The 286,288-nt window shown below is 43.1% G+C and overlaps 21 protein-coding genes across 29 annotated transcripts in view; 8 read left to right on the top strand and 13 right to left on the bottom strand.

Annotated features, from left to right (window-relative positions):
• slit2 (slit homolog 2) overlaps nt 1-16,068 on the top strand; it is an 84,056-nt gene extending 67,988 nt beyond the window's left edge. For both annotated transcript variants that reach the window (XM_079159198.1, XM_079159197.1), the window contains 12 exons: nt 1,335-1,498; nt 2,734-2,858; nt 2,958-3,055; nt 4,666-4,805; nt 7,835-7,928; nt 8,472-8,609; nt 9,352-9,592; nt 11,255-11,385; nt 11,480-11,634; nt 12,068-12,422; nt 12,850-13,064; nt 14,538-16,068. In XM_079159198.1, the coding sequence (XP_079015324.1) occupies nt 1,335-1,498; nt 2,734-2,858; nt 2,958-3,055; nt 4,666-4,805; nt 7,835-7,928; nt 8,472-8,609; nt 9,352-9,592; nt 11,255-11,385; nt 11,480-11,634; nt 12,068-12,422; nt 12,850-13,064; nt 14,538-14,794 (2,113 nt within the window). In that variant the 3' untranslated portion in view covers nt 14,795-16,068. The remainder of the gene's footprint in view (nt 1-1,334; nt 1,499-2,733; nt 2,859-2,957; nt 3,056-4,665; nt 4,806-7,834; nt 7,929-8,471; nt 8,610-9,351; nt 9,593-11,254; nt 11,386-11,479; nt 11,635-12,067; nt 12,423-12,849; nt 13,065-14,537) is intronic.
• Nucleotides 16,069-19,632: 3,564 nt separating this feature from the next.
• Nucleotides 19,633-26,272, bottom strand: LOC306695500 (intelectin-like; the record flags this gene model as incomplete). The annotated part of the gene is given in 6 exon segments (XM_079158755.1): nt 19,633-19,979; nt 20,074-20,177; nt 20,370-20,407; nt 20,409-20,485; nt 21,971-22,129; nt 26,225-26,272. Coding segments are annotated over 6 exon segments (567 nt in total). The 3' UTR covers nt 19,633-19,838.
• Nucleotides 26,273-32,131: 5,859 nt separating this feature from the next.
• LOC306696225 (D(1) dopamine receptor-like) lies at nt 32,132-33,478 on the bottom strand (the record flags this gene model as incomplete). Its single annotated transcript, XM_079159787.1, has 1 exon — nt 32,132-33,478. One exon carries the CDS (start codon nt 33,476-33,478, stop codon nt 32,132-32,134), a length of 1,347 nt encoding a protein of 448 aa, XP_079015913.1.
• Nucleotides 33,479-38,692: 5,214 nt separating this feature from the next.
• On the bottom strand, nt 38,693-39,829 carry LOC306695499 (GTPase IMAP family member 9-like; the record flags this gene model as incomplete). The annotated part of the gene is made up of 3 exons (XM_079158754.1): nt 38,693-38,734; nt 38,950-39,659; nt 39,787-39,829. The coding sequence occupies 3 exons, from the start codon at nt 39,827-39,829 to the stop codon at nt 38,693-38,695; spliced, it is 795 nt and encodes a 264-aa protein (XP_079014880.1).
• Nucleotides 39,830-44,354: 4,525 nt separating this feature from the next.
• chrna9a (cholinergic receptor, nicotinic, alpha 9a) lies at nt 44,355-51,523 on the bottom strand (the record flags this gene model as incomplete). The annotated part of the gene is made up of 7 exons (XM_079158865.1): nt 44,355-44,525; nt 44,625-45,235; nt 45,362-45,713; nt 48,672-48,849; nt 48,939-49,093; nt 51,234-51,379; nt 51,478-51,523. 7 exons carry the CDS (start codon nt 51,521-51,523, stop codon nt 44,355-44,357), a joined length of 1,659 nt encoding a protein of 552 aa, XP_079014991.1.
• Nucleotides 51,524-56,663: 5,140 nt separating this feature from the next.
• On the bottom strand, nt 56,664-58,676 carry rhoh (ras homolog family member H). The gene has a single exon (XM_079159571.1). It carries the CDS (start codon nt 58,390-58,392, stop codon nt 57,805-57,807), a length of 588 nt encoding a protein of 195 aa, XP_079015697.1. The 5' UTR covers nt 58,393-58,676; the 3' UTR covers nt 56,664-57,804.
• Nucleotides 58,677-61,994: 3,318 nt separating this feature from the next.
• Nucleotides 61,995-74,946, bottom strand: n4bp2 (NEDD4 binding protein 2). Of its 2 annotated transcripts, none has more exons than XM_079158863.1 (16): nt 74,576-74,946; nt 72,908-73,922; nt 72,520-72,644; nt 72,229-72,317; nt 71,903-71,979; nt 71,642-71,782; nt 68,218-70,787; nt 67,989-68,074; nt 67,811-67,856; nt 66,911-67,125; nt 66,707-66,831; nt 66,403-66,529; nt 65,229-65,405; nt 64,836-65,004; nt 63,248-63,371; nt 61,995-63,144 (listed from the first exon to the last, which is right to left on the bottom strand). In XM_079158863.1, the coding sequence occupies exons 1-16, from the start codon at nt 74,862-74,864 to the stop codon at nt 63,099-63,101; spliced, it is 5,421 nt and encodes a 1,806-aa protein (XP_079014989.1). In that variant the 5' UTR covers nt 74,865-74,946; the 3' UTR covers nt 61,995-63,098. The 2 variants fall into 2 exon arrangements, with proteins under 2 accessions (XP_079014989.1, XP_079014990.1); XM_079158864.1 differs by having other exon boundaries at nt 66,926-67,125.
• An 845-nt stretch (nt 74,947-75,791) lies between these two features.
• On the top strand, nt 75,792-98,730 carry pds5a (PDS5 cohesin associated factor A). 2 transcript variants are annotated; one of them, XM_079159928.1, is made up of 33 exons: nt 75,792-75,889; nt 76,813-76,969; nt 84,130-84,333; nt 85,207-85,293; nt 85,385-85,482; nt 85,764-85,890; nt 86,400-86,480; nt 86,612-86,752; nt 87,306-87,421; nt 87,639-87,733; nt 87,848-87,993; nt 88,350-88,501; nt 88,735-88,848; nt 89,044-89,125; nt 89,233-89,281; nt 89,417-89,556; nt 90,152-90,267; nt 91,029-91,134; nt 91,288-91,448; nt 91,647-91,770; nt 91,914-92,072; nt 92,231-92,299; nt 92,420-92,556; nt 92,709-92,832; nt 93,102-93,306; nt 93,673-93,787; nt 93,874-94,006; nt 94,391-94,510; nt 95,433-95,495; nt 95,792-95,943; nt 96,029-96,116; nt 96,213-96,475; nt 97,623-98,730. In XM_079159928.1, exons 2-33 carry the CDS (start codon nt 76,856-76,858, stop codon nt 97,624-97,626), a joined length of 3,885 nt encoding a protein of 1,294 aa, XP_079016054.1. In that variant the 5' UTR covers nt 75,792-75,889; nt 76,813-76,855; the 3' UTR covers nt 97,627-98,730. The 2 variants fall into 2 exon arrangements, with proteins under 2 accessions (XP_079016054.1, XP_079016055.1); XM_079159929.1 differs by lacking the exon at nt 75,792-75,889 and adding an exon at nt 76,078-76,104.
• A 76-nt stretch (nt 98,731-98,806) lies between these two features.
• On the bottom strand, nt 98,807-103,609 carry ube2kb (ubiquitin-conjugating enzyme E2Kb). Its single transcript, XM_079160351.1, has 7 exons — nt 103,322-103,609; nt 102,333-102,426; nt 102,166-102,224; nt 101,606-101,688; nt 101,405-101,504; nt 101,178-101,306; nt 98,807-100,922 (listed from the first exon to the last, which is right to left on the bottom strand). The coding sequence occupies exons 1-7, from the start codon at nt 103,382-103,384 to the stop codon at nt 100,848-100,850; spliced, it is 603 nt and encodes a 200-aa protein (XP_079016477.1). The 5' UTR covers nt 103,385-103,609; the 3' UTR covers nt 98,807-100,847.
• Nucleotides 103,610-104,679: 1,070 nt separating this feature from the next.
• Nucleotides 104,680-111,360, top strand: smim14 (small integral membrane protein 14). The gene is made up of 5 exons (XM_079159402.1): nt 104,680-104,814; nt 106,346-106,442; nt 107,224-107,272; nt 107,378-107,529; nt 109,160-111,360. The coding sequence occupies exons 2-5, from the start codon at nt 106,368-106,370 to the stop codon at nt 109,196-109,198; spliced, it is 315 nt and encodes a 104-aa protein (XP_079015528.1). The 5' UTR covers nt 104,680-104,814; nt 106,346-106,367; the 3' UTR covers nt 109,199-111,360.
• A 1,569-nt stretch (nt 111,361-112,929) lies between these two features.
• Nucleotides 112,930-118,632, top strand: map9 (microtubule-associated protein 9; the record flags this gene model as incomplete). Its single annotated transcript, XM_079158753.1, is given in 14 exon segments — nt 112,930-113,001; nt 113,271-113,361; nt 115,198-115,704; nt 115,773-115,947; nt 115,949-115,958; nt 116,047-116,158; nt 116,232-116,311; nt 116,434-116,495; nt 116,583-116,745; nt 117,050-117,136; nt 117,258-117,419; nt 117,502-117,647; nt 117,977-118,112; nt 118,211-118,632. Coding segments are annotated over 14 exon segments (1,923 nt in total). The 3' UTR covers nt 118,331-118,632.
• A 1,895-nt stretch (nt 118,633-120,527) lies between these two features.
• ugdh (UDP-glucose 6-dehydrogenase) lies at nt 120,528-126,035 on the top strand. Its single transcript, XM_079160193.1, has 12 exons — nt 120,528-120,724; nt 121,566-121,727; nt 122,161-122,262; nt 122,443-122,643; nt 122,727-122,924; nt 123,568-123,715; nt 123,817-123,911; nt 124,006-124,136; nt 124,396-124,535; nt 125,014-125,105; nt 125,199-125,309; nt 125,399-126,035. The coding sequence occupies exons 2-12, from the start codon at nt 121,566-121,568 to the stop codon at nt 125,507-125,509; spliced, it is 1,491 nt and encodes a 496-aa protein (XP_079016319.1). The 5' UTR covers nt 120,528-120,724; the 3' UTR covers nt 125,510-126,035.
• A 12-nt stretch (nt 126,036-126,047) lies between these two features.
• Nucleotides 126,048-132,669, bottom strand: lias (lipoic acid synthetase). The gene is made up of 11 exons (XM_079160192.1): nt 132,533-132,669; nt 132,086-132,261; nt 130,661-130,754; nt 129,933-130,013; nt 129,370-129,526; nt 128,814-128,871; nt 128,608-128,736; nt 127,718-127,863; nt 127,572-127,642; nt 127,353-127,464; nt 126,048-126,945 (listed from the first exon to the last, which is right to left on the bottom strand). Exons 1-11 carry the CDS (start codon nt 132,614-132,616, stop codon nt 126,884-126,886), a joined length of 1,170 nt encoding a protein of 389 aa, XP_079016318.1. The 5' UTR covers nt 132,617-132,669; the 3' UTR covers nt 126,048-126,883.
• A 479-nt stretch (nt 132,670-133,148) lies between these two features.
• On the top strand, nt 133,149-137,341 carry rpl9 (ribosomal protein L9). The gene is made up of 8 exons (XM_079158808.1): nt 133,149-133,170; nt 133,819-133,865; nt 133,956-134,071; nt 134,420-134,515; nt 134,733-134,865; nt 134,999-135,079; nt 136,212-136,338; nt 137,195-137,341. Exons 2-7 carry the CDS (start codon nt 133,820-133,822, stop codon nt 136,313-136,315), a joined length of 576 nt encoding a protein of 191 aa, XP_079014934.1. The 5' UTR covers nt 133,149-133,170; nt 133,819; the 3' UTR covers nt 136,316-136,338; nt 137,195-137,341.
• Nucleotides 137,342-139,984: 2,643 nt separating this feature from the next.
• On the top strand, nt 139,985-150,100 carry rfc1 (replication factor C (activator 1) 1; the record flags this gene model as incomplete). 2 transcript variants are annotated; one of them, XM_079160273.1, is made up of 23 exons in its annotated part: nt 139,985-140,074; nt 140,519-140,659; nt 140,752-140,827; nt 141,379-141,495; nt 141,871-142,172; nt 142,331-142,408; nt 142,588-142,665; nt 142,766-143,134; nt 143,678-143,785; nt 143,883-144,062; nt 144,412-144,516; nt 144,760-145,174; nt 145,315-145,430; nt 145,568-145,682; nt 145,803-145,891; nt 146,179-146,316; nt 146,668-146,763; nt 146,850-147,103; nt 147,262-147,379; nt 148,179-148,324; nt 148,418-148,631; nt 149,191-149,385; nt 149,494-150,100. In XM_079160273.1, the coding sequence occupies 23 exons, from the start codon at nt 140,072-140,074 to the stop codon at nt 149,605-149,607; spliced, it is 3,567 nt and encodes a 1,188-aa protein (XP_079016399.1). In that variant the 3' UTR covers nt 149,608-150,100. The 2 variants fall into 2 exon arrangements, with proteins under 2 accessions (XP_079016399.1, XP_079016398.1); XM_079160272.1 differs by lacking the exon at nt 139,985-140,074 and having other exon boundaries at nt 140,498-140,659.
• A 732-nt stretch (nt 150,101-150,832) lies between these two features.
• On the bottom strand, nt 150,833-164,766 carry wdr19 (WD repeat domain 19). The gene is made up of 36 exons (XM_079160195.1): nt 164,658-164,766; nt 163,322-163,413; nt 163,164-163,229; nt 162,935-163,060; nt 162,658-162,773; nt 162,462-162,577; nt 162,053-162,133; nt 161,795-161,907; nt 161,520-161,693; nt 161,353-161,423; nt 161,098-161,270; nt 159,939-160,059; nt 159,739-159,845; nt 159,503-159,619; nt 159,157-159,312; nt 158,695-158,842; nt 158,250-158,463; nt 157,747-157,906; nt 157,515-157,625; nt 156,678-156,787; nt 156,489-156,546; nt 155,838-155,984; nt 155,541-155,623; nt 155,374-155,457; nt 155,139-155,285; nt 154,649-154,773; nt 154,350-154,459; nt 154,143-154,211; nt 153,972-154,049; nt 153,457-153,553; nt 153,236-153,360; nt 152,983-153,064; nt 152,745-152,895; nt 151,755-151,878; nt 151,576-151,652; nt 150,833-151,057 (listed from the first exon to the last, which is right to left on the bottom strand). The coding sequence occupies exons 1-36, from the start codon at nt 164,661-164,663 to the stop codon at nt 150,943-150,945; spliced, it is 4,050 nt and encodes a 1,349-aa protein (XP_079016321.1). The 5' UTR covers nt 164,664-164,766; the 3' UTR covers nt 150,833-150,942.
• A 6,358-nt stretch (nt 164,767-171,124) lies between these two features.
• On the bottom strand, nt 171,125-197,229 carry klhl5 (kelch-like family member 5; the record flags this gene model as incomplete). The annotated part of the gene is made up of 13 exons (XM_079159698.1): nt 171,125-171,205; nt 172,795-172,966; nt 173,960-174,097; nt 174,450-174,524; nt 175,888-175,974; nt 176,749-176,824; nt 177,424-177,648; nt 178,760-178,946; nt 182,062-182,274; nt 183,771-183,967; nt 184,201-184,337; nt 192,712-192,900; nt 196,631-197,229. 13 exons carry the CDS (start codon nt 197,227-197,229, stop codon nt 171,149-171,151), a joined length of 2,352 nt encoding a protein of 783 aa, XP_079015824.1. The 3' UTR covers nt 171,125-171,148.
• Nucleotides 197,230-224,583: 27,354 nt separating this feature from the next.
• Nucleotides 224,584-231,572, top strand: LOC306696136 (uncharacterized protein). The gene is made up of 10 exons (XM_079159674.1): nt 224,584-224,785; nt 225,894-226,190; nt 227,117-227,419; nt 228,926-229,036; nt 229,216-229,269; nt 229,458-229,493; nt 229,581-229,619; nt 229,707-229,739; nt 229,828-229,875; nt 230,638-231,572. Exons 1-10 carry the CDS (start codon nt 224,698-224,700, stop codon nt 230,697-230,699), a joined length of 1,071 nt encoding a protein of 356 aa, XP_079015800.1. The 5' UTR covers nt 224,584-224,697; the 3' UTR covers nt 230,700-231,572.
• fam114a1 (family with sequence similarity 114 member A1) lies at nt 231,229-244,763 on the bottom strand. Of its 3 annotated transcripts, none has more exons than XM_079159671.1 (13): nt 244,639-244,763; nt 242,861-243,172; nt 241,827-241,911; nt 241,473-241,738; nt 239,703-239,837; nt 239,348-239,500; nt 239,099-239,273; nt 237,823-237,908; nt 236,955-237,236; nt 236,603-236,742; nt 236,452-236,524; nt 235,727-235,780; nt 231,229-232,283 (listed from the first exon to the last, which is right to left on the bottom strand). In XM_079159671.1, exons 2-13 carry the CDS (start codon nt 243,164-243,166, stop codon nt 232,158-232,160), a joined length of 1,881 nt encoding a protein of 626 aa, XP_079015797.1. In that variant the 5' UTR covers nt 243,167-243,172; nt 244,639-244,763; the 3' UTR covers nt 231,229-232,157. The 3 variants fall into 3 exon arrangements, with proteins under 3 accessions (XP_079015797.1, XP_079015799.1, XP_079015798.1); XM_079159673.1 differs by having other exon boundaries at nt 239,138-239,273; XM_079159672.1 differs by lacking the exon at nt 244,639-244,763 and having other exon boundaries at nt 242,861-243,352.
• A 1,627-nt stretch (nt 244,764-246,390) lies between these two features.
• klf3 (Kruppel like factor 3 (basic)) lies at nt 246,391-260,137 on the bottom strand. The gene is made up of 6 exons (XM_079158719.1): nt 259,849-260,137; nt 252,959-253,019; nt 251,947-252,469; nt 251,172-251,289; nt 249,068-249,234; nt 246,391-248,343 (listed from the first exon to the last, which is right to left on the bottom strand). Exons 2-6 carry the CDS (start codon nt 252,998-253,000, stop codon nt 248,162-248,164), a joined length of 1,032 nt encoding a protein of 343 aa, XP_079014845.1. The 5' UTR covers nt 253,001-253,019; nt 259,849-260,137; the 3' UTR covers nt 246,391-248,161.
• Nucleotides 260,138-284,002: 23,865 nt separating this feature from the next.
• The window catches only part of tbc1d1 (TBC1 (tre-2/USP6, BUB2, cdc16) domain family, member 1), a 47,639-nt gene continuing 45,353 nt past the window's right edge, over nt 284,003-286,288 (bottom strand). For all 3 annotated transcript variants that reach the window (XM_079159228.1, XM_079159229.1, XM_079159230.1), the window contains 2 exons: nt 285,596-285,772; nt 284,003-285,509 (listed from right to left, as the gene is read on the bottom strand). In XM_079159228.1, coding sequence (XP_079015354.1) covers nt 285,219-285,509; nt 285,596-285,772 — 468 coding nt within the window. In that variant the 3' untranslated portion in view covers nt 284,003-285,218. The remainder of the gene's footprint in view (nt 285,510-285,595; nt 285,773-286,288) is intronic.

The raw sequence follows: 286,288 nt of genomic DNA, 5'->3' as shown, positions 1-286,288 counted from the left end.
TTCGTCTATAGTATTCTATGATATTTGCTATTGAAAGTAAAGGCTCGTGTTTGTGTGCTGGGATTCCTTTCCTCCTCCGAGCAACAAGGGAAAAACTGGATTTATTGAATATGGATATTTCTTTGCTAAATAATAGATTTTTTGGGGCAATCTGCTGAATTGATTTACTGCAAAACAGCCGGGAACAGTTCAATGCACTAACTAAGAAAACAGAAAAGTGGACTTCAGACACTGGAGAACTATTACTTTGCTCTCTCCTCACTTTACCGATGTTTATGAAGCACTCTGTAGAGATGACAGCTTTTTCAGTTGCCTGATGGGCGCTCACGAGGATCAGCACCACGGATAGCGCTTGTGACAGGCTGCTGCTTTGTGTTCCATCTCTACCACAACAGAAATGCAAGCCTGGGAATGGGAAATTCTTTCCTCTTTGACCACTTTAACAGTTTGGTCAGATCATGGAGCAGTAGCCCCTCCCCCAATAAACGCACGTGGTGCGAGGCGGGCGCGCTCCCCAAAATGACGTAAATCACGGCCGGCGTGTGATTATGCAAGTGGTCATGGCGCTTGGTCGTGCACCTCTGCATTTTAGTAACTTTTGTAAGCGCAATCACGTGACTGTCACAAATAGTTCACTGATAAAAACACTATTTACATGTCGAGGGATTATGCATGTGAATAGATCCGAGTACATATTTTGCAGCCAAATCAAATAGCTTACAGGATATTCAACATTTGTTTCTTAATAATGCATTTCATTCTTGACTTGTTTCTTTACAGGGCTTCTATAAAGGCTACAAAGTAGTTTATGAATATGAGATATGAGTTTACAGATCATTACAGTCCCTCCTCGGCAGAGCGGAGGTCGGTTTATTGTTTTCTGCCGGTTACAACTACAGTCTCTTTTGGAGAGTAATGCAGCGCATCGAGTGTAAACGCCTCCTTTCATGCTCGGAAGTTGTGCACCGTCTGCAGAGGCTAGTGGTGCTACGGTGCCAAGCGCGAGTATACACAAAGCTTTAGTTACTTAAAAAAAACAAAAAAAAGGAGCAGGAGCAGGAAATAAAACTTCAAGGGAAATACCCCCGCCAGCACTGCTACCAGCATGAGCTACACGCTCCCAACGATCTCCACTTCAGTCTGTTATTTATAGTAGAGATATATAGATGATATATTTAATTTAACAGGGACGTACAACTGAGTCCGTAGGTATTCAGACTTCTTTTGTTTTGACTCTCTATTCCAGCCCGTTAGACCTATAAAGAAAAAGGTTTTCCTCCTGCTATCACAATTGAACTTTGTTCCCCCCCCCCCCCCCCCCCCCCGGCTGGCAGGGCGCTGGGGGCCAACCCCCTGCACTGTGACTGCCACATGCAGTGGCTGTCAGACTGGGTGAAGAGCGGCTACAAGGAGCCCGGCATCGCCCGCTGTGCCGGGCCCGGCGACATGACCGACAAACTGCTGCTCACCACGCCCTCCAAAAAGTTCACCTGCACAGGTAAAACACACGCTGCCGAACACGCCAGCAGATTAATTCACACTTTTATGTTGAGTGTACAAATGCACTTTAGTCGGAGTCCAAAAGGAAAGCATGCACACACACACATATATACTTTGCAGACATAATAATAATATGCATCAAATACACATGATGAGGACTCCCAGAGGAGACCACAAGTTGCCTTTTACAAATCGTAGAACCCCCATATTTGCATTTTTTTTTCACATTCATGACGGTGTATTTATAGTTTTTACAGCGTTTTATGAGCCGATGTCAGTGAGGGTTTTCACTGGTCGACATCCAAACGTTTGTATTTAAATTTATATAAAAAACTCCCAAGATCCCCAAATTTGCTTGTGAGCATAACTGTGGTCGTAGCTCATCATACTGCAAAGTGCCCGCTGACTGTTGAACCTTTGAACCTCATGACATCACATTAACTCTGAACATATGACTGAAGCCTAATCTTTGACCTAATCTAACTGACTGCGCTGTAGAAGTCCCGGGGCCTTGTGGTTTCCTGGTGCCAGGTAAAGTAGCCGATCGCGTCCCAGTACCTCCTCCTCAGTCTCTCCTCCTCAGTCTCCCCCCCCCCCAGTGCCTCCCGAGACAGTTCTCCACGTCCTCTTGAGCCCCGGCCGAACCGAACCGCTCTGCTTCCCGTTCAGCCCTCGTGTCCTGACCGTTGATGTGCGTCCCCGTTGTTACAGCTTGATGTCCTGTCATGGAATGTGGAAATACGCGTGTGTCCCCTTGTGCATGTCATGGCCCTGCAAAGAAAATCTAATTGTCATTTACTCTTGTTTATTACGTTATAAATGACTATTATTATCATTAGGTGCCTACCTTATACTAACAGTGCAGGTACTACTTTTTTCCTTACAAATCAGTATATTTTTCTCATAAACAGGCATATTTCATAATCGCTATTTTAAAATGCCCCCAAAAAATTCCCCTTTTTTTTTTGCCGTACAAACAGTTGACTTGCGTTGATGCATGGTTTCATGCAGGTCCCTGATGATGTACAGCTGTCAGTGTGTATGTCTCCCTCTGTATTCTGACTTGTCTTACTCCCCCAAATGCAGAACATTATATAAAGCTACTCCTCTCTCTGGTGTGTGTGTGTGTGTGTGTGTGTGTGTGTGTGTGTGTGTGTGTGTGTGTGTGTGTGTGTGTGTGTGTGTGTGTGTGTGTGTGTGTGTGTGTGTGTGTGTGTGTGTTGCGTTGCACAGGTCCGGTAGACGTGAGTATCCAGGCGAAGTGCGAGCCCTGCCTGTCCAACCCCTGCAAGAACGACGGCACCTGCTCCAACGACCCGGTGCACTACTACCGCTGCACCTGCCCCTACGGGTTCAAGGTACACGCACCTGCGGAAAGACAGAAGGGTCGCGGTTCACTTGCAGATATACTTTCTTTTGGAAAGCGCTCAATGGGGGTGCGTGTTTGTGTTTTGCAGGGACAGAACTGCGAGGAGCCCATTCATGCCTGTATCGCTAACCCGTGCCAGAATGGCGGTACTTGCCACCTGAAGGAAGGAGAAGGAAGCAACTTTTGGTGAGATTACATTTTTTTTTAAAACTGGTTATTATGGTCTATTATCCCTATATTACAGAGGCTTTCCATATCAGACCACTTGTCTCGAGGTGTGCTACTCAACTTTAATAAAACAATGTCATGTCTTCTGGGGGTTCATGAAGTCTGAAAAAGTAACCTTGACGATAAAGGAAGAATTGTCGGATTCACCCGTTTTGACTTGACGCTCTGTTGCACCAGTGTTTGATCTTTCTTTTTTTAAACCTGTCACTTGTGAGTCCCGCAACTTAATGGAAGTGTGATGCAAAGTTTCCGTCGTGTTGTCACATTCTACACGTAAAATAATACAATTGAAACGTGAAAGCTCCCCATCTGTCTGTTTTGTCCATTGCATTGTGAAACTTTATGTTCACATGTACTTTGTGGTACGGTAGAGCCAGGAAATAGCTCACCTTCATTCCCACATCCTTCTCATCAACTGATTAGCCGATAAGGAACAGGAAATGATCGTTCATGTGTTCGCTGCATCCTCAGATCTTTCCGATGAAGTTGGTGAGTAAACTGTTATCATCAGTGACCAAAAGGACGGACACAGCTTTTGATCTGCATCACTTTCCAACTGGACAAAAGTGAAATGTCCTGGAATATTATCTCAACATTCTCCAATAATTTCAACAAGCTACGTTCAGGATCAGGATAAAGTTTAGCTGCTTTTATTTTTATTGTTCTATGAACAATTTGTCATCATTTCTGAGCACGTAAAAGATGATGTCATAGATAAGCTATAGCCAGAGACTGCACGTCTTTTAAATCATGTCAAGTCTATAACACCAGCTAGATCATCGCTGAGAACGTCCTGGAAAGTGATCTGGAGAAAAGAGTGGCAACCCGGATATTGGTGTTCATCCAAGCTCTTGCTGCTGTACCTGGAGGTTTCTGACGTAAAGCCAGCATCAGTTTGAGAAGACGTCTATTCAGACATGTTCACTTTAACGAGGAGGTTAAGCTGTGCAGGTGATACAGTGACGGGGGAGCTGACGCCGCTCTGCACCAGCCACACACACACACACACGATCAGACCGACCCACCGTCACGCCGCCCTCTGTCTCTTTCCTTGTCTTCCTCTCCATGTGTGCGCTTCCATCTCTGCACGCTTTCCGGCGTTGCAGATGGTGGAATATTTATCACGAAGAGCTGTCGTTGACTACATAATGAGATATTAATCCACCCGAGTGTGTGCCGCATAAGAGCTCTTTATTAGACACATAATATACCACTTTGTGTGTGTGTGTGTGTGTGTGTGTGTGTGTGTGTGTACGCAGTAATAAACCTGAGTAATAGTTACAGAGTTGAAGCACACTTAGGTTAACAGAATAATGACTCTCTACTGGGGATATGTAGATGGAGCTGACACTGCTGTTATGAGTGTGTGTCTGTGTGTGTGTGTGTGTGTGTGTGAGTGTGTGTGTGTGTGTGTGTGTGTGTGTGTGTGTGCGTGTGTGTGTGTGTGTGTGTGTGAGTGTCATCCAAAGGTTCCGAAGATTTCCGTTGACGGCGTTCTTTGTGCACGACATGTGTTCCTCCTTTGATACCTCGCTCACGTGTGCGTGTGTGTGTGTGTGTGATCTCAGGTGTGTGTGTCCGGAGGGCTTCGAGGGCGACTCATGCGAGATCAACTTCAATGACTGTGAGGACAACGACTGCGAGAACAACTCCACCTGCGTCGACGGAATCAACAACTACACGTGCATGTGCTCCCCAGAATACACAGGTACCGCTCCCCGTTCTCTGCTCACGGCTCACCGTTCGTATTGGTCAAGATTAGCAAACACGGAACTCTCCGGGATGAAGTAACTGTCCTGTGGGTTTATGTGCGTCTGAGGCCTGCACGATAATTACGCCATAAACTTATCGTACCACGTGATTATGGACATGACCTTGTTTTTTACTTCCATGTTACCCGTGTGTTCGTTTGCCAGAATGCACAGCGATGTTGTCCCGACCATTACAAGACTTGGACACTGCGTGGACATTGCACTTGTTTGTTAACAGCGCTAGAGAGCGCATTTTATTTATTGTTTCGGTTGTGTTTTTTCTTCCATATTCCAATTGCAATGTCTGAATATTGTTAAGAATTAAAAGGATGTAGTTGCATTATTATGTTGTTGTATTATCATATATCATATCGGTGGCATAACATGGTCTTAAAGTGAAAATAATATAGTTTATCGCAATTATTTCTGGGACAAAATATCGTCCAACAAAAGTAGTTATCGTGACAGGCCTAGCTGTGGTCACCAGTTTGAACGATCTCACCTTTGTTTCTGAGATATCATGTTTGCCCGTCGTTCTGGTCAGGCACATGGCTCAAAAACCACAATACCCATGATCCTTGTCCGCTGTTGCCATGGAGAAGAAACCAGAATCAGAAATCAAAACTGAATTGGTCTGAGCTGCAGGTTGTGTTGCCTCAAACGTAAAAAAGAAGTTTCAGCTCAGTGATTTGGACGTCTTTAGCCAAAAAGTTTTCGTGTGCACACGAGCTTGTAACTTTTCTCAAAGCAGATATTTGAGTTCGATGCCGATTCAAGCTGTAGAAGTGCTCCAACTGTGAGTCACAGTACAGTCAAATAAATGGCACATTTACTTCTGAAACGTTTCACCGTAACAGACTGCAGACAAGTCTCTGTTGCTACTTGTTTGTCTGCTTTTGCACTGTGCTAATCATCTCTGACGGCTAACCTTTGTGGCGGTGTTCTCTCTCTCTGTCTTTCTGTCTCGCTGTCCTGGGTCTGTTTCCCCGTCTCACTCTGCTTTCTATCATCTGTCGTCTGTGTGTGTGTTTTTTTCTGTGTGTGTGGTTTCAGCTGCTACCAATGAGGTGGAGAGAGGTTAGTCTGTTCTTCTCTCCGTCCTTCCTGTCCCTCTCTCCTTCCATCCTTTCCTTCCTTTCCTTCCTTCCCTAATTTCCTGCGCTTTATCCACGCTCCCCAGAAACGTTGCTCACAGATTGAACTCACTGTTATGCGGTCATGCTCCATGTTAGCAGTGCATGTCCTTGATGTTCAGTTTGTAATTCATCCTCTCAGACATCTGGGGTTGTTCTGTTTGCTGCTTGGTGCATACATGTTATTACTAAAGCCAAAGTAAATATTGTGTCATAACATTCCAGGTTATCATGTTGACATTAAAGGAGAAGACTGGTGTTATTCTATGAATTAGCTATTGTCAAAAATTCCCTTAAAAAGACGTGTTGATGTGTTGATCTGGCAACCATTAATTCCACTAGAACACATAAATAAGCGGATAAAAAATATTCACTTGGGGATATCCGATGTAAGCCGTTTTTCTTTTTTTTTATCAAACTTTACTCACACGGCAGTAACTTGCGCATTTGACCATAGGCTGTATATAAGAAGTGGACGTAGTTGTCGTGACGTCGGCCATTGGTTTGTGGACCTCAGTTTTGAAGCCTCGAGTTCAACGATTTGGCCGTCGCCATCTTGGATTTTTACAACCACTAAATGGAAGTGACCATATTTGGACTGAGGAGGAGTGACGTAGAGACGTCGTATACGGCTCTTGTAGTGGTAGCGACCCGTCAGTCACAGTAGCCCCGCCCTAAAGCATACTCTGCTTTATGGTCTGTTTGACTCTAAATGGACCATCATTTACTAAATGAACATCATGTTGTATTGAAGAAGACTTGAAACTAGAGATTGAGACCATAAACTCATGTTTACAATGTTTACTGAGGTAATAAATCAAGAGAGAAGTAGAGTCATTTTCTCATAGACTTCTATACAACCAGAATTTTGCAAGCAGAGGAGTCGCCCCCTGATGGCCAGTAGAGAGAATGCAAGTTTTAAGCGATTCCGCATTGGCTTTACTTGTTAAAACCGGTGGGTGCTGTCTGTCAGTGACCAGCAAGTCTATCTGGCAGCAGGACGGTGTCCTCTTGATGTCTCACAACGAGCTGACGTCTAATCTGCTGCTAGCAACTTAAATATCTAACGCAAAGTTTCAAAAATGTTCTTAAAGCTAACACGGCTTCTTATAATATGCTAGTCTCACACTGAAATACAGCCACACATTTTTTACAGAAACGTTGTCCAATAACAAACAAGCAGTCGCAGTGTTTTAATTCTAACTGCCAGGTTCCCTTAATGGTCCTCTTCATTAAAACCATTTGCAGGTACAATCCAAAGCTAATAGACTGGGACAAGAAGAAACCCACTGTTTCATTTGAATGAGGACTCCCATTTAAAAATAAGCCAATACGAATGCGAGGCAGCACTGATACTAAACATGCATCTCCCACCGTTTCTCTCGCGTTCCCATCGATCCCCCGGCGATGGTGTAATTATTCCCAGAGTGGACTTTGTGCTGTCAGGAGTATCGGTTTATTCCCCGATGCCTCATCAGCGATTCGCTCCGAGTCTCAGGAACGTCGGGACGCACGCGGGGGATATTATCAGGAATATGACACTCCCAGAGATGAGATCATTTATCAGACCGCTGTGTTGGTCAGAGAGTCATCCATCATTAGAGTACACGCCCATGCAACACACACACACACACACACACACACACACACACAGTCCCGGGCCTGCAGTGCATGTACACACAGAGATGCTTAATCATACCAAGATGCACAGACAAATATCAAGGTGTTTTATATATTAATTTGACTTTGTTTATTATTTGTTGTTATTGTTAATAGTATGCAAAGTATTGAAAAGGTGTGTGTGTGTGTGTGTGTGTGTGTGTGTGTGTGTGTGTGTGTGTGTGTGTTCCCAGGGGAGCTTTGTGAAGAGAAACTGGATTTCTGCGCTCCAGAGCTGAACCCATGTCAACACGACTCAAAGTGCATTTTGACCCCTCAGGGATACAAGTGAGTGAACTACACACACACGCACACACACACGTATGCGGATTTGGTGTTTAGCAGTGTTTTGTTGTTTTTCTCACACATGATTTAAGTACTGACATTTCACACGCTGAAGTAAATGAGTTGCTGTTTTTTCCCCTGCAGAGATAAGTGTGTGTGTGTGTGTGTGTGTGTGTTGAGGGGAGGTGTTGGGTGTGTGATTTGGTCTCCCTCATAAAGGTTTCCTGTACCGATTTTATCTGAAGCTCGCTTTAGTTTTACTCCCTCGCGATGTGTTCTGGCGTCAGTGTAGTGTCTGTGCCTCTGTGTGTGTGTGCGTGTGTGTGTGTTTGTGAGTGTATTCTTTTGCTAAGCGGTATGAAGTTACCAACACTTAGACATATGATGTCTGGAAGCCAGCGCTCTTCATCAGGCTAACCAAGAAGACTGCTGCTCAATTTTAGGATTAAAGTCCAGCATTGACATGCATTTCTGTGTGTGTGTGTGTGTGTGTGTGTGTGTGTGTGTGTGTGTGTGTGTGTGTGTGTGTGTGTGTGTACATTGTAGGTGTGAGTGCACGCCAGGCTACGTGGGTGAGCACTGCGATCTGGACTACGACGACTGCGAGGAGAACAAGTGTCAGAACGGAGGCCAGTGCATTGACGCGGTCAACGGGTACACCTGCGTCTGTCCAGAGGGATACAGGTGAGGTGCACAAGCAGCAGGAGCTCAAAGTACCGGCGACATCAAAGCGTCTGTAATAGTCTTTGTGCAGTGCATGTCAAGTTTTTCGCATTGCTGACTTTATCTCCCGCTCTTTTAGGAACATTTCTAACAGATTCTTACATTGTTTGTAAAAAAGAAACACTTGTCTTTCTCCCAGATTCCATGCTACATGTTTCTTTATTTGCAGTGTGTGGTGTAGAAAGGGCTCCCCCTTGTGTTCACTATCGGTTATTTCTTTATATCTATCGATGTATCTCTCCATCTATCCATCTAATATCGTTCTTTTTTAACTCCCAAATCTCAGACGTTGAATTGTCCTTGAAAGCACCATCCTGTAGCACCCCAATACGACAATAATATGATTTTGAAAAAGAAGAATAAAGACAGCGTAAAAAGAGATAAACCTTTATTGTTGCAGCACGGACAGCAGAAACCAAGATAGAAAGAGAAAGTCAATAATAATTAATTAGAGGAATATATATTAGAAATAAACTTCAATTAAATTAAACAAATTGAAAGCCATACAAGGGCAGATGTGATGATATGATTATGATAGAACATGTTCGCTTCATAGAAATCAAAGAAACCACTTTACGAACATTCCTTGTACATTAGTAGTACTTTGGAACTCATACTTAATATATCACTGTAATACTTAAAAACTTAAATAACACAATTTCAGGCACAGTATTCATTGTGTGTGTGTGTGTGTGTGTTGCAGCGGGTTATTCTGCGAGTTCTCTCCCCCAATGGTCCTTCCTCGCACCAGCCAGTGTGACGACCACGAGTGCCTGAACGGGGCGCAGTGCGTTGTCATGGGAGCAGACCCGCGCTGCCAGTGCCTCCACGGCTACGAGGGCGAGCGCTGCGAGACGCTCGTCAGCGTCAACTTCGTCAACCGAGAGTCCTACCTGCAGCTCCCCTCCAGTCTCCTCTCGCCGGAGGCCAACATCAGCCTGCAGGTGAGCGCTTCATACCGAGTCTCATCGTTCAGGTGTTTTGTTGTTTGGAGATCTCGACGCTCTAAAAACCCCACTGTGCACTACTGGTTGGTGAACACCGTGGATGTTTGGCAGCTAAACAGCTCCAGGAGTTGGTAGAGAACTAGTCACAGTTTGTGCCTCTTATGTTTTAGCAAACATCTGGTTTACAGAGGGAACTCAAACCATCAGTTTCCCAAATGTTGTTGGAGTTTGATTTGTCACAGTAAGTCAGCTCTATCAAATACAATCAATGCTTTAAGCACACGTCTGTGAAATCAGTGTATCAGAATGTGTGAATGTAGTATGATTTAAGTGCATTTAACATATATAATATAATTTGATTCAATATAGAACTTGGAAAGAATTAAAAAATGTATTTTAGAGACCCCTGGAAATACTGGTGTCAGGAGAACATGCCTGAGCAGGAAAGTTTGGGACTTTCCGAGATCCCATTAGAAACATGAAACTTGGGTGGAACCGTAAAGATATTACACCATTATTTGCAGGGCAACAATGGAGGAGTTTAAAATAGAGGTGCAGCATTGGCCCGAGTCGGAGGAACTATACAAGGCTGTGTTCAAAGCAGGGTACTGTTGGACTCCGCTGTCTGCTCGGGTTTACTTCCTACTCAAAGAATAAACTCTCCTGCATCGAACTCTTGACTGCTTCTAGTGATTTCTTTTAACATTTTCGAGACTCCCAATAGCAGCAAAGAAACAGAGTAGACTAAGTGTTGGAGCAGTAGTTTAGACTTCATAGACTGGCCCAGCCTGAGCTTCTGTTTTCCAACAATGTGTGCTAATAGGCACAAGATGGGCTGGTAGAGACCAAAAACAGAGAATCAATATTGGACTTCTTTACGCATTCAGTCATTCATCCTCCACCCTTAACATATATTATATATTTTTTTGTTTGTTGTTTTCTTATGTTGCAAAATGGGTCCACAAACTGCGTTTTGTTGCACAACCCTGTTGTACAATGACAATAGATGAACCTTGCAACATATGATATGTCAATGTTGTGAAACAGCTTGTTTCTGCTGCCCCCAAGTGGCCAAAGAAAGTGGTCTGAGCCAAACTCCACCCACTGCATAATAGTGTCAAATGCAACAAAAACAAAAGTGTGCGAGGGGCTGCGTGCTGTGAGGTGAGATGTGTGAGGCAGGAGGTGCTCAGTGACTGATTTAAAACAGCAGATGAGCCATTTTCAACCCATGAAAATGAATGAATGAAATGTCAACACTATCATAACAAATAGACAGAGGCTGAATGTTGCTGGTGAGTGCTTTGGATGCTGAATGGACTTGTACTTACAGTATATTGAGCTTTTCTAGTCTCTCGACCGTTATCACCGTGCGCCGTGTCGTCCTCCTCGCTCTAACGTTACAGCTGTCAGATGGAGCGGTGACGTGCTCGTCTATACAAACCCTCCGTTTGGTTCTCACGCCGATAAACAATGTCAAATAGATAGTAGCCCAAAAAGCAATGCAAAGGAGCGAATGGAGTGCTGGTCTATAATACAATGTGCCATGTGGGCGCTGGCCCTGAATTCGGAATTTGAAAGCAGGATAGTTTAACATTGTTGTGCTGGTACCTTTATTTTCTTTTGGTCATTAACTCAAACATCCCGGCGTGTTTTCAGATCGCCACAGACGAGGACAGCGGCGTGCTGCTGTACAAAGGGGACAACGATCACATCGCCATGGAGCTGTACAGGGGACGCCTCAGGGTCAGCTACGAAACCGGATCCTACCCTCCCTCTGCTATATACAGGTACATGCACATACAAGCAGAAACGTCCGGCTACACATCCACATGATGGATGATGCAAACGTTCTCTCTCTCTCTCTCTCTCTCTCTTTCTCAGCGTGGAGACAGTGAATGATGGCAGCTTCCACGCTGTGGAGTTGGTCGCATCGGACCAGACTTTGTCTCTGTCCATCGACGGCGGGCCGCCCAAATCCATCAACTCCATCAGCAAAGAGTCCACACTCAACATAGACTCTCCGCTGTACCTGGGAGGTAAGGACTCGTCTCTGTGTGTCTGCGTGGATGCCTGACAACTGCAGGGAAATCTGGTTTATTTGTGAAGACAGTTATAAAGAAACAGGACTATTATTTAACATATTCTGTCTATTGGAGAGGCTCAGGTGGACTAACTTACAATCCCTGGAAGTAAAACATGAAACCACGAGTAGCCTTGATGTGCATGTTGGTCCTGATTGGAAATGTGAAGAATGTGAAAAAACATAATATCACGATAAGCACCTTGATTGGTTTTAGAATGAGCCCTTTTAAGCACTGGCTGTCTAGATTACTGCTCTCATTAGTGGAGCACCCATCCATCCAGAGGTATTCAAACTAGATCATGTTAGCGTATTTTAATAAAAGCCGTTATATGAAGAAGTATTTGTGCACTCCTGATGTACCCCTCTGTAATCCTTTCCTCCTCCAGGTATGCCAGAACGCGCCTCGGCCTCCGGGGGCCTCTCGTCCCTGCAGCATAGCTCGGGCGGACGCAACGGCACCAGTTTCCACGGCTGCCTCCGTAACCTGTACATCAACGGGAAGCTGCAGGACCTGGGGGCCGGACTGGGGGCGGGTGCTCCGGGCCCCGGGGCCGCACTGGGCGACTCCAGACAGTGGCTGGGCCACGGGGTGGAGGCGGGCTGCCAGCCCTGCCAAAGGGGCGCCTGCGTCCAGGGCGACTGCCACCCGACCGGGCATCGCGGCTTCACCTGCACCTGCAACCCGGGCTGGACGGGAACGGTGTGCGACCAGCAGGTCAACAACCCCTGCGACGGCAACAAGTGAGTAGTTTTGTTGTGCCTCTTGTGTCTGTGTGCCCGTGGTTGGGGCGATCACAGTCCTGGTATGGGTTTAAACCCTCTGAACCCCGAGCAGTTTCGGGGCGTTTTTTGCTCCGGTCCCATTTTACTCTCTGTGGCTTTGATGTTAACAGCAGTATAAAAGTCCTGCACCTCTATGGAAACAGCACAGCCATGGCTAGAAATAGAGAGAACTTTAAAATGCTTTTTTTGACGGAAGCATTCGTTACACATGATGTGTCCTAAGACCGTCGGTCCAAAGCTTCTAGGATAAATAGTGTAGTTTTGTCAATGTTTTTAAAGAGAACATGCTTTTCAATCCCGCTGGCGGGTTTTGGGGGTTTAGAGGGTTGAAGATTTGTACCCCATCTTCACCTTTCCCGTCTCCCCCTCCCTCCCCCGTCCTCAGGTGTATCCACGGCACCTGCCTCCCGATCAACTCCTACTCCTACTCCTGCCGCTGCCAGCCCGGCTTCGCTGGCGTCCTGTGTGACGAGCAGGACCAGGACGCAGCCAACCCCTGCAGTCCGTCTCGATGCAAACACGGCAAATGCAGAGTGTCGGGCCTGGGCAAGGCGTACTGCGAGTGTAACGGCGGGTACACGGGAGAGGCCTGCGACAAAGGTGAGGAAAAAAAAACATATTCATCGTTGTTACTAACATCCTTCTAAAAATAATAACTTATTGCCGTAGAAGCTTTTGAATCTAAAGCATGTTTATCTTGTCTTCTAAGCTTCTGCTTGGCTGTCTGTTAGCTGTGTGTGTGTGTGTGTGTGTGTGTGTGTGTGTGTGTGTCTAACAGTGTTCAATGTCTCTGCATTAATGCTTCTAACCCGTTGCTTTTTCAACTCAGCATCTCCTGAGCTTCCTCCTAATCCCTCGCGGGGGGTTACTCAGGTGAGACTGCCTGATCACATCTTACTGTTTTGTTTTTTTACCTCTCCAACCCAAAAGACGTCCAACCACTGCGTCACCGTGGTTTCACCTCATGCAACAAGCAGCTAAAGTAGTTTGCTTTTTATTTGTCATCTTTCAATTTACAAAAAAAAAAATTCAACATAGTCGTATTATCTTATTTAAGAATTATTATTTTGCTCTCATTAAACTCGTTCTAAGATGTAGAATCTAAGTTGTTTCAGGCTGTTCTCATCCAGCATCCGGAGCTACGCCTACGAAGATATAATGCGCCGGAACTCGTAGATATCCCGGGAAATGATTTTGTAAGTTATCCACGTAATCATAAACAAAGAAGTTTAAATACCACAAAAGCACACACAAGGCGGGTCAGAAGGGAGGTGGACGGGTCCAACAGCCAGCAATCTTCCCGCCAGGAGACCGCTGTTCGGTCCCCGAGTGATACGAGAAGTCGTCGTCGATGTTTTTGTCACGTACCTTTCTTTCTTCAGTAAGAAAGTTACTACTCCCGTAGTTATTTTAACCCCAACGTTGAACTTTCCCTAAACCCTAAACAGTTATGTTGCCTAAACCTAACTAAAATGTTTTCTATGAAGATGGGAAGTTTATTTTGAAAGGACCATTTACATGTAACAAGCGTAAATTGACACGTGTTGCTGACTTTCGTAGGAAAACGCACGGAAAACGAGGATAAACTTTTGCGTAGGACATTGTATGAGGATACGTGGTTTGTTCAGCACAAACTAACTTATATATCAATATCACTAGTGCATGTGAATAAATTACCTCCTTAATTACGTTTTACAGGGATAGAAGACAAATTATTTATTGTTTTTAAAATAAAAACATTTCTGTATTCATTAGCTTTGTTTGTCATTTGGACAATGTTTCAGTGTTTTGGAGTGGTCTGATAGTTTGACACGTGTTGTACTCCATTGACAGATTTTTTTCTCAACATTTCGCAATATTTTGCTTCTTTGAAGCATTTTTTTATTTGTTTTGTTTTGCATGGTCTCGTCATACATCCCCCTGTCTCACATTTGTGTCCTCGTCTTGTCCTCTCCACTGACACTTTGAGTTCCGGTGACGTTGTTTTCACCAGTCGCATCACTTTTGCCGTCTTCAGAGCGGTTTATGTGCGGATAACTCGTTAACTCTGCGTTTCCCTCCTCGCGCCCGCAGAGGTGGCCTGCCGAGGGGAACGGATCCGAGATGTCTACCAGAGGCAGCAAGGCTACGCGGCGTGCCAAACCCAGGAGAAGGTCTCCCGCCTAGAGTGCCGGGGCAGCTGCGCGGGGGGAGCAGACGGACAGGGCACCTGCTGCACCCCCCTCCGCAGCAAACGCAGGAAATACACCTTCCAGTGCACCGACGGCTCATCTTTTGTCCAGGAAGTGGAGAAAGTGGTCAAGTGTGGCTGTACAAAGTGTTCCTCGTAAAAAAAAAGAGAGATTCTCCCCCCCTCCAGATTTATATTCTTACCCGCCTTACTTGATGTCCAAGGTCCCGATTCCTTCCTGAGAAAAACCCTTCACCTTCCACGGCCCCCTCCCCCCAACCATCCCTGTTTTTGTTTGTTTTTTTAAACCCTTAAAAAAAAAAAAAAAGGCAAAAAAGAAAAGAAAGAGAAACAACTAAAAAAGAGTTTCGTTTCTTTGTCAGTGCTGGACTGATGATTGATGCTTCCTCGGTGGGGATGTTGAATTGTATTGTAAAGTACAAAACAGACTTATTTTTTATTATGAAGTGGAGAAAAAGACAAAAAAAAGACAAAAAAACACACACAAGAGTTGACTTTTTCCTTACTTATTTTTCGTTGGTCGTGACGACTCCGACGGCGTGCCACGCTCGTCTCTTCCGCCGGGAAGGCCGACCGCCTCCCCGTAGACTTCCTGCTTCCCGTCTGTGAGTTGTGTTTTTAGGAGTACCCTTAACTGGTAGTACCACGGACTCACCGCTAGGAGGAGCTGCATTGAGAGCACGGGAGACGGCGGGCAGCGATAAACCCCCCTACAACACGAGGAACCACCACTGTAGACCCCCTGAACCCTCGGAGACTGTGTGCACGATCCCACACACAGCTGTGCTCAAACTCCTGGTATTTCTTACAGCTACTGAACAACACACACACACAAGTGCTCTCACATGTAGAAGAGTTACACATAATACCTGCCAGGTTGGATACAGTACACTCTGTTTATCTCCCCCCCCCCCTCCCCAGTCATGAATGACAAGTATTTATTGTATCATAAATACCTGTACTTATTCAGTAGATCCCATATGTATCAATCTGATTCTTTTAATATATATTAATTTATATTTGTCCTTATTTTTGTATTAAAAAAAGACATAATCTGTCAAGATAGCTGAACTAACAAAATGGTGTTCTTTATTTTGGTTTAAGAGAATTTTCTTTTTTTTTGATCACTGAAACTATTGTGCTTGCCAGAGACCTTCGTTACATTTTAATCTGCAAATGTGACGTGAAGACATTGTATATTTTTTTGTCGCGTTTCCTGAGAGTTTGTACTGTGCCATTGCCAGAAGGTCTTTATATTAGAGTATAAATGTATAGATCATTTTTTCCCCTCCCTATGTATTTCACACACACAATCTCGTGAGTAGCATTGACCCTAGAGGATGCTTAGGAACTGTTTTTACCTTTTTAACAACTTTATGCTTAAAGAATACTGTGACTTTTTCTAAATGAAACTACTTTGTTAGCCCCCCCCCCCCCCCCCCCCCGGTCTCCGATGTTAACATGTTGCTGCTAAGTTTTTGTACCGTAGACTTGGATCCTGATCTGTATGTTATATAGAACTTCCTGCTCCTACTGTACGGGGCACCTTGTGTAACAGATAAATACGTCCCCCCCTCCTCTACACATGTGCATTGTGCTTTATATTCCCCTCTTCTCCATCCCCAGACTAATGTCAGTTCCCTGACTGATGTTTGTTTATTAAACACAATATTTACCTCACACCTTCGCCTTTTCTTTTTTTCTTTGATGATCGAAGAGGTCCAAGTTGGAAACGTTCCCCTTCGATACGTCTTCATCAACACACGCACCTCTTCTCTCTCAACAAATTAACCTTCCCCCATCTCATACGCTCCTCCACTTTCCGTTAGAGGAATGTTGGAGCATGCACATAACTGTGAAACCAGTTTAGTCCCACTATACTAAACGATAAGCCGAGTAGGTTTCTCATTGCCAACAAAACCAATGAAAAGAATAAAAATAACAATGCCCCCCCCACCCCCCACCCATTACCTGCTGTCTGTGTAGCTGAAGCGTGATATAGTTTATTCCTCTGTGTACCGGAACCTTCATTGTTGTCCCAATACTATTAGAAACACATCAATAAGGATGAGCGCAGCACTGGGTGACATGTTCCTTCATTGTGCTGAACACGGGCGCGAGTTTATTTGAGGTAATCCCACACAGACCGACCTGCTGCTGTAAATACTAGCATAGTTAGCGTACCAAACGTGAATTCATCCGCAGCTGTAAATAGTCCCCAAGAAATGCACTATTTGGTCCTGTTTTAGTCACATACCCTGAAAACTAATTTTGTTATTTGATTTAATGTAATTTTATTGTGATTTGTTTGTAAATATTTTTCCCCTATTCATAAATATACTGCATGTTTGTGCATGAATAAATCAGCTTGATAGACAAGGTAGGAAAGTCAGAAGTATTGAGGGATGGACCAACGCATTTTCCGTCTATTCATGAGATTTGTTAACAAAATAAAATGCCGGCCCCATCATACAATGTCTTTGTATTAGAGGTAACAGGTGATTATTGTGTGCTTACGCTCAGTGTCGTAAAAAAAAACTATACTTGCGTTGTTTTAGCCGAAATTCTAAGAATGTACACATTTTTAACACACAGAGGAGACAAAGACACACTAAACTGAAAACACTGCTCTCACTGTTGACAGATTTGACCCAGTGCATCATGGGATACATCTTTCCCTCAGTAGCAGCAGGCTTCAGCTAACGGCTAACGATGACAACAACTTCCTTCAACACGGATAAATGGATGACTAACCAGAGAAGACATAAATTGTTGGATATATTGGTTTTTTAAAGTCTCTAAAAACACAAGGGATTACTGAGCGTCTGAAAAGGACCGCACCGCCAGAGCCCTCGTCGGAACGCTACAGCAGTGACGGAGCGGAGGCCATTTTGAGTTTCTTAACTGCAGCTTTCCAAATTGATCACTCCTGTAAAATTAGCCTAAAACTCCTCTCCAAGGCAATACCCAAAGCAAATTGAAAGCTGTTCTTGAACCATTTGAAGCACATGCATGGTTTTGGTGTCTTTTGAAAGGTAACACTGTGAAGTTTTCTCTTTTTTTCCCCCCAACAGTCAGAATCAATCGAAAGGTCAGAGTGCAGCCGCCATTTTGAGACCCAGAGACCGGCAATGTTTACATGCGAACTGGAGTTACGACAGAAAATAACACATAAATAATTAGGCATATCTGCCGGCTAATTTGAAATGATGCAACAGTAGTCCGTGGGTATTTATTGACGTAATAATGTGTTTTGGACAAAATGTTTGACTGGATTGGATCGTCTGGACCTTTGCCAATGTAACAAGACCGCTTTTGTTGGAATATTATCGATGGGTGGATTACTAGGAGGCTTCATAGGTGAGTTGCCTCAATTTTGTAATTGTTTGTTTGTGGGTTGGTGGTCTGACAGAGGCGTTGATTGTACCTGCTGTTGTGATTGTATCTTGAAATGGTTTGCATAAATCGAATCACAAGAATCTTAGCTTTCCAAAGAGATGTCGCATCAGTGCCTACCTATACATAGCAGTTGTCTCACTAACACAGATGTACACTTAGTGTTAGCAGGTTAAAAACAAATAGTAATTGAAGTACTTTGATGTCACATACGACAGACGTGTTTTGGTTTGTCACCCACCTGTACCACGACCTCTCACTGCCGTCAAGACAGCCTCCGTTTAAAAAAGAAAACACGGTGAAGCCGGCTTGTTTGGTTTGGAGCTGACTTCAAAATAAATGCCACATCCTGGTGAAGGCCATAGGCAATTTCCCATTCATTCAATAAGTCGGTCAGTCCATCGATAAAAAAAGAAATGCATAAATAAATAAATAAATGAATAGTAAATAGAAATACATAAATGAATAAAACTAAATGTGTTTTCCTTTCCTTGTAATGACCTGAGAGCCAGATGTGTCTCTGTGGAGAGGCTGGGACGGTGTCTATTCCATCATTAAACCATGTTTTACATTATTTTCAATCAATAAATGAGTAATTTATTGCGCAACTATAATCATTAAATTAAATGAATAAATGAAATATACAAAGACATCAAAATGTTATTGATGTGGTTCCATTGCGTCTAGCAGCCGTTTGATGAAAGGTCAGAGTACGAGCAGCCCCACAGATCAGTCTGCAGACTGATCTGCAGATCAGTCTGCAGATCAGTCTGCAGATCAGTCTGCAGATCAGTCTACAGATCAGTCTACAGATCAGTCTGCAGATCAGTCTGCAGATCAGTCTGCAGATCAGTCTGCAGATCAGTCTACAGATCAGTCTGCAGATCAGTCTGCAGATCAGTCTACAGATCAGTCTACAGATCAGTCTGCAGATCAGTCTACAGATCAGTCTGCAGATCAGTCTGCAGATCAGTCTGCAGATCAGTCTGCAGATCAGTCTACAGATCAGTCTGCAGATCAGTCTGCAGATCAGTCTACAGATCAGTCTGCAGATCAGTCTGCAGATCAGTCTGCAGATCAGTCTACAGATCAGTCTGCAGATCAGTCTACAGATCAGTCTACAGATCAGTCTACAGATCAGTCTGCCATCGTGGACAAAGCTGACACTGTGCTGACCGTACGCACTCTTCTCATGTGCAGGTCTCTGTTTTTTTGTTTTTTTCACTTAGGTGACCTCTCAACCAGCTAGTCGTCAGGAGTAATGAGGGTGCGAGTGGATGGATTCAAAGGCCAGGCAAGGCCACCACAGGGGGATGGAGGTCAGATATAATGTCACAATCTTCAGTAGGAGGGCTCAGGGAGAGAGATTTGTGAGCTAAAATAATCGCTTGTGTGTGATACGGGTCAATGGGCAGAGAATACATACTACAGAGGGTGGCTTTAAGACACTCTACTCAAAAAGCTTCCAAAAAATGCAAAATATTTGTATTTTATTATGCAGATCAACAGCTCCATCTGCTGGTGTGCAGCGTCATTACAAGTTCAATTTCAATTTAATTCCATTTTTTTTGTATAGCCCAAAATCACAAATCACAAGTTTGCCTCAGAGGGCTTTACAATCGGTACACATGCGACATCCTCTGTCCCAGGACCCTCATATTACAAGTGACTGTAATATTAGGATTTATAATTCATGGACACAAACAGACACAAACACGAGGTTCGTTCTCTGAAGCACGAGACATGCTGGCTACAAGTATGATTGTTGACATGTGCAAATAACCCTCTCAGCGGTAGAACAGTAAAACAGCGGCCTCAGTCATCTCTTTGGAAGCGCTCCAACCTTTCAAATCTAGTCTGTCATGGTGAAATGATGGGAAGTCCCCACACTGATCAGCTTGAAAATATCCGCCTCCTCCTACACAGTACTGGAGACACACACACACACACACAACAACAGTATTACTACACTGGGCATCATTTTCTGTGTTGACTGACCGACAGCGGAGGTGTGGGACTCACATGTTCGGCGTTGCAGCCAGCAGGCTTGACCCCGGAGCAGATAGCCGTGGCTGCGCGTTGGTTGTTTATTGCTCTGAATGTGATGAAACCTGGTTCAAACTCCGCTTTCACAGAAACAGAAAAAAAAGTCTTTCTTGTTTACGTGGAAGAATTTGGTTAAGTTAGTTAATCTCTCAGCAATTTTATAATTCGAGGGCAACCTTTAACCTTGATAAGTAATACAATGTTTATTAATTCAAGCAATGCATTATAGTGAAGAAGCTCTGTTATCTCTACTTCCCTCTCATTACATTTACCTCTTGAATTGGCTCCATATAACATTCTGGTGGACTCTGTCTCCATGGTCATACACAATAGGAATAGACGGTCCTCTGTTGCTGCACGAGCCAGCGTTGTATCTCACTGGATATTGCTGGAGGAATGTGACAATATATCTTTATATATATATATATTTATAATTTAATAATTTTTCATAAATAAAACAACTACATTATTTTTACAATTAGCATATTTTCTCATTGCACAGCTACTGTCTTCCAGCACAGCTTGTTTTAAGTAGAGCTTTTATCCAATCAGATTTCGCCCCTATGCTATCTCTAAATAAGAAGAGAAGGAATCCCTTTGCAGTTTAAGTAAATGGTGACGATATTATTGATTGTCACCAATCAGATTTTTTATTTGACATGTCGGGCGTATTCTTTGATGTGCCAGAGCTTTCTGGGTGACTTACAAGTACGTCAGCATTAACGTGCGGTGTGATTGGTCAGTGGGCTAGCGTCACTGTTGTGAAACTGAAAGCTAGCTAGCAGAACTTAGTAGTAAGAGTTCAAGTTGAAAGATACTGTATGTAAGAATTTATGACATTGACATGACATTTTTAGCATTTTGCTTGGTGTGGATTCTTTCTTTTTTTTACCTAGCTTTGTTTTTTAACACTCAATGGCTGAAGGAGGAGGAGAAACGGATTTCTCGAGAAGAACATTTCCAGAAAAGCTGGACATCAGCCCTGACCCAGCCAGGAAAAGGATTTGTGCGCCACTTTCAGTCGAACAACTACGAACGGTATTCCTGGCTGACAGCGTCGGAGAAGCGTTGCACATTTTATGGCTGGGAATGCGTTTCATTTGCGACTGAGCGTCTTGGTGTTTGGAGCTACGCTGGATTTGCTAACCTGAGTTGCCTGACTTTTTCAACACAAGTGGATCTACAACTCAATGAACAAGTTCGCAGGAGGACCTCTTACTGGAACTGAACCGCACCGATGTTCTGTACAACCGCGTCATTGCACTCTGTGTTAACAAAGAAAGGAGGATGGACTTTGTCGGTAAGTGAGCTGCTTTTGTTTTACATCTGCAGTAGCGTTACTACTGTGTTCATTTGTCTACGGCGTCGTTTTTATGACATGGTTAATAGTGTTCCCTCTGATGTGAATAATATTTGAATGGCCCGTGCTCTTGAGTGTGTGGCGGAATGCGTGTTTTAGTGCCGCAGTGTTGCTGGATTGTTTGTCATGCTTTGTTGTCATATCAATATATGTGACTGGTTCTAAACCAGGCTAAAAACTGTTATGTCGTTTTTTTATGTTTTTGTGTGTTTCTATGTGAGAAAGTAACTGTTTAGGATCCTAATATGTCAGTCTATCCAAATCCGAATTTTGCCGTGACATTACGGAAGATGTGACGGAGCCACTGGCTCTGCCCCGCCGGCGCTGAAACACACTTCAGTGTGAACAGTCTGCTGGTAAGATCGTAGTTAATCATTCATTTAGTAGGCTGTATGCAGTACATTTTGATTGAGTGTGCAGTACACAGTACATTAATATGCAATTTCAAAACACAGTGTTTCTGGCCACCGAGCAAAAGTTACTTTACAATAAATAACCACACAACTAAGTCACCTTGAAGAGCTGAAAGAGGTTCCCTCCATACAGGCGGAGGAAGCGGTTGTCAGTGTGGTAGCGGAGGATAGCTGCCAGGTTCCAGTGCTCCAGTGGGAAGTTGTTGGGAACGTGCCACACAGACATGTCTTCTGCCACAATATCATAGTATCCTGGATTCTGGGGAACCGCACACACTATTGTCACAACTCTTTTTTTGTGATTTAGATGACATTTAACTTTTCTTTTTTTTTACATCAGTCAAACATTCAGTGGATTTCTTTTCATTGTGCTAATTTTTTAACTTCTCTGGGTTAGGGTTAGGGTTAGGTTGGGATGGGATGGGGACGGTTAGGCTTAGGGTTTTGAGGCGTTGTCGAGAGGACCAGATTCCTGATGGCTTCTGAACGGATATAACACCTGGCTTTTAAAATGAGATTTGAAACAAAAACATATTATCACACTGCTGTGATTGTTTTTAATTCAGTTAAATTCAGTTGGTGATATCACAAAAATCCTTGTATAGCTCCTCCCAAATTTAACTTGACTAGCTAGAGTAATCAAAAACACCTGTGTGAGTGTGCAGGGCTTTTCTGTTTCCCAAAAAGTAAACGGACCGCCAAGAGAGAGATAGGATACATTTGTGTGTAACATTCCTGCAGTGATGGAACAACATGATGTAAAGATACTCCGCTACAAGTAAACTCACTGCATTCAAAATCCTACATGAGTAACGTTATAGGAGTATTACCAGCAGAAAAATGGCCCCTTGACTGATGTATATAACATTCTTTTTTAACAGATCTTTTTTTGAGTTTTTGCTAACCTTGTCCTTACAAATGTTGATGGAAAGTCAGGTCTCTTTTATAGGCCTGTGTCACAACATCGATGTTTTATGGTTTGACTGACTTCATCTACAGTAACATGAAGTACACTTTGTTGTTAATGTCCTGCAATAAACACTATCTGTAGCTTCATACTTTATGAGAGAATGGAATTCACTTGATAGATTGAATATTAACTTGATATAATCTAAAATGAGATTTAGAAAAAAAGATCTGTGTTCTCTGGATTGAAATGAACTATTAATACCAGTAATTTGGTATGGTAATATTATATATATAAATTAATATTTAAAATGTGAAAAGGTCTGTCTGCCTTACTGGTCCTCTGTCATGTCTCACTCTGTCCCCTTGCAACTTAAGTTCAACTTTAATTATTATGGTTTAATAGAAGCTAGGTGACCTAGTTCCCATGTTAAAACTGTGCATTTCCAGTGTCTGAGAGTAAAAGCTCCCAATGCCCATGAACATAAAGGATTATCTTATCTTAACATAAAGGAGTTCATTTGTCTTCTTATAGGTTTCCCTGTAACCTGTTTATAAACCTATATTTCCCCCCACTGTAAAAATCTCCATATTTCTAACTGAAATCGTGATGTTATGTCATCTTCCCTCTTTTATTCATAGTCTATAGTTCACACACACACACACACACACACACACACACACACACACACACACACACACACAACACAAACACACACACACTCTCTCCCTCCTGCCTCTCCTTTTTCTTTCCTCAGTGTTGTCCGGTTTGCTAATCTTATCTGACCTGATTCACTTTTCTGCCGGAAACGTTCCGATTCATTGACGTGAACACACACACAGTCATGAATAAATCACACACACACACACACACATAAATACACAGTGTTCACTTCTCAGACTTGCTCTAAGCTTTCTTAAACCTAAAGGATAATTCATAGAAGGGTTGTGTGCTTATAGAGATGATTAAACCAGGACTAAATTGTGTTGTTCATATATTATTAATAATGCAGAGACCAGGGACCTCTCCATCCACTACCAGGATTATTGCAGAAAAACAATGCAGCGACCTGATCCCATGTCCCCAAAGAGACCGAATTGTCAGGGATTATAAGGACTTTTGGAAGGAGAGACTTTACAAACTGAATCAGAGGACAAAGAAAATGGGAGGTCATCCATTGGTCAATATCTTTAACATATGAAAGCGCATTACTCATTCTATGATTTACAATGATGTGGAAAACATATTTTATATTTGTCGGGTCAAGTTTTGAATTCTAAAAATAAGTCTGTGCTTTCAAAGTTGTCTCTTCAGTAATAGGTTGAAAAATGATGCGTTTTGTGAACTTATAAATAACAACATGTTGACTCTGTATTAAATGAGATGAATCTACGTGAATGGAAAGACATGGAAAGACAAATATATTTGCAATAATAGAGAAATCTCAGGGGTCACAAGGAGATTCGTTGTACAGACAGGAAGGAAAAACAGTCTGATACACACATTTTCTATTCTTACGACCTTTGTTTGCATTTATTTTTTTTATATATGAATGATTTTTTGAGAAGTTTAGAGGGTAACAATTTGTCTCAAACCTTATAGATAACAAGAAGATATTGTTTTTAGAGGTCACAAGTCAAAAATATAAAAGGGGTAAGATAAATGTGAGGGGTCGCCATCATAGGAGAGACAGGAATGAAAATATGAAACCTGCTTCACAAAATGTGGTCATTTTAGGGGGATTTTTCTCCTTTTTTCTTGTTCAATGTTTTATAGTTTTACGGCAAAAAGATTATTCAATTATGGTTGAACTATTAGCAGCTTCTTGACCTTTAACCTGTAAAGACGTGTCACAACACGTCACCAATACTTAACTGTAACATAGTTTACTCCTACTTAGAGCGACGGTTATAAATGGGTGGGTGGACGGATGGGTGGACAAAGCATTGGACCTTGAAATGGGAGACTACTTTTCCTTTTCCATTCTCCACAATCAGCATTGGTTCTTTTTTAAAAGCGATCATTTTTTTCATTGACCACAAAATTATAGTTATCTAAGCTTAAAAACATGACCTTTCTTTAACACTTCTAACTCAGCCGAGCTGTAAACCAACTTCTAAAGCGACTCCTCTGGTTGCAAAAAGAAGTATTGAAGTCTATGAGAAAATAAATCTACTTCAAAAATAAGACGGGCAAAGTTGTCACTCATCTGGTGTTCTATACTGTGATTGTATGAAGCATTAAGTTGTTAAATTTGACTCTTTTACTCTGTTAACGTTACAACTCCACTGTTGGTCTCACCTCAGTGAGTCCGCAACTTACCATAAGTCGGCTGAGTTACAGTTTTTGTCCGTTGCTTCAACACTATAGACACATGCTTAAACCAAAGTAACATAACTTGAAGTTGTTGTTACTATATCTTAAACAAAGTGTAACCATACCTTAAACAAAAGCGCTGCTTTGCACTTTAGTTGCAATTCTGTAACACACTTGCTCCTTTCTGCAACACACTTGCTCCTAGACACTACACACTATTTCATACATAAGACACTCAGTTCAAAAATTAAATCTCAGGGTACCATTGGGAAAACACATCTATTCAAAATACAACACACATTGGTTAATTGAAAAGACATAGACACACACCTGAAAACACTTAGTTACAAAACTGAACACCAATCAGCCAGCTACAAAAAGGCCTCAGTTAAGCCATTTTGACAACTTTGCAAGCATGGAGGCAGGGAGAGCTAGAGGCAGAGGAAGAGGAGGACAGAGAGAGGAGGAGGACGTGGTCAAAGAGGCCACGCAAGGACCATTATTTCGGATGACATAAGAGCAACTTTGGTGGACCATGTCATAAACCATGGCCTGACTATGAGGGAAGCTGGGCAGAGAGTCCATCCTAATCTAAGCCGCTTCACAGTTTCATCCATAATAAGGACATTCCGACTGGAAAACAGGTATGTCTTCAACTCTCTACTCTACTCAGACTGTATCTAGAGTATTTACAGTACTGTACCATATCACGTTACTGTATCACATGTATTGTATTCCAGGGTGGCTAATGCTCCTTTTTCAACAAAAGTGGTAGTTTTGTGAAACATACCGTGATAACGTGTTGAGATGTTTCAGTACTGTGTATGGTAAATACAGTAAAGTTCAGTATACACAGTACTGTAAAAAAGAAACAAACGAGAACAATTTGTGGTTGCATTTTTCTACAGAATGGCTAGAAGACCTACTGGGGGTGGACGCCAACGCCTGTGCACCCAACAGCAGGAACTTGCCATAGTGAACCTAGTCAGAGCAAACAATGCAATCCGTCTCCACCAGCTACAACAACGAATACTTGCAGATGAGCAAGTCTTCAACAACATAAATCGATTAAGCATTACAACTATCAGACGGATCTTGGTAAAGCACAACATGACCATGAAGCAACTGTACAGGGTCCCATTTGAGAGGAACGGTGTCGGGGTCAAAGAACGTCGACATGAATATGTACAGGTAAGTGTTTCAGTCCTTTACATATACAATAAAGAATGGGTGCAGTCCAGTAACTGATGAATATGTACCACTGGATTAGTACCACATAGATACATTCAGGTACCTGTGTGGTGGGGTGGGTCGGTTCTGTATATGTAGTAGTGTAAGTGTGTGCTTTGAGTAAAGCCATCCACAATATGTATTTGTTGTTACAGAGAATCTTGGACATGGATGGAGCTGCCCAGCCGCATGAATGTATTTACATTGACGAGGCTGGATTCAACCTTAGCAAAAACAGACGACGGGGACGTAATATAATTGGCCAAAGGGCAATTTTGCACGTCCCGGGGCAGCGCGGGGGAAACATCACATTGTGTGCTGCCATAAGTCTTCGAGGGCTACTGCACCATCATGCCAAACTGGGTCCCTATAATGCGCAACACATGATCACATTTCTAGATGCACTTCATGATGCAGTTGTACAGGATGGACCAGAGCAGCCCAGGTTTGTTGTTGTCTGGGATAATGTTAGTTTCCATCGGGCTGCTCTGGTCCAGAACTGGTTCACCAACCATGATCAATTTGAAGTTCTGTACTTGCCCCCTTACTCGCCATTTCTAAATCCTATAGAGGAATTATTTTCCGCTTGGAGATGGCGCGTATATGACCGCCAACCACATGCCCGTATGCCTCTTCTGCAGGCAATGGAACAGGCCTGTGGAGACATCGAGGTGAGGTCATTCCAGGGATGGATTCGCCACACAAGGGGATATTTTCCCCGATGCTTAGCGAGAGAAGACATTGCTTGTGATGTTGATGAGATCCTGTGGCCAGGCCCCAACAGACGGCAGGATCCATAAGCCCACTTGCGCACAATTGTGTTTTTCTGTGTTTACAGTAGTGTATTGTTTGTTTTATTTTTGATTTAACTGAATTTACTGTACTGTAAAATATACTAATGTAATGATTTTGAATTCAGTATTTCATTTTTTTGGTTGTTGTGAAAACATGCCCTCTATGGAACTGAATAAAAACATTGAAAATGAAAGACTGCAGTTTTTTATATAAAGTAGACTAGTGTGTTTCTGCTGATCTGAAAGTGTATTCATATGATGCAAGTGGGTATCATTTTGTCATCAGAGTGACATTTTGACAAAGGATTGTTAGGTTTTCATAGCGGAGTTTCAATTTGACATAGATGTGAATGGTTTATTTCCCAGTGTTGTGTCTTATTTGCTTGTGTGTAGAGTTTTGACACAATGAGCCAAATTTAGCAAAACGTGTGTAAGCAATAGGCAAAAACTGTAATACGGAAGTTAGCCTGCTACACTGGTCGCATTGAGAACGGTACAAATAAAAGATGGCTGCCGCTCTGACCATCCTGCTACATTGATTTGAATGAGAATATCTGTCCAGCGGTAATTACAGTGGACTGCCTTCACTGGATGACACCTGCAGTAGGCCTACACAGATCAATCTGTAAATCTTTGTAACCCTTTCTCTCTCTCCCCCCTCTCTCTCTCTCTCTCTCTCTCCCTCTCCCACTCTCTCTCTCTCCCCCTCTCTCTTTCTCTCCCCCTTCTCTCTCTCTCCCTGCAATGAAACAAGAGCAGCCATTATTCAGTCAACATTAATAGATGTAATCACTTTATCATTCCTCAGAGAGAGGACCCCAGCACACTTCTCTCTGAACAGCCTGTGATGACTTGTTCTCACTCAGTAACCTGCAACTGTAAATGGGAGACACATATTTAAAAATGTATTCGACCTATGTTTTATTAATCCTCTTTGGTATGGTGGCTATTCTTACATACAGTTGGAGACGCCTACAGCTGATGGATGTCCTATGTAGGTTACAAGCCCATTACACCGCGAACACCGAGAGGCTGCACACGCTTCCGCTCTAGAAACACTTATACGGTACCCTGTGCAGTCTTGCTGTTTTCTCACTCCTGCATGATCAGAATAAACACAAACCTGTTGTCACTGGTATAATACAGATAATACATGTGATAACTGTATACAGTTTCAGTGAAATGGGAAATTAAGACAGTCTATTAGTTGTTGCACTGATCCAGTATGTGGTGTACTTTAAAGGAAGAGTTTGACATTTATGGGAAATACAATTGTTATTTTTCTGGGTGAGAGTATAGTGCTGGGCGATATGGCCAAAACCTCTAGCCCGATATCTGGATAACGAGGTATATCATGATATAGCATGTTTTCTGGTAATTCAATAAATAGTGAAATGACCGCATGGATTTGTGTGAATTAAGAACTTGACAAATGAAAAGTACAGAGTATTTTCTCATTTACTTGAGAACTTAAATGCAAAACAATCAGATTTTTGGAGAAATTAGATTTCAGTTAAGACAACGTAACTGTGTATTTCGAATATATGATTTTATCACGATAAGATTCCATTAAAAGACAATACATTATTAAATTGAATTATCGACCAGCCCGAGCTGAGAGTTAGATGAGAAGATCCATACTGCTTTCCTGTCTTCTTTACAGTTAACATATAACTGGAGTCAGCAGCTGGTTAGCTTAGCTTAGCTGGAAACAGGAGGACACAGCTAGCGTAGCTCTGTCGAAAGGTAACAAAACACCAGACGGCAACTGCAGTTCTGCATAGTGAAGCCTTAGAACCTGCATTCTCTGACCAGCAGGGGGCGACTCCTCCGGTTTAATAAAAGAAGTCAGATCGTATAGAAGTCTATGAGAAAATGACTCTACTTCTCTCTTGATTTATTACCTTAGTAAACATTGTGAACATGAGTTTATGGTCTCAATCTCTAGTTTCAAGTGTTCTTCAACACAGCATGATGTTCATTTAGTAAATGATGGTCCATTTAGAGTTAAATAGACCATAAAGCAGGGTACGCTTTAGGGCGGGTTATTGACAGGTCGCTTCCGCTACCAGAGCCGCACATGGCATCTCTTTGCACTCCTCAGCCAAATATGGGAACTTCTGTTCATTGGTTACGAAAAAAACAAACTGCCACGGCCGTAATCCAAGATGGTGACAGTAAAATCACCGAACTCGAGGCTTCAAAACGACAGTCCACAAACCAATGGGTGACGTCATAATGACTACGTCCTTTTCTTATATACAGTCTATGCTAAATATGCTGAGCAGTACCTCTAAAGCTTACTAATTACAACCACTCAGTGTCTTACTATATTTCCACTGCACAGTACAGTACGGCTCTACTCAACTAGACTTGCTCGTTTTTGGTTTTCCATTATAAAAAGTGGAGCGTAGAACGTGGTACTTATCACCTCGGTGGAGGTTCCAAGCAAGCTGAGACCATCCTAGAAGGTGTTAAAATGGCAGAACACTGGTTGGTCAGAGAGAATTGTCATTCGTGTGACACTGGAAATCCTTCACAAACACGCCGTTTTTAAATAGCCATGCTGCCGTCAATAGCGAGCGCAAGTTTTTATTCACTCGACCCACTTTTTTTTTTTAAATGGAAGAATGAAAAACATTGTATGAATAATATAGTGCAGACTTTCCTCTGTTTGGTAGCGGATGAAAGGATTCAGCAAGTGCAGCATTGAAGATGATTTCAGTTTCACATGGCGTAGCTATACGCCGATCAGCTGAAAATCCCAGCAACACAGAGGGGGCAATAGGCTATCTGCAGTGGAAAACAAAAAAGAGAAATGGTCTTGGTACCAAAAGTGAGTTAAGTCGGGTCAAGTGGAGGCCAAACTGCAGTGGAAATGAGGCATACATCTCAGCTGGGAGTAACACCAACTTCCTGGAGTCTGCACTGGTTACCTGGTATACAAGAAATAATCCAGCACACAAAGTGAATTACGAAAGCCCTGTGAGGTAAGCGAGAGACAAACATTCATTTTCTAAATCTGGTCAAAATAGTTTTCTCTCCTGTGTTTATGATTTAAGAACGGGTGAAAAAAAGGGTTTGCCGGTATAATCTGTTAAAACAAGTGGCAGGAGACAACATTTTTGTGGGTTTGTTGTTGTAATTTTCAATTCGGCCACAAGAGGAAGTGCACCGCTACCCCATGTTACTATGGTGTGTTAGCAATATAGCAATATAATTTACAGTGCATGGAGAACTTAACCTCACCTGCAAGAAACATGAATGCTTTTAGAACATGGGGTAGTAGTTCACTTTAACCCTCTTGTGGTCGAAAAGAGTATTACAACAACAATCATTTACATTTTTTAAAGTAACTTTTAAAAAAATGACCCTGGCAAAACTCTTTTTTTCACCTGTTTTACAAATGAAATAAGAAATTAAGGAACTTAGAAAAAGATTGTCCTGGCAAAATCTTTTTTTCACCTGTTCTTAAGTCATAAACAGAATGGAAAATAATTTCAATCAGATTTTAGAAATGCTAGTCGGTGGATTTTGTTACCTTTATACGAGGTATGCCCATGTTCTTTATGCTAGGCTAAGCTAACTGCTGGTTGCAAAATGTTCACCTGAAGTTGGAATTATGATTCTCTATACACGTAAACGTCTTTGCGAACTTACTCAGAGAAAGGTGTTATGGGTAATCGTGGGTCTAGCTGAGCTGTCCCCCTCTGTTTTTGTGCTAAGCTAACTTGCTGCCGGCTGTGGCTTCATATTTGGTGGACAGATATGAAAAAGGTATCAATCTTCTCACCTAACTCTCGGCAGGAAAGTGAAAAAGTGCATTTCCCGAAAGAACTGTTCCTTCATATCCTGTAACGGCAATTTAATCACAACCACCAAAGTATTTGCAGCTCAGGATGGAATCATGAAAATCTGGTTGCCCCCGTTAAGACTGGTGGTCCCTCGAGGCTGTAGGCTACCACACGCTTTCATATTGAAGACTAACAAGGAGGTCTCATTAAACAGAAATGAACAGATGTTACTCTGTGGAGAGTTCATCACGGAGCAGGGTTGTCACCGTAAAAGCTTCTGTGTTCTCGCTGGTCGGGGCATCTTTCACAGGAACAACCTTTACAAATTATTCATGTGTGTTTCTTTCAGTGGATAAAGGGGGAGGGGGGGGGGCAGAGAGCACAGTGCATCCACACAAGATGGCAGAGCTGACGGGTGCTAATGTGAGTTACATAATCCCATTTCTAGAGATTCAGAGAAATCCTGACCTCATGATAGCTGTCTCTCCACGGAATTCTGTTTATTCAGCAAATGTGAATGTAAGGTCAACGTACAATGAACATCAATTCTAATCTAAACACTATATGCAAAAACTATGGATGAGGGAAAGGTAATTGCACCTGCCCCGGCTTGATTCAAGACTTTGACCGTCCTACATGTCTGCCATATGCTGATCTGTTTTTGCTTGGCATTTCTTAGAAAATGACCCAAATAAGTGCCACATAGTGGGGAAAAAAATGAAAGGCTTTCTTTCCTTTTGAGTTTCTCTTTAACTTGATTTAATACCAATAAAAAAAAGAATTGTAAAACTCAGTCATCTCTCCATTTATTCATCTTGCTTTAGTCATACCATGATCTGGCCCTGTTTGTCCTGCTCAGGAAAAAGGAAAAAGGTCCTCTTGTTGAATTTTTACAAGCTCAAAACAAAATGTTATGCATTTTATAAAGACTGCCAAATGTTTGTTGGGTACAATTTGAACACAAATAAGCTATAAAGTCCACAGACAGATACAAATAACAGCTCAAACACCTCTAATTATGCCAGAAGATTAAAACAGATGTTTCATGTGAATGGTACAAATAGGGATGATGGGAGGTATTTTGTATCGTGTAGTGGAGCTTTTTCTTCACGTTGATGACCTCTGGAGTAAATTTAGCTTCAATGCTTCTTATTTCCTACTCTGTCCTATAACACCTTCTCTGCATGTTATGTCCCGCGGGATTTCACAAGTGGTGTCACTTATATCGGTATCCGCGTCAGTCCGTCCTTGTCGTGGCGCTCCTCGGTGTCCATCACCTGCTCCGTTGTCGTCCCTCTGTGGTACAACACCGTCACCGGTGTGTTCCCGCTGTCCACGCTCCCCCTGAGAGTCGTGGCGCAGGAGACGTCCGGCTTCACGTTTAGCGGACTCTCGCGCCTCGGGCGTCCGGCGTCGTTGCTCGCTATCACCGTTCCCGCCGCTGCACTCACCGCGGTCCAGCAGCCGCGTCTGCGGCAGCGCAACAGGCGCAGGAAGGCGTCTCTGAAGTCCGCGTTGAACGCGTAGATGACCGGGTTGAGGGACGAGTTGCTCCAGCCGATCCACACGAAGACGTCGAAGGTTTTCTCGCCGACGCAGTGAGGGCCCCGTCGGGACCCCGGGGCATTTGGCCCGGGACAGAAGGGCAGAGCGCAGTTCAGGACGAAGAATGGCAACCAGCAGCACACAAACACACCCATGATGATGCTGAGAGTTTTGAGGACCTTCGTCTCCTTTCTGATGGAGACTTTGAGCTCCCGGTGGGACTCATCGGGGCGCTGAGACTCGGAATTGGCGCCTATTTCCGTGCACAGGTGAGGATATAGCTCAGGTACGTCCGAGCGGCAACTCTGCGCGTGCTCCGCCGCCCGCTCCTGGGAGGATATCATCTGGATCTGCATCTGGGCTATCCGGTAGATGCGGGTGTACGTGACGATCATGACAGCCACGGGGATGTAGAAGCTGATGATGGAGGAGGAGATGGCGTACGTGCGGCTCAAGCTGGAGTCACAGCTCCCGTCAACGCTCTCACCGCGAGGCGCGTGATCCTCCACGGCCGGATCAGCCGCGTCCGCGCGGTGCCAGTTCAGTTGCACGGGCACGAAGGAGATGACCACGGATACCGTCCAGGTCACGCCGATCATCACAAAGGCCACCTTCTTGTTCATTCTCCTCTCGTAGAGGAACGGACTGGAGATGGCCCAGTATCGGTCCACGCTGATGACGCACAGGTTGAGGATGGAGGCCGTGGAGCACATGATGTCGCAGGCCAGCCAGGTTTTGCAGTACCCGCCGAACGGCCAGAAGCCGGCCACCTCAGCCGCGGCTTTCCACGGCATCACCAGCACAGCGACCAGGAGGTCCGACAGAGCCAGGGACACGATGAAGATGTTGGTCACTTTGGCGCGCAGGTGCCGGAAGCGACAGACGGCGGCGCACACCGTGAAGTTGCCAAAAAGCGTCCAGACGATGAGCAGCGCCAGGACGCAGCCCGTTAGAGCTCGGTGCGCAGGTAACTCCGCACGGCCGCCGGCTCCTACCAGAGCAAAGCCGGTGGTGTTATTCATTGCCCGGTCCTGCGCAAGGCCATTAGTCAAACTAGAAGGACGAGAAGAAATCCATCCGTTCGACCCATTAACAGAAAAAAACAAAGTCCCTCAGAGTGTTGAGCGCGCGTCCTGCTCCATGCGGACTGATCTGTGTTGCTGCTCCGAGCGCAGAGCAGAGTTTGCTGGGGGAACACATGCACCACCAGCTGGTGCACCCATAACACACAGCGCGCAGAGACGCGCGGCGCCGAGAGAAGTTTGACAGAAAAGACGAAGACATTTTAAATGAGCTGTGTATTAATGTAAGTCCCACTGTGCCATTAGTAGGACTGAGCTGCTTAAAGGGCGACATCAGACTAATGACTATTAGTTTTTTATTTATACAGCACCTTATGGAAGTGCTTTATATTTTAGCATGGCTAATACAATCAGGCACATGAAGTACCGAACACTCTACACTCTGATAAATGAAAACAAAAATGGAAAACTAGAAAATAATGTATATATATCACGATATTGCATGTTTTCTGATCAATAAATAGTTTATATTAAATAAATGCATGTTTTGTTATGGTATAGTGTGTAAATTAAATACTTTACAAATGAAAAGTATTTTCTCATTTTATTAAGAGCTTTAGTGCAAAATGATCCGATTTCTGAGAAATGGAAGTCCTGCTTGTTATTAACAATTTAAAAAACGTAATTGTATCACAATCTCACAATATTATTCCATGGAAAGATGACAAATTATTGTATTGACTGATCGCCCAACTCAAGGTAATGCTGAACAGTATAATAAGTTAAAACAAGAGAGAGAGCCAATACATCTGTTCATATATTTACTTAAAATGAACTGGACACACATGTCACAGGATGTGGTTGAGAAACAGGAGCTGAAATCATTCAGTCATAAATGATATTTCATCAAAAATGATGTCATCCTTCACGCCTCACTTCCCTTCTGGTGACTCTCTGCTTTCCACCTGGTGTATGTCACTGATATTGTGTGAACAACAGATATTCAACATCTTTTTTAGGAGTTATCTCATTTGACCCATCCCCTAAACTTACTTTTGTGGACTTATTGCTGAGTTTGTCTTTTTTGGCCACTAGTGGATATCCACAACCAGCTAAAAATCCCACACATTTAACAACCATGACCTTCTAAAGTTTATATGGCTTACATGTTAGTAAATCTTTTAATGCATCCAGCAGACACTTGGAAACATCGGCATTTGGTGTCGGGTTTCTGGCGAATGTAAGTCCAATTTTCACTCTCATTTTCTTTGGTCTCCACCAATTACTTGGTGGAAAATATGGCCTATTAGCCATTAAGTGCTCCACTATGTTCACCAGCTAGTTGCCAACTTCGTCTGCTTTTTAGTGCCTTGTAGGTAGCATACAGTGGGTTTATTGCTGCTCTTCTGTGGGCTGTAAAACTAAAACAATGAGTTTAAAGATGCTATAACCCTCATTAGGGCTGAAAGGAACTGCAGAGTGGGATGATAATTCTCTGTGGGTTCGTCATTACAATCAACACACAGTCATTTGACTGGTTAGTGTTGCTTGATTAGGCTCACTTCCCTCAGGTTTAACCACATCCAAACACACATTTAAAAGCTACAATTTTACTATTCTGTCAGGGAATTTGGTGATCAGATAGTTCAAAACCAGTCAGACGGGTCCTCTATGTTCACACCTGGGAGGCTAATGCTTCTGCATTGGTGCCACAGATCTTTACACCATGCAGCATCCAGGCTTTGTAGTGAGAGACACAAATGTCTCTTCCATACGCTTTGTTAATGCCCACACCACAATACACTGAGGATAAAACCAACACGACACAAGATTTGGTGGGAATTACAAATTCATTAATTAAAAGGCACTATGCTAATTTCAGCTGTTGCTTTCAAATTTAAACAACACATTTGAACACTATTGAAATAAATTGCATATGAGACAGCAACACATCAGGCACAATATTCAAAGATTGGGAAGACATCAACAATGTTACCTAAAGCCCTTTAAAAATAACTACAGTTAGCACATAGTGACAGTGTCCATTAATCCATTATACCTCTGATTCCTGATGGTTTTTTGTTCAGAGTCCTGGTTTTGCATATTGGATTTTCATCAACTTCATCAATCCAAATGTACGTCACCTTACACTCTGCACCTTTGGGAAGAGACATGAAGTGCTTCTTGACTCTCTTGTGGAGACTGAGGCTTTCCTACAGGACAGACATGATGGTTTCTCTTCTCTTTTTTTGTCTTCTTTTCCCTTCTCTTCGAATGTAGCACTACCTCTGAGATCCAATTGTGTCCAGTATGCTGGTTCAGATGAGTTTAAATCCCTGTGCGGTGGAGACAGACGTTCACAGCAAAGCTGCAAAGCTCAAGAAGGAAAAGCAACAGTGTTTTGGAAACAGTGTATTGGTTTATTTTGTACATCTTTTATTACTAGTGGAGATTATGAATAGCTGCACTGAGGAGGAAGTGATGTAATAGTGAATATTCAAAATAACAAGTACAATCCTTTTAATCCTTTGCCTTAAAGTCCACAAAGTCGTGTTTATCCGTAATTCATCTACTACAGTTACATCGACATCTTTAATTTTTAGTGAGGACAGCACGCTATATGCCAGTGTTTCCCTAACTTTTTTTCTGGGGATCAACTTTATAAAAATGTTAACCATCGCAACACAATTCACAATGAGCCTTATTTTTAAATCGTGAGAAGAGCAAATGTCTGAATGAATGAACATTACTGACCGTTTTTACTGCCATTTCCACATCACCTTATGTTATCTTGAAAAGGTGAGCCAGCCATTTAGAAGTGGTATCCGTCTGATAAATCACAACTTTGTTTTATCTATGTGTCACATTAACACATGTTAAAGACAGTACAAATGATATCACAAATAAATGCATAGAGAGTTAACAGGGTGTCTAATCCTTTTCCTTTTCTCTCAGTTAAACAATATACATTTTTCATCTGGCTCAATGGTGCCCTGAATATATAAATGTTAAATAAAAGACTATGGAAGAAATTCTGCAAAAATATTTGGCGACCCCACTAAAATCTCCTGCGACCCAACTGTTTCGTATGCCTGAAAAATATTGAAATGCTGTATGCCAAAAATACCAGGATGTCCTACTGCATCCGGTCGCATTTTGCAGTATGCAAGCCAGTGTGCTTTTCTGGCTATTTTGATCCACAATCTGTCTGAGTGGATTCACGTGGAGTTGCTTTTGTAATGACAAAAGAGCAAAGTTTTGTAATTTTGTAATTTATTCCAGCCAATTTGATCAATTACAAATGTTATATTTACCTCAGGACAACACGGTCTCTCTCCCACCTCGTCAAATACCGACACTTGATCAATGCCCCTCGGTGTCTGATACCGACGCACAGCACTTTAAGAACTCCAATGTAAACCCGCCCGCGTCATTATTAGACTCTCAAAACAAGTGATGTAGTATAAAGAGCGAGATAGTCCACGCAGGGTCCACTTAAAAACATTTACACACACTAATACACACTATAATAAGTATATTAACACCGCTTTATCTTGCTGTCAGACATCCCTCTTCGACGGGTAACAGAACTGAAAAATATAGCAACTGAAATATATTTCTTTAGGTGGGCCTCTCTTTTAGGTGACTAAAATAAGTTTTACCCCCCCCCCCCCCCCTCCCCCGTCCACAGTAGCAAATTGCTCCCTCGCTGGTATCTTGTCGGCCTTTTGTTCTTCTTATCATGATCTTGTGATTGCCAGGCAACCAGCTGAAACTTCACGAGCACACTCTTTTGCTTGTGTTGATTTTGTTACCTCTTGACAGATCCAGGCTAGCTGTGTCCCCCCGTTTCCATTCTTTATGCTAATCTAAGCTAACCAGCTGCTTGCCGTAGCCTCATTTTACTGTAGACAGTTCTCTATCTCACACACACACACACACACACACACACACACACAAACACGCACACACACACACACACACACACAAACACACACACACACACACACACGCACGCACGCACACGCACGCACGCACACACACACACGCACGCACACAAACACGCACACACACACACACACATACACACACACACAGGACACGCTGCTGTGGATAAAAACAGACGTTTTGCCCCGGAGGCAGAACCAGATGGCGCAGCTGAAGTTGGAGCACCAGTGAGGAACACTTAAAATAGCACTCAAGCCATATTTGATCTTTAATGGCAACAGGGTTTGTTTGAATACAGATCTAGATGATGCAGACAGAGACAGGCAGTCCAAACCAGAGGGCGAGAGTTGATAATCAGATCATCTCCAGCATTTTTGAGAGTTTGTACTATTTTTTGTTCATTTTCTGATTTAGGACTCTCTGGAATTAAATCCATTTTGTTGAAATCACATTGTGTTCATTTAAATGTCCTTTCCAAGTGGGAATTAATGGTTAAATCTAATAACAATAACAATTTAAAAGTCACAATATTGTACCTTTACACATATGCTTGAAAAAAAAAGACAGAAACAATGAGCTTATTTATGCTTTAAAATGATAAATCCACAGTAAAAAGGTTCACGTTACTGTATACAGCAGGGAGCTCTGACACTCTCTAAAGCTGCGTTCAGCCCTACCAGTCCCATTTCTTGCGCATATCCAGCCACAGTAGTCATTGAGCTGTATTTCTCCGCAGACTTCTTCTGGGTCGTCTCGTTGCACGACTTCTTGTGAAACTGCTTTTTCAAAGTATACATTTCGATATCGCACCTATCCCTCTCCCTCCGCAGGTTCTCCTCCAGCTGCCTCTTGAGGTTCTCCTCGCTCACTTTTTGTTGCTCAACCTTCGCCCTGATGAGTTTTAGCTCGTGCTTGAAGGCCATGGTTCTCCTGTTCTCGGCTCTCTGATTCTCCATCTGTATGTCCCTTTCTCTCTGGTGCTCCTCCCTCTCACGTCGGAGCAAGTCCTCCATTTGCTTTTTCCTGTCCCCCTCCCTCCTGCTCTGCTCCTCCAAGCACTGGGTGACTTCATCCAGCTCGTTCTCCAGAGCGTCTCTTCTCATCTCCTCCCTCTGCCTGATGGCCTGCTCTTTCTGTATTTGCTGAAGTTCCCTCTCTCTCTGCTTCTTTTCATGCTCCACTCTGTACGTTTGGATCTTCTCCTCCATCGCTCTTGTCATTTCCTCCTCCTGTTCCTCCTGCTCCTCAAGCGTTTTAGTGACTTTGTCAAGCGTTTCTTGAAGAGCGACCCTCTTCTCCTCCTCCTCTCTACGTATCTCCATCACTCTCACCATCTCCTGTATCCTCCTCTCCTTCTCCTTCTTGTCATACTCCTCCACCACTCGTCTAAAGGCCTCCTGCAGATCTCTTGTCAGTTTCTCCCCCTTCTGCTTCTCCTGCTCCTGTTTTTTCTCCAGCTCCTCCGTCTCCCTCTTGCTTTTTTGCTGAACCATCTCTAGTTTTTTTTCATACAACTCTCTTACAGCTGCCTCCTGCTTCTTTTTGAACAGCTCCTCCTTCTCGTTCAGCAGCCGCCTCTTCTCCTGTAGCTCCCGAGTCAGATCCTCCTCTGCTTTCTGGAGCATCTTGCTGCCGTAGCACGTTCCTCCATTACCCTGCATCATGCTGTCCACCAAGGCAAGCAGCTCTGAAACCTGCTCCTTGTTCTTGGAGCTCTGGTTGTTGAAGACACAGTACCTGCCCCCACATCCGCCCACCAGCTCGGCAAGATCCTTGGACTTGTCTATCAGACAATGCTTTATGGATGTCCTCTCTTCCAGGAGGTCTCCATGGGTAAAAACCACCACGGAGAAATTCAAAGCATTGAAACCTATTGCCTGTTTAATCTGCCGCACCACATCCTTCTCCCCCTGAGTAAACCTCCCAATCTGGATAACAAGAAGGAACACATGGGGCCCAGGGTACAGGAGGCTAACGCTCCTCCTCAACTCCTTTTGCACCTCCTGTGGAGTCTGCTTGGTGTCCAGAAGCCCCGGAGTGTCCAGGATCTTCAGGTGTCGCCCTCGAAACTCTCCGGAGACCGTGCAACCACGTTGTGTGACGGAGGAGCTGCTAACCTTTGAGTCGAAGACCTTACGGCCCAAGATGGAGTTGGCGGTGGAGCTTTTCCCGCTGCCAGTCTTCCCAAGCAAAACCAATCTGATCTCAGCGGAGGAGGAAGACGGCCTCTTGCCTTAAGAGACGAAAAAAGATATAGATTAAATCTGTTAATAAGTCTGATTGTGACAGCTCTAGTTCAAATGAAAGAAAGACAGAAAGAAAGGATCCGTTCAAAGAAATAAACATAAATCCCAACCTACCTGCACAGCTGATAGAAGACAGCTGCTTGCTAATGGAGGACATGCTGATTCCGGTCACGTGGCTTTATAAATCTAGAGCAAAAGAGAACAGAACATAGCTATATAGATCCCAACCTTGTGGGTGTGTCTGGCCCTATGATGTGTTAAACCCCCTCTGAACTCTAACCATCACCATCATCGTGTTTCAAATATCAGTCCGGATTTAGTGTGGAGCAATAGTCTGTCTCTGAAACACTCAGAACAGCAGATCTTATCTCTGAGTAGACAAGAGGTCATGGTCCAGCTGAGGCAAAGATCTGGGAAGCAGGCAGGGGTCGCCTACTGTACAAGAGGGGTTTGTGGGGTGTGATAGTCCAACAGACTATTCATTTGATTGTTGTGTCTCTTTATCTTAAAAGTGATTGTCATTTAGGAACCACCAGGGATCAATAGACCCTTTACAGCCAACATCATGGTTACGTCTGTTGGTCGGAGAGAAAACAAAGGAAAGACTGTAGGCAAACACAACTCACCTCGGAGTGGTGGCTAAAGTTACACATGGAAAATGTCATCTTTTTGTATTGGTGGGTGCCAGAATGGACATTGCATACATTTGAGATGTTAAACTGTGAATCAGCGCTCTAGCAAGCTTCATTATCGGTAATATGGCTTCTTAGCAAGTTTGCTAATTCCACCATGCTCTCATGCAACACTGGTTACAAAAATGATAAGAACATGCTTACAGGCTCGCAATACTGATGTTTAACAGGTGTATAATGTTTACTACCTCAGTCTGGCTATGTGCTAATCAGCTCTAAACACAAAGAACAGCGGACACTGCTGTCATTAGTTGTCTGGGTATTAGACCATAAACCAAAATATATGAAAAGTTGAAATTTTGACCTGATGGTGGCACTAGAGACAAAAAAAAAAACTATGGCCAAGGATCTCTAAGTTACTACAACTCTTCCTGAGGGGGTCAGGAAAGTGTATTTGATAGTTGTTGAGATATTTCAGTTTGGACCAAAGTGGCGGACCGACCAACAGACCAACATTTCCACTGTAACGGCTGGAAATGTATTTAAAAAACATTCATACATGCTGTTAGTGCTGCATCTCCAGATGTTCTACACTTAAATTGATACGTGAAATGTACACAGTGTGTATTGGTTTACGAGCTCCACTAGACGGAAGCGGAGGTCAGTCTGTGTAATGTCATCTACCAGACAAGTTATTGGCTGTTTCTATCATGATGTGTTGCTGAAACCTCAGACAGTCTGGTGTCAATTCTTTTGTGCCACATTGATTGTGTTACTCTTTTTGTGACTTATTACTGAATTGAATCTATTTAAATCCTGCCTTAACAAAGACTTAAGACGGGCTGTTTTTAAGTTTTTTATTAGTAAATTAGAAATGATATTAAACCACACAAAACTAGGAACTAAGATGTTAATTTTACTTACTTTGTTTATTCAAGGCACTACACATCTTGTTTTATTTACTTTATCATCATTAATGCTGTTATTTTAGTTCTCTTCTGTCACAGCCAAATCTTGAATAAGAGGGCTCACTAGTGGGGGAATCCCATTGATTTATTGTTTCGATAGAAGGATCTATTTTTTTCCAAGTAATGTCTTGATGTAAAGATTAATTGTTCAGCACTGGGCTGAACAATATGCTAAATTAATGTAGCTTTTTTTTACCTCTTCTTTCAACAATTGTACTGTTAAATCTCATAGCCCAAGAAGAGGATCTAATAAACTTCACAGATGTCTTTTGATACCTTAAAGCTGTCTATACGGGACTTTCTAAATATATGTGCTTACATGTTCTCGTGTTACATGTTCTTGCTATGCATGTACTATTTGTTCAGTCAGTAACTGAACATTCTGATTATAGCATATCTGCCCTCTAGAGGCTCTCTCACGCGATTGAATGAACTAAACAACAAACAAAGTTCATTAAATCGCCTGCCTGCTGAACTATGTGTAGAGCAGTGGTTCTCAAATGGGGGTAGAGTTTTTTTAAATAGATTTAAAATTAGCATCCATTCAAAAATCCTTGAAAAATAGAATAATATATAAAAAATAGTTATTTAATAAATATTCAATAAAATATATGTGTAAGTTCATAAACTGAATTTTAGACTTAAACGCCTGAAAACGAATATCACGTGACTATTCACGTACACTGGGCATGCAGTGGGTGCTGGTCCTACTGGTTTTCAAACCTACTGGTTTCCCTTCCGTGCGTGTGTTCGTGTAACAGCAGCAGCTGTTTTCTGCCTCTGTTGCCAGATTCGTCACACGTTCACAAACATATTGCTGGAGATCTAAAAGCCACATCTCATATATATTGCGGGGATTACGATTGTATAAGTGAGCACTACATCACAGCCACGTATGAAGAAATACATTGAAGAAAATATATTTATGGAAAGATCGCATCAACCTGGATTCGAACCCTGTCGAGCAAAATAGTAATATATCCAAAATTAGGCGCGCTACGCGATCCGCCACTTGTATCTTACGCATTTATACAGCGGCTTTCCCTTCAAGTCTCTAATCATGATCTGCAGAGCCCCGCCCTCGGTAAGCTATCAATGGATAAGTCCGAAGAGTTTAATTCTGCGTGGACGGATTCATTTGCTTTCACTGCCAACGATGCTGGCTTACCTGTATGCTTGATATGTGGCGAGAAATTTGCAAACAACATAAAATGTAATGTTGAAAGAAGCTTCCAGAACAAACACACAGCATTTGCTGGAAAGTATCACGCTGGAGATGAGCGAAAAAGAGCGATTCCTCTGCTGCAGCAAACTCTCCTCTTCAGAAGAGTTTGATATTCTTATAACACGTAAAATAGCAATAAAATGTCAACAAGTGTCTTTATTCTTGTTCTATAATTTCATAAACACAACAAACTATAGTTTTTGTATATATAATATATATAAAACTTTATAAAATCAGACACTGATGATCTTTTTTTCAACCAAAAATGCTTTGCGCTGGTTAGAGGGTACTTGGCTGAAAAAATATTTCACAGGGGGTACATCACTGAAAAAAGGTTGAGAATCACTGGTGTAGAGCATCATGTCTGTCACACCGTGTGTGTGTGTGTGTGTGTGTGTGTGTGTGTGTGTGTGTGTGTCTGTGTCTGTGTCTGTGTCTGTGTGTGTGTGTGTGTGTGTGTGTGTGTGTGTGTGTGTGTGTGTCCTTTAATGATGGATTATTGCAACTATTAAATACATTTCAATACCTTCCTGTTGCTGGTTATTAGTTCATCTTTCCAAACAGAACAAGGGGAATGACTTCACAGAATATGTTAAAAAAAAATTATGTGGCAATGAAAAGAGATTTTATATACTTAAAAAAAAGACATAAAGAAATTGACAGTTTCATCATGTAAAACTAATTAGATTTGTATCGTAACGCAAAACTGCTGAGACAGTGAGTAAAACCATATTTAATATCAAAGTGTTTTACAGAAACCAATGAGCGGAGCGTTAAAATGAGTCAAAAGGTACAGTACATTCACAGTTTACGCTCTGGAGGCTTTAAGGTCTGAATATCTGAGTAAAGAAAAGTAAACATTCACTCTTTCTCTCAAAGTCTCACTCAAGTATTCACAATTCATGTAAACCAGTTTCTTAACATCTAGACTATAAAAACACTGAAGACTAATGATCACTATGAGGAAGGCCGTGGGATCCGCCCTCTTTCTGATCATGTGAGGTTGTTTCATAAGTCGAGACACCTTAAAACATGGTCTTCCAGCAATTGGTACATTTTGAGATTTGGGACTATTTTGTGTCTTTCAGACTAGTGGAAATAAAAAAAACAATAACTAAAAAAACACACTGAGGTATTTATTTTACTACTTTGTCTATTTGCGTCCGTGACTTTTGAGAAATGTATCAAAAGTCAGCATTTAAAATATTTTGATATTTAAATGTAACATTTTCAGAAAACTTGTAATTCAAACAAATACTTGTCTCGATATAAGTAATCAGCTGTGGAAGTTTCATGCTGATATCTGTTTAATATTTGTTACCTCATTCGCCTGAGGTGTCTCCTATCAAGGTTAATCTGCTGGTGCTCTCATTGTAACTGACTCTGGAAAACGGCATCATCCATTCACCCTAAAACATAATGTAAGTAATGAGACGCCTATAGCTGGATGTTAGCTCATCCATAATGGAGAGTTCATGCATGTTCAACGCGAGGCCTAGATTGTCTAACCGCTCCACTGCTCCGTCACACATGCAAGCACACCTGACGTTAATGAAGCGAGAGGCTTTGATGAACTCCCAGCGCTCGCGCGGTTAATCGGATGACTTGTGCGCAGTGACCTTTTCCTCTTTATGTCAAGCAGAAAAGCAACAATGAACCCGCACAACCGCACACACGTACACGTACACGTAGACGTACACACACACACACACACACACACACAATGCTGACACACATATAAACAGTAATTTGGTGTTGCATCAAAGTAAAAATGAGGATGAGTCTTGAGTAGTGCTGAGCTCCAGCGATGACGGGAGGATGAAAGTTATTGCAATGGTAATAAGATGATGGAGGCTGTCAGGATGCCTTGGCGATGATGAGGATGCTCATGAGGAAGACCATGAGGAAGAATATCCACATGAAAAACCTGTCCATCACCTTGGCAACCTTCTTCCACTCTGCGACCTTGACACAAGTGGCCCTCTGCTCGCGGAAGCAGTTGGCGATGAACTGGACGTTCTTCACCACCTGAGGATGAGACACAGACGAATCAGAGCGAGCGCTTAAAGAAACTTTCGGAGAACTAATCAGATAAGTGGGTAAACGGAGATGCCGCAGTGGACGCACCTGTTTATGCTGGAGGCAGGGGCAGCAGCAGGGGCAGGCTGAGACTTGAAGTTTCTCCGTGGGGGAGAGGAGCTGCTCCTTCGGCCCTCCGTTGAGGGGCTGGAGGTTTCGCGGATGAGGAGAGGCCTGGTAGTCCAACTCGTCCCTCCCAACGTGGTGGTAGCGCTGTGTGGGCTCTCGCTTCCCTTCGCCCCTCTCCAGCCTGGCTGCGTGGTTGCTGTTGTGGTTGTACTGGTGGCGGCTGTTGTTGGCGTTGCCATTCGCCTGGCTTTTGTGATGCTTGCCGTGATGGCGCACGCCGTGGCCGTTGCTGTACTCGTACGGGTCGCCGTTGTGGTGGTAGTCGTGGAAATGGTTGTCGCGGTAGCCGCCTCCGTCACCATCGTTGGCGGGTTCCTCTGGGTACAGTGGGGTCTTCTCACTCTCGGGCGTGGTGCAGTTCTCCCCCACCTCGTAGACGAAGAAGATTTTGGACATGTAGTCTATGATGAGCACCTTAGCCCAGTGAGGGACCGGCTTGGCATCGGCGCCACAGAAATGAATGTTCATGATGAAGATGGTGAGAGACGTGGAGGCTGTGATCATAGTCATGGTGGCTATGTAGTACTTCCCTAGAGGAGATAACAACGGACAGGACAGATTCATGAAGGAGTAAGACAACACGTACATAGCAGCCCTAATTTGTTTCTATAGTTCAATAATGAGGCAAAAGTGAATGCAGCGAGAATAATTCAAACCTATGTAGGGCATGCTCTCTGCAGGAGGCATGCTCTCAGCCACCAGCAACTGGAACACGGTGAGCGCCAGCAGCACCGTCACCCCGAGGGAAACCTTCTCCCCCGAGTCGGCCGGCAGGTAGAAGCCCAGCGGGGCCAGGAACGAGATGAGGAAGCAGGGCAGGAGCAGGTTGAAGATGTAGAAAGAGGAGCGGCGCTTCAGGAGCAGGGTGTAGGTGATGTCGGTGTAAGGGTCGGAGCAGCAGCCGTACATCATGACGTTTCTGACTGCCGGCATGCCGAGACACTGCCACTCCACGTTCTCCACAAAGTCCGACAGGTCGCCGCTGTCCATCCCCAAACTGATGTCCACCTGTGCAGAGGACGCACGTTGTGGGAATCAACACACAGGCAAATGTGATAATGTCATGTGGACTAACAATCATACTGCATAGTTAAAAACCAAGTAGTTATTTAGTTTACTCTTTATTTATCCAACCATGCCCAAGTCAGAGGAACTGGAGCCAATAACTGTCTATAGTGAGCAGGAGGCTGGTACATGACCTGTACGGATTACACCATAGTGTATTAGCAATTTCAGTTCCACCAAAAGAACAACATGAAAACCAACACATAACATCAAAAGAAGATGCAAATCACACAAAGAGCACTAATATAGCAGCAAGCCACTATTTGCTGTGTATGGTGGATTAAAGTCTACCTGAGCAGAGAATGAAGTCGCTGTGTGTTGTAATCCGACTTTGTCCTTGCTTTGTCATGTAGCCGGACTGTCACGATCTTGGTTTGTGTTTAGTTTGTTTCCTGTTTTATTTTGAAGTTCCTTGCCTCTTGAGTCCTGTGGTTGTTTGACTTCCTGTCTTTATGGTTTTTCCCTCCTTTTGTCTGTGAATCACCTGTGTTGTATTAGTCTCATCAGCTTCGCTCTGTTCCCATTTGTTTCTTCCACCAATCAGCTTTCAGCTGCCCTCATGTTTGCCCACCTGTGTCTTGTTTTCTGATTAGATTCTGGTGTATTTATAGTCTTGTCTTTTGTGTCATGTTTCCTGGCTGTATCCCTTGTGCCTTTGCACTACTTATCCCTGTTTACCTTATTCCATTTTTATTTGTCATTTAGCACATTTCTGGAAGTTTGTGTTGTTAAAATCAACTTTAATCGTCCTCCTGCTTTCCCTGTGTGTCTGTGTTTGGGCCCTAGTCTGTTTCCTGCCTGCTTGCTGCCTTATGCTGACGACTCACAGGTCAGACGCACATGCACTTGGTGCATGGCATACCACCCTCTCCCCCATTTCTACACTGTCCTAAGGCAGAATTAAGGCAAAAATACCAAATCCTAATCTTTGAAAGTAACATAAACCTGCAGTAACCGATTCCTTGGTCACTATGTGGTAGCAGAAACGAGTTGTGAACACAACTTGTAAGCAGACATTGGCTTATTTAGCCATTACAGATTACACAAAGCAATGTCCAATATTTCCTATCTATTAGCTCTGTTTTTGGTTTCTACCACTTTACCCACACTGCTCTTTAGCTGCTAAATGCTCCACTATGTTGACCACCTAGTTGCTAACTGTGTCTGTTGTTGGCCGGCCAGCTAAACAATGACCATAAAGCTCTGAAAACAGTGGAGTTGTAGATTTAGCTGATAATTCTCTGCATTCATCTCTAGGAGCGGCCCACTTTCATGTGTATCAAGTTTACAGACGGACAGCGGTGAAATAGATTATGCTGCAGAAAAGGATTGCCTTGTTTATATGGATGATTTGGTATTTTTATTAGGTGCGAAAACTTGCCACCATTAGAATACAATTGAAACTGACACTATTAAAGGAAAAATACAAATGTTTTAGAAGCCACATTTGAAGGGGATGAGTGTGGGCTGAATAACTCTTTTCAGGCTGGTCTCATCCACCATTCGTATAGCTATACCTACGAAAAATAATGTGCCATAATTCGTAGATGTCCCACAAAATAATGTTGTATGTTATCCAAGTAATCTTGAACGAGGACGTATAAAGACTGCAAAAGCACACACAGGGCGGATGGGAGTTGCTGTGGTTGGGTCCAACAACCAGCAATCTTTTAGTCAGGAGACCTTTGTTCGTACCCAAACCACAATCTTTTCCTAAACCTAACTAAGTAGTTTTGTTGCCTAGACCTAACTAAGTTGATTCCTTTGAAGACAGAAATTGCAATAGACACATGCTGCTTGTTTTCCATAGAAAACCCCCCCGAAAAAACGAGATGTAACTTTTTGTAAGATATCATACAAACCGTTGTATGAAGATACATTGCACTTTTGAGGGTGTTCAGGTTCAGTCATGATTAAGTTATTAGACTTAAAGATGCTCAATACAAAATGCAGAGCATAACTGTTGCCTCCGCACAGCTCTCAACATGTCGGCAGCTGGCATCTGCAACAATGCTGACAGAGCTAAAACTGTTTACCTGAGGGGGAACCGGAGGTTGGGCACTACACTTCTGCGACGTTGTTGGTCGAGAGCGCCGTATGAGAGCAGTGCAATGCGGCTGTGTGCTAACCAGTGGGGCATGCTCACACGCGGTAACATGCAGTAAAAGGAACGCGCGGCCGGCCCGGCTATGTCTCTGCCCTACTATATCTTTACAATGCAAATAGTCGTTTAATGCTAGCAGGCGGCAACCTTCATTTCTGCCGAGTGAAGCCAATACGAAACTGTCTTAAAACTTGCATTCTCTCTGCTGACCATCAGGAGGCGACTCCTCTGGTTTAAAAAAGAAGTCCGATTGTATAGAAGTCTATGAGAAGATGACCCTACTTCTCACTTGATTTATTATGTCAGTAAACATTGTAAACACAAGTTTATGGTCTCTTTAGATTGAAGTCTTCAATACAGCATGATGTTCATTTAGTAAATGATGGTCCATTACGGTCGAATAGACCATAAAGTGGATTATGCTTTAGAGCGGGCTTACTGTGATTGACAGGTCGCTGCCGCTACCAAATATACAACATCTCTACGTCGCTCCTCCGCATTCCAAATATGGTAACTTTCGTTCATTGGTTGCAAAAAAAACAAGATGGCAACGGCCGTAAGCCAAGATGGCGACGGCGAAGTTGCCAAACTGACGGCTTCATAACAGCGGTCCACAAACCAATGGGTTACGTCATGATGACTACGTTCACTTTTTATATACAGTCTATGGCTGCTAGAGATCCTTTAATCATTTACAGCCTCCTAAATAGTCTTTAACCCAGAATATCAACTGATTCAAACCAGACAGAAGGTGTGATCCCTGTCTCCTTCACCCGTCAGCCCCTGCTTTAACACACCTGGTTGCCATTGTAGGTCCAGGAGCCGAAGGTGAGCTTGCACTGCTGCCAGTCGAAGGGGAAGTAGGAGACGTCCACCACACATGTGCTCTTTGTGATCGCTGGAGAGTCCCAGACGATCTCTCCATTATAACGCAGCTTCACGTTAGTGCTGGATGCACCTGCATCCTCGTCTGCCCTACGCAGACATACAGAGGAGAGGACACACGTCAGTCAGATACACAAACGCTGCTGCGTCATAGGTGCACTGTGAACTGCGTTACCGACTTGTTGTAGAGGACGATGTCAGGCTTCCAAACCAGGTCGCTGGGGATGTTGATCATCTCAAGGTCGTCATAGTCCTCCTTGTCCCACTTCAGGTAGGCATCATACCAGACCTGCCTGATCCACAGGTACGTGGTCAGCACCTGGTTCTTTTCATCCTACACAGAAAAAAACATTTAAAGAGAGAGACAGGTAACATTAAAATAGGTTGTTCCTAAAAAACGAATTCAAACAGACTGGATGCAGCCCCTTCTTTGAACTCCAGTACGGTGCTATTCAGTGCTGGCCTCTGGTGGTCTCGACAGGAACAGAAGAAGAAGCCACACTCTTCTGTAGCTCTTAACCATGAGCAAATTTGCACACCACCGATTTAGTCACTGTGAAAACCGTTTTGTCTGACTCAAGTGACATCACGTGGGTGTCTCAGCTGTGTGTTACTGAAAGCTTGAGATACAAACTAGGGCCGTTGTCTGGCAGGTTTTAACAAAACAGGCTATAGAGTTGCATAAAGTGACTCAAATGTGGGACCCGATGTATTGGGAGCTGGACTGAAATTCATGGCCTCTGCTGCATCATTTTTGACTTTTCTTTTTGATTTATCTTTCCTTCGCAATTCTCTTACTTTATCAAAGTAGTGAAACACCGGAGTATTCTTTCAAGACTTTGTTGCATTGGACATGCAGTAGCACTAACTAACTTCAACTTATATCTTCATTTATATTCCTTATCAACAGGGTTCTGTCAGTCACTGCATAGCTTTGATACGTGGTACTAGACTGACTCAATAATTCTTATTTCCTATGTTGCCTTTTTTCCGAATGATTTTTCCTTATTGCAGCCTTTTTTGGAAGGCCAGAGTAAGCCACCCTCCTATGGCCCTGATCGTATTGTTGATAAAAAATGTGTGTTGTATGTTTTGCTGTTGGGATTGTTGTTAGTTAGCTAGCTAGCTAGCTAGCTATTTTGTTAGAAACTGTCTCCAGTGAGCAAGAGTGTGAACGAGCCAATTCGAAATCTAGTCCTATAGTGTTTTTCTCTGTACATTGCAATCCTAGTTTGACTTGATTACAGTGAATGCATTGGGTGCCTTCCATTTCAGCCCATCATACAATATTTATCATTCGATAATTTTATTTTTGTTATTCATGTTTGTTTTTTCCATTGAATGGTATATTTGACGCTGAACTAGTAATATCAAGTAAAAACTACACGGACAACAAAATAGATGTAAATGTTGATCAAAATCTTATTCCCTTCTGCTCATAATAAAACAAGTAAACAACTCAAAAGTTGACACTGTCAGGTCCATTCTCCATCCATTGTGTGAGGTCTCTTTAAGAATTAGGATTTGGGAGTGACGCGGATATGAAAGCTAGTTTATCTGTCTTTCCTTTACAAGCAGGAAAATTATTTCTCTCTCTTTATTTGAGAAAAGTTCATATTTGTGTTGTCAAATTTCACTATGACCCTGAAATTCTGTCTCTTGTGTTATCATATACTGAATGCAAGCAAAACTACAGAGCAAAATCACACTCTTTCTGATTGAACCAATCTATGAACTGTCTGAAACATTGGATATCCGCGGTCCCAAATGGGCCCCAAAAAAAATTGCACTCCCCTTGGGGCTAAGCCCCCCCTTTCTTTAAATCCTAGAAATGCCCCTGGGTGACATCACGGCAACTACATCCACTTCTTATATATAGTCTACATACCCTAAAGCAGAGGTCTTCAACAAGAGGTACTGCAGGGGGTCCGCAAAATGTTTCATGTTTTTTTTACAAAACATGAATGTGTCCATTATTTGAGTAGTTCAGTATTGTATGCACGATAACAGGTATGTTTATGCATGGCAGTGGCACTAATAGGCCATCACTCATTTTCGTTTCCACATTTATGTTTAAAATGAAAACATCAATTTGAATAGCTCGTATGCATGATTATCATGCAATTGACAAACAATGTTGATATTGGCATTGGTATCAGCTGAAGGTATGTTTATAAATGGCAGTGGCACAGCCGCCCTTCTCACTGTACCTTCACGTTTAAAATAAAAACATGAATATATCAACCTGTGTATTATTTGAATAGCTTAGTATTAAATGCACAATAAAGATGTATGTTTATACATGGCACTAGGCCCAGTTTAATATAAAACACAATTTTATACAATATATATAGTCGGGGGTCCCTGCTCCATCTCTCTATCTGTTTGGGGGTCCTTGGCCTGAAAAAACGTTTAAGACCCCTGCCCTAAAGCAATACTGGGTAATGATACATATGAGATTCCTCTCTACTCACCATATCTTTGATCTGTGACAGGGTGATCTGCAGGGAGACATTGAGGGCTTTGTCCGTGTCGTCCACTGGCCTTAGAGCGTTGGAGTAGTTCTCCATCAGGTCAGCCAGGAGTTTGCGGGCATAATGTCCCTGAGCAGCGTGGGACACTAAGGAGAGCAGACGGTGGGTACGACAGCAAATGCAGACAAAAGTCAAGAGTTGGCTTTACGATACCGGTCAGATATGAACATCACGCAGAACTGACCTTGTACCAAAAGGCTGATCCAAACCACCAGCGCTGCCTTCCTCATTTTCAACCAGTCCCGAGCCGAGGGATGAATTATTCAGCGAAAGCGGTCGCGGAGACGGTCCGGGTCCAGATCCGGAACATCACTCTATTCTGACCTCCGTGCACCCCTGCAGACGCTGAGCGAGACCACGGAGAACTCTCAGAATCTTACAGACATCCTGTCAGAAGCTCTGAATGCTTCGCTAGCTGTCGCAGTTCGCCTCAGTGACACTGTCTGTCGGTGTGTGATCGCTGCTCTGGAACAGGACCTGGGGCTATCGCTCACACACACACACAAACAGACACACACAGGTACACTGCAGTATCACATAGCAAACACGTACTGGGGGAAATGTGATGCCTGCAGCACTATCTACTTGTGTACATGGCCACAACTTGATGTACTACACACACACATATGCTCACACCGAACCTTACTGCGTTACACAGCTAATGACGTGTCAGTCACACACATAGAGGGACACTTTCTTACCTGTGCTCAGGTCATTCAATATGAACACACGCAAATGTCATGACACGTGTCATACACGCTGTCATGGCGATACACTTCACACAGATGCAGGATCAGGTGTCCCCCTGTAAATAGGAGTCTTCGACAAAAGGACAATACAGATTCACACTTTTATTTTCGACAACAATTACCATTCTGCACATTTTTAGTGTTTTTATCCTCTATTTTGCTTCAATTTCATGCATAAAACCTTGTTTGTGTAACATGCCATTTATAATTTATTTTATTTTATTTTAAATGTTTTTCCTTCACATGTCCAGGCCCCATGCTGGATGTTTTTTTGTTTGTTTTCTACACTTTAATGTGTGTGTGTGTGTGTGTGTGTGTGTGTGTGTGAGTGTGTGTGTGTAAACCAAATTATTTGTGGTTACATTATCTTGCCTCAACTTGAGAGTTTGTAAACTGTATAATTAATCAAAAAATGAATGACAAAAATGTATAAATAAAGACTTTATGCAGCATGTAAAAATGGCTGCGCACTATTTCAGTTTTTAGAATATGCAATATATATATATATAAAATGTAGATACTAATTTTATACAATACATGTAAATGTGGAAAAATATTCAGAATATTTATTTAAGAAGAGACCCAAATGTTGTATTTAATGCTTAGGAGGCAGTTGTAGTAAAAACCTGATGAACAAAAGGTCATGCTCTTATTCAGAAGTTTTTTTTGTCTTTTACTCATAGTTACAATTGAATCAGTGCAAACATCAGTAAGACATGTAACTGACATCGTTCTACTGTTATTCTGCAGAGTATGGTGATGTGTTAATGTGTCACTGAGTTTCTGTGGTACTGAGCTCACATTTGACAGGTGTTTCCTGTGTGTGTGTGTTCTCGCGCGCGTGTGTGCGTGCGTGCGTGCGTGTGCATGCGTGTGTGTGTGTGTGTGTCTGAAAAACAAGAAAAGGTGCCAGAGTAAGAGTCAAAAAGGAGCTTTTGTAAATCATTTGTAATCCTTATCTCTGTGTGTTAAGTGTGTGTGTGTGTGTGCGTGTGTGTGTGTGTGTGAAAGAGAGAGAGATAAGAAGACAGTGAAAATGTGTGTTTGTACTTAACATTGAAAAGTGCAAAAAGAAGATCTGCGAATAAACGTGGTGGCGTACGTCAGAGGCGTTGCACGTCGGTGTTGCAGTAAACGGGGGAGAGAGTGGGGCTGAAGGGGAAAGAGAGAGGGGGAGCTTCAGAGGGTGAGACAGTGAAAGAGAGACAGAGACGTAGAGACACAGAAAGTGGAACGAGCAGTTGTGTAACAGCTAAGGAAGTGTGTGTGTGTGTAGACTAATCAGCAACTATAGTGAACAATGCTCGCCTGCAGTAGTAGAAGAAACACAGTAATCTGGTGTGATCGACTTGAGTCTGTGGACTTTCTATCAATTCCGTCAACAATGAACTGATCATTCTGACAAGAAACATATTTGACTTTAGGACGCAAACAGACCGCATATTGAGCAGGCGGCGGAGACGTCCTCGCATCTCTTGAGTGGTGTGGAAATACCAATAAAAGAAACTCAAGTCAAAGTAGGCTACAAAAAATCTAAACACCAAAGTAAAAGGTCCTCATGCACAATGGCTCCTTTCTGAAAAATTCAAACATGCATTCCATTATTGGAGTATTATTGATGTATTAATGAAATGTAACGGTGGGTTTAATTCTAATCACATTATGTACTGTGGGGTAGCTTGTGCATTTACTCCCAGGTATCAAAAAGGTTGTATCTTATCCTAATAATACAATTCGTTGATTGTATTCTATATCATTAATTAGTAAATATGGAGTAACAAAATACAACATTTTCCTCTGAAATGTAGTCACAAAATGAAAATACTCAAAGTAGCCATTACCCGCGTCGTTAGTTACACCTGTGCTGCTCCTAGGCCGTGACACGTCAAAATGTCTTAGAACAGCCTGCACTGAGTTCACCCTGTATAGTGTGTGTGCGTGTGTGTGCGTGTGTGTGTGTGTGCTTGAGTGCGAGTGTGAGATAGGGATAAGGCATTGTGGTAGTTGTGGGCGAGAGAGAGATGAGAGACGTGGCCGCAGCAGTCAGTCAAACATGTTAAACTCAGAGCGTTTCTCTTTGTCACTCACTTGATGCTAAAACATTACCAACACACAGTATTTTGAAATAAATGTATCACTGGATTATATGTGATAAACTCAACAAGAGAGCTGTTTTGTGAATGAATCCGTTCACACTCGGGGTGTCAGGTGACACGCTATTTAGCGTCCTTAATAGTTTGTGAAAGACAATTTAGAGGTTTATTGTAGTAAAAATAAGTTATATTATAATACGTAAGTGTATTACTATAGGTTATCACCTCCAATGCTTAAATAGTGAATCGGTATGTAAGGTTATGTATTTAAACTCGTGTAAGTGTGTGCATAGGAGCATAAGAGACTGAATGAGTGAACGGGCGTGAGGCGCTTTACTTTATAATGTGTGTGAGTGTGCTGGCGTGTGGTTAAGTGTTTTCTCAGCGTATCCTTGAAAAGCCTGTTCAGCACCTCTCATCCTCAGCGGCTATGAACACCACATCACATGAGACGGAGACATGTAGAGAAAGTGCGGGAGAAAATTGTGAGGGGGAGCGAGGGTGAGGGTGACGGGGGCTTTTTCCTGGTTGTTTGCTGTTCCTGGTCGTCTTTTTGAGCTTTCACTACCATTCGGCTGCAATGAATCTTTTGACGCAGCCCTAACACTATGTGTGTGTGTGCGTGTGCCCGTGTGTACGTGTGTTAGCTACGTGTTGTTCTCAGTTAGCTGAACTTTTGCACTGAGGTTATTGCATTTATTCTGTAAGAAACTCTTCCTTTATTTCCCTGTTTTGCCACTCAGTGAAGCGTTCATGAAGACTGCATGACAGACGCTCAGCACACACTATGTGTGACAGCACTGTTTGAAATAGTTTGACCTTCTCATCCTTCAAGAAAATTCCCTTTGATAATCTGATACACATCCAAAAAAAAAATCACAATTAGAATCAATCATTGTAAAAAAATGTACCAATTAAATGATTTGTCAATGAACATCCAATACAATGTGTAGATGTTTGGCGAATGCCAGCTTAATATTCAATGCTGTATATGTTTTGATGTTACACTTATTGAAAACATGGCTGATCAGAACGCTCGGCCTGTGGTGTTTCTGCTTGTGGCTTTCTAGAGAACGGCTCATACGACGAACAACTTCGCACTCAACACTGCTCTTCCTTTGGATCCTCAGCAGTAGCTACACCTGCCATCACACAGTAGTGTCACACACCCAAGTTACGGCTACTCGCGGTAAGAAACACCAGTGAAACACACTCTCTGGTTCACGGGGGGAAAAACACCAGGGGCAGACTTTACCATGTGTTAAGGCAGGCCACTTCGGAGCCCCAACCTAAAGGGCCCAAGCTGCTATAGATTTATTATGATGTTTAGATATGAAAATCATTTAATTATATTACTATTTGAAATCATTGTACCCTGAAATAGCTGTCAGTTATTTATAATTGACAGCAAAAAACCCCCATAGCACTTAGAAAATACGCAACTGAGCCGTATGGCTTCTACTTAACGTGTACACAGCAGAGGAAAACGGTGTAGTACTACATTTACCGGACAGAGAAATGTCATTGGTTATGTTGCAGATTTAGGTTTGACTGTCAAAATATTACAATTAAAATAACTATTCATTATTCATGAAACTATCCAGCATCATGTAAGAATTGAAAGCTCCCACGTCCAACTGACGTAAAGTCAATTCAAAGTACATTCTGTTGATAATGCCTCTGTTGACTTTTGAATGCAGGACTTTTACTCTGCGGTTGTAATAGTTTCACTACTTCTAGTTAATAGTTTTACTTTAAGAATTGTTAGACATCTTCTACCAATGCAAATACCAACGTTCCCATTTAGAGAAAAGTAGAACAAAGCAGCATTTGCCTGAGGCCCGCATATCACTGAATCCACCTCTGACAAACAAACCTATAGGTCGGGATTACTCCCGGTCAGAAACATCGGTGTAATACACGAAGCAAAAGTGATTTCCAAACAGGCGTGTATTAGTCGCACACTTTGACAAATCCAACGCTAAAGTTCTAAGTCATTATGGCAATATAGCGCGAGTCAAAATTGTACCAAATTCGACAAAGCACTCAATGAGGTCCCCGGCTAAACACCCACCAAGCGTGAAGGAGATCAGATGAGCTGTGCTCGAGATACGCGAAGAACACAGACAGATATTAGTTGCTTTTTAGTCCGATTAGGTCTATGTGATATACATCTAATAGAAGTACGTACATCAGACACATAGTACGATACTCTATGAAATATGTTTATTTAAAGTGGCCATGATAATATGAGACTACACATACAAAGCAGACGGGACGTTCACATACCAAGTCTTTAAATTGCACCGTGACTCTTCTCGAGTTTATTTGGGTCAGACAAAATGGAAGTCAAGAAGAAGGTGCTTTCATAATGAATGCACACTTTTCAATACAGGCTCACTTCTAATTCAAATCTAATGTAAACTCCCTCAAAAGATAAGAGAAGGAAACCAAAGAGGAGATGAAACAGCCATTATAGAGGAAAATCACTGTGAATATTTCAAACACTTGTAGATGATTTCCCAGTCTTTTATTTGCTTCTTTATAAATTAAACAATACTGTTTCAATGTGTTGCATCCTTAGGTTTAATTCATGGACGTTTGCAAGAAACATAGGTAGCAGGTCATGTCTTTTTTTTCATATTTTCTAAAAGGAGGTATACAGTTAAATAAAAAAATTACAATCCACAAAAAATCCACAGTTGGCGCTAACATGTGGCATATGGTTTAAATAATTTTAGATAATTTTGATGTTTCATGTCTCTTTACTTTATTATAGAATTAAAAAGAAATTTGGATCCTCCACTAAAATAAAAATAATACAAAATAAAGGTATCAATTATCTTGTGTATATCAATACGATTGTGCATTAGTCAAATTTAATGTCTGAGTAAACATTTCAAAGAATCCAAATATGTATCTTCTAAATAGATTTGGCACATATATAAAATGCATTTATAATCTAGAGAAACGTATAAAGCGCTTTACCTACAGACCTACCTACGGTTTATTTCCTGGTCTGGTCTTATGAAATATTATCCTTTCTGGAGCAATAATAGAGAATATGTTATATGCACCACATATGGATTACTGACAACATGCACTCAACATTATTTACTGATTTCATACTCATAGATAAGAATAAACTGTTTGATTTTGACAAATCTGTAAAAAGCTTATTCAACTTCAAAACTCAGTTGTGTCATTTTATCTGTGGTAGTAAAAGTACACTTATTCATTTTACGCTGCGATTCTAAAGTTAATTTGCTGATCCAACCGCAAAATGAGATATTAGGATTTTAAGAAATGACGTGCAGCTTCAATATTAAAGCTTTAAGTGCTTTATTCTTCAAAGCAAAAGTTCTTAATGGAGTATTTCTGATGCCCCGTTTGAAATCCAACCACGAGACGTGCTGGGGGGTTAACTTCACAGACGGATCAGAAGAATCAAAGTTCTTTTCTTCGTCTCTTTCTGGATCACACCAAAGTAGAACTAGAAGTTCTCCTTTTTAAATATGGTGCGAGTTTCGGGGAGTCTCTTAGTTGGAGAAGAAGAACCACACGTATGTAAGAGGAATACAGCTTTGGGCCCCCGCTGAGTGTGAACAGTACACTAAGACGCATTATGTCAAAAGTAATCTCAGGTGCCCGCCAAGTCAAGGTCAAAGGTCAAAAGACCTTGCACTGGTTGATGCCGAACAGCCGTCGCCTGGCCCGTTTCCTGGCCTGGTTCAAGGCCGTCCGCACTGCATACTCAAACACCTGTTGCACGCCACGGTTGCCCAAAGACGAGCACTCCAGGTAGCCTTTGGCGCGGACGTCATGAGCCAGGCGTCTCCCCTCCGCCGCCGAGATGCAGCTGCCCCGGTGCGCCCCCGCCTCCCGCAGGTCCGTCTGCGTGGCCACGACCAGCACCGGCACCTTGGGCAGGTTCTCCCGGACCTCTGCGATCCACTTGTGCTGGACGCTCGCCAGCGAGTTAGGGTTGGCCACGGAGTAGCAGACGAGGACGACGTCGGCCTGCTGGTAGGACCTCGGGCGGATTTGTCGGAAGTTGTCGTTGCCCGCCGTGTCCCACAGCCCCAGGCTGATCTGAACTCCGTCCATGTACACCTCCACCCCCATGTTCTCGAACACCGTGGGCTTGTAGGTTTCCGGGAAGGTCTCTGAGGTGAAGCGGACCAGCAGCGCCGTCTTGCCCACGGCACTGTCCCCAACCAGGACACACTTCACCGCCATCTCCTCCACGTCGTTCATGGCCGCCTCCGACAGTCTCTGGCCTCTAGGTGGCTGTGGTCCCGTTGAAGAGGTCTCAGGGTTCACCGTGTAGTCAACAACGACCGATCACTCTGTGTGTGCTTCCGTGTTCAGGTAGTCGTTTTCACGGCAGGTAGTAACTCCATTCCTGGAGATTCCAGTGGTGACCTGACCTACAAGGTCTCTCTTTGCAAAGTCCCTAACTGTCTCTGATATGGACTAGGTATGTACAGTTAGCGGACGTCCAACGGTGAGCTTCACGCACGCCTCACGTAACTCCTTCGGTCTCCAGGCCCCCTCGTCTCGTCTAGCTGGTTCCGGGTCTCTGCAGCGCGGTCTGCTGTCTGTCCTCCGGCCGTCATTCTGTCCAAACGCATCGGACCTCTCAGAGATGAGGAGGGAAATCTACTGAGGAAGAGAGCACATGTCACCAACATGAAGTCTCTCCAGTCTCTCCTCATACAACATGCAGCTTAACGTCGATAGCCGCGCAGCGTGGCTCTTAATACGATCTGTATAACAAATAAGAAATATCTGTTGAACAGTCAACCGCCAGAGTACTGCAACTGGCAGATGACATCATTTTTTTATTTGTGTGACAGACATGTTTTATATTTACTGCAAAAAGGAAAACATTAGATGTTTGAAAAAGTACTGATCAAATACGGAAGTAACGGTTTTGTGCGTTTGGGTGTGCCCCAGAACGCACAGCTTGATCCCTAAGACTTGGACACAGGGGTCCATTAACAATATATCCATTACTGCTGTATTATCAAGCTCATACATATACAACCGGTCTGTCCCCTAATTATTACAAATGTGTGTCCCTCATAACCAGTCCACCATAAACGAACATCTGAGAAAGGAAGAGGATGTCTCTGTGTGTTACTGTATGATATAGCGATAATAGTTGCACATTTTCTGTTTTATTTTGATGAACAAAATCTGCTGTTGTTTTTTTATGACTTCTCTGTCACATTAAATGAACAGTTGGACAACTGTATTAAAAAGCAGCAGAAGTCACAACCTCAAAACCACCTGCCATGACACACAGATGGAAAGACCTCAGTGATGTTTTTTCCACAATTGAAGTTTCTAAATGTTCTCTCAAGAAAGTCACTCTGAGCTTTCTGTTAAATAATAAGGAATAAATAAAATAGTCATAAAACCCTCAGTGCAACCGATTCCACCGATTGACTTTTAACTCTTCTTACGTCATATAACATGCATTTCTTTAAGTTTTAATACAATAAAATATTACTTTACTCATTCACAATTATATTTTTGTTCTAATGAAGATCTCACTTGTTCATTTTAAAAGGTTTATTTTTTAAAATAAGTTCAGAGTTTTGCCATCATTATAGAGTTTTAATAAAATGTCCAAATAGAATAGAATAGAATAGAATAGAATGGACTAGTAACATCAGCAACACTGTGTTGCATCAAGACAAAGAACAAGATAATTACCTTTCTTGTCAGTCTTCTCGATCTTCAACGGGCGGATGCCGGCTGCCGCCTTCAAGGCCCAACAGAAAATGCAAAAAAACAAAAAGCCTTTAACCAGAAACGGTTCTTTATTAATAATTATCTCCCGAAGTAGATACCCTCAAACGCCATTTCCGAAGTCTGTATTACTTAAAACACAGAGATGAAATATTTTGGCACATGCCTGACGCTGAGTTTGGTAGTTAGCAGAGGAGAGAAGTGAGAAAGTACGACAGAGAAGAAAAGTAAAACACATCCGCTAGCTGAGAGTGAAGAGGTGGGACTCGTTTTCTCCTCGCCTCCCCCACAGCAGCTGTGGGTTTTTTCTGTTGTGCATTTGTAACATTTTATCAGGCATTTCACACAGCAGCAGAGCTCCCAGGTGGTTAAGATAAAATATATTTTTTAAAGATCACTTCCATGATCACAGTGGTAATGTTGGTACACAAAGAGCTCTGTATTCAAAAGTGGACCGCCTCCCACACGAGACACGATGCTCTGTATCTCTAACTCACTTGTTAAAAATGGGGGTTTGCCGATTTTACACAGGCGGCAACCTTCGGTTCTGCCGAGTGAAGCCAATGCCGAAGTGTCTTAAAACCTGCATTCTCTCTGCTGACCATCAGGGGGCGACTCCTTCGGTTTCAAAAAGAAGCCCGATTGTATAGAAGACTATGGGAAAATGACTACTGCTCACTTGATTTATTCTCTCAGTAAACATGAGTTTATGGTCTCAATCTCTCGTTTCAAGTCTTCTTCAATACAGCCTGATGTTCATTTAGTAAATGATGGCCCATAAAGTTGAGTATGCTTTGGGGCGGGCTTACTGTGATTGACAGAGCCGTATGCGGCGTCTCTACGTCACTCCTCCGCATTCCAAATATGTTAACTTCTGTTCATCGGCTGCAGAAAACACATGGCGACGGCCGTAATCCAAGATGGCGACGGCTGAATCTCCGAACTCGAGGCTTCAAAACATCAGTCCACAAACCAATGGGTGACGTCGCCATGACTACGTCGACTTCTTATATACACAGTCTATGGTTTAATGCAACGCAGCTGTTAAGGAGAACTAGCCTGCAGCAACTTCTGTTTTGTTGAGGGAGCTGCCCCCTCAAAATCTGACTCAAGTGATGTCACTTAAAAAAAGTGATGTCACTTGGGTCAGCGTCGGCTACAAGGTTGAAAATCAAACACAATCTGTTGGTGTGGAGTTGGAAAGAACTGAGTTCACCAGACCTCTGTGACCAGCTCCTCATGTCAGATTGAGGCTGGCAGGCTACATTAGCCGCTACTAGATTAACACCTCCCATCTCCTTCCAAATTATCAGCGGTCGAGTTGCACTGTGGGTAATGTAGGCACCAGGTTTTGACAAGGAAGAAGAATGTGTAAAAAAAAAAAAAAGATCTGTTTTGTTTTAAAGTTTTAAATGCAATGTTAAATCTGCGGGATACCGTTTCACATGTATTGCTCTCGTTTTTCTGCCATTAGCAACACTCCAAATATATTGTTAGTCAATGGTGAGGCTAATAAAACCCTTTGCATTTTATTTTACAAGTGAATAGCTGATGATATGCTACCATATAAATGAGTAAATGTCAGGCTGCGTAATAAACACATTCCTTTTGTTTTAAAATGTGTACTAATTCATGCTTTTAGCCTCCACTGCATCCCAGCCACATGGATCTAATCATCTCTATATCTACAGTTTTTCCCAGGGGCCCCCAAACCGCATTAGTCCAGTAAAAAAAAATCTGTTTAAGGGATTAAATATTTATGTCCCAGTGAGAGATCTTTGTTTTTAAATCTGGCTTTGTACTATTGTATAAATGTTGGGGAAGCTATGAAACAATAGTTGTCCTTTGTAGAACACGATCTCTTTGTATTGACTTGTAGAAAACCTCATTGTAAATCAGCATTTGAAAAAAGGCACCATGTGCGCGACATCACTCACAAACTGGCAGGTCTTTTGAAACACAGACTAATATAAAATTACTAAAACGGGTTTTCCATGTTTCGTAATGGTTGGTTTTGTTAAAACAGCTGTAACACAGGGTTATCTATTGACGTAAACATACACAGTTTTAAACTGTAAACAAATAGTAGTTTATTCCACAATACAATATTCTCTGTAAAACCTTTGAACAAATGAATAAAAAAAATACAATTTGTGTTCAAGAACATTATGTACACCAAGTAGAAATGTGTTAACATTGTCGTTGTGCCTTTGTGAAAAATATCACACAGAAGCTGTTTTAAACCTACAAAAATAGAGTAGAAACCTGAGGAATACAGGATTTGGCACAGTGGGTTAAAAAAAAGCCAGCCGGAAACAACCGACTGGCCTCGAAAGAGAAAACCTAGCAATGTGGAATCTTTTACCTGAGTTTGAATATCATTATATTTGTATTAAGTAAATGAACAGTTGCAGTATGTTGCTGAGGCGGCTGCTAAGAAAAGAAACCGATCGCTGCAGAACTCACAAGGGCCTTGTGTTCAACCTATAGATTGGCCTTTTGATCATCTGAAGAGTTTCAGGCTCACCTCCTGCTGAGAGAGACGCACTGTAACCCTACAAGAGAAGACAAACACCTCTCCTCCTACTCAGCATTTGGTTTAGAAATAAGTTGCATTAAATTAAGTATTAGCATCAAGTAAAATGCATAAAATAGGTTTCAAAAACAGATGCTGCATCACTTAAATCCAGAGATTAAAAAACCTCCAAGCAGACAGCATGCAATCATTCAAAGTTTCCTAAAATCCTCACATTATGTCTCAAACATGACTCCGCGTCGGTGAATGTAAGAAGATTAAACAACGTCTTGTTTCAACGCAAAGCCTTCAAAACACGGGTGTTTATCAAACTCTTTAAAACGAATGTAGATAAAGAAAATATGATGCGCTATAAAACCTTTTTTAAAATACATTCTAGCTTCACAGCTACATAAAAATACCTTATTTGTGTTCCGTGCCTACAGAGTTATCTTTCATAAACACAATAGAAAAATGATTCTCGTTAGGATCTAAATTAAAAATATGATTTTAACTCAAATGCACCTCAATTTAAAAGATTAGATTATATGACTGATGGGGAAAGAAAAGAGACAGGATGAGTGTGTACCATACTGTATATACTGTAGTAGAGAGAGCGAGAGAGACAGGGTGTGTGTGTGTGGTCCTCCATAGTAGCTTTAGCTTGAATCCAGTAACCAGGTTCTTCTCACTTCAAAGAGACCAACACGAGACCTGGCTTTGGCTCAGTGAACCTGAGAGATGAAGAGATAGGAGAAAAGGTGGGTGACAATGGCATGTTGTGCATGAGCGTGTGTGTGTGTGTGTGTGTGTTTGTGTGTGTGTGTGTGTGTATACCTGTAGTGTTTGTTGGTGAGGTAGTCTCTAACGGCGGGGCGGATGCGGGCCACGCCCCCCTGGCTGTGGTTCCCTCTTCCTGTGATGACAGAGAGCTGAGGTCGACATCGACCCTGCTCACACTCTACACAGGAATGGGCCAGAGACGAACAAAACACCAGCACAGAATACAGTTCAGTTCACGTGTTCCAGAGATGGGCAGAAATACATCAAAATGTATTTTGATACAAAATACAAAATACCCCCAAATAAATGAATTACAACAAAATACAAAATACTGGTGCCAGAAAATGTAACAAAATACATGTATTTTGTATTTAAAATATAGGAAATACTTTTTTCTGGATTTTCCGTTTTCTCACAATTTGGTATATATATGGTTTATATAATGTACACAAAGCTCTGGTGAACCCCACACAAAGGAAGAACAGTCGCAGAATGTCAGTGTAACTAAGCAAAGCTATTGAAAGACAACAACTTGATTGATTATGTATATATATATATATATTTGTATTAATGGGACTTAACAGCCCATAAACTTTGGCTTTGTATCAACAAGAAAATATTCATCACATATGACATACAAGCTCCCAATCTCCCTCTTCCTATAGCTAGCTACTCGACTGATAAGCTAACTTGCTAAACACTGGCTATGCACTAGCCTAGACAGCATGCTAGCGTCATTAGCATGTTAGCATCGATCGCTAGCATGTTAGCATCGATCGCTAGCTTGATATTATAACCATCACTATGTATATACGTAGCCAGACCCAGACATAACGTATACATCAAGCTAGTTGACATCTGTCACACTCAGATACAATATTTAACTTGACAGACAATCCGTTGAACTTGAAGATCTGAAGACTGAACTCGTGAACTGTTTTTTGATTCATGGAGAAAGTATTTTGAGTATTTTAAATACAAAATTACTCCAATCTAAAGTATTTTGTTACAAATTACATTTGATTTTTAATCGGCCCTATCAAATATAAATTACAAAATACTCAAAAGTAATTGAAATACGTATTTCAAATACAAGTAATAGAAATACTGCCCATCTCTGACGTGTTCGATGTTCTGATCCATGTAACAGAACCGGCCCATTACCTGCAATCATTTCTAAATCAATTCTTGACCCAAACTGTTTAAACAAGATTCACAGTAGGACCCTTACCCATAATCCAACAGGATTTTTTCAATGCTCTGTATGGGTGACTGTAATTTCTTTACACAGCTCTGCCCAAATTATAATGAAGCGTATACACCAGAAGTGAAGTCAATGCTGAAGTGTCTAAAACCTGCATCCTCTCTACTGACCATCAGGAGGCGACTCCTCCGGTTGCAAAAAGAAGTGTGGTTGTATAGAAGTCTATGAGAAAATGACTTTAGGGCGACAGACGAAAACCAAGATGACCTTTATGGCAATTTCTGTTTTATTCACACTTCAATCATCCGGCCCATCAAAACAATGAGGAAATGTGGCGTCAAAACACAAGGGTGGGCTGTCTTTGAATCCTGATTTGGTGTTTAGTAACACAGCTGATAGTAACGGAGTGTATATACAGTACGGCGTACTATTCCTTACCTGTGGTTTTATCCTGTAAGACCTGGGCCAGATGCTCCAGGGCCTCATCCACATGCAGCCCATGGAGGTCCAGGATGTTGCTGGGCAGCAGCGATGAGTTGACCTGCTCAAAGATCTGGACCGCTGCACGGTGATTGGCCTCACGCATCCGCTGGCCATGAAGGTGTCCCTACAAAAGAGGTGATGCAAATTCCTTTACTGTGAGCGTAGACTCATTTATTATTAAAAGTAGAGCTGAACCTTCAAAATAAAACAAATACGAGGAAAGCTCGTTGATAAAGTTTAGAGCTGAAACAGTATATTTCCCCCCTGTCCACAAAGTCATTAGATAAAAATCAGAAAAACAGGGGTTCACAGGTGAAATGAATACATAAAAGACATTCAGCTTCTCACCTGCTCTGCGTAAAATGAGGCCACTTCTTTGCGTCCTTGCTTGTAGGCCTCGGCAGCCTTTGAGAAACACTCGAGCTGTCGGCCCCTCTGTTGTGTGGCCTCGGCCCTGAAGTCCTCATACTCTGGGTCCTCTGTGTCCTGATAGTTGGGTACGGCTAACTCCGGGGGCTTCTGCCTCTGACAAATTCAAAAAAAGGGGAGAGAGTGAACCGGACAGGGAAATAAGGGTTGAAAAAGTCACCAGTAACTTAAATATTGTGATACGGTCTATTGTAGATGCACAGTTTGAGACGCGAATGAAGCCACAGGAGTTCTTGTTACTGTGTGAAAATGAAAAAATCTGTCCCTGTTGGTCACAGTTTCATCCTAGTTATCTAGAACTGAGTGAGACTGCAGTGTTTCCACTCTGATGTTTGTTTCAGCAGCAGGGGGAAAGGGTTTTGTTCACAGCTGGGGGTTTGCGCTGGCTGAATTCCAATTGCTACAACCGCTAAATCAAAGCCCGTCTCCGCCGGAGCTGCCGCCTGCTCTCCTTTATTGCTTTAGACGTCGCTCACACTGAGACACATTGCTAAAAACGTGTTGCACGTTAAACTATTGTCTTCCTATGGTACGGCTAACTTTTCAGCACCAGGCGCGGAGTCGACACCACTCATAGATGTCACATTTGGCCCAGGAAGCCAATCAAATCAAGCAAGAGGCAGGCTTTACTACTTTACCACTCCCTTCCTGTTTCGATGCTGGTAGATGTGGTAGGGCTAGCTAGCTAGCTAGCTAGCTGTTGGGTTGTGAGAGAGCTACGGAGTGTGCGAGAGGAAAGGGGGAATTCAATTCTCATTTTGCGACAATTTCATTTAGGCTGCGGTTGAGCGAGCGCATTATCCAATTTCTGTTATTCACACATGATCGGTTGTACACGCTGCCCCGCTCCACAGCCCTGGACCTGCTTTGCCGAGGCCTTTTTGAAGCTGCAGCGATGCGTCTCAGTGTGATCGACCCCACAAAATTGCCTGTATGGTAATAATGAATCAATGACTCCATACTCAACAACTAAAGATGACAAATAAATGCTTAAAAAGATATGGTGAGGAAAACAAATACAAATACAGAGGGTCATGCACCAGACACCATAGTATACGTTCTAAAGATGTGAAACTGATTTGTTAGTACATACCTTCTCCCTCTCCTTGCTGGCTGCTCTGAGGTGGTCGGAGCGCGGAGCCTCTGGGGCGACCACTGTCTTGACGGGCTCCTCCTCCAGCAGAGAGCGGAGAAACAGCTCTGTGTGGGTGAGGCTGTAGCTACGCAGAGGTAAACACGTATACAAGTCTGTCAGGAGTATGGAGCGGTGCTTCAACACATCAGATACATAGGTTTTTGCTTGCTATAGGAAATTAAAAGAAAGCATGTTTGTTATTGTCAATTTTAAGATGGTGTCTCTGTCAAACCAAATCAAATGAAGTTTTCAGTTTTCTCACTTGTGGTCTCTGAAGATGTCCTGGAGGAAATGCCTGTCGATGGTGGGGAAGAGGGAGAACAGCTGGTTCTCATTCAACAGGGCGGCTCCATCGCGCTGGTCCAGGTCTGCACGACTGTGTCTGGTCTGAGAGACAGGAGGGTTTGTAAAGGGGGTCAGGATGTGTGGTGCGCAGAGAGGAACAAACTAGGATATGTATGGATACCTGTGTACGTGTTACTTTTTCCACGTTCTCCTGCAAAGCCTGCTCCTCTTTGATGATATTTCTGAGAGACACGTGGGGGTGTGACGCGTTCCAGTGGTCCATGAACGGCATCTGACCGCGGGCCTCTGGTTGGTTGACCAGTGACGCGTGACCGGGCTGTGTCCGGTCTCGCGATCCAGGTCGGGCCACCTGTGACTCACCCCAGTGTGCTGAACCTACACATTCAAAAAGGGTTGTGGGACTAAATGTTATGTCTGAAAAAAATATTGTTCTTTAAATTGACTGGGACAATACGAGGGAACACTGTACACACAGATGTAATGTGGATATGATCTTTCTGCAACTTAATTACAGCCTCCATTACTGGCTAGGCTTTTTACTTCAGAGTGAAACAACCCAACAAGCACATGGATGAAGCACATTCAGGGTTAAACAACGGAACCGAGAAAACAAACATTTTACATGGAAGTGTCGGAGTGTGTATATGCAACGCCGTATTGATCATATGCTGAGCAAAAGGTATGCTGCCATTACCATTAAATGATACTCCATGGATTTTAAAAGGAACAGTGTGTAGCATTTAGGGGGATCTATCAGCAGAAATGAAATATCATATGAAGAAGTATGTTTTCCTTCGAGTGTAATCACCTGACAATAGGAATCGCTGCGTCTTTGTTAGCTTAGAAAGAGTCATCTATATCTCTTCATGGAGCTGGTGCCATGTTTCTACAGTAGCCCAGAGCGGACAAACCAAACGTTGACCACTGTGGTTCTCCTACACGCTCGGCAGAGGGAGAAGTTTCAGTTGGATGCTATTTGGAACCTTGCCGCTAGATGCCGCCAAATCTTACACACTGCACCTTTAAGTTTGTGTCTAACTGTGTGTGTGTGAGGACTTACTTTCTTGAAGGAAGTGAAAGGAAAGAGTTGCTTGTCTCTGCTTTTCCTGTAAAACAGCATTCCCAGGCAAATGAACAACCGGAGACCCACTCACAGTAAATCCTGGTAGTATCGGGGTAGATTTATAATTGCATGGAAGTATCACAGACATTGATTCTAGTCGCTTTGAAGAGCTCACCTGAATGGTTTCCTTCCACTTCTGGTGGAGCAGTTTGGCCAGGTTCAGGTCCATCTGCACTGCATATTCATCAGTGGAGCATGCACCTGAATATTGTGGACGGGAGAGGTTATTTTCAGTGTTCACAAAACTACTTCCATTATTTTTGGTACTGAAGGTTTGAGGCCTGCGTCGTCGTCCGAGTATTAAATGCGTATTAAATATTCTTCAGTTCCTGTGTGTTGGTTACCTGGGTCTGCTCCGACGGGACCGAACAGTTCAATTAGCTGCAGCGCCACTTCAGTGGGTAGTTTCAGCTCCACGCTCTGGATGTCCAGGTGTCTGCTCCCTCTCTCCTCCGCATGCCTCCTTCCGGTCCTCTCCTCCTCCTCTCTCTCCATCTCGTACAGCAGCAGCCGGTGGACCTCGTCCATGCTGGCGATCTCCTCCTCCATCTCAACTCTGTACTCTTCAACTATCACTCCATCATCTAAGCTTCCACCCCAAGCAATGCATTCTGGGTGAGCTTCTGATGTCGCTTTGTGCTCACCGCCTTTCTCTCCTTTGCTTGCTGCATGAGGCACACTTGGATCCCCTTGAGATGTTTTTGTATCAGGACGATCTGTGTTTCTAACTGGAACAGCTGCACCTCCAAAACGTTGCGCATCGGTATTATCGGCGCTCTCGTATGACTCACTAACTGCAGACTCCTCCTCAAACCCAGCTGGCTCTCCCTGTGCCCAACCTTCAGGGAAATGCTCAACTAGCACATTAGGACGTAACCTGGTCCCTTCAGGTTTTCCTGAAGCGCCACACAGACCGGATGTGTTCCGCTCATCTCCACCCTGAGCACCATCCTCCTCCTCCCCATCGTCCTCTCTGAAGAACCTCTCGCCGGAGTCCAGCAGCAGGTTGGTCGTCCACTCGAGATCCTGGTGGCATTTGTCATGCAGATCTTCCAGCGTATCAAAACTAACCAGTTTGAAGTGGCGGCTGAGGATGCGCAGGCTCTCCAGGCGGTCTTGAGTCGCCCCGAGCTCCTTCTCCTCCACCTGCGTGCCCTTCTCGTGCGCCACGTGGTAGGGCACCTCTCTGTGGGTGGACGGGTGCACTGCGACCGCAGCGGAGACGGCAGACGACAGCTCCGGCACAAAGCGAGAGGAGTCGCCGGACAGCACTGTGACGCCGCTGGGGTGGCCGCACGCTGCGGCGGCTGCGTTGTCTCGCCGATTGAGACGCCAGAGAAGGGCAAAGTCTTGAGGATCCGTCTGGGTGGAGCTGCCTGGGATTGCCGGGGGAAGCGGTGACTGAGGCTGCGGGCGTGCGTCAGATCTGGACAGGTCAAGGTTGGGTTTAAGGCAACAGTCAGGTTCCACATCGGTGTTGGTGCTATTCTGAATGCTGTTCCCGCTTTGGGCTGAGCTATTGGGTGTTTCGAGAGTACTCTGTGAGGGAGCGGGGCAATTTTGAGTGAAGGTGAGTGCCAGTTTGCACTGTTTCCCCGATCTACGACCCTGACGCTGCTTTCTCTCCTGACTGCCTCCACTGAAAGCACTGCTTTCGGCCTCCACGGAGCCCTCCCACGCAGGACTCTCACTCGCCTCGCTGATATGACTCCCATCAGCTTTAGTCGCTCTGCCATCCTCGGTCCTGTCTGTATCAGTATGACCAGCGGCCGGCCCTGCGCCAACATCACCTTCGACATTGTGGCTTACCACTCCATCATGGCACACATCTGCCGCCACAGTTTCGGAGATGACTAGTGAATCAGCATCGAGAGGCGGGTTTGGATTCGTTGGGTCGGTTGATTTCAAATCCACGGATTTGCTGACGATCTCCAACACGTTATCCTTTCCTCCTGTGGTGCGTCGGGCTTCCTTTTCCCTTGCAATTCCCTCCCAACCATCAAGTCTCGATTCTCTGACCTTACAAGAGTCAGCCGCCTTCCAGTCCAACACACAGTCGGGTAACTCACCTCTGGTGCTGTTAACCGCCGCCTCCTCTTCTTCTTTCTCCAGTTCCTCCCCAGAGCTCTGGGAAAGCAAGGACAAATGGGAAGAGCCCGTCCGAATGTCGGCTGCTCCCGTCTGAATGAGATCAAGAAGCTTCTGAAACTCCGTCACATCGGGTCCCGGCTGCACCTTCGCTATATTTTTGTCAGCATCAGGACGCACGGCTTCATCTTCCTTCCCGTTTCCGTCTTTATGCCCTTCTCTTTTCCTCACCCGTTGCTGCTCGAGGGACCCTCCACAAGGCCAATCTCCTGCAAAATCCAACATCTGAAGCCTTCCCTTCTCTCCCCCATCCCTTGCCGTCTCACTCCCTTCTGCCTCCTTCGCCTCGCCGTCTGATTGGTTAGTGTCTTTCACCAGATCTGCGGGCTCCGACCTGTCGAAACCAGACCTCCTGCTCGGTCTTTCTCTCCGCACTCTTTGCGCAATGGATTCAGAGAAAGCAACGGGCATATCACCCCCGCGAGGATCTTCGCTCATCACCGATTCCACAATACAGTCTGGAATTCTCTGATCTCCTATTGGACGGTTCAGCTCTAACTGGGCATCTAACTCAGAATCTAATTCGCCCAAATCCATGTCGTCGACCCCGTCGGACATTGCAGGGTTTTCCATAAGAGTTCCGGTGGGTTGGAAATTGAGGGACTCCGTGGATTTGTGGGTGCCTTCTTCCAGCTTTCCCATTTCACGACCAATAGACGACACGTCAGGGAGAGAGGAACACAGATGAGGGTGGGATTTCTTAAATCCCTCAGCCAATCCGGGCGGCCCAACAAGGTCAGGGCAAGGTGTTTTAGAAGTCACCAGCCTGAAGAAAACAAGAGAGAGAGTATGGTAAAATAACTGATGGGAGCACAACGGACCAATGGTGATCGATGATTCATGTGTATTAGATGAGCATGATATTTATTTATTATTTTCATTTATTTTAACCCACAATGTCTTTTTTTTTTATATATATATATATATATATATATATATATTAATTATTTAAAAAAAATGTCATTTAGCCAACAGAGTGATAGAGAGCCATCTGCAGTAGAAAGAAATGTAACACAGAGTATATTCCAAATTAACTACGACTTTGAAAAACGTACAGGTATATTCTTGCAGTAAAAAGCAAATAATGATATTATTGGCATTAATAACTTCATAAGTTCTCAATAATGATCTGAATCTTGTGCATGCCGAGTTGACGGTCGGTCAAAAGTGTATTTTACATTAGTTCCTAACCTTTCGTGTTGTGGTGTTTTTACACTATTCCACATTGACAAAGTCTTGAAATATCATACAGAAAGTAATCCCAGGAAAATTCTAAAATCTACTGTTTGAATTACTTGACTTTGAGAATCTTTACATCTTACTAGTTATTAATTTATTACATGCTTCTCCAGGTAATGCGATTCACGACTGGGTCTTCTTTATGCACACACAATGTGATGCCCTAAACATGGACTGCACATAAGTAGAGGGCGTAGTCATCGTGACAACACCCATTGGTTTGTGAACTGACGTTTTTGAAACCTTGAGTTCGCCATTTCGTCCGTCGCCATCTTGGTTTTGGGCTGTCGCCATCTTGTTTTCTTGCAACCAGAAGTGACTCGAGAGCGTGGAGCTAAATACAATCAAACGCTGAAAAAGACATTCATCGGTGAAACTCACTGCGAGCGGTTGTTCTCCAGAAGGAGGCGCTGTTTCATCTCAGGCATCCGTGAACCCATGATGGACTGGACCGTGACGAAGCGCTCGTAGTTATCGAGCATGCGTCGGATTCTTTCCACCGGCACACTGTGTGTGGTACGTCTGAGTATGCATATGGAGACAAACACTATTAAATAGTCTCCAACAGCTCTTTGTCTGCAAAAAAAAAACAACTGAGACATTCTACGTTAAAAACAGATGCTACTATGATTTCACTCTCACCTCTCCAGTTCTCTGGGCTTGTTCTTCCACCAAGTGTCCGGCTCTCGGAACAGCACCTTGTATCCATGTTTCAGTGCCTAGAACAGTTTATAACATCGTCATGTGTACAATGTCCACAAATATATTTAGAAACAAAATGCTTCTGCCACTGTTAATACATAAAGAGGTACAAGGCATGAGTGTAATTCAACTGGCATCTGCAGCTGAAGTGGGTCTGGACGCGGCCTAACCCGTTTAAGGGGTCATGTATTCCATGTCATCCTCTCCAGAGAAAGCGGTGACATCCAAGTTTCCATGCTTCATGTATACGGAGCAAGCGGACTGACCTGAGCCACGTATGGTTTCATCTCCCAGCCCTGCATGTTGGTATTGTCAATGATGATGGGGTTAGCAGCCCTGGCAAACGCCTCCTTGGCTATGGAATAAAGTTGGCACGAGAGAAACAAAACGCTTGAAAGGGAAACAATGGCAATCAATTACACTGAGGAAAAATCTTTAAAAGTGTCGCAAACGACTTTTGACTTGCTGCTGCTGCATCATTTCTTATCAGAACTGTGTGTGTGTGTGTGTGTGTGTGTGTGTGTGGGTGTGTGTGTGTGTGTGTGTGTATTGCTTACCTTGCTTGTGGTTCCACTCATGGGCCTCCCCTAGAGCAGCAGGGTCATACTGATAAACTCCGTGGTGAGTGAAGTAATCGTCCGTGCTCAGTCTAACTCCACCTGGGTTTTGCTCTAAGAAGGCTCTGCAGACAAACAGACACCCATCACACAGACACAGACACACACACAGACACACACACAGACACACACACAGACTTCAAAATCACTCCAAAAAGCTAACTCCTCAAGCCAACCAAACAAGAGGGAACCTTTTATATATATATATATATATATATATATATATCTATATATATATATATAGATATATATAGAGAGAGAGAGAGAAAAGGGTGTGTCTGTGATTTATTTTCTTGTTAAAAACAAAAAAGTATCTCAACATTCTTACCTTGCCAAGGTTGACTTGCCAGATCCTGGAGCACCACGTAGCAGCACGAGGACCTTCCCTTCCAAACGAAGCCTGCTGTGCTGGGCAGGAGGATGTGGGGCGGCGGACAGGGCCCAGGACTTTGGAATGGTAGCAGCAGGTCTGAGAGGTGCTCGGTTGACAGGGCCCAGACTCGGCCAGGGAGAGGCATGCCTGGGTTGGCAGGCCCAGATGGACGGCGACTGAGCCACGGGGGTAATGAAGACCGGCCCCTGGTTTCCGTGGACGCGGGGAGGAAACATGTTGCATGCCTGCATGTTCCAGGGCAAAGACATGTAGCCAAGCGGTTCCTGATTCAACGAGTCTGCTTTGGATCTCGCTCCGCCGACCATCGCTTCAGAGGGCACGACCCCGGTCTCGTCTGAGAGAGCATGTGACGGGTCTTGCAGCTTTTTATACACCTGGAAGGCCGAGGGACGCCCCGAGGTCCCCAGGTCCAGAGCAGGCTTCGGCTTGCCTTCAGACGTCTCGGTCATCAGATGTGTGAAATCCACCACCGACTGCTGCTGCTCAACGATTTCGTCTTCCCAAACGCTCCGTTCAAGCGGAGAGGAAGTTCCGGAGAAATGCCCAACCAGGCCTCCAGAGGGCCCTCTAGGTCCAGTTTGCAGGCTGGCCTGAAGCAGCTCAGGGAGGACCTGCTGCTGGAACGGTGGCAGAGGGAGAGAGGAGAGGGACGCACCAACGGATAAATACTGGCTGCTGCGGCGCTCTTCCTCGACGCCTCGCCGTGCAGTTAGTGCCTGTAGCTCCTGGTCAAGGAGCAGGTCCAGCTCTTCGGTCAGGAGGCTGGTGGGTAGAGGAGAAGAGGGGGGCAGCTGGGATGGTCTGGAGGAGTCTAGTCCAGGCCCAAAAGAGTGGCACGGGCTGAGCAGGGCCGCGGCAGTGCGCTCGAAGCCGGAGACATGGGAAGGTGCGGGGGCTGCGACCTCAGCCGCCACAGACAGCTCCAAGAGGGAGTCCATCGCATTGTCAACTAGAAAGAAACCACGAGAACCACCAAGAATAAAAGGAAAAGAGTGGGTCAATTTCCAATGTTTCAATACATTAAAGTGGAAGGAGAGAAAAAATAAAGCTTTTTATTAGTAATAATAGTAAGCTGCACCAGCTTTACCACAGCAATGCTATCAGCACCACAAACCAACAATGAATGAAAATGGACCACAATGTCATACACACCATTACAGTGACAAGAATAACAACAACACAGTTGGTGGTAAGGACACTTGCATTCTGGGTAATCCCTGTCACTGTGACACATACTGGTGCTAAGTAGGTAGACACAACACATAACACCATCTATCTTTCTATATATATATAGAAAGATAGATACACACACACACACACACACACACACACACACACACACACACACACACACACACACACACACACACAGGTGGACGGGTGTGCGGGTTAGTGAACCAATACCGCTGATACTGTCAATAATACACAAGGGACCTCCATGATACAGTGATATCCTGTAGTAAAATGTTGCCAGAAATACCCAGCTAGCAAGCTACACTAAATAGCATTCCCACGAGTCTCACTCACACACACACACACACACACACACACACACACACAACAGGTTGGACAAGTGTCCTCTGTGTTTAGTGCTAACGTCACCTTTAAAATCACACTCGGACAGCACGATGTATATAACTTCGGGGTCCAGGTGAGAGAACATCTCCTGCATGCTTTTGACGATTTTCTCCTTGACGGAGCTGGGGAGCGAGGTGCTGGATGGAAAGTTGTTCGCCATGGCACCGTCAAATCCCGCCGGTGGAGGGTAACCCCTGTTGTGGCCCAGGCTTCCCCGCTCTGGCGACCCACCGGGAGCTCTGCCCGGACTCTGGCCGTTCTTCTTTCTACGGGGCATTCCGTGATCGGTCTGTAAGCTGCCGGTTGCTCTCATTAGCGGCTACACGGAGCTAACTAAGTAGCTGAGCGCTACATACTGGGTGGCCCGGAGCTGAAAACATGCTCTTGTAGTGTCGGTTAGAGTAACCAAAGTACAACAACTCAAGGCTGCGATATGTGACAGCACTCCAAGCGGTGGAAATCGTAGACTGTCAGTGTGTAAACGCATCAGAAAGTGCGAATCGTACTACCAAGTTCGCCAGAGAGGTCAACACCGGAAATAAAGACGGTGACATCAAAATAAAAGTTTGCCCTTTTACATGGTCCCTGTTGAGATTTGAAATTGGCCTTTCTGATTCTGATACTATATAATGCATATATAATGAGAAAAATAAAATATTGTCAAAAGTACTCATGCAGCCCTGTCATTGTAAACTGTTTGTTGCACATGACCAACGGGACATTATACAATACCAGATGTAACATGATATGAAAACATCTCCTAATTTAAAACAAAAGCGGATTGGTCTGCAGCATTCTCGCAATGGGTAAATTTTAACCACTTGTTCAACTGTTATCTACCAGTTGACCACTAGCTGTCACTCTCACAATTCATTATTTTATAAAGAAAGTTAACGTGCTGATTGTATTACTATCACACGTATTTAATAATATATTACTACTAACAGTAGTGTTAGTACTACTAGCAGTAGTATCAGTGAAAATAACAATGATAAGAAGAAATAACACACGCACACACAACAGGAACATGGTATCATGCATATGTGAATTAATATAAAAACACAGTAACAAATGTAGTTAAAACAAAACTGTTGACACGGGAGATATTTTAAAGATAAAACCCCACATTGGGATGAAATGATTCGAGTGTGAGAGCTGTTCGTTTGTGACTCCCGCCATGTATTTGGTGCTGCAGTACTCATGTGAGACCGAGGGAGGCGCTGTGCACCCAGCCTTCACACAGACAGCACTGACTGAGCTGAACGGACAGAGAGCTTTGTGCCGAAAACTAAACCCAACCTGTGTCAGACTAATGAATTAAAACGGCCCACTTGAGAGGTAAATACAAACGAGGAGACGCTTGGCAAATATTCTACTGTTTCAGTCGTAGTTGTATATTTGAAAATGTATTCATTTTGCATTTGTTAGGGTGTTAAAAATCATCTGTGGGGGCAAGTTGGTGGTGAGAGAGGAGGGCGACGGTAGCAGCCCTTCGCCTGTAAACTAGCGGCAGTACGGAGCGATGCGTCGAAGTTGAAAAAAGATAGTAACAAGTAAATTAGCTTGATTTTTAAACTTCACAAAGTAGTTGCATTTGTTGTAAACCACTGGAACTGACCACGAGCATGGCTATTTTAGGCAGAGGTGATGGGATACTTCACTTCCTCTGTGGTTGTCTATAGCTGGAGATGTGATGGGTACCTCAGTAGTTTGCGGCCTATAAGCTAGCAAAGTAGGCTAACCAGTTAGCTAGCACAGCTAACGTGTATTAGCCGCTCGCTGCTAGCATTACTTCCTTCCCGCAAAATGCTAGCCGCTTGCCAATGATGTTTGCACTGCAACTAGCTAGCTAGCTAATTTGATAACCTGTATGACAGTAGGCATACGCCGGGTGCTTTCGTGCTGTTTTGAAGTGTTTTCCCAACAACTTAGCTGTTTAAATAGCTGTAAGGTTACCGGAAAAACAGTTGAGCTTGTTTCTCTAGCGATACCATGTATGATGAGATATTTACGGAAAATATGGAGCTTGTGTTTAGCAAGGGTAATTTAGCATGCAAGCTAACAATATGTACACTGCTGATTAAATGTTGGCTTTCTGTCTGAAAAGTTGTCTGGACTAGAATATCGTTAAATAAACAGGTACGGTGTTGTCAATTTTAGCGGATTCAATTGATCGTTGGCAAATGACAATGGTGCTTAAAACGAGGTTTTGGTAAGTGCGGTAGCATGGTTGTGTTGAACTTTTGTTTTCTGACCCATAGAGGCCAGTAGAAGACCGTGTGGACCCTAACCACATCAACAAGCATGGAGTTCCCGCAACAGCAGAAACCGGCGGGGGACGGAAAGATCACCTATCCTCCCGGAGTGAAGGAGATTACGGACAAAATCAGCAACGATGAAATGGTCAAACGGTTGAAGGTATGTTGATGGGGTTTCTCGCTGTCGGAAGCACTAACTTAATATGTCAGCGTTCAGCCCTCACAACTTTGTATACGACTGTATGTTGGACGAGGTCACAAGAGGCCCTCCTTCTCTTGTGGTTGGCTTAACAAACGCTCATAGACATGAAATACCAGAGTATTGTGATGTTTTTAACTCTAGTGTGACATGATACAGGTGATCTTATTCATAAGTATTGAGGTATCCAAGTTTAGCAGTTCATTTTATCCTCTTAAGACTCAAAAGATGGGATGATCCCAAAATGTCAACACAATAAAAGCAAATATTACACACAAGCTATCTTTTACTTCCAAGGGACACAAAACAGTGACTCATGTTTGCATTTCTTTTTAAAAAAAAGACGAATTCATTGAATAGTTTTATTTACATTTATCATACTAACTGTTGGCATATCTGATACCAGTTGACTTGTTAACAGTCCCTTATTTCCATCAGTTACAGAACAACCATATCATTCATTCAGAGTTGAGTTTCTGGCCTGTTGAATTTAAATCCAACATAAAAAAAATGTTCACTCTGTTTTTGGTCTCTACCAACTCGTGAGGGAAATATCTGGCTCTGGCTTTAGCTGCTAAATGCTCCACTATGTTCACCAGCGGGTTGCTAGCTGTGTCTGTGAGCGGTTGCTGTGCAGGTGACGTACTGTGGGTTTTCAGAGCTTCCTCACTAAACAACGCTGCCCACTGCAGCCAATAAACAATGCTGTGAGAGCAGTGAGAGTAAACGGCAGTAGTAAGGCTGCGACAGCTAAACGATGAGCCTGAACTAGCTTCTAAGCTCTGTACAGTAAGAGGAGCCGCAGATTTAGATCATTATTTGTAGGTAAACACAACGAGCAACCCCTTTCACATCGTCACATTTTTTTTCATGTTGTCATTTGATACATTTGTTATGAAAATATTGATTGTAGAAACTTAAAATATGGGTGTTAAACCATCTCAAACTGCATCCTGATATACAGCCGTCCGCTTCCCCCAAACTTAAAACCTTCAGCAGATTCAAAGTTGGCACCTATGTTTACTGGGATCTTGTGACTCTTCTTAATCACATTAGATTGTTTACTCCAGTAATTCTGAAATGGTTTCCTGACATCCTAGAACTGTTAGACTAGCATTAAGACTATAAAGCACAACAACCCCTGGCATTGGCAAGCAGGACAACTGTGCTGAATGGCAAGTTGTTGACTGTGCAAGGGACTCAATGTTGTTTTTTTGTCTCGTCTATCCCGTTGGACATAGCTCTATTCATTTAGCGACTGCAGAACTTAGTAGAAGTAGCCAGCAAGCTGACTCTGTTAGTGAGGCCTTAAGGACTAAATAAATGAGGAATAGGTATTTCCTCTTGTGAAAAGTCAACTCACTGAATGTAAATAGGTGTTTTTAGAAAATTGTTTTTTTTGTACTGTTTCTTATGAATGGCAATGTAAATATGTTGCTTCAGGGACCCACCCATGCTTTGCAGCATACACACACACACTCAAAAACACTACAGATATCTTTTAGTTCATAAAGTCTTTTGGCACATTTTGGATTTACTCACTTAATAAAGAACTTCGGAAGGTGAAGTATTTTACTCGTAGTTTGTGCCCAGTCACCCAGAGACTAATGTTGGCAAAGCAGAGCACCGAAATCAGGCACGAGCAAACTTCAGCCAACTGTGGTGGGGTGAAGAAAACCCTGTCCACCGTTTCATTTGAAAAGCCCCGGACATTACATTTCACTGGAGTAAGATTCTGATAATAGCTCCCTTCTTTCTATTTAGTCGATGGAGAATCAGTCTTGAATAAAGAATCGAATCATGACACCAAAAGACTCCCAAAGATTCTCACCACTGTAGGGAAACTATGGTGATTTTGCACCTGAACATTAGCTGTGTGGGCTGAAAAGTGTTCAACTTTATGCACCTTTAACAATAATTTATCTAAGTTCCTCTAACATGTTTCATAAATAAAAGCACTTATTAATGTAGTCTAAGGATGATCAGATATACCATATATGACCAAATATACAGAATTTGGTTGTGTTGAATTGCTTTTGGGTCATGATAGAAGTATAGTGAGTAAATCTGTCATTCACTCCCTAAATGTAAATCATTTAATGCTAAAGTTTTTTCCGGTATTAACAATTGTCGTCAGAGCTCACATTGCTGATGAATTAGGCCAAATAAAGGTGTTTACAGTTTTGAAAGGTCAGAGTTAACTTAGCCTACCCAGGGGCTACGTATTTCCACCAGCACCGACTGGTTTGATGTATCAAGAAGAAGAAGAAAAGCACTGTGTACAGAAACACTGTACCACCTCGTCGGTAGAGACGAATGTTTCAAAGCACATTTATTTCTCTGAGGTGAAAAGCATTCCTTCAGGAATAGTTCAGCATTTAAGAAATCCCTTTGCTCTTGCTGAGAGTTAAACGAGAGGATCGATGCCGCCCTCATGTCTGTATGTAAATATGAAGCTACAGACGGCAGCCGTTTGGAGTCTTGCCATCACCGTGAGGTTGCCAGGCAACCAGTGGAGACTCCTGGAAGTGACCGGCCAAGAAATAATGCCCCGTGTAACTCCTGTAAAACCACGACTTCATGTATTCCTCTTTGGTTTTTATATGATTAAAGACACAAGATGAATCTTACAATATACGTCTACCACGAGTCGTGGTAGACGTATATTGTAACCTTTAGACAGAGCCGGGCTGGCTGTTTACGCCTGTTTACAGTCTTAGTCAAAGCCAACTGGTTACTGACTGTAGCTTCATGTTTACCATACAGACATGAGAGTGGCATCGATCTCATCGTCTCAAGAAAGAAAATAAGTATTTCCCAAAACTGGAAAGCTCGGAATGTGTTTGTCTGTGGGTATGTACGTGCTTCGCACATTTAAGGAACCGTTCATCCGGTTTTACTTCACACTAAGCGGGTATATTGCCGGAGAACAAGGGAGGTGCAGTGTAGAATGTGGTGCAATTTGGCCAGATTGTGGCTCTATAACGAAGGACTCGATGTTTGTGCCTGTAGGTTTTGAACCCCGAGACTCATTCTTTTTTTTCTTTTTCTTTTTTCTGGATTTTGTAGTTCAAGACCAATCTATCCTTGTGTCTAGAGAGATGGGCGTTTTTTTGGTCCAAATCTTCAATATCTGAGCAATCTTCCCCTGATACTGATATCTGGGTTTTGGGTGTTTGCTGATACCGAGTACCGATCCGTATGCCTCACTGTGGAAGTGACTTTGTAAAACAAAATTAAACAAAGATATACACAGATATAAATATTCTGATCTGTTATTTATTAAAATAATGTTTTCCAATACCAGATTGGCCCATTCTTACCAATACCCGATCCAGCTATTTTAGTCCGCATCGGACCGATACCAGAATCTGTATCGGTGCATCCTTCACCGTCACCAAATTTGCTACAGAACATCTCTGGACCAAGTCTTTTGTGTTCCATTCAGTTTTGCTCTAGCTGCCCCTTAAACTTATCTCCGTAACACTTTTTGCAACTGCGACCACATCTGGTGGACGTGTAGATATGGGGTCTGAGTGACCGTGAAAGGAAGGATTCTCTGTCTGTCTGAATGTACGACCGCCCTTCGCATATATCTGGAACCAGGTGCATGCAGCAATACCGCGGGTCTCGATAGCAGTCTAGGGGCCAAGTTATCGGCTTGTGCTGGACTCTCAAGTGCTCCGAACGGCCACTATACTAGTTCCTATTCTTTTAATACTAAGGCTTGTCTGGAAAGATGAATTGTTCCAGTTCATATTATGTTAGACTTTCATTGTACATTATAGTGATTGTATGTTGCTTTTAACCAAACCAGGTGTTCAGACTGAGGCTACATCCACACTACTAGGTTTCTGTTTTAAAAAGAAAACAATCAATAATAGCTGCTTCCTCTGCATGTAGGCAGTAGTTTTATAAAATGCAGAATTTACCTGCACAACACCTGCTAGTATAGACAACAAGGTTGGCAATGCCTGTAATCTGGTATCCATGTTGAATTAACCTGGTAGTCGATCGGTAATCACGGCTGTTTTGTTTTTCTTACGGCGGTGTGACGAATCAGGGAGGGACACGTCCTATCTGCTTCGACCCAATCAAGTAGCAACGCGGGCGTCTACCTCATCGTTTATTAAAGGCGCCTGGTCGGTTTCCTCGTCCACACTCCGAGTCAATCCCGGAGTTTTCAAACTAACACGGAATCGTTAGCGTTTTCAAAGCCCTTCGTTTTTTGGGGGTTTTAAAACTCTGGAGCAATGTGGACGCTCGGCGCAAACGTAGCAAAAGAGAAGTGTTGGTACATGGCAGTGTGGCTGTAGCCCAAAAAAAAGGAAGAGTCTGTTGTGTTTGGAGTGTGTTGCTTTATGTAACAGTAAGTCAATGAAATACAATAAAAGCCAGTTTGAGGAACGGACCAGGGAGTTTTAAGGTCTACCATGAACTAAAACTCTGCACAGCCGTACACACAGTGAGGAAGAACTGCAGGGACGTTATCCCAACAACAATTTGACCTGCTGTGGTGTTGATCACCGGGTAAACGGGAGAATTGGCCTTTTTAATTTCCAAAGTAATGTACCAGGAATGCACGTATTAGATCATATTTGAGCAAAAGTTGAGCCAGACTCTACTTTGTTGACCAGACTACACTATGTGGTTCCACAGTGCTGGGCACGTTGACATTACTGGGAGACCTAGTCCTGGATATTTGTTACAATATTTTGATGAAGTGCTAATGTTTGTGTGAACACAGCCGAAAGGGTTCAACACCTTGGCAAACCTGTTTTTAACGACATGAAAGGCCTCACAAGGGACGATTTTGACTCCCTGTGGGAAGGAAATGGTTGTCTGATTTCAGTTTGTTGGATGTTATCAGAGCTGCTTGCATGAATTAAAGGGGTCAAATTGTGGCTCCGTTTCAGTTAAACATTTAGCAGAAACAGCACAGCAGCCATTTCAAAACGTGTCCCATACATTTTGACACACAAAGATTCTGTCCAAATAAACAACAATAAATCGAAAGTGTTGAGGAGCGCGCATACTCCACAGCTCAACCGGCCCACACACTCGTCTCTGTAGAGAGCCTTCACTTGTGTGTGTGCGGCCCATCCCCCACCCTGCCTGACTGTATCGTGAGCTGCTCTGCTTCGCCTCTCTCATGTAACACGCTCACTCTATCACTCTTGTCTTGTGGAGGAAGTGATAGTTTATAGCATGGTGTCCTAGTGCCTCTCCATAAGAACTCATAAGATTGGTGCATTCAACCTTTGAGACAGTAGTGTTCACGGTTAACCCAGAAACTCTTAATTAAGATATTAATGGATATTATTTACTGTACCGCAACAAGCACATTTTAAACAAGAATAAACGTATTTAGGATCTGAGATATGCTGTTAAAGGCCTTTTTATTTTGATGATTTAGTTCTCTAAAGTTAGTTTCCACCTCTAACGAGGGGAATTTTTTTGTTTTTGTTTCATTGTCCCTATAGCTACTTAGGTGTTTGATTACCTCAAACTCGTCATTGAATTCAGTAACTCTTAAAATGATAAAGGGTCAAGTGCGCTCTGAAGCTTTGCTTTAGGCTCATTTAGCTCTTTGTTTTTCGGTTGTCTGGCCGCACAAATACTGCTCACTGCTCTCATCTCAACCCTCACATGAAACTAAATGCAGCTGTTTCCAGCAAACAAGCTCTGACAGGCCAAGTGACTTGTAACTGAGACGGATTATAAGCTGCACTGGATAATAGCTTGAGCCTCTCTACATGTCAGTGCTTACAATTTGTGCCCAACTTCCTTGAGGTTCCTTCCTTGGTTGCTCTTGGTACATCACTGTCAAAAACAACCTGCCGTGTGCTGTTTAAACCATGGGTATATGGGTATATATCCTTTTTGCAACTGTTAATGATTGTGTATGGGGAAAAGTCTTTATGGGCCAGTAGGAATCATGTGATGTGCTGTGGCCACCATGTTAAAATCACACCTCAAACTAGCATTGCATTGTGTGCTAAAATGCTATATAAATAAAGTTACTTAATTACTTACATTTAATGACAGCCAGGATTATTTGTAGCAATGCAACAATTGCAATTTCCTTGGCCGAGTCCTGATTTCTTTTAAAGAGTCTGACCATAGACTGTGTATAAGAAGTGGACGTAGTCAGCGTTATGTCACTCATTGGTTTGTGGACTACCGTTTTGAAGCCTTGAGCCATCTTGGATTTTTTTCATTCAGTTAGCGGAAGTGACCGTGTTTGGACTGCGGAGGATTGATGTAAAGATGCCGCATACGAATCTGGTAGCGGTACAGACCTGTCAATCACAAAGTAGCCCCGCCCTAGAGCATACTCCACTTTATGGTCTGTTTGACTCTAAATGGACCGTAATTTACTAAATGAACATCATGCTGTATTGAAGAAAACTTGAAACTAGAGATTGAGACCATAAACTCATGTTTACAATGTTTACTGAGGTAATAAATCAAGAGAGAAGTAGAGTCATTTTCTCATAGACTTCTATACAATCTGACTTCTTTTAACAACCAGAGGAGTTGCCCCTTGTTGGCCAATAGAAGGAATGCGGTTTAAAGGCACTTCCACATTGGCTTCACTTTTCATGACCGGCGGTTGCTGATTTAGTCTGACCTGCTGATAATGTTTTTCTTCCTTTCTAAGAACTATAATTGGCGGCTTACACAAACCTCTTTGCACCTTTTTTTTTACATTTTTTTCTTTAATGGAAAATTGGAATTCGTATTCATATGTTTATAGTAGACTGTAAAATAACATTTTCTTCAAAATTGCGCTAACTTATAGGATTTTCTTGTCAAAACCTTGTTTTTAAGGTTCCGTTAATAACGACTCTCAGGTGTTACTAATTGTGAGCTATCTGTCCTCTTCACTGACGCTGAAGAACTTCATGATGTGTGGCTGTACTCTGTGCTGTAGCTGCCACTGTGTGTGCATGTTGTGTCGTGTAGATACTTCACTCCGTGGATGGTATTGCGCTAGATAACACTACACAAAGCACTACAGGGAACCATGAACCTGAGCTGTGATGCAGGCTATATTTTGTTAATGCAGAACTGTTGTTTCCCCTCTCATCCTCCTCTGCTGTTGCTCTGTCTCACAGATGGTGGTGAAGACCTACATGGACATGGACCAAGACTCTGAGGAGGAGAAGCAGCAGTATCTCGCCCTGGCGCTCCACCTCGCCTCAGAGTTCTTCCTCAGGAACCCCAACAAAGACGTCAGGCTGCTGGTGGCCTGCTGCCTGGCTGACATCTTCAGGATCTATGCCCCCGAGGCCCCCTACACCTCCCACGACAAACTCAAGGTTCGGGACTAACCCTGGATAACCGTATGAAATCCTCTCGCAAGTGACTAAGCACCGTCCTCAGGGGGGTAGTTTTTCAGTTTTGCGTTTTACAACCAGTTGAAATGACAGCTGTCTGCAGATTTTATGCAGTTATTAACTAACACAACAATTAGGGAAATAAAATAAAAGGCCATTCTATAACATTATAAATCTTAACTTAATATGTCTGGGAAAGTCCTAACTGCCTCCCTTAAGTCATTAGTGTTCAACTCATTCAAGCTCATGTTTTGGCAATCCCATGAAACAGGTGTTGTTAACTGGTCTTATTGTAGAAAGTCGGTCTGAAACAAGCGTCAATCTCTGAAAACCTCAAAATTCGCGCAAGTTGAAATTTGCATGACGCGAAACCCTATCGGTGTTGAGATGCTCCTCTTGTTATCACTGACGCTCTACGAATCCTCATATTAGTAGAGGCCAGATGAAACTATGTATAAATGTATGTGTATAAACCATATGGTACAAACTAGTACGTATTTACATTGCTGCTACAATGTTGGCATAGAATAGCACCGATCGATCCGAGCTCCATTGAGAAAACAAGTATTTAAAAAGTAATTTGCTTGTCGTCTTGCGGAGAGAACTAACAAAACATGAATTCAGACTTTTTACAAATCGGCATCATTACGTAGTTAGTTCGGCATCCCTTTTTGTCGGTTTATTGCAGTGAAATCACAGCCAAATCTGTTTATTTTGTGTTGATACAGCTGTAGTAAACCAGCCGACGTGTGGCTTGCTAGACACAGTGAATACAGCTCGATAGAATTCACGGAGCTCCTCCAAATACCAATGAACTCAAACGCATTGTTACGTGTTTTCCTGTCTCGTCTCCAGGACATTTTCCTGTTCATCACCAGACAGCTCAAGGGACTGGAAGACACTAAGAGCCCTCAGTTCAACAGATACTTCTACCTGCTGGAGGTAAGGAGCTGATGTAGAAACAACTAAACTTCACAGCACAGTTGAGCAAACTGCTGATGAAGGACTAACGTGTCTATGTGTGTTTCTCTAGAACCTGGCGTGGGTGAAGTCGTACAACATATGCTTTGAACTGGAGGACTGCAACGAGATCTTCATCCAGCTTTTCAAAACGCTCTTCTCTGTCATCAAGTAAGGCCCTTCACATATATTTGTTTCGCTATATAATTCTTAATATCACTGTTTATCAAACCTTTTTCTTATTCACTGTCTCACCGGTAGCCCTTGAATCTGTCACACATCGAGATAAACTCCATCATTACTCCCTTTCTAACATGAGTTGTTGCCATTGAAACCTGCACACTGATGGATATATTCCCAGTTATCACTTGGAACCATTTTATTACCAGGTGTAGAGCGGATTACAATGAGTAATCACCCATTCACTCATTTGTTCATCTCTTCGTCCACAGTAACAGCCATAATCAGAAGGTGCAGATGCACATGATAGACCTGATGAGCTCCATCATCATGGAGGGCGACGGAGTCACACAGGAGCTGCTGGACACCATCCTCATTAACCTCATCCCCGCACACAAGGTGGGACACACACAAACGCATGCAAATGGGTTAGCTAGTTATGGCATTTATTTGTATTGATTGTGTATGATTCAGAGAGATCTCTAGATATAATTATGTGACTGTTGACATTTGTATTTTTCTATTACATTTTTTTTTTTAAATAGAATCTGGATATTTATTTTGATTTTTAAATAAGTGAAAAACAGACAAAAATCAGGATTACAATCTGATTATTAAAGTTCCCTTTGCAGCACAAACACACTGGTTAAACTGTTTATTGTTTCTTAGCTCTGCGCTTTCTTTGCATTTTTCTATTTGCTTTCTAATAATAAAACTATTCTGAGCTGTGCTCACCACAAGAGGACTCTAAACTATGATTATTAAAGACATCTTTTTGTGAGCCTCGCATATTATCTCAACCCCTGTCAGCTGACATATTGGACAAGCCTGACGCTCTGTGTATCAGTGAGTGTTTGAGTGAGATGTTTACCGTTTAACTAATCAGTGTTCAACTTTCCTTGGAACAGAATCTGAACAAGCAAGCGTACGATCTTGCCAAGACTCTGCTGAAGAGGACCGTCCAGACCATCGAGACGTGCATCGCAAACGTGAGCAGCAGACTCACTTAACGGATGAACACATTTCTCCCTCTCCTCCTCAGACTGTCTACGTAAACTGCTGTCTGTATCTTCAGCACATCTTTTTTTTAATTCAATATTTATTATTTTTCCTTCCTCAGTTCTTCAATCAGGTCTTAGTGATGGGCAAGTCATCGGTCAGCGACCTGTCGGAGCACGTCTTTGACCTCATCCAGGAACTGTTTGCCATCGACCCTATGCTGCTTACCTCTGTCATGCCACAGCTGGAATTCAAACTCAAGGTTAACACAACAAACGCACACATCTCACCTCGGGTCACGGATGTATTAGTTCCTTGTAGAGTGTAACATAACGGCCATCGTCATGTGTGTTATTTTGGTAAAACAGTTTTTACCCAGACGACGCAGAACGCATAGCAGCCCTCCATCCTTTAGCTGAGTCTCTAGACAATCCCAATCGCCAGGCCTGCACATAGAGGCTCCATCCACACTACTACGTTTTTGTTTTAAATAAGCATAACGTTTGCTCCGTCGATGCCTAGCGTCCACACTACGCTGGCGTTTTGGAGCCCCTAAAACTGAGACGTTCAAAAACGCTGCTGAAGCAGTTTTTGTTTGTATACCTTTTAAAAAACGATGACTCGGTCACCCACGTTCGCTTCTTGATTGGTTCTTATCTGTCATGACCTGTCCTTCCCTGATTGGTTGACAGTTTGTCTCACTGTATTGTTTGCATTAGGAAAGTGAGCCGGACAAGAGTAAAATAACTATTAGTTTGAAAAAGAGCCCAAAAAAGGCAACTTGCATTTGTTTACACATGTTCTTCTGTTTGCAGAGCAATGATGGCGAGGAGCGTCTGGCTGTTGTTCGGTTGCTAGCTAAGTTGTTTGGGGCCAAAGACTCAGAGCTGGCGTCGCAGAACAGACCGCTGTGGCAGTGCTTCTTAGGACGGTGAGTTACGTCAACACTATGCACACACACACACACACACACACACACATACACACACACACACACAGTGATGCTTTAAACTGAACCCCTTGTTATATTTTTCAAGCTTTGGTTCTCCCACTGGAGTCTATTTCCACAGTCAGTCACCTGCTCTTTCAAAGTATGATGCATAATTCCGGTGGTTTCATTACTCATAACTGGTGTTTTTTTTCTCCAGGTTCAATGACATCCATGTTCCCGTCAGGCTAGAGTGTGTAAAGTTTGCCAGCCACTGCCTCATGAACCACCCAGACCTGGCCAGAGACCTGACAGGTGTGTTTGTGTTTCCCGACTCAACAATCTTCTCTCTCTTCTCTCAATTTAGTCCTTTTCATCACGTTATGCTCTGACACAAACGCATGTTAACCTGTCTTTCTCCTTATTTAGAGTATTTGAAGGTGCGTTCGCACGACCCAGAGGAAGCCATCCGCCACGATGTCATCGTCACCATCATCAACGCCGGGAAGAAGGACCTCAACTTGGTCAATGACCAGCTGTTGGGCTTCGTACGAGAGAGGACCTTAGACAAGAGGGTGAGACTACTGTGCGCGCTCGAGTGGTGCAGATGTTATCATAGACGTGTCGGAATCAAATGGCACTTTGGGTAGTCGTAGAAGCAGGTGGATAGATCGATTTGCCTTTCAAATGTAAAGCTCTTTCTGTCATTCAAATTATCAGAGAAGCAGTATTGTGTTCATTCAGTCTGTCTTCAGCAGTCATGGACTTGGAAGACATCTCACCCACATTAATGTTCACATTGTCAAAGTTTTTAATTTGTTAACCATTTGCTTATCACTGAGTTTTTTGTTTATACTTTAAACTGTAAAATTGACTTTCCTCATCTGCATTTAAACCTTTTGTCCCTGATCTGTTTTCCCTCCCTCTATAGTGGCGTGTGCGTAAAGAGGCCATGATGGGCCTCGCTCAGCTGTTTAAGAAGTACTGTCTGCACCACGAGGCCGGGAAGGAGTGCGCCCAGAAGATCAGCTGGATCAAAGACAAACTGCTGCACATCTACTATCAGAACAGCATTGACGACAAGTGAGCTCTCACACACACTGACATGTAGTTTAATGTAAGAACAGCACGGCTGTTGTGGACGTTTCAAGCCGTGGCGACATTACCTAAGTGGAGGTTGCCTTGAGAAGCTGCCTACACATTAAGAATGATACAAGTTCACATCTGGAGTACTGCGTTCAAGTTTATTAGTGCAGTGAATTTATTTTCCTTTCCATTCTTCTTGTTTTTAATTCATGGAACAACTCTCTCTTCAGGTTATTAGTGGAGAAGATCTTCGCTCAGTATATGGTCCCTCACAGTCTTGACACGGAGGAGAAGATGAAGTGTCTGTACTACCTGTATGCCTGCCTGGACACAAACGCTGTCAAGTCAGTGAAACCTGCAATATCTCCTCCCAACACATGAATACTGACCTGTATCTTATTTTTAATGCATACATGCTATAAACGCACTTCTTCAGAAGCCAGCATGTACTTATCACAAGGACTGCACATTGATCGCCCCCCTGTGCTTCTGTCACATCTCACCCGTTTCTCCTCTCTTGGTGCATTCTTTGCTTCCAGGGCCCTGAATGAGATGTGGAAGTGTCAGAACATGCTAAGAAGCCTTGTCAAAGAGCTGCTTGACCTCCACAAGCTGCCAGTGGTGTGTTAAAACACATTTGTATACAGAACTGACCATCTCCCCTGTTTCTCTTGTTGCAAAACATATCTAAGACATTTCTCTCTCTCTCTCTCTTTCCCCCCCGATAGTCCGAGCCCAATAATACGGCCATGTTTGGGAAGCTGATGAGTATCGCCAGTAAGTTGGAAACCACACAAACGTGCACAGTACGCTTTCAATCCGCACGATCTTGTCATATCTTCCAGATGGTCGAGATCAATTCCGCTTACCTTGACCGACGATCGCAATTTTAACTCGTCTTTTTGTTCGCAGAGAATCTGCCAGACGCTGGAAAGGCCCAGGACTTCATGAAGAAGTTCAACCAGGTTCTGGGCGAAGACGAGAAGCTCCGAGTCCAGCTGGATATGCTCATCAGCCCAACATGCTCCTGCAAACAGGCGGAGATCTGTGTGGTGAGAGGAATACTCCATTTGGCACATAGACTCACTCGCCCACAGACAGGCAGTAGTCTCGTTTTCTCTTTATTTAAAAAGAAAAGGCTCAGTGCTGCGAGTTTGTTTCTTGAGTCCATAGTTCTGCTGGAGCAGTCACAAATCACTTGAGGTAGCTTCATCTCCCTGAAGACTGTTTTTGTTCATTGTGACACGGTGGTAGTTACTTAAAATGGTTAATTTCTTCTCTATTTTCAAGGTGCAACGACTTAAAAATGAATGGAAAAGGAAATGTCATGCTATAAAAAGGGAAAGCTTCTCCAAGCACAGCATTAATCAATACTTGATCCCTGGTTTATCATAACAGAGCAAACCATGCCACCTCTATAGTGTTTTTACCTCATAATGTGCATCGGTTATCATCACATTATTATTAAAGACCTCCAGATCAACAGTAGATGAAATATTAAAGGAATATGAGCACACATTCAGGGATAAAACGGTACATTTAGAAAGGTTGTCTAAGATTTAGTAATGCAGACCTGGGCGTAAATGTGCATGCAGATATATTGTCAGGAATCAATGACTGTTGGTATTAACGGTGTTCTGTGTGCAGAGGGAGATCACCCGGAAGTTGACGTTCCCCAAACAGCCCACCAACCCATTCCTAGAGATGGTGAAGTTCCTGCTGGAGCGCATCGCCCCCGTCCACATCGACTCTGAGGCCATCAGGTCAGAAAAATGTCCCGATGTTCACCAGATCAAGTGCTGCGCTTGGGTCATGTTTTTAAATTCCACAACAGACCAACAATATAGGAACTTTTTCAATATTAGACATTTAGATTCAAATTGAAAGAGGTTTTTTTTAAATCCTGTTAATCAGATTTAAGTGTCCTTTTTTTGTACAGTGCACAAAAAGAGTCTTCCTATCTCAGTGATCAGCTGCATGTACTCTCTAGGTCTCTGTCATTGTGTAACCATGAACAGGCTTTTCTCATTCACTGAGACACCTAGTGGTGGTGAGATGTACTCTCAGGCCTCAGGCAGGGAACGGGTTTAACCCCTTCTGCTTCATGGAAAAACACCATCAGGGAGAGAAACACATACTGAACTGACTTCTAGTGCTTACCCACAGACCTTGTTGTGAGCATTTTCACACGTTACATTTATCTTAAATAACCGGGTCGGGATTTCTGGAAATGGACGATCCTGTTTTCAAATTTATTTATTTTTATAGTCCCATTAAATTGGAGAGAAGGCAGACACCTCTATGGCTGATGTCTCCACAACTAGGCAACTCGCACCAAAACAATCTAGATTGATATATAGCACTAGAGGTAAGACGAACAATGTGTATTTTTGATTTTGTTAGGCAGTGAAACAATTTCTGCTGGTTTAATTCTTGCTGTTATGTTGTCTTCAGATATCCAAAGGTCAGTGGGTCATGTTAATCACATTTTGATTATTTGAATGGATTATTTGTTTTCTCTTAGTGCTCTGGTGAAGCTGCTGAACAAGTCCATTGAGGGCACAGCTGACGACGATGAGGAGGGCGTTACCCCTGATACAGCCATCCGCTCTGGCCTGGAGCTCCTCAAGGTACATAGCATGGACGTACTGTCAATTACAAAACTTTTATAAATTGGTCATTAGTAGTAAAACAGGGGCTTTAATGTGAAAAGACTGTTACGGTTTGTTAATTTTTGCAACAAATAAATGTAGTAAAGTAAATAATTTCTACTCTCCTTCTAGGTCTTATCGTTCACACACCCCACAGCGTTCCACTCAGCAGAAACCTACGAGTCTCTGCTGCAGTGTTTGAAGATGGAGGACGAGAAAGTGGCGGAGGCAGCCATCCAGATATTCAGAAACACGGGGCAGAAGATCGAGACAGAGCTACAACAGATAAGATCGTAAGAGAGGAATGCCTTCATATTTAAAACGGTCAACATTGTTATTGTTAGTCGTCTGTTGCTTTAGGAATCTACAGGCGAAGGGACCACACTGTTATTATCCTCACACCCCGTTAGCCACACTGCTCTACATCTGGCGAGAATGACAGAAATAATCTGCGTTAAGTAAGTCTTCCTAATGTCTGTCCGGTCCATCAGGACTCTGATTCCCGTCCTGCATCAGAAAGCCAAGCGGGGAACGCCTCACCAGGCTAAGCAGGCCGTCCACTGCATCCACGCCATCTTTAACAACAAGGAGGTGCAGCTGGCACAGATCTTTGAGGTAGGGGACCATTTTTCTAATTTACTGATTTGCAGGCATGCACGTTGTATTTCAAATAGACAATGGTTTAGTTTAGTTTGGTTTAACTTTAATTGTTCATCATTTTCTTGTCTTCTATCTTTTTTTTGTCCCTTCACCTCCAGCCTCTGTCACGTAGTCTGAACGCAGACGTACCTGAGCAGCTCATCACTCCCCTCGTGTCCCTGGGCCACATCTCCATGCTGGCCCCTGATCAGTTTGCTTCGCCAATGAAGTCCATAGTGGCCAACTTCATTGTCAAGGACTTGCTCATGAACGACCGGGTGCGTGGATATGAAGCTGTGTACTCAAACAGTTGCTCACTTTTTACACATAGTTTTACAACAATGTCACAAAACCTTGTTTTATAAATACAACTTTCAGCAAAAACAAACCCAACTGTAGAAAAGAGTGTGACTGTGATGTGCCTTTATGTCTCCAGTCGGTGGGAAACAAGAATGGGAAGCTGTGGACCACGGATGAGGAAGTTTCACCCGAGGTCCTAGCGAAGGTAAGAGGCAAACGCCTCTGTGGCATTTCATTTCTTGTCAAATTTGATTTAGTATTTTTACTAAAGGTATGTTTGAAAGATTCCGGGACCTCCTTGACCGCGCTCCTCCTGTTCCCACAGGTGCAGGCCATCAAGCTGCTCGTGCGCTGGTTACTAGGAATGAAGAACAACCAATCGAAGTCGGCAAACTCCACTCTGCGCCTGCTGTCAGCCATGCTGGTCAGCGAGGGCGACCTCACGGAGCAGAAGAAGATCAGGTGACTGGGGGCTCGAATGTCACAGTAGAGCTGTTTGAGGGATTCACATGTAGCGGGGGGGGGGGGATCATTTATTACAGATTCAGAGGTAAATTAAATAGATTTGTCTTTGCTAACATTCTTCCACTTTTGTTATTTCTTCCTCCTCACAGCAAGTCAGACATGTCCCGTCTGAGGCTGGCCGCAGGTGGAGCCATCATGAAGTTGGCCCAGGAGCCCTGTTACCATGACATCATCACACCCGAACAGTTTCAGCTCTGCGGCCTCGTTATCAACGTCAGTCTCAGCATTTACACCACTTTTTTTATAGGCCTCTTTAACAGAAGACATTTTGGCATGTGACCGTTGGAGAAGCACGGGTATAAATGATCAGATTATTGATGGCTGACTTCCATTGATTTGCTTCGTCCTGGTTTTAGAATAGACGCATTCTTATCATAAGTGCTTTCCCCACAATGACATGTCAGACTGTCTGTGTGAAAAGGGGCAATCTACACGATCATTCTACTCTTGTGTGAATCGAGTCTGTTCCCTCCGACGTACAGGACGAGTGCTACCAGGTTCGTCAGATCTTCGCTCAGAAGTTGCACCTGGCTCTCGTCAAACTGATGCTGCCCCTGGAGTACCTCGCCGTCTTCGCCCTGTGCGCCAAGGACCCGGTGAAGGAGCGCCGTGCACACGCCCGACAGTGCCTCCTCAAAAACATCTCCGTCCGGAGGGAGTTCATCAAACAAAACCCACTCGCTCAGGGTCGGTGTTCATGTTCATGTGCTCTGTGATTACACACTGCTGCTGTTGTCTTTTTGGACATAGCTTTGTCATCTTTTACTGTGTGCTTTATCGAACAGCAGTTCAAAGGTCACATAAGCCACGTTGCCATCCAAATTTAGCACAAAGTTTAAGTTTAGTTTTGTGGTGCGGATAGGTTTTATTTTCTGTCATTTATTAAGTCTGTTCATTATTACACTTGTTTTTATCGAAACACCAACTTTTATTGCAATATTTATAATCTTTCCGACATTTCCACTTTTTCTTTTTGCGTGTTAAAGTGTTGTAAAACAGAGAGGGAAACCCTGTCACAGACCTGAACATTTGTTATTCTTTCTCTTCCCACAGAAAAACTCGTCTGCCTCCTTCCTGAGTATGTCGTTCCCTATATGATCCACTTGCTGGCCCACGACCCAGACTTCACAAAACCACATGAATATGAACAGCTCAAAGACATTAAAGAGTGAGTGCTGACGAAACCTATCTCTGAATACAGCTGAGAATAGGTCCATTTTTCAGTGGTGATATTTGTTGTGCTTCTGTGCGTAGGTGTCTGTGGTTCATGCTGGAAGTGCTGATGACCAAGAATGAGAACAACAGTCATGCTTTTCTCAGGAAGATGGTAGAGAACATCAAACAGACCAAGGATGCACAGTGTCCTGATGATGCAAAAGCCAACGAGGTATGCACACACATACGGTTACACGCTTACCCAACGACAACAAAAGCAGCAGAACCAATCACACTCAACTCTAAAATGTTCCAAATTTAAAGAAAAAAAAGAAATCATTACAATTCATCCAACAAGCGTGTTATCTCGCTAGCATCTCTTGAAACAAAACTTTTTCATTTGTTTATAAACATGAAGGTTTGGGAGTAATGGTCTTTAGAAAAACAAGCCATGGTCCATGTTTTTAAATCTATAAGATCAAGACATTTATGTTCATGGGAAGGCAGACTTTGTAGGAAGGCAAGAAGCAAAACCGAATATTTTAGAACTCTGTGTGACGAGTCGCCCAATAATCAATCACTCCTAACTGTGCGTCTCATGTTGTCTTGGTTACAGAAGCTGTATATTGTCTGTGATGTCGCGCTCTTCGTTATCGCCAACAAGAGCACTGCGTGTCACCTGGACTTTCCCAAAGACCCCGTCCTACCCTCTAAGTTCTTCATCATGCAGGACAAGGCAATAAACACACACACACACACACGATGATGTATTTATGCTTCTTGGATTGGAAAATTGTTTGAAAACAAACCCCTATCAGACACCCTTTTCTCCTCTTTCACATTTTCAGCGAGGATACATTTTTTTTCTCACACTCTTCTTAAAGGTGCTCAATACAACATTCAGAGCGTCTCTATTGCCTCTACATGGCTCTCAACATGGCGATCGTGCTAACAGTGTTTATCCAAAGGCTAACCGTGAAGACGCTGTCCCGACAAATGTTCTCAGTTGTTGCCGCCATGTGATTACAGTGCAGAGTGGCGGCCGTGTGTAGTCTGACACAATGAGTGATTTGTATCTAAATATCTGACGGCAGTAATGCAACATTCATGGATGCCGCAGAGAAAACCAAATGTATAACTGTGCTTCTAGCTGGTTACGTACATGCAACAGCTCACATGCACGTGCATTAAAGTTTAGAGGACAACAGCTGCCAAATCTGAAATTTGTGTGAAATTAATATTATCGTAAATTTTTAAGCGCACAGACAAGTGGGCTGCAGGCCGATGACCACTTACTTAGTGGTGTTTTGTTTCTGTTGTGAATGATGCATCACGCTTCACGCTGTCTGTAACTCTTTTCACCACTACATGGTTAGTTGTGCTCTGTGCACAAGAGGACATGTTTCAACTTTTTAAGTGAACTCGGGGTGATTCAGTATCATATCAGCTATGATGTTGATGAACCCTACTTATTCATCAATGGCCAGGATTATGGACTATATGGCTATATTAATGCTCTGAATATCGTATAGAGGAACGTTAAGAATGACTTCTATCCACACAGGCACACTCTTTTCAGATCAAAGACAAAGTCATGACCTTTGTTCCGTCGAAGTTTAATACTAATCAAAGTTTTCTGGCGTGATTTATTTTTACAGGACTTCAAGAATGATAAAGAGTATCTGTCGACAGAGATGAGACAAATGCTGCTCTCTGGAAAGGTAAACGCTGTCATCAACACTCAGTATTCCACATACAAGTTAGTAATGCTCAACACAGTGCAGAGGTGCACGATGCATAAATATGTAAACACTTTTGCGTTTATTATTTCGGAAGGGAAAAAGTTATTGCAAGTTCAGAAACATGTGTATTTTAATATTTGTTTTCTCAGTAGTAAAATGCTTTCGTCATCCGCCCTTGTAGAATGAATTTAAAGAGCGAAGGGCAAAGATACAGGTATTAGCAAAGGTAATGCTCATCAGTCTAATACCATTAACTCCACCCGTTCTTTACTCAGCCTAAACCAGCCCCGGTGTTGGGAGCTGTGAACAAGCCTCTGACGGTACCAGGGAGGAGGATCTTCAACAAGACCACCACAAGCTCGGACACAGCCAGTAACACCAGCACCAACTCCTCCCTACTGAGCTCCTCGGCTATCAACAAGAACAGGTACAGACGCAACACACACACACACACACACACACACACGCATCAAGAAAAATGCTTTACTCAACTTTTTAAACGTGTCTTGTAGTAACAGCAACGCCGCCACTGAGTCATCAGAGAGCCGAGCGCAGGAAAACAACGAGAACCCGGTCATCAAGAACGAAGAGGGGAGTAAGGTAAGCGCACAGGGGACAACCGTATGTCCGCTGGAAGCACACTACAGCGTTAGGCGCCGTTATCTTGACCCGAGCTGTCCCCGCCGTCTCTCTCAGGAGGAGCCAAGTCAGAACGTGACCCCCGACGACGAGACAGAGGCCTCGCCCGTCAAGCGGCGCGGCCGCCCGCCCAAATCCACCGCAGCCGCTCCTGCCGAAAAAGAGGTAACGCCGGCGCCAACCGGAGGCGGAGCGGGGAGGGGCAGGAAGAGGGTGGCCGACCCCAGCTCCAACCCGTCAGCAGAGTCCATCAACATCAAGATGTCGAAACAACAGCAGCAGAACGACGAAGGGACGAAGAGACAGATTGACTTGCAGAGGTGAGGGTGGACAAGGAAGGAGGAAACGTGCGACAGAAAGTGGCTTAAAATGGAATTAACCTTAGTGGCTTAGCTTATCGTAGCTTTGGCAGATAAATGGCGAGAATGGAAATTTACTTTTTTTCCTCTTCAGGTGGCCGTATGTGAGCAGTGAGAATGAGAAAGTGAGAAAGTGGGAGCCTGGAGAGGAGACAGGGAGAGCTGTAGGGACAGGGGCCCTTCTCCTGGGCAGCGAGGGAGACACCGAGATAGAGCTGGAGTCCAGCCCAGAGGGCCCTCTCTGTGGCAGGAAGGACACAGAGAGAGGCCCCCTCACACAGGGGCAGAGCAGCCGGGCAGCCTGGTCAGACACAGATATCCAGGGAGATACCAAACCTGTTCCTTCTGTAAGGCAGGGAGAGCCCGACCGTGTGCTGGCAGTGAGTTGGTTTAGTCCAGGCATGTCTGGGCTATACAGGACTGTCTAGATCAGGGGTAGGCTACCTTCACCTAACCATGCATGTTATTTGTTAGTTTATAAAAAGACAGTCTATAGCTACAAAGCTGTGGAAGTCTCTCCTTTATCGTAGGGTGCTTTCACACCTGTAGTTAAGTTAATTTGGCCCGGACAGATCACACTGACTTTAAACAATATGAAATGTAAAAACATGAAGTTATACAGACGGACAGATAAGTCGTTGATTGGACAGTTTTGCAGTTCACTCCACGAGGGGAAAGACAATTCTGGTGGCAGGAATTCATATTTTTGATGTGTATATTGTGTTATTTTGTGTCACAAAAAGCTACAAAAATAAACGTATTCTAAGCATTATTAGACAACAGATTGACCCCATGTTATGAATAAACGGGTAGAGCGCTCGCAGGTGATCGGTGCTCGATGATTCAGGGCTTATTCCTCACTTCACTTCTTAATGGACTTAATGAACTGACAATGTACACAATGTACGCCTCATACCGATCAATAAAATCGCTTCCTGAACAGATGTGATGTTCATCAGATGGATTTATTAGTAGTGTAGCTTTTTTAAATCATGCTAAAATCCCCCTTCTGCTGGTCTTCAAGCACCCAGCCACAGATAATGAGGTCACTGTGACAGCCAGGTGATCAGAGGTGACTGCTCTGACTCTGAACGTCGTTCTCTTTCAGGTAAAGAGGAAACCAGCGAAGATGAAATCCAGACTGTAGAGAATCGGGCCAGACTCTTCCTCGTACCTCCCCAGCACACGCTCCTCTGACTCTAAAGCTTTCCTGGACACGTTGTGGACCTTTCTTAAAACACACACACACAGACACACACACAAACCACTGACATCCTAGAAGGTTCTAAATACCTTATAGTCATGAATTGAAGCTCATTGTATGTAGGTCTTACTAAAAACTAAAAAAAAACATGTTATTTTTTTTTTTTTTTTGCCTTTGCCTTTGTGTTTGTTGCTCTTTGCTTCTTTTGTGGAGCCATTTTTAAGAAAACAAAAACAGGATGGACATTTTACAAACGTTTTAATCTGGTTATGATCGTTGCTTATTAAATTCCCTGGGGAAAAAAAAAACCTCCTCCTGTATGTCTCCTGACCTCTTCCTCGTGTCTGTTGAACAATATTTTCATTTTCAGCTCGCCGTTTCTTTCTTAAACAGCTGTATTTTGTAAATACCCACCTTTGCAGTTTTGAATATCCAAGACAAATGGCAACTATGGGAACATCATAGCATAAGATTTGTGCATTTAAGAGATGTACCAACACCAAACTTTTATAAACTTTGGTATGTTAAGGTTTCTAACTTTATGTTGAGGTGCTTTAGCTTGGTTATAGCGGCACACGGCCCGGTAGAAGCCCTGTGGCCTCTTCTCTGCCCCCGTAACGCTTTTTAACAGGCCGTTTGATTTATTCCCAGCGTGTTCACGGACTAATTGAAGCGGTCAAACATTTCTGGGCACAGTGCTGGGTTTGAAAGCCAGTCTTGGTTGTTTTTTTTACTGCGGAAGTATGAAGCCGTACTTCACCTTGGAATGCATAGATGATATATTACTATACAAGTACGTGTTCAGGTTTTTGTTCATCTTTTACAATGAAATATTTTTTTGTACTATTGTCAAGTTCTTTGCTGGGTAACGCCTACTGTTGAGCATTGTGAGAGGAAACCTCACGGGTTATGTTGATGACAACTTATTTTTTTGATGTAGTTAAAAGTATGCCTATTCTCATGATCATATTTAACTTTTTTTTTCCAGAAAATAAAATCTTTTTAGATGTTACCAGTGCTTTTGTCTTGATCGCCGTGTCTCTGGAGCGCAGGTATCAGAAGCCAAGAGACATGACAAGAATCCAACGTGAGTTTCCAGTTTTTTTTTTTAATCAAAGAAACATGACACTGTCACAATAAATAACCATGCTTTTATACTGCTGATGCTCGCTTCCAAGGAAACAAAAGAGGACAAATAAGTCTCGACCCAAAAGGAGAAACTGAGATGCAACAGCCCAATTTTTCTATGCTTCATCATCGTGCAATATTGTACATAGTGAGAGAACCAGGAAGCCGGGGGCCCTCTTCCTTTTTTCTTCCAAAATATAGATCCAGCCATCAATGGTGCACTCTAGTGATAACGAGACGGCTCTTTATCAAAGACCTGGACTATTTACAAGTCAAGGAGATGGAGTATGCCTTTTTTTGTTTGGCTCTGGCTGCTAACTGTCTTCAGTCAGTGGAGAGAGAGCACGAAAACTCCATGTAGTACTGTGATATGGTGGTGGGGAAGATGGGTTCTTTTGTTATAGGCTGAGGTTTTATAGACTACCCACTTCCCTAACATTTCTTTACAGTCCATGTACCACAAATGAAAACACTGCAGGCCTGCAGAGGAGTCCTAGCTTCTTAAACGACACGTCGAACGTCATTCAAGGACTTCAGTGAGTATTGTATTTGGCTGTGTAGCAAAGCGTGTTTGGGGGGGTGGTCGCCTTTACGCACGTGGCCAACGTTTTGATTTGAGTGGCGTTGGATTGGAAGCTCCCCCTCTCAATGATCCACATCAGGACCGGAGAGGGCGAGAAGATCCTTAATCCGCGGCTTAAAGTAACGTGGTCGCTCTGAAATTAGTAAAAAAAAAAGCACAGCATTGCAAACTCAGTCACTCATTTCTTGTTGAGGTGCGTTTCCCGTCGGGACAATCTGCCCGCAGCAGAAGAAGAAGAGAGCTTTCCAGCAACACACTCGACAGAAGAGGCTCCGGTTCCAAACGGGGCTTCAGTGGCCTGCAGGGCGGAGCTCCCAGGTGTCTGTCTCCACAGGGTGGGAAAAAGTCTCGCCAGTTCCACGAGTCTGAAGGGATGTCGGATCGATCAGACCCCCCTCACCTCCACATTGTTTGGCCAAATAAAAATAAAAGGCAGACCATATCATGCGAGAACAATAAAAGACAAGAAAAAAGTTGGGTTGTGGCGCAGCAGAAAAGGGTGGCATGTGATGTCCTTCAGGGGCCTGACCTGGCCGTCACTTCCTGTCCCATTAGGGCCAGGACTTTGGCTGAGCAACAATCTTAAGAAAATAAAAATAAACAACCGGCCATTTCAGAGGCATTCCTCGTGGATCACAAAAGCATAAAAAGATATCTCCCCATATAATTGTAAACTAGGCATTGTTTGTATTTAAAATAATTTGTGTTACAATGCCATGTAAGAAAGAAAAAAAGTATATCCCCGATGTATTTTCAAATTTACACGCATCTATTTACAGTGAACCTTTTCCTAATGTGCAGATGTTTGTGTGAAACTGCAGGGTGGTGCAGCATCTATGTGATATGATGAAGAACCATTACACCACTCGATGCAGAACACTATCCAGTCGAGTTAATATATAATCCAGCTAGACCTTTTACGGTATTAAATGTCTGTAAGAGAATTATCTGACACAAAGTCCAACTGGTTGCTGGAGGTGGTAATTGGTGGTGTACTGGGAGGAGCAGTATGCTGGGTTTCCTTCACAACTCACCCTGGAAAACCCAGCAGCAAAGGCAGGTATTTGATTCTTTGCGATATTAAGGAACACACATTTCAGAGCTAATATGAATGAAGGATGTGGGCGACAAAATGCATGAGTGAAAGTGTTTGGTGGCTTATAACAAGGATACACATTTTATGTTAGTGGGAGAAAAGACAGCGTGATGGACAGATAGGGGTCGGAAAGGCAGCGGGGCGGTGTGCATGTTGCTACCGGTGTTGAGTTTATAGCAAACAAACTTGTTATAAGAGAAGGCTCAGACTGCCGTGGTCAATGGAGGGGGTATGTGTTTAACAAAAGGCCGGGGGGGGGGGGGGGGGGCTGACTGATGCCATGATGGGGGGAGTTTGGATCCTCACATCTGGCTGCGTTGCCTCAGTTGCTGAGGAGCAGCTCTGTCGCCGTTTCCACGTCCCAGGATTTTGAAGACAAGGCCGCTATTACTGCGTTCTGTGAGCGAGGGGGACATGGGATTTTAAAAGTGATTGTAAGCCGTGCGTCATTTACAAGATCAAATTCATAAGAACTGAAAGGATGATTTTACAGTATGCTATTATGAACATCAAATATGTCGACCCTTTGAACTGATTCGTTTTTAATTAATTTGTGCCTATTAAATCTATCTATTAAATCAACTAACTGTTTCAGTTCCACACCATGCTAACAATGTAAATGAATGTTATGGTAGAACAAAGTGGTTCTGACCTTATCGAAGCCCATCGCACAGAGTTTGTCTATTTTGCGGTTGTAGTCGGCGCTGGAGACCGGAGCGCCTCCGTAGACATGAGACCACAGCCTCGCGGTCTGTTTGAACATCTCTGGGTTCTGCTTGTACTGAGGGTGCAGACAGACAGCCCAGTGAGGGTTAAATGTCAAAAACAGTAAAAGTACAGAGAGACAGGCCGTCTGCTTCCGAAAAACATCCTTCTCACCTGGTTGGCTACTACTGCGTCCTGTGGATCATCTGGTTCTGCTGCGGCGAGGAGAGCCTGTAGAGACAACAGCACCGTCCGCAGGGTCATGGCAGCTGCCCTGGGTGGGACGGAGACATGGAGGGCGTTTGAGACGAGGGACATACACACACGGGAACATGCAGTAAAGTGCGTCGCAAGGTTCCAATGCGTCTCACTCACCACTGGTCTTTTAAAATGTCCAGACATATTGCTCCCGTCACAGAACTGATATTAGGGTGCCAGATCTTAGTGATGAAACGCACCTTAAAAGAAAGACGGTTATAGGAATTGCATCAATGTGACAAAGTACATCATTTGTCAGGTATGTCATTCACTGGATAGAATATCTATCTATCTATATATATATATATATATATGCTATGTGAAATTACTGTGATAAAGGATTGTATGTCCATCACCCCTGCATTTGAGATAAAGCAGATTGTCACTCTTATCATACACTTTAATTTTTCATTTATTGACAATTATGTAGACCTGTGCACACGGCAGACAGTGATCAGAAACCTGTATACGGTGTTTACAAGCCACACTAGAGTATCTCAGCTAGCACCTTCGGGTTCCTTAAAAACAGGATTAAGAGCGTATATACGTTCTTTGAAACCAGAATGTGTTTGCTCCAAACCAGGATGACAGTGTGCATGTAAATGCACTGGAACGTGAGAGAAAGGGGTAAAAGGACATGCAGCAAGTATTGAGATGGGAACAACTGAAGCTCGTACCTTTGGAGGGTTAAAAGGATAGGTTTCTGGGATTTTTATTTCAAGCTGAAATCTGCCACCTTGAAAAGAAATGAAGAAAGAAAAACATCAAAATGTTTCAGCATGACAAATAAAGTGTAGTGGTAGATATGTTGTCAGGCCATTGTAATGCAGGTGTGTGACAATACCTTCATATGGTGTATCGGGAGGACCTGCTATCTCCCCCCTCAGCTCTGTGAAGTTCTCATCCACCAAATCTACTTTGATCTGGTTTTTACTAGTCTATAGTTTGGGACAAATGAGAAGGTAACGTTACCCTGGTGCTCCACGGAATCACAGCGCTGTGTCTCGACACGTCTGTCAAGTGTCAAACCACATTCTTTTACAAACATGTGAAAGCTGCACACATGTCAGCTGTTAAAAAGGCGCAACAACTGTACTTCAAAGTTTGTTACAGAGTTCAACAGGAGCCATTGGGATATTTAAATAAGTTAGCAGCGTGGATAGCTTGATACTGGAGCCAAGCTAGCAAAAGTTGGCATAACTACAAACCCACAACAACAAGACTTGACAGGCAGTCGAATGACAAAATACACACTATAAATGGCTTAAATACTTCCCTAATAGAAACCAACTGTTTTAAAAAATATAAGTTGGTGAACGTTGTATAATGAACGCCACGGGCTAATGCTAACTTAGGTTGAGATGTCAAAATATCGTTACCATTAGCAAGCTAAAAGCTGCTAACTCGAAGAGCCATCGGCTAATTATCGTAAGTAAACACCTACGCTGCCTTTTATGAGGCGGGTATTGCCCATACGAGGTATGTTTAATTTAGTTAAGTAGTTACCCACAGGTATGCGGCACCGTTCGTTAGAAACAAGCGGCCTGTCACTTGACAAAGCTGAATCCACGGTGTTTCCTGAACACACCCACCTGACAATAACAGGATAGGTTCGGCCGGGGCACTGACATCAAGCTAAAGCTAAGCTAAAGTTCTCCTGTTTAGGCCTGACCTACAGCAGCACAGGACGGGGACCTGACGTTAGGTAATGATGTTATCTGACATAGCGGCTACAGACACTTACATTTTAATTAGTTCAGTAAAAACGGTAACAAAAAAAACAAGCTGAATCGAAGTGAAAAAAAACATATATAGCCAGAAACGTTACCGCACCTCTTCGCTTTTGAGAACTTCTTTGAACTCCCGCTTGATCCTTTGGACCGCGATGTTAGCCATGGCTGTGTCTGCTGAAGAGCTGCTGTGTCGACCAGACCCGGGTCTCTCTCTCCCTCCGTGTGTGTGTGTGCGCGCGTTGTCTGTCTGTGTGGGGAGGACTGCCCGCTCCGGTGCTTTTCACAGCTAGGGAGCTCTTCTCCTTTCACTTTCACCGTCCACCGCTTATTTTCACTTCAGAGACAAGCTCACTGTCGCCGTCGACTGCCCGCTGGAGCACAGCGTCAGTCAGTCCAGAACATACAGTACACACACACACACACACACACACACACACACACACACACACACACACACACACACGGAGCGTGCAGCTAAATGGAGTAGAAACTGGAAGTTTCATTAATGAGCTCTGGTACAGGGGTTTGTCTTGTTTTTCACACTTGCCTTTTCCCGACATTTCTCATCATGTGCTGAACACATCTGATTTCTATTTTCCAGCACTGGTGACTATCACCTTTTATTCACCTACAGGCTTTTTACATCTGACTGATGTGGAATGGAGCTTTTACTTGATTGTTTTTTATTAGGGAGCAAAATATACAAGTAAGGGAAGAATTCAACACATGTTTCTTTAACTGCCATCACTTACATACCAACTGACTCTTCAACTAGTTCTGACAGTCCAACTGCTTTCATGGCTTAGATATCATCTTCCATCTAAATTGCTTTCGTCTCTCAATATGTGGCTTATCAAGAGGTGAAATAAAGAGAAGGAAGCTGTCAGGTTCTACCCTGACTGAGTGACAAGGATTTGGAAATATAGTACTTTTTACTACACTTACCTATATGTATTACTATGCACATTTTACATACGAAACATACATTGAGTTTATAAAAGTTTAATCAAAGCCAAAATATTCATTATGCAAATGGTCCCTCTTATTGTTCAATTTAATATATTATAGTATTGGATTATTATTATTTAATAAGCAAAGTCGCCACAGTCGTGTTGGAGTTAAAGTAGGCTACAATATTTCCCACTGCAATGTTTTGGAATAGAAGTAGAAAGTAGCAATACTATAATAATGTAGGTATTTTTTTTAAAGTACAGTATTCGAGTTACAATCCATCACTGAATATTTGGTTACACAACTGTACAGATGTTGGGGCTCGGTTCAGCTGCCTCTGTATGATGATAGGCAGCGGACTGTTTGTTTACTATCCAGACGTTATAATCGTTTCTTATTGGGATTGGCTCAAAGTCACGCCGATCAAATGACTGAACCAATGACAGACGCCCGAATCGTCCAGCGCGTTTAGTTCCCGGATGTCTCTCGTGAAGAATCGCTGGTTGGCTCACGTGCACCAACAAAACACAGACGGTAGGTTGTCATGTCTGCAGTTTAATGGTTTCCGTGCGGGGGACAACAGCGCTGCAGCCCAGGCCCTCCAAACACAGTGAACGGTTTCTCAACGTCTACACAGCTCTAGTAAGTCCTGTTTCGATGCCGCTGGCCGTCACAGCTGTCGATAATCATCTGTTCATTAGGAACAGTCGAGAGAAAAAACAGTCAACGCTGTGAGGCTTTGTTGCTGGCCAGGCTAGCAAGGAGCTAGTCTAACGTTAGCTAAATTAGTTATATCAATATTATATTATATCATAATTATTATAATAGTCGTGAATGTCGAACTTAAGGGTTGGTATGTGAGAAGTGATGATTGCTGCCGTTGAATGGATTTCAGCAGGGTCGAGATCAAACTGGCCACTTCGTTTGTTCGTCACTTTAGAAATATGCAGGCAGACACCCATGGAAACTATGAACGTATAACCATTACAGTACCATGTCAAGTAATGCAAGTGTGTGTATGTCAGTGTTTATTACATATAAAGTGACGGTCGTGTGTTTATTCAACAGTTTTGTATTTTTGTAATGTGTGTTCCAGCAGAGTGGTCGTTCATTCTACATTCATTACAAATGTCAATTATATTATATATAGGCTCATAGGATAAATACGTTTGACCAGAGCTATACAGATAACTCGGCCAGGTAGATATATTGGCTGATATACATAGACACATATACGTGTGTTGAACAGAAATGCAAAACATGGTGTCCGTTTTGTTTCCCTGGTGGCAATGGTTCTACGTTTAACATTTAAGCAGTGCAAACAAGTTGGTCAACATTATGCACGAAAAGAGTAGAAAGGTCGCCATGACAAAAACAGTGCAAAGAACAGGACAAAAAGAGAGAGAACGGTACAAAAACCAATACAAGGAACTTGGGATTTTTGTTATTGCAAATGTTTGTGCATGTTGATGTTAAAAAAAAAAGATGGCAGTATTATAGAAGAAAGAAATTTAGCCAATGAGGGTGGAAATTAGCACCAGCCAAATATGCAGGCGGCTGCTAGATTTGTTTCAGTCACCAGCGGGAAAAAACAACAACTGTAGTCTAGTGAGTGTTGGTACATTCTGGAATACACCAGCCACAGTGGCAGGTGGACAAAAAAAAAGCGAATTATATCAATGTTATCAGCCTCAAAAAATCTAGTATCTGGTATAGACCTGGATCACTTTGATCTGGTAGCAGACATCTGTGCATTGGACCTACGACTAATCCAAGCACTGTCTGTGTGTCTCCCATCAGTATGCCAGGCCATGTCATAAAACCTTTTTTCAAAACTACTTTCAGCTCTTAGCTGATGACGTGGCTCCTAATCAGTGTTGTATTAAAGACGAGTGCACCATCAGTGTAAACCAGTTCAGACACCAGAATGAAGTCCAGTATGTGGTCAATAAAGGTCTAGTTAGTTTATTTTTAATTACAAATGCCTAGGTTACATGCAGCGAGATAAAGCAGCCACAGTGCTGACTGCCCTTGACTGAGCAGTCTCCTCCCTCTAAGCTGTGTCCCTGTGAAACAACAATACAGGACAGCACTGACGAGAGGCAGCATTAGGTTTCTCTCCTTTGTTCATGTACTTGGTCCAGTTAGAGACAGTACTCTTGTTTTGTTCCAGGGTGGACGCCGTCTGGTGAGACATGGCGGAGGGAGGCTTTGACCCTTGTGAGTGCGTCTGCACCCACGAGTATGCTATGAGGCGCCTCATCAACCTGGTGAGTGGCCTCGGCTGTCGCTTGAAATCTTAAGTGGCCGGCTTATTGCAGAGTTGCAGAAGCAGGAAATCCAAGTGTGCGGCACAAAGTATAAGTATGTCCTGCCGAAGTCGAGAGGTTAGCGGTAGAATCAACTAGCAAGCAAATGAAAGTCCCTAGCCAGAGAGGAGGAAATGAAAAGCTACCGACTGGCACGGAGCCAGCACATCCTGGTTCCTGCTTGGTGTTTGTCCAGAGAGCCAATCAACACTTCCACACAAAGACGTGTCCCTCCGTCGCACTGCGTGCTGTCAGGTTGGCTTTGGGCATGTAAATATATTTCCCAGCTCTCTTTTATTGGAATGTGTAAAAGAAGCGTTCAACATTATGGAGACGGACTACGTTTAACACGGAATAGAAGTTGTGACTCTTTCGTGTTTCCAGGTGACCTCATTGGCTCTTTTGTGCAGAGGTGTAACCTGCACGGCGAGCTGCAGATGGCTCAGAGCTTGAAACCACCCGAAGGGAGAAAAGGGTGTTGTCCAAATAACAAAAGAATTTTTACAGGATTTGCATGTCAGAACTTTGTACAGTACATTATTGTGTGTGTGCCTAATGCTACAAGGAACTCTGGGGGTTTATGTCCGTTTCATTGATTTATAGACTTACTGTGTTTTCCCTAACCCGAGATGAGGAGAGTGGTAACCAGAGTGAATAAGTCGGCCATCAATTAATAATATCATTTCCCCCGCTCTCCTCTTGTATTGAATCTGCTTTGTTCCTTCTGTAATTTCTCCCTCAGCTCAGGCAATCTCAGTCCTACTGCACAGACACCAACTGCCCTCAGGAATGTATGTATGACCACATTAGTGTGTTGTTGTTTTTTCATGTGTTGTGTTGTGGGATCAGCAACATTTAGTGTAGATTACAAGTGCAAAGATGCGTTTGTTTTCCAGTGCCGGGTCCCAATGGGCCGGTCGGAGGCGGTGACCTGACCGTCCCCATGGTTCTGATGGGATGGGCGGTGCTGGCTCTGCTCCTGTTCCTGTTGCGCCCATCCAGTCTCAGGGGCAGCCGTCCCACAGGCAAACCTCACGGACCCCACAATGTCAGTATCGATCACAGTGCGCCCGCGTAACAGTGATGTCGTAAACATGGGTTTACAACAGAAGTACGTTAGCTGAAGATACTGAATAGGATGCTATTTTTCCTTTAATGGGGATTTTATGACATAGAATTGAAATAAGTCACCATTTGATGGAAACTATAAACCTGGATAATGAAAATACAAAATGAAAGAAGCGGTGTTAATAGTGACACTTCTTTTGCTACATGCTAGCTATTAGCCTATCTCTTGTAAAGTCAACTTTATCGTTTTCAACGATGAAACATGCAGAAAAAGAAAAAGTCATAACTCGGCTCATAGAAGTCTACGATCACGCGCCGGGTGAAACGCTTATCGTTAATAACATTCCCGATCATATATTTTATTATTATATATTTTATACATCATATATTTTTGAATGTGCAGCCACTACCACTTCCTGTCTTATTTCTTTGTTTTTTAGTTGGTGTTATTTCCATTGCGTCGTCACATTTTATTCTTTTATAGCCCTTTTTCACAGCAGACGTTGTGACCTGTCAGTGTTACTAACGTCTCACTATGGCTCTGTCCTGTAAGCACAACACAAGACCCTGAATCTGAAGCCATCATTACTTCTATTATTTACACCTGTGCTTTTACTGTAACATCCCAAAATGTCTTCCATAAAATCAGGCCTGTTGGTCAAACGTCAGGTTGTCTTGCTGTGCTCTTCAAAGGTCGGCTGTCTTGACCTCAGATAGGCTGCTGAATTATCGTCTCAACATTGTTTTTTGGTTTGTGTCATTTCATAACAGTCAGTGAGCTCTGGTTTTGTATAGTATTTTATTTTGGTCTATTATTATACACCATCTATTACTATACACCAAGTGGCAGTCCACCAAAAGCAGAAATTAGTCACACAGTTGCTATGTTTGAGTTGTTTGGTCCATATTTTGCAAAGATGAGCAGTTATCTCCCAAGAGTAGGAACTAAATGTTTATCCTGTGACGTGAGCTGGAGCTGTATTTTAGAGCTAGGGTGGCTAAAAGTTTGAGCAACGTTTTCTTTTTGTTATATTTGTTGAAATTGTCATTACATCCTGGCAGCAATCAATAAATCAAAAGCTCTGACAAAAAAATAGAGAGAAAGAAAAAAAAGTCCTGCGGCAGTCTAATGAAATGATTGGACGGGCTTCCTGCCTGTTTTGTTTACATGCCTTTACGTATTCTGCCTGTGCACTCATTATTGTGACCCATGTCTACCACAAGCTGCTAGCTTGACAGCTGTGAGTACTAACGGTAGCCATGTTGGTTGTGTACGTTCATTATGATTATTTTGGGGGAGTGGCTTTGGAGGGACGGGCTGTCGGTGTACCTGACTTGGAGACGTTCTTGCTACATTTAGCGACTTTTGGAGCTAGCGCTGCTAGAGGTGACTACGCTGGGCTGGGTTTTTCTATTGTATCATTTTTAATGTAGCTTGTTCTTGCTGGTTTCTCCAAAGTTGCTGACCGCAGCTTAAACAGGGACTCAGCCTCTGGCTGTACACAACCAGATGAACATTGTGTGTCCAAATTTGAAGCTAACTTGTTTTTATTTGTATTATTATTGTTTCAGAATATTTCTGTTAAGACTTAATATTTTCTTTTTTGCAGCGCAATGGAAGAGAGCCTCCAGCGCCCCCTATCGACTAGTAGTGGAGAGCACCAGCACTCACCCACCTGCTCTGACTGGAGCTGCACAGTCAGCCAGCGACTGTGACAAAGGGACCGCGCCATCTCCTTCATTCAAATATCTTTTGCTTTTCTCCTACTTTATTGCCACTGTGTTTTTTTGTGGTAGATTTGTCTGTGACTCCTGTCACTGGAGCCCAACTGATCTGAATAACATTTTTTTCCATCTTGAATTAAAAATATATAAGTAGTAACGTTGTTGTTTTGTATGTCTCAAGACGCATACAAGCCAATTTTGACTGATAATATCGGCATGTTAATACATCAGTTGGGCTCTAAGTGGTATTCGCAGAGTCTTTAATCAGAAGGCGGGGCGTCGCTCTGAGTCAGTCCCTGATCTCAGTTCTGGTGTTGACTGAGCTGAAAAATGAAGGAATGTGTTGATGGGGGGGTTAAATAGTTGTTCTAGTGCTTGCTGAGCGATGAAGGGTGGCGGGTCTCTCTCTGAAACATTCCTCTCTTTCCACTTCTAAGTCACAACTCTATAAACGGTGCCAGTAATGATGTCATATCACGTAGTGTTTTAAATAGCACATTTAAACCAGCATAATGATTAACGCAATGAATTTATATGGACGAATACTATTATGAATTAGGATCACAGTAACACGACGTTGATTTCAATGCAGCCAATCCATCTTCTGTGTTGACACGCAGGCCTCAGTCTGAGTACACACTCCAGCAAACAGGCCGGTGTGTTGTGTGAAGGACGTCTCTGGAAACGCGTCTGTCCCTTTACGCGACTGTTGGTTGTGTGACCGTGTTGTAAGTTATCAGGACCACCGATCTGTTTAACGGGCTGCGGTTGGACGGTCAAATGCTCCCATTTCACGTAATGAAATGAACTGAATTGCAGGCATACAGATGTGTATTAAGTGTGGTCCTTGTGAAAGAATATACTCGGCACAAGCATTTTAATCACATCGAGATGATTCCATGTACTGTCATTATTTAGTTGTTAAGAGATAAAAACAAGTCATAATTGTATACTCGCTTATTAGTAGCAGAGATTCTTATTTTTGTTGTTGTGCCGTCTCTTATGAAGGCGTGTTGTGCGGAGTCAGCGGTCTAAAATGGTGGAGGTGAGGGCCTGCAGTCTGTGGGTGATTGGAGCATTGAGTTTCTACTTCTACAACTTCTGGATGATGATGATGATGTCAAACCAATTTAAAGGAAAGGAGCTAGAAAACAGTGCCAATGTTGAAGTTCTGGTCTCAATGCTGCAACAACTTCTTGTGAAAGAACGGCAATATTTGAGTTCATTTTTGATATAAAATGAACTCAGAAGAGGACGTGGGAATGATCTGGAGGTTCTCTCATTACCGTGGTTTACAGGATTTGTTGGTTTCTCTTGGTCCAGAGCTGCTAAATTAGTGATTTATTTAAAAAAAAAAAAAGTTTGTCAGCTAGATTAAAGGTTTAATTAGTGAACAGAACAATAGAAATCTCTAATGCAGAGCAGTATAGTGGCGAATGTCTCGTGTTCTTTAACCCTGTATGTAACTGTGGGTTACACAGTACAACAGCCTCAAAGTTACTTCAGAGAATCAACACTTCTTTGATACAATCTCAAGAAAAATGGAACATGATAACAAGTGAATGTTTTTTTTAACATGTCTATTGTGGGCTGTTTGTACATGCTGGAGGGTTTCCTGTTTTCTCCTCACTGACCGTATCTTTGCCGTGCCCCTGTCATGGCACCATGGCTGTGAAAGTGTGTCTGGGCCTTGGATTATGTTTTCAGGGGCACTCGTGATATCAGAATTTACTTACGTGGATTAGTCTTAAAATTGAAGTGTTTTTCTTGATATACATGGTGTAAGAGTTCAGAACCTGAATATGATCTGTAATGGCTTCTTTTATTTTCCATATCGGCGAATAACGCCCTCTAAAGATTTCTCCCCTACGTCTTTCTAGACTCGGGGGTGAGATGGGGACAGTTAAGTAAAACCTAAGACGGTGTGTATAATGAAGGGGGAAACAATACTAGGTTGTGAGATGAACAAGTGGACCATCTGGTACCGCAGCAGACCACAATTTACACTGTTTCAGTCTAAGAGAAAAAGGGCTTCAACTATGCACTTTTCCTATAACAAAATAAATAAAAATAATTCAGTCTTTCAGCCTGTGTATTTTTCATTTTATCATATTGTTTTAGTTACACTTCAATGGCAAGTACATTGCCATTGAAGTGTAACTAAAACATTTATTATATTACAATTTTGTGGTATTCCATTTTAAGCTATTTCTCACTCCACATTTTTAGGAAAATATATATATTTTTTTCTTTCTCCACTGCAGTTACTGGATATTTGCAGATTGAGATTTTAAATAAAAAACTTGTGATGATCTTAAATTATATGATGCTGTGTTACTTATTAAACACTTTAAATGCTGCCTACGTGTTCATGCATCAGGACTCAGGAGTAGCAACCCAATAATGCAATATCCTGTAATATTAAATTGTGGTATTTCTACTTTTACTTTTAGGAACAGCGTGTAGCACTAAGGGGTTTCTATTGGCAGGAATACAACATTTGTATTAATAACTTTTCTTCAGTGTATAATCATCTGAAAATAAGAATCGCGTTTCTGTTAGCTTATAAAGAATCGCTTAGAGTCCTAGAAACCAGGAAGTGAGTCGGTATTTTTGCACTTTCAGTTGCCTCACCTGGAAGTCTTTTTTTTTAATGCGTTTTTAGTTAGATGCCTTAAATTAGGTCTGTGGTTAACAAGGGCCCAGGATATTTTAATGTTTTGTTCTACATAAAATACACCAGTAGATATTCCTCTTGGGAATGTTGATGTTTTTATGTCAGTTAACAAGTGGCTATGAGACTAGAAAACGTCATCGCGCCAACTAGTCCGCTTGTACAGCCTCGTTGTGTACTCACGCTCCTGTGACGGTGTAGTTCGTTTATATCCTTAATGGGTTGGCCAACAGAGATAGGACATCTCCGCAGCACTCCTTAATTAAATAGTCGCTTTACATTAGCCACCGTAGTTCTCGTACACGCTTGATACAGAAGTTGGTTGCAATTTGCACCTTCACCGCTAGATGCCACCAAATCGTACACACTGCCCCTTAAAAGTAGAAACCCATAACACTTCTGTAATACCCAGTCGCCTATTGCTGTATGACTGATGTTTACGCCTCTGTTCATACTTTGACAGATACTTTATAGACGCCTCTCTTCACATCAGCATGATCGCTTAACTGCTCCCAAATCAGGTTGAGTCGTGTGTGTGTGTGTGTGTGTGTGTGTGTGTGTGTGTATGTGTGTGTGTGTGTGTGTGTGTGTGTGTGTGTGTGTGTGTGTGTGTGTGTGTGTGTGTGTGTGTGTGTGTGTTTGTTTTGGTTGTTCAAATTGAGCTTGTAATCCTCTGAGCATGCGCAGTGGTGAGACGGAACTATTTCCCGTTTCCCAGGGTAACTATCAACAAGTCAGTTAGTCCACTGTCGCAAGCTATGTCCTTTAGGTTGTACCATTTACGAATAGCTGTATAGTATGTATTCATCAGACAAACTTAGCATAACGGTAATTTAGCAATACGAGTACATACTAATTACAGGAAGCCTATAGCAAGCTAACATTACTTGTGACAGTGAAATTAGCGAACACTAGCTTAGCTAGCATGCTAACGTCAGTGGACGCGTTCAGAGGACAGCGTGCAGCGTTGGAGTTCTCAGAATGACTAATCAGCAGTTCAGGACACTGGCTTACACGAAGAGCCCGAAAACATCGAGGAGAACAACGTTTCAGGTAAAGTGTTGTGTGCAGTCTCCATGTCACCAAATGAGAGCAGACTGGATTAGTCAGTTAAACCCACAGCCCCCGAAGAACACGCGTTATCTCATGTACTTACGATACTTATCTGCTTTCTACCTGCCCATTTGCACTATTACATTGCATACTCTATACCTGTATGCTTTTAATGGTGTACTGTGATATGTGTGTTGTAGTAGTTGGGAGAAGCAAAAGATAAAGTGAGGTGAACCACAGTCAGTCTAATCTCATCCAAAACGTTCCAGGACGAACTTCAGGCTGCTGTCTCCGCCAGAGCAAGCAAGGCAGAAACGGATCGATACTCGTACTCCGATGACTTCAATGAAGATGAAGACGGTGAGATGGCGCAGCATCCACATCCTCTAGATGTGGGTCTCTGTGGTGCTTTGGTTTACAGTGTAATTGCGGTCTACAGTGCATCAGTGGCTGATGCTAGCTGGTGTATCCTTCTATTTACACCACTTTGTAAAAGTGACTTTTATGCATCTAACTGTGATTCACAGTGAAAATGCATTAAAACAAATTGGAGAAATTGTGAAGAGATTATCAGAAATGACTCTGTAAATAGCAGGATGTACGAAGCTCATCTTATTAAAAAAATAACTAAACATAACACAAAAAGTAAGGAGATTTGTGTTTGGTAGATTATTTCTTTGTTGTAACAATGCTTCTTGGCAATAAATGTTATACCGTTGGGAAGCCTGTTTATTTCCCTTTGAAATGGTGCCACATTTGTAAGGAACATGCATTTGTGGGATGAGCAGCAGAGCTGAGTATTTGGGTTGCGCCCATGAAAATTGTGCCAAATCTTCTCTGCCAATGCCAAACGGCTTATTCTGCCATTGACTCTTGTTTGGTGGATTGGATGATTGAAGTCTGAAGAAACGAGACACATTGGCAATTTAACAATGTATTAATTTAACAAACAGGAGCCTCAGTAGCGTGTGGAAGAACCATACACAGCCACAACAGCCTGGCACCTCCTCCTCATGCTGGTCACCAGCCTGCTCACACACTGCTATGGGATGGCATCCCATCCATTCTTCAAAAAGCATTTGTCGCAAGTCAGCCAACGTGGTTGTGTTGGTCACTCTGGCACGAACAGCACGCCCAAGAGTTCAATGGGGTTGAGGTCAGGACTGCTGGCAGGCCATTCCATCCTCCCCACTCTCTCTCTGTTGGCATTGACATAGAAGATTTGGCACATTTTTCATGGGCGCAACCCAAATACTCAGCTCTGCTGCTCATCCCACAAATGCATGTTCCTTACAAATATGGCACCATTTAAAAGGGAAATAAACAGGCTTTCCAACTGTATATGATGCATTGCCAAGAAGCATTATTACAACAAAGAAATACTCTACCAAACAAACTTTTTGTGCTATGCTACATTACAATTTGGTTAGAGCGTGTGAGTAGAGTGAAAGTGGTGGAAACTATTTAGCAGGAGATCAGAGACGGTTAAGCTCAAAGTAATGGATAAATGGTTGAACCGTCCCGCTTCTGCCACGTCTGATGTGCTACGAATGTAACTTTGACTGAACTTGCTGGAAAACAGTTCCCTATTTTATGTAATTAGCCGTGTTCAGTAACATCAGGTTTAAATATCTATTCAAATGGACACATTTGTTAAATGGCAGTGGGGGTACAGCAGAGAGAGAACGGTTGGGAACCACTGCTTCACAGCTGGTGGAACACATTCAGCCCTCACAGTTCATTCCTCCCTGCCAACCTCAGCAGGATGAAGGGTTAATATCACTGCTTTACAGGAGGAAAGAGTCAGATGGCAACAAGAGTTAGAGCAGAACACCAATGGAGCAGACCATATGGCTGTGCTTCCAACTTTGGATAACATTGTTAGTCAGACACCTTCAACTTAGATCGATGCATGTTCAGTGTGAAAGTTAAGGTGAGTAGCTTAACTCAAGATCACTTTCTACTAGTTTTTCAACCATATCTCTGAGTCCTCCTCAGTGGATAGAGGTTGTTCAGTTGGCCAGAAACCATCCACTTAAGAAGGGAGAGTAAGATGCAGTCGGAAAGCTCCAGAAAAAGCTAGTAAGTGGACATTGAGTCTAAATAGTTTTGTCAACTTAAACAGATACAGTTTAATGGCTGCTCCTATCTTGTCATTCTCTATTGTTGATCTTTCTAAAATTCAATTTTTCACAGATTTTCTGAACGAGCTCCTCAAATCGAGTAAAAAGAGGGCCAGCGCGATCAAGGCGGCGAAGAGTCAACCCAAAATCAACGACTTTGACATTTCAGACGACGAGGGCAAACCCCGCAGGACGAAGAGAGTTTCATTTCTGAAAACCCAGCGAATCGTCTCTCCCCCGGACGACGCGGCGGCGCCAGAGTCACGTGGAAACGAGCCGCCCGACTCTTCCACCGGTCCACACGGCAACCACGACGACTCCGCGAACATCGGTGACGACAGCGTGCCATTTGAAAGCAGTGATGCGGTGTCCGCCGATCCCCAAATCACGAGAAGGAGCTCAAGTAAATCTCTGTCGTACCATACGTCAGATGACTCTCTCCTGGACATGCCGTTGCCCTTACCATCTGACAACAGTGGGGCGGAAAGTCCGGGTCCCGAGAAGAAGAGGACCTCTGCTCTGGAGGACGGCTCCCAGACTCCGTTATCAGCAACTGACCTCACACGTGTGTCCTCATCAGGTCCGTTTACACCGTTTCATCTACAAGCTTTTTTTAAATTCATCTTTCAACAAACTGTCTTTATTCAGGTACCAACAGGGAGCCACCCAGGCCCAAACCGAGGCAAAGGACTCTCAGGTTGAGCCTTCACGCTGCGGAGAAGACGGCTGAAGACGCTGGATCTCCGGATCTCAGCAGGCCCCAGACGTCCTCTGCATCCATCCCCCTCTCCCCCGACACGTCCAGCAACACCGCTGTAAGGAGCCGCGGTGCACGTGCACGTCTCTCTGCTCGGCTCGTGAGCATTTGTAGTTGAAACATCTTCTAATTGGAGCACGTGTTTGTTATGCCGTGTCATCGCAGTGGAAAGAAGGAAGTCAAGCAGTTTCACGCGGCCTCAGCAGATCCTCTTCGAGTAAGAGTGAGCAGTCACAGCTCTTCACCACCAAGAGCACAGGTGATTCCGGACCCAGAGGTAGCATCCTCAGCACCACACACTTGTTTTTCAAATGGCAGTCATCCTCTTGACGTTTAATGTGTTGTTTTAGATGGCTTCACTTCCGATGACAGCAAAGAGAGAAAGTACTCCACGTCGTTTGAGGAGTTTAATGTAAGACCTTTGTGGCAGGTGAGACTGTGACAGTCTGCGTCTTGTTGGATATGCTCTGCCTCTTGTTGGATATGCTCTGCCTCTTGTTGGATATGCTCTGCCTCTTGGTCTCGCTAAATGTGTCTTCTGTCTCCTCTCAGGCAGACTCTGGAGAACACTCGCAGCAGCTCTCTCATGTCCACCACAAATCCTTTAACACCAGGTTGGTAAGCAAGCCGCAGCATAGCTGCTTCTAAAGCTGCGTGGACAGAACAGGGTGGTAACTGACCGTTGTTTCAATCTCGATCAGGACACGGAGCTCTCACTCTGAGGCCGCTCAGAGGCCGCACAGTGTGTGCGCCGGGAAAGTGGAGTCAAGGTATCTTGGAACTCTCAAACTCCTGGATCGTAAAGTCTCGCTGCAAGACTCTCAGCCTCCAGCGGCAGATTCACTCAGAGCCGCCATTTACCAGGTCGGTGTGATAACGAGCCCGAGTGGTTGGAAATCTCTGCAGTGTTTGGTTTGTTTTATGGTGAAGGACAATAAAAACCATAATCTAGAGGAGCTCCATCTTATACTCAGACACTGATTTGATTACAGTTATATAAGATACATAGAACATACTTCTAGTGTAATTTCTTCCACCCTGTTAAACGCTCCATTTATATTTTTTAAAAGCCAGTAGCCTACTTGGGAGTCTGGTTTTTTTCTCATCAGCCGCTGGACAACAAAGTATCTAAAGTTGAGTCCCGGCCCACTAACGTGTGTTCTAACAGGAATGGCTTCGAAAGAAAAAGGAAAAGTCAAGAGAGAATATGCAAATACAGAAGAAGGAGGAAATACTGAAAGAAAAGAAGAAAAGGGTGAGTCAAATGTTTTGTAAATCGGAAATACAACACATAGTAATAGAACATTATAAAAGAAACAGTATTTCAACAGGAATACACACTTTTTGCTTTCTTTAAAAAAAACACCCAATAACAGGAAGAAGAGGCTAAAAAGGGAGATGCTGTTGCATCATACGAGGCTTGGAAAGAAACGAAGGCAGAGAGTCTCAAAGCAAAAGCCAAAGAAAAGCAGGACGCGATCAGGAGAGTGCAAAGAGCGGTTGAAGAGAAAGAAGAAAAGAAGCAATCTGCTCAACAGGTTTGTCCCCTTGATTTATTGTGCGTTATAATAAGCACTTCTGTGTGAAGATATGCTAATCGTGATGCTGTAAACATCGCAGGTGTTTGAGAAATGGAAAAGTGAGCATGATCGTCTCCTCAAAGAAAAGTCCAGAAGACAAACAGAAGCTGAAAATAAACTTCGGTTCAGAAAACAAGAGAAGGAGGAAGAAAGAAAGAGAGACAGCAAATCTGCCGTTTCTGACTGGTGAGTGTAAATCATTGACTCAAGGATGCAGCTGCTGCTGCTCTGCCCAGCAAACAATGTAAAGGGCCAGCATGGAAAGATCACATGTATTTTAAATACAATTCTCTTACTGTACTTGATTGTACACATTGTATTGGGGTCTAAAAGTAAGTATTCAAACCTCCACAAAATAAAAGCAGTGCATTGCAAATCGCTGCATGGGGCCACACCTCACAGTGCTGTCCCATCAAACTCTAACGTCTGGGAGTGAAAATGATCAACCACTAGAGGGCAGCCAAGGCTTGATGTTTAGCCACTTCTTTTTTTTTTCTTTTCTTAAAATGTTTAAGGCGTGAAAAGAAGACAGTTGTTCTCCATGAAAAAGTCTCGACGGTGCGCGAGGAAACCCAAAATAAAGCTGAGGAGGAGCGCTACATGAAAGAGGAGCGAGATAAAGTGGCTTTGGAGATGTATGAAAACTGGCTGGTGAGTGGCATAAAAATGTTCAGATAAAAATGGTCTCACTCTGTAAATCCAAGTTATCTGGAAGAGTTCATATTTCTGATTTAATTTGTTCCCAACAGGTACGGAAGGAACTGGAACAGAAGAGACAAAGAGAAGAAAGACGAATACAAGCGATACTCCAGGACGGTCCACCTCCTCCGTGGAGCCCACCGAATAAAACCGTTCCCTTTGGGAAATAACTTGAAATGCGACATAAGATATCTGTGGGTTCTGTGTTACATTTGAAGTTTGTACTGTATGTTGTGTGTTAAACATAGTTGATGGCAGCTGCTGATTTTTATATACATATTTTGTACATTTTAGAGGTTTTCTATTAGCCAGCAGCTCGAGTCCAAGTTTATTTTTTTAAATATTTTTTGGTGAAATGTTGCAGTATGTTGAGAAAGTTGGATGTCGGTATCAAAGGAAACTTTAGCAATAAGAAAAGCCTTTTTATAAATGTTGTGATCTGGTATTACCATGTTAGACATCTGAATGTAAAGCGGCAATAAGAAAACCATACTGATATAAAAAGCTAATATAATTGGTCTGCTGATTCCTCTACTGTTATAGTTCAACTGCCGTCGATTTCCAAAACTTGACATATTCTTAGAAACTGACACGCAGCACTTATTTGATGTAAAACATGATTTAGTTGTTTGTTTTTATTTAAAGTGCTGGTCATTTTTGCACCTTAACTTTTTAAGGATTTTATTCATATTCATTGCATTTTTCATCATCGAAAACATTTACTTTACACAAAAAAAAAAAGAAGTCTTTAAGAATGTCTTTAGTTATGCAACAACACAAACTTATGAGGGTGAGAGATCAGCATTTTGGACTTTAAACTCAAGACACAGTGAGATCTAATGGATTTCATTTATGGCCTGCTGTTATCTCTGCTCCTGGTCATTTCCCCTATAACAGACTCCCACATCTTTGCCAATGTATGTGGAAAATGTAAGACAGGTATCTAAAAAATATGAGTAATAAATTAGCAATAAATCCTGCAAACATGTTTAGAGGCTTTAAGTGGCCATGGAGACATGGATGTAATGAATGCATCAGTGATACAAAACTATTGATACAATATATCATCATTTAATGTCACAGAGGCAAATGTTCTGCATTGAGGTTTTTTTTTCATTTTGAATACTTAAATACTCAATTTTCATTTTACTTAACGCTCCTGTTATGTTCGTTTCTCAGGTACAGCAATGATGTTCATGTTTAATCATCCAAAAGTTGTCAGAAAACAAAAAATCCTAATAAATATAGTTTGTTCCTCATCACCAACACCATTACTAATTCAATCAGTATTTAGTGGAATGGAGTTATTCCCCCCTCCATAGTTCATAGTTCAATGAGAATAATTCACTTGTTTTCATGAAAAATACATGTTCATACTATTTTTTAGGTACATTGGAAAAACCTATATATAAATTGAATTAGTCTACCATAACATGTATTTTAGATGAGACACCTCTGCTGTTCAGGGTCATATTGACCCGCTCACTCAAAATCAAGCCAAATGAGTCATAAGGATTTGTATTTAGAGTAAAATTTACTTAGGTTTATTTATAGTGTCAAGAAACATACATTTAAAAAAAATAACGAGATGAGCACAATGAACGAGGTGTGTGTGTGTGTGTCTACACAGCACATGAGTGACATGTCGTCACGGTGTGCTTTGTGCAAATACATTTTGCCACTGTCTTTATAATATTTTCGGCAGACAGTCTTTTACTTCCTCTTAGATAGTCAAGTTTACCACCCAGCAACCGTTTTGTGTGTTTCACCCCCCCTCTGCTAAGTGTGGGCGGAGTTTTCCCGCGGGAAAATAAAATGTTCCCTTCAAATTCAAAATAGTATCTGTATTTCTCGCACAGGTGGGGTAGTGAGAAAAAGAGTGTGTGCGCGTGTGAGATTGGGATGAAATATGATCAAATTGACCCCAACATCATCTCTGTAATATAAACCTGCAGGGGGGGGGGGGGTTGCAAATACATGACATTAACCTTTTTTTTTTAACGTTGATTACGCTAATTAAGGCAAGCAGAAGAAGTTTCATACAGAAAAAGTACTTTAAAATATTTTTTCTAGATCTTCAAATTTCGAAAGGGGTCAATTTGACCTGCAACATAACGGGAGGGTTAAGTAACATTTGCAATGCTTTATTTGTATTTAATTGTATTCTTGGTGTGGTATTAGTACTTTTACTAAAGTAAACCTCCTCCAACAGTGTTTAAATGCAGCGGACAAGTGTTTCCATTATTTTTTATGAATGGAGTCAGAACATGCTTTTACTCTGAAATACCACACCGGAAGCATCTTGTGCGCTGCTTAGACTCCTGGAGATTGAGGAGGTAACGTTCATCATTCATTAGTATCTCCGTTTAGCGATAGGTAGAGCAGGAAAAGTTGTGAGAGCGACCTTGATGGTGTGAGTTTGTTTGTCGGTTTAAGAGTTAGTTAAAGACATTTATCGTTCGTGAACCGGAACCGACGGCTGTTTCAACACATTTAATAGAGGAGCTAACGGTCACCGTAATCTGCGCATTCCTGAAGTTGACTGACTTGTCGAGTTGGCAGAGGTAATGTAACGTTAGCTAGCTAACGGCTGCTTGCTAGCTGGCTGGTTCAACATTGACGCCCATTCATTCGTTTCTTGTGTTTAGTTCGCTCACACGGCGTTAGCAAAGAAGAGAGGAACTAGCGTAGTTGTGGTTGTGGTGGTTTATGCGTAATGTTACACTGACACTCGCTCTGCAGCAACGCTAACGTGAACTACCCTCACTGCGGGGTCTCTGTGAGAAAAGGTCAGTGTTCATCTCTGTCAGACGTGGCTGAGCCGATGAAAGGCTCTCTATGTTCTACCAGGCTGCGACGGGGCGACTGGTACTGCAGCCCTGATGAGTGGGAGCCATAACTTTACATGTGAAGACCTGGTGGTCAGGAGGGTTTAGAAAACCAACAAGTGTTGGACAGAAACCAAGCTTAACGTTTCTCTTGGTAGTATGTCAGTCTGTGGAGGTTACACACCTTTACACTTTTAACACATTGAAATGTGACTGATAGGCAATGCATCATCAATGAATCTGACAGTTTTATATATATACAGTATGTGTGTGTGTGTGTGTGTGTGTGTGTGTGTGTGTGTGTGTGTGTGTGTGTGTGTGTGTGTGTGTATATTTCTATGTACAGTATATGAGTGTGTGATATGTGTGTCTGTGTATATATGTATACTGTGTGTGTGTGTATGTGTATGTGTATATATATATATATATATACACACAGGTGTACACCGTGTCTATAACAGGAAGTAAAAGTACAAGGTAAAGGTACATTCCCAATGTTTTTTAGGAGCTGTCTTTAGAAGTTGGTCGTCTCTCTAATGCATCCTTTCTGGATCCTCTTCTCTCTCTACGTTTGCAGATGTTTCAGATAAAGAGGATCTGTTGCATTGGTGCTGGGTATGTAGGAGGCCCGACATGCAGCGTGATCGCCCACATGTGTCCGGAGATCACGGTGACCGTTGTCGATGTCAACGAGTCTCGCATCAAAGCCTGGAACTCGGACACTCTGCCCATTTATGAGGTATCATATCAATGAGCTGAGTGTATTATAACAGGATTAATGAAACTTTTAACAAGGTCGTATCTTATTAGTGCCCTTTCCCCTACAGTATTACCTCCCCTTTTGGAGATAAGGCTCTAAAAAGTGAGGTAATACTCATTAGTTGAAGTTAATCACAGTGTTGATAAAGTAGATGCAGCTAGGCAACTGTTCCAGCCAAGTCTCTTTGTAAAGTATTGCGTGGGGGCAAAGAAACATAAATTGGTTCCAGACTCCCCGGTGTCGCAACTTCCCTACGTCAGCCCTGACCAAAAGTTATTACATCATCATGACTGGCGTTAATAAGCAGCCCTTGAGAGCTCGTATTCCATTCGTAACTGTTTCTGCCATGTTTGTCCTAAGCATTCACTGACACACCCTCCCCCGCTCATTTTCCCACTTCCTCCTACTCCAGCCGGGTCTGAAAGATGTGGTTGAATCATGCAGGGGGAGAAATCTCTTTTTCTCTACGGACATAGACTCAGCCATCAAGGACGCGGACCTCGTCTTTATCTCTGTGAGTCCTTCAGTGCCCCCCCCCCCCCCCCCCCCCCCCCCCACACACACACACACACACACACACACACACACACACACACACACACACACACACACACACACACACACACACACACAGTTTGACCAGCTGCAGGGATAAATCTGACATTTACGACGCATGCGTGAATTCATTGGGCAGGTCAACACCCCAACCAAGACCTATGGGATGGGGAAGGGTCGTGCGGCGGACCTGAAGTACATTGAGGCGTGCGCCCGGCGGATTGTGGAGGTGTCTGACGGTTACAAGATTGTCACGGAGAAGAGCACAGTCCCGGTCCGAGCTGCCGAGAGCATCAGACGGATATTCGACGCCAACACCAAACCCAGCCTGAACCTACAAGTGTGTATTGTTGCTTGAGAATGAAACTCTTTACATCGGTTGTGCTGCGAGTTTCTGAAGTTGTTGTGCCGCTGCTGCTGTAGGTGCTGTCCAACCCAGAGTTCCTTGCAGAGGGAACAGCGGTGCGGGATCTGAAGGAGCCGGACCGCGTCCTGATTGGCGGAGACGAAACGGCCGAAGGTCAAAGGGCAATCCGAGCTCTGTGTGCCGTCTATGAGCGCTGGGTCCCGAAAGCTCGCATCATCACCACCAACACGTGGTCATCCGAGCTGTCCAAACTGGTGAGTGTAGGGCGGCGACTCAGTTATTTTCATTTTCTTTTTTTATTTAATTAGCCGATTATTGTCTCAATTAATTAGGTCAGAAAATAGTGAAAATTGCCTCTTATATTTTCTCAGACCCCAAGATCACATATTTACATTTGTTGTGTTGACATACCATCAGAGAACTATACTGATGAATTGTCAGAAAGAAAGCACTGACAGGTCGTATAATACACTGTAAAATGTCCCACTTGGCTGCAAAACAAATCTTACGGCATCCGCATGAAGATTGTTGTTATTATTATTATTAATCAAATTTATTTAAAAGGGACAATGTACAGTTTAAACATAAATGTCTCCATTCGATGCACTGTACCAGATTGTAGCTTAAGCTAATTTGCATCTGCAAATTAGTTAATCTTATGTGTTGTGCTTTTAATAAATATTAACAATATTGGCCTCAAAAACTGTCTGGCTATAGTCCGTAACCCAAAGATATTTATTTGCTATCTTATAAGACAAAGAAGACGTATCAAACTCACATGTGAGAAGCTTGAACCAGCGAATGTTTGAATGAAGACTGAAACAATCGGTTAATAGGAATAGCTGCCGATTCATTTTCTCTCGACTAAATTAAATTATAATATCTTTGCTCGTGTAGGCAGCCAATGCATTCCTGGCACAACGGATCAGCAGCATCAACAGCATCAGCGCCCTCTGTGAGGCTACCGGGGCCGATGTGGAGGAGGTGGCCAAGGCCATCGGGATGGACCAAAGGATAGGGAGCAAGTTTCTCAAAGCCAGCGTAGGTAAGAAATGCGTCGACAAGATGTCAAACCTGAGCTACCGCGTAAAGTTTAGTCATTCTAAACACAGATTAAGTGTCGCCTTCTCTTAACACCCTGCTCAGGTTTTGGTGGGAGCTGTTTCCAGAAGGACGTGCTGAATTTGGTTTACCTGTGCGAGGCCCTCAACCTGCCTGAAGTAGCCTCCTACTGGCAGCAGGTGAGAACTGCATCTAGTTTTTGTTTTTGTTTTCTCTGAAGGCCTCTCCTCGCTGAATTCACTGTATTCTCTAATCTGTTCACGATGTTCTCAGGTGATCGACATGAATGAGTACCAAAGGCGGCGGTTCGCCTGCAGGATCATCGACTGCCTCTTCAACACCGTCACCGGGAAGAAGATCGCTCTGCTTGGCTTCTCCTTCAAAAAGGACACCGGCGACACAAGGTTCGTCTCATTCCATGGCGTTTGTTTGTTTTTGTTTTTTCATTCTCTTTCTCACACCCTTGCAGACATTTGTCGCCACCCAGTTCTTTTTCTTTTCCGACAGCTTTGTTGTGTTATTCATTAACCCTGGAAAGTGATCAGACTTCGTACTCCACATGATCGACCTGCCAACATGTGGTTAACTGTGGCCCTGATCGGAGTTGACACAGTGTGTGTGTGTGTGTGTGTGTGTGTGTGTGTGTGTGTGTTGCAACTCCAGGGAGTCGTCCAGTATCTACATCTCCAAGTATCTGATGGACGAGGGAGCCAAGCTGTTCATCTACGACCCCAAAGTCCTCAAGGAACAAATCATTCATGACCTCTCCCAGCCCCACATCTCAGAGGACAACCCAGGAAGAGGTGTGTGTTTATCCGCCTTTATTACATAAGATACATCGGGGGGGGGGGATCTGGGATCTGGTCTGGTCAAATACTCTGATAAAAAGCCCCTGAAATGGTAATTTTCTTTTTTTAATCTCGGGTTAACAGAGGATTCTTGGTGGTGTTGCATGTAGTTATGTATGTGCAATGTCAGAATTGGTTTTCTTCACCGTCTGACAGAACATTTTTATATCTTTGGGTTTTGACTGTTTCACTATTTTCTAACATTGTGTAGAAATTGGAAAAAGTCTTAGATGTAATTCATATTGGGCATTTTATTCTTTGCTTATTCATTGGTACCTCATTTTAAGCAGAAGATGTAAAACAGGACAACACAAGTCGTTCCTGATCATTTAGACACTCGGCTGAATGTTTGTTTTTAAAGATAAAACCATTCTGTCGTTTCTTCCGGATGCTGCGCTGTAGCCGAGGTGACGCACTTGTTTTTTCTTCCTAGTGTCCGAGCTGGTGACCGTGACCTCTGACCCGTACGAGGCCTGCCAGAGTGCACACGCATTGGTCATCTGCACCGAGTGGGACATGTTTAAGGTCACAATCGCACATTGTTTTTTTCCTCCCGCCTAATAAATACATTTTAAAAAAGACCTTTGAGTCATCATACCCCATCTAATTCCACCACAGGAGCTGGACTACGAGAAGATCTACAAGAAGATGCTGAAGCCGGCCTTCATTTTCGACGGCCGCAGAGTGCTGGACCACCTCCACTCTCACCTCCAGAACATCGGCTTCCAGGTGAGCGGGCGAGAAAACACGCCGCGCTGTTCACCGTGACGCGTCACGCACAGAATGAAAATGAAAGCCGCTGCCTTTTCTGTCCGCAGATCGAGACCATCGGTAAGAAAGTGACGGTGACGCGAATCCCCTACACCCCGGCAGCCGTTGGTCCTCGCATAGCTGCCAGTGAACCTCCCACCAAGAAAGCCAAAGTCTAAAACTCACCCACACACGAACAACATGCAACACATTCCTCTCTCAACCTTTTTAATTGCTGGTGAAACCTTTCATTCAGGTCAACCCCGCTCTGTTGTTACATGCCGACGGATCAAAAGGAGTAACTGCTGCCCTGCAGTAGGTCTGAGAGGAAAAAGCTGAGCCTTCAGAACTGTGTGACTGTGATCAAGTCATTGGAAGAAATCACAAATAGCATTTATCAACCAAATTATGTCAGATGCAGTCATACATGCACTATTTCAATTGAACACTATTAGATGAGTCTACTTTCTTACAGTATTTACTATATAATCAAGTATTGTTGCTTAATTGCAAAATACATTTTATACTGTTTTAAAAACTATTTTTATAAATCATCTGAACTGTATGTTAATCAGTGTTTGTCCTCCGTATCAGTGACTCTTCACTTCAAAAGGATGCAATAAAGTGACGCCCGTCCTTCATTTGTGCCTGTTGATTGTTCCAACTCGATGGAAAGAAGAAAAATAAAAAGGGACACAAAAGGAAACCAGGAAATGTGCACTGATGAATTTTAATTCTTTAAATACAAATGTACATTTTAAAGATTTGTTCTGTCCCAACAATCGGTGCAGAAATTAAACGCACATCTTTCTTGTCCAGGTGAAAAGTCAAAATAGTTTTTTACGTTAAAAAGTTAGTTTGAGCCTAAACTGTCTGTTTATCAGATACAGATAAAGGCACCTCCTCCTCCTCATACTTCTGTACCCGACAAACGGACAATTTGAGGCTTGAATTGTACTTTTTCTTCAAGTCTTGAATCATTGAGCCGCTGCAGGAACCCTCTGTCCTCAAAAAAAGAACACTCCCTCTTTAACGCTTCATTGAATCAGTTCTGAACATCAAAGAGTTGATAAACGGAGCCAGCGGTCAAAGGTCAGTAGCTCTACCTGAAGTCCAGGGCCCCTGAGGGGAGGGAGTTCATAGTTGGTGTGATTTAGGGGCCCCTGTGGTGCAGAGATTGCAAATCACTGCCTCTGCTAACACCAGGTTTCTGCTCTCAATCAGTTTATCTACAAACCTGCAGGCCTTTAGCCGCTGCTTGCTCTCTTTGATCTCTCTCTAAAACGTTCGTTTGAGTTGGTGAAGGTTAAATAAGCAGAACAGGTGCGTTGAAAAGGAACAGAATAGTCCCTGTACTTACACGATGTCACCTGCCTTGTTTTGGTTGTTTTGTTTTTGTTACTACTCGTATAAAGTTATGGGTTTCCTGTGCTGCAGCGTACAGTGATGCATTATGGTCCGGCAGGAGTAAAGCTGTCCCTGTAATGCGTATAGTTGTAGTAGAGTGGACACTAAAGGGAGGAAGCCTCTAGAAGCTGCTGCGTCTGTGCCTTTCATTCGGCTATGGGGACTTCTGCTTTTCTCTTCTTCAGTAGATTCTTCAGGAAGAACTCGCCTGTTAGGAGAGAAGACACAATCGAAAAATGTATATTCTCTCTGACCACATGTCATTTACTTGAAAAGAGCAAACGAATGAAGTGTGTAGCTCGCATTGGGTGTGATTAGTCTTGTTGAATACTCTTTATGTTACTAGTATATGCTGTGAAACTGATACGAGTCAGTAGAGAACTCAACTCTAAGCATGGAAGAGATGATCTCATGAATATAACCATAGACTGCACATCTTTGAAACTAGACTTGAGAGGAACATATTAGACTATAGAAATGAGAGGGAACCCTCTTTAAGCGGAGTTTTAGCTGTAAATTCAGGATAGAATGGTCGTTAAATAAAGTCATCACTTATGTCACCGGAGTAAAATCGGTCCATCCGTGAACCGTCCCAACACGGAGCGCGTTTCTCACCTGCTTTGTAGGAGGATCGCACCAGTGGCCCGCTGGCTGTGTACATGAAGCCCAGATCATTCCCAACGTTCTCCCAGTGGGCGAACCTCTCCGGAGTGACGTATTCCTGCACCTACACCCAAACACACACATCGTCACAGCGTGCTTTACCTTAACCACACGAGCATTTCTCTGGCCGTGCTGTTGCCTTAGTAAAGGGGCAATGTGTGATGTGCTTACCTTCAGGTGGCGTTTAGTGGGTTGCATGTACTGGCCCAGTGTTAGGCAGTCCACTCCTGCCTCTCGCAACTCTGCAACATCACCAGAACAGTGGGGTTTAGGAATGTGTTGTGCTTTGCGTTAGGATTGGATCTGTGTGTACACACCGGTCAAGGTGTTGAGTATCTGTTGGTCCGTCTCGCCCAGTCCCAGCATGATGGAGGTCTTGGTGAGCCCGGTGGAGTTGACCTTTTTCGCGTGCCTCAGGACACTCAGAGACTGGTCAATGTTGGCTCTGGGGTCACGGACAAACCTAGCGACAGATGCACATCATGAGCAATTTAAATGACAAAAAGGGGAAATATACAGCCAGATCACCATAAACAATTACACTTTCACAGTGCTTCTTCCTTGTTTTTACACTTCTACACTAGTTATCCTAACAGAATGGATCTGTTGTGCCCCCTGCTGGTCAGCGTGCGTATTACTGTCCTCCTGTAACCGGGTACAGTAAAACAACTGAACAGAGTTCTTATTTTAAATATCAAATACAAGCTGGAGAGTGTATGTATGTTAATAATGTATTCAAACAAACATTTAAATACATTATTTAAATGATTAAAATAGTACTTTTTTATTATGATTTAAATATATATTTATTTTAATAATCAAAATAATGTACTATTTAGAACGTGTGATTGGTGAATTTAAATCTTACAGCCCAATATGACACATTGTTAAGTGCTCTTGCATATCATTGTAAACACAGTCTCCCTGTTGTGCAAAGGGCAATATGAATGATATTTATTTATTATACCTCTTCCAAGACGTTCTTATGATTCATAAACCCTGTTATTCTTTGGCTTGTTGGATGATCAGAGGTTAGTGAAGGCCGATGGATCCGAGGCATCCAGGCATTGATCAACGTTGAAACAGAGATTAGATGCTCAACAACTAACTTTGAGCTTTTATGAACTTATTTTAAAGAAAAAGAATTGATGACAGCCCATATATAAAAGGTCGGTATGAATACAGAGGCAATATGCTGAGTCAGTACCTTTGCAGCTCTCGCACCGTCTCCACGTTGTGGGCGTACACGTCCAACCCAGACAGGGCGATCTTCTCTACTGCCGCCAAGTCACCGCGAAAGTCAGGAGTCAGACACTCGACCAGGATGTGAGAGTCCCTAAGATGACAAAAATGCGTATTTATTCATTTAAGATTCAAACACCCGATGAATCCAAACGTGATGGGAGTTCATACCTTTCCTTCAGGTTGGAGACGGTCTTAGCAAAGTGCTCTGCCCCTCCATCAGCAATATCTGCAGAAGTTAAATATAAATGTGACTACAGGGCATCACTGTGGACTAAACTGTTCGCTAATATTTTGAAAAGTCGGTTGGTTATTTTGAATTGGTGGACGTTTGTATTTCTTAAAATCTATTAGGAGGAAGCGTGTATTCTGTAAAAAGTGTTGATGATGATACGACGAATACTGTTTTGAAAACTTTGTATTTTTGCTGATTAATAAGTTGCATGACGAACTGACTGACCAGATTTAAAGCAACCACAAACTAACTCAGATCCCTCGCTGATGAAGATAATAGTAGCCACTTAGTAGGACTTATACTGAAGCTTACGTGTGTGTGTGTGTGTGTGTGTGTGTGTGTGTGTGTGTGTGTGTGTGTGTGTGTGTGTGTGTGTGTGTGTTGTTAAAAGTTTTTTAAAAAGTGAGAGTTTCTTTTCTCCTTGAAATTTGGCTGCGAGCAGCGACGTAACGTTGCTCCAGCAGGTAGATGCATTGATTAGGGAGCCGTTACCGTCTCTGTCCACTGAGGTGAGAACCACGTAGTCCAGCCCCCAGGCAGCGATGGCCTTGGCTGTATTGTAGGGCTCGTCTGGGTCCAGAGGTGGAGGCCGACGAGCCGTCTTTACGGAGCAGAACCTGCACCCCCGGGTACACGTGTCCCCCATCAGCTACATACAGAGAGGGCCAAAAAAAAACATCAACTCTGTGATATGCATGTTGTATGACAGGAGCAGATAATCCACACAGATATCATAGGATGTTCTCTTAAGATATATATATACCAGGCGTTGGTTTATTAAATGTGTGGATTATGGATTTTACATAAATCTTTTGAATAACAGGGAACTGGAAGCACTTCATAAAGCAGCTTAGCTTAGCCTGTGGAGACACGGACACATTTACAAGACCTACAGAGATCATGTTAAACTAAAACGTTTTTTTACATTTTCTTTGTAAAAATAAAATAAAAAAAGTGTGCTTTTTTTTTGGGGATCAAAAAGGTGTACTTTCACTTTTCTATAACTGTCGGTAAAATTCAGTTGCATCACAAAGCCAGTGTGCCGGGAGACTAACCATGATGGTGGCTGTGGCTGTGGCGTATTCTCCTCCTCCCCAGCATTCCCCGATGTTAGGACACCTGGCCTCCTCACACACCTGAGAAAAAACACACACACACAGTCCTCAAATGCACAAGAAGGTACACGGGGTTACAGGACTTGATCAGATAGATTAGTCTCCATGTGAAACTCACGATATCACTCCAGCTCATGATATATTTGAAGAATACTGCTGAAGCAAGCGTTTCTTTTGCGAATGGGTCTCAAGAGTTCAGAGTGACTGACTTTATTTTCCTTCTAGCTAAATACTACTTGGCTGGGTCCAGACCTTTGGATCCGCCCACTCCACAGAGTTTGAGTGGAAACAAGAGTGTAACCAGTTCACAATATCTGTCTGATATCAAGCATAAATATCACAGCCATCAATCTAAATTCTCCATAAGCAAACCACCAGTCTCTGTATTGATGAACGCGGTTTAAATGTTGAAATTATTTCCTGTTCTAAGGCTGTTTAAACAGTCTATGAATACTTGACAGAACGTGTCAAATATTATTAATAAATATTAAAAATGATCCAAAAAAATGTAATCTGATGGTCATGCTCTAACGAGTATGAATAACATTTGTTAAAAATATAAAAAAAACTAAACAACATTGTAGGGATATGTTGTGACCCTTCCATCAACATGTCGTGTCACTTACGCGGACTGTTCCTTTAACTTGTCACCAGTCTACAACACTTACTGTGTGCAGGTTGAGGTCCCTCAGCGTGCTCTTCAGCCGGTTGAAGTTCTTCCCGATGGGGATCTCCGTCTTCAGCCATGGAGGAAGCCGCAGCCTGTCACAAAGAAACACCAGCAGAGACGCTCACTGAGTGTGCAAGAGAGCCCTCGTCTCTGAGGAGGCTGGATCCAATCATCTTCACCACACACACACACACACACACACTGGGATACAGGACGTGAAAATGTAACTTTAAAAAACACTTTTATTAATAAAATAACCAGATGGGAATGCTACCTGAAAGGCAAATCAATATATTGTTTTATGAATCAGAAATCGTGTATATTCATAAACCCTTAAAAGCAGTCCTAGTGAATAATGTAGGTTGTTCATTGCTGGGTTTTTTTATGAATACACCTATTTCAACCTACTCGTATGTACATAATAGTTGTGTTTATTTAAACAACGTATGGTCTTCCAATGTAATCGTATCATGAGGAATCATATATGGAGATATCGTGATACACTACTGCCTGATCTAAATTGATAATAACGAGGACACGTCGGCTCAGATTTCTCAAGAGAATCTAGTGTGAAATATTTTGAGGGAATATCTTTTGAAGCTTGAGGTTTTGTTTTTACATGGCGCTTTACATTACCGCTCAGTTCAATGCGATCAACTAACTGTATATATATAGTATACAGATATGCTTTACCGTGTGGCTATTTCATATACACTATATATTTTATGAATGAGCAGAAAACATTTCAATAGACACATAAAAACGATCTATATCGATAGAAGATTTGATATCAAGAGCAAAGTCCTTGTATGTGTACACGTATTTAACCAATAAAGCTGATTCTGATGTAAATGGACCCAATTTAATAATCGATTTAAATAATAATAATAAAACCCCTTTGTTAAATTCACAACAGTAATGCTTGAAATATACTTTACTTTAACTATAAGCCTGGTATGAATAATGCAAGACAAACAACACCTAGTGAGCAGATGGACACACAATGTACATACACGCATATCTCATTACGTAGTATAAATACATATATTGCACACTCTTTGCTGTGTCGGTCACAGTCTCCTATACTGTTTGTGTTTACTAATACTTGTCTCTTACACTGACATCTTGCATGCGGTCTAACCAACAACAGCACAACCACTTCCTGGTAAACTAGAGCTGATTCAGATTCAAGTGATTCAAGGAAGTGCAGAAGGGATTCCACATACAAGCAGAGGGTCCCACAGGGTTTCACAATAGATGTGTGCTGGATTCATTTCTGCACAGTCTTGTAGATGAGGCTTGGTCTGATCTGGTCTTTGAACCCTTCTGATAACACTCTACTATTCTTAGTTCTCTATTGAATAGAGAACTAACAATTCCTATGTTGTCCCCCATGTTTACCACAATCTCTGTGCCGTCTCACCTCTCTCCCTTCTCTTTCTTCAGGTTGCCTCTGTACTCGGCCCACTTGCTTTTCTCAGATAAATCCCCTGAAATGAAGTCTTGTAGATCGGGCCCGTCGTCACTCAGCAGCTCCTTCTTTCTCTCAGTCCGGTCTGGGGAGGATTTCGCCACAGTCGTCAGACTGCTGGTGTAAACCTGCAGAGGAAGGACCGAGGGTGAGGTTCAGGGCTCACTGCTTCACAGAGATACTTCAGATAATCATATGCTGTCGGGATGTTTCCGAGTCCGTATAATATGCCACTTATTGGGAGAGTTATAAACTGCCTTATTGTCAATACGGCTTAGTTACAAAACATCCGTACACCAAGGCCCGTGGCCAGGCTCACAGCTGACGGTGGCCGTTGACAGATTACCCAGACCGTCGGTGTTTGTTAGTTGGAGAATACTCGAGCAGTGAAATACTCACATGTGGGATGCACCTGGGACTCAGCCATAGATGGTTTGCGGAAAAACGGCCAGCAACACAGTAACTTCGTTTTAGCAGCGCCATGACTTTAGCCAGCTAGCAGGCGACTGTCATTGGCAACAAACCTCGACGATCGGCTGCTTTGGTCTGGTGCTGCGTTCCAGTGGCGTACACCGAGTGGGAAGATACACACTCCTGCTTTTCTCCGATGTAGTGCGTTCACGGGTCATGCGCTAACCAAGTTTAAGTTGTGAAAAAAAATATGTCAAACTTTATTTGACACGTTTAGTCCTATTGAGGTTGAAAATCTCTTTTGTGCAACAAAGAAACGAGTTGACGTGACCACCATCCGACTAGACGTGATTCGGTCTTTATAAATGGATATGAATGCGGCAGAGCTAACTAGGAGGAAATTTCGTCAACATATTGACATTAAAACAACTCATGTATGTCGGTTGGTATTTGTTCCCAGTTTTACAGCGACAGTATTTTGCTCACTGTACATTTATGTTATAACTATAACCGACATACAATCATGACGTCCCTCGATTGTTTGATAATGCCTGGTGACGGCACGTACGTGCTCTACAATTGCGTCGTGACGTCCTTCCGTCCCCCTTTCCATTGCTACCGACGAGGTGAGGATAGCTGAAAAACTATTCCTTGAGTTTCATCTAACTCCATCTGTGTCAATTAAGCATGTTTTTGGCTTAAGTTTATACCCACCAGATGCGGACAATATTGTTGTTCACTACCTAAGTTGTATTTGCCTTTACTTTAGGTTTGTTAAGAAATATCTTAGTTGTTTTTCCATCGGTTAACGTTACGCTGTCTGTCTGAGGCCTGGCGTTGTAGCGCCGGGTATCCGTGCTCGGGGCCGCTGCACGTCCAATAACATCATATATCAAATACATTCACGTATTCTTGTGGCGTCTCTAATTACACCACATTACTGTGTAGCAAAATGATTCCTGCTCAGCGATACACATGTGTGACAACCGGTGTCACTGCCCAATGTAGCATTCCGTTAGCATTAGCACAAGAGCTAGTTGAGGTAACAGTGTGGCTGTGCTCAGCTGCTCATGGCTAGACACTTTTCATAACTGTTCAGATTTACAGTGGCCGCACTGTCACGTGAAACCAAACATTGTCCTGTAGTTGTGGGATGTACAACATGGCAGGTCAACAGTGAATGCTAAGTGAAGCTGTGGAAAGTAAAGCTGTCGTATCTTAAGGGATGCAAACAAGCTTCAGAGCGTTAAACACTTGCTGCGTCTCTTTTACAGAATGAAGACCATTCTCAGCAGTCAGACTGTCGAACTCCCCGACAATGGTAAGAAACCGGTGATTGATGCGTGCTCTTTTGAGGTACCTGTGTTGTGTAGAGTGTGGCTTCTTACACCTCCATGTGTGTCTCTTGCAGTCGAGGTGAGGTTGAAGGGGCGGACGGTGACGGTCAAGGGGCCCCGTGGCAAACTCGTCAGGGAGTTCAACCACATCAACCTGGAGCTCAGTCTGCTGGGCAAGAAACAGAAGAAGGTACGGAGGAACACGTACTGTTGCTAACACTTCAGTGCCATACTGTAACAGCAATGTGTAGGCAGGCTCAAATACCACTGGGTGAATTGATTGAATGTTACCAGATAACCCATTTGTAGAATGATAAATTGTTGCTTGTATCACCACAAGTACTTAAATAGTTCAGAAGGGTTGAAGATCTGCTCTCTTTTTTTTGATCATCTGTCATTTAATTTTTGTTTATTTCAATGAATATTTTTCTGTAAATTGCCAGTAACTCGTTAAAATGGCCAGAGCAATATCCCAGAGATGTCAGTGATGTCTTGGAGGGTTTTTTTTCATCATGAGTCTCTGTGCTGTCTCCCTCAGCTTCGTGTGGATAAATGGTGGGGAAACCGAAAGGAGCTGGCCACGGTCCGCACCATCTGCAGCCACGTCCAGAACATGATCAAGGGAGTCACTTTGGTGAGACTACAGTTGAATTTGTCTGATGCATGTTTGAGTTATTGACGAAGGCTAATTGTACCGGTGCCAAACTGCTATTACACGATCTATGCCCAGTCTCTATGGTGGCTTGGTGTTTTGTAGTGGTATGGTTTCTGTTCCGCCTGGCTGTGAGAACAATATATTTAGTTTGCCTCTACGCCTCGGCTCAATGCCTCTGTCCCTTCTGTCTCTGCAGGGTTTCCGGTACAAAATGCGATCTGTGTACGCCCATTTCCCAATCAACGTGGTCATGCAGGAGGGTGGCGCTATGGTGGAGATCAGGAACTTCCTGGGGGAGAAGTACATCCGCCGTGTTAGAATGAGGACTGGTGAGTCTGCAGGTTTTGGGAATATTGTAGTTGGGGGGTCCAAGAATCCCACGTTTTTAAAATGTGCTAATGTGTGACAGTAATTTGATCCCATTGTGAATGGTAAAATAATTTTTTTCTATCTCTTCCCCAGGTGTGAATTGTGCCGTCTCAACTGTCCAGAAGGACGAGCTGGTGCTGGAGGGTAACGACATTGAGCTGGTGTCAAACTCGGGTACGCTGTCGCCTTTTTCTCCACATCAGAGGGGAACGATTCATAACACTACCACTGCTAACATCCTTCCCCGTGTTCAGACCCATACGTTCTGCTTTCCGGTTGTTAAAACTCTCCTCAACCTCAATGTTGGATTGTATGTCATTATCTCCTCAGCAGGCTCTCTGATATAACCATTTTAATTCATTGATGCTGCCTTAATGCTTAGTGTAATAATACTTTAAACACGGATCAGGAAATCTGTTTGTGACATGTGATTGGCTGGTACCTTTCCTCCCAAAACTGTAGACCTTTCTGTGCTGCTGGTTTCACATCAGTCTTTGCATGTTGAGGTTAATCCTGTCAAAGCTCTGCCAACATGTAGGTTATTCCACTAAACTGATGACATGAGTGACTCTCCTGTCGTTTAAAGTAGTACGCTTCCTCATTACCATTTGAGGTGCATTCATAATTTTATCATTGATAAATGATGTGATGTAGAAAATTGCTGCCATATCTTTGTGCTTTTAAATGTACAGTATATGGTGACAGTCAGTTAATTCCAGCACTTTTTAAAAATACAGTATTTGATTGCAACAAGACTGAAGTCAGTGGTTCCCAAAGTATTTTGGTTAATAGTGAAGCAAAATCATAGCTGTGTATGTGCCGAGTTGTGAGCGCCGGAACAAAGTGACTTAAATCACTTTTAGAGCTCTGAAGAGACAAAAATAGCAATTTAAAGCAAAGCCCAGCCTAACAAAATGATATGTTCCATCTAACGATGCCTCAGATATACCTCTGACTTCAGTGTAGAAAATATACCATCACTGTACCTCAGTTTAGATTTTATTCGTACTTGGTGCCATTTCCTTATAAATTACCTTCTACTTCGACACCAGATCATTCATTTTTGATATTGCCAAATACATTTTGATCTCCTAAAATGTGTAGTCTTATCTATAGAATCACTTTTCATGTGATGTGGATTTAACTACCACGTCATTACAAATGTGAAATACTGATCCAAAACATCCCGACTGTCATGGTGTTGGTACTTCCTGATTGTCCAGTGCTCCTCAGTCTGCTCTTCAGTCTCTTCTTCTTCTCCTCCGTCATTGTTGTTGCTCATCATCCCAACTTCTCTCTGTTCCAGCTGCGCTGATCCAACAGGCCACCACAGTCAAAAATAAGGATATCAGAAAGTTCTTGGACGGTATCTACGTATCTGAGAAGGGAACAGTGGAATCGTCTAAGTAAACTTTACATCTGCACTCGTTGAGGTCAGACATGCTGCCAAAGCCCCTTTTCTTTATCTTTGCATGTTGCTGACACTCTGATGTCTTGGTGGTGATGCAGCCACATGTTTCTGTTCTGTAGTTGCTCTTTCCTCCGTTAGATTCTGCAATATGGTAATTTCCTGATACTTTTTTCACTAAGTAATCTGATTGTTTTCAGGATTAATCCTATAAAATAGCAGAAATTGGTATAAAAATAAATAAACGGATCTCTAAAATACTCTTTTAATCTGACAACAATACAAAAGTATCAGAGTATTTCTCATATATGATAAAGAAAAGCTTCAAAGCCGTACATTTTAGAAGCTAGAACCTGCAACAATCGACCCAAAAAGGTTAATAAATGTGTTGATAGAATAATTGTACTCTTGATTGGTCATGAGTTATTTTATTTTTCTGGTATTTAAAAAAAAAAATCACAACTGAGATGCTGTCTTGAGTGTCGTTTCTAAAATAGAAGAACAGTTGTTTATGGAGGATGCCTCTTTTACAGGACATCAAAACTCGTTACATGAAAGTTAACATCATTTATATTTCTTTATAGTTGATGTGGGCCCACACAGTTTTGTGAAACAATACATGGATCATATCACCACAACATGGTTCCACTGGAGGTCTATAATTAACACTGAACTGTTGTCCAGCCGTTTTTTGCTTCAGATGCCTTGTCATGTTTTTCACTTGAGTTTAATTTCCTCGTTTAAGACTAATACGGCATCTAAAATCAGATTTATTTCAATGTTTTCTGAAGAAACTAGATGTCTGCTTTAATAATGCTCATGTCCTTCAGGCCTCAGTCATTTAGCATATTGTGGTAATTTATATGTATTTTTCTTTTCAGCGACCTCAGTCAAAAGGCCACCGCGGTCAGGAAGTTCCTGGACGTCTTCTAAGTCAGCAAGAAGACTACTGTGGTGGAGCAACATGCAGAATTGTTCACCATGTCCTGTTATGACCAATAAAACTACCATCTTTTCCAGTCAATCTGTCCTCCGCATCTTTGTCACATTTATTTGTAACACTTGGAGGACAAAGTTTAATTTGTCACTGTACACAGGGTTGCACAACAAAATGCAGTTGTATTTCCATTCCGCTACTTAAGAAAAGCGCATGAAAGCTATTAGCCTAACATGAAGCATTAATTTAGTGTCGCAGCCGCTGAAGTCTGGTGGCCGAAATAGACCCGCGATGGTGACTCCAAAGTATAAATTACAAATGAGTTGTAATGTGAATAAAGGAGACTGGACCTACATTAAAAAGAAAAGTCAATACTTGTTCACATCCAAGTGTTGTAAACAAACTTCAAATTGTTACTTGTATGAGTAATAAATACTAGAAAAAATTCAGCTTTAGAATTGTGAAATATAAAAAATAAAAATAAACACAATGTAATGGTTTTGGTATTTTAGCCGTTTCTTTGTCGTATATTTAGTTAGTCATGTCAGGTGTGGGTCTCCATACTTTCTGGGGTGTAACGGGTAGCTGCTTGCTGAGTCATGACGATGTTGCTCTTTGGTTTAGCTGCTCTTTATGGTCTGGGATCGGTTTGAACCAGGACTGCATGGAACGAATCCGGTTGTCAGAAGCTGTTGGACATCACAGTGATGTAGCCTCCATCACAGGCCTGCACCTATAGTCTCGGTAGCACTCGCCTCACTGATGTTTGAGACCAGTGTCTCAGGTTTAACTATGCAAAGGGATGTTTCTACAGCTTTCACATCATTTAGTTTCCTAAACTAAAACATTGTAATGTCAGTGTTGAAACAAATTGAATGTCATTGCACTCACAGCCATTAATGTGGCCTCCCCTCTATATAAATTCAGATTCAGGTAACAGTGTCCCACTATTCAAAAAGTACACTGCAAAGTCAATCTCAAATGTGGAATTTAGGAGTGCAACAGTAATGCATTAAAATCCGAGATGGCAGGACGCATGTGTCCATGTCTTTGTCCTATGAGATGTCTTTTTTTAAATATGTTTACTGTTTGCTTTGCTTTGAAGTTTAAAATCTGTGTCTCATAATCCTGACAACACTCTGCTGACCATGCTGAGTTGAGTCTTTTTCGCCATTTTAGATCTTTTCTTTTCCAGACAATCTGGAACCATACTTTTAAAACATACAGCTGATTTTATTGCTAAACTTTGAACAGTCATCTTAAACCTCACTCCCGCTCTAATGTTAGCCCAAAGTACTGTTACGGGCCTATTTCCAAGGTCACCGTCTTATGAGGTCCTTAAAGGATTGGTAAACGATCAATTAATGGAGCTTCTGTGTGCTAATAATAATCTGTCACTGTACCTGATACTCACTGTCATCATTAGCTCTAGTCAGAGACATCATGGCACAAACTAGTAGAGACACAGTCGGCGTCCTCGTGGTGGAGATGGTGCAGATCATTGCCTTTCAAGAGTTGCAAAGAATTCCAAAGAAAGCAGGGCGGCCACTGTGACCGTGGGGCTCGGCAGGACGAAGAAGAGGATGAGAGTTAAGAACAGGAAAAAAGAGAAATATCTTCTCCTCTTTCAGAGTCAGCCTGTTGCCCTGGTCTCCGTGTGCTGAACCAGAGAAAGACCAGCTCTTATATACAGTTGATTACATTTCACAACATTATTCGTTTGAGCATTCATTGATTTCTTATTGTGGACACATGGTATCAGTCAATAAATCAAAGGGCATCAAATCACACGCTGTGGCATCAAAGTAAATGTTAGAAAAAGGAGTGAATTCCAGGAAACTTTCACCTGAGAATCAAAGGCTTTTTACAGCGACTCTAATATGTGATTATATTTCTCCCTATTAGGAATCAAATTGAATGTAAAAATCTGAGTTATGCTTTATACAATTTCATATCCATAAATTGTATCCCTGTCATTTTTACCCCTCCACCGTCAGCTTCTCGACATGTGCTCCTTTAAATCAGAAATGTAAGTTGTTGTCCTCCTATAGAGACAACAGTTGAACATGTGTGCTTTCAGTATATACATAGACATGCATTTTGGAAAGATATACAAAACTGTGTCCTTGAAAGTAAAAAAAAACAACAATTGCATAATCTTTTAAAACAATAACCAGAATATTCCCTTGCTCAATCTTAATTATCATAAGATTTAACTGGGTAATACTCGTAGCATACGCCTCATTACTTATTATAGTATATGATCAGTCTTATATTTTATTTTAGATCATTATAAGTCAGTCCTTCAGCTTTATGATGTACTATGTGGTGCTGCTAACTTGGTCAGGACACTCCTGAAAAAGAGGTTTAAATAAAGTTACATTATATTTACATCATGCATGGGGTCTAATAGAGACCCTTCTTTTAATTAATATCTGATCGATTTGTTAAGTTGTATCAGTCGCAATTAGATATAATTTAGAATAGAAAAACAAAAGAAATCCTCAAATTAACTTTGTATTATCTCTAGTGTATACTATATACATTTTAAATATATTCGTATTTCCTCTTTTGATAAACATATTTACTTTCCCCTTACTATTTTTTCATAATTTAGGTGGTTTATTTCTTTTTATTGCTGTGTATCATTTTTGGAAAACAACCAAACGCACGTTCAGTGACGCACATGACGCACACCAACCACCTCCCGGTGTGCGTCATCTTCAGGCGTCACAATCCAGCTTCGCGCCAAGCAGTTGGATGATTAAATTACTTTTTCTGACAACAAGCCTGACCGTAAACTGCGAGGAAGCTGTTTATAATGGTGAGTTACACATTTCATCCGCTCGGTCTGCAAGCTGTCAGTACAAACAACGCTTTCACAAAACGGTAGAAGAATCCTGTTGTCTTGAACTTCTGCTGCTGTTGAAACGCAAGAGCAGTGCTCAGTGTTAGCCGCAGCTAAAGATGAACAAGTGTTCCTCAAAGTCAGCGCGTTCACGTTGAGTTGATCCTAGTGTGCTCTGTTGTAACAGGTGACATGTTCCTGCTGTTTCGTTAGAGTTTAAATGATGCACGTTTCCCTAAAATGAGAAAATCAATGTCAGAACAGAAAGGGAAATCTTCAAACTGTAAAGCATCACTTGTTTATCCAGTATGCAACGTTAACGTTGTAAGTGACGTCAGACAGATGTAATGTGTGTGCTCAGTCAATAACCTCGTTGTCCGTTAAACATCATAACGTTACATGTCGACTGTCCGCGCGCAGGACATCAGGCGGTTCTTTGCACCGACTTCAGACAAGCCTGCGGTGCAGAAACCAGCTCCAACCGGAAACGTTAAAACAGAGAAGAAGAATAAGAATCCTCTCTCTTCGGACGAGGAAGTGAAGAAGAAGGAGACCACCAAGGCAAGGAAACGATGCCCCCCCGCCCCACCCTCCTTACAGTGATTCATCTGTTTCATTATTCCTCATGTTTCGTTGTGGTTCATGTGCTTCAGGTGAAAAGCTCCAAACCAGAGGAGAGACGGAAGGACAGTGAGACAAAACGAAGGAAGCATGCAGTCATAGAATCCGGTATGTATGATTCTGAGCGGCACCATGATGCTCCGGTGTTATTGTTACATCTGAGGCACAGAGCAAAGCATCTGTTGCCTCTTTGATGTGCAGAGGGATGTTCTGTAATAGTCACCGTTGTTGAGAAGGTTTTTCTAGGCTGACAATCCCGTTGAATTGTCATTTAGTTTTATTTCAGTCGCGGGCGGCGATTTAGAGGTTTCCAGAGTTTTCTTCGCTCCATCTGGATAACGGACTACTCCATCTGCTGAGAGATTAAAAATGGTATATTTCCCCAAATTGTGACTCTTAATTTAATAATTAAGATAGGGATATTTGCTACCCTTAATTAATAAATTGAGACTTTGAATACCTCTCTTTTTAATCTCTTAGCAGATGGAGTACTTTTGTTAACCAGATGGACTGAAGGAAACTCTGTAAACCTCTGAATCTCTGCGTTGCTTTGTGGAGGAGAGACTTTGTGATCCGCTGTGGTCGACAGTTTGACTCGTTGCTCTTTGACCTCCCTGCGTCTTCTCTTCATGGCGCGTCTTGTTTTTCCCTCTGTCCAGACTCCGAGGATGAGAAGCCAGCAAGGAAGTCCAAGAAGTCCCCCAAAGAGAAACAGACGACCAGCAAAACGAAGCCACCGCCCAAAAAAGATCCTGTGCAGTATGTCTCTGAAACAGGTAATGGGGTCGCTGGCTTCTCCTCATACTGCAGACACGCATGCGTGAACTGTGCAACATGACACGACATCCATGTCGTGACTAATTGTCACATTTGCCTCGATGACGATGAGGGGAAAGAGATGATCTCATACATAACTATAGCCGTAGTCTGCACGTCTTTGAACTCCGACTTCCACAGAGAAGAACATATATTAGTTGATGGTCTGTCATACCAGCTAGAATCTAGACAGGACGTAGCAGCTAGAAGTGTCGTCATGTTAAGAATTAGGGAAACTCTAAACGCATTAGTAGGAAGATGGGTCCAGATTGAATATGAGGAAGTACATTTATTGAAAATGTATTTTGATTTGATTTCTCTTTTTTTGTTTGTAGACTCAGACAGCGACGACTTTCAGTCTTTGAAGAAGGTCTCCAAACCCAAGCAGAACGGCTCGGCCAAACCGGCGAAAGCAGGTGCGGGCGCTGCTGCTCGTCCAGGAGCCAAAGAGGGGCTGAAGTCTCCGTCCGGGCCCTCCACCACTCAGGGGAAAGCTGCGCTCAAGTCTCCCGTCACCCCAAAGTTAGCTCCGCCTCCTCCGCGCAAACAAACCCCCACCTCGGTGCTTGACTTCTTCGGCAGCGCGGCGGTCCGGCGGTCCGATAAGAAGCTCGTCGCCAGCACCAAGCGAAAGGCCGTGAGTGCTTTTTCATCCAAACCGTCAACACGCAGGGCTTTCTGAGTAACGCCCACTGAACCCGTCACTGAACTGTTTGTTTCAGCCTTTCATCGCAGTGTCAAATAAGAATCCGTTTACAGCAAACTGACTTTGTTAAAAACCCGTCTTCTCCTCAGCCAACTCAGGAAGCAGATGATCTGATGAGCGATGAGCAGATCGCCAAACAGCTGCAGATGGAGGAGGACATGATGGAGGTAGCGCTATAACAGCACTAGTAGTTTGATATTTGATATGAATTATAAACTGAATACCTTTTGGGTCGTAGACTCTTAGTTGGATAACACAAACAGAGTAGTATAACGCAGACAACTACATTTGCTGCTCAGTTACAACCTTTATTCAAAGTCTGCCTTCTCGATCCAACCTCACTCAGCTGGAGAAGCAGGTCCATGAGGACGAGGAATTTGCCAAAACTTTGGCCATGCTGGATGAGGAGCCTCAAGCTAAGAAGGTCATTTAAAAAAAAAAAAACATCTCAAAGGAACGTCTGCTTTTTGTCTCAGTGGTTGTTGAATATCATTGTGTGTGTGTGTGTGTGTGTTCTCATCCAGGCTCGTAAAGGCTCTGATGAAAAACCAGCCGCTACTGCAGCTCCCAGAAGGAGCAGTACAGACTCTGCTGCTGGCAGCAAGAGCAGCTCGTCAAAGGCCACCCGAAGGGGCAGCGTGACGGAGGATGTGATTGGCCCGACTCCTAAGAAGGACCCCGCCCCCGTCAAAGCCAGCTCCAAACTGGCCATGATGAAGAAAGAGAACGAGGAGCGAGACGAAGGGTCGAAGGGAAAAAAGCCAGTTTCGCTCACAAAAGTAAAAATCTCTCCCAAAAAGGAGCCGCTCGCTTCGTCGAGCTCGGACAAGAAGTTCATTCCCAAAACAGGAACCACACCTACCGCGGTTAAACCGTCTCCCAAGAAACCAGAGGTGAGCGAACGCAAAGCACACAAACACAGCAGCCCGATCCCAACCGCCACACGCACGGACTCACAGCCTCTGAGGCGTGTTCACGCAGAGTGAGGGTTTGGTTCTGTCCCACTTCGTCGAGTGTGTGAGGCTCCCTGGCAGACATTTTGAGACCTTCATGAAACCTTTATTTAAATCTGCATTCCTGCAGACTTTGCCCAAGGAAATTACCCACAATTCATAGCAATGTGACGTTAAACACGGGGTAACCAGTGGAAGCATGGAGACGTAAACAAAGAGGACGGCACAAGTGTGTCCAGCCTGGAATATAACGTTTACTCAGAAACATTAAGGGTTAAAGATGGAACATGGAAGCAGAGATTATATTACACTCTCACACTCAACCACTTACCAGGAGACGTCAGTCCCTGAGGGTTCAGGGTTTGAGGCCTTTAAAGGGAGATTAGGATTGGGCCAACATATATTCAAAGTAAAAATAAGTAAAAAAACTGAGTACACAAGTTAAAAACACAGTAAATGTCCTCTGTCTCTCAATGTGATTAGAGTACGAGTCCTGAGGACGCAGAGAAGAAGAAGGTCAACTCTGCAGCTTTCAGGAACTTCCTCAACAGAGATGGACCACGAGCTCTGGGCTCCAAGGAAATCCCACAGGTAACACACACACACACAGCCTTCAGACTGACCATCTTCCCGTTGAACTCTATCTTGTTCCTAATCACTGACTGTATATCGTGTGTGTGTGTTCCAGGGTGCAGAGAACTGTTTGGAGGGCTGCATGTTTGTGCTGACGGGGGTCATGGAGTCCATGGAGAGGGATGCCGCCAAATCCCTCATCGAGCGCTACGGAGGCAAGGTGACGGGCAACATCAGCAAGAAGACCACCTACCTGGTGCAGGGCAGAGACAGCGGAGTCTCCAAGCTCGAGAAGGTGACCTGATCCGGACTAACAAAGTCCTTAAAGAATGTGTGTGATGGCGGAGAGCTCTGATGCTGACTTGCATGTTTTTGGATGACTTTATAATCCTATGAAGACTAGTGAACCCTGATGTTTTAGCTTTAATGGGAGCGGATCAGAGCTTAACAGTAGTCTACATTCTGCTTCATTACATTATGGTATGTACGTAAATGGTAAATTGTACAGGCCATAATAATGAGCGTATTCAGAGTTAATTAGTGCAATGCTGAGCATTTAAACATGTGATAGGAGTTTCTCTTTTTTTTACTGTATCTGCCCGTCAAATAATATAGTGCGTTTGTACAATTGGCTTTATTCTCAGGCGGAGAGTTTCAGCACCAAGATCCTAGATGAGGACGCTCTGTTGGAGCTGATCAGAACCAAACCAGGGAAGAAGTCCAAGTATGAGATCACTGCAGAGGCTGAGGTCAGCTCTTTTTACCACTTCATCATTTCAAGTCTTAATTATAAAAAAAAATGTTATTTCATGCTTTATCACAAAGTAAGATGTCAAAACCTTTTTTTTCAAGGGAACAGGAATCACAAACTAATCTGTATGTTGTAACAGAAGAAGTAATTTAATGTCAGTTGATCTTCAACCTCAACTATATCATGCACGCATGGTATAATATGAAGTGCTGTAACTAATCTGGATGTTTTCTTTTTTTAGTGCAAAGCCTCAAAGACCAGGACTCCCCCCAGCAAGACATCGAAGAGCACCCCCAAAGCCCAGAAGATCTCCCCCTCCAAGGGGAATTCCCGGTCCCCTCACACCCCGAGCCCGTCAAAGACCGGCCTGGCACAAGGCCACGGTGCCAGGACCCGAGGTGGAGCCACTCCACCTGGGAGAGGCTCGGGTCACACTGCCCGCCGGGAGCTCGGCCTTTCCTCTTCTTCCTCTTCAGGAAAATCATCCCCATCGCTGACGGGGGACGACGCCAGTCTGCTGTGGGTGGACAAGTACCGCCCGCGCTCTCTGAAGACTGTGATCGGTCAACAGGGAGAACAGAGCTGTGCCAACAAGCTGCTCCGCTGGCTGCAGAGCTGGAACAAACACCACGGCGGGGGCTCTGCCAAGCCAGCAGGTAGGAGACGGTTGATCTCTCTTTTGTGCGTCAGCAGCATTCCGAGTAATGATAGAAACTACACACCAGAGCTTGTTTTGGTTCTGAAAACTGTATCTGCGTTAAACAGCGTGTGCTTTGTGCCATTTGTTGCTGTGCAGCTGCCAGGTTTGGTAAGTTTGGAGGAGGGAGAGATGATGGATCTGCATACAAAGCTGCTCTGCTCTCTGGACCTCCGGGCGTGGGCAAGACCACCACAGCAGCTCTAGTCTGTGAGGTCAGTCTGAAAACACACACAGGCATGTTTTTGGGTGCTTTTCTATGTATTCACAATAGTCTGTGTTTCTCAGTATTGCTGCACCCATGATTTCTAGTCTCAGCCTCTCCTCTGTGTTTGTGTGCGTCGGCCTGCAGGAGTTGGGCATCAGCTACGTGGAGATGAACGCGAGCTGCTGTCGCAGCAAAAACAGTCTGAAGGAAGTCGTCGCAGAGTCGCTCAACAACACCAGCATCGAGAGCTTCTACAAAGGTGATCCCTCTCTTCCTTTCTGTTTCACAATGTTTCCTTCTGTTAGACATGTGAACCTACTTTAGCCTTTAGTGTTGTTCAATACTGTGGTCTATGTGACTGTCGGCGCGTGTTTTGTAGGCACCTCTCAGAAAGTGAGCAGTAAACACGTCCTGATCATGGACGAGGTTGATGGCATGGCCGGCAACGAAGACCGCGGAGGAATACAGGTTAAAAAACCCAAAACATTTCTCTCATAGTCTGTGTAGGGTGGGGGGGGTCGATCTTAACTTGTAGGCAGGAATACAGATGTTTAAAGAAAAACATCAGGTTCATGTGTTCAAGTTGTGATGACATTGGTGCATCATTGTGGGCTGTTTCTAAGTGCATTTAAAGAAATGATTGCTGTCAAATCGGCACATTTCATTGATAACTGCTCCCACAGGGGACTGAAAGTGACAATTGGTGGACAGATGCGTCACGTTGATACTGACCTCTGACCCTTCGCCTCCTGCAGGAGATGATCGGCCTGATCAGAAATTCAAAGATTCCCATCATCTGCATGTGCAACGATCGTAACCACCAGAAGATCAGGTCGCTGGCCAACTACTGCTTCGATCTGCGCTTCCAGAGGCCGCGAGTGGAACAGATCAAGGTAACCAGACACACACACACAGACACACACACATACACACTCTGTCCCATATCTGACAAGTTTTCTAGCATTTGGTTTAAAACTTGACCCACGGAGAAGCTGAATGAACCCAACATGTAAATCTAAGGTTGTATGTATTTGGTTAGTGGCTGAAAACCAGCTGACGATATACAAATGAATGTTTATGGAGTTGTAGGGAAACTCATGAATTGAATTTGAATGCGAACAATTCCTAATAATGACCCAAAGAACTGCTGTCTGTCTGTTACCCACTTTTAGTTAAAGTAGGCTCTTAAATGTAATCATTTACTATTACCGCCCCATCACTTCTGTTTCCTTCTGATCTGGCAGGGAGCCATGATGTCGCTCGCTTTCAAAGAGGGAATCAAGATCCCGCCCCCAGCTCTTAACGAAATCATCCTAGCCTCCAATCAGGACGTCCGACAGGTAAAGAAGACGAAGTTTACACTGAGGACATGTCTTCACTCGCAACCCTCTGACCATGCTCACTGTTTTCTTTTTTTTCTCTCCAGGTGATCCACAACCTGAGCATGTGGTCGGCCAAAGACAAGGTGATGACGTATGACCAGTGCAAGTCTGACGCAGCCAGTGCCCGCAAGGACATGAAACTGGGGCCGTTTGACGTTTGTAGGAAGGTGTTTGCCGCGGGGGAGGAGACCGCCCACATGAGCCTCATCGACAAGTCGGACCTCTTCTTCCACGACTACTCGCTAGCGCCGCTCTTTGTCCAAGAGAACTACCTGCATGTTCGGCCAAAGGCTGCCGGGTGAGAGACGCTAGCTGTTTCCATTCTGTCTATGCTAAGCTAAGCGCTCCATTAAGTGCACAGACAAGGGAGTGGCAGCAAATCTCGACAAGAAAACGGAGCGAATACTGCCAGTGATGTGGAACTGTTCATGTGATACTTTGTGTCTCTTCTCTCAGTGGGGACCTGAAGTCCCACCTGATGCTGCTCAGCAAGACGGCCGACTCCATCTCTGACGGGGACCTGGTGGACCGACAGATCCGCTCTAGGCAGAACTGGTCGTTGCTGCCCACCCAGGTAACACACACACACACACACACACTCACACACTCACACACTCACACACACTCACACACACTTTAGGGGTGAAGGAGACTCTTCCTTGTATTTCAAGGTGTACACTGCTCTCCACTGACTACTGCTTGATTATGTTACGCTACGGTCCCTTTACGGCCGGCTGTTAAACTACAAAGCTCATGGAGAAATACAGGTTTTTGGACAAATGTTGAAGGTCAAGGAGATGGAACCGTGGCTGAGGCCCATCTCTGGAAAAAACGTGAGTTCAGTGTAGCCTGGATGGGATCAACGACGGCCTCACGATTCGATTACTTTTCACCCGACCAGTGTCTGTCATTTTATATACATTTTGCATTTTATACTGTTTTGAGACCATATTGCAATGAGCCCTTGACAAGATGAAGTAAGGTGTGTGTGTGTGTGTGTGTGTGTGTGTGTGTGTGTGTGTGTGTGTGTGTGTGTGTGTGTGTGTGTGTGCGCGCGCGCACCTTCTACTGTTGTCTTCACGTTCAGTCATCTGAACTTTAAGAATCAGACTACAAATTACCATATAAGTGTTTTTTTTATCACAGGCTATACTTTGACTTCTGACTTTTTAAATGACATTTTTTATTACCTCTTTGTTTTGGGCATTTTTAAGATGTTTTTTGAAGACATAATATGATGTCAAAAACGTCATAGCATTTGAATGATGCATTTTCATGATATTTACATGTAATTAAACACACGCTCCTGTGTCGGGGCACCAGAGATTCATCATTGTGTGTGTGTGTGTGTGTGTGTGTGTGTGTGCTCGTAGGCCATCTATGCCAGTGTGTTACCAGGCGAGCTGATGAAAGGCTACATGAGTCAGTTCCCCACCTTCCCCAGCTGGCTCGGCAAGTTCTCCTCCACCAACAAACACTCCCGCATCGTCCAGGAGCTGGCCTCACACATGGGTTTGAAGTGAGTAGGCCTTGATCGCTACCTGTCAACTATCTACACACACACAATCACACTGGAGTGTATTTGAGCGTCTCATTTGTTTGTCTCGTGCAGGACGATGTGCAGCAGACAGGCGGTGAACCTGGACTACCTGCACTACCTGCGGCAGACGCTGCTGAGCCCTCTCCAGAGGCTCGGAGCGGAGGGCGCCGGGGAAGCTGTGCAGCTGCTGGACAACTACCAGCTCATCAAGGAGGACGTGGACAGCATCATGGAGATCAGCGTCTGGGGCGGACAGCCAGACCCCTACTCCAAACTGGACCCTAAGGTCAGGAGGAGGAGGAGGAGGGAGTGTTTGGTGTTTAGCATGGAAGCAGTGGTCGAAAGTGACGTGTAAGAAACTATACCACAGTTAGTTCAGGCTGTAATTGAAGTGTTCTACTCCCACCATTTCTGCCTGTCGAGGTATAATACAGGATGACAGGCATACCGTGTAAACAATCAGAGAGCTAGGATCAGCAGCTACGCTGTGAGTGTCAGCGTGAGTCTTGTTGATGGCACTTTGTGTTCTGCTCATGCAAACGCTTTTGCTGTGGAGTTAATGAACTACTCGTTCTGAGAGCGATCGGCATTCTTCTGGTGTTCTCAGTGCGGGAATGTCTCCACAGACACCTCCACTCCGCTATACTGAGGAATACAGACTTAGGCTTAATCAGCACTGTGTGAACTCCCTTTGCAAGGGCTTGAATGTAACAGGCGCTCATTTATATGGAAAAGTCCCACACATTGGCTTTAAATGAGTGTCACTTACCCACCTGTTCTCAATCATCCGCGTTCACCAGAGCCCACGTCCTCTACTTCACAACACACACACTCTCTCCTCGCAGGTGAAGGCGGCATTCACGCGGGCCTACAACAGAGAAGTTCACCTGACGCCGTACTCCCTGCAAGTGGTGAAGAAGGGCCGCCGCGGTGGTGGTGGTGGCGGGGGGGAGGCTGAGGCCGAGTTGGGAGGAGAGGACGGGACCAACGAAGCGCAGGAGTCCGAGGACGAGGGCCTCAAAACCGACGCCATGATCAAAGTGAGAGCGTTAACAGCGAGATAACGATGCCAAACCGTCGGATCCCATGCACACTCCTTTATGGCTTTCTCTGTTTACATGTCGTCTGTGTCTTGTTCCTCCCTGCAGCAGAAGAAGGCCAAAGCCACCAAGGAGTCAAAGAAGAAGAAGGAGGAGAAGGAGGATTCTGGGAAAGACAAAGGGAAGGGGAAAGGAAAGGGGAAAGGCAAGGCCAAGAAATGAGCTTTGACCAGAGGAGGAAACTGTCCTGGTCTGCCTCCCTCCGCCCTCACACACACACACACACACACACACTGTAATATTCTTGCAAAGATCCTTAAATGAGTATCAGAAAGTAGTGAGTCTGGTTATTGCAGGCAACTCTACACGCTAACCCCACTAAGCTAGTAAGAAAGGTTTCCCCCTTTTTTAACTTCCTGCCGTGTTTCCATCAGAGTGAACACATGCTGTGTATTATCTGCTGGTTCCTTTATTATCATGTCTATAGAGCTGCGTAGCGACGTGTCTCATCAGGAGAGTAGTGGGCGTCTCCCGTCATGAGATTGTGGGCCAGATGTTGAGGCTGTAAATAATGTGACGGATGTATACGTCTGTTCTCTTTGCTACGACTACAAACAGAAATGTTTTAGCTCTACGGTTAGCACTGATGTTCTTGTAAATTGCAATTTTTGTAAAAAACCAAACATTTCATGAGGATTAAAGGAGAAATATGTCACTCACGAGTGTCAGTGATTGATTTATTTTACACTTTAATAAAAGTGTTTCTGGGAGTTTTTTTTTATTTTAAAGATATAATATCAAACTGTTTTTAATGACATTTTTTGAGTTTTTCGACTGACTTTTCTTTCAACATGACTTTTTCCGAAACACTTTTCCGTATTACTTTTTTCGACATACTTTACTTTGAGGGTTTTTCGACATTATACTTTAACTATAACATACCTCACTAATCATGTTTCCACCATACTACATTATGACTTTTATACCACTTGTTTTTTAAGATATTTAAATGAGATTTTTATAACTTTTTTTGACATACTATACCATGACTTTGCTGTGACTTCTTATCTCATATTATTCAATGACTTATGACACAACATACTTTGTTTTTTATGGTATACTATATGACTTTTCTGTCTTTTAATACAAACTACACTATGCCTTTTTTATGATATACTATTACTTTTTGTCATTAAAAATGTTCACAGAATTTATGACATTAAAAAAATCGCATTATAGTATGCTATAAAAAGAAAACCATTAAACAGCAGTTAATTAAAGTCAAAGTATGTTATGTCATTAAAACAAAGATCTCCTCAAAAAAAGTTATAGAAAAACAAGCTTTAAAAAAGACAATTCACCTGAAGAGTTCTGTTTTGATTTATTGTCTGTTGAATATTAGCATATCAAGCATCTTTGAAATTCAGTTACGTCACTAATCCCATCATACAAAACTAAAAGCTGCATATCAGCCATCCAAAATATATATTTGACACATTTAAACAAATAGAAAAAGACAAGACTATATGATCTATATACATGTGATTTGTTGTTTCTTCATTGATCCAGTTCATCAGTCTGCAGGTATTTGGAACAATCAGGAATCTTCTTTATCTGTTTGACACTCACAGTCTCCGAGCACATCGGACACACCGTCTCCGTTTCCATTAACCTGGACAAACAGTTCAGTGTACGTTTGTTAATGTCACAATGAGTGAGAGAAGTGCCTCACCAGTGCTTCAATACACGCAGTGAATTCCTTTTTTTCCCTCAATCTTCTCATCTAACTCTAGGCAAGAAAGCCTAATAAGCGTATTTCCCAAACATCCAACTATTACTTTGAAGTCAAGGAATCCTAAAAAGAGGTATGGGATGTTACTGAACTCACACTGGGTCTAAGCCGCAAGTATTTTACGTTTATTTGATTGTAATGGAGCATCTGTTATCAATAACTATCAGACTGTCATCGGTCAGCCAGCTCTCTCCATAACATTTTGTGAAGTCTATAAATCTGGACCTTTATAACGATGGTGTCACGATGACGTAATGACCCTTCCTTCTTTCTTATCTTCCTTGTGCAAACTGCTACTGACTAATAAAAAAAGCTTTCTGAATTAAGAGAAGTACCTCAACCTTCCATATTTCTGTACATGGACGACTTAAAAGAACGGATGGAAAAAGATCACTTACAGAATGAACTGAGAGTAGAGCGCTGGGAACTCACAGTGAGGACACACACACCAGTCTTCTCTCAGCATGTGACGACCCTGAGAGAACGAGCAAAGGCACAGCGGTCAAACGATGAAAACACAAGTACTGGGGGAAACTATTTTGCCCAGCGAGCGTGTGAAGCGATAAAGTGTTTGTACCGTGGAAATGCAGTAGGGCAGGTTGTTCTTGCAGGACATGCACAGCAGTTCGTTCTGCGGCAGCTGAAAGCCACAGAAGGGACACGGAGTATTTTCTTCCTCCAGCTCCGATGTGTCTGGACGTCTGTGATGGGGCCACATATGTAGAGCAGAGAGAGAGGATGAAGGAGGACGAGTTGGACGGATGAGGTGAAACACACACACATGGGGGAAAAAAATGAACTTTTTTCACTTGTGTCCAGATTGTTTGGTGATGAGCGTCCAAAGGCACGAAGTGACAGGAGGATCCAGGGACATTCCCACAGGAAAGGTCTTTTAAATGCGGCAATTTGGTGCATTCTGGCCATGATACTTATCTCTAGCAAAGGCCCCAATGCTAATTCTCTCCTTTCTTAACAATTAGTGTCTTTATCAACTTAAAAGGCAAACAGAATCTATATGTCAGTAAAGAAGAAAAAGTTCAAATTCTTGTTACTTTCATATTAACGTATGTAACTGCACACTGACTGATCTACACTAGTACTCCGGTAGTACATGTGTCAAAGACGGACACGGCCCTCCTGCTGGGGACTGAGGAGCATTCTGCCCACTGGGTGTGTTCAGTGTACGAACACTGAACACACACTTTCCCAACAGGCAACAGGTCAAACAGAGCTATAGAACTGTAAAGCATCCCTTATGCTGAGAACGAGGCCGGTTCCAGGCACGGGCACTGGAGGCGACTGTTGCTAACAGCGTATACGGTACAAGTTTCTGGGAAAACTCGTGCTTGTGAACTTCAATTCCGCATTACCTGTAAAATCTTCTTTTCGCGTTTGAGGTAAAGATAGAAGGACTATGACGTAATAATAATAATAATTCACTTATGACGTCAGTCCATCTGTAGACGCAGCTCAGCCAACCGTGCATATGTGTGAAGAGAGAAAGAGGGAGGTCGGGAGCGAGCAGCAGGAAATAAACACGGGAGGTGTGAACATGGTCGACCCTCACCGAACCATAGCCTCGATCTTCTTTCTGTACTTTGGGTCGATCTCGTTTCGGTACTCTGGTCTCATCAGCATGGCAGCGAAGCTGAAGGCGGAATTCTTCAGTCCGGCGCGGTGACATTCAATGACCGCCGACGTCAGAATAGGAACAACGTCTACACAAACACACGATGACACTTCTGAACTGAACTGAACTGATTGATTGATACATGGGCTGAACAGCAGATTCTCTGTGGACTCACGAGCTGGAAACTTGCTGATGTTGTTGCTGACGCGAATGAGCATGCGCGCCCCTTTAAGGTGGTCTCCCCTCTTTACATGGACCTACAACATATCATTCACAAAGGCAGAAACACTCACGTCATGTTAACATTGAGAAACTTTATCAAGTAACAGTCAAGTTTTATTCAAAACTTCCTGGACAGTCTATGAACAAAGCGAAGCACCATGACGACAGTAAACGAGGGGAGCGAGCACATCGCAGAGAGTACGGACCTTGACCAGCAGGTAGGAGTGGAGGATCATTAGATTGGTGGCCATCTCAGCAGGGATTTTAATCTTCTGGGCCTGCAGCTCCGTGTACATGCTGAACAGCACGTCATGGGCGTTGCGGTAGTTCCCTGTAGGAAAAACAGGACCAGGAAAACACAACATACGATTAACATACGTGTACGATTACGGTACTATGTCATCGGCACATTGGAATAGGTTTGTACCTGCGCTCTGCTCCTCTCTGGCGATGATGATGGCGGTGCGAGCAGCCTCCCTGTACAGCTGCAGAGCCATATACAGACGGAACAGGTACTTGGCATCCTGGGAAGAGGAAATAACGATTAAGTTATCCATCACAAGTTTGATGAACAGTGTCACTCAGGGTCAGAGTCACAGGGTGAAGTAGGGCTGCAGCTTCCATTCAGTTTGCTTTGCATTCTGTGTGTAATGTGTGTCTGATGTAATGTAAGGTCACAGCTGACCCAATCAGAGAAGGGGCTTTCTAAAGAGCGTGAGCTGCAGTTTAGTGTCTGAAACGAGCAAACTCAGAGGAAATAAAAATGTGCTGCTGGAATAAAATAATAAGCTTCCAAAACGTTTTCTACGATTAGATTCTAACTTCTCATCTCCACCGGGGAACGTTTCACTGTTTAACTGTTATAAATGATGTCATACTTGATATATCACAACAAAGTGTCATCCATTGAGAGACGGCCAAGGGCGGAGGTGGAGTGATTACCTTGGGCATACCGTCGCTCTCTCCCATCAGGTAATCTATCAGCTGATCGGTCAGAGAACTGTCCCTTGCCTGACCCACCTGAAACATACACACGCATCCAAAACACTCGACTTAGTGCTCACATCATTTTGAACATGCACTGGGTTATTGAGTGTGATGCTCTGCTCTCACCGTCTCTATAGCCATCTCAACAGCCAGGTTGTCGTCAGTGTTGGGACACTTCAGGAAGTGGTTCAGGGCCTGAGCGACAAAGACAGAAGACACTCACTAATTGGTTCGAACCTGGTGGATGGGCCAGAGTGAGTCAATGTCCAGGTCAACAGCTGTTTGTACCGACGAATTAAGTTCTATAAGTAAGACATGAAGGAGCATTCTTACTCTGCTGTACTGCCCGCACTTCTGAAAGAACTTTCCAGCCTGCAGGTGCTTCTTTTCTCCCTCAAAGTAGAGAGCAATGCTCTGGTAGTCCTCCTGCGTCGCCTCAGGACCTGATGAACACACACACGCACACACACAGTCACACGCACCGCCACACACACCGTTTCACTGGCACTGCAGTGCTAGAGAATCATTAGCAAATACTGAAACGAGTCATAAAGTTGGACCCATTCAGAGTGCTTGTTTCAAACTGTTAAACCGTCTACATAGTCGCTGTATTCATTCACACACAGACTGACCAATGATGTCCGCATAGACCTCCATTTGCCCGTGCTGCTGTGCCAGTTGGAAAGCTTCGTCGTTGCACTGCGACAGCACCAGGAAGTGGATGGCTGAGCCGTAGTCGTTCAACCCCAGGAAGAACCTGAGGCACGCACAACCGTATCAGTTACACACGTGGGGGAAAAAGGAGCAGAGGGAAAGAATTGGAGATGAAACAAATGTTAATGGTTAAAGTCATCTATCAATCAAGAATGGCAACATCTGCTCCAGGTCTTCACATGGTATGTGCATCTTGTCTCTTTATATCATTGTAAATGGAATATGTTTGAGGCTGCTGTTTTTGGACATTTGGTTGGACAAAAACAAGCAATTTGAAGACTTCAGCTTGTGATTTCCAACCATTAGTATGAGTAACATTTGGGGTATGTCAGTAGGAAAGCCCAATTAGGTAAGTGCGATAGTATTTGGCTGCGGTTGTTTGTACACCTGTGTTCTTGTTTGTCCTACCTGGCCACCATCTTTGCGCCGTCGATGCTCTGTGTCTCCCTGACGATGCGTACGGCCTCCTCTGGGCTGTTCAGGTGGTCCAGCAGCACTCGTATCACGTTGTCCCAGTCCTTCGCGCTCTCATAGGCCTGTGCAGCGTCTTTATACCTGGTGCACGCAGCACACATTACATTGGCTTCTTATTTAAATGGCAGCATTTTCTCCAAAGTCACGGACATTCACGCTGAGAACTTACTTGCCGTCCGCCTCCTTGGCTTTGGCGTACTGCAGGTGGATCTTAGGAGAGGAGACATGTGGGAGCAGCTCTCCCACCTTCGCCCTAAGTACGGAGTGACATAAAGTGGAGCGGTTTACAGGAGGAGAGACGACGTACAGGTCTGTCTGTGTTGGCATCTGTCTCACCAGTTCTTGCAACGAATGTAGACGGATGCAGCCTTGTCATAATACTGTCCTTTTTCATAGAGCTGAGCGGCTTCAGAGAATTGCTGTAAGAGGGAAGAAAAAACCACAGAAGATGACGTGAACAAAAAGACACTGAAAAACACACTGATGCTCAGATACATGCAATACTGCAGGAGAAACACACACTATTAAAAACACACACGCATCAGATGACTGCAGTCCACCGTGCACCTATGATAGGAGGCTTCACCAAAACATATAGTTTACAAGGAGAGAGGGCGAAGGCGGGCTCTCTACCTTCATGCTCTCCAGGATGGCTCCGCATTCCTTCTTGAGGACTCTGCTTGGGTGCTGAATTGCCTGAGCGGCTCCTCTCCTGATGTCACCCATCCTGATGGACATCCTGGCTACGCCGGCTTTACACGCCTCGTCGTGCTCCTGGAACTGCACAGCGGGGGGGGGGGGGGGGGGGGGGGGGGGGGGGGAATGGAGGAAGGTGAGGGGCAGTGGAAAGAGGAGACTTCAAAAGTAAGTACAATCTGAATAATATAATTATGAGCACCACTGCTGGTGTGCAACCACAAATCATGAAAAAGAGAAACTGAAAGGATTGAAGCCTGACATACAGAAGCTACCTGAGCGCTCACTGTTCTTTGTAAAGACAGAGTGGAGCAGACAGCAGTACATTTTTAGCTAGGAAGTATCCGACATTAAACGTGGACTGAACACCACATTGGTTATAAATAACAATAATAGTTTTTTATGCTTCAAAAGAAGTGATAAATCATAAGTGTTGTAAGTTCACAGTTTGACAGCTAGTGAGGTCACATGTGGTAGGAATAGAGACAATCTCAAGTATCCATAGAAACAAATAAATCATGCTCACAGTTTCAGACTTCTTATTCTGTTATCACCGTGGGAAGTTGAGATCAAATACATTGCACTTACTTTATTATTGTGAGTCATGCCTTTTTCATAGTGTGCTAGAGCGTTCACATAGTCGCCTCTACAAAGAGAGAGTGAGAGAGGTTCAAGACACAGTGTAGATGAATCAGCTCTACTGAATGGTGTCTGACAGTGTGTGTGCGTGTGTGTGTGTGTGTGTGTGTGTGTGTGTGTGTGTAGACAGGTACTTACATAAACTCCAGATGTACAGCGTATTCTTTAGATATAAAGGGAATTTGGTCTTCTGCTAACCTCTTTGCTAACATAAGAGCGCTGTCCCATTGCAGCAGGTCTCTCCTCATCTAAAACACACACACACACACACACACACACACACACACACACACACACACACACACACACACACACACACACACACACACACACACACACACACAGCTGATTAATTCATTCATTATTGAAAACATCTAATACAGACGTTTTGTCACAATATCATTATATTATATTATTCACCTTCAAGATTATCATGGCCAAAAGAATTCACAATAACGATATTATCGAGATATCTAGAGCAAACTTGTAAAAAAGAAAAAAAATAAATAATAATAATAATGCTATCAATCAAATTCATCTTTGGTTATTGTGAGAGATTACACTCATACTACACGTGTAGGGAGGTGGAGAGGGAGTGTGTAACCATAACTGTGCATATAATGAGGATTATTGACACATTACCATGTGTATTATTAACATATCGATATTCATTTTTAAATATCAGTCATCTTTAATACTGCTACAATGCAAGACATACTAGACCTACTATATCATTTGTTTATATATATATATATATATATATTTACTCTATAATAGCATGACATACTATACTTTTTTATTGCGTAGTATGCGTACATATATATTTCTAACGCAGACACAGATATTTTTAGTTTGAAATAAATGTAGAAATCCACAAATTGTATTGAAAAATATCTTGACTTTTATCAAAAACAAATATTTGGATGTTGTTTGTATTCATAAACAAACTGTTGAACCTGTACTTGTGTGCTTTACCTCCAGGGCAGCGATTGGGCAGCCTGAGGACAGATACAGGTCCTGGGCCAGGTTGTAGTCACCTAGAAACATGGCCAAATGTCCTGCCCGTAAATTCATGTCCTCTACACCCTGGACAGGAAACGACAGAGACGGAGAGAAGGGGGGGGGGGGGGGGTAAGAGAATAGTCGCACTGAAACGATTGTTATCAAGAGGGTGACACATGAGCCGTGGATTGTGTGTGACTTGTACCTTTATGCCCTGCAGTGACAGGACCATGCCCACATTGCTGCTCATGCGGTAGACCTGGATGGCCAGTTCGACCTCCATGTGGACCAGACAGGCTTTGCCCACCTCTGCCCAGTCTGTGTTACTACCTGCAGACTTACACAGACCACATGCTTCATGGAACCTGGACAGGAATACACACACACACACACACACACACACACACACACACACACACACACAAACCATTTACCTCTTAAAAATGTGCTTTTGTATGAAGGGAAAGCCATCTCACTGACAACTCCTGTAAAGTGTTTTAAAAAAGCATTGATAGTCCTGTTTCACTGCATCTTGCTAAATATGTCCAGAAGAAACTCATTTATGACTTGTGTTTGCATATTTTCTATATCTTAAATAAGGTGCTGTGGACGTCTCTTCTACCAGTTGACAAACATATAAAAGGTAACGTGGACATATCTCTTCGTCCATCAGAAGCACACATCTTCAGTAAATCCAACATGGCTGACCTCTTGAGCATCAGCGCCTGGGCGAGCTGCTTGCCGAGCTCCGCCTGCGGCCCCGTCGGCGTGTCGGTGGCGTTCTTGAGGAAGGAGTGTGTGCTCAGAGCCACTTCACTGGTCTTGCCGCTCGCCGTCTGACATGTCAGCTCCCCGTTGTGCAAGAGCAAAGGCTTCTGGGAGAAGAGGAGTGCGGTGCTCCCCACCAACACCACCCGGGGGCCTAGGCAGCGTGAATGAAAGAGAAGTAGAAGAAAGTAAAGCTTGAAATAATGGCCCTGCTATCTCTTGCCAACATTTACATCACAGCACAACGGTATCAGGAGTATATTAAGGGGGCTATAACCCAGATATATTTGGCACTATGATATTATTTTGTTGATTTACTTATTCAAAGGTATGCTGTTGCCCTCATTGTGAGATGTGAGCGTGCGATGGAGTGGCATCGCCCTACCATATATGGTGGTTTTGTGCAGAGCGTAGGTATAGACCTTGTCATCATCATAAGCCACAAACACTCCTCGGTCAGCATGCCAGTTGTCCCACAGCACCCCTGTGATGGTGGGGGAGAAGTTGGGGAGCTCAAAGCAGGAGTCTGTTGCCTGGATAGGACACACACACACACACACACACACACACACACACACACACACACACACACACACACACACACACACACACACACACACACACACACACACACACTTTAGACTTTATTATCAGTATTACTTTATCTTACCTCCATTAAATATTAATGCATTTTGTCTTACCATGATATTTCATCACTGCATATGTGATAACCTAGTTTCAACAGAGTGCAAAGAACCTCGGGGTACACTGTGTGTGTGTGTGTGTGTGTGTGTGTGTGTTGATCTGTATGCGTGCACAGATGTGTCAAGTAACCACATGTACTGACATTCGTAGGGGAGAGCAGGAAGCCGCCGTTCTTGTCGTCGATGAAAACCAGCCGGGTGCCATTAAGGTCTGGGAACACTTTCCTCACTGCGACCGAGTGGCTGTAGCTGCTCACAGTCTCCCAGTCCTCCACCAGGACGCACACCACATTACCCGACTGAGAAACAGAAAGATGACAACGTCCGTTAGAAAGAGAGAGGCAGGGATAAAGGGAGGGGAAGATAACAAAGGCTTCCATTCATCACTTGTGGAGCAGCTTCATTAAGCTAAACAGTGTCCTCCTGCGTTGTCCTAATAAAAGAATAAATGTCGTGGACTGACTGAGGCGAGGACGTGCTGAGCCTTACATCAGTGCCGAAGTAGAGGAAGTCAGCGGTGAGTGCGTGGCAAAGGATCCGACCTTTCCTCTCATCGTCTGGAAACAACTTCATCTGCTTCTTCTCATCCTGGTCTTTGCCTTCGATCTACACGTATACACACAGACCTTCAGTATGCTGACGCTTAAATACAACAGAGATCAATGAAGCCTGCTCAATAATCTAACACCTGGTCAATAAAAAAGAGAAACAAAGCACCGACTCACCATGTGCAGCTGCACTTTCCCCTCAAACAGCGCTGCTGCGTAGTCTGAGTTAAGGCACATGCTGGCTATCGTCCCCAAATACTCAATGTCTTTCAGCTTATGAAAACCTGAGTGACACACAGAGCGATGCTTTACATGATTAAATAAATGTTAACGGACAACACGAGTCATGGTTAACACACACACACACGCACACACACCAGGTTCTCGGTCCACCAGGGCGTAGAACCAGGCTCTGTTGTTCATTCCCACAGCCACGTGGAACGGTCCCATCGCAATGAAAGTAGGCTCTACTTCCACTTGTATGGCCACGGGACTCTCCTGAAAGACACGGTGCATGGAGGAGGAAGTGAGGGTGGTTTACCCCCAGCTGTGGAACACTGTTGGCTCAGTCTTTGTCCAAACACAAACTGAATATATCATGAATATTACAGCATGAAGCATGGACACTCCTGGAACGTTGGTATTGATCTTACATCTCTTACTTTTAGCACAGAGATGTTTTTTGCTCTGTTTTTCAGAGTTGGGCAGGAGCGGCGTTACTAGCTTCACTACATTTCTCGGTAGCCCGGTGGTACCGTCGCTGTTTTCTGAATCAAATAGCTTTTCAGTTGCTTAGCTCTTTTATTGATCAAGTAGTGAGGTAGTGACGCAACATTTTACCATTTTTGCATTCTGAAGCTCAAGCGCAGCAGAGATTTCTACCGCAGCCTGGAAAAAAACTGCTAAGGATCAGTACACAGATGTGTATGTGTAGCCGACAGTGTATGTGAATGACAGTGACATCTTGTACCAATCCTTGGACTCGTCTCCGCTGGCAGGAAATACAGACACACAAGTTTGTGTTTACTTGATGGAGAGGAGGCAGAGGGTGAGGACGGAGAGTAATTAATCCCGAGGGAGTCGCCGTGGTCGTAGACCTACACATACGGTTCACATACGGTTGGTGTATGTGAACACACACTGTGTGCATTAAGTGTAAGATAAGATAAGATATACTTGCTTGGGCAATAGCACTGCACACATCTGCAATCGTCTTAAAACAAAACCCTTTCTCCCGCTGTGCCCCTGAAACACTGAACGTTTGTGCTTATGTCCCGTGAACTCTCAGTAGAAATACATATTTTTTTATTCACTAGATTCCAAGATACACAGCTTCCCGTTTCTGCCACACTGATTTTATGGCCTTGAATTTTCTCAATTGCTGCATCAAACCTTCTCTAACCCTGAAACTAAAGTACATTTAGTGAACTGTGCAGCCTTGGTGGAGGTATGCTCTTTACAAATTCTTTCTTGTTGTGTTGCTGTATTCCTCTCTAAGGAAATCTAGTGTGAGTACTTCAGTGTATTTAGCCTCACCCCCTCCACCTGGTTGGACACAGTGACCTCCAGCAGAGAGGTGAGGTAGGCCAGCCGGGTTCCAAAGCTGCCACCCAGGATGGGCAGCTTGGTCAAGAAGACATGGAGCGTCCCTTTCTGTGTGGAGACAGCCAACAGCTGGCCGTCGTCCGTCCAGTTCAGCTGGTCCAGACCTGGAGGAGGAGATGGAGAGGCGGATGAAGGAGAAGTGGGCGGTGCGTTTGATCACGGGCTGAAACCGAGGAACTGTCTCACCTTTAGTCTCATCATCCAGCTGAACTACATGGCTGATATCTTTGAGCTCGGACAACTCGTGGATCTTTATGCTGCAACAAGAAACACAGGGCGTTACTCTTTCTACTTTAAGACAAACAAATAAAAAAGGATTGGCTGCGCCGTTTCTTTTCAAAGCCTGTGTGTACCTGTTGTCCCCGCAGGAGGCTGCCTTGTTTATTGCTGGCGAGATGGCCACACTGTTGAGGCTATCTCTATGGTTGTGAGCCTGGTAGAGCTCCTGCCCAATCTCCCTGATGTGAGTGGAAATAACCACAAAGTACCCGTGGGAGAAGCCGATCAGTATATACCCATCCCCGTACCTTGAAGAGACACGCAGAGGAAGAGAACTAACCTTAGGACAAATACCTCACTGCCATGATGCGGTACTAGTGTCTCGTCATTGTGTGATCATGTGCAGTACCAGCGATAGGACACGATGTGCCCGTAGTGGCGCTGGAAGGTCAACTCTATCCGGTTTTCAGGGTCGTTGATATTGAAGAGCATCAGGATCTTCTTGTCCACAGACAAACTCACCTGAAGGGTTAATAAATGCAGGACGGTAAACACATGCCATGAAGTTCAAACACCTAGACAGTTCCTCACAATGACAGTACTTAAGACAAAAGTAAACATGCAACACTTCACAACTCAAGACACTAAAAACAATATATAGACTTACAGTGTTCTCTCCTTGCCCGGACCTTTCGTCGGTCTTCATCACTGAGAAGTTAATCTCAGCAGGCTCACCGCGAAGTGTCGTCTGGAAAAAGAACAGAACGATGGACAACATCTCTATTATTCCTCTTCCTCCACTAAGTGATACAATGCTGTTCTGTCATTTTTCAAAAATATGTCATCTTAAATTTGTTCACCTTTTTCATTCTCTATCACATACAGTATCACTGCATGATTACTTTTATTATTCACTATTGGTTGCTCATAATATGAGTAACCTAGAAACCTGAGCATATGTGGGTGCTATACTTATTTAAATCTGTCTGGATGACACCAACAGTGAAATGGTCCTAACCTGATGTTAAAGCTGTGCTGCATGTGTGTTGATGCACTAACTTCGTATGTGCGGCTACCTGTCTGATGGTGTCCCCCTCATGATTGCTGATGCTCAGCGTGTTGTCATCACTTCCCAGAGCCAGCAGATTCTGAACACTCCAGCACCCACAAGTGATCTTCTTGGTGTGTTTACCTGCGTGGTGTGAGAGAGGTTCAGACAATCAATAACAACCACGAACAACAGCCTGTGCAGTGGTGCCGTGTGTATATTACCCAGCACAGGGATCTTGCGTGAGGTCTGCTGATTGTATATCAACAGATTTCCTTTGACTGTCCCAACTGCTAACAACGGGCCCGTCTTTGACCACAAGATGAAGGACATCTGATCTCTGTTGAAACAAACGCAGAGTATTAGGAGCGATTACAAATATTTTCATCTCTCATTATGGTCTGGAATTATGAATGAGCTAAAACTGGTATCGGATTTCCAGAGATTTAAGGCAAGGTTAGCGCGCCCCCCTCTCGAAATGTGACGCGTGCTCGTCCATACCTCATGCCGCTTTCTATCTGGGACGTTTTATTGACGCTGGCATCCCAGAGGTAGATGGAGCTGGATTTTGCAGCTATCACTGCCAAGATGTCCCCATCTTTATCCCAGTCCATCCCAACACAGCGCCTAAGGGGAGTGGGAGTTACGAGGACAAAGTGAAAAGGGGACTTTCTGTGAAATACTCTTGAACAGACCAAATTGGAGCCATGAATGGCGTTCGCACACTTACCCGGGAAGGTTGAGTTCAGACCACTTGTGTCCATGTCGATCAAATATTTTCACTGAGTTGTCCTGTCTGTATGATTAGAAATATCATGCACGTTTGGTACTGCGCTGATGTAAATCTTGTATAAAGAGAAGTAGATTATTACACGGTTTTTTACTCACCCTGCAACAGCGATGTAATTCCCGAGGGTTTTCTGCCACTTATACAGTAGGCTAGAACCCGCCCAGGCTTTGTCCGTGAGGATGAAAACACTCTGTGGACACAAAGATGAACGTTTACGTCCGTATTATTTGGAAAAAAAAGAATTCATAGTTCCCTATGGATAATTAGAACATAAGTTTCAAACAGTTTCCACTCAACCAAGAGACGGCTTCATGTCAAAGTGAATTTGATAGTTCAGAGGAGGGGACAGCAGTTGCTTGAGAATAACTCAAGCGACATCACTTTAGTCATTTGGGTTTGGGCTTGTAGACTGTACATTTTGAACAGAAAGCCTGCATTTCAAACTGGGTGCATGGAGTTTGAAAGATGAGGACATTTAACCTGCAGGGAAGATGATATCGAATTGAGTTATGAGAAGTTCAGGATCCAGAGTTTGAGGAGTTTAAATAATAGTAGCGATTCAAAGTCACAGGGTATCACGGCCTCTCTTCTTACCCAACTTTATGATAATACCAAACTGCTGTAGTGGTCCTTTAACATGCAGTTGGTCTGGCGAAGCTTTTGTGCCCAAACTTTTTCTCAATTTGTTTGATACCCAGTAATAATCCTCAGTGCTCGAAGAAAACTCAAGTTTGTGCAGTTTCTGTTTAAAGTCTAACCACAGAAATATCAAACAGTCAGCTATATATATATATAAAGCATTTGCTCTGGCAAGACTATATTTTATCCTACAGGGGTCCAGTCACATGTATTTAGATCTATTTTCAATGGAATAAATGGAAAACACAGAAACAAACACGCTTCTTCACTTGGCCTCAAACCAAGTCTTACTTGTAATTCATTTATAAAGTTGAAATTAGTTACGGATTTTACTAAAAACGCTCAAATATACGTTAAGCTGCTTAAAATGTTACACGGACAGTTGTGTGAATGATGTAGCCACCACATCGATACACTGTATTGTGTTAAACGTTATTCTGATCATTACTAGCCAAACAGCATACTTTCCTGTTGTCTGAATACACTGCATGGTGTTACTGAATAGCTTATCTGCCATTTGGGAAAACGAAAATCGTTCGTTGACTTTAATAACGCTTTAGCTAACAACATAGCTGCTTTAGCTAAATAGCTAACTATGCCCAATGCAATACGATAACATGACATGAGCTTGTTTTCAGGAGTTGCCTCATTAACGCTCCCGTTAGCAGGTACTGTAGTTAGCTTAACATTAACGCTAGCTAGCTGACTGAAGCCCGTCCATGTGATATAACTCAACACTGAGACCTTTAAACCTGAAGTAATGCTGGCATGTACATTTATTTTGCTGCTACCAACCTTCATCTTGATGGCGGTTTAATCATTTGAACTTTAAATCGATATTTTCAGATCAAAACGTCTTCTACACAACTCTTGAGTGTATCCCACAGTGCTTCACTATGAAGCGTCTGCAGAAGCTACGGCGATGTCATAGCAACAGCCATCAGCCAATGAGGTGCCTTAACATTGGATCACATGGCCTTAAAGGGACAGTTCATCCCAGAATCAGAAAATACATATGTTACCCCCCTTTTTTCTCTTTTTTACTGTAGTGCTATTTATCAGATTGTTTTGGTGTGTATGGCCTGGTTTTGGAGATGTCTGCCTTCTCACCAATAGAAATATACTATTTGGCAATTGGCTTGTGATGCTCAAAGTGCCAAAAATACATTTGAAAAACTCAACAGCAATGTCTCTGACCAGAAAGTATGATCCAGTAGCTCAAGGTAATCAACAGAGATGTGGAAAAATAAATAACTTCATATTTTTTTATATTGTGTTGAGTGAAAAGGTCTGCTGTGGAAATGGCCTCATATTATATATTCTTGAATAAAGTATTAAAGTGAGTCTTGAGGTATTATACTGTGTACATAGTCTCTGTGTGTGACCGGCTGTGTTTGCTGTGGAGATGTATTATATATTACAGTACATTGTCTCAGAGCGCCTGACAAGTATTCTGAACAGTAAACAACTGCAATAAACTGAAAGAGCAGATGGTTAACAATACAGACATTTATTCAATGTTTTATAGAGTCCAACATGGCAAATAATGGAACTGATATTTTCTTTTTTTAAAAGCAACTTCATGCTCATTTAAATATATGATCCTATCTGGTGCATTGCTGCAAATGCAGGCTGCAAGACTTGGAACTATGGATAAATAGTACATCTGTGGAATCTCCCAATGGTGAAAATATTTGGGAAACTCAGCTTCTAGCTTCTATGTTACTTTCAAGCCATATTACAGTGCTCTTTCTTGGTGTACGTAGATACAGTAAGCACATGTACTGTATGAGTCTGTGTTTGGTGGCTGTAGGAGACAGGGTTTGCTGAAGTCAACCATATTTATTTAAACTTATGTGCAATGTAAAACAAAGCATGTCTGCTGGTCTTTCTTGCACCAATTACGAGCAATTTGCTTTCATATCCATGGTCAATCCTTGCTTTATAGTTTCACATTAACATAATTCTCATCTTTCACTGGTAACAGAAAAAGCTAATAGACACAAGTTTTAATTCTGTATAAGTGTTGAATGAAGACTCACAGACTCACAATGTGGTGGTGGACTTGGTGATCGAGTCGACTTAGTTCAAAGTTCAATGAGGTCGGTTTCATGATGCAAAAGATACCAGAGAAATACAGAAATGTTGTATTACTGTAGTTTCTTTTTGTGTTCTTGATTAAGGGATGCTGCCCCTTAAATTGAAAACGTATTAATATACGTTTTCTAATAATCTAATTACTAACTGGAAAACATACTTCACTCACCAGTGGAAACAGGTTTCAATGGTGGCCAGAACACTGAACATGGTGACATAAAAAAACATCTACTCAAGTACTCTACTTACGAACAAGTTTGAGCTACTTGTACTTTATCTTACATTTTACATTACTTTGTGCTTCTACTAAATATTGAACTTTCTTACTTCACGACATTTATTTTGACAGCATCAGATTTTTAACACAAAATATTAACAACAAATAGTGTGATGTGTTATTGGTTAAACTACTATTAACTATAATTAGACCGTTACCTGCTACAACATTAAAGTGATGCTACACATAAATGCATCAATAATTATAACAAAACAATATAATGTATGTCATTCTGAAACAGCTGTTCTGCACGATACATATTTTGATGTTTATACTTTTGTACTTTTAGTGAAGTAAAGTTCTGAGTACTTCTTCCACCACTGAACATACATGGCATAGAACATCAAAACATGATCAAAGCAGTTTTACTGTCAGTAAGTCCTGTGATCCTTATACTGTGAGCATCCACCCCAGATCCAGTAGATGGCAACCTTGCACTCATTTTAGGACTCAGTCCCATCTAATCATTCCTCAGTGTTGCTCTGTGAAAGAGATGATACACCATCTTCAGCTTCTCCAGCTCGATACTGAGCCGGCTCACTGTACTATCCTTCTGTTCATCCGGAATACATCAAGGTCAGCTGCTGCTCCTCTTGTGCTATTTCATTATTGATGAAAGGCAGAGGAAAACACTCTGGTGACACAGCACCTTCTGTACGTCCCCATATGTTGATGGAAGGCTGACAGCTGATTGTTGCGGTGCAAACCTGGGAACTGGAATGAGATGCCAGCTGTGTGACACAAATATTACTCGCTGTGCTCCGGCAAAAAGCACCCTGCTGACTCAGATCTCATCATGATGCACTGAAGGGAGCAGCTCTAGGATTTACGCAAAATGGTAAAATTAGACCAGAGAGATGAAAGGGGAAGAAAAGATGAAAAATGAATGTTTTGAAATGTTTTTTGCCAGTTAGACAATAAAACCCAAGTGAGAAGAGCGACTCATTGCTTTTGAAATCTACAGTACATTCTTTGAATTTAAGTGTTATACAATCCAATAACAAAAGGGAAATGAAATCATCTTTTTAAATGCTTTCTTAATTAGATTTTCAAGAAACAAACAATAACTAACTACATCACTAATCATTATACAAGCATACACAAGACAAAGCAAAAAATAAAATAAGAATACATAAAAAATATATAAAAACAGAAATAAAATAAACAAATAAAACATAAGAAATATATATTATATTAAATCAATAAAAAAAGGTCAAATTTCATCCCACCATTCAATCAGCATAAAGACGTTGAAATAATGAAAAGACATTTTAAACTCAAGAATAGACTGACCCCCCTTGGCACCCCCAAGCTGAAACAAACCACAGCAAAAGTGCCCCCTTGGATGCCTCTAAGGTTGATGAAACATTCTAGAAGTGCCCTCTATGGTGCCCTTTAAGTGGAGAGAATGTAATGCTCTAAGAAAAACATGAAGCCATATAGGCTGCCCTACTTGCTAGGAAACTTTCTGTATGATGCACCACCATATCCAGCTGGTGCTCTTTTGATATTTTTCGCCTCTGTCCCTCAGTCTGCCACTGGTATCGCATGTGTAATCTGTTTTCCTTCTTTTGTTGCAGCTCTTCATTACAGCTATTTTATGTTTACTCTGAAAGGACATATAAAAACACTCTGACTCTGTGTCTCGTTCATCATTTTATACACACGACTCACTCAGGCGCCAGAGAGGTAATTAAGCTGCCTGGTAAATGCAGATGTGTACCATACAGCACTGACAGATGTGCAGCTGCATGTCTGAACTGTTAACTCAACATTTGGACATCAAACATGTGGAGTGGACAGTAGCACTTTCTGTCTCCTTCTCCTTCCTGTCAGGGATAATGGACTCAGGTGCTCTTAAGGCGGCAAGACAAGGTCACAAGCGTCATTTCTCAGTGCCACCAGGAGCCGTTTGTCACAGCTGGTTATGATTAAAAGCTTCCCCTGCAATAAATAACGGAGTGAATCCGTTGGCTTCTGGCTGCTGTCCCGGGGGTTAAAGTATCTGTAAATTGTGAGCATTCCTCTTCGTCATACAGTCATTTCACCCTGCAAACGTATCCACCTGCTGTCACGTCTCTGGCTCAGACTGCAGCTTTTAAGATGGAGCATTCACACGTAAGAGTGATAAGGATTTATATCAACCTGCAGGCCCAGAAACTGAAGAGCAGATAACCTGCATTAAAACCACAGAAACCTCTGAACTGCAAGAGCCAGCGCTAGTGCTGCTCTGATGGGGACGTTGTTAAAGGCTAAAGGCCACATAAAAACATACAACTAAACATCAAAATGGCATTTACATTGCCTTTGTAACAAATGGAAACTGCAAAAACCTCAGTACCATCAACATGATCTAGCTGTGACTGTAAAACTCTTGTACATTAGTATTTTACAAAGGGGAAACAAACCAACAGAAACAAGTGTTGAATCCCATCTTGACTTTAACGTATAAAAGACCAACAACAGCATGTTACAGCAGCATATATTGTACATCCATCATTTATATTGTAAAAGGGGAGTTGTAATATTCTGATACAAAAAGAGGAGATGAGCAGCTGTACCATTTCTCACCAGCCGTCATTTTATTATACCTCTTCATCTCAAGTCATGGTACAAAAAGAAATGCACAATAACACATGGGAGATTGAGTGGCCACAGTATAATATACATCATAATGCAATATGACTTCATACAGATAATATATTTATTTATGTACATAATATACACAAAATATATAGTTTGATTTGGAATGTCTGTCTTTGTTTATAACCTCTGACTGAAATCAAACTCTCTGACTACCTTTACACCGTGGAGGTGACACACTTCTCCCGCTCAGATCTAAAGAGAATTACCCTTCTAAATAAACAGCGGGCTGGTTTGAAGGGGGAAGAAAATAGAATAATGCAGCAGTGCATTAGGCTTAAATCAACATCAGCTCAGCTGTGGGGAATCGCTAGCCCTGCACCGTCTCTGCTTTTCAGATGTCATGCCGGCAGATCTGGGAGGCTTTTCAATCCTCACTTGGCTCCTGGGGCACTTGGCTTTCAGCTGTGTGGTTAAGTGTGTGTGTGTGTGTGTGTGTGTGTGTGAGTGATTGTGTGTCTGTGATATGACCGTGTGTGTTTGTGAAGTGCATCCTGGGGGCTACATTAGCTCTAGATCTGTCAGTTCAGACAGGATGCCTGCTTTGCCTCTCACTGTCAGGAGTTTACTTCCTGTATACTATACTATACTATACTACACCACACACACACGCACACACACACACACACACACACACACACACACACACACACACACACACACACACACAATTAAGTACACAGCATAAAATGATTGTGGCGTGTGTCAGTATTGAACCTGCACTCAGCATCTTTGTATTATTCTTGAGGTTTCTTGACATGTTAAGTTTACTCAAACAAGCCCACAAATATGAACACATGAGTTTGTTTCACAGGATACATTTTACAATCAGATCTCATACTTTGTCTGCAGCGGCATCAAATCTAATAATGCTTTGAACTCGACATCAAACAAAACAACGGCACTGGCTGAATCAACGTTATTAAATTCATGCTCTCATTATATATGGTCTGTTGTTCATTTTGTCTGGGTATCCAACTCTGCTCTACAACGTAGAGGTGCGTGTATTGGTGTGTGTGTATGGTGATGAAATGTGAAAATGGGGATGAAAAGAAGGCAGCAGGGAATTGAAAATGTGGAGGGGAAGATTCTCATTTGAGATAAAAATTGACTCCTTGCAATCTCTGAACACATGTGTACACACACACGTGCACACACACACAGAAATAGCAGGTAGGAGAGAAATGCTCAACTGACCCTGTATAAAACCAAGCCTGTAAATGACCCTGTGAGCTGTTAGAAATAAAAAAAAAAAGATGTATACATTATTACTCATGTTATAAACCCAATACAGTGCTTAATGACAGAATGACAAAGTAAAAAAAACAACACAAAAACCGAGGCAATAGCAGAAAGTTGGATCATTTGGCTTTGCAGCTTGTTTAAAAATCTACAATAAATTGCACATCACAGCATGCTGTATGCTTCAGATGTGAGCTGATGCAACATAGGAGACATACACACAGAAATATTAGATAAAAGCACGATGATATGTTTTTGACTGATAAGAATAAAGAGCGTCACAGTTTCTCAGTGTGGCTGTTCATAAGGTTGTGCTGATTATGTCAAAAGTCTTTCTTTCATCTGTCAGCCAGGAAGGGAAAGAAAGAGGAGAGCAACTCGCCAACTGCGATATGAAATAATAGGGAATATATGAAAATAGCATCAATGCACGCTATCAGATATTGTTAGGAGAACCGAGAGCGTAAAATGATGAGGCACCTCAACAGTCTTGACAATCTCACTTCCTCTCTCTCCCACCTTTCTGTCAGCAGAAATAGAAGCTGAAAGCAAACTTGTAGGTGCGTGTGTGTGTGTGTGTGTGTGTGTCCCACCTTGTCTACAGGAACCAAATAATAGGCAAGATAAAAAGAATCTGCGAGACAGGTGTTCCTTCATGCTCGGATAAACACTGCAGATTCCTCTTCATCACGGGTGGCGGTTGCGGTTCACTTCTGTGGCAGAAGTTATCAGGACGTTCACATACGAAGACTTCATCAGAAACCAGACACACGACTTTAACCCTAACCTAACCGTAAACATCTAAATGAACGAGAGAGAGGCAGCCGCCGAGGAGAGTCGAGTCTCACTTTGCCGAAGTGTTAAACCTGAAGTGTGTTCATGTCTCTCGCTTCCCGGCGTTGGCCGCATGCTGGCAGGCAAATACGTTTCTCGGTGACACTTCAGCGACCACATCAGCGGTAACGCGGGCAATCCGAGCCACGTCACGCACGGTCCGCCGGAGGGTGGATTGGAGTTTGCGTTATATTTACAGTCTGACGGCCACCACACATGCTCCTGCCCTGCCCAGACACAGAGGTGCTACCTGGAGAGAGAGAGAGAAACACAAGAACAGAGCTGTAGTCGTGGCCAACTTACTCGAGTCCAAGTCCATGTCCAGGTCCAGTCCGATTCAAGACCGAGTCATATTGAGTCCTGTTCAGGACCATAATAGTCAATAATTTATTTTCAATGCTAATATACAAGTTAGGATGGAGAGAAATGATCTTTCTATAAACAATAGTGATCAATCTTCCAACATTAAACGAATCACGGCACAGAATGTTGGTTCTTTTGTTGTGCCTAAATACAGAACTGGGAGCCTTCCTCATTAGCAGAACAGGCAAACCTGATAGTGAAAAGGTATTTGCCTGGTTTTTAAAATAACTGCATTTTCCCATTGCAATTAATCACTGGCAATAGCGCATGTCTCTTTGTACCGCAAAGGGAGACCGGTTAAAGCTCAGACTAAAAGGCTGTTAATACTGGACTTGCATTCATCAGGTGTTTAGAAAAACGACTCCAAATTAATTAGAATGTTGCTCTCTGCCTGATGTTTAAATAGGCAACTGTTTACTAAGTAGTTCACCATATCAAATTAAAAGGTGTTATCATGTCAATGTTGTATCTGCAACTTGTTTCCGTTGCCCCCAAGGGGCCTACACATTTGTTATTGCGGGTTTATATTAAAGTCCTCGGGTGAAATTGAAATTTGAACATCTGAATTTCCGTGACCACTGGCCAACCCTCCTGCTGATGAAGATCATGTTCAACACCGATAGGCATCTTTGGCTCTGACCTCAACTCAGCCGGGAGCGACGATGATCCTTTGGCTCTCATTGTGGATGTCTTGTCCTGTGAGCTTTTGTAGCCACTGCTTCTACACCGATAGTCTGTCAGTCACCTCATTTTAAAAAGACAAACTTCTTCTTCTTCTGTCTTGGAAGTAAACAGATTGACAGATGTATGCTAAAGCAAGCAGAGGGAAGCGGTGCTGCTAACACATCCGCTTGTGTGTTTGTCTCAGTTCCTGACAATGAACAGAGGGCACATTTAACGGTCTCAACGTCTCACATCTCAGCCCGTCCCTGTCGCTTTGTGTCACTCTTAACATTCTCTCTATTCTGTATCCGCCCATCTACACCTCTCTTGTTCTCAGCAAATAGCAGATTTCCAACGACTTTGGTTGGAAATCCTCCGGGCTATGCAGGAGATGAGGCATAAATTGAAGTGTTATAGACTTGAGGCTGAGTGTCATCGTTCAACTTTGAAAAAACAAATCGTTCCCCTACTGCTGCGGCGGCAAGGACAATATTAGCATGAGGAAAACACACATTTACATAACAGAGAAGAAACGCCAAGACGCATGATAGAGGACCTGGAGGAAGGTCAAACTGTGACTGTGTGTGTTGATTTAACAACTTTATTGGTGTGCATCCGCATTTATGACTTGTTTTTACTGAACTGCAGTGAATGTGTCTATGTACATACGAGCAAGTGGATGCATGTAAATCTGCTGCGCACGTGTGTGCAACACGAGAATAGAGCTTATTAAATTGTACAGACTCTTTCCTGCCAAACATATAAACTGCATGTGTGTGTGTGTGTTGCATTTGTGTGTGTTTGGTTGTGTACCTGTGTCCACTCGTTGGTCTGAGGGTCGTAGGCTTCTACAGTATTGAGATACACCTGCCCGTCATAACCGCCCACGGCGTAGAGATGGTCGCCAAGGAGACAAACACCAACGGCGTCTCTGCTGATGCTCATGGGGGCAACTGCTGTCCACACATCTGTCTGAGGGTCATACCTGTGCAAAGACGCCACACACACACACACACACACAACACACACAACACACACACACACACAACACAGAGTGAGAAATTACGTTCATAAAAGTCTATTTCATTACAATATTTTGGGAAACACACTTACTCGTCTCCTTTGCGAGAGTCAGATGAAAAGACTGATCAATCACAAGTCTGTGGACGGCTTGCCTGGCTCTTCAAAAACAACACTACCAGCCCAACTAAAGCTCACTAGTTTACATGTTGTATCTCATTTGTTTAATCCATACACAAACAGCTATGTGCTCGGTAACTTCCGGGAGTCTTGCCATCACTGTGGGGTTGCTAGGCCTCTATTTAAATCTGTGCTCACTGAAAACCTTTTGTTAGTGCACCACTTAAACCACAACGTGTTGCTGATTAAACCAGGTTCGGCGTTTCCCGCTTATGATTTTGATGCTATGCTAAGCTAATCGTGTTGTGATTCCAGCTCAATACCTCATAGACAGACTGAGTGGTACCGATCTCCTCATATAACTCCTGGCAAGAAAAACTATTTGCCAAATAAGTGTATTTCTCATTGAACTATTTTTTTCTACTATTTTTTTAAGAACAAAAACTCATAATTTTAAAGACACTATAATATAAGTAATATATATATATATATATATAGTTTATATGCATAGAATTGACTTGAATAGATTGTCACCGACACCCGATGCAGCTATTCCAGTCCGTATGGGCCCGATACTACATATTGGTTCATCTCTATCTTATACAAATCAAAGAAAAAAAGATGTATGTATTCATACTTTTGCATCTCACACTAAATTGTGAACTGAGTATTTGACATTGCCAACACACACACACACACGCACACACACACACACACACACACACACACACACACACACACACACACACACACACACACACACACACACACACACACACACACGCACACACACACACACACACACGCACACACACACACCCCGTACATGTAGACTCACCTCTCCACACAGTCACTTAGCCGAGATGCAAGGGATGAGGCCGGAGCATCATGACCTCCGATGGCGTACAGGAAGCCATGCCAGGTGGCCACGCCCACACCTCCACGCCTTTTAGCCATGGGAGCACAACCGCTCCACCTGTAGATGGAGGTTATCCAGAAGAAGAAGAGAGAAAGAAAAACACACTTTCATCCTATCGCCAACACTGAGGAAAACCTGACAAATAGGCTAACTCAAAACCTTCCAGAACATTCTCCATTTAAAATAAATAAAAGATTATTTTCAGGGGACCAATAACAACCTTGTCCCAGAACCATAATGAATGTACTTCATAAACAGAAGCTGTTTGAGTGTGCTCTATTATAACATCCTGAGAGGGTTAGCTGCCTCCTTTGATCTGTGGGAAAATAACCTTAGAAGCACTGCAGCAGATAGAAAATACAGCAGCAGAGTGTTTAATTCTGCTCAAATGAAGTCCCTCGTCTCTGACCTGTTGGTGTGGGGGTCGAAACACTCCACTGAACGCAGGCAGGAGGAGCCGTCACGACCTCCTACTGCATACAGCCTGAAAGAGACAGAAGATGGCGATGACCCTCTGGAGAAACACAGAAACACACACACACAGACACACACACACAACTGCCACACAAAAAATTTTGCGACACCAAAACAGATGGTGCAAGGGTGTATTTATGTGGGTGCAGTTTTACACGATTTCGGTGACAAAGTGAGGTGAGCAAAATCAATCAGCCAGATCTCTTGGGAGCATCACAACCCTGAGGAGTCAGTCAGTGGGAGTGTGTATGTGTGTGTGTGTGGGTGTGTGTGTACACATCCATGATGTGGAGTTGGGGGGTAAGGAAAGAAGTGCATCCAAACCAGTCAAGCGAGTAATGAGCTCCATCAGGCAAAGAGCCTGGAGAATACACAACACATGCATGCACTCACAGCCTTGTGTGCACGCGTGTGCGTGCACACACACACACAGCTGGGCATGCTAAGCACAAATCAGTTGTTTCTGTATTAATTAGCATCTAAAAAGCCTTTCTCTGTAGCGTCTATGAGGCACTGAATAATAAAAACAACGGTGCAATATTCATCGCAATTATAACTCATACTGTCGGCTGCAGGAGAACTACGAGGCAAGTGAGGAGATTCAAGTCCTGAACTTCACTAATCCCACTGTTCATATGCACGTTTGTGCATGTGTGTGTGTGTGTGTGTGTGTGTGTGTGTGTGCTGTGCGACTGTGAGTGCTGTCACCTTTTCCATTACTGCTTGATGCTGCAGTGCGTCGCGTGGGAACGGCACAGTGGTTACAGTAACATAACCTTACCTGTGATGCCTTCGAACAAGCAGAGAGTGTGGAGCTCTAAGAATGTTCTCACACAACAAAGACATTTAGTTTTTTCTCCTCCAGGAGAAAATACTACGGTGCTTTCTGCAGGACCAAAAGTGTTTGGTTTTAAAAAATGCTGTTATAAAATACTAAAAATCCATAGGTCACTGCTCTCCAAACCACAAGCACTGGATTTTGCTTATTAATTGACTATTTCTATGCCACACAGTGGCTTGGTACAATAATGAGGTGGGTGGTGCAGTATTTATAAGTGCACAGTTATACAGTATCAATGATACTATCTTATGATTAAGTATATTGAGGCAATTTGTGTGTAATTTCTGCTAAAAATGTCAACAATCTATTAAATTGCATCAATTTGGCTGAGGCTTTTGTCCAAAGCGTCTTGAATGAGTGCATACAGCATCCATAAGGACAAGAGCAAGACGTCAACAAAACAAACGTCCCACACAAACAAACAAACAACTAAAAGCATGTGCAATGAAACAGTGCATGTGCTTATATTGAACATTTTACTTGGATTTACGTGGATGCACGAAGCAATCAATACTTGTGAGGGTTTACTTACTTGCCATTGAGTACAGCTACTCCCACTGTGCTTCTGGGTGTTGCCATACTTGCGACGAAGCTCCACTGGCGAGCTTGGGGGTCCCACCTGGTGGAAATTATGTTAGCAACTTCTCAGTCCTGCTCATAATAAAACATGACGAATCGAAACTCTGAATGTTCAACACGTGATTAAATATACAGCGCAGTTAAGCGTTATCGCTGCATCTTTCAACAACATTTTTCTCTCTTCTGGCCCTCAGAGTTCCATCTAGTGGGCCACAGAGGCACTGCCAAATAGTACGATTAAATATTAAAAAGAATTGGTGTAATTGACAGAGCAAGTTATTTTTGTATCAAAATGTGCTCAAGAATTCACATAATAAAAAAAAACGCCAAAATAAAAAACAGCAGAATTTCAGTGACCAGTACTGTTTAATCATGACACATCGTCAGGTAGAGACAAACGTGCCTTGCCACTGTAGCTAACCCGCTGATATAGTGACACTAAATGGATCGTTTCTTTTAAATGAAAAAGTGCTGTATGAGACAACCTGCGCCAGTAAAAGTCCAAAGCGTGTGGTGGAAAAATATGACCCTGAATACATTAAATTTGGATTTGGGTGACGGTAAACAGAATATATATTTTCTATTCATCATTACAGCTGACAGAGGCATAACACATATTTACAGCCCAGTTGTTGGTGGTGGTCCTCACAATTAGTTTAACAATCAGCAGTGGACCGTAAATTACTAAAGGCTCTAGATAATCTACAGAAACTGCTCTCAAAAGTTTATATTTGAACTTTTTCTAATCCGCATGGTAAACATTTTCAGCAGAGTAAATAACAGACTTAAACTGCTGTGTGAAGTGTCCTCTTACCTTTCCACTGTGCTGAGGTAGCTCCAGCCATCATGTCCTCCTACCGCGTACATGGGCCCCTCTAGGACGGCTACGCCTGCGATAACACAACCGCATGTGCACGATTAAATCATGGCAACTTACCAAAACCACTATCAGCTTGGACGAGCTCATAAAAATCACACACGTGTAGGACCAAACAGTGTGAGTTTTCATTGTGTGTGCAACCACGCCCTGCTACATCAACCGTTAGCAGCATGTTGGCACCTCCACACTCAGGGGATTTATCTGCCTGAACATCTGTGGGGGCCAGATGTGTGTTTGAATCGCCACACACACGCACACATTTATAATAAAAAAAAAACAGCGGAGCAGCAGCACAGCAGGCCTTATCAAATGTTGTCATCATAACTGTGTCACTTGCACAGTGAGTGGGGGAGTCTGTCCTTCAAACAAGATACGCAAGCATGACACTGAATCACTTACTGTTGGGGTGCTCTTGTGTAGCTGAAACTGACCTTTGACCTCACTGCCATAGGAGCGAAAACAATTGTTTTTTAGCAAGGATCATATTTTTCAAAATTCAAATAAAGACATAATCCTTCCTCTTTATATAACTCGACTTATTGACCTTTCCAAGCTCGTTTGGGCTTGTAATGCAAGTAAAACCCGCTTGAATTCATTCTAGGGGCTCACCTAAGCCGTGCCTGTGCGTGGACATGGGAGGCATGACGCTCCAGGCCTTGCTGTGAGGGTTGTAACACTCCACAGTGTTGAGGGTCTTGAGTCCATCTCGGCCGCCCACCACATAGAGACGGCCGTCGAGGACGGCTACACCAAACTGTAGCCTCCGTCCACTCATGGTGGCTACTTGCCTCCACGTGTCCCGACGCAGGCAGTACTGCTCGATACTGGTGGCACCTGGAGAAAACAACAGAAAAACGTAAGCGACTGCACTTACTAACTTACTAATCTCACTCCCAAACGGTAGACTCTGTGTGTTTGTGTGTAGAGACACAGTGTCTTCAAACACACATGGATCAATGAGCTCTGTTTATGATCATCTCAGCTAAAGTTTCCTCACGTATTCTCATGATTACAAGATAAAGGATGGTTATTCCATCAAGCCAGCATTAAGAAAAAATATCTTTGAATTTAGTTTTCTTAAATTATACATTGCGCTTAGTCATCCTGCTGCCTGACTTTAGCGCTACAACAAGTAAGTATTTTCATTATTGATTATTCTTCCCATTGTTTTAGGAGTTATCAGTGGTGAGTAAAATGACAGAGAATAATGAAAAATGTCCCCAAGCTGAATGAGACTTACTTACTTAAAATGACCCTTTTGTCAAAGGTATTTAGTTGACTAGCATACGAGACAAAGAAAAGGAAATAAAATCACATTTGATGAGCTGAAACCAGATAATTTTGGCACCCTTTTCTTGAAAAATGGATGTTGCTGATTCATTTTTTGTTGATTGATCAATTGACTAATTGTTGCAGCTTTATCCAAGGTGCTGACTATATAGTCCCAACATCCCTGATTATATTATTTCTGGCCAGTTCTCTACTGTGTACTATTTAATAAATGACCAGCTAAATATAGAAATACAGACACTTTCTACGACTAGAGACCATCTTGTGATGGGGGGGGGGGGGGGGGGGGGGGGCTTTGGCCCCTTCCCCACTTCCTACACCCCCCTACTTCCTGCGCCCTTGCTCGGACCACATCTATCTTCAAACTGGGCCTTCATTTTGATCTCATATACACACCCGTAATGTTTGTGACTGCATCTTGAGCGGTTGTGATGTTATTGAGAAATATAAGCACCTGGCAAGGTATTCAAAACTACTGTGCTAGTTCCCACTACAGTAGGTGTCTCCAAGACCACATTTCACCATGATGACACACACACACACACACACACAAACTCGAAGGTGAAAACAATACCAGCCACACACTGTTACGGCTGGTAATAATAATAATAATATAGTCTATTTGTAAAGTCTGGTTGTGTATTTGTGTGTGTACCTTTCGTAGCGTCCATGCCCCCTACGGCGAACATGGCCCCGACGGTGGCCTTGCGGGGCCGGGTGCGGGGACTCTGAAGCAGCGGCTGGCGCTGGGGCAAGAGGTGATACTTCATGCCCTCCATCAGCAGTCGCTGGCACTCCATACTGTCCCGCAGCAGAGGGTTGGACTCCAGGTCTGCCAAGAACTACACATACATACATAAAAAGAGAAACAGAAACCCGCTCACATGAACACACACACACACACACACACACAGGGACATGTGAGAACTGCTATTAAAAAGCGGACCGACAAATACAGAGTTTGTGTGTATTGCGTGCGTGGGTTAAGATGTTATCGCTGATTGTGGTTCGAAAGAAAGCTGTTCTCCCATTGATTGAGGGATTAGATCAGACCAGAGGCCATTAGTCTTTACACACACAGGACTAATCTGTCCAGAGCATCTCATCAGCTCTCTACTCCATACCCTCTAACCTCATCTATGATCTCACACACACACATGTAGAGACAACCAGGGGCTGCAGCGTAAAGCATTTCAATCCGTCTGTTCCATAAAATACATCCACAGGAAAATCGCTGCCTGTGGGAGAGGCTGGGTGGTGGGAAGCAAGTTTCCCTGAAGGCAAGAATTACATGATTTACATTTAGATGGATGTGTGTTTCCATATGTGTGTGTGTGCGTGTGTGTGAGTGTTCAGAGATGGAAAGCACTAAAGGTTCAAGAGAAGCCAGATTTATTTATAAGAGTCATTTGAAGTTTCCAAGCGGTGTGTATACCTGCACATTGTGTGTGTGTGTGTTGGCTGAAGAGAAGTCAGTGGGGAGGTAGCAACTTTTTTCCTGTCCGTCATCGCAAATAGAAAGATTCGGCCCAAATAATTAAATTCGGTCATTCAATATAAAATCAATTTTACGGGCCAGGCATGGAGAGCCTAAAGCAAGCGTGGTATATGGATAAGCAGCTTACACGCCAGGGTGAACCTACGCTTGCATTGCACACAAACACAGAGGGACGAATTAGGGTGAACCCCATTTCGGCACTCATTTGAGTTGATGTGTACTAAAGGATAGAGATAGAAAACCATGTGTGTCCTCTCCTGTGCTATTTATCCATCACGCTGTGAAGGATTGAATGTGGAGGGCGAGATAAGATTGAGTCCTGCAGGATTTCCACTTTCTCCTCTGTGTCCTCTCTTTACCTCGCAGTGGGAAGTGAGGAAGTAGTCCTCCCCTCTTCATTTTAGCTTGGACTTTGTTCACTATTTCACTCACACACACACGCACACACACACACACCTCTGATTTTCAATGGCAAGACATGGTTTTACTTAATCAATTAGCTGAATGCCAAAAAATGTCTATGCAAATGTTTTGACAGCGCTTAAATCATTTAAGCCATTTTAGATGGATCGGTGGGTAGTTTTCTTACAATCATGGTCCCCAGAGGATGAAGCAAGACATTTGTAACAGATACCCACGGTAAAATGACGCCTACTGACTTTGTAGATCCCAACTTTTTGCCCCGTCATTGGTTCAAAATTTGACATTGTCCAAGACGTTGGTTTATGACCAAAAGAACTTGCAAAACCCACATTCCCATCAGCTCAAGCACAACTGTACTTTATGTTTAGTGATAGTTTGCTAATGTTAGCATGCTAACCCACAAAACTAAAGTGATTAATATGGTAAACATTACACCTGCTAAATATCAAATGTCGTTAGCATGTTAGCATTTACACCTATGGTGTTTCGTTGGATAGAAATGATTGAAATGATCACTTGTCAGAAAGTTAAGCAAAAAAAAGATGTGACAGATGTTTCTCTTTAAAAAAAATGTTAATCAGCAAACACAATCTGTTCAGTGCGTAAGGTCAAATTTACAGCCCACAGATGCACCTCTGAGGAGATTAGACCAAGTGTGTATGTGTCAGTATTTGTGTCACAGTGGTAATAAGGAAAAGGAATTAAAAGTTTTCATTTGGGTTCATTGACGTCCTTTTGATGAGTAACAACACGACAGCCTAGATACAGAGCTTACTAATTGCTAGATGAATATCGATCGGCTGTCTGTATGGGGTTTATAAGTCATTTTATCGGCGTGTCACAGCTCATTAGGTTGCTGAATGTTAACACATTTACCAGCTTAGCGTGGTGGTGGTGGTGATATACTCCTAAAGGTTGAATCGACCCTCTATGACCGCCTTGCTTCTGCTCTCTCTGCTCTAGTGCTATTCCACCGCTTCACCTCTCCGCCATCCATCTTCTCGCCTGATTACATGTTACAGCTGCTTGGGATTTCAGCTGACCAGGGCAAAGTCGTATATCTGAGGTGTTCATACCTCATCAAGTGCAAACCTGGGAGATGTACAGGCGCAGGCAGAGAAGATGGAAAGAGGAGGGGGGGAAGGGGGCACAAGGGGAGATTTATCTCCACAGTTCCCTTATAAATAGGGAAACGACTGAGGAGGGAGATGAAGAGAACAGATAATTTAGCTTCAGTTAAGAGAGTTATCACACTTAATTAAGGTTTAAGCCGTGTGTGTGTGTGTGTGTGTGTGTGTGCATTCGACGCCCTAGGCAGTAACCGAGGCTCTGCCTCGCATATAAACTTCTCAGCATCGCATTACCAGTTGAGATACTCTTTCACAAACTAGGAAGAGGAGAGAGGAGGAGACACATGCACCCACTTCAACACAACAAAGACGAGCACATGCGTGACAGGGTAATGGTTGTGATCTACAGTTAGCGTAATGATTAAAGTCCCTCTAATTGCACGAAGAGGATAGAGACAGAGAGGCGGACTGGAGCCAGGAGGAGGTAGAGAAGAATGGGGGAGGGAGAGAGCAAGAGACAAACTTTGGCCATGGAAAAATTGAGTCGTGTTTCCACCTGGTGAATGTAAGTCCAATATTCTTAATGATTAGCTTAGATCTTTAGGTCCCTTCCATTATGTTCGCCAGCTGGTTGCTAACTGTGTCTGTCTGTCGTCTGGTGCAGGGCAGTTAGCGTACAGTGCCTTTTTAGAGCTTCCTCACTAAAACCGGTGTTACAAGAATGCTAATATGGAAGCAAAACAATAAAGTTGAGGGCCGGACAGCTTAACAATGAGCTGAAACTCGCTATAAAGCTCCGTAAAGCTGCAGATTTGGGTGATTATCATCCGTAGGTTCATCATTAGGAGTGACTCCTTTCAGATTGCTTTTCGCATTGATTGTCATTATAAAAATAACGATTATAGTCGCTTTAAATAAGTCAGTAACAACGGTGGGATATGTGACGGAGTTCTATGCAGCTCTCACCTGTGGCTGCAGCAGTGGCAGTCGGATGTGAGCCAGCAGCAAGGGCAGGTGATGCTGTCGCGTGGCGGCGTCATGGCGGACCCACGTTAGCAAAGAGGTTACCACGGTCTCCTCATCGGGCACGTTGACGTCATCCGACGTGATCAGCCTCTCCATCTCCTCCACTGGGAGCAACAGGAACTCCTGGCCTCCCACCACCTCTAAAAAGTGTTCCTGGTGGACAGGGAGATGAAATGGTTATAAGAGTAGAGAAGATCGCTTTAGACTGGATGATTGAAAAAACGGAATAAGGGAAGAAAAAAAAACAATAGGAATATATGAGTGGAGAGAGGAAAGGGATCAAGGGGTTAGAAGGAGGCAAGAAGAGAGAAACAAAAGGAAGGAAATGAGGGCTTGAGAAAGGTCAGAGGAAGATGGATGAAGAGCTGCAGACAAAGGGGGCTGGATGAGAAAAGGTTGGAATGATTCAGTTATATAAGATAGGAAGGTTGCTGGAGAAACAAAGAGCAGGCCTGCAACCAACCATTTTCATTATCAACTAATCGGCACGTTAATAAATCAATGTCACAAAATAGTCTCAAATGTCTGACACAACTTTCAAAAAGATACTTACTCGATACCATCACAAAATACAGTGCGCACAATTAAAAAGCTAGTACCAGAGAATGTCTTGAATGATTCATCGATTATCAAAATAAGACGCAGCTTAATCTTCTGAGAATCAAATGACCGATTTATCATTTCAGCTGTAATAGCGAGTGAATGTGGATGGGATAGAAATGAAACCTAGATACTTAAACATAGAGGCCATAATACAAATGTCTTAAGTGTTCGCCCACATTATGCTTCGTATTTGTGTCAGCTGTGACAATAAGGAAGGTGATGATGACAATGGTTGATGTTGTTGTGCTGTGATTGTACAGCTTGGCATAGCTATTCTCATTCATTTATCTACTTATCTACTTTGAGGGAAGTATTATCTGTCGATATTAGAAAAGCGGAAGAAAACATGCAACATGTAAATGTGACTCCTACAAATAAAACATTAAAAATATTTAAAAAAAGAAATGACTCTCCACACCGTGTATTGTGTAGCTCTTACACATTGGCTGTAATAATCCTGTGAGATGTGTGTGTATGTGTGTGAATAATAAGTCTGTGTGAATTACAGTCACACCCAGATAAAGCCACCTCTACGACATTATTACCACGGATTAAAGTTGAACAATAATCCACTTTAGAGAGAAAGGAAGAAAGAGAGGAACGATGGCACTGACAGAGACCGACGCTCAGAGGGAGGCGGGGTGGAAGGAAGGGCACGCTAACACAGGAGAGAACAGAAAAAGAAGAGAAAGAGTAATCAAGTCGATGGAGGAGCTATTTCACAGTCACCATAGCAACCCTGGGCTGAAAACCGCCATTGTGGCGATAATGGTGTGTGGCGCGCGTTGCGAACGAGGAACCAATTTGTTAGCGAGAATAACATCAAGGCCTGACCGGGGAAAACGGCACAGAGGGACAGTTGTGAAAGGGAGCGGAGGAAGAAGCCTGTTTATTGTCCTTACTTAATCAATTCATTGTCGAAATCACCTGCGGTCTACATCATCATATTTACATCAATATTTTCCAAAGACGTTGTTTTATTCATGTTCTCACGGTGGCTCTGCAACCGCTGGAAGGTATAGAAGTTAAGTGGCCGTGAAACCAACCATGGTGTAGTCGTGAGCGGCCCGCTGCAGGTCATTGCAGCCCTGAGCGTCGGCATAGGAGCGGATGCCCAGACAGTTGGAAGGGTGGAGCTGCTTCATGAGGAACGAACAGCAAGCCTGAACCACCGGCGACAGCTGCAGTAGGCAGGAGGCAGACAGCAGAGACTCAATGGTGTCCTCCCTCAAATCGAGCCGGCCTGGAAGAAAAAGAGGGGAGACGGATGGAAGACAGAGCGACCTCATGAAAAAATGTAGTACTGAATATTTTAAAGTGTCTAAGATATATTATTTAAAAGGTTTTAAGATCAAGGGTAACAACGCCCATGAACTCAAGTGACTGGTCATGAAAGTCCTTTCATTTTATAGAACTGAGACCAAATGGAATCCATTTATTTAGCATCAGCGTGGCGATCAGTGTGCGTCTGGATACCTGTGTATGCATACTGCACCAGGACCCACAATGCATCGGGGTCCACTCCTTCCATCTTCACCTCGTCCTGCTTGGCCTCCCTCACATCGCTGGTGAACATGGCCGCGAAGTAGTCCGACACGGATGAGAGCACCAGCCTGTGTGAATGGAGAGAGTGTCTGGCATCAGTCAGAGAGCACGGACAGCCGTAACGGAGGAACGGGGTACTTTGACTTTTGCTGACAGGACGAGTCTGGACTGACGGGGAGAAGATGCAGAACAGGGAGGCCTGGAAATGACGCAGGCTAACGCAGAACATTATCATCCTGCAAATATACCACACTAGTAGATCGGTAGTTGGTTAATGACCAGAAGGTGTCGGATTCAACAGTGGTCTACATATCGCCACTTTCGTAGAACCAACTCAAATCGAATCGAATCTTGAGATACCGAAAGATTCACATCATTCGCAGACCTGTCGGTGAGCAGAACCTGAATTGACAACCACAAGTGTGTTCTTAGTTTATGGAAAGTCTACAGTGTTACGACTGAAGGTCACAACAGATATTCATTTTGTACTATGACCTGCTAACAATCATCTGCAAGATGAATCACCAACAGAGGTGGGAGGGAACCTTTAGGACAGTGAGCCTATGAGAGACGGTAGTGGAGCAATATGAGTGTTGTGAGCTGGAAAGTATAGCAGAAGTGTCAAAATTCAAGCCAAAATAAGCAACCACAACAACCAAGTTGGTCTAAAGAGAGACCAGAATAACATCTCGTCACGTAGGTCTGTGGTTTTTAGAGTAAGAACTGAGGGCATCGCTCCATCCTCTGAGGGGAAACATCGACATTTCCACTGCAAGATTGACAAGAAGACTTAAATGTTTTATTTTTTATAAACTGACGGCTATTCTCTATTGCTTGATAGACTTAGATTGAGACTTTCAGACCCCTTTACTTCAATCTGAGGGCAATGTAACATGTCGGTCTCATGACTGAATAAAGCATCGCTTTTATGCAAAATTCCGTTTCCCACAGCACAAGTCTGAAGATATCAATCTGCTCCCAATGGCAGTATCTGCACATGCTCCTTCTCCTTCTCTGAAGAGATGTGATAAGTGGAGGAAGAAACCCGTGCAAACAACAGCCTGGCTTGGGCCTAAGGCATCTCCAGATGTTAGTACATAGTGAGCATATTGAGGACAGAGAGCTCAGATGCTTAAGTATTCTTTCTATTCTCGTCATAATTTCAATTCTTTACATACACATGACACAACGCCTTGGCGTGCCCTGTGAAACACATGCCAATCCTTGCAGTCGGAGAAGAGATTATTCAACCACCGCAGCTGAGCTCATGGTCAGCAGAGAAAGAAGAAAAAAAAAAGAAAAAGCTTAACTTAAGGTCAATGTGAAATTTAGTGTCTGGAGAGTCTGGGAGAGAAGATATACGGCATAATGGAGAGCAAGCCAGAGGAAGGACAGAAAGGAAATATCTTAAGGTCATTTTTTTTTTTAAAGGGACAGTTAATTAATTCCTCCCCACAAAAATCCATTACCCTTTCATGTCACTGTTCAGTTAAGTACGCACACGCACACTCAAACATCGTATTAAAAAAGTACATGTTATTTAATATTTAATGCGCAGTATTTTTTCATTATTTGCTCTTGGAGATGTCTTTGTAAATGAGGTGTTGACTGTCTAATGGAGTCTAAATGGCCGTGCCATATAAAGCAGTCCTCCTCATTTTTAATGTCCTGATCTAAATACGGCTGATGATAAGTAAACTAAATTAGGATAATGCTCACATTAGAGCTCTGTTTGATAGCCATGAGAACCGATTTTCACATGTTTAAATGGTTGCTGCTGATTTTCTGCTTCCACTGCTCTGTGTGTTTTGTGTGTTTTTTGACTTTGAGGTCAACAGACGTGTGTGTGTTATATGCACATGTGTATAATGTCATTAACAAGTGGGACCATGACAGATAGCCTGAAGCGGAGAAGAGTGGTGTGTGTGTGTGTGTGTTTGTTTTACTGACAAAGTTGTCACTATAGTCAGCAGGAAGTTGCTCTGCTCTCTTTCTTATCTCTCTCTCTCTGACACACACACACACACACACACACACACACACACACACACACACACACACACACACACACACACACACACACACACACACACACACACACACACACACACACACGCAGTATTTTCACTCCTCTTAATTTTTCATGTGGGTCGCTGACTTCCAGTGAGCGACGCGGGCTATATACAGTACCGGGTTATATACACACAAATGCAACTCGCAGAAGACAGAGACGTAGCAGGCAGTGTGTCACTGCGTAATGGAAAGAGCAAAGAGAAGACTAAAAGAGAGCAGGAAACAGACGAGTCGGCGGCAGGAAAAAAAAAGCCGAGCTGGAAACTGAACACTGTGTCTGTTTGTGTTTGAGTGTGCTTGGTGAAGAGACACAGTGGTGGAAAAACAGAGAGGATGAAAACAACAGGAGAGCTGGTAGGAGAGACTTATTCAGTGTGGCTTTGTGGCACAAAGGCAGTAGAACTGCCTGTGCCAAAGCACACTGACTGTAATCCTGCGGGCTTATTCAGTGTGGCTTTGTGGCACAAAGGCAGTAGAACTGCCTGTGCCAAAGCACACTGACTGTAATCCTGCGGGCTTATTCAGTGTGGCTTTGTGGCACAAAGGCAGTAGAACTGCCTGTGCCAAAGCACACTGACTGTAATCCTGCGGGCTTATTTTTCTTATTCTCCATCTGCCACCCCGAATTTCGGCGTGTATCTAGTCACACAGCGTTGCCAACAGCGGCGTGAAAAGTATATCCGAACGTGCGGCCCGATCGGGAATGGTGTGCTAAGACTTTTATAAGAGATTCGCCCAGCGGTTTTCCCGAAAATCCCGAAAAACGGAGCAAAATTGGCCCATAGACTTGAATGGGGTTTCGGCGTGAAGAGAGCAAAAAAAACACTGAACTTTGGACCCATATTGACAAGCCATACTTTAAGATAGAAAAATGATTTAAAGTTTAAAACGTAGACAAAACGCTGGAGGTTATTGAGCCAAATGGACATTTTGATAGCTAGCACAGTTTTCATGAAGTCGCAGATGAAGTTTCAGGAACATTTTGGCTCCATTTCAGATTTTATAATGGGTGTGTATTGCGCAGCTCGTTAAGGGCTAGAGTGAGGGCATAATTGTTAGAGTGGAGCAGAGCAGGAAAATATTTTGTGATTTCTGAAAACAAATTGCTCAGAGTGCCACAATTTGCACACCTCATGCATTATTTTTTGCAAAAAGTTAGCTAATGGTGTGCTGGTCTAGAGAAATGACTGTGGAATCCAGCACATTTACACATTTTGCACTACAGACCTTAATTGACAGGAAAACCAGCTTTCTGCTCCATAGAGACCAATGTTAAATCTGACCACTCATTTCTCAAAGAAAGCAGACGGTACCACTTTTGTACATTGCTCTGGAGCTCACATTTTTAACACCACTAACATAAAAAAGCACATCACCATGTTCGCAAGAGTCTTATCTTTCTCACGGTATCCTTATTTTGGCACTCAGACTCCTACTTTTTGTTAAAAAGTTTTGTTTCAAAATCACTGTTTACTGTAACGTTTCTTAATCAGTTTGCTTCTAACGCCAGGTGCGTCCTCACCATGGCAACCAGTTACACACACGCACGCACGCAGGCTCTCTCTGTCTGTCTCTCTACACACACTGTCTGTCTCTCTCTGTCTGTCTTTCTCTCGCTCTGTCTGTCTGCCTGTCTCACTCACTCACTCTGTTTCTCTATATCTTTCTGTCCCCCCCCCACCCCTCCCATTTCAAAATAAAAGCCCCACAGAGTGAATCCTAACTGGAATACTTGTGATGAAGCCTGTCATTTAATAACCTTTGTGTTTGTGTCAAACATTATGAATATGTCTCCTCTCCCCCTCTCTCACCCACCCAGTCCCACTTTCAAAATAAAAGCCCCATAGATTAACTGTATCTTAACATGAAGCTCAGAATGAGGTTCGTACAGAAATGATGGGAGCGTTAGCTCCCATCATTTCCAAAGGCTTCTCAAACAAATGTATTTATCTCAAATAGAGAAATGATGGGAGCGTAAGCTCCCATCATTTCCAAAGGCATTACTAGTAGGCATCACGTAATGTGAGGAGGCGTTTCCCTGCTTTTTCTCCATGAACAGGCTGCAGGTGCACAGGTGATTCTGATTGAGCTAATTAGTGAACAGAGGCTCACAGACTCACATACACACACTGTGAGTCTCTGTTCACTAATCTTTCTGTCCCCCCCCCCACCCCCCCCCCTCCCATTTCAAAATAAAAGCCCCACAGAGTGAATCCTAACTGGAATACTTGTGATGAAGCCTGTCATTTAATAACCTTTGTGTTTGTGTCAAACATTATGAATATGTCTCCTCTCCCCCTCTCTCACCCACCCAGTCCCACCCTTTCAAAATAAAAGCCCCATAGATTAACTGTATCTTAACATGAAGCTCAGAATGAGGTTCGTACAGAAATGATGGGAGCGTTAGCTCCCATCATTTCCAAAGGCTTCTCAAACAAATGTATTTATCTCAAATAGAGAAATGATGGGAGCGTAAGCTCCCATCATTTCCAAAGGCATTACTAGTAGGCATCACGTAATGTGAGGAGAGGCGTTTCCCTGCTTTTTCTCCATGAACAGGCTGCAGGTGCACAGGTGATTCTGATTGAGCTAATTAGTGAACAGAGGCTCACAGACTCACATACACACACTGTGAGTCTCTGTTCACTAATTAGCTCAATCAGAATCACCTGTGCGCCTGCAGCCTGTTCATGGAGAAAAAGCAGGGAAACACCTCTCAAACAAATCCTCAAACCCCCATAACCGTAGCTCCTATTGCTCCGATATGACTACATGAGAGGAATGATGAGTTGAAGAGCAGATCATGTGAAAAACTTTACTGGAGCAACGGAGCCTCTCCCAGCTGTTAGCAGACTGTTTTGCTAGCAGGCGAGTGAGCTGTACCCAGCATGCAGTTCGGCGGTGTAATTTTATAAATGTAAAATGATTAGTGTTACAAATTGTTTGTGTCACAGACTGTTGTGTCGTTGTGATTTGCTCTGTTAAAGAGCGTTAGTTGTGGGTTGTTCATTGTTATAAAGTAATGACCATGACTAGGGGTCCCTCTCAATACACATAAGAAAACTAGCTCCAATGCTGACACCATTAACGGTGGACAATATATTTAACTGCCTGTTGAAGACAGACAGCACTTGATCCGGCTTGGTGTGTGAAAAACTCACATGTACAGGAAATTGAAACCGTTATACAAGATTAAATTCAAGAGTATGGATTTTAAATGCAGAAAAGAGAGAAGCGATAACTCAATCGAACCGTAACATCGGCCTGTGTAGCTATATATTGCGACGTCTTCCGGCAGTAGAAGCCACACTGTCAAAATTTCTTGCGAAATTTTCTAGTTCAACTACTATGACCCTTCTCCACACATAAAAATACAGCAGTACATGCTTAGCCACGCTGATGTTGGGGTGGCAATATGTCCGTTTGTCAGTTGGTCACCACTTTTGCCCAGACTGAAATATTTCAATAACTATTACCATGGACCTTTGTACAGACAATTCATGTTCCCCGGAAAATGTTCCCAAATGACCTTGGTGATCCCCTGACTTTTGTTCTAATGCCACCAGCAGGTCGAAATTTCCGCTTTTCCCTCAGGGTGAAGTGTAATAACTAGGTAATTACTATTTAGCCGTCGGTCCAAATTTTGTATTTGTCCAACACTTTCCCTGTTCCTGATAGAGGATCTAAGGACAGAGGTCGTCGTATGCTGAAGGGATTGTAAAGCCCCCTGAGGCAAATGTGTGGTTTGTGGTATTAGGCTATATAAATACAACTGACTTGACTTTGGTTTATGACCAAATACCTGCTAAACCTAATGATATTCCCGTCTACCTCAGCTGTACTTTGTGTTCAGTGCTAAACAGCAAATGTTAGCACGCTAACATGCCAAACTTAGATGGTGAACACGGTAAACATTATATTTGCTCAACATCGACATGTTAGCATTGGCACCGTGAGCATGTTAGCATTCAGCTCAAGGCACCACAATGCCTAAGTAGAACCTCAAAGAGGTACACAGACGTTTCTGAACTAAACTTATATTACCTTAAATCAGTTGCGGTAGCACACTTAGAGGTGCTCACTGGGAAGCACAAAAATAGCTTTTGCAAGATAATGTATTTGTATAGGGCGCTGCCCCAGAGACAAACGCTATGGCTGTGCTCTACTTTTTAAAAGCGCATATAGAGCTTGAGTTTTGCTCAAACTGCGCCATTGGCAACAAACTCCACAAAAACCCGTGCAGCTACACACAGGACAAGTGGCCTATTCGGCACGCACGGTGCACTCGTTTGTGAGTACTGTAAAACAGAGAAAGAGGGTGTACGTGTTGTTCCCAGAAAAGCGTTTTTTATCCTACACATGCAATAAATCAATTGCAAACAAAACACCCACCTTTCAAACATCTCACTCCCACCCCCTTGCTAGTACACACATACACACACACACAAACACACACACACACACACACACACACACACAAACACACAATGAACACTTAGAAGCAGCTTCAAATGCCGACACACTCTTTCATATACACCATTTGGGTTCTCATACAGCGGGGTCTTTTGTTTGTCACCATCTGTGCCTAGGGGACTTCAATCAAGTGAGGCAGAGGAGGAAGGCGGTGAGAGAAAAGGAGGCTTTCTGCTGGTGGAGGACCGCTCTTCTGTGTCTCCCATGTGCAGATGGACCCTGCTGCTGCACCCGTGGCCACATGCCCGGAGAAGCAGCAGCGACAGAGCAGGGTAGAGGGGGGCTATGTGGTGGGTGAGGAGCACGTGCGTGTGTGTGTGTGTATGTGTGTGTATGTGTGTGTATGTGTGTGGGTGTGTTTGATGCATGATTCAGAGGCTCAGTTGACTATGTGTGATACAGAGAGACTACAAAAATAAAAGGGACTTTTAAAAGCGTGACTGTGGTTCTGCTGCGTGTGAAAGATACTTTCCAAACAATATCCTGTGTGAGCAGCATGTGTCATCATGTGTGTGTGTGTGTGTGTGTGCGCACAAGTGTACATGCATGTGTTGAGATGTTGTGATGAATGTGCCATCATTACAGGACAGTATAAAGTTTGATGTACGATTATTTTCATTGTTGATTAATTGCTTTTCTGATTAATTGTTTTGTCTATGAATAGTTAGAAATCACTAAATCGCTCCCAAACGACATCTTTAAGTTGCTAGTTTTGGCCAACCAACAGTCAAAAACACAAAGACAGACATTTTGCATTTTGTTTGGCATTTTTGTTTAAGAATTGACAATTGATTATCAACATACTGTAGTTAGTTGCATGTTGATCAGCTTGTAAGGTGCCACCTGCCCATCAGGACTATCAAACATTCACACAACATTCAAACACTGATGGCACAGCCTTTGGGTCTAAGGACAGAGGTCGTCGTATGCTGAAGAGATTGTAAACCCCCCTGAGGCAAATATGTGATTTGTGGTATTAGGCTAAATAAATAAAATGTACTTGACTTTGGTTTATGACCAAATACCTGCGAAATCTAATGAACCTACCTCAGCTGTACTTTGTGTTCAGTGCTAAACACTTAATTTGGGGTTAAGTGTCTTGCCCAAGGACACATCGACGTGGACTGGTGAAGCCGGGGATCGAATCCCGCAATCTTCTGATTGAAGGACGACCCGCTCTACCACTGAGCCACAGCATTCATGTGTGAGTGTGTTTGCACTCGTCAGTATCTTGTATACAGACAGTGTGTTAACATATTTATTGTGTATTCTTCACAGAGTGCCCACCGTAGGGCAACATGCGAAGGGGAAGTGGCCAAAATAAACATAATAATACGATGCAAATTGTTAAAAAATGTTTTGGAAAACTAAAACTCCTGACTACATTTCTGCTTTCATTTCCCCGAATGATGCAAAAATAAGTTTTTGTTGATTGCAGTTGTCATCTAATCTTTCACTCTGCTACTATAACACAGGGTTTGTTTTACACTGGTGGGGAACATCGATCATGTATACTGCTAAAATCAGCAGTTGAATAGTTAGGAAATTCAATTAATGACTATTTTGACAAATTTTTATATGATTAACCCATTTAGTCAATTAACAACCAAAAATGTACAAACACTGATTTGTTGAAGCTTTTTAAATGTGAGGATTTGATGCTTTTTGGTTTTATATCATTGTTAATTGAATACCAATAGGTTTTGGATTGTTGCTCAGACAAAACGTAATAATAATCAACAAAAAGATTATTTTTGGCTCAAACAATGAACCAATTAACTAGGAGATTCATAAAAGACATTTAACCATTAGTCGCAGCTCTGATATCATCTATTCAACATCACCATGTTTGCTATGAATGTTTGAGTGACATCTTCATGGTGTCTTTGCTCCTACCTGTGTGCAGGTATCCGCCGTTCTCCCACCACCAGTACGACGTCGCACAGCTGCCGGGACCTCAGGTAGCCCTCCATCTTGCGGAAGGTGCAGTCGGCGTGGGAGAGAGCGGTGAACGTGCACTCCTCTGGACATGCACATGGTTCCATGGACACGCACGAGGACAGCGTGGCGCTGCTGTTGGACGTCCTAACAGCGAAGACAGGCGTTCACACAGACAGACACAAAGAGAAGGAGACAGAAGCTTTGAGTGCGTGGTGTCGGTGCCGATTCTCTTTTTGTTCAACACAAACGAGACAGATGTGTGGAGAGAGCGACACCAGCTGCTCTGTGTCATCTGCGTGCCATCTTTATTCTTTGTGCCTTTCCCTCACGCACACTCTGCTCGCTCCTTCACTTCTCAACAGGGTTACTGTATGTCGCCAGGAGCAGACAAAAGCTCTGTAATGGTCCAATTACTAGGAGTAAATGGCCAGATAAATTTAACCCACTTAAAAGAGGAGCTGCCAATTAAATAGCTGTGGGAGCCGAGCCCATCGGATGTGCAGTGATTTACTCCGCTCCCTAATGGCAGCCAGTTTCCTTGTTTCTATACCAACAACGGGGAGAAGTGAAGCAGGATTTTGGGCCAAGACGGCCTGAACATTCGTAATTCACTGGTGGAAGTGTTGCAGCCCAGGGTAATGTCTTATTCTTCCTGTCTGAGCCGATTATGTTTGAGCCGGTGTGTGGCTCATCAAAAGACAAGCACCGAAGTATAGCCCCCCTGTGAATTATCAGCCATCATGGGCATGGCTCCCACACCGGCATTTAATTTACGAGAGCCAGGGCTGTACTTCCAATTTTAATTTAGCAGCAGAAGTGTCAGGACTGGCCCTACAGCACAAAGAGATAAATGAAGTGATACTCCAAGGATGATATCACTTCAACTCTGCAGTTAAAGATAAATCACACTCTTTTAGTGATGTGGAAGTGTGTGTGTGTGTGTGTGTGTGTGTGTGTGTGTGTTTGTTTCAAATCAAACCCTCCTACATCACAATTTTCCACACACATATTCTCTCGGCAATAAACAGCGAGGTTCTGGGAGGGCCGGGGAAAATGTGGCTTTTCTAGATGACTTGAAATGCAAATACTGAATGGTCTCTAACAGGATTATGATTTAGATATCATTCTTGGATGTATCTCGAGTGTGGCTTCTTTTTCGTTTTTTTTGTGGGGGTTTTTTGTGGTACAGAAAAGGTTTTCTGGTCCGGCCTCGTCCTCTTTTTGGGGCTTTAGAAATGAAACTGATTTGACCTGAATTTGAAAATAATCGCGCTAAATAAAGTTAGAAGAAAAATGCTGGTGTTCGTGGCCTTCACAGTGTGTGTACTCATGCATGCATTTTGGTTTGTGTGTGTGTGTGTGCTGCTGATGTGCTATAACAGGAGTCATCTTCCCTCTGCCTCTGTCCTCTACTCCTCTCGATCCGTCTCCCGTCCTCACTCTTATATCTAATCTCATCCATCACTCACTTCGTTCCACCTCATCCCATCGTCCCATCATCCATCTTTGCCTCTCTCTTTTTCTCTCGTCACCATCCCAATCTAGCCCTCCAAGGAGGCTTTTTGGCTGGCTTTCCTATCCTCAGAGGAGACGACTTTGAAGTGGGGGAACGCTGCCTTCCAGTCCCCTTAATTGAGCCTGGCAGGCACTCAACATTGACAGAGACAGAGAGACACAGAGAGAGAGAGAGAGAGAGAGAGAGAGAGAGAGAGAGAGAGAGAGAGAGAGAGGAGACAGAGAGAGTGTGTCTGGGGCGAATCAACACCATGCAGCCAGATTTTTTAAACCCCTGCACCAGGCAAGGACACTCACACCACTGTCATTCAATGTCTTTCTCCCTGCCTCTCTCTCTCTCTCTCTCTCACGCACATTTGCACGCACACCCCCTTGTGATTAACTATCCAGCCTGATTAGCCTGTAGGCTAACGGCTAATGCAGATTGAACTTGGTTCTGCGGGCTGATATACGACGCGATCATCCAGCCACCACAGTGCCTGCCTGGTCACATGTGAACCCCCTCCGTGACACACATGCAAACGCTTTTGTTTTCTCCCAACACATTAGAAAAGGGGGAGAAAAAACAGAGAGAGGGCAAATGAATGGACACGGGATGGAGGGAAAGAAGGGAGGCACACCAGGATTTAAAGGGGGGAGCTGGCTGGGGGTGAGAAAGTAAAAAGGGAAAGGAGGGGATCAGCGGAGTCGAGCCGAGCCGTTCAGCCACTCTGGGATTCAGCACGCGTCCCTTCCCATGATCCCACTTGGGATTCTGCCACTTGTGTTCTTGGAGTATCGTACTGTACACAGGGGCTGTCGGAGGGAGGGGATGGATCGCATACAGAGAGACGCACACAAAACATACATGCACATGTACGCTGCAGAAACCAATCTCTGTGTTGGTATGGCAACCCTAACATGTGCAGGGACACTACATCCATATACATGAACAATACGCACTCACCCTATGATATTGAGTCTGGTGTGTGTGTGTGTGTGTACGTGTGCATTACTATTAAGCAGAAGTCATTTTCTGTGTGAGCACTGCTGACTCCCATCAGCACAGACGACGTGACATCGAGCCTTGCATAACAATAGATATTTTTAAAACCATATTTCTCTCTCTCTCTTTCACGCCCACAATCTGACATTTGAGATGAAAACCAATTAGGGTGTAGAATGAAAGTGCATCAGACGTTAAATGATTTTTTTTTAATCCGCTCTTGCTCCTACTGAAAGCTGTTTTTAAAAGTGAGTGTGTGTGCACGCGTGTGTGTGTGTGTGTGTGTGTGTGTGTGTGTGTGTGTGTCCTACTGTAGGAATCATTGATATTTTCTGATGTGTGTCTTGGGAACACAGAGAATAATGGGAGGCTTTCAGATGCATCATTACGCCAGTATAGTAACCATGCACGCACACGCGCACGCGCACGCGCACACACACACACACACACACACGCACACACACACACTCACTGTGTGTGCTGCTCCCTTTACTTCATCCCACTTAATGCTGCATCACAATAAAAAACATAAACCTGGGAGAGACTTATGATGCCCTAATTGCTGTGTTTCCCTGTCTCCACAGCAACCATTAATTAAACGCAGTATCACATCACAACACAACATCTGGATTGGCCACACCAGTGCAACACACTCCATCCCCGCATGTGCACACGAACACGCACACGAGCACTGAGGAATGTGAGCAAAAGCTATAAGGGAATCAGTCGCTGAAGACAAAACAATATAAATGTCAAGTGCAGAGAATGAAGCTACACGCGGAGCTCAGCCCTGGAGCCCTATTGTTAATTTGACTCTGAATATCCCATATTCTCAAGAGGGTGCGTTTGCGTCCTCTAACAGAGTCTGGGTACTGGAGCCTCATTAGGAGGTTGAGGGGAGAAATCAGTGGACCACATGCCGTCCCCAATGTACTCAAGCCATCATTTTCTTTCTACCTCTTTCTGTCTAACTGTGTAGCCTAATGAGTGACTCTGCACAGCTGCATTATAAGCTACCGCTGACTCACCAGCCTCTTGCTTAGTGAATCCCCCATTTACTTGTATAAACTCAGTGGGGGCGTATTGCGTTTCCACCTGCCAGTGATAGTGATAAGTGTAAAGTGACACAAACGTAATGCCTGTTAACACGAAAACAATGTTAAAGTTAAATGCGATAAAATATAAATGACTCATTAACTATAAAAGCTAACTCTCAAGGTGACGATGCAAGACACCTACCCTAACTTTTAAGGCGTATGTGTGTGTTCTGTGAATTCCACTGACTTTATTCGGTACTAATTTTGCCCGTAACTTTAGTTTTGGCTGCAAGGTCCCACGCAGACATAAAACCAAACTCCCACCTCCGTCTCCTACCTGCACGAGCTGGAGTCGGTTTCCTGGTGGTTGTCGTCGGTGCCCGACGCAGCCGGTGCTGCCGCAGCCTCCTCCTCGACCCCGACATGAGCGGTTGGCTCAGGTACCAGCTGGGGCACCGGAGCCTCGCCGGGGGGCTCCATGCTCGTCGCGGGTCGAGAACGACGATGAGGCGGCGGGGAGACCCACGACAGCGCCGCGGCGGCGGGGCTCCTGCACTCTGGCTGGCTGAAGGAGCGGGTGCAGGAACTCCCCGTCGCTCCTACTGCTCCTCCCGGGCCGCCCCGACTCCCCGTCGGATCAGCAAACTTTCTGTTGCTGCCGTTACACAGATTAGACCCAGCGCTGCCGCTGGCCACCAGCCCGCTGTGACCCCCAGCGCTGGGGTTCGCGCTGGCTGAATTCGAGTTGCTACAGCCGCTGACTGACGCCCCGTCTCCGGAGTTGCCGCCCGCTCTTCGCCCGGCGAAGTAGTCTCCTAGCGGCGGGGAGTGAGTCGGAGGGACCGCGGGGTGACCGAACCACCTCCATCGGATCCTGAGGATCTGCTTCACATCGAACTCCTTCCGCGAGGAAGAGCCCGAGCCGCTACTCGACATTCCAGGACTCGGCACGAGGAAATGGCGGGGGAGAGCCCGTGCCGCTCTGCCGTTAAAACTGTACACTACTCTGCTGCACGCGCGCCTCTCCTGGCAACCGCACGCCCGTTAACCGCGACTGGATGTAGTGAGCGGAATACAGCGGAGTAGGTACAGACAGAGAGAGAGAGAGACAGAGAGAAAAGGAGGTCTACACTGAGTTTTAACGTCAGTGCCAAAGCTCTTTCATGCACAAACTAAACCACAAACATTTGCCAGCAAGGACAAATTAATGTGTGGACCACAGGCATTTTGTAGCAGAGAGGAACGATCATTATTGTTATTATCATCATCATCATCATCATCATCATCATCATCATCATCATCATTCAACAGGCCAGACAATCAATCAGTAACAGGCTACTTGATAGTGAATGGAACTGTCAACCACAGTCTACACGTGTGTGTGTGAGAGTCTGCATGCCTGATGTTTATAGCTGAAAGGACAATTATTTAAAATATGAGAAAATAGTGTTTTTCAACAATTTTCTGAAGTTCGGTTCAAATTGCTTGTTTTGTCGAAAACAGTCCAACAGCAGCTCACATCTCACAATTGAGAATGGAACCAATGAATGTTTGCATTTTTTGTTTTGCTTGATAAAAAAACAAAAAGAAACGATTGATCGATTATTAAAATTAATTTCAAACATTGCAAACATTCTCTGGATCAAGCTTCTCCAATGTGAAGCGTTGCTGCTTTTCTCTGTTTATACCTTTGTAAATTGAGTGTCCTTGGGTTTTGGAATTTTTATATTTTCTTAAAAGACCAAAGTTATAACTGATTTATCACATAGATTAATAAACGCCGACAACAATCGCCAGTTGCAGCCTTGCAGTCTCATGGGGATTGCTCCTCAAAAAGTCCCCACGACATTGTAAACCATTCATTGTTAGGGTTATTTCTTGGTTTTTGGTTTCTATTGGGGTTGGGATTAGGTTTATGGCTGTTGTTGTTGAGGTTAGGATTCAGTCTTTTAGGTAATAAATAAATGCAATGTCCTCCTATAAAAACATGTGTCTTGGTGACAGGCCTATGCATGCATGCGTCAGAACGAGTGTGTGTGCAGGTTTCTGAGGCTGCAGCAATCATTACATGTTCATCAAAGACTAATGAGGCGGTGGATTTAACCTCTATATCATCTTCATTTCCACCCCGTCTTGCTGTCTTCGCTCACTTCTGCGTGAGTCTCCGTCTCTGTCTTGTTGCCCTCTTAACAATCATACTTTGTTTAGAAACCTGGCAGCAATAAGCTGCCGTGCCGATTTTGTTGTTTGAGCAGATATTTAAGACAGAAAAACAGCCGACATGCCTTCGAATCACCACAGAAGGGGAATTTAGTGTCCTTGAAAATGAATTTGACTTCCCCGAATGCACGCAAACGCACACACACACACAATCCTTATTCCTCTCTTCGTTTCACCACAAACCATTTACTCACTCATTACAACACTTCCTTCCCGTCGGTTCCTTCTCCTCCCCTCTCTTCCCTCCATCTGCAATGCAGCAGCTATTCATAGACAGCGACGATCATTGGGAGCGGGTCCTGTGGGAGCCATCCTCCATCCAGAAGCCCGGGGCACCCAGCGGGCAGACCAGCCAGCCAGAGCCTTCCTCACCTTCCCCAGTAACCCCTTTGACGACCACCAGGATGGGCCCCGAGCCACGGAGTTGGAACGCGGTGTGTTCCTGCATGGCGTCCCACCAAACAGGAAGAGAGGGATGCTTTAGGAGCTCCAATCTAGCAAAAATCAATAAGTCAAACAACCGAGGGCAGTTTGTGGATTACACAGACGGGAGATGTGTTGCTCATAAATTGGCCCCACAGACAGCCAAACCCCATGTGGGGACTTATTTTATTTCATGATTAAATGTCTGAACAGAGCAGATGAATACAGGCGATTTTAAAACCTTTTCTGCTTTTGCTAGCCAGATCCTGAGAAACACAGGGCTCTTCTTCAGCGTCAGGATGCACTGACAGCTAAGTGCAATACCACCCTGCTGCTCTATCTGATCAATACCACGAGTCGATACAAACACACACACACAAGACGAGTCTGCGAGGAGGCACGAAAACAAGCAGCAGTATCGTTGGAGCAAAGAAATAACAACGGTTGACAGAACAGGGGAGTCACGTACAAGATTTCACACATCTAGCAGTTTTTTCTCGTTGTTGAAACACTCACTGATTAAATGGAAGAAACTTTTATTGTTTCCAACCAGAGCATGCACAGAGAGAGACACTTGCTCTCCCTCCTACTGAGCCGTCAACACAACTCGAAAAAGAAGCGAAGAGTAAACCAACACATTTCTGCAACACCCGCGATGAAAACCCCCTCCTGTTTCTGGGATGGGGGGTGTGGGGGGTGTGTGTGTGGGGGGGGGGGGGGGGGGGGCTGGGAATGGGGCTCTGAGGGGGAATGAAGCTGTGGAATGACGGGCCATTCAGCTCTGGCCTCCTTCAGTTGGATCTAATCATTGGTCACTTGGCGGGAGCCTCCTTAAGCTGCTATACTGTTATTGGTCTCCTGGCTGTGGTAGTGCAAGGCCATCACTCAAAAACTCTCCGGTACAGCTTTATGGCTGCACAGCACTCTGGACGCACACACACACACACATACACATAAACACTGCCACACACACACACCCAAGAAAACAACACCCTTAACCATGGAATCCCATTCACACGCACTTCGCACTCGATAATCATCCTATTCACACATGCAAGCATGCGTGCACACCCACGCAAATGGAATCATGCAATCCCATTTATGCACGTTTTTCTTTGCGATAAGCATTCAACTACACACACACACACACACACACACACACACACACACACACACACACACACACACACACACACACACACACACACACACACACACACACACACACAAATCCAGAGCCAAATAAAAACAGGTAGCAGCCGTCTGGGGAGAGCTGTCGTAAAAATGATTTTATAGGGCCAGAAAGTGAAACATTATCTGTCTGGCCTGTCTGTGATGATCAGCTCATCTCTCATGACTGATGTTCATCCTCCAATGGCCTTCTTCCGATCTCCCTCTCTCTTTCTTTTTTCCTTTCCTCTCTCTTCCTGTCTTCTTTTTCCACTGTGCTCTGTTTTGAAATATTCTCTCCCTTCCCTTCCTCCCCACCTGCACTCTCCCCCCTTTCTCCACAATCTCCTTCCCCAACCTCAATTTCCTGCTCCCCATCCCCGCCACTATACTATGACACACAAGGGAATGTGTGCGTTTGTGTGTGCACGTAATGGTGGGGCTGTTATTCCCTGAGGTGGAAACCCGCCGGAACGAGCGATACAGGCTTGCAGGCATACACACATCACGACTTGTGTGCAAACACTCGCATATGCCTGCCCACTTACACACACACACACACACACACACACACACACACACACACACACACACACACACACACACACACACACTGAGCGCTGAAAAATATGAGCCATATATCCACTATACATTCTGTATACATACACACAAAAACACATGGACACACTTTCATTCAAGTCACGGTCCTCTCATCACACACAGACAAAAACACACACACACACACGCTTGTTTCCGTTGTGTAATAGCAGTGCTGGTTGGCACTGTATAGCTGCAGGCGAGTCCGTCCTTGAGACTCAGAGCAGGCTCAGACTGGCCAAGCAAATAATTACCTCTCCACATCGACACGCTGGCTCCTCCCGAATGAACGAGAATGACAGGGAGTGTTTGATTGCAATTAAATTGATCTGGAGGCACAATATTCAATCTTATCAAGTGGAAAATGTATTTCACACAGGCAGGAGGGCTTGCAGGGTGGAAGGAGACCAAGGTTTTGACCATGTGCTTCTCATTGTGTGTGTGTGCGTTTGCTTGCAAGTCTATCTCTGTGGGGATCATTTACATTTTAGACCTTGGCAGTGAGGACATTTTTGCAAAATTGGTACAATATGGCTGGTCCCTTACTTAAGGGCGAGACCTAATCTTTACAAACAGATTCTGCATTAAACTGCAGTAAACAGTCTGTGTGGAGAGCATAAAAGGCGGTACTTATTGGCCTGAATGCAGACAGGGAACCCGCAGGCTAGTGTCTGATGATGGTTTCGCTTTTTATTGGCTTGCAAACTGGCTACTTGTGTAACAATCCGGTGTACATGTCTTTGCCCGGGTATCCGCTGGCTACACCGGAACCCCAGAAATATAGCCCCTTTGCCCCCGAAGCTTATCCGTCGTCAGACCGATAGCCGATGGGTTCAGAGATTGGGCAGGACCTTCAGAAGGCACTTTGTCAAGACCTGCATTTAAGTTTAAAGTTAGGTTCAGACCCATCCATTGCTCAAGTGTCATCACTTAAGGCAATTTAGCAGACTTAACAGAGCGCACTCTGGAATCACAAATAGTTTAATACATTTGTTTCACTCTTTCAGTGGTACTCCCAAAGACCTGTAAACGGACTGGTGTGTAAAATCAATACGGTTCCCCTGTAAGGTTAGGGGTAGGGGCTGGGCAGGGGTCGGCAACCCGTGGCTCCGGAGCCGCATGCGGCTCTTCAGCCCCTCTGTTGCGGCTTCCTGAGGCTACATCCACACTAATACGTTTTCAATAATAATTCGTCAAAAACGATCTCCGTTCACACGGCGGTCTTCACACATGGCCTCAGGCTTTGATAAAAAATAACATGGAAATAAATATTATAATATATATATATATATATAATATTTTTATTAAATTTTTTGCACAGTGGACAATCTTTCAAAGGGAACGCCTTTTATCTTGGAGTTTGAGGTGATGCTGTGTCACTGAAAATAATTTTCTTTAAAATATTTTGTCCACAAAAATGTGCGTCACATCCTATTACGTCGCCGACAAGCGCCTTTCCCTGCAGGTGGCTAATCATGATTTACATTTTTATCAATGGATAAATCCCAAAAAAGAAAAGCCACGGAGGAAAATAGAGTATAATTCTGGACATATTCATTTGCTGGCTTACCTGTATGCTTCATATGTGGCAAGAAATTAGCAAACAACAAAAAATGTAATGTTGAAAGACGCTTCCAGAACAAGCACACAGCATTTGCTGAAAAGTATCAAGCTGGAGATGAGCGAAAAAGAGCAATTTCTCAACCGCTGCAGCAAACTGAGCACGTTTGTTTTTCCTCTTCATAAGAGTTTTATATTGTTATAACAGGTAAAATAGCAATAAAATCGTGATATCAAATAGCTTTTGCGGCTCCAGATGAATTTTATTTGGTGGACAACAGGGCAAAATGGCTCTTTGGATAGTAAAGGCTGCCGACCCCTGGGCTAGGGAATGCATTATATCAACGAGGGTCCTCACAAGTATAGAGGCACTGCAAGTGTGTGTGTCTAATGTGGAAAAAACGCAGACCACCTTCAGCTGGTAATTTCCCTCTTATCCTCCATCACATCAGTCAATAGCAGAGCCACACAGATCAAGGGCATTCTCTGTGGTCTCTCTGTGTATGTGAGGAGGAATGGAGGCAATCGTTGGTACTGCTCAATGCTCTGTTTACAATAACAGCAAAACCCCTACGTGTGTAGACGAAGCATACACTTAGCTTAGACGTAAAATCAACATAGAAGGAGAAAGGAAGGAGCAAGTTAACATTGTCTTGTCTAAGTTCACATCCAGGTTGGACTTGATTGACAGATGCCCACTGCATCTGACTGTGAAGTTGGAAGACAGGTGGCACTGTCTAAAGTACAACATCTGTTCTCCAAAGTCCATACCCAACAGAAAGTGCTCAGGGGAAGGAATTGAGCTTAGTGCGAAAGTGGTTTGGGCTCAAACGTGGCATGGATTTAAACCAGCCAGCGGACTTCCCACTTTCTGAATTATTCTGGATAACGATGATAAAGATGTCAGGGAGCTGGTTTCAGGACCCAAGGAGACGCAATGTCCCACTGCCCCAGGACTCAGAGCCCCACTTCCTTGAATTTGTAAGAAAACCCTGCGGGCAACTGTTGAAAGATCGTAGAAAAGTATGAAAGCATAAAAGTACAGCTATTATAACCTGTAACCTTTCTGAGTTCAAAGTATAACCATCACAACATACAGCTTGTTTACACTTTTTATAACCATCATAATATAACTTGTTTTATTTTATGATAGATGTGATTTAACATATAAACTGTTTAGAGTTAGACACTTTGTATAACATAGTCACTTGAGCCTTATATAGTGATTGTGGTTCTAACAGGATCAAACCAGTTACATTCTGTGTCAGCTCTAAGAAAGAGGAGGACTCATGCGTGAGTGACTCATGAACCTGAAGGAGGTGCCAGCCTTAGATCAGCAGAAAAAGCAGCAGAAAAACTGTGAGATTTGGGCTTCTCTCCCAACTAGAGAATGGGATAGACCTCTTACCCACTCTAAAGGGAACAGAAGACCCTTTAGAGGTCTTACCCCCTCAGAGATGGGTAAAAGAAGACACTTTTTCTGTCTTACCCTACTAGGGGGACAGAAGACCCTTTTGCTATCAGAGGACAGCATATAAGGAAGAAAACAACAACAACTCTAGAGCTGACTGAGAGCTCCCTGCACTGACAGGAGAACAGCAGAGCAGAGAGAAGAGAGGAGGGAGAGAATTCCAGAGTGTGTGACTGGATTAAACCTCATCAGTGTTAGGTGCGAAAGACTTCCCCGCCTAGAAACGGGGTAGGAGCCGCTCACGCTAGATTGGCCGGACCTGAATGACCTTTGTGAACTGGAGTGGGCGCTTTCTGAATCTGGAAAAGTGACGTCTCAGAGGAAATTATAACTGACCCCCTTGTCTCAGGACACAGTCTCATGATAACATCTACAGGTATTCGGCGAACTTATAAATTTACATCAGTATCAACACTGGACTGGACTAAAAGTTGCATGTCTTCCCCGGGCTGATCAGTGTCTCACTCATTACTCAAGAACACTGCACTCAAAGAGTACATAGCACGTAATGGCAGAATACTGGCCTAAGCTTCAAACTATGACGCTCTTGATTCCCCTTTAGCGTAATTGGTGGACGAGATAGTCCACTCTTTACATGCATAGTGTCTTTTCAGAAAAAAACTTCTGTCTTCACAGGAAGTTAGGTTTGGGCAACAAAACCACTCAGTCAGGCTTCAGGAAAAGAGCGCAGTCAACGTTATTTGACTGACAAACGAGTCATATGACCAGCAACTGATGGGACTTACACCTGATGGGACAAAATGTCAACGTTTTAGTTGCAAGGGACATAAATAGTGGTCTTCTGGACAAAAGTCCTCCGTTCGTTTGATCCATCCACCTCCCTTCCCACCTGCCCTGTATGAACTATCTCGCTCTTTGTACTACGTCAGTTGCTCTGACTGTTTAATAATGATACCATTGGAGTTAGTTTAACGCGTGGTGAGTCAGTGTCAGATGCCAGGTGAGACCAGGTTGGGGTTATACGTGCAGACTACTTGTTTTCCATATTTAGCAGCCTAGGACACACTATCAGGATGGTTGGAGAAGGGCTCCGACAACTTGTGGTACAAAAAACAGCTTGCAAAGTACTGTGATGTTTTGGCAGCCAGACACTGCTGCTTATACCAGTAGAAGTAGGGCAGGTCTTCTTCCAATGGGAAGATCTGTGGTTCGATCCCTGTCTCCTCCAGTCAAAGTGTCCTTGGGCAAGACACTGAAACCCACATACTCCCCAAGGCTGTGCAATCGGTGTATGAATGCGGATTAATTTAAGGTCCTGATGGGCAGGTGGCACCGAGAGCCTCTGCCATCAGTGTATGAATGGGTGTGAATTAGTGAATGATGACATGTAGTGTAAAGTGCTTTGAGCGGTCGGAAGACTAGAAGTACAAGTCCATTTACCTTTGTCACAGGTCCATGATTTCGGCACCTTTAATATTTGTGTCCTTGTATCGTTGTTCTCCATGCCGACATAAATAAATTGTTACAATGTGTGCACACATTGGGATCTGCATTCAGGGAATGTGTGTTTTGGTTCCAGAAATGACGTTGTCCCAGTTTCCCGAGAAGTAACTAATAGGAGAGATGAAAGAATGAAAGAAAACTCAACATCAATCCAGCAAATTTTAGATTCCTCTCTTTGCTGCTCTTCCCCCAGCCCTCCCTTTTTGTTACATAGTTTTTCATCGCATTCGTGTTTCATCAGACAGAAAACTATGCAGTTAAGTTCACGGGGAGGATTCAATCACAAAACAGTCAGAGCGAACGGTGCCTCTGCCTTGCTGATCAGTGGAGTGACTTGTCTATTTCTTTAATGCCTCCCTTTCTTTCTTTTGATCACATCCTGTAATAACCTCCTCTGTCCATTTGCTAATGTCCTCCTCCACTTCTCTGCCCTCCATTACCCTTGTTCTCTCATTTCTTTTCGCTATCCTCCCCTTCCAGAGATAGATCTACTGCTCGAGACAGACCAGCGTTAATTAGGTGTGTCTTGTGTCTGTGACTAGTAGAGGGGTTTTGAGAGCAGACATAGTAGATTGAGTGGGAGGAAAAGAAAGAAAAGACAGAGAAAGAAAGAAAATGAAAGACTGTGTGATCTGTGAGATGGAAACAGTGCAGCCAAGGATCAAAACACCCAAAACTGCCCACAATTACATCCATGCCTTGCCCTAACAGAAGGAAGCATGTGCACACTTTCCATCTGATATTGTATCGGAGCAGAAACCTTGCATCTCGCTCTGTCTGCACCGATACTTTGACACACTTTTACTGCCATGTTTTATTCAACACAAATGTAGAGAGAAAGAGATGTTTTCTAGTGTGTGTAGTTAAAAAGATGTGTGCTGTATGGTGAGTATTTCGATACGAGGTCTGGGAGGCAGAGAAACACACTCACACAAACACACACACACACGCACACACACACACACACACCCTCATATGCACAAAGGCTTTGGACAGCCCAAGTGTGAACCAAACTGTCCAATTACTTTGATCCATGCCTGTTGCTGTGGGTAGAGAAAATAGTTTTTGCCTTAAAGCACAACACCTGGGAACACACACACAGACACACGCACACACACACACACACACACACACACGCACACACACCAATACACTCTAATAGCTTTCTAGCTCTGGTTTCTCTAATTGCCCGAGAGGAGAAAAGCAGGGAGGGAGAATGGAGGATGCAAACTGCCAAATTTAACCACATTTGTCGAGCTGTGCATCTGTTTAGGAACCCCAGAGCATGAAGAGGCGGAGGAGGATGATGATGCAGCTGAAAAAAAGCTTCTGGCTCTCATCCAGTCTAATCAAACTCCTGTCATATCAGCTCCCGCCCAAAGCACACACCCACATATACATCTTTCGCAGGTATACAGGCAGCCATTGATCGCCATTGATCTGTCGGGGCCCGACATTTGGCCTTGGTGCGCGCACCTGTTCAACTCTGACATTTAATTCTGCTGCTGCTGCAGGACAAACAGAAGTTTATGAGCAGATGTTAAGAGATTATATGACCCCCGACAAATCACACTGTGCGCTTCAGCAGCGGCGGCAGTGGCAAATGGAACAATGGCTACATGAGTCCATCAGGCAATATCCAAGCTGCACGAAAACCCTGCTCAAGCGGTTATTCCTATCGATCCGCAAAATACGAAGCATGAATTTGGATGTTATACTGCTGGAGAATATAAACCCTTATTGTCGTGACCACAGCTCATGTAAAATGTAGCTGCAAGGCTGGTACCGAGAGGAGAGAAGAAATCTCCCCTGTACCTTCATCTCAATATATATATATATCAACTGATTTTGAAATTCTTTTATTTGTTTTGAAAGCATTGCTTTGAGTTGCAAAAACTCTGATTTCCTAAAACTTCTGATCAGTTCCTCTTTGCCATTCCAAGATGATCAAGCCTTTTCCATCGTTGCCGTTCACTCTCCACTGTCAGCTCTACTCTTGTTTGTTATCATTTTTAAATCCTATCATCACAAATATATTTTCCAACCGCATCACAACTTCAGATCACACATTTTTATTTGAATCAATTAAATGTTTGTTGGTCAACATCTCTTAGTGTGTGTATGCTCTTTAAATACATTGAATTAACTTGCTTAAGCCCAAAAATAATTGTGCGGAACAAATTATTTTACATTTTTGGGCCATAATTGCGGGCGTCATGCAGCATGACTGTTAACAAACAGTTAAAACACATTGTGCAGACACAAAGCTATGTTTGCATTTATTTATTTAGTCATGTTTTTTGGCCACATTTTTTAATAAGTTCAATGTTCAATCTCTTCCTAGCTCTGGTTTGGACTCCACCTCCCCCTGAAAACAGCTGCCTGGGCTGTAAGAGTGATCCAAAAGCTGCTGCCTGCCCGTCAACCAAAAGAATGATAATTCTCTGTGTCTATCAGTAGAACAACCCCTTTTACATTGCGCATAGCCATTTGATCCATTGTTAATATGAACATGCTAATTAGAGCAGCTTTAAACAACAAAGTCATGTCCAGGAGAAGAGAAAGTCAGAAGATTAGCTGCCATCAGCACAAAGAGATGGTGCAATTATATTTCATGGAACAGCTGTGTAAAGTTATGCTAAGGTGCTGCTAGATTCAAAACAGAAACAGATTTTAAAAATACACTAATAACCAACCCACTCATTTTTTTTTAATTGTCAGAATTCCTCACAACAAGAAACCCATATTTACACAAATTACCTCTGTGTGCAAAATGATACAAACGATCACTAATCCTCCTGTGTGTGTGTAGGTGTGTGTGTGTGTGTGTGTGTGTGTGTGTGTCACATGTGCGGGTCGGGATGTTTGCCGTTGCTGAAATTGCTGAGGCATGAAGTTCGCAGCTGCACACTACAGGAGATAATACACATCCTGAATTATTGATGGACATGAAAACAACTCTTTTCTTTCCCTTCTCTTTCTCTGTCGGCAACTGTCTCTCTTCCCTTCTCTCTTCCCTCCTCTCCGCCCTTAACCACTCGACAGTTTAACAGCTCTCTAATGACAGCGGAAGGCAACTGGTCTCTTTATTTTTGTTTGCAAGCACATACTGTACATCAACTGTAAACACACACACACTAGCAAATAGTCTCTATTCTCAGATATAAAGCATGGTGCGTGTGCTCTTCCACGATGCATTCAGGTCTCTTTGCGGGGCAGGTGGCAGGTGGAGGAGAGCAATGTGCTTGCTCTGCAATTCATCACTCCCTCTGTCACTCCTCTCTAATGCTCCATAGCTCTTCTTTTCTCCATTTCCCTACTGACATTCTTTCTCCATTTCTGTCCATCTACACAAACCATATTTGTCTCTGTTATTTTCCCTTTCGGCTTCCCCCCCCCCTTGTTTTCCTGTTCGCTCTCTTCCTAAATGGGCTGAGTGTTGAGGGAGGAGAGGAAGTACAAAACACGAGGGAGAGAAAGATGGAAAGAGAAAGAGAGAGAGAGAGAGAGAGAGAGAGAGAGAGAGGGAGGGAGCATTTACGGCCAAATAAAGAGAGGGCCTTAATAATTTACTCTGCCCTGCTGAAATGACAGAGTAGTTAGAGAAAGAGAGAAAGAGATGTTGGTACAGTCGGTCCCTCGATACTGTGAAGCTTTGAAACATTGAACGTAAAATGTTAAGAAAACTGAGGCGTCCATTAAAATAGCAAATTAACAAGAATAATCACCTATAACTTCTTGTGGCAGTCTTTCATTATCTCTGCGACACTGAGTGACGATGGGCCACTCATGCACTTATAACTGGCGTTACGTTAACGTTCATTATTTTGTCTTGTCTCATTATGCCAGATTAGAGATTGGGAGTATATCTACTGCCTCTAAACAGCTGAGCCGGCGGCTCGCTGCTAACGGCTCTAACAGCGCAGAACAGTAAAAACTAGTGCTAACAGAGCTAACAGTGTATACCTGAGGGGGAACCGGAGGGTGGGTTGCTATGCTCCGACGAAGACGTGGCTTCATTCTCTTCACAAGTAAACATTAACCCTTCTATATATTTACATAGAAAATAGTTTTTTGCTGCTATATTAATGCTCTAAATCCCGTAAATTGTACCTTTAACCTCTAATCTTAACGTCCCAGTGAAACAGAAGTCAGAGCGTGTTTAGCTCCTGTACTGACGTGTTCCCCAGTTAAACAGAATATTTGAGCCGTGTACAGTTACAAGAGGATTTTAAATCAAATCCTTTGCAGTTGATTGAAAAGTGGGCGTGCTTACATCCATGACTGCAATGCACACTTCATATTTTGTTTAAGAGGAAGAGAAGATCAATCGATTTTGATATAGACAAAGAAACTGATTTCTTTAAATATACAGCTGCATAATATGGCCCAGGATGTGATCTAAAAGAAGAAAAAAATCATTTTTCATTTCATCTCGACTTTAATTTTACCCCAGTGGAGACAGAAACCGATTTGTGCTGAAGGCAGTTGCAAACAATTGAGGACACCAGTTTTTTCCCAATTAGACAACAACATCCTCAATCAGCTGGTAAAACTTTATCCCCAAGTGTGACACACACACACACACACGCACACACACACACACACACAGACACACACACACACACAGACACACACACACACAGACACACAAATGGAGATTCTACTGTAATTCTCTGGTCCAATCTGCTGCTACAGTGTGAAAGAAAGAGACAATGCCACAATGCAACATTTTTATTCTTTGGATGAGGCAGCGCTCTATCCAGCAAGCTTTCTGATTGGTCAGCCGGAGGAAGGTCACCTTTCCCCCCCCAACCATCATTGATCCATAAACCTATGAGACAACAGAGGGACACAGAAGGAAGAACGGGAATACACAGAGAGAGAAATCGAAGGTGAAAGAGGAGAATTAAAAGCTGATCAATGAATATTATAATAGCGATGAAAGACGCAGTACAATTCTGGCAGCTTCTGTATCTGAATGTCGGCGAACCAATCCCGGCCCAGGGGTCACAATCTCAAAGTAATTAGTCAGCCAGTCGACACTCGATCAATTCTGGATCAATTCCTCACTTAGTGCGAGTGTCTGAAAGTGATGCCCTAGTGTTTTATTTTGGCCGTTCCAAAGACGAAGGAAAAGAAAAGAGATGGACAAGAGAAGGAGCAGCCAGCATGAGGCGGACCTCCCCTTCACACGGTCAGCTTCAGAAATGAATGTATCTTTGATTACTAGTCCTTTTTACTACTCAGTCAGTATTATCACACCTGTATCACCTGTGTGGCATCACACAGGTGATACATGAATGTCATAATTTCTTCCATATCTTTCAATTTGAACTCTTACTACTCCGACTAAGCCTCTGATGGCTATTTTAAGTTTCGTTTCACGATAGTCACATGCTCGCCCACTGACCAATCACAGCACACGCTGCACCTCACTGCAGAGCTGCACCTGGAAACTGAGCTGCACGTAATGCTGACGTACTTGTAGGCCAGCTAGAAGGCTCTGGCACGTCAAAGAATACGCCCAATATGTCAAACTAAAGATCTGATTGGTTGAACACTATGACAATCAACAATATCGTCCCCATTTACTTAAACTGCAAAGGGATTCACTTGTGAGTCTGCAGGCCTCGGGCCTCTCTTCTTACCTAGAGACACAGAGGTGAAATCTGATTGGATAAAAGCTCTACTTAAAACAAGCTGCACTGGAAGCAGAGCAACTGAGGAAGACAGTAGCTGTGCAATGAGAAAATAAGTAAATTATAAAATAGCTATAACTTTGTGATTCTGTTTAGGCCAGCAGAGAAGGCCTTGAAGGCCCTGACGGCCCACCACTGCCAAATATACATCTGAAAATGCATTATTTAAAGAGCAAACTGTCTCTTAAAAGCTTTCAGATTCAAAGACCAAAAGGTTTCCTTTTACATATTTGTTTTTAGTTTTTAGTTTTTGTTTCATAAATAGAGAAAACTTATCAGTGGAGCACAAACGCATAACATCACTGACTGGAACAGAAGCAGACTGAGAGGAAAGTGAGCACCAGTAAATTAAATGACAAAATAACAAAACAAAAAAAGTGTATTTATAGATTTTCCAAACTGGGTCTTATCCACATTATTGTGTCCATCTTTACTAATGGGTCATTTATTATACACTCCACACCTCCACTATGAAGGACTCAGAAAACACAGACTCCAACAAAACAATGCATATCCTTAAGCTTTCCAAATGAATCTCAACTTTACATAAATTATTTTAAACTCTGGTTGCTAAGGCCGAATGACACAGGAATGATCCCCCCTTGATTACCTAGTATAGCAGCTCACTGTATATCTACAGGGGCAACTTGCCAATAACCAAACAGCTGCTGTTAATCAGAACACTATGATTTGTTTTACCGATCATGTGTGTTAAATTTGATTATATTAAAACTGCAATGGCTGTTAGAAGAATGAATCATTCCACTTTGACTATTTACAGAGTATACAGATGAGGAGATGGACTAATCACATGGAGGATGGAAGACAAGGAAAGGCAGCAGCAACACACCAGAAATGTAACATTTTAGTTTATTTGGGAAGCTTTTGGATGCTTTCACTCTTTGCCCTAATATACCTATTTAGCTTTAAAGAGTGACGTCTTACATAAGAATAGAAATAATTCCTTTTTTTACTCGAGGTCACTTCCACTTACAACCCCTAAAACTAAACTTCAGACATACAAAAGCAAGTTTGTGTCGAAGTGCAGCTTAAAAGTAGCACAGCTTTTAGTGTAAGAATCATCAGAGAGGAGGAACAGGCAGCAGGAGACCATGTCGATAATTACTAGAGGATGGGGGGGCATTTAGAGACCGCTGACGCTGCAGTTTATCAATTCATAACTAACTGGCCCTCGGTACTTCACATTTTAGCAGTAGGGAGCTTTTAGCATGCTTCTGGTTTATTGAGAGAGAGAGAGAGAGAGAGAGAGAGAGAGAGAGAGAGAAAGAATTAATGAATTAAATCATTGAAGGACAGAAGGGCATTTGGGATGTCTGTGTGTCCGAAGAGACACAATGAAACCCTTACGCTTGATTGTTCTCTCTGATGTTTGATTATAATTATTCACGCCAAAAACAATTACAAATTACAATACAGAACTAACCTGCGTTCTCTGAATGATAGGATATTTATTTGATCTAAAGCACAAAACAGAGTTTCACAGAAAATGCGAGAAAAGCCAATGTCACTGAAATGTCAAACCTACCAGCTGGCTTTCTCCCCCAAAAACACCTGCTCGCTCCTTCTTTCTAACAAACCCATGAATAACATTATCCCAAAATAGAGTTCCCAAAATAACATTTGATCTCATGCATGAGAAACCGTGTTTGTGTGTGCTGCTTTCCATTAGAACGTTAGATGAGAGGCTTGTTTTATTCACATTGTACAAGCCGCTCTGAGACGTGACAAGAATAGTCAGCTGTAGAAATACCGCACCGTATACAAACCATGGCAGAGAAAGAGAGAGAGAGAAATGTTGTGTTCATCTTTTATCAAGTGCTAACGGCATACGTGCTTAAAGAGATCCACAAATAGCAGGGTCATCACGGCACAAATAACGCAAACAAACCTCAACAAAACCAGCAGCACGGCAAACCACACAGAGTGACATTGTGCATTAGATCATCTTTACCCTGATCATCCACTGACTGTGGCTTTGTTTACGTGCACCAAATATTTGGATTTTTGCCCCGTATTCCGAAAAACACACTATTCCTAATAAGCTGTATACATGGCTAATGCAAATGAATATTCTCGTTTCCAATGCAGTTGTGCATATGCTAAATAACGTGATACGCAAACATGTTGCTTATCACTTCAAAATATGAGAAAGTGGAACGGAGCCACTTGTGCCATTTTGCCTTTTGCATTAAAATATATTATAAGCCTCTTTCTTTCATTCCCTGTTCTTGAAAAAGTCGACGTTGCGATATTTGCGCATGTCCAAAAGAAATGTTGAGATCCATCAGAAAATGCTCCATTCAGAATAAGGCCTAATTCAGAATATCCAAATGGAATATGATGTTTACATGACTCATTTCAAATTCAGTGTATGACTCATCTCAGACTGTAATGAAATTTTGGCAAAAATAACCACACCAGATGTTGCCATATTTGTTTCATGGGGGACAATCAAATCAAATCAGTGGCCAGCAGATCAGACTGTGGTTGTACTGGACAGTTTTCAGGTGTGAATGGTGCTTGGCAATAATATATACAGGTAGTGTTATCTAGGGCTGTGCTCGGCCAAAGAAATTGTAAGTCAACTAGCACACATACGATTTTGTCGGCTAATAGATTGATTTAAATCGACAGGTATGTAAAACTGAGTTTCTCCACAAAGAATCACACAAAAGTGCCGCCTTAAATCCTGAGTTTACCACAGATGTGTTTATCATTTTCTTTGACATAATTCATTCAGCATGAATAAAGCATAAAATGACTAATCAACTAAAGAAAAAGAGACCAAAGCACCGATTAGACCCCTAATCGATTAAGATGGGGCAGCCCTACGTATATCTTTATATGTAGTTTTATAAACTTTGTTCAGGAACGGGACCACGCCCAGAACACGGCTCATTTCCCCGGCCAAGTATTTAAGCTCTACTAACCCGTTCACTTCCTCTTCGGATCCGTTCTCTCATCCCTCCCCCCCGACCCCGTTTTTTGTTTTCCTTTTTCTCTCTCTCTCGCAGGATTACAGGAACGACTGGGGACTCTGCACCTCCAGAGCTTCCCAAGAGACGGCCCCCCATCCAACAGTCTCCGTTCCCACAGGCCGCCGGACACCAACGGTCCCCCGTCACGTCCCTTCATCCCTCTACCTCTATCCCTAACCTACATCTTTTCATCCCTCTACCTTGATCCCTACCCTACATCCCTTCATCCCTCTACCCTACATCCCTTCATCCCTCTACCCCTACCCCTACCCTACATCCCTCTACCTCTACCCCTACCCCACATCCCTTCATCCCTTCAACCCTCTACCTCTTCCGCTTCCTCATCCAACAATCATTCCGTTATGCAATAAACCTCTCGAAACTCATACAGTTATGTGCGTGGTCCTTGTTAGTGAATCTCATGTTAATTCTCTGAATCTCTGTCACAGCCGGTGAATTCTGGCAACAGAGTGAGGAGGACTCAAACTCAAAACACACAGCAGTCAAGCAGGTAGGATGAAGGCTTACAGGTTGGAATGCAGTCCGAACAGTCAAACAAATCCAAGAGGACTCAGCTGGCGAACAGGTCAGGAATGGACAACAGGTCAAAATACAGAAACAGGTAAGCAGGGAGCAGATTCAGTTTCAGGTGCAGACGGCTGGAAAGTAAAGGCATAAGAAACCTTGACACTCTGGCAGAGAATCAGTGGAAATGGACCGCAGACTAATGAGGGAAATGGGGAGCAGGTGAGCATGTGGGCGCAAAAGGTCAGGTGATGGGAGGGGAGGGAAAGGGGTTACTGCAGTGCAGGAGGGAGTGGCTGGATCAGCAATAACAGGAGAGTTGGTATGGTGGCAGGAAAACTGCAGTGCAGACAACATGAATGCTAGGAGCTGGCTGTAGTAATGACAATCACTGCGTTCCATTTCGCAAATGTCTTCTTTTTCCTTTTACTGCAGCTGCCCTTACAACATACATCCTGTTGCAATCAGTATGCATTTAATTGGGACATAGTACTTTGTCATAACCAGGCGGCAACCTCCGGGTCTGAATAGTAAAGCCAATGCGGAAGTGTCTTAAACTTGCATTCTCCCTAATGGCCATCAGAAATCTATGAGAAAATGACTCTACTTCTCATTTAATGTATTACCTCAGTAAACATTGTAAACACGAGTTTATGGTCTCAATGTCTAGTTTGAAGTCTTCTTCAATACAGCATGATGTTCATTTAGTAAATGATGGTCCCATTTTAGAGTATGCTTTAGGGCGTGGTTACCTTGTGATTGACAAGCCGTTACCATGGTGTTGTCCGGTCTGGGAGTAGACTGCGTGTGTGTTTGCCTTAGAACCCTTTTCACAGTGTGTATCACTTCGTGAAAGTTTACTTGTATCTGCTTTGGTTGCCTAAAAATGTCTTATTCAGCGTGCAGTACTTAGCTCCACCCTCTCCTGTCATGGTTGCAAAAAACCAAGATGGCGATCCACAAGATGGCATGGTGACGTCCACTTCTTATATACAGTCTATTGTTATAACATTGCACCTTGCATTTGACCCCTCTTGCTTCTATACTGTATATCCGCTGTGCAGAGGATTGTGGGTCAGAATAGCCAGAAAAGCATTGCTGGCTTGCATACTGCAAAATGCATCTGAATGCAGTAGGATATTCTGGTATTTTTGGCGTACAGCATTTGACATGCTATGTATTGGGACAGACTTACCAAACAGTTGCCCATTTATCCATCCAGAAAACAATTGGCAACATTAGTGTTTATTTAAACTCTTAATGTCTTAGGGAAATTTAAATCTCTGTAGCTAGTAGATGCTTCGACTAGTGGCCATCTATGTCTGCTTTTGGTGCCGGCAGGTACAGAATAAATATAAAAACAACAAATTCAGCACTGAATGCTTGTGGCTTTTCTGTGTTTAGAAGAAAGGGGCTGCATTTCTTTCTCCACTCATATAAAAGGAAATATTTATCTCACTCCAGAGCGATCACTCCAAAGACTCTTGGATTGATTATTTCAATGAGAGATTGATTGTGTGATCTTAGCAACTGATGTGGGTATATAATGCATTTTATTGAGCTTTTATAGTTGTGTGTTTTTACTGTGGTTTTATTGGTTTTATGATGCATTTTTATTGCAACACTGCCTGCAAGCCTGCTTTTCCTTTCAGGACAATAAAAGTTGATGGCGTGAGTTGTGACCAATAAAGCACTTCTAAGTTGAAAGTGTTCATGTTAAGTCAAACAGAATCTTAAAGGGCCACACACTGGTTGTGGATTTGCAAAACTGCATTTTGCACCCAGCGACCAGAAGTAGAACCACCCATTTGTTCGTTTGGCAGGCTTGAAAAGAGGTGCAATTGGAGCACATTGATTTTTCCTCGTGTTAAAAAGCTTTTATTGACATGGCATTTTCTCAGCAGAGAAGGTTACAGCAGAGGAGAGAAGAGAGGGAGGGAGAAGGTGAAACATGAAGGGATACAAAAGAGATGCAGCAACATGATGGCTCTCCTGTAAATTCACCCCCATTTTAGCCCACTTCACTATCCTTTGAAGTACTGCTTCTCCCAATGCATTCACACACAAACACACACACACAAAAAGATGTGGCTGACTCTTAAAACCTTGAAACTCTGAGAGAGAGGCGGCATGAGAGGCCCTTCCATAATTCTTTTTGTGGACAAAACAGAGGAAGGGACAAGGCAAAGACTCAAGGCGACTGTATTCAGAGCACATACGACTAATATAAAGCAGTGATTCAGACAAACAGACAGTGAGACAGACAGACAGACAGAGATATTAGAGCCAAGAGAAGGATGAGCCTGGAAAGCTTTGTCACCTTTAAAGGTTCGCGCATAACGATAATCTCTTTGTGAAACCTCATCATTTCTCCATAAAGAGTCATAAAGTTCCACAGTGGCTTCGTCTCTGGAGAGCCAGATGACGCCTTACTGCTGACACAGCGCTAAATCACAGCTCTCCCTCCCTCTCCTCTTCCCCCTCCTCCTTCTCTTCCACCTCCTCCACCTCTTTAAAATGGAAATACATGCAATATACTGTTAATGTGCACACTACTAGTTCCATTTAAACATGCATATTTTAAATACAATTGGCTTCCAAAGGAGAAAATCTAACTTGCAATTACTGATTATTTTTGGCCATTTGGGCCAGCACAACCATTGACATGTTAGAACCTTTTAAGTTGATATCATGAATTTACAAAAAAAAGGTTCTTTAATTACAAGTGCAGAAGTTACTGAGCAACATTATGATTTATTTGGAGTTATGTTTCTGGTTACCTGGTGAATCACCTCTCTTTTATCTCCGCTTTTGGCTTGAGGGAAATATCTGGCTCTTTAGCTGCTAAAAACTCTCCTTCATTTAGCCGCTTTAAGTATTTTTTGTCTTATTGTACATTCTGGTAATATTAAAAGGACAGTTCACCCCAAAATCCAGATATTTCATCTTAACTGTCGAGCTTTTATCAATCTCGATTTCTTTTGTTGTGAGTTGCCTAGTTTTGGAGATATTGATAGAGATGTCTTCCTTCTCTCCAATTTAATTGGACTATATGGTTGTCGGCTTGTGGTGCTGCTGTCTTTGGTTAAATGATGTGCCGTCACCCCGGAACAATGTAGGTTTAGGCAACAAAAACGCTTTGTTAGGTTTAGGAAAGAAAAAAAATCATATTTAAAATGAGTAACTTTTGTTATGTAGCTTAGCTTTTGCAAACTGTCTCCCCTGTTTGTACATGGGAGGACGATGTATAAAGTTACATAATTGTACTTAAGTATAGTACTTAAGTAAATGTACGTAGTTACATTCCACCACTGAACAAGAGCACAACGTTTTTACAAGAGTACAAAGTTCTTCATGCATAGCCTTTTAATTTTGCTCTCAAAGTGCACCAGATTGTTGCAACTTTCAAATTTATAACTTTCTTCCGGGGAGCATATCCCCAAACCCTCCTAGAGGGTTGGAGGTCCACTCCCCATAGTCTCATCAAATCCTGTGGGAAACACTGTAGTCACAGCAATGCTTTGAGCTAAATGCTAATTTCAGGAAGCTAACATGCACATAATGAAACTGCCACTATGTTTACAATATGTTAGCAGGAAACCGTTCTCAATCGTAGTTTAGCGTGTTAGCTTGCTTATATATTAGCCAATTAGCACCAAAATCAGAATACAGCTGAGGCTAATGGGAATGTCATTAGGTAGAAGTAAAACTTTGCCCTGATGATGGCGTTAGATAAAAGATCGGAGGAATCTGAAGTCAGTAGGGGGTCATTATCTGAGGACCGTGAATGATGTCTGTACAAGATGTCATGCCAATCTTTCCATCAGTTGTTGAGATATCGTAGCACCAAAGTGGTGGACTGACCAACCAATGTTGCCACGACGCTGGCTTGGCTAAAAAGATGGGACAGTCTGCAGAAGTCAGATGAGAATTTGACAGTTTTATTTATGAAGATGTAGGGCAAATGGGCTCTGGAGTGTTATTTTCCTTGTCTCATTAGCATGGTGAATTTTCATTCAGCTGCATGACTGATGCTAAATTTGAAACGTAATGTGAGCTGAGCATGTTTAGATTACATTAGGTGACTTTATTATGTCCCGGAGGAGAAACTAGTCTCTTCCCCCACGCATAATGACAAATAACAGCAGAGACACAAGTCAAACAGGTCACTGTAGACAACGTATGAAAGATAAGCTGCCAAAACCACAGCACCAACACACAAATACTCGAATACGAGATCAGTGCAGCCCAGGAGATACTAAATCAAAACAATGTATTTAATATAATCCAACACTTAAATAAAAGACGGACCACAAGTTATGAAACTGGGACCAGAATATGGGCCATAAATGTGAAATCTTGTCGTAACAATACACATGAAAGGAAACCTTAAGAAATATGTCAAAAGTACAACCCATATCTAAGATAACAAGCAAGTATCTCACCTCATTCAAGTTCCACAGCTGTGGATGAAAAAGACCCTCTAATTAGTTCTGTGGAGCATCTTTGACTGTTTTAGACAAACAAAAAAGGTGTAAAGGATGAAAGAGAATTTCTAATGAAGCTATTGATGCTTCAGCCTATCTGAGAACATCATTGTGTCCATTTAAAGCAGATCGAGGGATTATACTCAGGATTCAGAGCACGACGAGAAGGATCAAAGGTACAACACCTAATGCCTGCGGAGCCAAGCCTGTTGTTAAATATCCTCTTGTGTACCTAAATCCCTAATCTCATCATGCTGTTACATTCAGTCTCTCAAATCTCTGCATCAGATTCTGCAGTAATGCAGAGCCCCAAAAATAGTCCATATACAGTATCTCTCAGGGGATTTCAGTCTGAGGTGACGCCTTTACAGGATTCATGGTGACTGTTCATTTTCAGCAAACGACTTGAAGAGAAGTTAAATGCTGAGGAGGACATCCGTCTTCTGTCTGTCTCTCACACGCACAAATATACACACATCTCACCCAGTCAGCACTGTTGTGTTCATCATTAGAGCGTCTGACGGCAGCATTAAAAGTGACTGATGCCTACTGTTTGCTTACTACTGGACAAATCACATGTTTGATTCAGGCGGCAACCTCCAGTTCTGCCAAGTGAAGCCAAAGCAGAAGTGTCTTGTGACTCCTCCGGTTTCAAAAAGCAGTCTGGTTGTATAGAAGTCTATGAGAAAATGACTCTACTTCTCTCTTGATTTATTACCTCAGTAAACATTGTAAACATGAGTTTATGGTCTCAATCGCTAGTTTCAAGTCTTCTTCAATACAGCATGATGTTTATTTAGTAAATGATGGTCCATTTAGAGTCAAATAGACCATAAAGCAAAGTATGCTTTAGGGCGGGCTTACTGTGATTGACAGGTCGCTGCCGCTACCAGAGCCGTATATGGCGTCTCTACGTCACTCCTCCACATTCCAAATATGGCAACTTCCGTTCATTGGTTGCTCTAGGCTTCAAAACGGCAGTCCACAAACCAATGGGTGACATCACAATGACTGTGCCCACTTCTTATATATGTCTATGGTTTGATTGAGTCAGATGGTCTGACGGTCTACCAAAGCTCCAAAGTGGATAATTAATATATCGTCTACTTAGTTCGGTTTAGGCAACAACACTACTTAGTTAGGTTTAGGCAACAAAACTACTTCGGTAGGTTTAGGAAAAGATCGTGGTTTGGGTTTAAATGACTACCGAAGTTCAGTTACTGAACGCAAGTTCTGTTACAAATTAATCAATGTTGACTTCTCCTTTCACACATGGAACAAACAGCGGTCTCCAGGGTGAAAGAACAGTTTTTTTGTGGTTTGGTTCATGATTATCTGGATTATATACAAACAATTTTATTTTGTGGGATAGCTACGAATTACAGCGCATTTGTTTTGTGTAGGTTTAGCTTCCAACGCTGGATAAAAATTCAAATTAAAAAAAATTAGGAAAACATTAGCAGGGGGTCATAGATATCTACAGAAAATGTAAAGGGATGGCTCTTGCCAACATATGATACCACTCTTATATCTGTACGTTAATCATGACATAGGAGCCATCTAGCTAGCTTAGCATAAATATTGAAAGCAGGGGGAAACAGCTAGCCTGGCCCGTCCAAAGGTTAAAAGAATCTGCCTACCAGCAGAGATGGGCAAAAATACATCAAAATGTATTTTGATACAAAATACAAAATACCCCCAAATAAATGAATTACAACAAAATACAAAATACAAAATACTGGTGCCAGAAAATGTAACAAAATACATGTATTTTGTATTTAAAATATAGGAAATACTTTTTTCTGGATTTTCCGTTTTCTCACAATTTGGTATAGCAGAGCATTCAGGTTTATATAATGTACACAAAGCTCTGGTGAACCCCACAAAAAGGAAGAACAGTCACAGAATGTCAGTGTAACTAAGCAAAGCTATTGAAAGACAACAACTTGATTGATTATGTATATATATATATATATATATATATATATATATATATATATATATATATATATATATTAATGGGACTTAACAGCCCATAAACTTTGGCTTAGTACAAGAAAATATTCATCACATACGACATACAAGCTCCCAATCTCCCTCTTCCTATAGCTAGCTACTCAACTGATAAGCTAACTTGCTAAACACTGGCTATGCACTAGCCTAGACAGCATGCTAGCGTCATTAGCATGTTAGCATCGATCGCTAGCATGTTAGCATCGATCGCTAGCTTGATATTATAACCATCACTATGTAAATACGTAGCCAGACCCAGACATAAAGTATACATCAAGCTAGTTGACATCTGTCACACTCAGATACAATATTTAACTTGACAGACAATCCGTTGAACTTGAAGATCTGAAGACTGAACTCGTGAACTGTTTTTTGATTCGTGGAGAAAGTATTTTGAGTATTTTAAATACAAAATTACTCCACTCTAAAGTATTTTGTTACAAATTACATTTGATTTTTAATCGGCCCTATCAAATATAAATTACAAAATACTCAAAAGTAATTGAAATACGTATTTCAAATACAAGTAATAGAAATACTGCCCATCTCTGCCTACCAGCACTTCAAAGCTCACAAATCTACATGTTAAATATTTGCTGGTTTAATCCATACAACAACCCAAGTGTGAAATCCCCTATTTGTGGTTTAAACGGTGGTTTTGTGCGGGACTATTTCTTGGCTGAGGGTTTTACCTTCTTGGAGTCTCCTCCGTTAAGTTAATCATCTCCTGGCTCCTGCTTCATATTTGGCGTACAAACATGGAAGTGGTATTAATCTTCTCATCGTGTTCTATGCAAGAAAGCAAATAATCGACCATGACGAAAGTATTGCTTTAATGGAAATCTGGCGATTCGTTTTTGAGACTGCTTGTTTGGGACAAAAGGGTTATTCAAAGGGAAGTTTTGACCTTATAGTGATACCTTAATAGTGGTGCTAGATGAAGGGTCAGGGGTCACAATATATTTCCTCTGTGCATCATCATCCATACAGAATTTAATAGCAATCTGGCCACTATTTGTCAACTCAAGATATCTTGCTCTGAATGGAGCAACAGACTCTCGGACTGCAGCGAGTCAATTGACATTCCCATACTTAGGCCGTCCTGCTGGAAAAGTGATAAGTGGGGGGGGATAACATCCTGAAATCAGAGCTGTCTTTCCTAACTCTCTCTGGGAATCTTCAATATACATCTTCCAATTCCATCTGCAGGAGCTTTCCCCCAACAAACCCCGGTCATGATTTATTAGATTTCTGGCAAACAGTCAGGTTGAAAGTTCAGCTCCTCCTGTGTGGGACTAAAAACAGGTTTCATTTTACGGTTTCTGCTGGTTTGCCAGAGAACAGAGCGGTTTATTTATCACACACAGTGATTCCATACCTGTGGTTTTCTAACCTTGGTTCAAGGAAGTTCGAGGGTCCTGGAGGTGTTTCCAGCTGGTCCCCTGAAAAAAAGTGGAAGACTTTAATTTCACTCCATCACCGCAGCCAATAAAAGCTTTTTGAATCAGGCGTTTCACCCACCTCTGTTATCTTTTGACTCTCTTCCATCAGTGTGGAGCTGTGAGATAACATAGAAGCTCTTCACAAAAGGACAAAAACTCTTTTCTTCTTTTTTATATATTTCATATATTTAACTGAATGACAGGACATGTGGATTCAATCAGTTTAATTAAAAGATCCAATTAATCATTCAAGAAAATAAAGACAAAGACAAAATCTTTATCTTTATCATGGAGGTCTGCTGTCTACAACCTGCAACCTACAACATGTGAATTGATCAGTTCATCATGGCTGAACTGCAGTCACTTCTTCAATGAATTGTTGGTTGCCTAAATCAAAATTAACATCTGGTTAAGTCTGATAATCAGCCAACTAAAGATTGTTCTCTTCTTGAATAATCGGGTGATTACTTTCTGGATTAAGGGATGCATCACTTTGTAGGCCTGAGGCTTTCAAAGGCTTTGTTTTGTCCGACTTTTCAGTTTACAGTCATTTCAAACTCGGAACCCAATTGGCTGTCGATCTGACGGCGCCTTCTCCATGTGCTGCTCATTGTTCACAGTCCGTTTAGCAACTTAGATGCGAGACACAATAGCTCACACTTAGCTTCATTGGGAGGGAGGTAGCTCTTGCTCAAGGAAACTTCAGCAGGAGCAGACAATGACATAAGCAGCTCCTCCCACAGCCAATGTTTATGCCACAACTCTGTCAATGATCACAGGTAATGCAGTGGTAAACACATTTCAGCCATCTGCTGAAAGATATTTGGAAATGCTCCAAGTGTCAAGCAGCTTTGACTGAACAAAAAGGGAATTTTTTGTTTTTTGCTGCTTCCATCCCGCTCTAAGCTGCCGACTGAGCTCTGAGAGAGGCGAGCCGCTGCGGAGTGGAGATAAGGCTCTACCTGCCAGCCATGCTCATCACTGTGTGTGTGTGTGTGTGTGTGTCTGAGACACTGCGCGTGTCCCAGGTCTGCCAAGATAAGAGGCTCTCAGGAACCCAACCGAAAAATCGGAGTTACACTAAACACCCAACAGAGATCAAGTCAAGCGGTACAAAGGAAAAATACGGAATTGGCTGAAATGAAAAAAAAAAGATAAACAGAGAAGTAATTTCCTCTGCAGCAGCAACAGAACCACTTATCGGCTCTCCACTGTGTGGTAACGTTAATTAAAGGAGAGGCAGCTGGCCCCGGGTCTGTGGAAGCTCATTCCTGCAACTTGGAGAAGAGGCAATTATAATGATGACGATGACATGGTTATGAGAGACCTTCTCATAGTTATGATATATTCTAATTATGTGATACAATGTAATAATTATGAGAAACATATGAGAAACGCTCTCATAATTACGAATTTGTATTAAATACTTATTATCTCATCATTGTGACATGTTGTTATAACTATAATTATGATAAATTACGAGATAGTTATATCATTATTATGAAATACAAAGTAGCAAGAAACTACAAAACAAATGTATCTCATAATTGCAAGAAAACTTTGAAAAATCATAAGGTAGTTCCTATTAATTAAGTCATACAATGGTACAATTATGCGAAACATTCTCATGATTATGACTTAAAATTACAATGTATTATCTGATACTATTTGTATCTCTAGCTCTTATCATGGCAAAACAATCTGTCATAAATACAAGACACAAAGACAGATACTGAGTCATAACGTTTTGATACTTTTAGTCACACTCATGTAAAAGTGTCTCTAAAAACACATAAAGGAGTGTTACATTGAGGGTAGTTCCCTCCTCAGCTACTGAAACCGTGTGTACAGTCCACCATAGATGATCCTCACCCTTGTTTTTTCATGTATCTCTTTCTTTCTTTCTTTCTGTTTCATGTAAACAGCTTTAAACCAATAGGCTGACCTCTCTTTCCCCATAAACACTGCACATATACAAAACACGACGGATCTATCACCCACAGCCCGACACAGCATTTCTACTTACATTCTGCTGATAGTAACTCTTTGTTGCATCTACAGCTCTCCATTTCTCACTCTTTCTGAGAAAATGACAGGAAGCGTAATAGGAAGTGGTTTATTTTTTGGTACATTCACCTCGTGTGCGTTGTCGCCTAGCTCTGCAAGAATTGTGAGTAATATCGCATCGGGCTTCTCAGACTCTACAGACAGGCTTCTCTGATGCAGGGTGAGAAGGATTGTGTTTGTTTAAACTCAAGCAAGGGAAGCCGATACCACGAGCCACAAGTCATGCCTGAGAAGGAGCGTGTTGTGTGACCTCATGGTGCAACCATGACAAGAGCAGCGCTGATCAAACTCCTCATCCTCGTGATCCTCGCCTTCATCATCTGCCTCCCAGAATTCTTCACATTGTACAGAGGTGGGTCATCTGAAGCCACTTTGAATGGAGGTTTATCCACTCTGTGTGTGTGTGTGTGTGTGTGAGAGAGTACAGTATGCTTGTGTGTGTCTTTGCCAATTCTCCACAGCCTTTAGAAGCGTTAAAGAGGCTGTGACTAAAAGTGTTTTTCTTCGACGTTTTGATCAAACTTTATTTCAGAAGTTTACCGATAAAAGAAGTGAACTTTATTTTGTTGAGTGACTTTGTTCTGTTCCTTCCTGTTCTTGTTATCTCTGTTTAAATGTCTTTATTTCTTTCTCTCTGAGCTAAACTAGAATGACTGCCTCGTGGTTGTATGTCATGTTGCAGTTTACACCCGTGTCTGTCCAAAATGTCACCACTTCTTCATCTCATCCTATTAGACATTTGTGTAAAAATTGTCATAGTTGGCATATGAATTCTTGAGTTATGGCCGAAAAGGTGTTTTTTGAGTTCACAGAGACCTTGACCTTTGACCAACAAATTCTAATCAGTTCATCCTTTAGTCCAGATGGACGTTTCTGCCAAATTGGAAACAAATTTGCTTGGGGCTTTCGCGAGATATCACAACAACGGCACGGACGTGAGGTCACAGTTACCGTGACCGTTGACCTCCAAAATCGGATCAGTCCATCCTTGAGTCCAGATGGACATTTGTGCCTGAGATATCTTCACGAGAACAGACTGGACAGACGGACGTATGGACGGACAACCCGAAATCATCACGCCTCCGAACACGGCTGTCGCCAGCACGGAGGCACAAAAAAACACTCCCACATATAACTCCATACAACACTGACTGAAGGCTGCTTTCAATGTGCTTCTGTATTGTGTTGCCTTGAAAAGCTTGTTCTCTTTATGAAGGCAGCTTGCTTTAGGCTTTGCGCTCATGCACGTCTTTGCCTTCAATGGTTTCGGCTTTTTGTCTGTGCCGCTCCTGTCTGTCTTTGTGTGTCAGACATAAACTTGAGGCGATAGCTTCCATTTTGAGATCCTGCTCTGATTCCTGACTTAAGAGCACTTTGCTCCCCCCCCCCCCCCACACCCTAATCCGGCTCCCGCCGAGAAATCGCTCTGAATCGTCTGTTCGTTCTTTTTCTCCTTTCAGTATCAAAAGTGAACTTCCTCTGCCTGCCCTACCTACCCTGTGAGCGAGGGAATCGTCTAGAGAAGGGGGAAAGTGAAAAGAGTGGTGATGCTGAAATTTGGAGGAAGGATTTGTGTGACCCTTCGTGGACTCCAGGAAGTAACAAGTGGGAACAGGACTGCACACGGGAGAATCAAAGCAACGCGACAGATCCTGAGTCGGACTCCGGGAGGGGCGGTGAAGACCCAGAAAAGAACTGGTTCATGTGTGAAGCAGATATGGACATGGCAGAATTACATAGAAACATGTCATCTTCAGGTATTACACAGTTATATCGATAAGACGTTGTTCCTTTTAGCCGTGTGGCTACAGGGATATCAATCGGCCCAACACTTTGGTCCAGACTGAAATATCTCAACAACTATTGGATAGATTGCAATGAAATCTTATGCAGACATTCATGGCCCCCAGACGATGAATCCTACTGACTTTGGTGATCCCCTGGCTTGTCCTCTATAGCACCACAAAGATGTCGATGTTTCTGTTGTTGAGTGAAATCTATCTAGCTCACTCCCCGTTTAAACTTTGATTCACATCAGCAATGCATCACAGATCTGAATCAGGGCCTTTATTATTTGGAGATTGAAGTTGGTGAAGTACAGTTAGACATCTGTTAATTTAATTTTCGATGAATTTAAAACATTATGCTACTCAATCTCGTTTTCAGGTTCTAGCTACAGTTTACTCAGATTAACTGCTACTTGTTTGTGTTTTGTAGGCTAACAAAAGACATAACTTACTAAGTCATAACTTTTAGTCACAATTAGAATGGTAAGGACCTGAGGTCACAGTGACCATGATCTTTGACCTTCAAAATCTAGACATCTTGGAGATTAGACATCTTAGAACTGATGTTACTTGTGTTAAAAGATAAACCTGATAAGATGTCATGAGGAGATTTGATTATGTATTTGAATTGCTACCAAACCCCAGCGCAATGTTAATAAATATTAGCACACGAAACTAAGATGGCGAACATGGTAAACGTTATACCTGCCTGTTAGCATGCTGGCGTTAGCATTTAGCCTCTAGCACAACTGCTAACCCCCCCAACATGATCATGGTAAATGTTAAAAAATCTCACTCAATGTTGCTAGCTTTCTGAGCTTCAGAACTACATCGCACAGTTTGTGACGTGCCTATTTGGCTGTAACCTATGCATTCATCTCTCTATCCATTCACAGCTCTGAAAACACACGTCGAGGTGTCGGTGGAGCTTCAGCTTAGTGATGCAGAGACCCTGAATCTTACCTTGTACGGCAGCAGCAATCAAAGCTCCTTACACCTCCACCCACCTGAGGAGGAAGAAGAAGAGGAGGAAGAAGAGGAGAGGAGGGACGATGAAGGGCAGAGGAGGGCGTTTTACTGCTGCCTCCCTGTCCCGCCCGCAGAGGAGCCGGCCAATCACAGACGCTGTCTCCTTTGGCTCGCCAATCGAACAGTTTTGACTGCGCAGGAAAAGCTGCCATGGAAACGCACACACAGAGGTCGGTGTCAGGATGAGAGCGAGCTCTTTGTCCCCTGTGTGGTCAGCGTGGTTTTACTCTACAATTGGAGAGAAGCGAGGGAAGAAATTGGCCAATCAGTTTTCATTTTGGGTTAAATTGATTCAATCTCATTCAAACCTGTCTTCTCTCTCAGTCCACGGTGGAGTCATTTATTTCAATAGAGCCAAATTTCCCTCAATTCTTCTTCTCTTGACTTCAATCTCAGCTCTGTGACTTTGTTTCCCTTTCCTCACTCTGGGATCTTACAGCACAGAGAAACAGTACATCTTAATCTACTGTATCTACAAGGCTGTATTGATTCTGGCTTGCTCTCTTTCTGTTCGTCTCTCCAACTCTCCACCAAGCTACGACTAACTCATATTTTCCAGTGTGTGTGTGTGTGTGTGTGTTAAAAGCTGGAAACCATCTCACTTTAACTTTTCCACTAAACTTTTTCCATCCTCTCCCTTTCCTTTCTGCTCCCATTTGTCGCTGTATCTTCCACTATTAATTCTTTGTTTTTGTCTCATTTCTGGATTTATTTATCTGGATATTTTTTCCTCTCTTTTGCTCACCAAATACATTTGTCAGGCGAGTCAGTGAGTCCATTGTAACGAGGGAAAGCACCCAAATCCAGACAATCAGAACAGGTTGGTAATTTAGTGATAAAATGAAGGTACATAAGCTTACAGGCAGACAGGCAGAGATTTAAAGGTTAAGGGTTCAGGTTCCTGTGGCTGGATAGTAGGGACCAAAGCCACTGAGTATAGGGAAAAAAGGAGGCTGGCATGTGTACATGTACCAACAGGGTTGTGAAAAAAGCCTTCTAGTTTCCCTGAAATGAAAACTCACTGACCTCTGTCAGTTTTATTGATGGCCTATCAGTGACTACCAATCAGGTTGGAGCATTTCTGGGCCTATGGTAGCTCTGTGAGATTGTTAGGGATAATTAAGAAAAGAGACAGTTCATGTGGAGTTTTAAGACACTGCTGTTGTGCGTGCAGCTATTTGTAAATGATGCCAAACATTTCAATCAGTATTTGTATCCCAAAAGATAGTAATAGGCCAAAATACCTCACTTCAGCTATGACTATAGTAACAATTGGATTGTAAACATCTGAAATGGGAAGTTTTCCTAGAAAAAAATCTATTGCAGATATCAAAAACGCAATTGTGAATATCTGAAATTGAAAGACCATGCAAAGGAAAGGCAGAAGTTCCTTGGAAGAATGTCATTGTGGATATCTAAATTTGTTTCGACAGGAAGAATTAGATTACAGATAACTTCACTACATATCCAGTCTATAATAAATGTCAAAACATCCACCCATACTTTTTAAAGATTTAAATATATGGTGTTGTTAGAAATGTTGTCATAGATATCTTTATAATTACCATGAAACATATCATGAATATCTAAAATGTAATTGTAGATGGAGCGTGGGTGAGATTAAATGTTAAACGGGCGTGTTACAGTCTCTGTGTAAATCTCTCTCTGTGCTCCAGATGAGTGGTACTGTGTGTTCAGGGTGCTCTGGCTGGTTCTGCTGTGTGTGGGGATGCTGACTATAGTCATAACTGTGCTCGGACAAATCTACTGGAGGAGACGCTCATGCAGTAAGACACGCACAAACACACACTCACACACACACAGACACACACACACACACACACACACACACACACACACACACACACACACACACACACACACACACACACACACACACAGGGTTATTTTGAGATATTGAAGTTGACCTGAAAATAATTCTATTTTTTTTAATTATTTTTGTCAGGAAAGCCCAGCATGCACCCTCTTGGTTACGTTGTCACTGGCCAGCAGTTGAACGGTAAATTTGAATATTTTTTAATTCAATTCAAAATACTTTCAAATAATTGTCCCTTAAGATACAATATGAGGCAATCAATTTTGTACACACAAAGGTGAGATCAGAATGCCTCTTTAGCAAATGTGTAATAACAAATATGTCTAATAATATGCCTGATATACTATAATGTTGTAATGACCTTCAACTAGATGGTGAGAAGCCCACAGAGATCATTCTTCCCAAAGGTAAAAGATTATGGTGAAATAAACAGCAATGCTACAAAAGGTCTTTACTCTACATATTTAATACTAACAGCCTCTTATTGACCACAGGGATGATCGTTCACTCTTATGGATCCCGACCTCGGCCAGGTCAGTCCTTAAATGCATACACACAGTTTGATCATTTGATTAGTCCGTTGTTTCAGTCCTTTGACAACTTTGTGTTTTAACGGACAGGACTGTCTCCCATTCAAGAAGTTGACACTCAAGGTAAGAATTTCTGAACACACACACACTTAAACAAATTCAGACCAATTAGTGACTTTGTGCGTTAACATTCTTCAAATGCCTTTTTCAGATGACATAGAAACTCTGCTGGATGGAAATGTTGACCACTGCTATACAGGTAAAACTGCATTTGCATCATAGGCCTACCAAAGTACTTATTATACTGGCTCATTTCAGAATGGTGGAGTGAGCACGAGAACATTTAAGTAAAAGTAGTGATACTTGTACTTGGAAAATAAGTATGTCAGGTAAAATGTAGCAAACATTACTGTGTTACATTACACTATGGAACAGTGCCGCACCACAAAGACCTCCAAAGAAATAGTAAATTCCATTTCTACATCCTGTGTAACTACCGTTTTGAAGCCTCGAGTTCGGCATATCGGCCTTCGCCATCTTGGCTTTTTGCAACCAGAAGTGACACAAGACGTGGAATAACAACACTGTGGCAGCGACCTGTCAATCACAAGGTAGCCCCGCCCTAAAGCATAACCCGCTTTATGGTCTATCTGACTCTAAATGGACCATAATTTACTAAATGAACGTCATGCTGTATTGAAGAAGACTTGAAACTAGAGATTGAGACCAAAACTCACGTTTACAATGTTTACTGAGAGAATAAATCTAGAGAGAAGTAGGGACTACTTTTTGCAACCAGAGGAGCACTTCCGCTTTGACTTCAAGGACCTGTATCTGGTCCTAGATTTACTGTTATTTATAATTAATAGTCAGTGTTAATATATCAGCAAACTGAATTAATCTATTGTACATCAAATGAGCCTCATGCAGACAGTTAAGATCCCCCCACCCCACTCTTCTCACTGTCATCTAACTCTAGTCTGATAATTGTATTTTTTTTTTCTATCTCATCCATCTTTAGCAAATCTGCATCATCGCATCCATCCCTCCATCTCCTCCCTCACAGAGGAGCAGACCTGCTGACAGAGGAGCACACAAATGGACTTAAAAGTGCGCTGGATGAAAATAAAAATGACTGCTTCAGTTACAACTCGTCATCCTCAGACAGTCTTTGGGCACTTTATTAGAGGGTCTTCTTAATATATTACTAAACTGTCCACGCCTAAATAAATGACTTACCTCCCAAACATTTCTCATTCGGAACGGTTTTATATTCGAAGGAAAAGCGCGGCTGATAAACGGCCTTACCCCATCTGGATTTAGCTGAAAGGAGCCGAAAAGTTACGACAGATAGACAAATATTTTCTTTGCTTAATATCTTTCTTGCCCGCATCAATGTACAGTATCTCTAAAAGGGAAGGAGGACGAGGAAGGGGAAGAGAGACCTGCTGGTTGGAAGCCAAGAGCCAATTTAACACTGGATATGAAACCACAGATGCGCTGTGAGCACCTTGGGATTGCTGCCGAGACTCAATGTGATCGAAGGAAAGGCAGGAAATAGTAATGTAGAAAACGTACCTCTGGGGAGCAAGAAGAGGGTAAATCTATCAAAAACAGTATTACAAGCCTTTATTCAGGAGGGCAAGAGGAAATAAAATGTTTCAGCTCATGCCTTCTTCAAGGTGTTGGGATTAGGATCCAACAGCAGGCATGACATGCCATTTTGTTATTAAAGACATAGTTCAACATTCTGAGGAACACATTTTCCTTCTTGACAAGAGTTCGATATGACCGTGGTCTTCTCAAATAACTCTCGGCAAAAAAGCGAACAAGCTAAATTTCCCCAAAATGGCGAACTACTGTATACTTGTTCAATGTAGCAGCACAACAAAACATAATTAGAGATGAATTAACATATATTACATCTTCAATGTAAACAATATAACAAGGTCATATTTTGCCATTCAAAAAATTGAAGATCGTATTTTTCTGTCAAATCAAACCAGACTGAAGTAAATGGTAGTGTGTCTTTACATAATTTAACATCAAAAACAAGCACAAATTGTACTGGCATTTTGTCTCAAACCAGATTAAAGTGTTTCAGCTAAACAACACATTTCACTAGTGTTAAAATAAAAAGAGAGGACCATAAGGAGTGCAAAGAAAGCTTAATATACATTAATGTAGAGGGCCTTGAACACAGCCAGTCACTTTTGGATCAGCTTTGGGACACAATGCAGAAGCATCTTTGTTTAGTTGGACAGAATGACTCACGAAGCAAAATAACAATCAGAGATACAACGTAGAGGAGTCATACATACAACCTGCATGTCGGTCATTTCTACATGTATCTAGTTGTTAAATCTTAAAGATTATATTAAGTATATATAAATATATATATATATTTATACATAGAAAACATTCTGCCTGTTGCTATGGCACTGGATGTATATTTAAGCACTTCATTTGGAATAATCTATTCTCCATACTTTTCTGTACAACAATACATTAAGACAAGCGGGTGAGCAGGTAGTGTTATTGTTATTGCTGCGGTTGTGCTGCTGGTTCTGTGGTGGAGCAACAGTGCTGGCTCTGGATGTGGGAGATCTGCAGGACGGGCAGCAGCAGCTGCAGTGCATTCTCGATGTAGTTGGTACTGTTAGAGCCCTGCAGACAGGAGAGCCATGAGCATCATTAACATCATCATGAGCATCATCATGAGCATAATGGACATCATCATGAGCGTCGTCATGAGCATCGTCATGAGCACCGTCATGAACACCATCATGAGCATCATCATGAACACCATCATGAGCATCATCATGAACATCATCATGAACATCATGAACATCATCATGAACATCATCATGAGCATCATGAACATCATCATGAACATCATCATGAACATCATCATGAACATCATCATGAGCATCATGAACATCATCATGAGCATCATCATGAACATCATCATGAGCATCATGAACATCATCATGAGCATCATCATGAACATCATCATGAGCATCATCATGAGCATCATCATGAGCATCATGAACATCATCATGAACATCATCATGAGCATCATCATGAGCATCATGAACATCATCATTAGCATCATCATGAACATCATCATGAACATCATCATGAGCATCATGAACATCATCATGAGCATCATCATTAACATCATGAACATCATCATGAGCATCATGAACATCATCATGAGCATCATCATGAACATCATGAACATCATCATGAGCATCATGAACATCATCATGAGCATCATCATGAGCATCATCATGAACATCATCATGAGGATCATGATCATCATGAACATCATCATGAGCATCATGAACATCATCATGAACATCATCATGAGCATCATCATGAACATCATCATGAGCATCATCATGAGCATCATGAACATCATCATGAACATCATCATGAACATCATCATGAACATCATCATGAGCATCATGAACATCATCATTAGCATCATCATGAACATCATCATGAGCATCATGAACATCATCATGAACATCGTCATGAGCATCATCATGAACATAATCATGAGCATCATGAACATCATCATGAGCATCATGAACATCATCATGAACATCATCATGAGCATCATGAACATCATCATGAGCATCATGAACATCATCATGAACATCATCATGAGCATCATCATGAGCATCATCATGAGCATCATGAACATCATCATGAGCATCATGAACATCATCATGAGCATCATCATGAGCATCATGAACATCATCATGAACATCATCATGAGCATCATCATGAACATAATCATGAGCATCATGAACATCATCATGAGCATCATGAACATCATCATGAGCATCATGAACATCATCATGAACATCATCATGAGCATCATGAACATCATCATGAACATCATCATGAGCATCATCATGAACATCATCATGAGCATCATCATGAACATCATCATGAGCATCATCATGAGCATCATGAACATCATCATGAACATCATCATGAACATCATCATGAACATCATCATGAGCATCATGAACATCATCATTAGCATCATCATGAACATCATCATGAGCATCATGAACATCATCATGAACATCATCATGAGCATCATCATGAACATAATCATGAGCATCATGAACATCATCATGAGCATCATGAACATCATCATGAACATCATCATGAGCATCATGAACATCATCATGAGCATCATGAACATCATCATGAACATCATCATGAGCATCATGAACATCATCATGAGCATCATCATGAGCATCATGAACATCATCATGAGCATCATGAACATCATCATGAGCATCATCATGAGCATCATGAGCATCATCATGAGCATCATGAACATCATCATGAACATCATCATGAGCATCATCATGAACATAATCATGAGCATCATGAACATCATCATGAGCATCATGAACATCATCATGAGCATCATGAACATCATCATGAACATCATCATGAGCATCATGAACATCATCATGAGCATCATCATGAGCATCATGAACATCATCATGAGCATCATGAGCATCATCATGAACATCATCATGAACATCATCATGAGCATCATCATGAGCATCATGAACATCATCATGAGCATCATGAACATCATCATGAGCATCATCATGAGCATCATGAACATCATCATGAGCATCATGAACATCATCATGAGCATCATGAACATCATCATGAACATCATCATGAGCATCATGAACATCATCATGAGCATCATCATGAGCATCATGAACATCATCATGAGCATCATGAACATCATCATGAGCATCATGAACATCATCATGAACATCATCATGAGCATCATGAACATCATCATGAGCATCATCATGAGCATCATGAACATCATCATGAGCATCATGAACATCATCATGAGCATCATCATGAGCATCATGAACATCATCATGAACATCATCATGAGCATCATCATGAACATAATCATGAGCATCATGAACATCATCATGAGCATCATGAACATCATCATGAGCATCATGAACATCATCATGAACATCATCATGAGCATCATGAACATCATCATGAGCATCATCATGAGCATCATGAACATCATCATGAGCATCATGAACATCATCATGAGCATCATCATGAACATCATCATGAACATCATCATGAGCATCATCATGAGCATCATGAACATCATCATGAACATCATCATGAGCATCATGAACATCATCATGAGCATCATCATGAGCATTATGAACATCATCATGAGCATCATGAACATCATCATGAGCATCATGAACATCATCATGAACATCATCATGAGCATCATGAACATCATCATGAGCATCATCATGAGCATCATCATGAACATCATCATGAGCATCATGAACATCATCATGAACATCATCATGAGTATCATCATGAACATCATCATGAGCATCATGAACATCATCATGAGCATCATCATGAGTATCATCATGAACATCATCATGAACATCATCATGAGCATCATGAACATCATCATGAGCATCATCATGAGTATCATCATGAACATCATCATGAGCATCATGAACATCATCATGAGCATCATCATGAGTATCATCATGAACATCATCATGAGCATCACATAATGAGCATCATGAACGTCATCATGAACATCATCATGAGCATCATCATGAACATCATCATGAGCGTCGTCATGAGCATCGTCATGAACATCATCATTTAACTTTTTTTGCGAACAGATGACAGGATTATTTTAAAGGTGTATTTAAAATATACAGAAAGAAATTGAGGTATACTGTAACGTATGGTAGTGGAGGATATTTATCTGAGGCTGACATAACTTAATATTAATAAATTAATTAATTAAATTTAATCTGAGTATCCTGAATATATTGAACACCTTGCAAAGCACACAGTTTCTTAATGTATAAATGTATCATCTTGCGACGGTCTCACCTTATTTCCATTAACAAATTAAACAGGAATGATCACATTAGCCGCAATGATTAGTAACGCGCTCCTAGCAGCCATCAGACTGCCGAGCCATTCATTTCATTCATCTTCACTTGATTAAAATCAAGAACATCTGAGGACAAGTCAGTGTGTCTCACCTCTAACAGCACATTGTCTACCAGCGGATTCAACTCCTCTGCTTTCCTCTGGCCCTGTTAGAGAGGGATGGAGATAGAGATGAGGGACAGGAAGTAGTACAATGGGCAAAAAAACTACAAAGACAAACATTTATGAGATGAGGCTGGCAATAGTTTAGATTTTCCTCAGTGGCAACAAATTCTAGGAAATAAAAACTACTGACAGGTGTGATTCCAAAAACTCTTCAAAGCTCATAAAGGGGCCACATTTTCAGATGAAATGTGAATCTTTTTTATTTAAAATAGATAAACACAGCCTATCTATATATACATCTTGTGTTACTTGAACACCTTGTTGGCTGGTGAAGTAGCGTCAGCATACTCTTCCGTGGTAATGAGGGAAAATGCCAAAATGCTCCGTGAAAACGTGTGGCATTATGCGTTTTGAAGAGTTTTTGGAATCAAATATTATTTTTTATATATATATATATATATATATATATATATATATATATATATATATATATATATATATATATATATATATTTATATATTTCCGTCCCGAACATGTTTGTACTTTTTACTTTCATGTGGACTTTTTATGGAAATTGTTGACAGTGTGAAAAAAAATAGAATAACCACCAGCCTTGTCCTTTATCTCTCTCTCTCTCACACACACACACACACACACTCACTCACTCACTCACTCCCTCCCTCCCTCCCTCCCTCCCGCCCGCCCGCCTACCCCAACGAGAAGCAGTGTGTCGGAGAACTTCTTGGCCAAACACTCCACCTCCTTACACATGGCACATGTCAACCTGGAATAGAGATGTACATTTTAGCAAGTCTCTCTCTCTCTCTCTCTCTCTCTCTCTCTCTCTCTCACACACACACACCTAGTGAGGATGTGAGCCTGGTCTCTGGCTGGTTTCTCCAGGTCCTGGCCGTGGAGGATGAGCTCTGCCACCTTGTGGAGTTGTTCGATGCTGCGAGCCGTCACTTCTGCCAGACTGCCTATTGATGACAGGTAGACAGCCTACCACACACACACACACACACACACACACACACACACACACACACACACACACACACACACACACACACACACACACACACACACACACACACACACACACACACTCCCTGTATGAACTTCGATAAGTCTAGGACAGCAGTATTAAAAGAATAAGAAATAATTTATAAAGTGCTGATTTAGGCCACATCCCACAGCTGAGTCAAACTCACCTCTACAGATCTGGGGTCGTTCTCTTCCTCCTTCTCCTTCTCCTTCTTCTCCTTCTTCTCCTTCTTCTTCTCCTCCTCCTCCTCCTCCTCCTCCTCTCCTCCCTTCCCTTCCTCCCCCTGCTGCTCCTCCCCATCCTTCTTCTTCTTCTTCTTCATCTCCTCCTTTTCCTTCTCTCCAGGTGAGGCCTCTCCTGCCGGCTGGTCCTGCGTTTCCCTGTGAACCGTCTCCGTAGTGACAGGCTGTTCCACCTCGCTCACCCAATCATGGGCCCTCATCCGCGCCTGGAGATGCATAATTACCACCCATCAGCTCGGCGTGGTGAGGGATCGCCGTCCTGATGTATGCTAATCAGATGCGTAACCACGATTATATGCTAATGTGGGTTCTATATGTGGGAATTTGAATATGCAGAAGGACTTCAAAAGGTGAGAACTTTTATATTACGTCTAAGACTGCAGCAGGAGAGTGGGGATGTTAAAAATGACTGTGTGTGTGTGTGTGTGTGTGTGGCCAGATCTCACTCTGCAGTATTGTTCCATTTGGTTGAGGATAGAGAGGTGAACGGAAGAATTAACATTGTGTTACATGTTGCTTCATGCAACACAAGTTTGTTTAGAAGAAAACTCCACATACACACTTGATTTGTCCCATCAAACTGCTGAGTCACACTATGAAGGGACTGACTACATGGTTCGTGTGCAGAAAAGGAACGATTACAGGGACCAATAAATCTGTAGATGTGCACGTTCAAAACCTTGAACCAATCCTTTGAGGGAAATGTTTAAAACATGTCTGTGCTGCTGGTGAAGAAACCTCAGAGTTGTCCTGCTGCGTTTAGGATTCTTTTGTTTTTTTTATGTGACTCACCTTGTTGAGTTTGTCCGGCGTCGCGGCAACGTGAAGCTCAAACAGCAGCTCAGTGAGAACGCTCACAAACTCCTCACCGTCGGCGGCTGGCACGGAAACACACAAACACATATTTGTCATGTCAGGGTACTCCTCTTTGCACAGCAGCACGTGTTAGAGCCAAAGAAGCAAACTGTGGGATGAGAGCAGATTTGTACCACGTGCAATGATTCCCCCCCCCCATGCTGAGATCACAGAGAATATTCGTGTTTTTTTTGCGCCAGATTAATTGAAACTCCTGTACATAAATCACAATTAGATCTCAATGTGTATGGCACACATGCAGCTTTTATGTCTTTATCTCGTAGTTTCTGTCGGTTTTGAATCTGTGATGTGAACGTGTCGGCGGCCCCTGAACCCTGACACCGGATCAGGCACCAGGTGAGAACCCTCCGTGTCGTTGTGACGTCGCCCGAGGGCGCCTGTCGCACAGCTGAAGTTTACCAGCAGTCTTTAAAAAGTGAAGCGACAAGCGAATGGTGAGGTAGGATAAAAATTTAAAAAAAGAGACAGCGGTGATGGATCGGGGAACAAAACGCCTCCAACACCGGCTCCCATGAGGTTCCATGGTTTTCTCGGCTTTTGCAAATAAGAAAGATTTCTGCATGTTGACATTGAATCAGATAATATCATTTGAATATTATTTTTTTCCTGCAATGCCAAAATATCCAGACTTTTAGTCTTTAGTATTGGTCAAAGAAAAAAACAAAAAAAATGAATGCTGCACTTCCCATAAGGCGACTCAACATTGTCATCTGTTAAGACCATCCCCTCTTGATAAACTTGTGCTTCTTTCAATCTCCTCATGACTAGTAAACTGATCTTTACGACCCATAAAAGGGTGCAGTGGGTTGGATTTGGCGCCATCTAATGGTGAGGTTGCAGATTGCAACCAACTGAAACAAATAAATATTTGTTGTGATGGATAGTGCTGAGCAAGTTAGCTTGAACAAGGACTGGCAGCTTGGAAGGTAGAAAAAAATATTCAAAAACTCTTCACACGCTTTAGAAAATGGTTGGATGAAATGCAAAAGCTCTGATATGGAACGTAAAAGGATCTGAACGAAAAGACTGAATGTAAAAAATGTAACCAAAGTGAAACATCAGTTCTGTTCCTGACCATCTGATCTGATGTTAGAGCTGCCTGAGTTTGTGAATAAGGCCATCTGATCCTGGGTCAGTGCTCAGGGACCGCCTCTACCTCCAGCAGGTCCGGCGGCTGGTTGGAGTCACTCACATAAGGGGGTAGAACAGTGTAAGTGGGAACTTAGATCACCGTTATCCTTCGTCTGTCCTCCTTCATCTACTTTTTCCTCTTCTTCTCGCTTGATGAAGATGTCCTTGATGAAAATCAGCTCCTTCTTCGCCTCCTCCTGCTCCTCTTCCACCAGGGAGGAGAGGAAGGCTTGGACCTAGGAGCAGATGTAGAGTATTAGACTCTCAAAAGGCAGTTTTGAAAATATTGCTCACACTTTGTGTGCCTCACCTTGGCCTCGCTCTCATTGGACAGGATCTCCAGGGCCTCAAGGTGCGGCAAGCCCTGGTAGTCGTCAAACAGAATGCTGTAGTGAGCAGCGGGTGCGCTGATTGGCTGGTTGCCCAGACAGGCCCGCTCTTTCTCTTTGGCTTCCTTTAACATCTGAGAAATCACAGTGAAGCCTTCATATAACACCGCTGCAGAGCAGTCGCTTTAGAGAAGTGACACAATGTGGATTTCCCATGAAAAATCACCGAATCATTCCATCCGCACAAGTTTGACATTATTTATCTGATAGCAGGAGACGTATTGGATTCCTGTGTGTGTGTATGTCAATGTGAGCTCTGACAGTGTGTCCACATGCCTGACTCAGCGATACCGTCTTCTGCATCAGGGTCTTGGTCTTTCTGAAACCCGGGTCACTCTCAGCAAGAACAATCATGGTCTTCTTTCCAATGAACTCCAAGGCGTCTAAACCGCCGCTGATCACTGACTTACCCTAAAGGGACACACAGAGGGAGAGGCAGAGACAGGAAGTTATTAAAAAATAATACTTACGGAATGAAAATTACCAGGATAAAATGATTAGACACTGAGGCAAAAATCATCCCATGAAATGATGACATACTCTTAATAAACATTATGGGATGATAAAAATAGATATTTAAACCTTTTTTTGACTAATTTGAAATTATGACAGCTCACAATTTATATTTAGGAGATCCATCCATCCATTTTCCTCCGCTTATCCGGGGTCGGGTCGCGGTGGCAGCAGGCCAAGCAGGCTGACCCAGACTTCCCTCTCGCCCGCAACATTTTCCAGCTCATACTGGGGGATCCCGAGGCGTTCCCAGGCCAGCTGGGAGATATAATCCCTCCAGCGTGTTCTGGGTCTTCCCCGGGATCTCCTCCCAGTTGGGCGTGCCCGGAAAACCTCCAATGGGAGGCGTAATTAGATGCCCGAACCACCTCAGCTGACTCCTTTCGATGCGAAGGAGTAGCGGCTCAACTCCAAGTTCCCTCCTGATGTCCGAGCTCCTTACCCTATCTCTAAGGCTGAGCCCGGCCACCCTACGGAGGAAACTCATTTCGGCCGCTTGTATCCGCGACCTTGTCCTTTCGGTCACGACCCAGAGTTCGTGACCATAGGTGAGGGTAGGAACGTAGACCGACCAGTAAATTGAGAGCTTTGCCTTCCGGCTCAGCTCTCTCTTCACCAAGACGGTCCGGTGCAGCGCCTGCTTTACTGCTGCAGCCGCACCGATCCGCCTGTCGATCTCCCGCTCCATCTTACCCTCACTCGTGAACAAGACCCCGAGATACTTAAACTCCTTCACTTGAGGTAGGCACTCCGTCCCCACCTGGAGGGAGCAATCCCCGGTTTCCGGCAGAGCACCATGGCCTCGGATTTGGAGGTGCTAACTCTCATCCCCGCCGCTTCACACTCGGCTGCAAACCGCCCCAATGAATGCTTGAGGTCAAGATCCGAGGAGGCCAACAGGACCACATCGTCTGCAAATAGCAGAGAGGTGATCCCGAGAGCCCCGAACCTGACGTTCTCCACCGCCCGGCTGCGCCTAGAAATCCTGTCCATGAAAGTCACGAACAGGACCGGTGACAAAGGGCAGCCCTGGCGGAGGCCAACACCCACCGGGAACGTGTCTGACTTATTGCCGAGAATGCGGACACAGCTCCTACTGCAGTCGTACAGAGACCGGATCGCCCGTTGTAACGGGTCCGGCACCCCATACTCCCGCAGCACCCCCCACAAGAACCCCCGAGGGACCCGGTCGAAAGCCTTCTCCAAGTCCACAAAACACATGTAGACTGGTTGGGCAAACTCCCAGAACCCCTCCAGTAGTCTTGCGAGGGTGAAGAGCTGGTCCACTGTTCCACGGCCGGGACGGAATCCGCACTGCTCCTCTTGAATCCGAGGTTCGACAAACGGTCGGCGCCTCCTTTCCAGCACCCTGGCATAAGCTTTCCCCGGGAGGCTGAGTAGTGTGATACCCCGATAATTCGAGCACACTCTCCGGTCCCCCTTTTTGAAAATGGGAACCACCACCCATTTTTTTCCTCACATGATTCTTTTTAGTGTTTGTGTGTGTGCGTGTGTGTGTGCGTGTTCACTCACTGTGTTCTGCATGGCGTGTGTGATCGTAGAGAAGACGCCCCTGCCAGAAGCTGCAGCACCAACAGGTGTCTCCCCACAGCTGGACAGCTCAGTCTCTCCACTTTCACCTCCTCTCACTTTCTTCTTCTCCTCCTCGCCTCCCTCCTCCTCCACCTCCTTCTCCTCCTCCTCTTCTTCTACTTCTTCTTGCGCCTCCTCTCCCACTGAGGTCCTGTGGAGACGCAGAGCTTCTCCTGCCTTGGTTTTAACCGAGGTCAGGCTCTGACCTGCACACAGACACAGCAGGTGAAGACTTCAGGGGGGAGAGTGTGTGAAGTGTGACGAAGGAAGAGCAACTAAATACAGAAAACATACCCACGGTGGAGGAGGCGCTGCTCAGGAGGGATTTACCCCATGAACTCCAACCTCCCCAACCTTTCTCTTTCTCCTGAGGGGACCTCTGTACACACAAAAACACACAAACGCGCACACACACACACATTAGAGTAATAGTTAGAAAACTTTTTTTTCTGCATTGTTTTTTAGAACTGAGATACAGGAGTTAAGTTAAATTTGTGTTTATTAGCCTCAAAGGTTGAAGTCAATTCGTGCTGCAAATATCATCATATCATTGTCAGAGAAATAGGGACACAGCTCCGGGTGACATCTTGTTTATATCAATAATCAGCAGTCCAAAATCTAAAGATACTAAACTCTTACTATTACATAATAAGACAAATAAACTGAGATGCTAAAACAAGTTAAGTCAAACTCATCTAGAGAGCACATCGGAGCACGTTGGAAACAACAGGTGTCGACCAAAGTGCTTTACAGAGAAGATTTCTGGCATTTTTGCTTGAGCATTTATTGAAACAATCATCAAAATAGTTGCTTTGATTCATTTTCTGCCGATTCACTAATCAATTGACGGATCGTGTCAATTAAATCAAAGTCAAGTCAATGAATGAAGTTAATTCAGCTCAGTGGAATTTGAATAAATCGCCCACGCTGATGTACCGGTCCGTATTAGCATATAGCTGATAAATCGGTTTCAATGACTATGTCGATCGATCCGTAACTGCAGCACAGAAAAGCCAAAGATTTATCTGAGATACTTCATACAAACATCATCATCTTATATACAGTCATCATTACATTGAGAAAGGATTTCTCCCGCCCTTAAATTAGCTTTAGAAAAGCTAATTAAAAGAGCTAATTTAAAGGAGCTATTTAAAAAAATAAATAATTTAAGGGTCAAAAATGTTTGTTTATGTAAAAAAAAAAAAAAATCAAACAATTGAATAATAATCCTATTTCCAAACTCAAATATCAAGATCAGTACTGGCCCCCTAAATCCAGACTCAGACCGGTCACAGTGTACTGTATGTCAAGAAACCGGTGCGACAAACCTCCACATCCTCCTCTGCAGCCTCGGGCTCCGGCTCCAGGCTCACCGGTTGGTCACATATGATCACCTGACCCTCGGCAGCAGGCTCCTGTTGGTCAGGCAGACCCTCCGAGGTGTCCTCTGTGCCGGCCCCCTCTGCGGTGGACTGTGGGAGGTCGAAACTCTCGGGGATCAAAGGAGGCTGCAGGGGAGCTGGAGGCGGCGCAAAGGCTGCTGGGACGTCCTGACAGGGGCCGGGGTTAGTGTGAGGGCCGGGGTTAGTGTGAGGGGAGATACCAGCGGAGGGGTCTGCGTCGGCCTGAGACATGGTGATCTGGAAGAGAAGAGGCCTTTGATTTTAGGTCTTTAATAATCTTTGTATCCTGCAACCAAACACTGCCTACATATACAATAATACTTTTCCCAACAGAATGCCAATAAGTGCTGCAACTGATCATCACCTTCACTACGGCTTAACCTGACAATATATCTCTTCTTCGTTGCCTGTCACCACATCCCTGAGCCTCAGATGCCTTCAAGTGTCTTGTTTGTTTGACTATCAACCCCCCCGCCCACCCCTCCAATAAACAAGAACTTCAGTTGACAGTGATTTAAAACAGAGAGAACTGACAGATTCTCACATTGGACTTCATACATGGACTTCTGTTTTCTGTGTCTCGATCAATTAAGTAATCGTGTAATCATTAGCTCTAATGTCAATATGCAAGAGCCAAACTGAACGGTTGCTAAATTCGTAACTGTTTAGCACAACACCACATCACACGTGCACATGACACCTCCTATATTAGCACAAGGTTCAAAGACTCAGAACAAGCAGATCAGTAAATCAATTCCACTAATCCTCCAGTTGTCTGAAGTTTTTTGAAGGAAGTCTTGCATAATTTCTGCATTAGTTGCAATAATAACTAAAATGAAAAGATTTACAGTCGTTCTGCTGTAATACATGTGATGCCTGATGCATGCTATGTGAGATGTTTGAGGCCAGAATTTGACGTATAGAACGTTGCAAAAGAGATCCCTGTGATGTAGCGCTTCATTGTTTGATCGCTTCGTGGCTCAACACTACCATCTAGTGGTCACTCACTGAACACGCATCCGCGTGATTACTGTCATCGCCGTGTTTTCAAACACTGGCTGAAGTTTGTTTCCTGGCAGCAAAATGTCATTTAACGCGATGTTATCTCTCACAAACTGTATGTGCAAGGTGGTACATAAACCTGTTCACAATACAAAGATATATCTATCTGCAAAAATAACAACAACAACACAGTCTACAGGCTGCAAAACAAGACAGAATAAGTGTAACTTGACAATATTGTCTTTTTATCTGGAATTTAAATGTAATATTTAATCCACAAACTGTTGAGACAGTCTGATAAACTGTAGCATATTTTAGCTCATTACTCAAAGCAATTCTATCGAAACAATCATTTCATGTTAATGACATCAATATATCATATCTCTTCTGCTTCTCTTCAGACTATTTGAACACAATATTACACAATGACGACATACAGAAGAACGCGAAGCAGACCCTCAACAAAGACCACTGTTCTGTTTGAAAGCGAACATGACAATTAGGCTATTATTCGCTATTATTCGCATGTTTAGAGTCTTCATGACGTGTGATAGGCACATATAAACACATTAACAAAAGAGAAACTAATGACTTCAACTTCGTCGCAGGGTTTGTTGCCCTTTTGTCGGTTGTTTCGGGCAAAGGAAAGTTATAAAGCTCAAAGACAGTTGTGTTTTCGTGAAAGTGACAGTGCAGCTCACCCGTTTGGTACCAGCGGCTCTTCTTCCGCCCCGCCACGTCGGCAGGCCGGTAGCTGACTGCACCAAGGAGTATCAACAGACAAGATAGTTCACTGCCTCGGGAACAACTTTTGTCTACGGTTTTCAAAATCCTCTCGCACAGCCACCACAGGTGTTTGTGTTAATAACTAAAGCTAACAATTACTTAATTCAGCTTGCTGATGAACCAATGTAGCCAATTTAAGACAAAGTTCTATAGAAACAGCCACATTATTACCATTGTTGTTTCTGGGGCTCCACACACTGAAACGGGATTCTAAAAGTTCTTAGGGTCTGATAATGAAAAAGGTTCCCAATGTATTTGCCCCAACAACGTAATTAATCTGCGTTGCTGCTGCTTTGCCAACGTGCTGCTCATACTAACGGCTCCTGCTGTGAAGATGACGCTGGGAGGCGTTAACGGCTGTCAACGAAGACGGAAGTGGGTAGGAAATAATCATCTTGTTTCGCCTGGATACTTATATTTGAGTAGAAAATACAACAATGGTCTCTTCGTCGCTGCACATAGATTGGAAAAGCTTAACAATAAGTGATATGGGATACAATCCAAGAAAACAACTGTTTACAAACACACTGATGTGATATGTCAAGAATATTCTAGAACGCTGTTATTCCGAACTGTTCACAACGGCTCGTTGGTCTAGGGGTATGATTCTCGCTTAGGGTGCGAGAGGTCCCGGGTTCAAATCCCGGACGAGCCCTCTATTTTCATATTGAATTACACTGAAAGGAAAACAATAGAGATTGTTACAGCACTTCCATTACTATATAAAAGACTGCGATTTAAACTTATAAATTATAAATTGTTCATATTTCCAGTAGCTTTTTAGTGAGCTACTGATAAAATAAGCCATGTGTGTTATGATACACAAATAGTCTATAAATGGTGTATACAATTGTGAATATCACATTATATCAGAATTTATAAAAAAAAGTCTCCAACTAGTAACCTCTATTCTGTTTTTGCTGTTGAATTAATTATTCTAATACTATTATAATGGTGGATATGATGCAGTGTGAGTATCTGTCTCTTTTAGTATGTGTGTGTGTGTGTGTGTGTGTGTTTTTAAACCCCGTGAAATGTGCTGAGATGGTGACCATGAATCTATTACCGCTATAATATTTTTTATTATTGAGGGACAAGAGCCAAATAAGGGGGATTTTGCAGCTTAAATAAACTGAAATTGAAGCTAAAGTCAGTGCAAAACCCCAAAATGTTTAACTTATAATATAACATAATTAATAAACCGAGAAAAAGGGTCAATATTACAATTTGAGAAGCTACCAGCAAATGTTTGGCACTTTTGCGTGATTGCTAATCTACTAACACCTCCATTAACAGTTTCAGTACAAACCCATACAGAATTTAAGACACAGCACTCCATTTTGCAAATATTATCAATAAGTTTATTAAGTGGTATGAATATTCTTTCTTAAAATAAAGGCACAAATTTCAGATAGACCTGTACAGTTATATGTTCACAGTTTAACATGTTCCCTTTGTATTGCCAACGTTTAGATTAAAAAGAGATGGGGTTTATTATAGACAGAACATTATAGAAATGTATAATATCCATTATTATGAGAGTATCAAAATCATGCTTAATAAAAAACCTTTAATTGCCCTTTCAGTCTAATAATCAATTATAATATATATATATATATATATATATATATATATATATATATATATATATATATATATATATATATATATATATATAAACTTATATTTGCAGAAATACAAAAAAACATGTACAAGCAAAAACCGCAAAGAATATCCAGGGGCAAAATGCAGATCAGTATAGCCGCTACATTCAGTGTGTGCGTGTGTGTGTGTTTGTGTAATAAAAAAAGGATCACACCTTCTTCTGGTTTTACATGATTAGAAAATGACAAACCAAGACTTTAAGTGTTTCTTATCAAACTGACCAGCAGGTGAATAGAAAAACTGATTAGAAAATGTTTGGCTTTGGGAATGTTTTACAAATATACACATATATATATATATTTATACACACACACACATACATATAGATCTATATATATGTATACACACACATATACATATATATATATACACACACACACACACACACATATATATGTATATGTATATATATATATATACACACACACATATACATATATATAAAGTGCACATTGGAGACATGTACAAAGACACTATGAGCAAAACTATTTTCTTGTTGTGCTGTAAATGTTGTGCTCTAAAGATATGACGGTGTAGTAGGAGCATATTAAGAAAACTGTAGAAGACGTTATTTACTGTAGAAATGACATATATCCGGTGTGGCGGGCTGGAATGAACCTCATCTGCTCCTGAAAAACTAATTTCCCTGCTTTGCATTTTCCCCATAAACGTGTCATACATGATAAAAGAAAGGCTACCATTGTGTCACAATAGTTCATATAGATACATAAACTCGATATAAGACATATCATTGCTTCTACCCTTAAACCAACCAAGTGGTGTCTTTTCCTCGCTAACACTATAATGCCCCTGTGCAGCAACATTCACATTTCTGAATGAAAACATTAAACAAACAAATCAAACACTTCACTCCGACAACGAATGAGACCCAGAGTCCCAATTTTCTTTTCTTTTTTTCAACCCAAATACCGAAAAAGCACACCAGACCGAGGTTGCTTTTATTGAGTGCATGTTTTCTTGCTGTGTGTGCCGTTAAACATGTATGCATGCGTACAAGAGAAAGCGAGCAATGGCTACCTGTTTTTGTTTTTTGAGTTTCTATTTTTTTGAGTCACTTCATGATGTAAATTAATTAACAGAGGCAGGTGAGGTGTGTGGTGTTTGGATGTGTCGGTCCATGAAGGAGGAGTTAGCATTACGTCACAGGTAGCTGCGCCGGTGAGAGAAAGCTGACGTATGTATGACACGATGCACAGTAGGTGAGAAGTGATACATTCCGGAGTTTCACATTATATTGGCCTAGCTAGCTAATAGCGCGCGTGTGTGTGTGTGTGTGTGTGTGTGTGTGTGTGTGTGTGTGTGTGTATTTGAGTCCACAATCATTACTTGACTGCGTGCAGAGAAATGAGAGCTGATGTCGTAATGCAGAAGCTTGAGCGTGCTGTATGTGAGTGAAACAGAGCGGGTGTCGATGCAGTTTGGTTCTGCGGCCACAAGAGGCCTCTGAATCTCAGGCCAGCTGAGATGCAGAAGCCTTCCACAGCCGATGCTTGTGTATTATTTTAAAGTCAAACTGAGCTGATGATAAATCTGCAGGATGGTGAGTGATGATAAATAGGCTCACGCCGGCTAACGCTCAGGGCCAATGGGGATAAAGGGTCTAAACTTGCACCCTGAGGAACGTTTCCCCACTCTCTGCCGGAGTCCAACGTGTAGGCCAACTCTGTTAACACCCCTCAAGTCAAAGTGGTACAGTCCAACGTTGAAACCAGCACCGAGTTTCTTTTTTTCAAGCTGCACCCTTTCCGGTTCTCACACCAGGAGGTGGCGCTTCTTGTGCAGAGCCAGGTGGTCGGAGCGGGAGAAGCTGCGTTCGCAGTCAGGGCACTGGAACGGCTTGACCCCCGTGTGCTTGCGGAAGTGTCTCGTCAGCTCGTCCGAACGGGCGAACTTCCACGTGCAGCCTTCCCACATGCACTTGTAGGGTTTCTCGCCTGCGTGTGGGAGGGGGGGGGGGGGGGGGGAGAGAGAAAGAAATGAGTGATGGTGAAGATAATGCGAATGGTTGGTCCAACCCCAACGTCCCCCCTAAAGCCTCAAACCCTGAACCCTCAGGGACTTACTGACGTCACCTGGTAAGTGGTCGAGTGGGAGAGACTGTGCGGGCTTGAAATAGTGTAAATAGGAACGGGACAGCACTTTGCTGCAACATATCACGTTACTATGACAACGACACAAAATAAGATGTACAATCTTTCCTCACAAGATGAGGTCATTTCAGATAATATATTTATCCTTTTTTGTCAAAACAGCTTCAATGACAAAATAAAATATTTGATGAATAAATAAATAAATATCCTCTGATTTCATGGGTTTTTTGTTCAATCTTTAACCCTTAATGTTTCAGAGGAAATTTAATATTCCAGGCTGAACACACCTGTACCGTCCTCTTTTACCTTTTTTTTACATCTCCATGCTTCCACTGGTTACCCCGTGTTTAACGTCATATTGCATTGGGTAATTCCCTTGGGCACGGAAAGGGTTCGTAAAGGGCTCAAAATGTCTGCCAGAGAGCGTCAAACACTCGATGATCTGACAGTGGGACAGAACTAAACCCTCGCGGACTCTACGGGTGCGCGCCTCAAAAGCCGTGAGTACGTACGGGGGGACATTGGGATTGGGCCTTTAAAGTCCAGCGTGTATGCGCGTGCCTCTTACCGGTGTGTGTCCTTCGGTGCGCTTTCAGGTGGGAGCTCTTGGTGTACACTTTGTTGCAGCCGTTGAAGTCGCAGCGGTGGATTCGCCGCTTTTTCAGCGTGTCCGGAGACTCGACAGGGGGAGGATGCTTGGCGCCCGAATGAACTATGACGGATGGGTTGTTGCACCTGAGAGAAACACAGAGGAGAGTACTTTGTTAGAGTCCTCTTTCTTTATCTGATTTGACCAGGAGAGGGCGGCGGCGTCACGTGACAACTTCATGATGTTGAACTCTAATCTGATGCAAGTTTAATTTGGTTGCGGCGGCTCCTCCGACGCAATAAGAAACTACTACCGGTCACGAAGTTACACCCCCCCCCCCCCGCCTTCTTTCCAAAGTCTGCCACGCCTTTCCTATTGTCCCGCTAACTCTGTCGTGGTTTCAGTGAACCGTTCCAACGATTCATTCACTGGAATTTGACGCCACGGATGCTGAAAGTGGGGGAAAACGAGCTCCAGAAGAAGTCGAAAAACTGTGAAATAGTAGATGCAACTTTGCAACACTCTCGTGCCCGGCTCCGACGAGCACGAGGAGATTAGGGTTCTAATACCGTGTGTGTGTGTGTGTGTGTGTGTGAGAAAAGCTTTTCTGTGAAACGATAAAAGAGTAGAGTACAGAAGAGAATGGAGCAGAAAAGCGACATTTTCAAGTGTTTTACAGTCAAAAAGAAAACAAGAAGGATTTGTCTTTCTGCACCATCATTAAAGTGTGTGTGTGTGTGTGTGTGTGTGTGTGTGTGTGTGTGTGTGTGTGTGTGTGTGTGTGTGTGTGTGTGTGTGTGTAAGTGGCGGTTGAGAGCAGGTGTCGAGTGTTGAAATATGAATCCCTCACAGATCAGTTCGGCGTAAAGGAATGTGCAGAAAATCCCCCGCAACACACACACACACACATTTTGGCTAACCTATCATTATCATACACATTGGGCAAAGTTGACCTATTTACCATGTACATAAAGTCTATTTACATTGTCTTTTGAGAGGAGATGACAGATAAAGACACACCCACTTTTTTTCCCCCTCAAGGGTCCAATTATTTCATATGTCATCGAGGGCAACAGCGGCCTGTAATGGTAACCGCCCTGACGAGTACAGTAGAGACTCTCACACACACACACAAACAACAACTGACTGGCAGCGTTCCATCACGATTACACGTACGACACACATGCAATTATCTCTTCGAGGAAATATTCCTATTCGCGGTTATTTTGTCGAAGGAGAACAAATGGGAACCAAAACAGATGACGACGAGAGGAGGCGGAAACAGGAAGGAGAGGAGGAATGGGAAGTGAAGAAGGAGTGGGATATGCCATGACAATGAGCGCCTTAAAGAAAAAAGCCCCAAAAATACAGAAAGTGCGGAGCAAGGGAGGTGAGGAGGAAGAAAGGAGAGGCGGAAGGTGACGAGATCACAGTGTGGCTGACTGGAAAGATAAGGAGCTGCAAGGAGAGGTGTGGCTGCCGACGACATTGGGAAACGAGAACATCACAGTCGGTGTGTTCACATGTCGCTTACGACACTTGTTGCGTTACGGGTCCTGTGTTTTCTCCAAGCGGCTTTAGGCTGCCGCAGCAAGAAGAGGAAACGGAGCTTGGAGAGACTGCACTTGTGGACATTTATTTAATAGAGACAGCAGAGAGTTGACTGGAGACAAAGAAGCCAATTAGAAATGAATCCTGAAAATGTGTGAATAAGAGCATACAGGGCAGGGAGATAGTTATTCTTTATTGTGGACTCAAATCCAAATATATGTACTGAGCACAAATTAAAATATTAAATTCACTTACTTGCAAAAGAAATGATGTGCTCAAACTACCCCATTTCACTGAATGCTTGGTAATATTCTTAGTTCATAGATACTCCCTGGATTGAATCATACTTTTTGGTATCTCAAACAAAACCCAGTCCCAGGCTTGGGACTGCCCCTGAATTTTCAAAATGCTCACAACAGGAACAGAGAGGGATCCGGTGGAAGCCTCTGAACACCAGGCCCATATAAAGTTAAAGGGGAAGCGCCGCAGCAGACGCCGAAACTTGTGAAACGTGTGGTGCTGCTTTTCTCACCCGTATTCGTGTGGTATCCTGATGACTGACGATTTCACCTCGTGGAGGTCGTGGGCGAGCTCAGAGCGGGGCTCCGTTTTGATTGGCTTGTGCAGGTCGTGGGCGTCGCCGCAGTGAGCTGGGTGGATACAAATTGCCCGGTCAGTATGGCACAGTCGTGATGTATTCACATTAACATTGTGTTAGTATTTCATACATCAAGTTAAGTTCAACTCTGCACGGTCACAGGTCAGAATGTTTTTGTTCTTTTTACTTTTTTTATCACCTCTATTGTTTGTCTCTTAGAAATAAAATCTATAAAATGAATGAATACAAAATAAAAATATATTTATCCATGGTAACGGGACATTTAGTTTAGCTGTTATGCCTCTAGAGGAGGACGTTACATTATTAATATGTATCGGTCAGTTACGTGTGTATCAGATACAGGAGATTCAGAGAGGCTGACCTCTGTGACTGTCAGTGACCTCCGTCTGGCCACAGAAAAGAGAACATAACAAATTTGCTGAAACTGCTATTCTAAAAACAGAGGAAATAAAAAGCACTTCCTCATTTTCAGAAAATAATATGTTCATTTAAGGAGAAAGGTTTTTTTCTCACGAAATCTGGAAATAAAACATTGTCTGATAAGCCAGCACTTGTACAGTGATGTCTAATTGTTACGATTCTCAAAGTGTGTCACATAGTGTGCAATGTTAGTTAATGTCATATCAACAGAATTGATTATTTTATTGCAATACATATTGGTAATTAATTGCAATAAAAGAGGCTTCACCTGTCTTGTGCTCCCTGCTCCGATGATGGCCGTCGTCGCTGGGGATGGGTGGGCTCACCATTATCGACTGGTGCAGGTGGAGAGGCGAGGGGTAGAGGACAGACAGGGGCACCATGACCGGAGACATCATAACCCCCGACCCCTGGATGACCCCGGGGGCCACCATGGCGGGGTAGGAGAGTGAGGGCGTGGGCGGCAGGAGAGCGTGCGAGGGCGAGCAGCGCAGCTGGGCGTGCGGGGTGGAGCAGCGGGGGGAGGCGCGGCTCGCCGCGCTGTAGGGGGAGGGCGGGGAGCTGCGCGAGGAGGCCGGGGAGGAGGAGGCAGAGGAGCAGGGCGGGGAGGAGGTGGAGGATGAGCGCTTGCTGACCGACAGGTCCACGGGCTCCAGCTGGGTGTGCGTGGCGTTGCTGGGTGTGTGGGGCTGGGCGAAGGCGGCCATGTGCGTGGGGTGGTAGATGTGGGTGGGGTGGGAGAAGATCACTCCGTATGGCTCCGCGGTTTTCATTAACGAAGAGTAGAATGACTGTGAGAGAGAGAGAGAGAGAGAGAGAGAGAGAGAGAGAGAGAGAGAGAGAGAGAGAGAGAGAGAGAGAGAGAGAGAGAGGATGCAGAAGAAGGAAGCGGTGAAGGGGGACAAAAGAGCAGTTTGAAATTTCCGTTCTGCGCTGAAGAACACGGAAAACATGTTTCTGCCGCACAAACAACTACGGCCAGCCAGAAAGTCTAAACCCAGCTCTGTTTGCAGATACCTGTTATGTCTCAGAGTACAGTGTGTGTGTGTGTGCGTGTGCGTGTTCATCAGCCTGCTGCCTGGCAGTGTTTGTACTCATTGTATGCAAATCTTTAGCAGCGTGTTTGTCCAGGAAGAGCTGGAATGTGGGAACCAGTCTGTCTAGACACGTAACGGGGAGTGTGTGTGTCAGTCAGAGTTACTGTATGGCATCAAAAACATGTCTGGGCATGATGGGAGCACACACACACACGCACACACACACACACACGCACGCCTTACCGTCTCCATGTCTGTCTTCAGAGGGTAGTCATACATCAGCATGGCTGCACAGGCCAGGCTCCTACAAAATAAAACAAACAGCCATCAGTGCACACATTTAACACATAACAACACATTAACACGCTCATTCATCATGTCCTTTACTTTTAAGTATGGTCCAACATGCAAACCAGTAATGACACATAACCAGTGGTGGTAAGCCAGTATCAGAGCCTTTAATTAAAGAACAAATATATTCAGCACAGTATAATTAAAACCGCACTAAAAGTAAGAGTACAGTCATTTTATCATCACCTAAAGATACATTAATTATTAAAAAGTAGTAAAGTACTTGTTTTGCAGAAAATCCGCTTCCCAACCTAGGAGTCGTGCCCCTCTAAAGGGTCACAAGATGGATGTCAGGGGTCGTGAGATGATTAATGGGCTCGCAAGAGAGAGAGAACATGTTGGTGCTTCATGGATTGTTGGTTCATTTTGTTAGACTTTTCTCTAACCTTTGCCTTGGTTTCGAGAATCGTTGACCATGTTTGACCTCTTTAGGCCTCAAAACTGTTGTTTTGCCTGAACGAAACCATGTGAGAAGTTTAGAGGGAACGTGTCTCTGAGACGACAACTCATAGACATCTGAAACGTGACAAGGGGGCCTCAACGAGACTCAGAAGAGGTTTAGAAGCACTGGTTTACTCTTTATTAATGTGTCGTATTGTATAATATCTTTTTTCATGTGAAATATTAATTTGAAAAGTAACTCCAGCTGTCAGATGAATGTAGTGCAGTAAAGAGTAGAAGCTGTCCCTCTGGAAGAAGTATAAAGTGGCAGTTAATGTAAGTACAGAATTGTTTTTAAGTACAGTACATGAGTAAATGTACTTCTTACATTCCACCATCATCCTTATTTTCATATTTTACTGTACAACACCATCAATAATTCATAACATTATCTTTTTTTCAAAGGCAGAAGATAATGAAATAAATAGCAAATGTGTGAAACAAGTGAAAAGGGCTAGCTCATGCACGCGCACACACACACACACACACACACATCTTTGAGAAGTGATGAAAAGTAAATTACGTTAAGTGGAGGGAAAGGCTAGAAGAGGGTCTGTAGTTAAGTATAGGTGTCTGAGGTGTGAGATGTGTGTGTGTGTGTGTGTGTGTGTGTGTGAGAATGAGTGAGCCCAGTAAGTAAATCACGCAAGACAATAGCCAAACATCTCTTTCTGTCAGACACTTTACACGTCTGCTCCTCCTCTCTACTTTCAGCATCTACCTGAAGCTCTTCCTGCTCACTTGTCCACCTGACAGGACAGACAACTTTACGACGGACCAGTGTGTGTGTGTGTCAAAGACAGTAGTACCTCACACACACACACACACACACACACACACACACACACACACACACACACACACACACACACACACACACACACACACACACACACACACACACACGCCACCCATTAAGTCTGTTGAGTGTTTGGATCAGAAGCGCGTGAGGTTTCAAAGGTGGTTTCAGTTACCGTGGCATGGAATGGCCAGGTGCAGCTGCGATGACTCTGTTTGTGCCCGGACGAGTGTGTTTATGAGCGGGGATGTGTGTGTGTGTGTGTCCTGATTAAAGTCCACAGTCTGGAGACAAGTTAGCCTTTAATTATTAATAAAATGGGCAAGAACACAGGCCATTACACTCTTGTGCACACACGCAAGCACAAACACGCTCACACACACACACTCACGCACACACACACACTAGATGGGGAGCAGACCAATAGGAGAGCAGGATGTTCGCTCGCTGGGTGAGGAAGGGTGTGAACATGACGACTGAAGCCTCACCCTCCGCCTGGCTCCGATGAAACAAAGAGAGTCAGGTGGGGCCTGTGTGTGTGTGTGTGTGTGTGTGTGTGTGAGAGAGAGAGAGAAAGGGGGTGTGTTTTCTAATCTGGGTTTTGCATTGTGTTGTAGTTCAACGAGAGGTCAAGCAGTTGCTCTATTGTGGTTGTGGATCACACAGAATAAGTGCAGGTATGAGGCACTGCGTACAGGTGTTGTCCCTACTAACACAATACATTCAAAACCATAGAGGAAGTCCCCACTCCTTGTGTCTCTCCTGTGTTCGTATCTAAATGTTGAAACAGCGATGCAGCAAGTACTGAAAGTACTGTAGTATTGAAAGAGTCTGACTCACAACTGAGCACATCTGCAAACAAGGAGACGCAGCGTCATTGACGGAAAGCACCAAAAGAACAGGCCATTGTCATTGTTTACAACGCTGCTAGCGCTAAACCGGAATCAGGAATACAAACGCGATTGAAGCGGAAATGGACGGGGCAGCAGAGGGTGGATAAGGAGCTGCGGACCAAAACCAAAACGCCCATCAAAAACAAACATTTGTGGACTCAGACCATAAACTGAAAGGACGTAGTCGTCGTGACGTCACTCGCTGGTTTGTGGTACCACTTTGAAGCCTCAAGTTTGGCATTGTGGCCGTCGCCATCTTGGATTTTAGCAACCGGTGACTGGAAGAGTGACGCTGTGGTAGAGATGCCGTATACGGCTCTGGCGACTTGTCCAACACAAGGTCGCCCCGCTCTAAAGCATAACCTGCTTCATGGTCTATTTTCCTCTAAATGGACCATCGTTTACTAAATGAACATCATGCTGTATTGAAGAAGATTTGAACCTCTGCAACATTCAAGCCCTCGGAAGAACATACCAGTCCTCTCACCTGCTGTGCTCCCTCTCACAGGCCTGCTCACATGAAGGTGAAGTTGAATCATGCTGACTGAGACACAAATACGTGTAGTGGAGGTGTATGGTGGTGAGGGTGTACCACACAGGGACATGAACCGCAGGACGGTGAGAGACGGAAACTGTCCTTGCGCAGAAACTCTGGAAAAATCCAGAAAATAATCAAAATACTGATGGATGATGATGATGAAAACATAAATAAACGTTGATCCTCCGGCGGATTGAGTTTTGTAACGGGTCAAACGGATCTGACGGAGGACAACGACCTCTTCTGCGAGATGGAAACCAGACAGCTGTTGCACCTCCGCTTCATCAGAGCGCCTCCAGGTGCCGTAGCTCCCTTCAGACGTAGAATCCCAGGACACGCACGCACCGTGACGTGTGGGAACCGGCGCGCGCTGCACCTTTTTTGTAAATAAGTACCTGGAGTTGTCAGGGACCGTATTTTCTCCCTATGTGTGGGCGTGTGTTTGTGCATGTCAAGTGTGGTCTGCAAATATTGTCCTTCTCAGGTCACTGGAGCTACTGTGTGCTCAACCCCAACCCACTCAGCAAACACTTCCTACACCCCTCTCTCTCTTCCTCCATCCTCGGGCTGGCCCTCCAGATCTTCCTGCACACCTCTTCTTCTTCACTACTGTATTTATCCAAACCACACACACACCAACCCCGCTTTCCCCCCCCTCACTCTCTATGAATGTTATAAAACAACACGACTGAAGGGGGAAAATATTGTGGCTTGGAGTCCTTGGCTACCGACTCAACCACACACACACACACACACACACATATACACACACACACACACACACGCACGCACTTTAAAACACGCTCGCGGCAGCCGCACACCAAGTTTCTGCAAGCTCGACAGAATACACACACTAAATCACTAAAGGACTACATTATTGCAGACACACACACACGCGCTCGCGCAGACATATCGCTGCTGCACGCGCACACACCATCTAATGGCAACAGGCTGGAAGATGATGAGATCACCAGAGAGACCAGAAACCTCCAGACAACGGCTTTGTCCAAGAACATGCCGCACTAGACACACACACACACACACACAGACACACACACGCAGCCTTTAGTTTCCTAGCTTCTGACTCTGTTTCTTTACAACCTCTCAGTCTCACCTCACGTTGGCCCCGTGCTGTGTCACACTATGACTGTCACTCTGATCTGGCGGCACTTCATCGCTCTCGCCGCGTCATCTCGAGGGGAAACGCCCTCGATTGTTCTTATAACTAAGTGTCCCAATTAGGCCGCATGAGTCATCAAGCTAATCTTCCAGCGTTTAACTTTTCCTTTCTCTGAGCTCACCTCCGATGTAGTTTCTCCTTCTGTTGCCCTAGACCTGCTCCAATTTAGCCCACCCCCCCCTTCACTGTACCTCCCTGGTCCCTAGTTTCAACCCCTTACCTCACTTCCTACTCCTAGCTCCCCATGCTCCGACTCCTCTCACTTTAAAAGTGCCCCCGCTGAAGCCCCCTATCCTCTCATTCTGGCTTCCTATTCCCTCATCCTTTTACCCCCCCTACCCCCACACTCTCACGCGAGCCCTCTCCAGCAGACTGCAGGCCTCGAGGGAAGCGGGGGGGGGGGGGCAGGCAGGATCCATCATCGCGCGAAAAAAAACATTACAAAAACACACACACACACCGGAGTTAACACAAGGCTCAAACACTGACAAAGACACACACACACACACACACACACACACACACACACACACACACACACACGTGCAAGCTCGAGCCGTAGGCTACTTGTCAAAGAGAGCAACGTTTTTGAGGCTTTCCAGAACTGAGGAGAGGGGGGGGGGGCAGAAAGAGAGGGAGAAGCGGAAGCCCTCAGAGTTTAGTCTGACTGTTATTATTTCCACACTGCGTGATGGGTCGGGGGGTGTAAAGAAGCCAAAGAGGGGAGTGAAGCCAAATAGGGGGGGGGGGGGCTGCTGCTGCAGGGGGCCTGCGGTTTCCTGTCTTGACACACACACATTGCACCTCCCTACCCGAAGAATGAGAGAGGGGGGGTTGTGGAAGGAGAGAAAGGGCAAAGAAAACAGCCGCTCTGACCAAACTATGTCTAAATGGAAGTGGAAAGAACAGAGACGGGATCGGGGAAGAAAACGAAGTGGGTTTCGACCAAAATATGACAAAACTTCAATGAACCTCAAACACGGGGAGGGGGCTGGGGGCAAGGCACAGCCACAGTGGCTCAATCCAGTGGTTCCAAAGCGCGCGCACACTGCACGAATGCGTGCTTGCGCACACAGTTGTGTAACGAGTTACAGCTTCTTTTTTTACGTTTACGGCAGTCTGTTGACCGCGGTGCGCTTACTCCCCTAACTTCTAACGGAGAAACCAACGACTCCTCGGCATCCAGGAGTTTAATGTTTAGCCCTAATGTTCCCTCGGACATGCCCTTTGAGCAGTGTGTGTGTGTGTGTGTGTGTGTGTGTGTGTGTGTGTGTGTGTGTGTGTGTGTGTGTGTGTGTGTGCATTTTGTTCCACCGGATAACATCAGTGTTGATTCAGGGGGAGAAAAAAAAGGCATAGGGGTGGGTGGGGTAATTCTCTAATGAGGAAACAAATAAGAAATGAATAAAGAGAGGTCATCCTCTTTTTTAAACGTTTCTAGAGAGGTTGAAGACTGTAAAGTAAGACAAAGAGGCAGAGAGAGAGAGAGGTCGCCCTCATTCCACTCGTCCACCCCCCACATCCACATCCCTCTCTCCTCCCTTCTTTCTCCCTCTCTCTCACTCCAGGCTCTAAACAGGATAAGGGCTTCATATGCCAAGTGGAATGTGTGACGCAAGCCTCAGCCTTGAAACAAAGCACAGGAAACAGGGAGAGACAGAGACGGAGAAACACACACACACACACACACACACACACACACACACACACACACACACACACACACAGATGTGTATTATAAAAGATGCAGTGAAAACAGAGGTAAGACAAAGAAGCTCAGGTGCGACTGACTGTTTGAACACACACAGATACACGCACACACCTGTCACTACGCTCCTGTGTGTGTGTGTGTGTGTGTGTGTGACACTGACGGTCATCTCGCACATATAGCCTATACGCTGCTTGGGGCATCAGATTCAGCCATAAACTGACGGCCTGTCAAACAGATCTACAGCTGAAGCAATAAATCAATAAATCAATCAATCAGTCAATGCGTCCAGTGACAGAGAGAAGCAGCAACAGTTTTGAGGATCGATGAATCTTTTCAGCTGTCTCGTCAAGAAAAAAATGGCAAATGATCCCAGCTTCTCCAAAGTGACATGTTGCTGCTTTTGCATTATTTTGAATTGAAGATCTTTATATTTTGGGACACGATCAGACACATGCACCTTGGTCAGAGCTTGTAATTGGACGATCATCAATACTTATTTGACATTTCTGAAACGAAAACAGTGAATCTCTTAAATGGAAAAACAAACAGACCAACTGAGGCCTTAACTGATCACTCTGTTTTTAATATCTGTGCTAAATCTCTAAACCATTTGAAACCACCACACATTCACAATTTACATGTCATCAGCACTGAAACAGAGAGGAGCCAACTGCACAGATGGAGACACATCACTGTTAGAGCCTCTGTTTCCCCCTCACAAGCCTGTATTTGACCACTATTTCATGCTCATTAATTAAACCACACTGTGTTCTATAAAAGGCTCTGATGGCTATAAATAGCAGTCTCCCTGCTGCCACTGTTACCATCATTTAGCCACCAAATCAACGCTTTTCTTTTTTAAATGACACTCTTCTTTTTTTCTTTTTAAAACATGAAATATGCAAAAATGTTGATTTAACACACAAAATCAAATAGCGTGTCATAAAAACAACTTTGAACTAATGAGGCACCACACAGCCTCAGCGTGGTCCCGCTAAAAACTCTTATGGACTTTATGGACTTCTTTTCTTTGCCATATTACAAATCTGCGTTAAATAAAATACACACACACACACACACACACACACACACACACACACACACACACACACACACAAAGCTGGAGTATATATCCGGTAGGGAATAAGAGCAGGTTGCCGGGGTCACCATATAAAAGTGCCCCCGGTAAGGTTGGAGGAGGATCGCGGAGTCAAACTTACAGCTCAGACGGTGTATTTCCAGGAGAGACGATAGTTCCTCAACGGACTCTCCGGACGTGTCAGTGAGAGAAACTCAATTAAAGGCAACTCCGGTGAAAAGGTGACGCAGGCGACGATCGGCGCTCCGCTGTGTCACTGACATCAGCCTCACAAAAAACACAAGAAAACAAGACGAGTCCACTTGATCGATTGCTCCACAAAACTTCCCGAAGTTACGAAACTCCCTCCCTCTCTTTATCTCTCTGTTTCTCTGTCTCTCTCTCCGTGTGTGTCTCTCTGCGTGTGTCTCTCCGGGTTTTGTCGTTTAGAAACTATTGCCCGTCACATGATCCGGTCTGGCTGTCTGTTCTCCATGGGGTCGGGCCCGCGAGGCGGGGCGGGACCCGAGGCGGGACCGGGGCGGGGTGGTCCGCTTAGTGTGTGCGTGTGTGTGTGTGTGTGTGTGTGTGTGTGGTGTGGTGCAATTTTCTTTTCAAGTTTGGAGACAGTCAGTGGTGAAAGAAGGAGGCTGCTCAAATCTAAAACGTGATAATACCACAGTGTAGAAATATAACCTTCTCTGCTAACTTGTATACAAGTTAAAGGTCCTACTTTCAAAATGTTAGTTGAGCTAAAGTACAAAAGTATTCATTACTTAAAGCAGCAAAAGTGAAATTAACCTACTCATTATGCAGAATGGCCCATTTAAAAAAGTATATATCTATAGGCCTATTACTGGAACATAATGGATGCATAACTGTGAAGGCCAGACAACATCACTTTAATGTTGAAGCTGGTAAAAGTGGATTACATTTAAATTATGTTATATGCCGCCAGGTAACTTGTGAATTTTCCCCGCTCCCTGGGGATCGATACACTTTCATCTGTAATAATGCATCACCATCAGTTATTAGTTGATTTTGGACTGATACGGTGAACTGTGTGCTTAATACTATCTAAATGTTCAGTATGAAAAATATGGCGCTCTGACCTGAATGTCGCATTGAGGAATTCACTTGTTATTGATGGAAAGCATATTCACATCTTTTACTTAAAAGTACTATAAGGAGCTTATATTTTGTCTTTATTTTAGCGGTCCCTGTGGAGGAAAGTGTTAGTGTTTCCGAGCACCTGAATCCTCTCAGAAAAGCTCTAATTTGACTGCAACGGGGTCTGACAGTCCTGGTTCTGGTTCTCCCATGCCTCCCTTCACTCCAGCGGACCCAGAAATGCGCTATTGACAAGCATTAAGAATTACTATATAAAAATAGACAATCTTCAGCTAAATATGGTAGAAGTACAAATTAGTTTTAATTTTGAAAGTGGGCTGATTTTGATTACTTAATGTACCACTGGGTTGTTTAACGTGTGTGTGTGTGTGTGTGTGTGTGTGTGTGTGTGTGTGTGTGTGTGTGTGTGTGTGTGTGTGTGTGTGTGTGTGTGTGTGTGTGTGTAGAAGGAAGTGGAAGGCCCTGGGCGTGACAAGAGACATGCTCTTCCCACAAGGAACTGCATACTACGAGACAATTATAAAGTGTGGAGGACATAATATCATGCAACAGTTCTCGCCCATCGCTACAGACAATACGTGTTTCTGATTGGTTGACAGATAAAATGCTGTTCCAGGGCATTTCATAGTTCAAACAAATTAGCAGTTTAACTATGAAATGCAGGTAGCCATAGCGACAATATTATGCTTCACACTACATTTCCAGTTAAGGATCCATTTAGCAATATTTTTGCTATTAGCACTGAATTAAATGACTCCATGTAAAGTGAAGGAGTTTGAACTACTAGTGAACCCACTGAGAAACCAACACCCAGCTCTGCAGCTCAGAGTCACGCAGGCTTTGCACACATTAGGCCAGTGGCCACGGTGTACACCCTGAGCGGTCCTTATATTTAAAATCTTCACCTGTTGTCTACGTCCATGTTTTTTCATGCCAGGACGGACACACCAGGTTCATGCCAGGTTCACTCGCATGTACAACACACCGTTTTAACACAGTAAGGCCGTTTTTTACTGTACCCTCAATGAAAACTCGTTGATTGATCAGCTGGCAGGTGTCCATTAAAATCTTTCATCAGGACTCTTCAAGCGAAATTCACTGTTATGTCTTTGGCAAGGGGCCATAGTAAATTGTAAGCATAACAAAGAGCTCTTACTGTGGCACGCTGAGCTGATTTAGAACGCAATGCAGAACACTGATGCAATGCAGTTCCTTAGATTCAAGTTGCATTATCACTTCCTTATTTTGCCATTATTTATGTTCTATTCTAGACTTTTCAATACATAAATGTTCTCCTAACCTTAATCCTGCCTAAATACTTTGTGTCTGTCTCCTTTATGTTGCTTCTTATGCTTTAGCAACATACATGCAGAACAGGATTGAAAACTCCCTGCTCTCCATTTTTGTGAAAACACACACGCACGCACACACACTCACACACACAGAGTGGTATCTGTCATTACAGACCCTCCATGCTCTCTGTGCAGCGAAGTGAGGCAGTGCTTGGGTGCTGCCGCGGAGCTAGCTGTTGAAACAAGGCAGCGGTGATATGACAGCTGTTATTTCATGGTTGGTTTCTATATTAGTATAGGTGTAAGCCTTTCAAGTGTAAGCAGGCATCCGCTTAGGCTTAGCCGGCTCCGTCTGCATGAGAAGTGGAGCGTGAGACCCGGTGACGTCTCACCGAGCAGGACGGGAGCTCGATGGAGGGGCTGGTCGGGTGAGGATAATTCAACGGAACTGTGTTTTTGTGTCAAAAATGACTCAGGGAGAACTGGATGTGCCTGATTCCACAATACACTGTGAACCTATAGACAGGAACAAGAAGTAAGTATTTACATTAAAGTCACTGCACTGTGTAGGCCCTCATGTGTGGGAGGCTAGTATTTGCCAGCCAAGCAAGATTTCTAATTGTTTAATCCAACATCGCTGGGAATGGCAGTACCATATATTAAATTTGACTTTACCTAAAACACATCACTCGCTATTTAACGGACCTAACACACATGACACATGGCACATTCTTCAAAAGTAGCATCCGAGTAGAGCTTTTCGGATGATCCAAAGAGACATATCAGGTAGACAAAATATAAACACCGTTGTACAGTTTTATTCCAAAATGTTCCATAGTGAGGTCGTTAAAGTACAGCATCTTAGGCACAAACTCCCAATGCAAACACACACATTCAGGCATGTCCATAGACTGTAAGAAGTGGACGTAGTCACAGTGACATCTTCCATTGGTTCGTGGGCGTTTTGAAGCCTCAAGTTTAGCATTCTGCACGGCACCATCTTGGTTTTTGGTCGTTGCCATCCTGGTGCTGAATAAGACATTTTTAGGCCACCAAAATGCACAAATGAACTTTCATGAAGTGAAAACACAATATGAAAAGGTTAAAGTTGTAAGATGAAAACACAGACAACACCCAGTCAAGACAACGTTGTGGTAGCAACCTGTCAATCACAGTAGCCCCGCCCTTAAGCATACTCTGCTTTATGGTCTATTTGACTCTAAATGGACCATAATTTACTAAATGAACATCATGCTGTATTGAAGAAGACTTGAAACTAGAGATTGAGACCATAAACTCATGTTTACAATGTTTACTGAGGTAATAAATCAAGAAAGAAGTAGAGTCATTTTCTCAAAGACTTCCGTATAATCACACTTCTTTTTGCAACCAGATGAGTCGCACCCTGATGGCCACTAGAGAGAACAGGCACAGCAGGCTCCATTTTTTCTTTCTTCATCTTAATTTTTCATCACAATGATCAAAACCAAAACATCCAATTTGGACCGTCCTATATGTTCAGGACAAGATTAACGAACACCTGCCGTTTTCTGTCCCAAAGAGAAACTGTCCACAGTGAGGACTGTTGATTATCTGAAGTTACAGGGACATTTTCTCTGAAAAGCATTTTGGTTTGGAATAACTTTTTTAATACTTTGAGCAGCAAATATGAGAAAATAAAAAAGTCATACTTTATGCTTTAATTACAGTAAGTCCTTCTTTTTGCTACGCCTGTTTGATGCTGCTGATTAGCTCCTAAAGTCACATTCTTTTTATTGCATTGCATGATTATTGATGGTGCTCATTCATCTAAATTACATACATGTATGTCATGTTTTATTTGCAGTTGTTCATGCAGGAATGAGGCACGAAAGGTTTGGATTCAAGCCAGAAAATGTCACACTAGCATCACTCCCACACTCAAGTTTGTTCACTATTCTGTGTGTGTGTCTGTGTGTGTGTGTGTGTGTGTGTGTGTGTGTGTGTGTGTGTGTGTGTGTGTGCGCATGCATGAGCCAGCAAGTGCATACAATGTGGAGTTCACTTGCTAAATCTTTTAATTGTCAGGGCTTTAACTTTTCATCAGATTGAGCTCAGCAGGCATGTAGGTCCATTGTTCATGTATTGTGCTAACAACTTCACACATGCACACTTCACACAGTTAATTCGGTGGCATTTAGTCAATAAAGGATCATGCATTAAACTAACTTTTAAGATGTTGTTGCTTTTATCAAGGTGTGAAGGAACATTCACGCTCCCACATCAGCTTTTCAATCAAGACAGACAGGTCGAGATTCCCTGACCCGTCAATTCACCCTCCAGCCTCAGAAAAGTTTAAAAGGAATCTTTTTAAAAAATAATAAAAGAGCTTAACAATGTGTGTGCTGTCCAATATTATGGTTGAAATCCTGTTAAGACTGTAATGGTTGTCCACAAGGGATTAAACCAGATAGGTGGAACATGTAATGACGAAGTTATTTCTACATGAAAACACCTGATTAAATCATGCATCTGCTTCTCCAAGGTTCTTATCTAAAAAACAAACAAAAAACACATTGGTAAAAATTCAGATAAAGAAAAAGTCAGATAACAGTGATATTGTAGTTGCTAACCTTCCCTTTAATTCTCACAAACAATACTGAGACCACCTCAGTGTCCTCAATGAAAGCTGCTGCCCTGAGCATTTACATCCTAGAAAATTGGTTGATTCAGAATACTTTCCGTTTCTTTCTTTCAAATTATGAGCAACTAATAATAGGACGAGCCAACCCCGTGTTCGCTACTTGATTGGTTCTTAGCAGTCACGCCGTGTCCTTCCCTGATTCATCACGCCCCTGTCACGTGACCTTTTCCCGGAAGATCACAAACAACAACATTGATTAACGATTGACTACCAGGTTAATTTAACATGGACAACTGATTACAGGTGTTGCTGACCTTGTTGTCTTTACTAGCAGCTGTTGTTCAGTTAAAGTCTGCATTTTTGCGGAGGAAGTAGCTTTTATTGGAGCGATTAGTGAGCGGCATGTCCAGCGGCGTTATCAAACCCACTGAGCGGCGGCCGTCTGAAGTCACGGTTAGCGGCATTGAGGAGGACGATGGACACAAAACACACAACTATTGTGAAGTCCACACACATAAACTATAAAGGAACAAAAACATGAATTGCTCTCCAGTATGACAGAGACTTCAGCCACCAGCAGAGCTACGAGTGAGAACAGACACCAACGAAACCAAGAGGGAACGAGTGAGAGACGTGTGTTGACCACATTTATGGACCCATAATCTAGTAAACCATTATGTGCAAGTGTTAATATTTAATTTAATTTTAATGTGTGAGACAGAGCAAGTTAGAGCAAGACCCGCAGCGTTGTAACTAAGTCTAAAAAAGAAACCTTCTAAAACTTTCTACGAAATGTGTTTGTTTGAGTTTATAGAGGAAGATTTTAGAGAAGATCATAAGTATCAAACACGACCTTTCATTCTTAAAGTACTTTATTACTCTGTCTTATTTTTTTAACTAAGCAACCAATCTACTTCCTGTTTACATCGGCACCAACGCACATGCCCAGTGTACGTGAATATTCGTTTTCAGGGGTTTTAGTCTGAACGGAGATCATCGTGTGGATGTAGCCTGAATCTGTGTCCCAAATACATGCTAATTTCATACAGTACGCACTACATATTAATCTTGATACACTTTAGTATTTTACTTTAGTACTTTAGTTTTAATAGTTGGTAACAAACATATCAGCATACTTTACCATTTCATACCAACAGGAAACATTATGTGTGATGTCGGATTCCAATCAAACTGTAACTTTGGAAAGCTGCTGCTTATTAAACTTCACAAATACCAGCACCTCTTCCATTTCCTTTGTGCATTGCATTGTGGGAGAATAGTATCCATTGGAAAACTAGAAAAGTGCACTCAGTAGAATGTAGGTCTCCATCAGGTGTGTCTGCAACAAGTATACAACCCACAATTGGTTAACAGCAACAGCGACAGCGACACCAATTGGCGTCGGAAAACACATTTCATTCAAACTCAAAACCAAGAGGCGATGAACGCAGACAATCATCTCGAAGTCGTCGTATTAGACACCGCATGCCAAAAACAAAACAAAACTCACCAAGCTGTCTGGCCGGAAAGCTGGCAGGTAAAGCTGTGTGTACTGGTAATATGATATGTATGTATATGAGAAAATGTGAGTTACATTACAGTCAGTTAGCTGACGCTTACAATTCAGAAGCTATCACACGTAGGCACAGCTACAGATCGAGGTTTGAACCGCCAGCTCTCTGATTGAAAGATGGCCCTGCTCTCCACTCAGCCACGGTCGTCCCACTCATAAGTCGTAAGCTTGAGCATGGAGCCATAACTAGCCTCCCATAATATTATGCAGTTTGCTGCAGCAGAATGCGAGATTACTGTAGTCACGGTCAGACACGGAGATGCACACTTACTCACGGACGTGCGCACAGACGAGACGACTGGATGATTCTCCTGGCAAAGATCAAAAATATGTGTATGAGGGTATATGAGTGTGAGTACGCATGTGTGCAGTTCAGTATTGATCTATATGTATGAGTATGTATGAATGTGTGTGTGTGTGTGTGTATGTATGTGTGTCAGAATGTATTCACATGTGCGCTTACTATGTGTGTGTGTGTGTGTGTGTGTGTGTGTGTGTGTGTGTGTGGCTGAGTATATACAGTATGTATGGCTGAGTATATACAGTATGTATATACTCAGCCATACATACAGTATGTATATACTCAGCATAGCTAGACCTAGCTAGGTGGTTGCGCTGGATGAATTTGAAGAGGAGTTATAAAACACATTCAGGCTGCTATTACGATTAAGTCAACTTTACAATACAATGTTAAAACTGTATTATGAACATTACGAGTTTAGTGCCACATTGAGTTTATGAGAGAAAATAAACTCCAGTGAACTGAAAATGAACCAATTTCTTAACTTTTTTTGTCATTGATGTCATTTATTTCAAAACCTACACAGAAACAAATCATAATGATGAGAAGAATGTTCTGTTGCGATAACAGGCCCTTTTCACAGCAACCATTTTGACATCAAATTTCAGGGTAAGCACAGGTGTAATTAATAACATTAATTATGGGCATGTTGCATTTAGGTGGGCCAGGGTCCTGGCATTGTGCATGCTGGCTCAATAGAATGGGACCATAATTAATTTGATCAGTTACACCTGTGCTTATCCTGCTATGACATGTAAAAATGGCTGCTGCGAAAAGAGCGTATTAGCTGCACTCCGAAACTCATTTTGCTACATTTCAGAAGTAAGATGTGCAGAATGTCCATTTCCAGGTCTCAGAAGGAGTAAGGGGAGAGTGGGTTGTGTCTGTAACTCATTTTACATTTCATAGAGTGCGGTAGGATGATGTATTTTTGCAAGCCCATCCCAAGGTTAGCACCACACCGGTTCCCTCGACAAAAAGCCAATGGGATTTTTCCATTGGATTATGGATTATAAACTGTTGAATTAGGAAAAATGCCAAATATTACATATAGTTGCAGCTATAAAAATAACATAATAATATTTCCAAAAATGTAAATCATGACAAAATAAAAACAACTCTATTTCTGCTGTATTATGAGAATGGATGTTTTGGTGCTAAATGTGACTGCAGTTGTAGTTGCAGAGGCTGCTTTAGCTTACATGTAGAACTCTAATAATTCATTTTAATGACAAACTCGGCTATGCTAGCGTCTCTGTGAGGCTAATGCTTTGAGCTAAATGCTAACGCCAGCATGCTAACATGCTCATAGTGACACATGCTGATGTTTAGCAGGTATAATGTCTACTATGTTCACCATCTTAGTTCAGCGTGTTAGCATGCTAACATTTGCTAATCAGCGCTAAACATAAAATAGAGCTGAAGCTATTGGGAATGTTGTTTGTTTTGCAGTTATATAGTCATAAACCAACAGTTGAACAGTTTAATTTGTGATTTGAAGATGGTGCTCCATGGAGAGTTACTACAATGTGTTCTGAAGGGGACATGAATATTTGTCCTTCCAAGATGCTGAGATATTTCACTCAAAACTAGAAGCCATGGTGACGCTATAGAAAAGCTCGGGATCAAAGTCAGACGGATTTATCATTTGAGAATGCTGCTCAAGTGGCTAAAAACCTGCTATCATGGTGCTGACGCATTAAGAAACCTGTACTCGTCCAACTATACGACTACAGCTACAACTATTACCAGCATAATGACGAGTGATTAAAACTTTACAACAATGTACCAGTCGGCCTCCAATTAGCCTGCCATTACTAATAATTAATAATTAATTATGATTAGTTATTATTGCTTGTTAATATTACCATTAGTATTGATCGTATCATATTTCTGAAATAGATTCTGTTAATAGTTCTTCATCTTGATTGACTTAACTTTAATGTAACGCTGCGTTATCCACCACAACAGCAGCAAGTCTTACCAGTAAATTAAAGAGATGTGCGTGCGTGTGCGTGGTGCGTAGAGGGAGGAGTGCAGTTTGTAAACGTTAAGTGTAGCTGGAGGTGAAAGCAGTGAGATTGCTCACACAGACACAAAGAGACAGGCAGGCACACAGACAACTTTCTGTACAGACTATGCAAATACTTAAATCTGCCCCTGAGGGGAAGGAGGTGATAGGCGGGAGGCTGTGTGTGTGTGTGTGTGTGTGTGTGTGTGTGTGTGTGTGTGAGAGAGAGAGAGAGAGAGAGAGAGAGAGAGAGATGAATCAGTAAATTTCAAATTTCAAGATAATTTCAATTCGAACACAGTTGCATTGGTTCCTCATGTTTAGCGCCAGCTAAAGTAAACAATGTAGATATTTGGTAACATTCAGTAGCTACACTGCAGCGATCTGATCTGAGCTTGAAATTCCACTTTTAATTAGTTTGTAGTGTCTCCTGTAGAGACACAACACTGTCTACATGTGGTTTTTGTACGCCGACCTGCCAGTCGCACACAGCCAGCGGCTCCTTTTAGCTCCAGAAACGTTGGCGTAAATTTCCATTTGGATGAACCGATCACATATTGGGAATCGAAATGTTTACTTTTCTTGATTTAAAAAAAAAAAAAAACAGACAAAGTGCCTCCACACAAAACCAGGGCATCTAACACCAATCCCCATAATAAGGACGCTACCCGTTTGTAACCGGATGGCTTGTGAAGGGACTGCCAGTTGTCTTCAAGAGGTAATGACTGACAGCCTCTTCATTATTTTGTATGAGGCCACTGCATGGACACACGATTGGGGCGCCGCCGCAGCGAGGGTTGTTCGACAAAAACAATGAACCTGCATGGCTCCACTTTGGCTTCAACACTGTGTGGCGTCATCTGGCAAGGTGCTGTGTTAGCCGATCAAAAACATGATAGTGCGCCTTCTCGTGCAACGTGTTTCTACCGTTTATCTGGCAATCATCCCAGGGAAAGATGAAATGATAAGTCACCACGACATCTTTCTTGAGAATCCTTTCACAGACTAATATAAGCCGCTGGGCAGTGTTTGGCTATAGACTTCAAACTCATGGATCCCTGACCCATGACTCTCTTGAAACACTTTATGTAGTTTCAAATCCTTTAAATGTAGCTGTATGTTTCTATCGATTCAGTGTCTTTTATAGGTCTTATCCAAAACAAAGACACCATTAAATGTTGGCTCACGTTGTGCCCATTTACTGATGCAAAAAAACAGAAGAATTACAGTTCAAATGACCAAAGAGAGTGATATCTGTGCTTTGACCTGAGTCTATTAACCCCACTTTGGATTTGGATGCAGAGGACAAATGATCCCTCCCCACCTCCAACAAGCTGCAACCAGTAGCACACCAAGAAGAGCACGCAACAGACAAAATGCAACATTAGGTGCTTCTACCAAACTGGAAGGACCTGGATCGTGAATAGAAAGAAATCCGAACAGAGATAATGTTGCTTGCTTGTGTTGCTGTCTGGTCTTAATCTACATATCAAATCACAAGCAATAATGAATCAAATATTTTTTTAAAGTCCAACATTTATTTGACTTTGTAAAATGATCGGCCAATGCGCTGAATCTATCTGTCATCATGTAAAATGTCTGAAAAGTATGAAAATCAGTGGCGAGGTTTCCTTTAACATAAAGTGAGGACTTTGTGAAATTGATCAAGCTACATTTCACCAACATTATTGGGAGAAACAGAATAAAAGTGTGACGACGGTGATGATGGCTAGATGTTTGTTTTGTTTTTTATTAGATTTTATTTTATATTTTGTTGTTTATAATTTGCTGCCTTATGTGAAGCACTTTGTAACTTGGGTTTGGAAATGTGATTTAAATCTAAAAAGTTTGTTATTGTTACTATTTGTGATGCCAATGATGATGATGGGCAAACCACAACTGGTTTAGCTCATCGATGTTACTTTGGAAATCCTGGATAAAAGCATCCAAAAATAAGTAGTATGAGTAAGTATTGTAATTATTCATATTTGGTTATAAAGGAGTCTGCTTGTAAGCTGGAGGCATTAGTTGACTCCAACCGTGACGACAAATTATACAGGGTAAGTATAATCATGCTTTCTGCTGAAATGATTGATGAGTACCAAAGCAATAGTCAACCAGATCTTAAGATTCTATTTCCTCTCTCCTGAACTACTATAATTCTCTTTACTGCGGCCTAAATATTAAATTCATTACTTTCCTCTGGCTCAAAATGCTCTGGCTCTCTGTGCATTTTACAACTGATTTTAAGATTGTGTCGATAGGTTTCAAGGCCGTCCATTCAGGCTCCAGTCTATACCTGTAATATCTTTTAAATACTTTCTAAAAACTCACTTTTATTTGAAGGTATTTTAATTATTATTTCTTTTTTTGGTCATTTAAATTTAGCTCTTAATTTTAAGTGTCTTAAATGCCTTGTGTTTCATAATGCCTTGTAGACTCATTGATTTAAAATATGAATACAGTTATCATTATTATTATTACCAATATCAACAATGGATGGACTTTATGTGGTAACATTTTTTGATAAAACTCAAAATGCAGCTTAATTCCTTGACTTGAAGTTACTGAGACAAACAAGTTGAACTTGACACACGAGAGAGAAGATATAAGTTTGTTCATGTGTGAAACGTTTTGCCCCTAAAGGCACAAAGACGAGCATACCAGCACTGGGCTGGGTCAAACTCAGAGACTGCCTTACTGCCTCGGGGTAGGTTGCACCCTCTTCTGTCCGGTTTGCACAGGGCTGAGGTGTTTCAGCGGTTCCTCTTGGTGTGAGGATGTTTATTCAAAACAAAAACCTTCTTTGCCCTGAATTCAAAGATTAGATCACACCGGACGGCAACAGCGATGAAGAAGCGTGTTTGTTTAGGTATTTCTGTGGTTTCGTCTCTGCATTATCTGCCAAGCCGGGCACACTATACATCAACACTGGTGTGAGGGTGATGGTGGTTCAAAGGTAACCAATGGCAACAATAAACAAGGTGATGAGGAAACAGAGTTCTGTGGAAGGCAGAGAGACAGAACGCAGGTAGGATTTCACAGGAACAATAAAAACGTAAAAGGTGAAATGAAACGAGCTGCAGCTATACAGCAAAAGTAAATGCCACACCTTCCTCTGGTGGATTAAACCTTTGCACTGTCATCTTGAGAGTGACTTTGCAATCATTTCTGCTTCTAAACTCTTCACATTTCGTGCTTATATTTCCTTCCTCCCGTTCTGGAATTCAATCCATTGCCGGATGCAGATCTTTAAATATCAGGTTTTTCTGTCAATGTGCCTGTTTGAAATGAACCGGGCCTGCACAGAGTCAATGTCTAGTGATGGTACATCAAAGTTCTTACGGTTCAGCCTGAGGGGGACATGAATGCCTGAACCAAATTTCATGACAATCCATCTCATCCATTTTAGCGTAGCCTATATGATGCCATAGTGTCAAACTCAATCTCAGAGAGGGCCAAAACTAAAAATTGGGACTACGTTGAGGGACAAATAGAGTCACCATTTAATAAACAGGATAGAAGGGATATTGGACAACGTGCAAAAAGAATACATGTTTAGGTAGCTACATTATTTTATGCATATACCAGAGCCAGATGTTTGGCATATTTCGCAGAGTGAACTCCGTGCCAAGTGCGCCAAGTTTATCAGCAAAATGCGCAGTCGGGAACACAGCGGTGGAGACTTTAACTGCATCACACATGTCTGTGATCACACGTCCCTGAAGCTGGAGGTTTAGCGCAGTGAGATGCTTCGTTATGTTGCAGAAAAAGCCAGCTCACATCGCTACTTTTCGGCCCAGAGCTCTGTGGTGTGGCGGGACAGTTATGATAAACATATATTTTCTGGCGGGCCGTCATACCGAGGGCCGGATATATGATGACATTTTAATGACAAGTCACTCAATGTGTTGATCCTTACCAGGCTTTTCATTTGGGTTATTTTGTCCAGGGCCCAGTTCAGAGTCTGCATTTTTCCTTTTCAAATATTTCTCCTCCGCAACCTCTCCCGCGCATCATTTACTGTCCTAAATTAACAAGGTAATTTGCGCTGCCTACTGCCACCTACTGACATGGAAGAGTATTTATTACTTAGCCAGCCAATATATTGCAGCTCAGACGCTCAACAATGGCAAAGTATTTGCAACAACTAAATAATATTTTTTTGGACTCATTAAGTGAAATTGGACATTTTCTCACGGCACACCTGGCGATCTCTCACGGCACACTGGTGTGCACCGCACAGCGGTTGAAAATCACTATAGAGCATAAGTCCAGGGATCACCAACCTTACGATGATTCATCCTCTGGGCACCACGAATGACCACGAACACACACACACAGAATGAACATCTCCACATAACGGACGTGCGTGCACACTGAACAATGATTTGAGAGACTTGCCTGTGGTTTGGACAGGTACCTGAACCTCCCTCGCTTACTCCCTCCACTGCTTATTGTTATGTACGCAGGCTCTCAAACACGTTATTTGCTTTTGAAAAGCGACTACCATTGCCAGAGGGACTTCAACAATAACGTTTTCGCCCATTTCGTAAAAATCTCCCACTTCACAAGAACAAAATACATCATAAACTGCAGGCGGGAGACAAGTCAGGCTGCCAAGCGATTGAAAAAACAAGAAGAAGAAGAAGCTGGAGGACAGATACAAAACATTGTGCAAGATATCACCACTTGATCCTGTCATGAACACTATTAAATATATTGAATGATACTCTCACAAATAGAGATAATGAATTTTGGAGACTGTAAGAATATTATCTCTGGGTGATTTCCAGAAACCTGACATCTGAGAGATGGCTGCCATGCGACACGTGGTAGTGAGATTATGATCTACACTCAGAGCAATCTCTGTTTTCCAAAGTGTTTCTGTAATATAGACAGGTGACTCTCACTCTGAGCTATGTTACAGTATATGAACTGTTCTCTCTGAACAATCACATCTCTGTCTCTACATTCACCACAGGCGGTATGGAGCAACCACACACACAACTCTGTAAGAACAGACATTGTAATTGTTCGTATCAAAACTCCTCTGGGCTCCAAAAAATGATTCATGATTGTTGAGGTCAATATTATATATATATATATATATTGTCACGCAAACGTCCGTGTGTTAAGTGGACTGTTGTTAATGGAAAAGAAGATTATGTGAAAGGACCTCTCCTGCTACATGTTAAACTTCTGTTTCTCACAAATAGTTTTAAGATATTTGCAAAATAAAAACTAGAGACAATCTTGCGATGGGATCACACCAGCCAAAGTCATTCAGGGGAATTTTGTGGATGCACCTTCCACGGCCGTGTGCTATTGCGGTGAAAAAATCTGTCCACAGTTTTCAAACTAAAAGGTGCTCAGAAAGTGAATCACTGCCGACGCAGAACAATTTGCTGTTGACCCAAAGACATTCCTTCACTTTAATTTGTGTCACATTGCTTTAATAACCCTGAAATTACCTTAGAATTTCTATAAATATCTCTGTTAGTTATGCAGACTGTGATGTCATGTAGTGGAAGAAAAATCCAAGATGAACACTTAAATGTATTGGTCCTTGGTCCAAAGCCAACATGTTCACCAAATGGTACAAAGCTGTTTGAAATGAGACATCTGAGCTACATTGTTCTATAATTAGTAAATAAAATCTCCTTTGGAAGGAAAAATGTATTCCCCACCTCCTGGGCATTATTAGACTGTTAGACTGGAAGGCGATCCAGAATATCACAGGCTCCATCATGTCTAAGGCCACATTGCCAGATGAGCTGCTTGGATTGGCGGTCACACCTCTTCCACTCTAGCATTGCACACCGTCATCACACAACTCATCCTCAACCCGGAATACAAACAAATGCTGGAAGGAAATCAACATTCTTGCAGGGTAGTGCACAAAGAACAACCTACTGCTCACCTGCTGCTCAGCAAAACCAAAGAGCAGATGTTTGGGTCGGCATGAAACTCTCCCAAATCATCCGTGGAAGAGATTAACGACTGTTAGAAAATATCTGGTTCCTTGATACAAAGTCGAAGCTGCAAGCTTGTGTACAGAACAACCTCTGGGTGGACGTCAACTACGACTTCCAAGATGCATTTCGTCAAGAAACATGCTATGACTGAGCTGGAAATGTACTGACGCGCACCGCTAACAGCAGGTGGAAGCTCAAGGTGACGGTGTTCAGAACAGCGAAAACCCAATTTTGCACTTTGTTTTTAAACTCAGGGTTCATGTGGCGCCATGTTTTGTCCTCAACTGTAACGATGAAGTGTTTTGAATTCGCTTCCACTTTGATCCGAGCCTCTGGCCCCTTATGAACCTCGTCCATGCCAATGGCGGCCGAGGTTCATGGGTAATGTAGTATTTGGGCCTGTCCGCCACGAAAAAAGTGACAAAACCATCAAACATAACATCAACCAAGGATTGCTATTCAGTTACAACATTACTAATAAATACATAGTCAGTGGCAAAATATCTCTCTAAGTTATGACTGACAACATCTTTTCTGTGATTTGTATTTCTGGTTTTTGGAAGGGAAAGCTGATGAACCCACAGATTTATAGAGATTATGTCCATCATCCGTCCATGCGTACATATCACTGAACATAAAGTATTGTATAAATGTATTAGCACCACTATCTGTGTTCATGTTCATTATTAACTGCTTCCTCCTGCAGACAAACAAGGCATGATATCACTTTTATGCCTCTGCAAACATCCATTTGGACTCAAGCATGAACTGATTAGAATTTAAAGGTCCAAAGGTCAAAGGTCAAGGTTTCTGTGACCTCACAAAACAACTGTTTTTGGTCATAACTCAATAATCCCTATACTAATAGTGACAATATCACACGGATTGAAATGGGGTAAAATTATGAAGTGGAGACATTTTGGACGTACACAGATGCAAACTGCAACTGGTTGGTGGAGGCAAACAACCGCAAGGAGGTGATCCTAGTTCCGATCAAAACTATAATTAAAGCTTGCATCAAACTCCATACATAACATCTTACATAAGTCGACCTGCAGTAACAGCAGTTGAGGCCCGAAGGAAGTCACCCAGTTATTCAGAGCTGAGCTGGAACAATGCCCGGCTTCATAATACACGATTCCTTCCACAACACAATTACTGATTCTTCTACAAGAAGGGTGGGGCCAGACAGCGAAAGAGACTCTCAGCTCAAAGATAGCCAGTGTGTGTGTGTGTGAGTGAGTGTGTGTGTGTCTCTGGATCAATGTGTGTCACCTGCGTGCATGTACGCCGTGCGCGTTGGGTGGGGGCTCTGTGAAGCGGCTCCCCCACCCTGCAGGGAGTTGTGCTTCCTCTCCAGGGTTCAGAAATAACCAACAGACCGCTTTATTGTTCAAGAAAACCTGCCTGCTGTCTCTGCCTGTCGCTCACACACACACACACACACACACACACACACACACACACACACACACACACACACACACACACACACACATACACAAAGACCCCCCTCTCCTTTTACAGATCTCAGTAACTGACAAGTAGAGTCTTGGTTACACCCTCGCTCAGAGGAAGGGAGGAAGAAAGAGGGTGAGAGAGGAGAGAGAGAGAGAGAGAGAGAGAGAGAGAGAGAGAGAGAGAGAGAGAGAGAGAGAGAGAGCAGGGGGTAAAGGGTGGGGTTTTGTGGACACTCGATGTGCTGACAGGACAGCGGTGGTCACACCCAAACTGCGGCGCCTGACCTTCTACAACAAACAGAAACACCCTTACACACATACAAGGACACACACACACACACACGCACGGATCCTGTAACATCATCCTTCCCGGTCTTTTCTCTGCTCGGCCTGCTGGTCCATGTTAGCAGTTTGTGACTCAACAGGGCGACTACAATCTGCCTCTTTCATAATCTGGGCCTCTCTCACTCTGAGGTCACTGCTGGAGGAGCTGCAGCACACTGCGCTCTTATGGCCTCGATACTCACCACCGGAGGTACTTGCACTTTACTTGAGTAATTTCATTGTATTCCACTTATTATAATACATAGTACAGCCTGGGATTTACAGTGGAATTGTGTTTTAGGAGTTAGGTATCGATAAAAACAAAGTTATGGTGAACAAGAGAGAAACAGTTGGCCATTTTAGAGAAAAGTAGAAAATAAGATATACTTTACATATATTATTATTATTTATTCTGTTCATTATATGTAAATACGGAACAATTGGGGTACAGTAAACAAAGCAGTTACCTCACTGTACCCCACATAGTTTTGGGAGCATGTTGTAACTGTACCGAACCTCAGTTTTGTTTTCCAGTGCTGTGTCCAGAAAGTAACCAGTATTTACAGAAATACCTCAATCCTTCAAATCCAAAACCCCATTGTTTTGTTTTTAAGTACCAACCAATAAGTACTTCATTGGTACTGTACGTGATTCATATGAATTTACACAGCTAGTATTACAAAGCGTTTACCGGAAATAGTGGTTGTGGTTGATGTATTCCTTTAAAAGTCAGGTTTGGAGAAATTGAAGCCTAGATCAAAGCACGCCTCCATATACCGTAGAAATATGTACTCTATGTAAAAACCCACATAAACAAAAATAATGTCACATTTGCCTTTGATCATTAAACGTATGTTCAAATGTAGAACAATATAACAAACATTTTAGCATTACACTTTTTCTTTCCGAGAGATTTTTCTGAAATCTTTTGAAGTCTTTCTTTTGTGTTTGTGTATATGTACAGTGTGTATATATGTACAGTGTGTATATATGTACAGTGTGTATATTTGTACATGTGTTGCGATATTTAAGACGTCTGGGATTGTATTGTGATTAGAATCTTTTCATTACACAATAACGTAGGTGGAGCTTGTGATCACATGGTTTGGTCCAGAGATGCATCTTTGTTAGTTTCTTTATTAACATGGCTGCTCAGGTATACAGATGATTAATGGTGATTCACAGTCATTAATTATGGCTATTAAAAAAGCTCATTAGTTAAATGTCAAGTGTTTACTATTCTATCACATATTGGCAACAATAACCTACCTGTATTGTATCATTCAGGGTTTGGCCCAATAAAAGATCCCATTTTTAATGACTTTTGATTTAATCAGTGTCAATCAGCTCGGATAGCAGCAGCTATAAATCTTTCTTTTAAAATGCCAGCCGCCTGTAACCTCAAAACCAACGCTTATCTTCACATCTTTAATTTATAACGTTGTTTGCTGTCTCCAACGTTCACTGATTGTTTTACCTTCAAACCAACAGGACAAATTACTGAGGAGAACATGGCAACAAGGAGACCGCTGTGTTCTTGTATTTACTAAATGCTTTATTGTGTTTGTTTGTTCAGCGGTTTGTCATTTCTGAGGAGTCAAAACAGCCACATGATGAATGGCAGGAGTGTTGTTTCTGTTGATCCTGGATCACTGAAGAAAGAAACAGAAGGGAGTGGTTCTTATTCTTTTTTTTGGAATATCCATAAATTGTGATGTGTCGAACAATTAACACGCGCACGCAAACACACTGTGAGTTGAGTTTAATGAGATTACAGCGGAATGTATCAAACAATCACCGAACACGTCATTGTGCAACAGTGACATGTTGACTAGCAGTTTAGACATGCGGAGCTGCAATGGCTGGGCGGTATGTTGAAACACACATGCACACAAACACGTGCGCACGCACACACACTTTTACAGACAGTGGTGTTGAAATGCACAAAGAAGGAATATATGTGCAATTTCCTCGAAAAACCTTTGGCTTTTCTTGGAAAAAGATGGGTTGTTGTACAACCCCCCCCCCCCCCCCCCCCCACTCAAAATGGCCTCCGCTCCGTCAACATTGTAGCTTTCCACCGAGGGCTCCGGCGGTGCGGTCCTGACCCGAGCTTTGTAATCCAGCATGGAACGACAGTGTGTTTCTAGAGACTTTATAAAGCTAATAAATCCAACATTAAATGTCTTCTGTGGTTAGTTTTTCATTTATCCCTGTTTGAAAGGAGTTGTTGTCGCCTTTAGCCGTTAGCTGAGGCCTTCCGGGGGAAAGGTATATATCCCATGATGCATTGGCTTGTGTCTAACGTCGTATTAATAGGCCATGTTACTATTTTAAATAGCGCACAATGGATTAACGTGACATTTTCCCCATTCTAGTCTCATGTAGTAGATCTGTGCTGTTTGAGCAGCAGCCGTAATGAGTAGAATATCATACAGAATATGAGAGTAATAATGTGTTCATTATTCTTTGGATAGCATTGCAAAGCGCGTGCCCAGGGCGTAACGTTACCGAACAATCCATTGATATATAGTTTGTCTTCTTATTTAAATATTTTTTTCTATTGAGTTATATGAATGTGCAAACAATCAATTATAGCATTTAAATTGACAAAGAAATAAATAAAATTGCTACATTAGACCGTAGTAATAATGATAATTAAAAAAACCTAATTTCTTTGGGTCCTTTTTTGTTTTCATATTCAACTATTGTAATAAACCTTCAATTACAATGTCTGAAAATATGACAAAACAGAGAACAATAGGCATCAAACTGAGATACAGAAACCAAAATAAATATGATTCTATCATTTCTATACATACATCATTGTATCAGGACGTGTAATCATAAGAACCTAATGAAAAGCTAATAATTACACAAAAAAAACAGAACAGAGAAAAGCACAATAATATAAATTGCATAAATAATAACTTAACAGAAGGTAGGCAATACATCTCATTTCATCAAAAAAAAAATCCTGTAGCTTATGTGCATGAACACGCTTCTTGTTTTTTATAACTTTGATAGACCAATAGTATCTTATGAATTCAATCCTGAAGGGTTCAAATGATAGGCGAGAACCTGACTTTACGGATGTGAAATTTCCCCAATGAAATCAATAAATTGATGGTTTGCTGAATTTGAAGGTTTTTGTTTTTGTAGTAGATTTCTTTGGCTTCTTGACACGGATATGAGCACAATGGGGCCCTCTGTGTCATTGCAGACAGAAACTACTTTCAACAATGGCATAACTAACAATTTAGACAAAAAACAAAACAGGAACACTGACTGAAGAATGCTAACAGCAGCACTGCAGTCAAAACATTCCTTTAATTCCAGACTTAAAACTTGTTTATTAGCATTTCTTATGTAATTCGTAGAGCTTTGTGCAAAACAATAAAACAGAGAAGAAGGAGCAGGTCCGGTACGAGCAGGAGCTGTCTTTATGGCCTCCATTAATCTGAATGATCCGGGTGCTTCAGGTAAAGTAGCTGCTTATCAAGATTTAGAGCTGCAGTAGTGCTTTATGAGCCGTTACTGACACCATCCAACCTTTTGTACTGACCAGTGCACTCATCTTAGCGCTTGATGTGCGGTTATGTTTCGAAACAAAGAATAATTAATGATTACATCCACCTGAATGACTTCATACGAAACATAAAAAAAGAAGTCAGAGTTTATTGGCGTGTAAAGGCCTTTGATGAAGAAACCCTGTCAGCAGCGGAGCTCCGGGGAAGCCTGTCCACCACTTTGGTCCACTGAAATATCTCAACAACTCTCCGATGGATTGCCATGCAATTTGGTAGAGCCATTCATGGTCCCCAGAGGATGAATCCTCCCAACTTGGGTGATCCCAAAGTGAGTTTCTCCTTTAGCACCGCGGTGAGGTTGACATTGGTGGTTTTTAGTGGAACGTCACACCTTTTAGATGGATTGCCAAGAAATATGGCACACACGTTCATGTCCCCCTCAGGATGAATTGTAAATGTTTTTCACACAAATAAGCAAATATTACCATGCTAACACACTAAACTCAGGTGAACTAGTAACCTTTATACCTGAAAAATCAGCATGTTAGTCATTAGCCATGTTTCCATTCGATCGCCAAACGAATTTAAAGTGAACTTTTGAAATGTCGCAGAAAATAAAAGTGAATCATGCATGTTTCAATTGGTTTGGAGCAAATAAACTACAGTTCAGTTTAGTTACGCGTTACACAAGCCGCCAGTAAACAGAGTCGAAAACAAAACAAGTCTCCTTGGCCATCTAACTCAACTACGAGAGAAAAAAGGTCTTCAGGTTTCAATTGGGAAAATTTGAATTGTTCTTTCATGTCAGCTAGTTTTGGCCATGTTCCATGCTGTACAGAGACAAAGACAAGCGTTGCGGGAATATCTGTGAAGACACCAACAGCAGAAACCGTTGATCAATCATGTGAGTTAAACTTCGCCACTTCAGAATGTGTTCAGCAAAGGCGGTTCCATAACCCATTTAGCAGATCAACTATTTTTCGACAAAGGCGCAAAAACAACTTAAACAAGCTTTAAAAGTTTTTGAGGAAGTTGACGTTTTATAAATTGTTGCCGTTTCTGTAGTTTTTGTAATGTGGATACTTCAAAAGCACATGAATATACAGTCTGTTGGAAATACGGACTATTGCCGTTGTCTGCATTGTTGCATGCTGAGTGATGTTAGCATTTAGCCAAGAACAGCCTCATAGAGCTGCAAGGGTTTCTACCAAATGGCGGGAAATCTCGGAACCCATGGCTATCGCTCTTACAACTGTGGGGATGAGGGGCTATATTTCTGTGGTTCCCGTGTAGCCAGCACATATCAGGGCCAAGACCTCCTTTTCCGTGCACTGCTCGTGTACACTGCTTAGCAATTTGAGATGCGAGACTGGAGTAGGAGCCGGGAGCCGATGTGTACATCTGAATTGTTCCACAAGTAGCCCGTTTACTGATACAGTTTAGCTGATTTTAAACCAATCAAAAGCTAAATCATCGTCAAGGATATCCGGCGCGTTCCCGGACTGCAATGCGTTCTGCATCTTTTGCTCCGTTTACCTGCATTCAACCAAAGCCAGCTGCTACAACTTGTTTAGTCAAATACAAACTCGGACTACAAACTGAAACCAGAACACTTGCAACATCAGAGTGTGTTGGATCGTGGTTGTAGGAGGATCCGGGGCATGTGGTGGAGCTCCATGCAGGGCAGGGCACTGAGGTAGAGTGTGGAACGGTAAACAGATGCCAAGTCAAACAAAACAAAACTCTGGGCAGCGGCACAAGCCCCGGCAGTCTGCTCCGGGCCGGCAGAGAGACACACAAACACACGCACTTTAACGTAGACACACTCGCTGCACACATGCGCTCTGTTTACACACGGCGTAGGCGGCACTCTCAAGACGGCGGGGGATCCTGCTCCCTCTCGGTTCACTCAACCGGAGACTTAAGGAAATCTGTCCACAGATAGAGTTTCAACCGCAGTCACGCGAGGAACCGTTGCAACACGCCGGTGCCCTTTTCAACCTGGTATACGCTCTGACACAGCAGGTGCACACACACAAAATGTTTGCTGTGTACACAGCCTAATAACTGAGCCTCACACACACACACACACACACATCTTGTGTGTGTGTGTGTGTGTGTGTGTGTGCCTGTGAGATGTACGAGATTAGCATCCAGGAGATCATCACAGATTAGCCGCATCAAGCCTCAAGCTGGCGATGGTGGTGACCTGCAGGGGCGTCGCCTGGCATCGAGCAGTCGTACTGTTTACCCGCTGAGCGTTCTCATTAGCGGAGCAGGGCGTGTCCGGCTCCTGGGCGTTACGTCAAGAACTTGACTCCCTTTGTTGCCGCCGTTTCATGGGAATCTCCATTCAGCCGTAGTGTTTGGTTTGGATCAAGACTTGAGCTCGGTGTATAAAGCAGAGTGATCGGCGCGAGAGTTCGTTGACAGCACTAATTATGGATATTAACAATGTGATACCTTTGTTGATCCCCGTGGAGAAAGTCTTGGCCTCACCCATGTGGGCGGGGCAGGTCAAAGCAGCACTTTTGCTATACAACACTTGCTGTGTGCTGTTAAATGGAACCTTTTAACCCACAATGCTTTGCACACTGTACCTAGAGGAAAAGAAGGCACAACTCACAGCTGCAAAACATGAAATGTGAGATATTATGAGAAACCTTTTCAGTGCTTGTGCACAAACGATTGGATATCTGGAGTGACTACCAGCCCAAAAACTCAAATAAGACAACCCAGTCTTTTTGTTTTTGGGTGCTGCCTAGATCAGAAAACACGTGATTCATCAAGCCATTCAGATTTGGCTTATCTTCCCTTTGTCAAATGCAGGATCATTAGAATAAACTGCCCCCCCCATCTGAGTTTCTCCACACAAAGGTGTTAAGGGGCACCATAGTTTCCTCGCAAGCCAATCAGAGCAGACTTGGCATTTTAGAGAGGTCTTAGAGAGATAGGTGCTAAAACAAAGAGACACGTTTACAGACAGTGGTGTTGAAATGCACAAAGAGGGAATATATGTGCAATTTCCTCGAAAAACCTTTGGCTTTTCTTTGATAAAGATGTGCTGACTGACTGAACCAGAGACGTATACGGCGTCTCTACGTCACTCCTCCGCAGTCCAAATATGGTCTCTTCTCTTCACTGGTTGCAGAATACCAATATGGCGACGGACAAAATGCCGAACTCAAGGCTTCAAAGTCGCAGTCAAAATGATGGGTCTTCTTATATGCAGTCCCGTTTTTTTGGCTCGTCGCCATCTTGGTATTCTGCAACCAGACTTTTAAGTTGATCTGGTGAACATGTTAGCAATATTATTTACAAATACTGCAGTGAAACATTATCAAGTTTCTGGCCAACTGGTGAATGTACAAAGTTTAATATTCACTCCCTCTAAAAACGCAAAACTATAAATGAAAAGTATAGAATCGGGACACAGCAGGATGGGAATTTTTGTTAAGAGATAAACTCTTGAAGCAACTTTTGGAAATGTTTCTATTTGTGAATGTCACTAATATTTCAAAGCACAGAAACTCTACTGTAATGTTCTTCGTCATGGCTATTTTTGTTAATTATGATCATGTACTCACACAGAAACACCCTGACACACAGGCGGCTCCGCCCCGACCAGCTGCTTGATAATTGGATGTACTCGCAGATCCTCAAACACGTTTAGGAATGTGAGGAGAAAAAGCTTCGACTTCGAGGAATCGCAGTCTTCTAAATAACTAAACAAAAGGTCACCGTTACCTGGAAAAACCAGCCCATTTAACACACTAACAGAGACACAACTTGTTCCGACAAGCCTTGTTCCTCAACTATAGGAGGAGTTCCTCGACACAAATGCATGTCTGTGCTTTAAATACTGTGTACGGTACATTTCACATACGCTTGAAACCTCAAATCAAGCCCAGAAATCAAAGCGACTGACGTGTTTGGACGCGAGGTGGTACGATCTACACTATCTTTACACACACACACCCTCCCCCCCCCCACACACACAGAGCGAGAGAGAGAGTCCGAACTCAAAACACACTCGCACAGAGGTCGACAGAACACGCAACTGCTGAAAGGATATGAAATGTATTTTAAGGTACAGGATGACAATAATAGCATCAATCAATTAAAAACAAAACACATGTGCAAGACAGAGTCAGGAGTAAAAGCTTAATATCTTTACAGTGTAAATCAACAGATCTGTCAGTGAATGGCACAACACACATTTAGACAGGAACACACCAGGCTGCCCCTCGGGGTCGAAGGAATTCAGTGTGTTGAATACAGTAAATGACTCGTAGCAGACAGATCGCCTCAACAGCCGAGGTTTCCCCCGTTTGAAGCTTCAGACAGAAGTGTGTTTTGAAGCGTTTCAGATCAATTGATGTGTAGAAGTCTGTAGAAGCACAGCTACTGTTCTAGAGTTTTTCTTTTTGCTGAAACGGCGTCCGTTTCCCTTTCGCCGCAGACGGGTCGACGTGTGTTCAAAGAGCAAAAAGATGGGAAGTGAAATGGACTGTGCTGAAAACGTACTGGATCAGGATACGCAACCGAGGAAGAACATAAATACGGAGGAGAAATCAAAAAACGGTTCACCTTTGACCTCTGGATATGAGCACCACCGTCCAAGATTTGATATAACTTAGCTTATGTCTATTCAACTTATAGAATAGAAAAGAAAAACACTGTCATGAAGTTTATTTCTTCACCCGTCCCCTTCATCTCACTTTGTTGCCACCCTTTTTCTTTGGAAACATCTTTGTTTTACTTATGTGTAGTCGCGATCAGAAACGTGTCGTTTCAGGCTCTGAATCTTTGTTCAAGCTCGTTTTATAATAATAATAATAATCATAATAATAATAAGGACATTCTTTGGCTGTGTTAGCCTTGTTGCATCCGACACAGGAGCATAAAACACACGAGACGGACGTTCAGAGACGCGGACAGACGGGACAGGAGAGGAGTGTTTGCTCCTCTATACAGGAGCAAACAGTAGAGGCCCAGTGGGACAGTGCTACCTTTGGGAGTTGTTGTTCGAATCACATGTTCATTTGTATTTGTTAGAGAGCGGGAAGTGGGCACTTTGGGATAAAACACTCAAGGGTGCCATCCTTTATTTTTCTTTGTTTTAGGTCCAGTTTACAGTTCTTATTAACATTCTGGAACCGGGAAGAGGACAAAGGGGCGAGGTAGGGAGTCATCTTAACGTCTCTCACGACCTTCTCCTCCTGGGCCTCCCACGGACGGCTCCTCCTCCGCTCGACCGTAACCATTTGGGAAGTTATTGGGGTGCGGTTATGAGCCTTCTGGGAGAACCAAAGGATGGAGAAGAGAGTCCGCAGTCCTGACAGCCAGCCCCTCGCTGTCTTCCATCTTTGTGCTTCTTCCAGGGGGCGGCGGGAGCGCACGTCCGTCGGGGGCGGCGTGTATGCCGAGGCTGGTGAGGAGGTCCCGGAGGCGTGCGATGGTGCTCGCTAGCTGCTCCTTCTCCCCACCCAGTGCGGAAACTTGCTCCCTCAGCTGGCCCTCCGACTGGGCCAGGGCCTCCACTCGGCTCTCCAGGCTGCAGACACGAGCGTGTGACACCTGGGGGGAGCGAGTGATGGTTGACATGGAGGTAAAGGAGGAGAGAACTCGGCTCTATTTGTGTGCGTCTGTGTGTGTGTGTTTACCTGCAGCTCCTCGAGCAGGTCGAGGTTCTGTTGCCGGAGGCTCTGATTGGTCCTCTCCAGCTGCGCGGCTCGCTGCTGTTGGTTGAGGGTCGGGGGCGTGTCCAGCAGCTCGTCCTGCAGGACGTGGTACTCCACCTCGTAGGCCTGGAGCTGCTTGGACATGTCCATCTGACACACCTGATGAACACAGGATTTTGAAGATTGTAAACGCTCTCTGACATGTATCCTTCTAGAATGAGATTTTGTTTCATAAAACGCACGTGAGCCAAGAGAACATCTGGGCTCATCTGAATCTACAGTGAACCTGAGCGGCTCAGAAACTCTTTTTTTTCCTATAAAAAAAATGAACATTCATCTATTGGAAGAAAATGACTGTGCTCCCAAACACTAACATGTAGTTAGATTACTTCATTAACAGAATATTTAAAAAACTAACTTTTGGCGACCCTCATGAAGCAGCTTAAATTTAGGATACAATCTACATCTTTTAAAAGAATGTAGAAAGAATTTACGGGTTAGACTGACAGAGTTGGGTTATCGAGACTCTTTGTTGCTCTTTTCTACTTGTTGTTGTTGTTGTTGTTACTTGTCCTGCTTTTCACTGACTGATAGTGCGGAGACACTATTACACTATAAAACATGCTTTTGATTCATAATCGTTAAAGTGAGCAACAACTCGATCATTGTTTTTTT

This window comes from Pholis gunnellus (assembly GCF_910591455.1).
Source record: "Pholis gunnellus genome assembly, chromosome: 5".
In the NCBI taxonomy this organism is placed as follows: domain Eukaryota; kingdom Metazoa; phylum Chordata; class Actinopteri; order Perciformes; family Pholidae; genus Pholis; species Pholis gunnellus.
This window is presented reverse-complemented; position numbering and strand designations above follow the sequence as displayed.

What these genes read in the sequence shown, in the direction of transcription:
- rhoh (XM_079159571.1), bottom strand. Translation starts at nt 58,392, where the DNA reads ATGAACGACGTGGAGGAGATGGCGGTGAAGTGTGTCCTGGTTGGGGAC.
- n4bp2 (XM_079158863.1), bottom strand. Translation starts at nt 74,864, where the DNA reads ATGAGAGCAACCGGCAGCTTACAGACCGATCACGGAATGCCCCGTAGA. An exon ending in CCTCATTTTACGCAGAGCAG is followed by an intron (nt 65,005 to 65,228) that starts GTGAGAAGCTGA and finishes CCTCTTTTGTAG; the next exon opens with GGACACCTTCATGGCCAGCG. An exon ending in CTCACCAACAAACACTACAG is followed by an intron (nt 63,145 to 63,247) that starts GTATACACACAC and finishes TTCATCTCTCAG; the next exon opens with GTTCACTGAGCCAAAGCCAG.
- pds5a (XM_079159928.1), top strand. Translation starts at nt 76,856, where the DNA reads ATGGAGTTCCCGCAACAGCAGAAACCGGCGGGGGACGGAAAGATCACC. An exon ending in TCGAGACGTGCATCGCAAAC is followed by an intron (nt 86,481 to 86,611) that starts GTGAGCAGCAGA and finishes TTCCTTCCTCAG; the next exon opens with TTCTTCAATCAGGTCTTAGT. An exon ending in CACCCGAGGTCCTAGCGAAG is followed by an intron (nt 92,300 to 92,419) that starts GTAAGAGGCAAA and finishes CTGTTCCCACAG; the next exon opens with GTGCAGGCCATCAAGCTGCT.
- ube2kb (XM_079160351.1), bottom strand. Translation starts at nt 103,384, where the DNA reads ATGGCTAACATCGCGGTCCAAAGGATCAAGCGGGAGTTCAAAGAAGTT. An exon ending in TCCCGATACACCATATGAAG is followed by an intron (nt 102,225 to 102,332) that starts GTATTGTCACAC and finishes TTTCTTTTCAAG; the next exon opens with GTGGCAGATTTCAGCTTGAA. An exon ending in ACGCAGTAGTAGCCAACCAG is followed by an intron (nt 101,307 to 101,404) that starts GTGAGAAGGATG and finishes CTGCACCCTCAG; the next exon opens with TACAAGCAGAACCCAGAGAT.
- smim14 (XM_079159402.1), top strand. Translation starts at nt 106,368, where the DNA reads ATGGCGGAGGGAGGCTTTGACCCTTGTGAGTGCGTCTGCACCCACGAG. An exon ending in TGAGGCGCCTCATCAACCTG is followed by an intron (nt 106,443 to 107,223) that starts GTGAGTGGCCTC and finishes TTTCTCCCTCAG; the next exon opens with CTCAGGCAATCTCAGTCCTA. An exon ending in AACCTCACGGACCCCACAAT is followed by an intron (nt 107,530 to 109,159) that starts GTCAGTATCGAT and finishes TCTTTTTTGCAG; the next exon opens with CGCAATGGAAGAGAGCCTCC.
- ugdh (XM_079160193.1), top strand. Translation starts at nt 121,566, where the DNA reads ATGTTTCAGATAAAGAGGATCTGTTGCATTGGTGCTGGGTATGTAGGA. An exon ending in CCGAGTGGGACATGTTTAAG is followed by an intron (nt 125,106 to 125,198) that starts GTCACAATCGCA and finishes ATTCCACCACAG; the next exon opens with GAGCTGGACTACGAGAAGAT. An exon ending in TCCAGAACATCGGCTTCCAG is followed by an intron (nt 125,310 to 125,398) that starts GTGAGCGGGCGA and finishes TTCTGTCCGCAG; the next exon opens with ATCGAGACCATCGGTAAGAA.
- lias (XM_079160192.1), bottom strand. Translation starts at nt 132,616, where the DNA reads ATGGCGCTGCTAAAACGAAGTTACTGTGTTGCTGGCCGTTTTTCCGCA. An exon ending in AAGAAAGAGAAGGGAGAGAG is followed by an intron (nt 130,755 to 132,085) that starts GTGAGACGGCAC and finishes TCTTTGTGACAG; the next exon opens with GCTGCGGCTTCCTCCATGGC. An exon ending in CACCTCAGTGGACAGAGACG is followed by an intron (nt 128,872 to 129,369) that starts GTAACGGCTCCC and finishes TAACTTCTGCAG; the next exon opens with ATATTGCTGATGGAGGGGCA.
- rpl9 (XM_079158808.1), top strand. Translation starts at nt 133,820, where the DNA reads ATGAAGACCATTCTCAGCAGTCAGACTGTCGAACTCCCCGACAATG. An exon ending in TGGGCAAGAAACAGAAGAAG is followed by an intron (nt 134,072 to 134,419) that starts GTACGGAGGAAC and finishes TGTCTCCCTCAG; the next exon opens with CTTCGTGTGGATAAATGGTG. An exon ending in TGAGCTGGTGTCAAACTCGG is followed by an intron (nt 135,080 to 136,211) that starts GTACGCTGTCGC and finishes TCTCTGTTCCAG; the next exon opens with CTGCGCTGATCCAACAGGCC.
- wdr19 (XM_079160195.1), bottom strand. An exon ending in TCCTGCTCTCCCCTACGAAT is followed by an intron (nt 158,843 to 159,156) that starts GTCAGTACATGT and finishes TGTCCTATCCAG; the next exon opens with GCAACAGACTCCTGCTTTGA. An exon ending in AAGATCGAGGCTATGGTTCG is followed by an intron (nt 151,879 to 152,744) that starts GTGAGGGTCGAC and finishes GCCCCATCACAG; the next exon opens with ACGTCCAGACACATCGGAGC.
- LOC306696136 (XM_079159674.1), top strand. Translation starts at nt 224,698, where the DNA reads ATGACAAGAGCAGCGCTGATCAAACTCCTCATCCTCGTGATCCTCGCC. An exon ending in ATTCTTCACATTGTACAGAG is followed by an intron (nt 224,786 to 225,893) that starts GTGGGTCATCTG and finishes TTCTCCTTTCAG; the next exon opens with TATCAAAAGTGAACTTCCTC. An exon ending in CACTGGCCAGCAGTTGAACG is followed by an intron (nt 229,270 to 229,457) that starts GTAAATTTGAAT and finishes ACCTTCAACTAG; the next exon opens with ATGGTGAGAAGCCCACAGAG.
- fam114a1 (XM_079159671.1), bottom strand. Translation starts at nt 243,166, where the DNA reads ATGTCTCAGGCCGACGCAGACCCCTCCGCTGGTATCTCCCCTCACACT. An exon ending in CTGCAGAGGAGGATGTGGAG is followed by an intron (nt 241,912 to 242,860) that starts GTTTGTCGCACC and finishes TTGTGTGTACAG; the next exon opens with AGGTCCCCTCAGGAGAAAGA. An exon ending in CCAATGAGAGCGAGGCCAAG is followed by an intron (nt 239,274 to 239,347) that starts GTGAGGCACACA and finishes ATCTGCTCCTAG; the next exon opens with GTCCAAGCCTTCCTCTCCTC.
- klf3 (XM_079158719.1), bottom strand. Translation starts at nt 253,000, where the DNA reads ATGCTGATGTATGACTACCCTCTGAAGACAGACATGGAGACG. An exon ending in AGGATACCACACGAATACGG is followed by an intron (nt 249,235 to 251,171) that starts GTGAGAAAAGCA and finishes TGTTTCTCTCAG; the next exon opens with GTGCAACAACCCATCCGTCA. An exon ending in GCACCGAAGGACACACACCG is followed by an intron (nt 248,344 to 249,067) that starts GTAAGAGGCACG and finishes TCCCACACGCAG; the next exon opens with GCGAGAAACCCTACAAGTGC.